Raw genomic sequence first — 288,358 nt, forward strand, 5'->3', positions numbered from 1 at the left:
TAGCTAGTCTGGCAGGCTTTCCAAGGGTGCAGGACATCGTTGACTGCACACATGTGGCCCTTAGGGCACCCCATCGCAATCCAGGTATTTTTGCCAACCGCAAGGGCTTCCACTCCCTCAACGTTCAGCTGGTGTGTGACCACAAGAAGGGAAATTTGCATGTTTGTGCCATATACCCTGGCAGTTGCCATAACTCCTTCATACTGCGCCAGTCTAGTGTGCCTCCTCTATTCAGTCCACCAGACCAACTTAACGGATGGCTACTTGGAGACAAGGGCTATCCCCTGAGGACGTGGCTAATGACGCCGTTGAGGAGGCCATCCAATGAAGCTGAGGAGCGCTACAACTCCAGCCACATTTCCACCAGATCCATTATCGAGCAAACCATCGGTTTGCTGAAGATGCGCTTCAGATGCCTGGATAGATCAGATGGAGCCCTACAGTACTCAGCAGCCAGGGTCTCCAGAATCGTTGTGGTTTGCTGTGCACTTCACAACATGGCACAGCGTCGTGGCTTGCAGATTCCTGAGGACCAATTGGCTCCTCATATATCCTTCTCAGATGAGGAGGAGGAGGAGGAGGAGGAGCAGGAGGAGGAGTGCGAAAACGAACATCCTGCAGAGGCCCATCAACCAGCGACAGCATTACGCAAAAACATTGCTGCCCGGGATGCAAGGAACGCACTCATCCTGGCCAGATTTGCTTAGCCTAGTCAATCAAACACTTTTGCCTCGCTGCTTCTTACCAGAGCTTTGACAATGGCCAATAACCAGAGGATTCCTAGCAATCTGACCACCATACTGACAGTTGCAAGTAGTCCTAAGGCCTCAATGTGGAAGTCCCAATAGCAAAATGACAGACACCACAACTGCAACATTTGCCATCAGAATTTTTATGTTTAATAACGACGTGATGGCATTTTTACAATAAACACAAAATTGCACCCAAGTGACTACCCTTGTGACTATTTGTGCAGAATTTTCCTCTTACACGTGCTCCTACATGGTGCCTCCCCTGTGGCTTCAGCAGATGTGCAGGCCCCTAGCTCACTTTCCTGCTGCTCCTGTCTCGACATCTTTGGCGGGCATCCTCTGGGGTTGTGAGCTTGTGAGGGCTCGTCAACAGTCTGCTGCTCCTGCGGCTGTGCAGGGGTTGAGACCTCTATCTCCATTGGGTGTGGACTCCGGTGGGTCTCTGTCCAAGGGCTTTGCAGTGGCATGGAAGTGTGAGTGCTTGGAGAGGAGCCCCCACTTCCTTGAGGTCTGCCGCCTGTTATGTTCATTAATAACTAGTCGTTTTTATTAAGAACAGCTAGCTTTTGCTCGACACTTTATTAAGCACATGTGGACTAGGTACAGTATCTGTAGAGGCCTCCATCTTGACTGCTGCCTTGTGGGTAGCCTAATGCATCGTGGATAGCCCACTCTTATATACATACAGCACCACCTAGTGTACCATTCCAGAATGACAGGTTAATGATCATTACATCCCCCTTTCTTTGAGGTTAAACAAAATCAGTATCAATCAATAACAACATAAACATCTTCAACAGTCAATACATTTTCAATGTAGTTTTCTTTGTACTCAAAGATGATGTCTATCAGGCTTTTTTACTTCACGTGTGGATCTTCTCAGCACAGGTAAGTCTGATGTGTTTTCATGAGATTGTTCTGGTGGTGAGTGACAAGATTCAGTTGCGGCATTGTCATCAATCTGCTCTTGGATAGTTTCTTGTGTTTTCAGGAGGGAACGGCGGTTCCTCCTGAGAATCTGTCCTTCCTCAGTTCTGACAGTGTATGACCTTGGTCGTACTTCCTCCAGAACTGTAGCTTTCCTGTTCCATGCATCTGGATCCTCAATCCTGACAACATCATCCCTTGTCAATGGTTTTAGAGTTTTGGATGACTTGTCATAGTATGATTTCTGTTTCAGCTTTGACAGTTGAAGTCTCTGTCTCAGTTCCTTACTTTGCTGTTCTTTTGCACAGCAGGGTAGCGTGGTGCGCAACTTGCGACCCATTAGTAGTTCAGCAGGTGAAGAACCACAGTCTAAAGGTGAGACTCGGTAGCTCAGCAGGGCGAGATAAGGATCAGACTTGCTTTCTGTCGCTTTCTTCAGTAGCTGCTTGAGAACTTGAACACCTTTCTCTGCCTTACCACTTGACTGAGCATACAAAGGACTGGATGTGATGTGCTGAAAGTCACACTGTGCTGCAAACTGTTGCCACTCCTTACAGTTGAAGCACGGACCATTGTCGCTAACGGCAATCCTGGGAATTCCATGTCTGGCGAAGATGGATTTCACATGCATTATGACATTGCTTGCTGTGGTGCTTGAGAGCAGCGCCATCTCAGGATAGTTAGAATAGTAGTCAATCACTATTAGATATTCTTTACCATTTAAATGAAAGAGGTCCATACCAACCTTTTGCCATGGTGCTGTTGGTAAGTCAGCTACTATCATTGGTTCCTTTGTTTGTTTGTTTTGGTGTTTCTGACATGTCTCACATTTGCCTATCATGTTCTCAATGTCCTTATTTATGCCAGGCCAATAAACAGTGTCTCTTGCTCTCCTTTTGCATTTTTCAATTCCGAGGTGTCCCTCATGAATCCTTTTGAGCATGTCTTGACGTAGAGCCTGTGGAATGACTATTCTGTTCTGTTTTAGTAATAGTCCACTTGCGACACTCAATTCTGACCTTATGTAAAAATATTTTGGACAGGAATCTTTTGGCCAACCATGATGAATGTTCTCTATTACTGTTTGTAATACTGTATCTTTTACTGTTTCTTCTGCTATTTGCTTTGATTTTGTGTCTGACATGGGCAGCGCAGCAGTGACCATACTCACATGAACATCCACATCTTCTTCAGTAGAGCTCACATGACTCATTGTGGGTGCTCGGGATAGTGCATCTGCTAACACTATGTATTTGCCTGGTGTGTAGATCAGTTCAAAGTCATATCTTTGCAGCTTCATCATGAGTCGTTGAATCCTTGGAGACATCTCATTCAGGTTCTTTTTTATGATGGCAACCAGTGGACTGTGGTCTGTCTCAACTGTGAAGGTGGGAAGTCCATATATGTAGCCATGGAACTTTTCTAATCCAACTACCAAGCCTAGACATTCCTTTTCAATCTGGGCATATCGACACTCAGTATCCGTCATAGACCTGGAGGCATAGGCAACAGGCTTCCAATCTTCACCCTCTGCTTGTAGCAAGACCGCGCCTAGGCCATCTTTTGATGCATCCGTTGACACTTTGATTCTCTTTGTTGGGTCAAAGAAAGTGAGTACAGGTGCAGTTGTCAGCACTGTTTTGAGGTTCATCCACTCTTGTTCATGTCTTTCTGTCCATGCGAACTCATTTGTTTTACGTAGCAGGTCTCGCAGACAGGTTCTCTTGGCTGACAAGTTAGGAATGAACTTTCCAATGAATTTTTCATCCCCATGATGCATAGTGCTCCTTTTTTGTCAGTGGATCGGGGCATTTTGAGTATGGCGTTTACTTTTTCCATATCTGGCTCTATTCTTTTACCAGATAGAATATCTCCTAGGAAAGTGACTTCCTGGACGCCAAACTGACACTTGGCTTTGTTGAGCTTCAGTCCATTCCGGCGTATGCTCTGTAGCACTTTAGTCAGTCTCTCATTGTGTTCTTTCAGTGTGGAGCCCCAGATGATGATGTCATCAACATAGACCCGAACTCCTTCCAGACCTTCAATTATGTGTTCCATCGCTCTATGAAAGAGTTTAGATGCAGATATTATCCCAAAAGGCATTCTGAGGAAACAATACCTGCCAAATGGTGTGTTGAAGGTACAGTATTTGGTGCTCTCTTCATCCAGTTTTAGTTGCCAAAATCCTTGTGAGGCATCGAGCTTTGTAAAGTATCTGGCACCTGACATTTCACTGGTGATTTCTTCTCGCTTGGGAATCTGGTAGTGTTCACGTTTTATGTTTGCATTTAAGTCCTTTGGATCCATGCATATTCTTAGACCATTGTTCTTTTTCTTTACACATACCATGGAGTTAACCCAGTCTGTTGGCTCTTCGACTTTCCTGATGACTCCTAGTGTGGTCATTCTGTCCAGTTCATTCTTGAGCCAGTCACACAGGGGTGCTGGAACACTTTGTGGAGCATGTACCACTGGCTGAGCATCCTCCTTTAGCTGGATCTTGTAAGTGAATGGTAGAACTCCAAATCCTTTGAACACATCCTGGAAATTATTCACTACAGAATCCACCGAGTCATCTGGTCTGCTTATGGCACAGTTTATACGGTAGACTCACTTGACCAGTTCTATGTCCTCACAAGCTTTGTCACCCAGTAGTGAATCAAGTCCTTCAGCCACAACAGAAAACATGAGATGATGCACTTTGTCTTTGACTGTCACTTTAAGTCTGCATACACCTAAGCTATCTATTTTCTGTCCATTATAGTCCTTTAGTAGTACTGACTTTTTCTGTATTTTGGGCTTTTCTTTCATATTGTTAATGTCACTCATACTGATTAAGTTTGCTTTTGCCCCAGTGTCTAGTTTCAATGTATCTAATGCTCCATTTACCTGCAGTGGGATCATCCATTTGTCCTCTTTTACTGCATTAACTTTATGTTCAGCATTGTTAATTCCTGAGGGCTGCACATTTTCTGTATCCTTTTTGATATTGTCACATGACATCATTCCTACAAAACATGTCTCACTTAAATTAGTGTCCTCAATTACATTAACTCGTTGCCCTTTCTTAGTTTTTACTTTTGAAAAGCATTGTTTGGCAAAGTGATTCTTTCCATGACATTTTGTGCACATTTTTCCAAACGCTGGACATTGTTTTAACTGGTGTTTGTAACCACAGCGTTTACAATTAAAAATTCCTTCCTCCGATTGCTTTTCACTTCTGTTCTGCCCATGTTTCTTCCCCTTGTAGGACACAGCACCGACAGCAGCACTTACTGCAATCGCATCATCATTGATTTCACTGAAAGTCTTGGCATGCTTTTGAGCTAGCTCGCTAGCTTGGCATATTTTCACAGCAATTTCCACATGTGGACTAGGTACAGTATCTGTAGAGGCCTCCATCTTGACTGCTGCCTTGTGGGTAGCCTAGTGCATCATGGGCAGCCCACTCTTATATACATACAGCACCACCTAGGGTACCATTCCAGAATGACAGGTTACTGATCATTACACCACCAACCTCCCTCTCATGGGTCAGGTCCCCCTCAGTGCCTGCAAGTGGCTGGAGATCACCTTGCTGCACATCAGGGGGCCATTTGGGGACCCGTATCTGCAATGGCAGTCCTACTCAGAAGGACTTCCATGAAGGTCTGGTTTCTCTGTTCAATAGATGGCCATCGCTCCTCAAGAGATGTCATTCTATTTTGAACAATGACCATGTTTTCCATACCCTGGCGACTAAGCTCCTCCATGGCCGTAGCCATCCTCTCCTCTACCGTAGCCATCCTCTCCTCTACTGTAGCCAGCCTTACCACGGAGGTAGCAATCCTTTCCACGGAGGTAGCCATCCTTTCCGTGGTGATGCGTTCATGCGCCAATGACTCCACAAAGGCTCTGCTCATGTTTGCTATGGACTCCTCCATTCGCTCCACACTCGCAGCGACCCTAGAGACAAAACCTGCCAGAGACTCCTGCATCTGTGCCTGGAGTTCCATCACCTCTGATCTTATGGATGGACCCAGAGGCAGAGGGTCGACATGCAGCTGAGCCGAGCTGGCAGAGTCTTGCGCCCTCCGACTAGGACTCTCCACTGCTGTCCCTGTCTCCACAATCTGCTGATGCTCACTTATGAGCTGTGATACACCAGGTGACAACACTACTCTATGTCCCAAAGGTCCCACCGAGGTGCGAGTGTTTGCGCTGGTGCTGGGTGCGCTGAATTCTGCTGACGCTGCGCCCTCAGAGGTTGCAGCTTCCTCTAAGGCATCTGGCTGCTCAGCCTCTTCTTCCTGGCTAGGGGGGACGGATGCTTGTGATGGTCCTGTGGGGGAGTAAAGGAAAGAGTCAGAGATGTGATGCAAAGGCTACATGCACATAGCTTTTTGCAGATGCTCATAAGTCCACCTGTTACAGCTTCACAATCATTATCCGCGACTCATACAATGTCAAAGAGAGAGATGGGAAACTTTTCTGTCACCAGCTTGCTGTGTTACACCCGTCTGTCCGTCCCCCATGCGCAAATCATCCTCTATTCCCATAATTTCCAGGACCGCCTCCTCCCATGGGGTCAGGTGTGCTATTGAGGCTGTCCTGGCTCGCTCTCTTTTGTTGTGAGCTCTCTTTTCCTTCAATGAGGGAGACAAGTGGAGGTTGAGTGAGAATGAAGCAGTGAGTGTAGAGATTGCACTTAGAAGGAGACAAAGATGGAGTGAGGTTGCAAGACCAAGAGCCCTCCCTGTGTGTTGTCAGTTGTGTTCAAAGCATCAGAGTGAGAGGGAGTGTGAGGGCTGCAAGGTGGAATAATTATGTGAATGTGAGCATAGAGAGAGAGGGAATGGGTAAGGGTGCATGGATGTCAGTGTCAAGTGGGATGTGGAGGAAGAGATTGCTAAAGCTGAGTGCTGGTGAGGAAAGGCAATGGGGATCAGATTGAGGGTGATGGGAAATTCATACTCACTTTTCCAGTGCGCTGAAGGTCATGAAATCTTTTCCTGCACTGTATCCAGGTTCTGCGGGTGACTCCCAAGGAGTTGACCTCCTCAGCCATCTACATCCACACTGCCTTGGTCTGAGTGGGAGGCCTCTTCCTCCCTGAAGAAGGGAAGAGCACCTCCCTGTTGGCCCTAGTCCCATCCACTAATGCCTGCAGTGCCACCTCATCAAAGCGAGGAGCTGATCTGGCCCTCCCGCTTGTCATATTTGCTGCAGCTCCCTCACACTGCATAGTCAAGAAGCTTGGCAGTCTGCAGAAAAAGCAAGGCTTGCTGTGGACCTTAAATGCAGCAGCAATGATGACGTCATCGGAGGCGACTTTCAGTCACGAAAAAACCATTTGCAAAGGCTTCCCACACGTTGGAAATCAATTGGCTAATTGAGTTAAAATTGCATCAATCTCCCACATCCATTTAGATTCTTGTGGGAAACAGGAAATTCGGATAACACGACACCATCCCGCACCTGAGTTAAAATTCCCCCCTTGTGTCACTTTCTCCCTCATAGTTCATGGGGTGGTTGCTTTTCTGTGTCAAACGAGATGATTTTCTTTTGGCTCATTTTGTGTAGCTGCAGTTTGTGCATTGGTGGAATGAGGAGAGATCAATGTTATGTAGGCAGCCGTGGCAGACATTTGAGCAAGAAAGATCCAACAAATAGCAAATGAGTGAAGTGTGTGAGAAGACCTTATCCATCAAAATCAATACCAATCAGATTTAAACTCAACACAAATACTCTTGCCAAGATCAGCAGCAAGGCAGCTGAGAGAGTTCATACATAATCTGCCTCTCACCCACACCCCCTCATTTAGTACTGTCCCTACAAACCACACAGGTCACAGAAGAGCATGGCCCAGTTCCCTTACAGAGACCAACAGAATATGAGGAGTGGGGCCGAGGTATATCTGTTGATTCATTCAGTCTGTATCTGTAATAAATAAAAAAAGTCACTTATTGCACCAACTTTGCCCAGCGCAAATTATCGCCGGCAACCGGGAAATTCTTCTCCAGTGCCCCGGAGGAGATTGGAGCGCTAAATCACGCACTACACACCTCTCTTAGGGCGCTAACATCGGGGAACGAGGCGCTACCTCAGAGCGCTACTCAAGCTCAGGCGATGTCAATTACCTTGTACACAGTCAGACTGGCGCCGTCCAGTTCTTAAAGGGGAGGGTCCATCATGCTGCACAGCCACATCCTGCTCATTGCAACATTTGACCTGGAGGTGTAAATCTTCAGCTACTCAGAGGCCCAGGGAGAGAGCTCACCAGTTTAGCGACCAGGCATTGGTGGCTCTGGTTGGCACTGTGGAATGCCGATGGGCAATGTTGTTTCCAGACACTGGCAGGAGGCCATTGCCCCGGGAGTTTACAAGGGTGTGGAGGGAGGTTGTCCAGTATGTTTCACCAAGGTGCCTGGTCCAAAGGACATACACGCAGTGACACAAGAAGTTCAATGACCTCACTTGGGTGGTCAGGGTGAGTAGATGCATGAAATACCTTTACATCCCACCATCTCAACCTCACTCTGTGCACAGACGGTGTAAATTCCCGAATCCCCAACACTCACCCAACAACTACTAAAAGTCACATCCACATCCCACACCTTGCAGACATTAACGGCTATTCAACTATGGTAGGCACATCTGCCAAACACATGGCTGCACACTCACTCACATGCTGTCCTTTTTCTTGTGGGCCAAGCTTTCACATAACCAGAGGGAGTAACAACGCACACGAGGAGGTCAGGCGGAGCTGCACCCCCTCACACAGCTGGAGGAGCGAGTTCACAGACTCATCGCCAGTCATGTCATGGGCGCTGTGACAGTTGGGAAGGTCGACCCCCTTGGGGTCAGCAACAGTATGTTCATCAGCTTTATCTCCTCTCTCATACCTCTTCCACCTCACAACACCAGCCTTTGTCACTTTCCATCTAACTATACTATCTCCATTCCTTGCATCCTTCCTGCCCCCCTGCCCTCACGTTAAAGCCACTCTTGTACCTTCCTGCTTTCAGATAGTGACCCACCATCTGATGCGGGAGAGGAGGAGGAACACAAAGCCGGCGCCTCACCGCTTGCGTCTCCCGAGGGCGAGACATCCTATACATGGCATGCATTCCGAGCTCATGGGTGCAATGGCAAGGGTGCCCGAGAAAATGGATGCACTAGCTAGGAGTGTGGAGGAGTCTGCCGCCAGCACAGTTGTCATCTGTGCGCAAACCCTTGAACCCATCCTTGCCGTGTTGCAGAGGATGGTTGAATTGCAGAGACCATGGGGACCCAGACCCCATGCCACGTGTAATGGGTGAGGTGGCAGCATCTATTGCAGCACAGGCCGAGGCAACGCAATAGCTTAGTGCTGGAATCGAGTCATTGGTTGGTGCCATCCAATGTCAGACTGCTCTCATGCAGTCTCAGATTGACGTCATGCAAGTGCTGACTACTGCCATCATAGCTGGGTCGACTACTGTCCACCGGGGATCTGATGGTGCCGCAGCTGGCCAGCAATCTGTGCTCCAGCAGATTGCTTCGGATGCTGTGGTTCTACCCCGGGGGAGTGGCAGTGTGTCGGTCAAGCAGGAAGGTGCTGTCCTCTCTCAGGATGACAGCATTCCTGCTCCCACCACTGCCACTTCCCCATTGCACTTGCCACAACCTGTAACACAGCCAGCCCAGACTGCTGCCACCCATGCATAGTTGGTGCAGTCTGCAGCCGGGCCCTCCAGGCCCAGAACTGGTCGAGGGCATCCTTCAAGGCCATCTGCAGTCTCTGGATCCGAGATTAAGCAGCCTTCTGCCAGCCTTGCTGCAGCCACTGGGGCCACATTACAGAGGAGGGGGGAAGGGAGGAAGTGCAAAGGGGAGGGAGATCATTTTCGAAGGGCAAATAACTAAAAATTCTCAAACAAATGGGGGGAATGTTTGTCCCAAAGTTGGATGTGTATGTTAATGGCCCAGAAATTCGGGTCTCCACGGGTGAGTACGCACGGGGTACTCACTCGTAGGCCTGATGGAAGTGCCGGTTTCCTGCATGCACTGCACATGCGCGGGAAACCGGCACTTCCGTTCCTCTGATCAAAGAGGTTCAGAGGTCGAACGCGTGCGCGGGGGAGGCTGCGCATGCACATCAAACTTTGTTTTTTTTTACAGGTTTTCCCGGGAACGTAAGCCTGCAGAGGTTAGAAATATAAAAAGCAGGCATAAGGCCTGCTTTTTACAAGGTAATTGGTGGATTAATTAAAATTAAAACATTTTTTCCACAGGTTTATTATTTCTAAATACTTTAAAGCAAGGTAAGTTTAATTTTAGCCCCGTTAGAATACAAAATTATTTTTTTCAAAAATTTAAATTATTGTTTAAAAGTTATTTCATGTAATTTATAGTTTATTTTAAAAAATTGATGTTTTTTTAAAATTTATTTCAAGATTTAGTGCTATTTTGGGGCCGTAGTATTTATAAGTCTTGACAGCTCTTCCTGTCAGACTTTTGACTTGAGCATGCCCTGCTTCGATTGGCTGCCCATGGCCCACGTGATCCCAGGGGACGCATCGAACTAACTGCGCCCCTGGGATACGAAAGCACTGCGCGCCGGCAGCTGAAGCAGGCCCAGGATCGGAATTCCACGGGAGCCCACAGCACAATGGCCGGCGCGCAAGGTAAGTGCAGATCGGGGGCTTGCACCCGCGGGAAGCCCCCGACCCGAATTTCTGGGCCAATATATTGTTCACTCTGTTAAGACTTATCTCAATTTGGTAAGAACCAGTTTTGTTTGTTAATGAATTGTTCTGCTCATTTGTTATTGGTTGTGCTTATTAAAACACAGTTGTTCAGAAAAATAAAACATTTTATTGAAACATTACAACTTTGCTCATTTTACTCATTGGAGCTTTGCCCAGTAATAGGGGCTGCGAGATGATTGTAATGAGGTGCTTGTTAATCCAAAAAGCCATCTTCTCTGTCATTCATCTGAAGCGGTGTCTTATGAGGCGTTCACGAACGGTCCATGCAGAAGCAACATTGAGCGCCTCCCTCCCACATTGTTGCTGCTCATCCTCCTCTTCATCCTCCTCCTCCGCCTCCTCCTCCACCTCCTCCTCCTCCTCTCCCTCTTCCTCCTCCTGAGGTGGTCCACCAATCCCTGCTGGCAATGGCTGGGTCCTCAGAATTGTGAGGTTGTGAAGCATGCAGCACACAACAATGAAATCCGATACTCGATCAGAGGAGCACTACAGGGCTCCCCCAGTGTGGTCAAGACACAGGAACCATTGCTTCAGCACGCCGATCATCTATTCAATTAGGTTCCTGGTGGCGATATGGCTCTCATTGTATGCGAGCTCAGCAGGAGTGTTGAGGCTACGGAGCAGTGTCATCAGCCAGATGCAGAGTGGAAACCCTTGTCCCCGAGGAGCCAGTCACGAGGGTGATGCAGTGGTTGGAACAGGTCTGGGACACCAGTCTGGCGCAGGATGAATGCATCGTGGCTGCTGCCAGGATAGCGGGCATTGACGGTGAGGATGTGCTGTCTGTGGTCGCAAACCAACTGGACATTGAGAGAGTGGAAGCCTTTACGGTTGCGGAAAACCTCTGCATTTTCATGAGGTGCCCGCAATGCCATGTGCGTGCAGTCAATTGCGCCCTGAACCATGGGGAAACCCGCTATCCTAGCGAAGCCACATACGCGTTCATGCTGTTTGTCTCAGGTCATGGGGAATGAGATGTAGTCCCTTCTCCTTTGGTATAGAGCATTTGTCACCTCCCAGATGCAACAATGGACAGCGAATTGGGAGATGTTCACAATATCCCCTGTGGAAGCCTGGAAGGAGCCGTTGGCTTAGAAATTAAGTGCCACTGTCACCTTGACTGCCACCAACAGAGATGTCCTGGTCCTGAGCTGGGGCTGGAGCTCTGGTTGCAGGAGGTGGCAGAGCTCAGTGACCACCTCCTTGCTGAAGCGGGGCTCCTCGGACAGATGGATATATGAGAATTGTTCCCAGACTACCCTGGGAGGGTAAGGTCTCTTGTGGAGAGCCCTGTTGGCCCTCCTCCCTCTGGCCATGTTTTCCACTCTCTCTCTCTCCACCTCCGCTGCCTCCGACGGTGAAGCTGGAGGACGAGGCCCCGTGCTTGCACTGCCCCCATTTAATCTTCTAAATGTGGTAGTAATAAAGCTGACTGAAATAGGAACCTGAAAGGTCATGCTGAGGAACAAAACTCTTTGTAACACTGCGTTAAATGTCTCCAGACGCCTCTCTCCGTCTCTCAACCTGCGTATGCAGAATATTTTGCCGACAAGAAAAAGCAGGAAGCGCGTGCCTTTAAATAGCGCTCCCCCAGCTCCCAGCCGACTGCAAAACATCCCCCTCTACCTGTCATTCCTAGCAGCAGGTGCTAAGGCAGGGGGCGACAATCAATTTCCAGTCCGGGGCGCTACCGGGGCGATGCGCGTTTCAATGACGTCACAATCTCCGGGCGCAGGAGATCGTGGCGGTAGCGTTTAGTGTCACCGCAAACTGCCAGGTTAATTTCGTGGGTGGTGCTAAAATCACTGCGCTCCGGCGATAAGCCGTTAGCGCCCCCCTGGAGGCGCTAACGGGAGGCACTAACCAACCGAATTTCCCCCCCCCTATAGTTTAAGAGTCAAAGGGGGAAAAATTCACTATCACCCCGTTTGGGGCGCCATTATCGGCCGTGCGCAAAGTTTAGCGCCTGGCTCTAATTATCGCCTCCGACGGCAAACTTGGCCTTTATCGCCCCTGGAGGTGATTGGAGCACTAAATCAGGCGCTTCACACCTGTCTTAAGGCGCAAAGGCCGAGGAGCGAGGCGCTACCTCAGAGCGCTGGCGAAGCAAGGAAGGACAAATCAAAATGAACCTGCAAAGTGCTGCTCAGTACCCAAAACTCCTTCACACAGCGTTGAATCTCTCCAGAAGTCTCTCTCTCTCTCTCAGAATGCGTGGTGCAAAAATGTCACCGACAAAAAAAGGCAGGAAGCGGTCGCCTTTAAATAGTGCTCCCCAGTCCCTTTCTGACAGCAGAACGCTCCCCTCAACCTGTCGTTGCCAGTGGCAGGCACCAAGGCAGGGGGCGCCACTCAATATCCGGTCTGGGGCGCTACCGGGGCGTTGCGCACTCGACTGATGTCACGATCTGCCGGCGCAGGAGATCGTGGCGGCAGTGTTTAGCACCGCTGCAAAATGTCTAGTTAATTTCGCGAGCGGCGCAAACATCGCCGCACCCGGGCGCTAGTTGCTTTGCGCCCCATTAGCGCCCTCTTAAGGCGCTAACGGGAGGTGCAAACAACTGAATTTTTCCCCCAAAGTTTATGGCCTTTTGTGCTTCCCCCATTTCCTTTGCCCCACCATTGGCGGCTGTGCCTTTAGCCGCTGAGGGCCCATGCTCTAGAATTCCCTGGATAAGCCCCTTCACCTCTCCATCTCCCTCTCCTCCTTTAAGCGCCTCCTTAAAACCCACTTCTTTGACCAAGCTTTTGGTCACCCCTCCTAACATCTCCTTCTTTGGCTTGTTGTCCATTATTTCTGATTATGTAAAGCGCCTTGGGACGTTTTTCCGCGATGAAGGTTCTATATAAATGTAAGCTATTCATCTCCCCTAATTTTTCAACCCCATTTCAGGATAATGTGAGACCTGAAGCTCAGAGGGCACAACTGTAGCTATAATTTCTTAACCCACGAAAGTGAGCTGTTTACTGTCGGTAGAAAGTTACAGGGAAGCTGCATTGCTGTCTTTCAGGTTGTCACAGTTGCTGTGTAGTTCTTTTCTCATGAATGGGAAATTGAAACGCATGACATCATTCATGATCATGCGTCAGGCACAAGCCAAGGTTGACAAAGACATACAGCAAAGCACATGGGCTAAAGAAAAATGTACTAAAGAAAGCTTTCTCATGAGATCCTTATCAGTCAATGTCAAACCAGTGGGCTGGCACAAATACAAGTGACAACCCACTCCCACACTCACATCTACGGACGCAGTCTAGCTCTTGAAATCAATCACTTTGCATGCCCATTGCATTGAGGGTAGACGCAGAGAATTGCTTTGAGCACACTAGTTAATACATTTGCATTATTTTCTATCTGTGCTATTTTAACCCATCTAATGATGTTTCCACTTGTGGGGGAGACCAAAACTAGGGGCCATAAATATAAAATAGTCAGCAATAAATCCAATAGGGAATTCAGGGAGCGGTGAGAATGTGGAGCTCGCTACCACAAGGAATAGTTGAGATGAATAGCAGAGATGCATTTAAGGGGAAGCTCGATAAACACATGAGGGAGAAAGAAATAGAAGGTTATGCTGATAGGATGAGAATGAAGAGGGGTGGGAGGAGACTCGTGTGGAGTGTGGAACACCGGCACAGACCTGTTGGGCCGAATGGCCTGTTTCTGTACTGTACATTCGAGGTAATTCTATGTAAAATAGGAGTGAAATACATCAGCACAAAAACAAAATACTGCGGATGCTGGACATCTGAAATAAAAACAGAAAATGCTGGAAATACTCAGCATGATAGGCAGCATTTGTGGAGAGAGAAACAGAGTTAACGTTTCAGGTCGATGACCTTTCGTCAGAACTGGAAAAAGTTGCAGATGTAACAGTTTTTAAGCAAGTGTAGGGGCAGGGGGAGAAGCGGGGGAGGAAAGAACAAAAGGGAAGGTCTGTGATATGGTGGAAGGCAGGAGAGATTAAATGACAAAAGTGATGATGGTGCAAGGCAAAAGGAGATGGTAATGGGACAAGTAAAGAAACAAAAGATGAGTCGAGAGGAGGAGTAAATTGGAATATCAGAATCATCAGCAATAGCTACCATCTGAAAAAATGGGGGCAGAGGTTATGGTCTGAAATTGTTGAGCTCAATATTGAGTCTGGAAGGCTGTAAAGTGCCTAATAGAAAGATAAGGTGCTGTTCCTGGAGCTTATATTGAGCTTCATTGGAACAGTGTAGGAGGCCGAGGATGGAGAGGTCAGAGAGGGAGTGGGGCCGAGAATTAAAATGACAGGCGACCGGAAGTTCAGGGTCACGCTTGAGGATTGAAGAGAGTTTTTCCGCAAAGCGATCAGCCAACCTGCGTTTGGTCTCCCCAATGTAGAGGAGACCACATCGTGAGCAGAGAATGCAGAATACTAAACTGCAAGAAGTACAAGTAGATCACTGTTTCACCTGGAATGAGTGCTTGGGGCCCTGGAAGGAAGGAAAGGAAGAGGTAAAACTGCAGGTGTTGCATCTCCTGCTCTTGCATGGGAAGGTACCGTGGGAAGGGGTGGGGATTTTGGGGGTGATAGAGGAGTGGACCAAGGTGTCTCGGAGGAAACGGTCCCTTCGGAATTCTGAAAGGGGAGGGGATGGGTTTGGTGATGGAATCACGCTGGAGGTGACGGAAATGGCGGAGGATGATCCGTTGAATGTGGAGGCTGGTAGGGTGGAAGATGAGGGCAAGGGGAACCCTATCATGGTTCTGGGAGTGGGGGCGGGGGAAGGAGTGAGAGCATAAGTGTGGCAAATGGAATGGACACGGGCAAGGGCCCTGTCAACCACGGTGGAGGGGAATCCTCGGTTGAGGAAAATGGAAGACATATCAGAAGCACTGGTATGGAAGGTGGCATCGTCAGAACAGGTGTGACAAAGACGGAGAAACGGAGAGAATGAAATAGAATCCTCACAGGGCGCTGAGTGGGAGGAAATGTAGTCAATTAGCTGTGGGAGTCAGCGGGCTTGTAGTAGATATTGGTAGATAACCTATCCCCAGAAATGGAGACAGAGAAGTTGAGGAAGGGAAGGGAAGAGTCAGAGATGGACCATATAAAGGTGAGAGAAAGGTGGAAATTGGAAGCAAAGTTGATGAAATTTTCCAGTTCAGGATGAGAGCAGGAAATGGTACCGATACAGTCATCAATGTAACAAGAAAGACTTGCATTTATATAGCGCCTTTCATGACCACCAGATGTCCCAAAGTGTTTTACAGCCAATGAAGTTCTTTTTGAAGTGTAGTCACAGTTGTAATGTAGGAAACGCAGCAGCCAATTTGCACACAGCAAGCTCCCACAAACAGCAATGTGATAATGACCAGAAAATCTGTTTTAGTGATGTTGATTGAGGGATAAATATTGGCCAGGAGACTGGGGATAGCACCCCTGCTCTTCTTCAAAATAGTGCCAGGGGATCTTTTATGTCTACCTGAGTCACGGATGTAGGTAGGAAGAGACTGGAAAAAGGGGAGAAAAAAATAACGTACCGAAAAAAGAGACAAGGGAGAAGACCTGATTAGGATTGGAACAAAGAATGTTCCACATATCCCACAAAAAGGCAGGCATAGCTGGGACCCCCATATGGGTTCCCATAGCAACACCTTTTATTTGGAGGAAGTGAGTGGAGTCAAAGGAGAACTTGCTCAATGTGAGAACAAGTTCAGCCAGGTGGAGATGGGTGGTGGTGGATGGGGACTGGTTGGGTCTCCGTTCAAAGGAGTGCCCTCAGGCCATCCTGGTGGGGGATGGAGGTGTAGACGATTGGATACCCATTGTGAAAAGGAGCCGGTTAGGGCCAGGAAACTGGAAACTGTTAAAGTGGCGGAGGGTGTCGGAAGAGCCGCGGATGTAGATAGGAAGAGACAGGACAAGGGGAGAAAAAATAAGGTTGAGATATGAAGAAATCAGTTCCGTGGGGCAAGAACAGGCTGAAACAATGGGCCTACCAGGGCAGTCCTGTTTGTGGATCTCAGGAAGAAGGGAGAAGTGGGCTGTGTGGGGTTGGGTGACTATGAGACTATAAACAAATGCATCAATGCTTGCTGAGTTTGATGGAATGAAAGATATGGGCCTTTGTCAGTCTCCATACGGAATATCATTCGCATATGCATTTGGATTAAATGTAAACTGGTGAGTCTCCAAGAACTGTAGTATGTCCCAAGATTTAACGACCTTGTATTTGAAATTAGTTTAATCACAACATGATCTTTGTTATAATATGGCAATTTTATGTAGAATTAAATTACAGGCTAATAACTGCCAGACAAAAGTAAGTTTAATGGGCAATCTGACAACTGACGGGGAGGAAACGATTTGCTCTGTTAATTAATTGTAGCAAATCCATAAACACGTCTTTTAGAAACAAGCTTCCAATTTCACTACAACTAGCAGATAGTGGAAACTTTCCCCGAGAAGTAATCAGATAAAACCTTAAAATAGGAATGTGCTTTCAGGTTGTGAATGGTTAGAATTAAGATTTAAAGGGGGAGAAATTCGGTATCGCCCCGTTTGGGGCGCAATTATCGGCCGGGCGCAAAGTTTAGCGCCTGGCTCTAATTATCGCCTCTGACTGCAAACTTGGCTTCTATTGCCCGTGGAGGTGATTGGAGCGATAAGTCTGGTGCTACACACCTCTCTTAAGGTGCTAATGCCAAGGAGCGAGGTGCTACCTCAGAGCGCTGGCAAAGTCATGTGATGTCAGTTAGCAATGGAACACAGACACACTGGCACTGGCCAGTTCTTAAAGGGGAGGGTCGATCTTGTGGCATCGGCAGCGGGTGGAAGCGGAGCAGCGCGGCAGAGCGACTACAAGAGGCCCCAGTGGCTCAGGTAGGCCTCAGTGCGGCATCGGCAGCGGGTGGAGGCGGAGCAGTGCAGCAGAGCGACTACAAGAGGCCCCAGAGGCTCAGGTAGGCCTCAGTGCGGCATCGGCAGCGGGTGGAGGCGGAGCAGCGCGGCAGAGCGACTACAAGAGGCCCCAGAGGCTCAGGTAGAGCTCAGTGCGGCATCGGCAGCGGGTGGAGGCGGAGCAGCGCGGCAGAGCGACTACAAGAGGCCCCAGAGGCTCAGGTAGGCCTCAGTGCAGCATCGGCAGCGGGTGGAGGCGGAGCAGCGCGGCAGAGCGACTACAGGAGGCCCCAGAGGCTCAGGTAGGCCTCAGTGCGGCATCGGCAGCGGGTGGAGGCGGAGCAGCGCGGCAGAGCGACTACAAGAGGCCCCAGAGGCTCAGGTAGGACTCAGTGCGGCATCGGCAGCGGGTGGAGGCGGAGCAGCGTGGCAGAGCGACTACAAGAGGCCCCAGAGGCTCAGGTAGGCCTCAGTGCGGCATCGGCAGCGGGTGGAGGCGGAGCAGCGCGGCAGAGCGACTACAAGAGGCCCCAGAGGCTCAGGTAGGACTCAGTGCGGCATCGGCAGCGGGTGGAGGCGGAGCAGCGCGGCAGAGCGACTACAAGAGGCCCCAGAGGCTCAGGTAGGCGTACCAATCTCCAATCTCAGGCAAGGAGAGAGGTAAAAAGTATTCAAGGTGTGACATCACCACAAAACAGGTAGGTGATTGGTTGGAGTATTTCTCTCATTTTAAAACTTTAAGTCTGTGGTTTATAGTTTTTAAGGTTGCTGTGGTTTACCAAGGCCTTTCTGGTGCAGAGTGACTGTTGGTAAACCATTTAACTGGTGTAACTAGAGGGATTGATTTAATTTAAATCCAATTAATTAAAGGGGATACTAGCATCTAAAATCGGGCAGAGGGTGTCCATAACTAACAATAAAAAATGTAATTAATTACATAGAATGGAGCAGGTGATGTGTTACTGTTGCGAGATGTGGGAGCCGGTGAACCCCATTGAGGCTCACGGTGATTACGCCTGTGACAAGTGTCTGCTGCTACAGGAACTCCAGCTCCGTGTTGATGAGCTGGAGTCTGAGCTTCAGACACTGCGACACATCAGGGAGGGGGAGAAGTACCTGGACTCTGTGTATCAGGAGGTGGTCACACCTATGAAGTTAAGTAACTCAGATGTAGCCCATGGTCAGGGACAGGACGGTGTGACTACGAGTGAGGCAGGTACGGGGATCCAGGAGGTAGAGCTGGAGGAGCCGCAGCCCTTGCTCTTGACCTACAGGTTTGAGGTTCTTACTCCCTGTGGGGACAGGAGCAGGGACTGCAGGGAGGATGAGCAACCTGGCCACAGCACCGTGGAATGGGGGGCCATTCAAGAGGGGGGAGTAAATAGAAATGTTGTAGTGGTAGGGGATAGTATTATTAGAGGGATAGATAGAGTTCTCTGCAGCCAAGAGCGAGAGTCCCGAAGGCTGTGTTGCCTACCCGGTGCCAGGGTTAAGGACATTTCCTCTGGGCTGGAAAGAAACTTGCAGTGGGAGGGGGTGGATCCAGTTGTCGTGGTCCATGTTGGTACAAACGACGTAGATAGGACTAGGAAGCCGGTTCTGTTAAAGGAGTATGAGCAGCTAGGGGTCAAATTAAAAAACAGAACCTCAAGGGTAATAATCTCTGCATTATTACCTGAGCCACGAGCGAATTTGGCTAGGACAAATAAAATTAGAGAGTTAAATGCATGGCTCAAAGACTGGTGTGGGAGAAATGGGTTTTGCTTCCTGGGACACTGGCACCAGTACAGGGGCAGGAGGGAGCTGTTCTGTTGGGACGGGCTTCACTTGGCCAGTGCTGGGACTAGAGTCCTGGCGGATCATATAACTAGGGCTGTAGAGAGGGCTTTAAACTAACTAGTGGGGGGGAGGTTCCTAGAGAGCAAATAATAAAAATGACAACAGAGAAGGTCATAGACTTAGGTAGCAGTGGGGAAATTAAAAACCAGAGCGTGTCAGGAAGGGGCAGAAGGTATGGAGTAAAAGGTAAAGTAATAAAAAGGGCAAAAGCAGGAACTAAGTGTCACAAAACATATTTGAAAGTTGTCTATCTGAATGCACGTAGCATTCGTAACAAAATAGACGAGTTAATGGCACAAATAACTACATATGGGTATGATCTTGTGGCCATTACAGAAACATGGCTGCAGGGTGACAATGCCTGGGAATTAAACATACCAGGTTATTTAACGATCAGGAAGGACAGGCAGGAAGGAAGGGGAGGTAGGGTGGCTATGTTAATAAAGGAAGGAATCACTGTAATACAGAGAAATGATATTGGGTCAAAAGATCAGGATAATGAAACAGTTTGGGTGGAGGTAAGGAATAATAAGGGGGAAAAAACACTCGTGGGCGTAGTCTATAGGCCTCCGAACAGTTGCAACTCTGTTGGACGGAGGCTTGTAATAAGGGAGCATCTATAATTATGGGGGATTTTAACTATCATATTAATTGGACAAATCAAATTGGGCAGGGCTGCCTTGAGGATGAGTTCATTGAGTGTATTGGGGATGGGTTTCTTGAGCAGTATGTAACTGAACCGACCAGGGGGCAAGCAACCTTAGATCTGGTCCTGTGTAACGAGACAGGATTAATTAAAAATGTCCTAGTAAAGGATCCCCTTGGAATGAGTGACCATAACATGGTTGAATTCCATATTCAATTAGAGGGTGAGAAGGTTGGATCTCAAACAAGCGTGCTAAGCTTGAATAAAGGAGACTATGAAGGTATGAGAGCGGAATTGAGTAGAGTGGATTGGGAAAATAGATTAAAGGGTAAGACGATACATGATCAGTGGTGTACATTTAAGGAGTTATTTTACAACTTCCAAAAAATATATATTCCACTGAGAAGAAAAGGGTGTAAAAGAAAAGACAGCCATCGTGGCTAAGTAAAGAAATTAAGGATAGTATTCGACTAAAAACAAGGGCATATAAGGTAGCCAAATCTAGTGGGAGGATAGAGGATTGGGAAAACTTTAAAAGACAGCAAAAAATAACAAAAAGATTGATTAAGAAAGGGAAGATAGATTATGAGAGTAAATTAGCAAAAAATATAAAAACAGATAGTAAGAGTTTTTATAGTTATATAAAAAGAAAAAGGGTGGCTAAAGTAAATGTTGGTCCCTTAGAGGATGAGACCGGGAAATTAATGGTGGGAAATATGAAGATGGCAAAAACACTGAATGAATATTTTGTATCAGTCTTTACAGTAGAAGACACTAAGAATATCCCAACACTAGACAAACAGGGGGCTATAGGAGGGGTGGAGCTAAACACGATCAAAATCACTAAGGAAGTGGTACTCGGTAAAATAATGGGACTCAAGGCGGATAAATCACCTGGACCTGATGGCTTACATCCTAGGGTCTTGAGGGAAGCGGCGGTAGGGATTGTGGATGCATTGGTAATAATTTTCCAAAACTCCCGGGACTCAGCAAAGGTCCCGGCAGACTGGAAAACTGCGAATGTAACGCCCTTATTTAAAAAGGGCAGTAGACAGAAGGCTGGAAACTATAGACTGGTTAGCCTAACATCTGTGGTAGGTAAAATATTGGAGTCCATTATTAAGGAGACAGTAACAGGACATTTGGATAATCATAATTTAATAGGACAAAGTCAGCATGGTTTTATGAAGGGGAAGTCATGTTTGACAAATTTGCTGGAGTTCTTTGAGGAAGTAACATATAGGGTGGATAAAGGGGAACCAGTGGACGTAGTGTATTTAGACTTCCAAAAGGCATTTGACAAGGTGCCACACAAAAGATTATTGCTTAAGATAAAAAATCACGGGATTGGGGGTAATATTCTGGCATGGATAGAGGATTGGCTATCTAACAGAAGGCAGAGAGTTGGGATAAATGGTTCATTCTCGGACTGGCAATCAGTAACTAGTGGTGTTCCACAGGGGTCAGTGCTGGGTCCCCAACTCTTTACAATCTATATTAACGATTTGGAGGAGGGGACCGAGTGTAACATATCAAAGTTTGCAGATGATACTAAGATGGGAGGGAAAGTAGTGAGTGAGGAGGACATAAAAAACCTGCAAGGGGACATAGACAGGCTAAGTGGGCAGAGATTTGGCAGATGGAATACAATACTGGAAAGTGTGAGGTTATGCACTTTGGCAGGAAAAATCGTAGAGCAAGTTATTATCTTAATGGCAAGAAACTGTAAAGTACTGAAGTACAAAGGGATCTGGGGGTCCTGGTGCACGAAACTCAAAAGGTTAGTATGCAGGTGCAGCAAGTGATTAAGAAGGCCAATGGAATGTTGGCTTTCATTGCTAGGGGGATAGAATATAAAAATAGGGAGGTATTGCTTCAGTTGTACAAGGTATTGGTGAGACCGCACCTGGAATACTGCATACAGTTTTGGTGTCCATACTTAAGAAAAGACATACTTGCTCTCGAGTCAGTACAAAGAAGGTTCACTCGGTTAATCCCGGGGATGAGGGGATGGACATATGAGGAGAGGTTGAGTAGATTGGGACTCTACTCATTGGAGTTCAGAAGAATGAGAGGCGATCTTATTGAAACATGTAAGATTGTGAAGCGGTTGGATCGGGTGGATGCGGGAAGGATGTTCCCGATGATGGGTGAAACTAGAACTAGGGGGCATAATCTTAGAATAAGGGGCTGCTCTTTCAAAACTGAGATGAGGAGGAACTACTTCACTCAGGAGGGTGGTAGGTCCATGGAATATGCTGCCCCAAAAAGCTGTAGAAGCTACATCATTACATAAATTTAAAACAGAAATAGATAGTTTCCTCGAAGTAAAGGGAATAAAGGGTTATGGGGAGCGGGCAGGAATTTGGACATGAGTCTAGGTTCGGATCGGTCATGGCCCTGTGGGTAGCGGAGCGGGCCCAGGGGCCGTGTAGCCTGATCCTGCTCCTATTTCGTGTGTCTAATTCTGTTAGATTCAGGAGATGGTTCTGTGATAGTAGATTGGCGGTTAGGATCAGATCAGCCATGATCTTATTGAATGGCGGAGCAGGCTCGAGGGGCCGATTGGCCTACTCCTGCTCCTATTTCTTATGTTCTTATGTTCTTATGTTCTTATCCACACCCTGCTCATTGCAGCCTTGAATCTCAGCCTGGAGAGACCTGTACATCAATTCTGCTGGAAAGAACAATGGAGAGGTCCAGGGAAAGAGCTCAGAGTGAAGCCCCCATAGTCTCTTCTAAATCAATGCAAGGAAAGTCAAATCAAAATGAACCTGCAAAGTGCTGCTCAGTACCCAAAACTCCTTCACACAGTGTTGAATCTCTCCAGAAGTCTCTCTCTCCCTTTGCGTGGTGCAAAAATATCGCCGACAAAAAAATAGCGCTCCCCCCGTCCCTTCCCGACTGCAAAACGTTCCCCTCTACCTGTCGTTGCTAGCAGTAGGCGGAAAGACAGGGAGCGCCACTCAATATCCGGTCCAGGGCACTACCGGAGCGTAGCACGCGCAACTGACATCATGATCTGCGGGCGCAGGGGATCGTGGCGGTAGTGTTTAGCGCTGCCGCAAAATGTCTGGTCAATTTCGCAAGCAGCGCAAACATCGACGCGCCCGGGTGCTAATTGCTTTGCGTCCCATTAGCGCCCCGCTAACAGGGGGCGTAAAACAACCAAATTTTTCCCCCAATTTCCTTTAGAATTTGTGAGGGGGGGGGGAGATTATAAATGTGATGAATTTTCCAGAATTTGTAGGAAGTCTGCTGTTTTGTAATATTTCAGATATTATTATAATAAAATCTTTCAGAAATTGATTTGTAACCTGCATTAACAATCTCATACTATTAGCAGCCAGTTAATTCAGCAGGGTATGAAGCACATTCACCCAAAAGTGAACACAGGTGATGGAGCAGGATTGGTATTTACATCGTAAAGACAACGAGTTATTCACACCCGCTGAAGAGAAAGGTACAGAGGAGATAGAATTGCAGGTGCAGAAAGTAGAATGAATGAGCTGTCTCTGAAGCTAGATATATTGGCAAGTGAAGAGCTGTAGGGAAAAGAACTGGAGAAAAAAGACAGCTTAGGAATTTTGGACAAAGCTGTGAAGGGCTCAGAGCAGCAGTCAGATTGGGAGCAGAGCTGCAAACATCAGACCACAGGCGAATGTGCAAAGGTCAACTTGAAGTTATATTTGGAGGACTGTCTCCCTGGCCCTCCTGAGAGTGTGTTCAGTTTGTCCAAAACCACAAATTACAAACTGCTTGGTTAGCAATTCTGAAATTTCCACTTCGCCAAGCAACATCTTTTGAGTGGCCGTACACAGACACTCATTTCCCTCAATCAACACCACTAAAACAGGTTATCTGCTCATTATCTCATTGCTGTTTGTGGGACCTTGCTGTGCACAAATTGTAGGCCGCGTTTCCAACGTTACAACAGTGACTACACTTCAAAATTACTTTGTTGGCTGCGAAGCGCTTTGGGACGTCCTGAAGTCATGTGAGACGCTACATAAATGCAAGTCTTTCTTTCTTCCTAAGCAAAGCAAAATATCATTGAGATTCTAAACATTGCAAGGTAAAGCAGGCTTAGCACTTAGGAAATCAGCTGATCATCCAGTCTGAGCTGAGCCTGTGTCCCTTCCTATAATTCACGCTGCTGCTGTAAAGTAGCATCGTATTATTCTCAGAAGCCAAAAACCCTCCTGCTGGCAAACTCAAAGAGGTGAGCACAGCAAAATTCCTCCCCTCCATGTGCCAGGGTTCACAGGCAAGCCCTTGTGCCAGCAATCTTCAGGCACCCTTCACCTGGGATGTCAAATGAGTGTAGAGAGAGGAAGGAAGAGGCGTGAGGCTGCGAACAGCTGAGGAATCATTAAGGCAGGTCATGGGCAGAAGATGCCAACTTCAGCTCAGGGAGTGATGTATACACTATACCTTAGAGAATATGTTGGACTCTTCATTCACCTTCTTGAGTTTCTCAGCAACTTCTCACTTACTATTTCAATAGTACAATCCAGATAAACGTCAAAGTTAAACAATGAAAGGTGTTGGTGAAAGTTCATGGTGGGGATGAGAAGTGGGAAATCGACACTGTGCAAAATTAACACATGAATATTCATGTCAAATTCATCTGATTCAATGGCGGGGGTAATCTGTTCATTCTAAAATTGCAGATAGCAGAACTTGACATGAACATGTTCAATATTTGGACGATATTATTCACAGGTTAATTTTCAGACTGTAGCCCCTTTTGTTGCATATTGTTTCCAATACAAGACTTAAAAAATATATTTAGAGACTGACATTCAACCTAATCTTCATTTAAATTTTCCAATAATGCTATTTGTCTTCAGTGCACAAATGACTTAAAATTAGCAGGATTATACTGTGACCTCAATAAAATGTTATTTTATTTGGGCTGAACAGTTAGCTTTAAACAGTTTTTCGTAGCTTGGGGATTCAAGCCTTATTGGGAGCAATAGGCTTGCATCAATCCAGGTTCATTTTGGAGCCCACCTAGATGCAGAAGGGAGGGGCAGCTGAGGTGATTTCTGGAAAATATCGACAAGGGTGAAAATCGGGTCATGTGGGGAAAAAGAAGGAATGGCCATGGGGGACACAAAAACTGGGGGCAAACATTGCAGAGGTGGAAGGAAGATGTAAGTAAAAATCTCATTGCCACTTGTACAACTGATCTTTATGATGGTTTAATGGGAAGGAAAGAGAGGAGTTGCTGTAGATCACACCAGACTCTGAGCACATAAACAAGGCACACAGGGTCAAAACTCATGAGATGCACAAAACACATAGGGGTAGAAATTTGTCATGGGCGGTAAGGTAAAATGGCGATTTCGCATTAGTTGCCTGTTATACGCCCCGTCCAATATTCAGGTCCATTGGAGCATATAGCAGGCAGACAATGCGATCCTGCCCATTGTGCATTACAACCCAAGATGGATTTCTACCCCATTGTTTCAGGAAATCATACAAGGAATACTTTGAAATGCTGGACTGTTATGTAGGCATTCATTTTATACAAGGCGGGATGCCACAAACAGCAATCAGAGGAATGACAAGTTAATCCGTTTTTGGAGCTATTGTTTGAGGGAGTAATGTTGGCCAGGAATCTGGGGGGAAAAAACCTGTTCTCCTACAAATAGTGCAAGTAGATCTTTAACAAAGCTGAAACAGGCAAATAGCTCCTTGGTTTAACGTCTCATCCAAATGGTGACTCTTCTGACAATGCAGCATTCCCTCAAAAAGTTGATGTTCACCCATAACCGTCTGACTCATACAGGCCAACCTAGAAAACTAGCAAAAGCTGAGTCGCAGGATCAAAAAAGCCGATAAATCAAAAACAGTTCTGAATATAGTCCATAAGAGAAACGAAGGCAAGAAGTTAGACTGAAAGTGCAGTGAATTATGGGGCTTACCAAAACTTAAGGTGTGGACACATCCAAAATTAAATCACACTTATAAAGGCTATAAACCTAAAATTCATAAATTACTGTTTGCATCAGTGGTGAATTTAGAAATTACTGAAGGGAAATGTGAGTGTTGAAGGCAAGGCATTTATTTTTGACAGTGACCTGGGGGCATGCAGCCCACTAGAAAGTTTGGATTTTTGACACTTTATTGGTGCACTTATCAGCAATTTGAGACTGCTGATCTCCAATCTCAGTGAAAAATTTTGATGTTTCTTATGAAACGCTAACAAGCCAACACATGGAGGGAAGCATTGATGACAGCTCAAAAACTTGAGCATTGACATACTTGTGCTCTCCACAGTCTACAGTATATCCATGTGTTGGGAGATACAGGGCTAAAAATTCGGGGACTTTATGCCACCCGTTACCAGCAAAAAGTAGCAAAAAGACGACGGCCGCCGCTCTTTCGCCAGCTGGTGCTGGGTCCCGCAACGTCCGCCATTTTCCAAGATCTGCAGCGATGGCCCTGTAAATTTAAATTAGGAGAGGTGACATCAGTCAGCATGCAACACCGACTTAATGTCACCTTGGCAAACTTGGACCTTAGCGCTGATTTCAGCGAGTGACGGTGTTTCTTCTTCTTCACTCTCTCCCTCTTCTTGATCACCCATTGGCTGCGCAGGCTGCATTTCTTGGGTGTGTGAAATGAGGAAGGCACAATGATGGAGTTGTGGTGAGGGGAGGGCGGGAAAGCAAGGGGTGCATGCGAGAAGGAGGATAACATATGAGGATACCAGCATCTTGAACCCTTTCAGCCCCGCCACTGGCCAAGGGCTCAGCCATGCCCCTGCCAAGAATGGTTAGCACCGTCTCCTCCAAGGGGGTGAGGTGAAGGTAGGAATGGAAAGTGTGCCTCGTGATTGATACAGATTGTTCATAGGTGAGTGATTGGGGCGGGGGGGAGGTCTTGCATTGAGCAGTGTGTGACTCTAGTGATTCAGTTGGTAGGAGCTGGCTATTGAAGATGCATTCACTGACTTTGACCAGTGGTTTGAGGTCATGAAGCTTCTTTGGGCACTGGAGCCAGGTGGTGGGGCGACACTGCTGGCAGTGACGGCTTCGGTGATGTGGTCCCACATTTTTCTGGAGGTCCTCCTGGTCCCTGTGGGCAGAGGACCTCACTTGCAGTGTTAACCCACTGTACAAAGCTGGAGTGCTGCGTGCGAGACACTGGGTGCCCCTTCCTTAGCTTGCTGAGCCATTTGTGTTAGAGCTCAGGCACTTTTCCCATTTTTTGAGGTGCGGAAGGGAAGTCCACTTTAACAGCTGAAAAGTCCCATTTGGGTCTACTTTTTAATGTTAATTTTTTTTTTAAGGTGGTAATGGCTGAAAACTGCATTTATTTACTTTTTTAAAATTTTTATCAGTTCAGAAGGCATTGCCCTTTTAATGTCTCACAATGCCTAACGAACTGATTGCCTCACTTTCAGAGGCTCTTGGAAGATGGAACACTACTTCTGGATGCCAACTTCGCTTCCGCAGACTGCACTAACGCCAGCAGGAGTCTGTTACACGGTAAGCCAGCGCTGGGCTAAATATCTTCAGACCGCAGCGCAAATTTTTCTCTCCTACTTCTGCGACCATTTTCAGCGGCCGTTAACCCGAGGCCACGGTGACACCGGCAACATGCGTGGCGGCTTCAAATTTCTAAGCCACAGACTCTCTAGTTCAATCAGGCAATGTACTGAAGGTCTGTCATGGTCCCTGGAACCCTAAATGAACAGCAGTCAAAAAAGTAATTTGATTTGTTTGTTCTAAACTGCAAATGCAACATGAGGCCCGATTTATTACGCTTCTTTTCTGTTGACTAATTATAAGCTTCTGAGTGATAAAATGGCCAACAAACCCTCTCCATCCAGTCTCCATGTGTGATTATTCCGTAACATCTCTTGTTGACGCCTGCATTAAGCACCAACCTACCTCCCCTTCCCCCTTGCGGGAAAGCAAGAGGTGCATGCGAGAAGGAGGATAACATATGAGGATACCAGCATCTTGAACCCTTTCAGCCCCGCCACTGGCCAAGGGCTCAGCCATGCCCCTGCCAAGAATGGTTAGCACCGTCTCCTCCAAGGGGGTGAGGTGAAGGTAGGAATGGAAAGTGTGCCTCGTGATTGATACAGATTGTTCATAGGTGATTGATTGGGGCGGGGGGAGGTCTTGCATTGAGCAGTGTGTGACTCTAGTGATTCAGTTGGTAGGAGCTGGCTATTGAAGATGCATTCACTGACTTTGACCAGTGGTTTGAGGTCATGAAGCTTCTTTGGGCACTGGAGCCAGGTGGTGGGGCGACACTGCTGGCAGTGACGGCTTCGGTGATGTGGTCCCACATTTTTCTGGAGGTCCTCCTGGTCCCTGTGGGCAGAGGACCTCACTTGCAGTGTTAACCCACTGTACAAAGCTGGAGTGCTGCGTGCGAGACACTGGGTGCCCCTTCCTTAGCTTGCTGAGCCATTTGTGTTAGAGCTCAGGCACTTTTCCCATTTTTTGAGGTGCGGAAGGGAAGTCCACTTTAACAGCTGAAAAGTCCCATTTGGGTCTACTTTTTAATGTTAATTTTTTTTTAAGGTGGTAATGGCTGAAAACTGCATTTATTTACTTTTTTTAAATTTTTATCAGTTCAGAAGGCATTGCCCTTTTAATGTCTCACAATGCCTAATGAACTGATTGCCTCACTTTCAGAGGCTCTTGGAAGATGGGACACTACCTCTGGATGCCAACTTCGCTTCCGCAGACTGCACTAACGCCAGCAGGAGTCCGTTACACGGTAAGCCAGCGCTGCGCTAAATATCTTCAGACCGCAGCGCAAATTTTTCTCTCCTACTTCTGCGGCCATTTTCAGCGGCCGTTAACCCGAGGCCACGGTGACACCGGCAACTTTCGTGGCGGCTTCAAATTTCTAAGCCACAGACTCTCTAGTTCAATCAGGCAATGTACTGAAGGTCTGTCATGGTCCCTGGAACCCTAAATGAACAGCAGTCAAAAAAGTAATTTGATTTGTTTGTTCTAAACTGCAAATGCAACATGAGGCCCGATTTATTACGCTTCTTTTCTGTTGACTAATTATAAGCTTCTGAGTGATAAAATGGCCAACAAACCCTCTCCATCCAGTCTCCATGTGTGATTATTCCGTAACATCTCTTGTTGACGCCTGCATTAAGCACCAACCTACCTCCCCTTCCCTTGCTGTCAATGCCTCCATAATATCCAAACCCTCTTCTCAACAGAAAGAAAGGTTGTTTTATTCAGATTTCCAGCATCTACAATATTTTGCTTTTGATTTTAATGTCTAACTGGCACTTTCTCAAGGGAAATTCGGAATGGGTAATGGATAATAAAGGCTGGCCTTGTCAGTGACGCTTGGTGTACGAACTTTGCACTTGTGACATGTAGTCCTAATTAAATAGCTAAATTCCTTTAACTTTAGTTGTATCTTTCAGTATTTTGAAATCTTGTCTCCACCAGACTTCGAAGAAAAAAAGGTTGAGTCACTTCTGGTTTTGTTGATAACTTAAGGCTTGGAAACTTTTCTATTACAATATGACGTTGTTTTACTGCTGGGCTGTTGAAGTTTCTGTATTAAAGTATATCGGGCATGGGAATACCACCACCTCCAAGTTCCCCTCCAAGTCACACACCATCCTGACTTGGAAATATATCGCCGTTCCTTCATTATCGCTGTGTCAAAATCCTAGGACTCCCTCCCTTCAACACACGGACTGCAGAGCCTCACCAGCACCTTCTTAAAGGCAATTAGGAATGGGTATTGGGTAATAAAGGCTGGCCTTGCCAGTGACGCCCATATCCTGTGAATGTATAAATAAAAAAACCTGCTTTGAAGATCTTTTTGTGGTTGAACACCAGCACACATTGATGGAGTGGAAGACCTTGTGGTTGACAAACAATCCTGGTTGATCTGTAGGTGCCCGGATTGCCACGTGTGTGCAGTTGATGACACTCTGCACTTGTGGGAAGCCAGCCAGCTCATTCTGACCGGCATCGTCGCAGGCAAAGTTGATATAACTTCCGGTCCTGGCAAACAAGCCATCGGTCACCTGTCTTATGAATTTGTGGGCAAACGACTGGGAAATCCTGCAAATGTCTCTAGCAGAGCAATGGAAGGATTGGGAGGCAAAATCTGAGGGCGGTGGTGACTTTGGCAGCTGCTGGTAAAGGATGGCCAGCAGATCCAGCAGGGAACAGGTGATTTAGTTAAGTCCGAATCTAAGGTCTTAAATCTGAACAAAGCAAACTACGTAGGGAAGAGGGGCAAGTTGGCTAAATTAGATTGGGAAACTAGATTAAAAGATATGATGGGAGATAAGCAATGGCAAACATTTAAAGAGTTAATACGCAATTCGCAACGACTAAACATTCCCCATAGGAATAAAAACCCCACGGGATTAGTAGTCCATTCGTGGCAAACAAGAGAAGTTAAAGATAGTATTTGGTTAAAGGAAGAGGCTGATATTGTTGTCAAAAAGAATAGTAAGTCAAAGGATTGGGAGGATTATAGAATTAAGCAAATGATGACCAAGAAATTGATCAAGAAAGAGAATATGAGAGGAAACTAGCAAGAGGCATAAAAACTAATTATAAAAGCTACTATATATATGTAAAAAGGAAAAGAGTAAACGTGGGTCACTTAGAGGTAGAGACAGGAGAAATTATAATGGGAAATAAGGAAATGGCAGAGACTTTAAACAAATATTTTGTATCTGTCTTTATGGTACAAGACACTAATAACATTCCGGAAATAGTGGGGAACCAAGGGCCTAGCGAGAATGAGGAACTTAAAGAAATTAGTATTAATAAAGATATTGTACTGGAGAAATTAATAGGACTAAACGTTGACAAATCCATTGGACGTGATGGCCTACATCCTAGGGTTTTAAAAGAGGTGGTTACCAAGGTAGCGGTTGCATTGGTTTTGTTCTTCCAGAATTCCCTAGAATCTAGAGCGGTCCCCGTGGATTGAAAGGTAGCAATTATAAACCCGCTATTCAAGAAAGGAGGGTGAGAGAAAACAGGGAACTACAGACCAGTTAGCTGACATCATTAGTAGGGAAAATGCTAGAATCTATTATTAAGGACATGGTAACAGGGCACTTAGAAAATCATAATAAGATTGGGCAGAGTCAACATGGATTTATGAAAGAGAAATCGTGTTTGACAAATCTGTTAGAGTTTTTTGAGGTTGTAACTAGCAGAACAGATAAGGGGGAACCAGTGGATGTGGTGTATTTGGATTTTCAGAAGGTTTTCGATAAGGTGTCACACAAGAGATTATTAAACATAATTAGGGCTCATGGGATTGGGGGTAATGTACTAGCATGGATTGAGGATTGGTTAATGGACAGAAAACAGAGAGTAGGAATAAACAAGTCATTTTCGGGTTGGCAGGCTGTAACAAGTAGGGTAACGCAAGGATCAGTGCTTGGGCCTCAACTATTCACAATCTACATCAATGATTTTGATGAGTGGACCAAATGTAATATATCCAAGTTTGCTGATGATACAAAGCTGGGTGGGAATGTAAGTTGTGAGGAGGATGTAATGAGGCTTCAAGCGGATATAGACAGGCTAATTTGATGGGATAATTACTAGTCTTGGCCCCTTTAGGGCTACCCCAGGTCAGGCACATTTCTCAGACGTTCACTTTCAACTAAAGTTTGAGGTAGCCGAATCCTAAAGATGCTTAATTGGGTCTAAAGGTCTGGACTATCTCTCTCTAAAGGAAAGGAACAACCCAAGAATGTTACCGTCCTCCAGATAGCGCTTTTAATAAGTTTAGCTAGACTGTAATGTTCCGGACATTATGAGGATCTGGAAAACTCCCCCAGAATGCTGCAACTCCTCACCAAAGAGTGTACAGAGATCGAGTTCACGGGTTTTTGATACAGAAGTCTTATGTGAGACAATTCTAAAAATATATAGATTTATTAAAGAACCGACATGCAATTTACAGTTGGTGAGTCAATCGCAACATTAACAGTTCCAAAAAGAGAAAACTTGTGATCTTTAACTTCACTACAGTATTACAGTTCTTAAAGTTTTTATACAGGCAGGATAACCATCAATATCAAATACCTTTGATCCCCGAGGTACAAAGAGTTGGAAACTATAGAGCCACCTCTGAAGCCGAGAATTGCTTTGCCCGATTAAACGAGTCTGTTATCCCATTTGAAAGTTCAATATTTATACCTTTTTCCAGTGGTATTTCCTTTAACATTTTCTGCTGATGCAAGTTAATTATCTCTAGTCGTTTTTCTTCCGACCTCTGCTACTCTTACTGCCACCTCAGCCAGACTCATGTCTCATCTCTAGGCGTTCTAAGTTTACCATATAAAAGCGGTGTGATGGCAGGTGTTCCTTACTTTATGTCATCTTTACATATGTTCCTTATCTTATGTGCTTCTTTATGAAGTGTAAATTAGAACACCTTATCCAGGGTGAACCATTGTTTATTTCCCAAAAGTTCAGCCTGTCGGAGCCCTTCACCTTCTGTTTCAATAAGGTTATTTATTCAGGGTCAACAACTATCTTATCTCAATAGCCAGAATGCTTTCATAGCTATTTCATAGTTAGGTTTCTAAATTTCCAAACCAGTTTGTCATGTTTTAATAAGGCCAGAACTCTTTCATAAGATAGTGTATTTTTCTGAATCGGTTATATGGCTTATTCCTTCACAAAGTGAGCAGGCAAGAACATGGCAAATAAAATATAATGTGCAGAAATGAGAAGTTATCCACTTTGGTAGGGAAAATAGAAAAGTAGTGTATTTTTTAAATGGTGAGAGTTTGGGAAATGTTGGTGCTCAGAGAGACCTGGGTGTCCTTGTACACAAATCATTGAAAGTTAACGTGCAGGTACAGCAAGCAATTAGGAAAGCAAATGGCATGTTGGTCTTTATTACAAGAGAATTTGAGTATAAGAGTAAAGGCGTCTTACTGCAATTACATAGGGCCCTGGTGAGATCACATCTGGAGTATTGTGTACAGTTTTGGTCTCCTTACCTAAGGAAGGATATACTTGCCAGAGAGGGATTGCAATGAAGGTTCACCACACTGGTTCCTGGGAGGGGGGGATTGTCCTATGAGGAGAGATTGAGTAGACTGGGCCTATATTCTCTGGAGTTTAGAAGAATGAGAGGTGATCTTATTGAAACATATAAAATTCTTACAGGGCTTGACAGAGTAGATGTAGGGAGGATGTTTCCCCTGGCTGGGGAGCCTAGAACCAGGGGTCAGTCTCAGAATAAGGGGTCGGCCATTTAGGACTGAGAATAGGAGAAATTTCTTCATTCAGAGGTTGGTGAATATTTGGGATTCTTTACCCCAGAGGGCTGTGGAGCTTCAGTTGTTGAGTATATTCAAGATAGAGGTTGATATATTTTTTAATATTAAGGGAATCAAGTGATATGGAGATAGTGCAGGAAAGTGGAGCTGGGGTAGAAGATCAGCCATGATCTTATTGAATGGCGGAGCAGGCTCGAAGGGCCGAATGGCCGACTCCTGCTCCTATTTCTTATGTTCATAAGTTTGTTCTAATGACTCCCATTTGGATTTTCTTTTTAATGTTAATGTTTTTTTAAAAGGCGGTAAGGACTGAAAACTGCATTTTTTTACTTCATTTAAATTTTTTATCAGTTCAGAAGGCATTGCCCTTTTAATGTCCCACAATGCCTAGCGAACTGATTGCCTCACTTTCAGAGGCTGTTGATAGATGGAACGCCGCTTCTGGATGCCAACTTCGCTACCATTGCCTGCACTAACACCAGCAGGGGTCCGTTACATGGTGAGCCAGCGCTGGGCTAAATATCTTCAGACCGCAGCGCAAATTTTTCTCTCCTACTTCTGCGACCATTTTCAGCGGCCGTTAACCCAAGGCCACGGCGACACCGGCAACTTTCGTGGCGGCTTCAAATTTCTAAGCCACAGACTCTCTAGTTCAATCAGGCAATGTACTGAAGGTCTGTCATGGTCCCTGGAACCCTAAATGAACAGCAGTCAAAAAAGTAATTTGATTCGTTTGTTCTAAACTGCAAGTGTAACATGAGGCCCGATTTATTACGCTTCTTTTCTGTTGACTAATTATAAGCTTCTGATTGAGAAAATGGCCAACAAACCCTCTCCATCCAGTCTCCATGTGTGATTATTCTGTAACATCTCTTGTTGACGCCTGCATTAAGCAGCAACCTACCTCCCCTTCCCTTGCTGTCATTGCCTCCATAATATTCAAACCCTCTTCTCAACAGAAAGAAAGGTTGTTTTTTTCAGATTTCCAGCATCCACAATATTTTGCTTTTGATTTTAATGTCTAACTGGTACCTTCTGAAGGGAAATTTGGAATGGGTAATGGATAATAAAGGCTGGTCTTGTCAGTGACGAACTTTGTACTTGTGACATGTGGTCCTAAATAAATAGCTAAATTCCTTTAACTTTAGTTGTATCTTTCAGTATTTTGAAATCTTGTCTCCACCAGACTTCTAAGAAAACAAAGTTGAGTCACTTCTGGTTTTGTTGATAACTTAAGGCTTGGAAACTTTTCTATTAAAATGAATTACAAGCTGTTTTGTGTAATGTGGTGAACCACTGTTTGTATTCCTGTTTGTCCTGTTTGTATTCCACTGTGTACATGCCTGGACATGCCTCGGCTGACTCCTCCCACAGGTCCTAGTATAAAGGTGACTGCTCCCCAGCCCTTTGTATCCTGGACCGGTCGACCACTCGAGGCAGACCTCCATTCTTTTGTTAATAAAAGCCTTTGGTTACTCTTCTAACTCTCAGTCTTTTATGAGTAATTGATAGTGCATCAATTTTATTAACAAAATTTTTATAATAGAGAAGATCCTCACACCAGCATGCCTGGACTTAGATCATCGGGAGGCGGACTCATCCACCAAGTTTACTCACTGGCTTAAGTGTTTCAAAAAATTCCTGACCGCCTCCGAAGCAATCAAATTGGAAGAGGACAAACTGGATGTCCTGACCTCCAAAGTGAACCACCGAGTGTACTCGGTCATCCAAGACGCGACCTCGTACGCGGATGCTATCAAGCTCCTCAAGGACCAGTATACGCGCCCAGTGAACGAAGTGTACGCCAGGCACCTTCTGGGGAGTCGTAAACAACAACCTGGGGAATCGACCGTGGAATACCTTCAGGCACTGTCCATGCTTGGCCGGGCCTGTGGGTGTAAGGATGTAAAGGCCGCCGTGTACACAGAGGAACTTATCCGGGACGCTTTTGTAGCGGGCCACAGATCCAATTACACCCGACAGCGACTGTTGGAGCAGAGTAACCTCGACCTCAACAAGGCCTCTGAACTCGCACTATCGTTGGATGCAGCCTACCAGGGCATGGATGCCTACTCCTCTGCACCGTGGACGCCGCGGGGAATGACAGCCTGGGACACGGTAGGACCGCCTCATAGCGCCGTGCCACCCCAGCCACACCCCAACAACGGCCCAACTACCGCAGCAGTGTCCCAAGGCCAGACAGCAGTGCCCCAAGGCCAGAAATGCTACTTCTGTGGCCAGGCAAAACACCCCAGAGCGCGCTGCCCGGCGAAAAACGCGATCTGCTCGGGCTTCGGGAAGAAGGGACACTACGCTAGCGTCTGCAGGGCCAAAGCCACCCCGAACCCCAGCAGCGCCGTGTGTGGGCCATGCGGGCCGCCATCTTGGACCTCCCCGGCCATGTGCGAATCACCGGTACAGCAGCCATTTTGGACGCCTCCAGCCACATGGGGATCATGGACGCCGCCATCTTGGACGACAGCCGGGACGCAGCAGGCCCCCGACACCGCCTCATCTGATACCCGCAGCGACACACCGACCCCTACGCTGGCATCCGTTACACTGGACCAAGCGAGACCGCACCAACTGGCCAGTTCCACAATGGACATTAAGGTAAATGGTCACGATACAATCTGCCTTTTTGACTCTGGGAGCACGGAGAGCTTCATCCACCCCGACACGGTGCGGCGTTGCTCTCTCCCAGTCCTGCCTGCGCAACAGCGGATTTCCATGGCCTCCGAGTCCCAGTCGGCGGACATCGGCGGCTACTGCGTGGTGACACTCGTAGTAGACGGGACCGTGTACGATCATTTTAAACTTCTGGTCCTGCCTGACCTCTGCGCTGCCGTCCTGCTGGGGTTAGATTTTCAGTGCCACCTTAAAAGTGTTACGATGGCGTACGGTGGACCCCTACCCCCACTCACAGTCCGCAGCCAGCAGCTTCCAAATTGCCCGCCGCGCACCAGGTGCAACCTCTCCACACTCAGAGTCACCCCCCCACCACTGTTTGCTAACCTCACCCCCGACTGTAAGCCCATCGCCACAAAGAGCAGGCGATACAGTGCCGGGGACAGGGTTTTCATTAAAACCGAAGTGGAGCGGCTCCTGAAAGAAGGGATTATTGAGGGCAGCACCAGCCCCTGGCGAGCCCAGGTTGTGGTCGTTAAGACCGGCGAGAAGCAGCGCCTGGTCATCGACTACAGCCAGACAATAAATCGCTACACCCTGCTGGACGCCTACCTACTCCCCCGTATAGCTGATATGGTCAACCAGATCGCGCAGTACCGCGTCTTCTCGACCATTGACCTGAAATCAGCGTACCACCAGCTCCCCATCCGCCCTGAGGACCGCCAGTACACTGCCTTTGAGGCAAACGGCCGCCTCTATCACTTCCTTAGGGTTCCCTTTGGCGTCACCAACGGGGTCTCCGTCTTCCAAAGGGAGATGGACCGGATGGTAGATCAAAATGCGTTGCAGGCCACTTTCCCATATCTGGACAATGTGACCATCTGCGGCCGTGACTTGCAGGACCATGACGCAAACCTCGAAAAATTCCTCCGCACCGCCCAACTCCTAAACCTGACATATAACAAGGAGAAGTGCATATTCCGCACAAACCGCCTCGCCATCCTTGGCTGTGTTGTGGAACACGGAGTCATCGGCCCCGACCCCGACCGGATGCGTCCCCTTATGGAACTCCCACTGCCCCACTGCCTCAAGGCCCTGAAGAGGTGCCTAGGGTTTTTCTCCTATTACGCCCAGTGGGTCCCCTACTATGCGGACAAGGCCCGTCCGCTGATCAAGTCCACCTCTTTTCCCTTGACGGCAGAGGCCCGCTTAGCCTTCCACCGTATCAAGGAGGACATTGCCAAAGCCACCATGCACGCAGTGGACGAATCCATCCCCTTCCAGGTGGAAAGCGACGCGTCCGACTTTGCCCTGGCCGCTACCCTCAATCAGGCGGGGAGACCCGTGGCCTTCTTTTCACGAACCCTCCAAGGCCCGGAGACCAGACACTCCGCTGTTGAGAAGGAGGCCCAGGCGATTGTGGAGGCTGTGCGTCATTGGAGGCACTACCTGGCCGGAAAACGATTTACCCTGCTCACTGACCAGCGTTCAGTTGCTTTTATGTTTAACAACAAGCAGAGGGGCAAAATCAAAAATGACAAGATCTTGAGGTGGAGAATCGAACTTTCCACCTACAACTACGAGATCTTGTACCGGCCCGGGAAGCTAAATGAACCCCCGGATGCGCTATCGCGTGGCACCTGCGCCAGCGCGCAGATTGATAGACTGCGGGCCCTCCACAATGACCTCTGCCACCCGGGAGTCACCAGGTTCTTCCACCTCATCAAGGCCCGCAACCTGCCTTACTCTATTGAGGAGGTCAGGACCATGACCAGGAACTGCCAAGTCTGCGCTGAGTGCAAACCGCACTTTTATAGACCAGACAGGGCCCACCTGATAAAAGCCACTCGCCCCTTCGAGCGCCTGAGCGTTGATTTTAAAGGGCCTCTCCCCTCCTCTAACCGCAATGTGTACTTCCTCAATATTATTGATGAGTACTCCCGTTTCCCGTTCGCCTTCCCCTGCCCGGACATGACCAGTGCCACGGTCATTAAATGTCTGAACAACCTCTTCACCCTGTTCGGCTTCCCCAGCTATATCCATAGCGACCGGGGCTCATCGTTTATGAGCGACGAACTCCGTCAGTACCTGCTAACTAGGGGTATTGCCACAAGCAGGACCACCAGTTACAACCCCCGGGGGAATCGACAGGTGGAAAGAGAAAATGCGACAGTTTGGAAGGCCGTCCTGCTAGCCTTAAAGTCTAGGGGCCTTCCAACCTCCCGCTGGCAGGATGTGCTCCCCGATGCGCTCCACTCTATTCGGTCACTGCTCTGCACTGCCACTAACGCCACCCCTCATGAGAAAATGTTTGTCTTCCCAAGGAAGTCCACATCGGGGACATCGCTACCGCCATGGCTGATGTCCCCAGGGCCGGTCCTACTGAGAAGACACGTGATAACCCATAAAACGGACCCCCTGGTCGAGAGGGTCGACCTCCTCCACGCCAACCCCCAGTATGCTTACATCGCATACCCGGACGGGCGGGAGGACACAGTCTCCATAAGAGACCTTGCACCCTCGGGGGCCGCAGTAACCCACTACCCACTACCACTCCCCCCCACGATCCGATATCCAGCCCCAGCAGACGGCAGGCCTGGGCCCCGCGACCCGCTCGACATCTACGAGGACGACACGCCTGTGCCACAGCCTACGCTGGACTCGACGCCGGAAGCTTCACTACCCCTGCCGTCGCCACGCCGATCACAGCGGCAGACAAGACCTCCGGAGAGACTCCAATACACTAACTTTTAATACACTTCACCCCGCCGGACTCAATTTTAAACAAGGGGTGAATGTGGTAAACCACTGTTTGTATTCCTGTTTGTCCTGTTTGTATTCCACTGTGTACATGCCTGGACATGCCTCGGCTGACTCCTCCCACAGGTCCTAGTATAAAGGTGACTGCTCCCCAGCCCTTTGTATCCTGGACCGGTTGACCACTCGAGGCAGACCTCCATTCTTTTGTTAATAAAAGCCTTTGGTTACTCTTCTAACTCTCAGTCTTTTATGAGTAATTGATAGCGCATCATGTAATAACTAGTCTGTCTTACAATATGACATTGTTTTACTGCTGGGCTGTTGAAGTTTCTGTATTAAAGTATATCGGGCATGGGAATACCACCACCTCCAAGTTCCCCTCCAAGTCACACACCATCCTGACTTGGAAATATATCGCCGTTCCTTCATTATCGCTGTGTCAAAATCCTAGGACTCCCTCCCTTCAACACACGGACTGCAGAGCCTCACCAGCACCTTCTTAAAGGCAATTAGGAATGGGTATTGGGTAATAAAGGCTGGCCTTGCCAGTGATGCCCATATCCTGTGAATGTATAAATAAAAAAACCTGCTTTGAAGATCTTTTTGTGGTTGAACACCAGCACACATTGATGGAGTGGAAGACCTTGTGGTTGACAAACAATCCTGGTTGATCTGTAGGTGCCCGGATTGCCACGTGTGTGCAGTTGATGACACTCTGCACTTGTGGGAAGCCAGCCAGCTCATTCTGACCGGCATCGTCGCAGGCAAAGTTGAGATAATTTCCGGTCCTGGCAAACAAGCCATCGGTCACCTGTCTTATGAATTTGTGGGCAAACGACTGGGAAATCCTGCAAATGTCTCTAGCAGAGCAATGGAAGGATTGGGAGGCAAAATCTGAGGGCGGTGGTGACTTTGGCAGCTGCTGGTAAAGGATGGCCAGCAGATCCAGCAGGGAACAGGTGATTTAGTTAAGTCCGAATCTAAGGTCTTAAATCTGAACAAAGCAAACTACGTAGGGAAGAGGGGCAAGTTAGCTAAATTAGATTGGGAAACTAGATTAAAAGATATGATGGGAGATAAGCAATGGCAAACATTTAAAGAGTTAATACACAATTCGCAATGACTAAACATTCCCCATAGGAATAAAAACCCCACGGGATTAGTAGTCCATTCGTGGCAAACAAGAGAAGTTAAAGATAGTATTTGGTTAAAGGAAGAGGCTGATATTGTTGTCAAAAAGAATAGTAAGCCGAAGGGTTGGGAGGATTATAGAATTAAGCAAATGATGACCAAGAAATTGATAAAGAAAGAGAATATGAGAGGAAACTAGCAAGAGGCATAAAAACTAATTATAAAAGCTACTACAGGTAGACTATCCTTTATCCGAAAACCTCGTGACCAGCCATGTTTCGGTTTTCGGAGAATTTCGGATTTCGGAAGGTGGGTCGGCAGGGGTCCGCAGGGGGGTCAGCGGGGGGTCGTGCGCACGACCCCCCGACGACCCCCCCAGTGGACACCCGCCGGCCCCGACCCCCGCCGACCCCCCTGCCGACCCCCCCGCGGAACTCCGTCGGCCCTGACCCCCGCCGACCCCCCCGCGGACCCCCGCCGGCCCCGACCCCCGCCAACCCCCCCGTGGACCCCCGCCGGCCCCGACCACCGCCGACCCCCCTGCTGACCCCACCGCGGACCCCCGCTGGCCCCGACCCCCGCCGACTTACGGTCGGGGTCGGCGGGGGTCCGCGGGGGTCGGGGCCGGCGGGGGGGGTCGTGCGCACGACTTATGCTGACGCTCAGCGTAAGTCGGCGGGGGTCGGGGTCGGCGGGGGTCCGTGGGGGGGTCGGCGGGGGTCGGGGCCAGCGGGGGTCCGCGGGTGGGTCGGCGGGGGTCGGGCCAGCGGGGGTCCGCGGGGGGGTCGGCGGGGGTCCGCGGGAGGGTCCGCGGGGGGTCGTGCGCACAAATTACGCTGGACTTACGCTGACCGAAAAAACCTTCAGTTTTTAGAGGGTTTCGGTTTTCGGAAGTCCGGATAAAGGGTAGTCTACCTGTATATATAAGTAAAAAGGAAAAGAGTAAACGTGGGTCACTTAGAGGTAGAGACAGGAGAAATTATAATGGGAAATAAGGAAATGGCAGAGACTTTAAACAAATATTTTGTATCTGTCTTTATGGTACAAGACACAAATAACATTCCGGAAATAGTGGGGAACCAAGGGCCTAGCGAGAATGAGGAACTTAAAAGAAATTAGTATTAATAAAGAAATTGTACTGGAGAAATTAATAGGACTAAACGTTGACAAATCCATTGGACGTGATGGCCTACATCCTAGGGTTTTAAAAGAGGTGGTTACCAAGATAGCGGTTGCATTGGTTTTGTTCTTCCAGAATTCCCTAGATTCTAGAGCGGTCCCCGTGGATTGAAAGGTAGCAATTATAAACCCGCTATTCAAGAAAGGAGGGTGAGAGAAAACAGGGAACTACAGACCAGTTAGCTGACATCATTAGTAGGGAAAATGCTAGAATCTATTATTAAGGACATGGTAACAGGGCACTTGAAAAATCATAATAGGATTGGGCAGAGTCAACATGGATTTATGAAAGAGAAATCGTGTTTGACAAATCTGTTAGAGTTTTTTGAGGTTGTAACTAGCAGAACAGATAAGGGGGAACCAGTGGATGTGGTGTATTTGGATTTTCAGAAGGTTTTCGATAAGGTGTCACACAAGAGATTATTAAACATAATTAGGGCTCATGGGATTGGGGGTAATGTACTAGCATGGATTGAGGATTGGTTAATGGACAGAAAACAGAGAGTAGGAATAAACAAGTCATTTTCGGGTTGGCAGGCTGTAACAAGTAGGGTAACGCAAGGATCAGTGCTTGGGCCTCAACTATTCACAATCTACATCAATGATTTTGATGAGTGGACCAAATGTAATATATCCAAGTTTGCTGATGATACAAAGCTGGGTGGGAATGTAAGTTGTGAGGAGGATGTAATGAGGCTTCAAGCGGATATAGACAGGCTAATTTGATGGGATAATTACTAGTCTTGGCCCCTTTAGGGCTACCCCAGGTCAGGCACATTTCTCAGACGTTCACTTTCAACTAAAGTTTGAGGTAGCCGAATCCTAAAGATGCTTAATTGGGTCTAAAGGTCTGGACTATCTCTCTCTAAAGGAAAGGAACAACCCAAGAATGTTACCGTCCTCCAGATAGCGCTTTTAATAAGTTTAGCTAGACTGTAATGTTCCGGACATTATGAGGATCTGGAAAACTCCCCCAGAATGCTGCAACTCCTCACCAAAGAGTGTACAGAGATCGAGTTCACGGGTTTTTGATACAGAAGTCTTATGTGAGACAATTCTAAAAATATATAGATTTATTAAAGAACCGACATGCAATTTACAGTTGGTGAGTCAATCGCAACATTAACAGTTCCAAAAAGAGAAAACTTGTGATCTTTAACTTCACTACAGTATTACAGTTCTTAAAGTTTTTATACAGGCAGGATAACCATCAATATCAAATACCTTTGATCCCCGAGGTACAAAGAGTTGGAAACTATAGAGCCACCTCTGAAGCCGAGAATTGCTTTGCCCGATTAAACGAGTCTGTTATCCCATTTGAAAGTTCAATATTTATACCTTTTTCCAGTGGTATTTCCTTTAACATTTTCTGCTGATGCAAGTTAATTATCTCTAGTCGTTTTTCTTCCGACCTCTGCTACTCTTACTGCCACCTCAGCCAGACTCATGTCTCATCTCTAGGCGTTCTAAGTTTACCATATAAAAGCGGTGTGATGGCAGGTGTTCCTTACTTTATGTCATCTTTACATATGTTCCTTATCTTATGTGCTTCTTTATGAAGTGTAAATTAGAACACCTTATCCAGGGTGAACCATTGTTTATTTCCCAAAAGTTCAGCCTGTCGGAGCCCTTCACCTTCTGTTTCAATAAGGTTATTTATTCAGGGTCAACAACTATCTTATCTCAATAGCCAGAATGCTTTCATAGCTATTTCATAGTTAGGTTTCTAAATTTCCAAACCAGTTTGTCATGTTTTAATAAGGCCAGAACTCTTTCATAAGATAGTGTATTTTTCTGAATCGGTTATATGGCTTATTCCTTCACAAAGTGAGCAGGCAAGAACATGGCAAATAAAATATAATGTGCAGAAATGAGAAGTTATCCACTTTGGTAGGGAAAATAGAAAAGTAGTGTATTTTTTAAATGGTGAGAGTTTGGGAAATGTTGGTGCTCAGAGAGACCTGGGTGTCCTTGTACACAAATCATTGAAAGTTAACGTGCAGGTACAGCAAGCAATTAGGAAAGCAAATGGCATGTTGGTCTTTATTACAAGAGAATTTGAGTATAAGAGTAAAGGCGTCTTACTGCAATTACATAGGGCCCTGGTGAGATCACATCTGGAGTATTGTGTACAGTTTTGGTCTCCTTACCTAAGGAAGGATATACTTGCCAGAGAGGGATTGCAATGAAGGTTCACCACACTGGTTCCTGGGAGGGGGGGATTGTCCTATGAGGAGAGATTGAGTAGACTGGGCCTATATTCTCTGGAGTTTAGAAGAATGAGAGGTGATCTTATTGAAACATATAAAATTCTTACAGGGCTTGACAGAGTAGATGTAGGGAGGATGTTTCCCCTGGCTGGGGAGCCTAGAACCAGGGGTCAGTCTCAGAATAAGGGGTCGGCCATTTAGGACTGAGAATAGGAGAAATTTCTTCATTCAGAGGTTGGTGAATATTTGGGATTCTTTACCCCAGAGGGCTGTGGAGCTTCAGTTGTTGAGTATATTCAAGATAGAGGTTGATATATTTTTTAATATTAAGGGAATCAAGTGATATGGAGATAGTGCAGGAAAGTGGAGCTGGGGTAGAAGATCAGCCATGATCTTATTGAATGGCGGAGCAGGCTCGAAGGGCCGAATGGCCGACTCCTGCTCCTATTTCTTATGTTCATAAGTTTGTTCTAATGACTCCCATTTGGATTTTCTTTTTAATGTTAATGTTTTTTTAAAAGGCGGTAAGGACTGAAAACTGCATTTTTTTACTTCATTTAAATTTTTTATCAGTTCAGAAGGCATTGCCCTTTTAATGTCCCACAATGCCTAGCGAACTGATTGCCTCACTTTCAGAGGCTGTTGATAGATGGAACGCCGCTTCTGGATGCCAACTTCGCTACCATTGCCTGCACTAACACCAGCAGGGGTCCGTTACATGGTGAGCCAGCGCTGGGCTAAATATCTTCAGACCGCAGCGCAAATTTTTCTCTCCTACTTCTGCGACCATTTTCAGCGGCCGTTAACCCAAGGCCACGGCGACACCGGCAACTTTCGTGGCGGCTTCAAATTTCTAAGCCACAGACTCTCTAGTTCAATCAGGCAATGTACTGAAGGTCTGTCATGGTCCCTGGAACCCTAAATGAACAGCAGTCAAAAAAGTAATTTGATTCGTTTGTTCTAAACTGCAAGTGTAACATGAGGCCCGATTTATTACGCTTCTTTTCTGTTGACTAATTATAAGCTTCTGATTGAGAAAATGGCCAACAAACCCTCTCCATCCAGTCTCCATGTGTGATTATTCTGTAACATCTCTTGTTGACGCCTGCATTAAGCAGCAACCTACCTCCCCTTCCCTTGCTGTCATTGCCTCCATAATATTCAAACCCTCTTCTCAACAGAAAGAAAGGTTGTTTTTTTCAGATTTCCAGCATCCACAATATTTTGCTTTTGATTTTAATGTCTAACTGGTACCTTCTGAAGGGAAATTTGGAATGGGTAATGGATAATAAAGGCTGGTCTTGTCAGTGACGAACTTTGTACTTGTGACATGTGGTCCTAAATAAATAGCTAAATTCCTTTAACTTTAGTTGTATCTTTCAGTATTTTGAAATCTTGTCTCCACCAGACTTCTAAGAAAACAAAGTTGAGTCACTTCTGGTTTTGTTGATAACTTAAGGCTTGGAAACTTTTCTATTAAAATGAATTACAAGCTGTTTTGTGTAATGTGGTGAACCACTGTTTGTATTCCTGTTTGTCCTGTTTGTATTCCACTGTGTACATGCCTGGACATGCCTCGGCTGACTCCTCCCACAGGTCCTAGTATAAAGGTGACTGCTCCCCAGCCCTTTGTATCCTGGACCGGTCGACCACTCGAGGCAGACCTCCATTCTTTTGTTAATAAAAGCCTTTGGTTACTCTTCTAACTCTCAGTCTTTTATGAGTAATTGATAGTGCATCAATTTTATTAACAAAATTTTTATAATAGAGAAGATCCTCACACCAGCATGCCTGGACTTAGATCATCGGGAGGCGGACTCATCCACCAAGTTTACTCACTGGCTTAAGTGTTTCAAAAAATTCCTGACCGCCTCCGAAGCAATCAAATTGGAAGAGGACAAACTGGATGTCCTGACCTCCAAAGTGAACCACCGAGTGTACTCGGTCATCCAAGACGCGACCTCGTACGCGGATGCTATCAAGCTCCTCAAGGACCAGTATACGCGCCCAGTGAACGAAGTGTACGCCAGGCACCTTCTGGGGAGTCGTAAACAACAACCTGGGGAATCGACCGTGGAATACCTTCAGGCACTGTCCATGCTTGGCCGGGCCTGTGGGTGTAAGGATGTAAAGGCCGCCGTGTACACAGAGGAACTTATCCGGGACGCTTTTGTAGCGGGCCACAGATCCAATTACACCCGACAGCGACTGTTGGAGCAGAGTAACCTCGACCTCAACAAGGCCTCTGAACTCGCACTATCGTTGGATGCAGCCTACCAGGGCATGGATGCCTACTCCTCTGCACCGTGGACGCCGCGGGGAATGACAGCCTGGGACACGGTAGGACCGCCTCATAGCGCCGTGCCACCCCAGCCACACCCCAACAACGGCCCAACTACCGCAGCAGTGTCCCAAGGCCAGACAGCAGTGCCCCAAGGCCAGAAATGCTACTTCTGTGGCCAGGCAAAACACCCCAGAGCGCGCTGCCCGGCGAAAAACGCGATCTGCTCGGGCTTCGGGAAGAAGGGACACTACGCTAGCGTCTGCAGGGCCAAAGCCACCCCGAACCCCAGCAGCGCCGTGTGTGGGCCATGCGGGCCGCCATCTTGGACCTCCCCGGCCATGTGCGAATCACCGGTACAGCAGCCATTTTGGACGCCTCCAGCCACATGGGGATCATGGACGCCGCCATCTTGGACGACAGCCGGGACGCAGCAGGCCCCCGACACCGCCTCATCTGATACCCGCAGCGACACACCGACCCCTACGCTGGCATCCGTTACACTGGACCAAGCGAGACCGCACCAACTGGCCAGTTCCACAATGGACATTAAGGTAAATGGTCACGATACAATCTGCCTTTTTGACTCTGGGAGCACGGAGAGCTTCATCCACCCCGACACGGTGCGGCGTTGCTCTCTCCCAGTCCTGCCTGCGCAACAGCGGATTTCCATGGCCTCCGAGTCCCAGTCGGCGGACATCGGCGGCTACTGCGTGGTGACACTCGTAGTAGACGGGACCGTGTACGATCATTTTAAACTTCTGGTCCTGCCTGACCTCTGCGCTGCCGTCCTGCTGGGGTTAGATTTTCAGTGCCACCTTAAAAGTGTTACGATGGCGTACGGTGGACCCCTACCCCCACTCACAGTCCGCAGCCAGCAGCTTCCAAATTGCCCGCCGCGCACCAGGTGCAACCTCTCCACACTCAGAGTCACCCCCCCACCACTGTTTGCTAACCTCACCCCCGACTGTAAGCCCATCGCCACAAAGAGCAGGCGATACAGTGCCGGGGACAGGGTTTTCATTAAAACCGAAGTGGAGCGGCTCCTGAAAGAAGGGATTATTGAGGGCAGCACCAGCCCCTGGCGAGCCCAGGTTGTGGTCGTTAAGACCGGCGAGAAGCAGCGCCTGGTCATCGACTACAGCCAGACAATAAATCGCTACACCCTGCTGGACGCCTACCTACTCCCCCGTATAGCTGATATGGTCAACCAGATCGCGCAGTACCGCGTCTTCTCGACCATTGACCTGAAATCAGCGTACCACCAGCTCCCCATCCGCCCTGAGGACCGCCAGTACACTGCCTTTGAGGCAAACGGCCGCCTCTATCACTTCCTTAGGGTTCCCTTTGGCGTCACCAACGGGGTCTCCGTCTTCCAAAGGGAGATGGACCGGATGGTAGATCAAAATGCGTTGCAGGCCACTTTCCCATATCTGGACAATGTGACCATCTGCGGCCGTGACTTGCAGGACCATGACGCAAACCTCGAAAAATTCCTCCGCACCGCCCAACTCCTAAACCTGACATATAACAAGGAGAAGTGCATATTCCGCACAAACCGCCTCGCCATCCTTGGCTGTGTTGTGGAACACGGAGTCATCGGCCCCGACCCCGACCGGATGCGTCCCCTTATGGAACTCCCACTGCCCCACTGCCTCAAGGCCCTGAAGAGGTGCCTAGGGTTTTTCTCCTATTACGCCCAGTGGGTCCCCTACTATGCGGACAAGGCCCGTCCGCTGATCAAGTCCACCTCTTTTCCCTTGACGGCAGAGGCCCGCTTAGCCTTCCACCGTATCAAGGAGGACATTGCCAAAGCCACCATGCACGCAGTGGACGAATCCATCCCCTTCCAGGTGGAAAGCGACGCGTCCGACTTTGCCCTGGCCGCTACCCTCAATCAGGCGGGGAGACCCGTGGCCTTCTTTTCACGAACCCTCCAAGGCCCGGAGACCAGACACTCCGCTGTTGAGAAGGAGGCCCAGGCGATTGTGGAGGCTGTGCGTCATTGGAGGCACTACCTGGCCGGAAAACGATTTACCCTGCTCACTGACCAGCGTTCAGTTGCTTTTATGTTTAACAACAAGCAGAGGGGCAAAATCAAAAATGACAAGATCTTGAGGTGGAGAATCGAACTTTCCACCTACAACTACGAGATCTTGTACCGGCCCGGGAAGCTAAATGAACCCCCGGATGCGCTATCGCGTGGCACCTGCGCCAGCGCGCAGATTGATAGACTGCGGGCCCTCCACAATGACCTCTGCCACCCGGGAGTCACCAGGTTCTTCCACCTCATCAAGGCCCGCAACCTGCCTTACTCTATTGAGGAGGTCAGGACCATGACCAGGAACTGCCAAGTCTGCGCTGAGTGCAAACCGCACTTTTATAGACCAGACAGGGCCCACCTGATAAAAGCCACTCGCCCCTTCGAGCGCCTGAGCGTTGATTTTAAAGGGCCTCTCCCCTCCTCTAACCGCAATGTGTACTTCCTCAATATTATTGATGAGTACTCCCGTTTCCCGTTCGCCTTCCCCTGCCCGGACATGACCAGTGCCACGGTCATTAAATGTCTGAACAACCTCTTCACCCTGTTCGGCTTCCCCAGCTATATCCATAGCGACCGGGGCTCATCGTTTATGAGCGACGAACTCCGTCAGTACCTGCTAACTAGGGGTATTGCCACAAGCAGGACCACCAGTTACAACCCCCGGGGGAATCGACAGGTGGAAAGAGAAAATGCGACAGTTTGGAAGGCCGTCCTGCTAGCCTTAAAGTCTAGGGGCCTTCCAACCTCCCGCTGGCAGGATGTGCTCCCCGATGCGCTCCACTCTATTCGGTCACTGCTCTGCACTGCCACTAACGCCACCCCTCATGAGAAAATGTTTGTCTTCCCAAGGAAGTCCACATCGGGGACATCGCTACCGCCATGGCTGATGTCCCCAGGGCCGGTCCTACTGAGAAGACACGTGATAACCCATAAAACGGACCCCCTGGTCGAGAGGGTCGACCTCCTCCACGCCAACCCCCAGTATGCTTACATCGCATACCCGGACGGGCGGGAGGACACAGTCTCCATAAGAGACCTTGCACCCTCGGGGGCCGCAGTAACCCACTACCCACTACCACTCCCCCCCACGATCCGATATCCAGCCCCAGCAGACGGCAGGCCTGGGCCCCGCGACCCGCTCGACATCTACGAGGACGACACGCCTGTGCCACAGCCTACGCTGGACTCGACGCCGGAAGCTTCACTACCCCTGCCGTCGCCACGCCGATCACAGCGGCAGACAAGACCTCCGGAGAGACTCCAATACACTAACTTTTAATACACTTCACCCCGCCGGACTCAATTTTAAACAAGGGGTGAATGTGGTAAACCACTGTTTGTATTCCTGTTTGTCCTGTTTGTATTCCACTGTGTACATGCCTGGACATGCCTCGGCTGACTCCTCCCACAGGTCCTAGTATAAAGGTGACTGCTCCCCAGCCCTTTGTATCCTGGACCGGTTGACCACTCGAGGCAGACCTCCATTCTTTTGTTAATAAAAGCCTTTGGTTACTCTTCTAACTCTCAGTCTTTTATGAGTAATTGATAGCGCATCATGTAATAACTAGTCTGTCTTACAATATGACATTGTTTTACTGCTGGGCTGTTGAAGTTTCTGTATTAAAGTATATCGGGCATGGGAATACCACCACCTCCAAGTTCCCCTCCAAGTCACACACCATCCTGACTTGGAAATATATCGCCGTTCCTTCATTATCGCTGTGTCAAAATCCTAGGACTCCCTCCCTTCAACACACGGACTGCAGAGCCTCACCAGCACCTTCTTAAAGGCAATTAGGAATGGGTATTGGGTAATAAAGGCTGGCCTTGCCAGTGATGCCCATATCCTGTGAATGTATAAATAAAAAAACCTGCTTTGAAGATCTTTTTGTGGTTGAACACCAGCACACATTGATGGAGTGGAAGACCTTGTGGTTGACAAACAATCCTGGTTGATCTGTAGGTGCCCGGATTGCCACGTGTGTGCAGTTGATGACACTCTGCACTTGTGGGAAGCCAGCCAGCTCATTCTGACCGGCATCGTCGCAGGCAAAGTTGAGATAATTTCCGGTCCTGGCAAACAAGCCATCGGTCACCTGTCTTATGAATTTGTGGGCAAACGACTGGGAAATCCTGCAAATGTCTCTAGCAGAGCAATGGAAGGATTGGGAGGCAAAATCTGAGGGCGGTGGTGACTTTGGCAGCTGCTGGTAAAGGATGGCCAGCAGATCCAGCAGGGAACAGGTGATTTAGTTAAGTCCGAATCTAAGGTCTTAAATCTGAACAAAGCAAACTACGTAGGGAAGAGGGGCAAGTTAGCTAAATTAGATTGGGAAACTAGATTAAAAGATATGATGGGAGATAAGCAATGGCAAACATTTAAAGAGTTAATACACAATTCGCAATGACTAAACATTCCCCATAGGAATAAAAACCCCACGGGATTAGTAGTCCATTCGTGGCAAACAAGAGAAGTTAAAGATAGTATTTGGTTAAAGGAAGAGGCTGATATTGTTGTCAAAAAGAATAGTAAGCCGAAGGGTTGGGAGGATTATAGAATTAAGCAAATGATGACCAAGAAATTGATAAAGAAAGAGAATATGAGAGGAAACTAGCAAGAGGCATAAAAACTAATTATAAAAGCTACTACAGGTAGACTATCCTTTATCCGAAAACCTCGTGACCAGCCATGTTTCGGTTTTCGGAGAATTTCGGATTTCGGAAGGTGGGTCGGCAGGGGTCCGCAGGGGGGTCAGCGGGGGGTCGTGCGCACGACCCCCCGACGACCCCCCCAGTGGACACCCGCCGGCCCCGACCCCCGCCGACCCCCCTGCCGACCCCCCCGCGGAACTCCGTCGGCCCTGACCCCCGCCGACCCCCCCGCGGACCCCCGCCGGCCCCGACCCCCGCCAACCCCCCCGTGGACCCCCGCCGGCCCCGACCACCGCCGACCCCCCTGCTGACCCCACCGCGGACCCCCGCTGGCCCCGACCCCCGCCGACTTACGGTCGGGGTCGGCGGGGGTCCGCGGGGGTCGGGGCCGGCGGGGGGGGTCGTGCGCACGACTTATGCTGACGCTCAGCGTAAGTCGGCGGGGGTCGGGGTCGGCGGGGGTCCGTGGGGGGGTCGGCGGGGGTCGGGGCCAGCGGGGGTCCGCGGGTGGGTCGGCGGGGGTCGGGCCAGCGGGGGTCCGCGGGGGGGTCGGCGGGGGTCCGCGGGAGGGTCCGCGGGGGGTCGTGCGCACAAATTACGCTGGACTTACGCTGACCGAAAAAACCTTCAGTTTTTAGAGGGTTTCGGTTTTCGGAAGTCCGGATAAAGGGTAGTCTACCTGTATATATAAGTAAAAAGGAAAAGAGTAAACGTGGGTCACTTAGAGGTAGAGACAGGAGAAATTATAATGGGAAATAAGGAAATGGCAGAGACTTTAAACAAATATTTTGTATCTGTCTTTATGGTACAAGACACAAATAACATTCCGGAAATAGTGGGGAACCAAGGGCCTAGCGAGAATGAGGAACTTAAAAGAAATTAGTATTAATAAAGAAATTGTACTGGAGAAATTAATAGGACTAAACGTTGACAAATCCATTGGACGTGATGGCCTACATCCTAGGGTTTTAAAAGAGGTGGTTACCAAGATAGCGGTTGCATTGGTTTTGTTCTTCCAGAATTCCCTAGATTCTAGAGCGGTCCCCGTGGATTGAAAGGTAGCAATTATAAACCCGCTATTCAAGAAAGGAGGGTGAGAGAAAACAGGGAACTACAGACCAGTTAGCTGACATCATTAGTAGGGAAAATGCTAGAATCTATTATTAAGGACATGGTAACAGGGCACTTGAAAAATCATAATAGGATTGGGCAGAGTCAACATGGATTTATGAAAGAGAAATCGTGTTTGACAAATCTGTTAGAGTTTTTTGAGGTTGTAACTAGCAGAACAGATAAGGGGGAACCAGTGGATGTGGTGTATTTGGATTTTCAGAAGGTTTTCGATAAGGTGTCACACAAGAGATTATTAAACATAATTAGGGCTCATGGGATTGGGGGTAATGTACTAGCATGGATTGAGGATTGGTTAATGGACAGAAAACAGAGAGTAGGAATAAACAAGTCATTTTCGGGTTGGCAGGCTGTAACAAGTAGGGTAACGCAAGGATCAGTGCTTGGGCCTCAACTATTCACAATCTACATCAATGATTTTGATGAGTGGACCAAATGTAATATATCCAAGTTTGCTGATGATACAAAGCTGGGTGGGAATGTAAGTTGTGAGGAGGATGTAATGAGGCTTCAAGCGGATATAGACAGGCTAATTTGATGGGATAATTACTAGTCTTGGCCCCTTTAGGGCTACCCCAGGTCAGGCACATTTCTCAGACGTTCACTTTCAACTAAAGTTTGAGGTAGCCGAATCCTAAAGATGCTTAATTGGGTCTAAAGGTCTGGACTATCTCTCTCTAAAGGAAAGGAACAACCCAAGAATGTTACCGTCCTCCAGATAGCGCTTTTAATAAGTTTAGCTAGACTGTAATGTTCCGGACATTATGAGGATCTGGAAAACTCCCCCAGAATGCTGCAACTCCTCACCAAAGAGTGTACAGAGATCGAGTTCACGGGTTTTTGATACAGAAGTCTTATGTGAGACAATTCTAAAAATATATAGATTTATTAAAGAACCGACATGCAATTTACAGTTGGTGAGTCAATCGCAACATTAACAGTTCCAAAAAGAGAAAACTTGTGATCTTTAACTTCACTACAGTATTACAGTTCTTAAAGTTTTTATACAGGCAGGATAACCATCAATATCAAATACCTTTGATCCCCGAGGTACAAAGAGTTGGAAACTATAGAGCCACCTCTGAAGCCGAGAATTGCTTTGCCCGATTAAACGAGTCTGTTATCCCATTTGAAAGTTCAATATTTATACCTTTTTCCAGTGGTATTTCCTTTAACATTTTCTGCTGATGCAAGTTAATTATCTCTAGTCGTTTTTCTTCCGACCTCTGCTACTCTTACTGCCACCTCAGCCAGACTCATGTCTCATCTCTAGGCGTTCTAAGTTTACCATATAAAAGCGGTGTGATGGCAGGTGTTCCTTACTTTATGTCATCTTTACATATGTTCCTTATCTTATGTGCTTCTTTATGAAGTGTAAATTAGAACACCTTATCCAGGGTGAACCATTGTTTATTTCCCAAAAGTTCAGCCTGTCGGAGCCCTTCACCTTCTGTTTCAATAAGGTTATTTATTCAGGGTCAACAACTATCTTATCTCAATAGCCAGAATGCTTTCATAGCTATTTCATAGTTAGGTTTCTAAATTTCCAAACCAGTTTGTCATGTTTTAATAAGGCCAGAACTCTTTCATAAGATAGTGTATTTTTCTGAATCGGTTATATGGCTTATTCCTTCACAAAGTGAGCAGGCAAGAACATGGCAAATAAAATATAATGTGCAGAAATGAGAAGTTATCCACTTTGGTAGGGAAAATAGAAAAGTAGTGTATTTTTTAAATGGTGAGAGTTTGGGAAATGTTGGTGCTCAGAGAGACCTGGGTGTCCTTGTACACAAATCATTGAAAGTTAACGTGCAGGTACAGCAAGCAATTAGGAAAGCAAATGGCATGTTGGTCTTTATTACAAGAGAATTTGAGTATAAGAGTAAAGGCGTCTTACTGCAATTACATAGGGCCCTGGTGAGATCACATCTGGAGTATTGTGTACAGTTTTGGTCTCCTTACCTAAGGAAGGATATACTTGCCAGAGAGGGATTGCAATGAAGGTTCACCACACTGGTTCCTGGGAGGGGGGGATTGTCCTATGAGGAGAGATTGAGTAGACTGGGCCTATATTCTCTGGAGTTTAGAAGAATGAGAGGTGATCTTATTGAAACATATAAAATTCTTACAGGGCTTGACAGAGTAGATGTAGGGAGGATGTTTCCCCTGGCTGGGGAGCCTAGAACCAGGGGTCAGTCTCAGAATAAGGGGTCGGCCATTTAGGACTGAGAATAGGAGAAATTTCTTCATTCAGAGGTTGGTGAATATTTGGGATTCTTTACCCCAGAGGGCTGTGGAGCTTCAGTTGTTGAGTATATTCAAGATAGAGGTTGATATATTTTTTAATATTAAGGGAATCAAGTGATATGGAGATAGTGCAGGAAAGTGGAGCTGGGGTAGAAGATCAGCCATGATCTTATTGAATGGCGGAGCAGGCTCGAAGGGCCGAATGGCCGACTCCTGCTCCTATTTCTTATGTTCATAAGTTTGTTCTAATGACTCCCATTTGGATTTTCTTTTTAATGTTAATGTTTTTTTAAAAGGCGGTAAGGACTGAAAACTGCATTTTTTTACTTCATTTAAATTTTTTATCAGTTCAGAAGGCATTGCCCTTTTAATGTCCCACAATGCCTAGCGAACTGATTGCCTCACTTTCAGAGGCTGTTGATAGATGGAACGCCGCTTCTGGATGCCAACTTCGCTACCATTGCCTGCACTAACACCAGCAGGGGTCCGTTACATGGTGAGCCAGCGCTGGGCTAAATATCTTCAGACCGCAGCGCAAATTTTTCTCTCCTACTTCTGCGACCATTTTCAGCGGCCGTTAACCCAAGGCCACGGCGACACCGGCAACTTTCGTGGCGGCTTCAAATTTCTAAGCCACAGACTCTCTAGTTCAATCAGGCAATGTACTGAAGGTCTGTCATGGTCCCTGGAACCCTAAATGAACAGCAGTCAAAAAAGTAATTTGATTCGTTTGTTCTAAACTGCAAGTGTAACATGAGGCCCGATTTATTACGCTTCTTTTCTGTTGACTAATTATAAGCTTCTGATTGAGAAAATGGCCAACAAACCCTCTCCATCCAGTCTCCATGTGTGATTATTCTGTAACATCTCTTGTTGACGCCTGCATTAAGCAGCAACCTACCTCCCCTTCCCTTGCTGTCATTGCCTCCATAATATTCAAACCCTCTTCTCAACAGAAAGAAAGGTTGTTTTTTTCAGATTTCCAGCATCCACAATATTTTGCTTTTGATTTTAATGTCTAACTGGTACCTTCTGAAGGGAAATTTGGAATGGGTAATGGATAATAAAGGCTGGTCTTGTCAGTGACGAACTTTGTACTTGTGACATGTGGTCCTAAATAAATAGCTAAATTCCTTTAACTTTAGTTGTATCTTTCAGTATTTTGAAATCTTGTCTCCACCAGACTTCTAAGAAAACAAAGTTGAGTCACTTCTGGTTTTGTTGATAACTTAAGGCTTGGAAACTTTTCTATTAAAATGAATTACAAGCTGTTTTGTGTAATGTGGTGAACCACTGTTTGTATTCCTGTTTGTCCTGTTTGTATTCCACTGTGTACATGCCTGGACATGCCTCGGCTGACTCCTCCCACAGGTCCTAGTATAAAGGTGACTGCTCCCCAGCCCTTTGTATCCTGGACCGGTCGACCACTCGAGGCAGACCTCCATTCTTTTGTTAATAAAAGCCTTTGGTTACTCTTCTAACTCTCAGTCTTTTATGAGTAATTGATAGTGCATCAATTTTATTAACAAAATTTTTATAATAGAGAAGATCCTCACACCAGCATGCCTGGACTTAGATCATCGGGAGGCGGACTCATCCACCAAGTTTACTCACTGGCTTAAGTGTTTCAAAAAATTCCTGACCGCCTCCGAAGCAATCAAATTGGAAGAGGACAAACTGGATGTCCTGACCTCCAAAGTGAACCACCGAGTGTACTCGGTCATCCAAGACGCGACCTCGTACGCGGATGCTATCAAGCTCCTCAAGGACCAGTATACGCGCCCAGTGAACGAAGTGTACGCCAGGCACCTTCTGGGGAGTCGTAAACAACAACCTGGGGAATCGACCGTGGAATACCTTCAGGCACTGTCCATGCTTGGCCGGGCCTGTGGGTGTAAGGATGTAAAGGCCGCCGTGTACACAGAGGAACTTATCCGGGACGCTTTTGTAGCGGGCCACAGATCCAATTACACCCGACAGCGACTGTTGGAGCAGAGTAACCTCGACCTCAACAAGGCCTCTGAACTCGCACTATCGTTGGATGCAGCCTACCAGGGCATGGATGCCTACTCCTCTGCACCGTGGACGCCGCGGGGAATGACAGCCTGGGACACGGTAGGACCGCCTCATAGCGCCGTGCCACCCCAGCCACACCCCAACAACGGCCCAACTACCGCAGCAGTGTCCCAAGGCCAGACAGCAGTGCCCCAAGGCCAGAAATGCTACTTCTGTGGCCAGGCAAAACACCCCAGAGCGCGCTGCCCGGCGAAAAACGCGATCTGCTCGGGCTTCGGGAAGAAGGGACACTACGCTAGCGTCTGCAGGGCCAAAGCCACCCCGAACCCCAGCAGCGCCGTGTGTGGGCCATGCGGGCCGCCATCTTGGACCTCCCCGGCCATGTGCGAATCACCGGTACAGCAGCCATTTTGGACGCCTCCAGCCACATGGGGATCATGGACGCCGCCATCTTGGACGACAGCCGGGACGCAGCAGGCCCCCGACACCGCCTCATCTGATACCCGCAGCGACACACCGACCCCTACGCTGGCATCCGTTACACTGGACCAAGCGAGACCGCACCAACTGGCCAGTTCCACAATGGACATTAAGGTAAATGGTCACGATACAATCTGCCTTTTTGACTCTGGGAGCACGGAGAGCTTCATCCACCCCGACACGGTGCGGCGTTGCTCTCTCCCAGTCCTGCCTGCGCAACAGCGGATTTCCATGGCCTCCGAGTCCCAGTCGGCGGACATCGGCGGCTACTGCGTGGTGACACTCGTAGTAGACGGGACCGTGTACGATCATTTTAAACTTCTGGTCCTGCCTGACCTCTGCGCTGCCGTCCTGCTGGGGTTAGATTTTCAGTGCCACCTTAAAAGTGTTACGATGGCGTACGGTGGACCCCTACCCCCACTCACAGTCCGCAGCCAGCAGCTTCCAAATTGCCCGCCGCGCACCAGGTGCAACCTCTCCACACTCAGAGTCACCCCCCCACCACTGTTTGCTAACCTCACCCCCGACTGTAAGCCCATCGCCACAAAGAGCAGGCGATACAGTGCCGGGGACAGGGTTTTCATTAAAACCGAAGTGGAGCGGCTCCTGAAAGAAGGGATTATTGAGGGCAGCACCAGCCCCTGGCGAGCCCAGGTTGTGGTCGTTAAGACCGGCGAGAAGCAGCGCCTGGTCATCGACTACAGCCAGACAATAAATCGCTACACCCTGCTGGACGCCTACCTACTCCCCCGTATAGCTGATATGGTCAACCAGATCGCGCAGTACCGCGTCTTCTCGACCATTGACCTGAAATCAGCGTACCACCAGCTCCCCATCCGCCCTGAGGACCGCCAGTACACTGCCTTTGAGGCAAACGGCCGCCTCTATCACTTCCTTAGGGTTCCCTTTGGCGTCACCAACGGGGTCTCCGTCTTCCAAAGGGAGATGGACCGGATGGTAGATCAAAATGCGTTGCAGGCCACTTTCCCATATCTGGACAATGTGACCATCTGCGGCCGTGACTTGCAGGACCATGACGCAAACCTCGAAAAATTCCTCCGCACCGCCCAACTCCTAAACCTGACATATAACAAGGAGAAGTGCATATTCCGCACAAACCGCCTCGCCATCCTTGGCTGTGTTGTGGAACACGGAGTCATCGGCCCCGACCCCGACCGGATGCGTCCCCTTATGGAACTCCCACTGCCCCACTGCCTCAAGGCCCTGAAGAGGTGCCTAGGGTTTTTCTCCTATTACGCCCAGTGGGTCCCCTACTATGCGGACAAGGCCCGTCCGCTGATCAAGTCCACCTCTTTTCCCTTGACGGCAGAGGCCCGCTTAGCCTTCCACCGTATCAAGGAGGACATTGCCAAAGCCACCATGCACGCAGTGGACGAATCCATCCCCTTCCAGGTGGAAAGCGACGCGTCCGACTTTGCCCTGGCCGCTACCCTCAATCAGGCGGGGAGACCCGTGGCCTTCTTTTCACGAACCCTCCAAGGCCCGGAGACCAGACACTCCGCTGTTGAGAAGGAGGCCCAGGCGATTGTGGAGGCTGTGCGTCATTGGAGGCACTACCTGGCCGGAAAACGATTTACCCTGCTCACTGACCAGCGTTCAGTTGCTTTTATGTTTAACAACAAGCAGAGGGGCAAAATCAAAAATGACAAGATCTTGAGGTGGAGAATCGAACTTTCCACCTACAACTACGAGATCTTGTACCGGCCCGGGAAGCTAAATGAACCCCCGGATGCGCTATCGCGTGGCACCTGCGCCAGCGCGCAGATTGATAGACTGCGGGCCCTCCACAATGACCTCTGCCACCCGGGAGTCACCAGGTTCTTCCACCTCATCAAGGCCCGCAACCTGCCTTACTCTATTGAGGAGGTCAGGACCATGACCAGGAACTGCCAAGTCTGCGCTGAGTGCAAACCGCACTTTTATAGACCAGACAGGGCCCACCTGATAAAAGCCACTCGCCCCTTCGAGCGCCTGAGCGTTGATTTTAAAGGGCCTCTCCCCTCCTCTAACCGCAATGTGTACTTCCTCAATATTATTGATGAGTACTCCCGTTTCCCGTTCGCCTTCCCCTGCCCGGACATGACCAGTGCCACGGTCATTAAATGTCTGAACAACCTCTTCACCCTGTTCGGCTTCCCCAGCTATATCCATAGCGACCGGGGCTCATCGTTTATGAGCGACGAACTCCGTCAGTACCTGCTAACTAGGGGTATTGCCACAAGCAGGACCACCAGTTACAACCCCCGGGGGAATCGACAGGTGGAAAGAGAAAATGCGACAGTTTGGAAGGCCGTCCTGCTAGCCTTAAAGTCTAGGGGCCTTCCAACCTCCCGCTGGCAGGATGTGCTCCCCGATGCGCTCCACTCTATTCGGTCACTGCTCTGCACTGCCACTAACGCCACCCCTCATGAGAAAATGTTTGTCTTCCCAAGGAAGTCCACATCGGGGACATCGCTACCGCCATGGCTGATGTCCCCAGGGCCGGTCCTACTGAGAAGACACGTGATAACCCATAAAACGGACCCCCTGGTCGAGAGGGTCGACCTCCTCCACGCCAACCCCCAGTATGCTTACATCGCATACCCGGACGGGCGGGAGGACACAGTCTCCATAAGAGACCTTGCACCCTCGGGGGCCGCAGTAACCCACTACCCACTACCACTCCCCCCCACGATCCGATATCCAGCCCCAGCAGACGGCAGGCCTGGGCCCCGCGACCCGCTCGACATCTACGAGGACGACACGCCTGTGCCACAGCCTACGCTGGACTCGACGCCGGAAGCTTCACTACCCCTGCCGTCGCCACGCCGATCACAGCGGCAGACAAGACCTCCGGAGAGACTCCAATACACTAACTTTTAATACACTTCACCCCGCCGGACTCAATTTTAAACAAGGGGTGAATGTGGTAAACCACTGTTTGTATTCCTGTTTGTCCTGTTTGTATTCCACTGTGTACATGCCTGGACATGCCTCGGCTGACTCCTCCCACAGGTCCTAGTATAAAGGTGACTGCTCCCCAGCCCTTTGTATCCTGGACCGGTTGACCACTCGAGGCAGACCTCCATTCTTTTGTTAATAAAAGCCTTTGGTTACTCTTCTAACTCTCAGTCTTTTATGAGTAATTGATAGCGCATCATGTAATAACTAGTCTGTCTTACAATATGACATTGTTTTACTGCTGGGCTGTTGAAGTTTCTGTATTAAAGTATATCGGGCATGGGAATACCACCACCTCCAAGTTCCCCTCCAAGTCACACACCATCCTGACTTGGAAATATATCGCCGTTCCTTCATTATCGCTGTGTCAAAATCCTAGGACTCCCTCCCTTCAACACACGGACTGCAGAGCCTCACCAGCACCTTCTTAAAGGCAATTAGGAATGGGTATTGGGTAATAAAGGCTGGCCTTGCCAGTGATGCCCATATCCTGTGAATGTATAAATAAAAAAACCTGCTTTGAAGATCTTTTTGTGGTTGAACACCAGCACACATTGATGGAGTGGAAGACCTTGTGGTTGACAAACAATCCTGGTTGATCTGTAGGTGCCCGGATTGCCACGTGTGTGCAGTTGATGACACTCTGCACTTGTGGGAAGCCAGCCAGCTCATTCTGACCGGCATCGTCGCAGGCAAAGTTGAGATAATTTCCGGTCCTGGCAAACAAGCCATCGGTCACCTGTCTTATGAATTTGTGGGCAAACGACTGGGAAATCCTGCAAATGTCTCTAGCAGAGCAATGGAAGGATTGGGAGGCAAAATCTGAGGGCGGTGGTGACTTTGGCAGCTGCTGGTAAAGGATGGCCAGCAGATCCAGCAGGGAACAGGTGATTTAGTTAAGTCCGAATCTAAGGTCTTAAATCTGAACAAAGCAAACTACGTAGGGAAGAGGGGCAAGTTAGCTAAATTAGATTGGGAAACTAGATTAAAAGATATGATGGGAGATAAGCAATGGCAAACATTTAAAGAGTTAATACACAATTCGCAATGACTAAACATTCCCCATAGGAATAAAAACCCCACGGGATTAGTAGTCCATTCGTGGCAAACAAGAGAAGTTAAAGATAGTATTTGGTTAAAGGAAGAGGCTGATATTGTTGTCAAAAAGAATAGTAAGCCGAAGGGTTGGGAGGATTATAGAATTAAGCAAATGATGACCAAGAAATTGATAAAGAAAGAGAATATGAGAGGAAACTAGCAAGAGGCATAAAAACTAATTATAAAAGCTACTACAGGTAGACTATCCTTTATCCGAAAACCTCGTGACCAGCCATGTTTCGGTTTTCGGAGAATTTCGGATTTCGGAAGGTGGGTCGGCAGGGGTCCGCAGGGGGGTCAGCGGGGGGTCGTGCGCACGACCCCCCGACGACCCCCCCAGTGGACACCCGCCGGCCCCGACCCCCGCCGACCCCCCTGCCGACCCCCCCGCGGAACTCCGTCGGCCCTGACCCCCGCCGACCCCCCCGCGGACCCCCGCCGGCCCCGACCCCCGCCAACCCCCCCGTGGACCCCCGCCGGCCCCGACCACCGCCGACCCCCCTGCTGACCCCACCGCGGACCCCCGCTGGCCCCGACCCCCGCCGACTTACGGTCGGGGTCGGCGGGGGTCCGCGGGGGTCGGGGCCGGCGGGGGGGGTCGTGCGCACGACTTATGCTGACGCTCAGCGTAAGTCGGCGGGGGTCGGGGTCGGCGGGGGTCCGTGGGGGGGTCGGCGGGGGTCGGGGCCAGCGGGGGTCCGCGGGGGGGTCGGCGGGGGTCCGCGGGAGGGTCCGCGGGGGGTCGTGCGCACAAATTACGCTGGACTTACGCTGACCGAAAAAACCTTCAGTTTTTAGAGGGTTTCGGTTTTCGGAAGTCCGGATAAAGGGTAGTCTACCTGTATATATAAGTAAAAAGGAAAAGAGTAAACGTGGGTCACTTAGAGGTAGAGACAGGAGAAATTATAATGGGAAATAAGGAAATGGCAGAGACTTTAAACAAATATTTTGTATCTGTCTTTATGGTACAAGACACAAATAACATTCCGGAAATAGTGGGGAACCAAGGGCCTAGCGAGAATGAGGAACTTAAAAGAAATTAGTATTAATAAAGAAATTGTACTGGAGAAATTAATAGGACTAAACGTTGACAAATCCATTGGACGTGATGGCCTACATCCTAGGGTTTTAAAAGAGGTGGTTACCAAGATAGCGGTTGCATTGGTTTTGTTCTTCCAGAATTCCCTAGATTCTAGAGCGGTCCCCGTGGATTGAAAGGTAGCAATTATAAACCCGCTATTCAAGAAAGGAGGGTGAGAGAAAACAGGGAACTACAGACCAGTTAGCTGACATCATTAGTAGGGAAAATGCTAGAATCTATTATTAAGGACATGGTAACAGGGCACTTGAAAAATCATAATAGGATTGGGCAGAGTCAACATGGATTTATGAAAGAGAAATCGTGTTTGACAAATCTGTTAGAGTTTTTTGAGGTTGTAACTAGCAGAACAGATAAGGGGGAACCAGTGGATGTGGTGTATTTGGATTTTCAGAAGGTTTTCGATAAGGTGTCACACAAGAGATTATTAAACATAATTAGGGCTCATGGGATTGGGGGTAATGTACTAGCATGGATTGAGGATTGGTTAATGGACAGAAAACAGAGAGTAGGAATAAACAAGTCATTTTCGGGTTGGCAGGCTGTAACAAGTAGGGTAACGCAAGGATCAGTGCTTGGGCCTCAACTATTCACAATCTACATCAATGATTTTGATGAGTGGACCAAATGTAATATATCCAAGTTTGCTGATGATACAAAGCTGGGTGGGAATGTAAGTTGTGAGGAGGATGTAATGAGGCTTCAAGCGGATATAGACAGGCTAATTTGATGGGATAATTACTAGTCTTGGCCCCTTTAGGGCTACCCCAGGTCAGGCACATTTCTCAGACGTTCACTTTCAACTAAAGTTTGAGGTAGCCGAATCCTAAAGATGCTTAATTGGGTCTAAAGGTCTGGACTATCTCTCTCTAAAGGAAAGGAACAACCCAAGAATGTTACCGTCCTCCAGATAGCGCTTTTAATAAGTTTAGCTAGACTGTAATGTTCCGGACATTATGAGGATCTGGAAAACTCCCCCAGAATGCTGCAACTCCTCACCAAAGAGTGTACAGAGATCGAGTTCACGGGTTTTTGATACAGAAGTCTTATGTGAGACAATTCTAAAAATATATAGATTTATTAAAGAACCGACATGCAATTTACAGTTGGTGAGTGAATCGCAACATTAACAGTTCCAAAAAGAGAAAACTTGTGATCTTATTATCAGAGAATCTTTCTTTTAAATCTTAACTTCACTACAGTATTACAGTTCTTAAAGTTTTTATACAGGCAGGATAACCATCAATATCAAATACCTTTGATCCCCGAGGTACAAAGAGTTGGAAACTATAGAGCCACCTCTGAAGCCGAGAATCGCTTTGCCCGATTAAACGAGTCTGTTATTCCATTTGAAAGTTCAATATTTATACCTTTTTCCAGTATTTCCTTTAACATTTTCTGCTGATGCAAGTTAATTATCTCTAGTCATTTTTCTGCCGACCTCTGCAACTCTTACTGCCACCTCAGCCAGACTCATGTCTCATCTCTAGGTGTTCTAAGTTTACCATATAAAAGCGGTGTGATGGCAGGTGTTCCTTACTTTATGTCATCTTTACATATGTTCCTTATCTTATGTGCTTCTTTATTAAAGTATATAGGGCATGGGAATACCACCACCTCCAAGTTCCCCTCCAAGTCACACACCATCCTGATTTGGAAATATATCGCCGTTCCTTCATTATCACTGTGTCAAAATTCTAGGACTCCCGATTTGGATTTTCAGAAGGCATTCGATAAGGTACCACACAAGAGGTTATTAAACAAAATTAGGGCTCATGGGATTGGGAGTAATATACTACCATGGATTGAGGATTGGTTAACGGACAGAAAACAGAGAGTAGGAATAAACGGGTCATTTTCGGGTTTGCAGGCTGTAACAAGTAGGGTAACGCAAGGATCAGTGCTTGGGCCTCGGCTATTCACAATCTACATCAATGATTTGGATGAGGGGACCAAATGTAATATATCCAAGTTTGCTGATGATACAAAGCTGGGTAGGAATGTAAGTTGTGAGGAGGATGTAAGGAGGCTTCAAGGGGATATCGACAGGATAAGTGAGTGGGCAAGAACATGGCAAATGGGATATAATGTGGAGAAATGTGAAGTTATCCATTTTGGTAGGAAAAATAGAAAAGAAGAGTATTTTTTAAATAGTGAGAGACTGGGAAATTTTGGTGTTCAGTGCGACTTGGGTGTCCTTATACACAAATCATTGAAAGATAACATGCAGGTACAGCAAGCAATTAGGAAAGAAAATGGTATGTTGGCCTTTATTACAAGAGGATTTGAGTATAAGAGTAAAGACGTCTTACTGCAATTATATAGGGCCCTGATGAGAACACACCTGGAGTATTGTGTACAGTTTTGGTCTCCTTACCTAAGGAAGGATATACTTGCCATAGAGGGAGTGCAATGAAGGTTCACCAGACTGGTTCCTAGGATGGGGGGATTGCCCTATGAGGAGAGATTGAGTAGACTAGACCTATATTCTCTGGAGTTTAGAAGAATGAGAGGTGATCTCATTGAAATATACAAAATTCTTACAGGGCTTGACAGGGTAGATGCAGGGAGGATGTTTCCCCTGGCTGAGGAGTCTAGAACCAGGGTTCTCAGTCTCAGATTAAGGGGTTGGCCATTTAGGACTGAGAATAGGAGAAATTTCTTCACTCAGAGATTGGTGAATCTTTGGGATATTTTACCCCAGAGGGCTGTGGAGCTTCAGTCGTTGAGTATATTCAAGATAGAGATCGATATATTTTTTAATATTAAGGGAATCAAGGGGTATGGAGATAGTGCGGGAAAGTGGAGCTGAGGTAAAAGATCAGCCATGATCTTATTGAATGGCGCTGGTGACTTTGGCAGCCGCTGGTAAAGGATGGCCAGCAGATCCAGCAGGGAACAGATGATTTAGTTAAGTCCGAATCTAGGGTCTTAAATCTGAACAAAGCAAACTACGTAGTGAAGAGGGGCAAGTTAGCTAAAGTAGATTGGGAAACTAGATTAAAAGATATGATGGGAGATAAGCTATGTAATGATATCAGCAAATAGTGATGTTATTTGCCTGTTTGATTATCATGTCTTACCAGCATAGTTGCCTGATTGATTACTTATGCCTGACCAGCAGAGGTCATGTGACAGAGACAAGCAGTTTGTTTTAGTTTCAGTTTCGTTCTAGATGGATTTCTAACATGATGTCTCCTGTAAATGCTGTTAACTGAGTTGAACATACTTTAGATAAAAAGTCATTCTCTTTCATAAATGTCTCGTCATTGAACCCACAAAGAAATCAATACAAGCAATGGCAAACATTTAAAGAATTAATTCGCAATTCGCAATGACTAAACATTCCCCATAGGAATAAAAACCCCACGGGATTAGTAGTCCATTTGTGGCAAACAAGAGGTGTTAAAGATAGTATTCGGTTAAAGGAAGAGACTGATATTGTTGTCAAAAAGAGTAATGATTGGGAGGATTATAGAATTAGGCACAGGATGAACAAGAAATTGATAAAGAAAGAGAATATGAGAGGAAACTAGCAAGAGATGTAAAAACAAATTGTAAGAGGTTCTATAGATATGTAAAAAGGAAAAGAGTAAACATGGGTCACTCAGAGGTAGAGACAGGAGAAATTATAATCGGAAATAAGGAAATGGCAGAGACTTTAAACGAATATTTTGTATCTGTCTTTATGGTAGAAGACATAAAAAATATTCCAGAAATAGTGGGGAACCAAGTGGAGAATGAGTAACATAAATAAATTGTTAATAAAGAAATTGTACTGGAGAAATTAATAGGACTAAAAGTCAACAAATCCCCTGGACCTGATGAACGACATCCTAGAGTTTTAAAAGAGGTGGCTACAGAGATAGTGGTTGCATTGGTTTTGATCTTCCAGAATTCCCTAGATTCTAGAACGGTCCCCATGGATTGAAAGGTAGTAATTATAAACCCGTTATTCAAGAAAGGAGGGAGAGAGAAAACAGGGAACTACAGACCAGTTAGCCTGACATCAGTAGTAGGACAAATGCTAGAATCTATTATTAAGGACATGATAACAGGGCACATAGAAAATAATATTAATAGGATTGGGCAGAGGAGTCAACATGGATTTATGAAAGGGAAATCGTGTTTGACAAATCTGTTGGAGATTGAGAGTAATATACTACCATGGATTGAGGATTGGTTAACGGACAAAAAACAGAGAGTGGGAATAAACAGGTCATTTTCGGGTTGGCAGGCTGTAACTAGTGGGGTACTGCAAGGATCAGTGCTTGGTCCTCAGCTACTCACAATCTACATCAATGACTTGGATGAGGGGACCAAATGTAATATATCCAAGTTTGATGATGATACAAAGCTGGGTGGGAATTTAAGTTATGAGGAAGATGTAAGGAGGCTTCAAGGGGATATAGACAGGATAAGTGATTGGGCAAGAAAATGGCAAATGGGATATAATGTGGAGAAATGTGAAGTTATCCACTTTGGTAGGAAAAATAGAAAAGAGTATTTTTTAAATGGTAAAAGATTGGGAAATCTTGGTGTTCAGAGCGACCTGGGTGTCCTTATGCACAAATCATTGAAAGATAACATGCAGGTACAGCAAGCAATTAAGAAAGAAAATGGTATGTTGGCCTTTATTAAAAGAGGATTTGAGTATAAGAGTAAAGATGTCTTACTGCAATTATATAGGGCCCTGATGAGAACACACCTGGAGTATTGTGTACAGTTTTAGTCTCCTTACCTAAGGAAGGATATACTTGCCATAGAGGGAGTGCAACGAAGGTTCACCAGACTGGTCCCTAGGATGGGGGGATTGCCCTATGAGGAGAGATTGAGTAGACTAGGCCTATATTCTCTGGAGTTTAGAAGAATGAGAGGTGGTCTCATTGAAACATACAAAATTCTTACAGGGCTTGACAGTGTAGAAGCAGGGAAGATGTTTCCCCTGGCTTGGCAGCCTAGAACCAGGGTTTTCAGTTCTCAGAATAAGGGGTCGGCCATTTAGGACTGAGAATAGGAGAAATTTCTTCAGAGGTTGGTGAATATTTGGGAATCTTTACCCCAGAGGGCTGTGGAGCTTCAGTCGTTGAGTATATTCAAGATAGAGGTTGATATATATTTTAATATTAAGGGAATCAAGTGATATGGAGATAGTGCAGGAAAGTGGAGCTGAGGTAAAAGATCAGCCATGATCTTATTGAATGGCGGAGCAGGCTCGAAGGGCCGAATGGCCGACTCCAGCTCCTATTTCTTACGTTCTTAAGTTTGTTCTAATGACTCCCATTTGGATTTCATTTTAATGTTAATGGGCCAGATATTCGTGGCCAAAGGCGTGAGTGCGCTCGGGGTACTCACGCATCTGGCCGTTGGAAATGCCGGCGTTCAGCATGAACAGCGCATGCGGGGAACGCCGGCATTTCCAGACCTCGAGCGCGTGCGACTGCACAGGCAGCGCTTGCGCAGTGAACTTCGTAGATTTCATTCATGAAATCCGTGAGGGTAAGTCCTCAGAATTTACACTTGAAAAAAGCAAGTGTAAAGTGGTTCATTGGCTGCGGAGGAAGATACATTTTATCGTGGAGCTTCTGAAATGCAATATTTTTGTTTGGGAAAGGGAGGGAAGTTATTTTAAGAAATTTTAAGTAAGTTTTAAAGCTAAATTTTTTTATTTTTTTTTAAAGGGTTTTCAGAACGGTAGGTAGAAGGAGCAATTGTGGCTGTGTGAATGGAATGTGAGAATGAGTTATGTATGTATGTCCACATATATTCCTTTACGTATATGTATGTATGTTTTATATTCCTTTACTAATGTGTATGAATGTATGTTTTTAATTATGATTTTCCAATAAGTTACTTTCTCTGAAAGTCATAATTAAATAATACATTCATACACATAAGTAAAGGAATATATACATAACACGCAAAGGAATATATACAGACATACATACTTTCAGAAGCTCCACGATAATAAATATCTTCCTCCGCAGCCTCTGGAGCAACTGTACCCATGCTTTTTTCATGTGTAAGTTGTAATGACTTGACCTCACTGAAAGCATTAATGAAAGCGGCGAATTATACTGCGCACGCGCTGCCTGTGCAGTCGCACGCGTTCTGCCTCTGAACCCCTTCGTTCAGAGGACAGGAAATGCCGGTTTTCCCCACATGCACTGTGCATGCTGAAAACCGGCATTTCATCCAGCCAGATGCGTAAGTACCCCGACCATACTCGCGCATTTGGAAGGGAATTACTGGGCCAACATTTTACATGTCAATAAAATGAAAAATTTAACAATTGCACGACTTGCCCCCTCGCATCTGCGACTGAGGGTCCAAGGAGGTGCATTGCGCAAGAGGTCATCATCGTACGTATCCTCACACTGTTCCCTTTGGGGAACTGTATGAAGTGGTGGAAGGATTTATGGCCGTGATTAACGCTCATTCCGTGACCGTAACCATCTTTGAACCAGCCATTAGGGTGGTTAGTCCTATGGCGGGAGGGTTTTACGGGCTCCCACAACCCACCTGAGGGGGGGGGGGCCACCAACACCCACGGACGCAAGTATCCCGCTGGATGTCCACCCAGAATTTAAAGTTGGAACTCCGACTCCACTTGCCGGGACTGCCTGGAGTGGGGTTCAAAACCCTACTCCTTCTGGCCCAGCGGCGGGGATGCTTACTGCTACGCAAAAGGCCCACTCCGCACAAAAGGTGACACCCATACGTTTCCTGCGCCTTTTCCCTCCCCGTGACTGGAGCCCTATGCTGCCATTTCACGTTGCTAATCGGATTGGGCCTTTGTCATAGCGGTAGGATCCCCGCCGCTGGGCCAGATCAGGGTAGGGTTTCGAACCCCGCTCCAGACAGTCCCGGCAAGTGGAGTCGGAGCTCCGGCTCTAAATTCTGGGTTGACATCCAGTGGGATATTTGCGTCCGTGGGTGTGGGTGGCCCCCCCTCCTTGTATAGCTTGTGGGAGCCCGTAAAACCCTCCCGCTATAGGACTAACTGCCCTAATGCCTGGTTCAAAGATGGTTACGGTCACGGAATGAGCGTTAATCATGGCCATAAATCCTTCCACCACTTCATACAATTCCCCAAAGGGAACAGTGTGAAGACACGTATGACGACGACATTGCTAAATAAATAAATGGAATTTTAAAAATTCTTTTAGGGCTTTTAAAAGTCTTTAAATTGCTTTAATTCTGTTTAAAACTACTTCAGATTACTCAAAATAATGTAAACATTTTTAAAAGTTTATAAAAGTTACCAAAATCTTCAAAAAAGTTCCAAAAACCTATTTAAACTGCTGCTTTGCATGTAAAAATGGTTAGCAGCTTGACAGAAACATTGGGGGCGTGTCCAGTGAAACTGAGACCTCAAGGGGCGTGTCTCACTTGCACTGCACGCTCCTGGCTTCGCGCTGGCTGCACTCCTGGGTGGCGTGACGTCATACGCTGCCCGGGATTCTTCTTCTGGAAACACCAATTCCAGGTGTCCCTGGAGCTGATCGGCAGTAGCGCGGGGTAAGTGTAAATATGGGGCTTGCACGCGCTGCAAGCCCCGTACTGGAATTTCTGGGCCAATGTTTTTTTAAAAGGCGGTAAGGACTGAAAACTGCATTTTTTTACTTCATTTTTATTTTTATCAGTTCAGAAGGCATTGCCTTTTTAATGTCCCACAATGCCTAGCGAACTCATTGCCCCACTTTCAGAGGCTGTTGGTGGATGGAACGCCGCTTCTGGATGCCAACTTCGCTACCACTGCCTGCACTAACGCCAGCAGGAGTCCGTTACATGGTGAGCCAGCGCTGGGCTAAATATCTTCAGACCTCAATGCAAATCTTTCTCTCCTACTTCTGCGACCATTTTCAGCAGCCGTTAACCCGAGGCCATGGTGACACCGGCAACATTCGTGGCAGCCACAAATTTCTAGGCCACAGACTTCTAGTTCAATCAGCCAATGTACTGAAGGTCTGTCACAGTCCCTGGAACCCTAATTGAACAGCAGTCAAAAAAGTAATTTGATTCATTTGTACTAAACGGCGACTGAAATACGAGGCCCGATTTATTACGTTTCTTTTCTGTTGACTAATTATAAGCTTCTGAGTGAGAAAATGGCCAACAAACCCTCTCCATCCAGTCTCCATGTGTGCTAATTCCGTACCATCTCATGTTGATCCCGTACATTAAGCACCAACCTACCTCCCCTTCCCTTGCTGTCAATGCCTCCATAATATTCAAACCCTCTTCTCAACAGAAAGAAAGATTGTTTTTTTCAGATTTCCAGCATCCACAATATTCTGCATTTTTTAAAATCTCTAGCCTGGCCTGCGAACTTTGTACTTGTGACTTGTACTTCTAATTAAATAGCTAAATTCCTTTAACTTTAGCTGTATCTCTCAGTATTTTTAAATCTTTTCTCCACCAGACTTCTAAGTAAAAAAAGTTGAGTCACTTCTGATTTTGTTGATAACTTAAGGCTTGGAAACTTTTCTATTAAAATGAATTACAAGCTGTTTTGTGTAATAACTAGTCTGTCTTACAATATGACATTGTTTTACTGCTGGGCTGTTGAAATTTCTGTATTAAAGTATATCGGGCATGGGAATACCACCACCTCCAAGTTCCCCTCCAAGTCACACACCATCCTGACTTGGAAATATATCGCCATTCCTTCATTATCGCTGTGTCAAAATCCTGGAACTCCCTCCCTTCAACACACGGACTGCAGAGCCTCACCAGCACCTTCTTAAAGGCAATTAGGAATGGGTATTGGGTAATAAAGGCTGGCCTTGCCAGTGACGCCCATATCCTGTGAATGTATAAATAAAAAAACCTGCTTTGAAGATCTTTTTGTGGTTGAACACCAGCACACATTGATGGAGTGGAAGACCTTGTGGTTGACAAACAATCCTGGTTGATCTGTAGGTGCCCGGATTGCCACGTGTGTGCAGTCGATGACACTCTGCACTTGTGGGAAGCCAGCCAGCTCATTCTGACCGGCATCGTCGCAGGCAAAGTTGATATAATTTCCGGTCCTGGCAAACAAGCCATCGGTCACCTGTCTTATGAATTTGTGGGCAAACGACTGGGAAATCCTGCAAATGTCTCTAGCAGAGCAATGGCACGATTGGGAGGCAAAATCTGAGGGCGGTGGTGACTTTGGCAGCTGCTGGTAAAGGATGGCCAGCAGATCCAGCAGGGAACAGGTGATTTAGTTAAGTCCGAATCTAAGGTCTTAAATCTGAACAAAGCAAACTACGTAGGGAAGAGGGGCAAGTTAGCTAAAGTAGATTGGGAAACGAGATTAAAAGATATGATGGGAGATAAGCAATGGCAAACATTTAAAGAATTAATTTGTATTTCGCAACGACTAAGCATTCCCCATAGGAATAAAAACCCCAAGGGAATAGTAGTCCATCCGTGGCAAACAAGAGAAGTTAAAGATAGTATTTGGTTAAAGGAAGAGGCTGATATTGTTGTCAAAAAGAGCAGTAAGTCAAAGGATTGGGAGGATTATAGAATTAAGCAAAGGATGACCAAGAAATTGATAAAGAAAGAGAATATGAGAGGAAACTAGCAAGAGGCGTAAAAACAAATTGTAAAACTTCTATAGAGATGTAAAAAGGAAAAGAGTAAACGTGGGTCACTTAGAGGTAGAGACAGGAGAAATTATAATGGGAAATAAGGAAATGGCAGAGACTTTAAACAAATATTTTGTATCTGTCTTTATGGTACAAGACACAAATAACATTCCAGAAATAGTGGGGAACCAAGGACCTAGCGAGAATGAGGAACTTAAAGAAATTAGTATTAATAAAGAAATTGTACTGGAGAAATTAATAGGACCAAACGTTGACAAATCCCTTGGACCTGATGGACAACATCCTAGGGGTTTAAAAGAGGTGGCTATAGAGATAGTGGTTGCATTGGTTTTGATATTCCAGAATTCTCTAGATTCTAGAGCGGTCCCCGTGGATAGAAAGGTAGCAATTATAAACCCACTGGTCAAGAAAGGAGGGAGAGAGAAAACAGGGAACTACAGACCAGTTAGCCTAACATCAGTAGTACGGAAAATGCTAGAATCTATTATTAAGGACGTGATAACAGGGCACTTAGAAAGTCATAGAGGGGAATTTTACCGGCGCTCAGGGGGCGGGTTTGGAGATGGGATATCCGGCAAAATCGCAAAGATTTACAGCGGGTCGGAAACCCGCTGTCAACCCGCCTCCAGACAATCTTCCCAGGTGCCGGGTCCCCGATTTGCGCAGGGACCCAACACCTCGCAGCGGGAAGAGGGTTATAGCCACTGAATTGCTTGTTAACAGGTTGTTAACAGACATTTAGAGTCATAGTCATAGAGCTATACAGAACAGAAAGAGGCCCTTTGGCCCATCATGTCCGCACCAGCCATCAAGCCCTGTCTATTCTAATCCCATTTTCCAGCACTTGGTCCGTAGCCTTGTATGCTATGGCGTTTCAAGTGCTCATCTAAATGCTTCTTGAATGTTGTGTGGGTTCCTGCCTCTACCATCCTTTCAGGCAGTGAGTTCCAGATTCCAACCACCCTCTGGGTGAAAAGGTTTTTCCTCAAATCCCCTCTAAACCTCCTGCCCCCTACCTTGAAACTATGCCCCCTGGTTATTGACCCCTCTACTAAGGGGAGAAGTTCATTTCTGTCTACCCTATCTATGCCCCTCATAATTTTGTACACCCCCCTCAGCCTTCTCTGCTCTAAGGAAAACAACCCCAGCCTGTCCAGTCTCTCTTCATAGCTGAAGTGCTCCAGTCCAGGTAACATCCTGGTGAATCTCCTCTGCACCCTCTCCAATGCAATCACATCCTTCCTATAGTGTGGCGATCAAAACTGCACACAGTATTCCAGCTGTGGCCTAACTAGCGTTTTGTACAGCTCCATCATAACCTCCCTGCTCTTATATTCTATGCCTCAGCTAATGAAGGCAAGTATCCCATATGTCTTTTTAACCACCTTATCTACCTGTCCTGCTGCCTTCAGGGATCTATGTACATGCACACCAAGGTCCCTCTGATCCTCTGTCCTTCCTAGCGTCCTACCATTCATTGTGTATTCCCTGACCTTGTTAGTCCTCCCAAAATGCATCACCTCACACTTTTCAGGGTTAAATTCCATTTGCCACTGTTCTGCCCATCTAACCATCCCGTCTATATCGTCCTGTAGCCTAAGGCTTCCCTCCTCACTATTTACCACTCCACCAATTTTCGTGTCATCTGCGAACTTACTGATCATACCTCCTACATTCATATCTAAATCATTAATGTACACTACAAATAGCAAAGGACCCAGCACCGATCCTTGCGGTACACCACTGTACACAGGCTTCCAGTCACAAAAACAACCTTCGACCATCATCCTCTGCCTCCTGCCACTAAGCCAATTTTGGATCCAATGTGCCAAATTGCCCTGGATCCCATGGGCTCTTACTTTCTTGACCATGTGGGACTTTGTCAAAAGCCTTACTGAAGTCCATGTAGACTACATCAACTGCACTACCCTCATCCACACACCTAGTCACCCCCTTGAAAAATTCAATCAAATTGGTTAGACATGACCCCTGACAAAGCTATGCTGACTATCCTTGATTAATCCTTGCCTCTCCAAGTGGAGACTAATTCTGTCCCTCAGAATTTTTTCCAATAATTTCTCTACCACTGATGTTCGGCTCACTGGCCTGTAATTCCCTGGTTTATCCCTACTACCCTTCTTGAATAATGGTACTACGTTAGCTGTCCTCCAGTCCTCTGGCACCTCCCCTGTGGCCAGAGAGGTTCTGCAATCTCCTCCCTTGCCTCACACACACACATTTAACAGGGTTTTTGCTATTTTGACAGGTCTATTTTGGGCTTCCTGATGTCTGGACACCACGCCAGGTAAGTGTGGCGTGCTGTGGGTCTACTGTAATGTTTGTGCATCGAATACAGCTGTAGAAGTGGTGTGAAGGATCCAATGGTACACTGGTTCAGTTCAGAGGTAAGAAATGTTGGGAAATCCTTTTTAATGCATTTAGACTTTCCTGTAGGTGAGTAAGTTTTGTAAGTTCTGTAAGTTTTGAATTGTTTGTGTAGTCCCACCTCATTGGAAGAACCTCTCTCACCAGTGACAGATTGCTTCTGTAATCTCAGCTGCAGCTGCCATCTGTTCTAGCCTAAGGAGAGAGTCACTGTAGTGCCTTGGTGCAAGGGCTCACCTTTGTACAGTGTTTGTCAGTGTTTGCATCACCTCAGTGCTGTCAAACTTCTGAAAAATCAGCTGTCAAAAAAAAGTGTGTGTGGCACCTATATGAAAACCGACAGATGACACGTCATCAACTGATGTCATCTGACACTGGCTTCCTCTTAATTAGCCAGCAAGCCTGCAGGGCAGGCTTAACAAGGCCAACTGACGCAAAATCGCGTCTGTGTGTTGGACGCCATTGGGGGCGGGACTGGAACCCGGAAGGCAGCTGTCCCGCCCTAAGCCGCATCGACCAGAAAAATCGCGGCCATAATATAATTGGGCAGAGTCAGCACAGATTTATGAAAGGGAAATCGTGTTTGACAAATCTGCTAGAGTTTTTTGAGGTTGTAACTAGCAGGGTAGATAAGGGAGAACACATCAATGTAGTATATTTGGATTTTCAACAAGCATTTGATAAGGTGCCACACAAGAGGTTATTACACAAAATTAGAGCTCATGGGATTGGGGGTAATGTACTAACATGGATTGAGGATTGGTTAACCGACAGAAAAAAGAGAGTAGGAATAAACGGGTCATTTTCGGGTTGCCAGGCTGTAACTAGTGAAGTACCGCAAGGATCAGTGCTTGGGCCTCAGCTATTCACAATCTATATCAATGACTTAGATGAGGAGACTCTGTAATGTATCCAAGTTTGCTGATATACAAAGGTTGGTGGGAAAGTAAGCTGTGAGGAGGGCAGAAAGAGGCTGCAAAGGGATATAGACAGGCTAAGTGAGTGGGCAAGAACATGGCAAATGGGATATAATGTGGAGAAATGTGAAGTTATCCACTTTGGTAGGAAAAATAGAGAAGCAGAGTATTTTTTAAATGGTGAGAGATTGGGAAATGTTGGTGTTCAGAGGGACCTGGGTGTCCTTGTACATGAATCATAGACAGTTAACAAGCAGGTACAGAAAGCAATAAGAAAAGCAAATAGTATGTTAGCCTTTATTACAAAGGGATTGGAGTATAAAGTCTTACTACAATTAAATAGGGCCTTGTTAAGGCCACACCTGGAGTACTGTGTACAGTTTTGGTCTCCTTATCTAAGGAAGGGTATACCTGGCTTAGAGGGAGTGCAACAAAGGTTCACCAGACTGATTCCTGGGATGAAGAGATTGTCCTATGAGGAAAGATTGAGTAGACCAGGCCTATATTCCCTAGAGTTTAAAAGAATAAGAGGCGATCTCATTGAATCATATAAGATTCTTACATGACTTGACAGGGTAGATGCTGAGAAGATGTTTCCCCTGGCTGGGGAGTCTAGAACTAGGGTTCTCAGTCTCAGAATAAGGGGTCGGCCATTTAGGACTGAGATGAGGAGAAATTTCTTCATTCGAAGGGTTGTGAATCTTGGAATTCTCTACCTCAGATACCTGTGGAAGCTCAGTCGTTGAGTATATTCAAGACAGAGATTGGTAGATTTTTGGATACTAAGGGAATCAAGGGATATGGGGATAGTGCGGGGAGGTGGAGTTGAGGTTGAAGATCAGCGATGATCTTACTGAAGCTCGATGGGCAATTTTTCACCTCCTTAGGATGTGAAGGTCACTGGATAAATACAAGTTCATTACCTTACATGAGATGAAAGTGCCAGGAGCCTCCTCCTGTATGGAGTTGCTCCCACTTGTCCTATAAGCAAAGAAGTGATTTTGAGGCACTGGAAGTTTGAGAAACGCATTCAATGACACTGTAGCTACATCCCAGCATATGTGAATTCTAAGGTTCTCAGTTTTCAGTAATCCACACAGACAGACTAATTGCATCACAACTTCTTGCTTCTTCGGCAGCACCTCCCAAACCTGCGATCTCTTCGACCTAGAAGGACAAGGCAGCAGGCGCATGGGAACACCACCACCTCCAAGTTCCCCTCCAAGTCACACACCATCCCGACTTAGAAGTATATCGCCGATCCTTCATCGCCTCTGGGTCAAAATCCTGGAACTCCCTCCCTAACAGCACTGTGGGAGTACCTTCACCACACGGACTGCAGCGGTTCAAGAAGGCGGCTCACCACCACCTTCTCAAGGGCAATTAGGGATGGGCAATAAATGCTGGCCTTGCCAGCGACACCCACATCCCATAAACCAATAAAAAAACACAACAGGAAATGCCTAACTTTAATTACAAGCAAAACGAATCGATCAAGAAGAAGGATGCAGTTGTAATGGTTCCAATGAGATTGAAAATAATGGATTGTTGAAAGGTAACAAGCAAAATGACCTTAAGGATAAGATAAGGAAGAAAATTGGTGGTAAACAAATGCGTTATAAAGGTTTGAAGAAGATAGGTGAAATTGCTGTCATCAGACAACAGAGGCCAATGGCAGACGAGGATCACTGGAACAGAAGAACCAGGCTATCGTTCAGATGTGCGAACTCAGATCATACTTGGAAGGGCACAGTGTTAAATGTCACATAAGAATATTGCATGTCACGTGAGAATAATATGAATGAAAATTGTAGAAACAATAAATAAGCAAAGTAAAGGATTTAAATCAAATATATCTGGTTCCTGGCCCCTGAGTTAAAGAAAAATGACTGAACAGCAATACGAGTAATAGTTGCAGCTGGTTCTGTACAAATAAATCTCAGGTGAATACTTAACAGAACAAGCAATATAATAGTTTCCATTAAACTTTGGCCGAGTTGTAAATTTATATCATTTTCTGTGAAAACATCTGGCTTTTTTAATGTAAAAACAATTAACTGTTAGAGAGTGGTTGGAGGAGGTGAGCATCTGGTACATTACTGTAGTCATAGGAGCGATTTTACACGGATAATTTAGGCACTAGTCTCCGAGGTGGCCAAGATGGTGTTTTGAGCTGCATCACCTGGTTAGCCCACCTTTCTCGCAAGGTACCATCTTGGTAAAGGAGTTGAAGCTAGGAACGACCGCCCCGAGGATCATTAAGGCTTTGATGACCAATTAAAGTGGTTCCTGATGCTCATTAAAGAGGCTGCAAGCCATTCTGCTGGCTACTGCCACAATTAACGACCTCTGCTGAACAGCGATCAGCTGAACAGGAGTAAACAAGTCGTTGGTGAGGATTGCAAGCGCTACTTACAGCCATGCTCAGCTTTCACTGTAAACGTGGTACTGGAGGTTGACTAACTACACTGTGTTTGAAGAAGACTTTTGATACACATCGGGAAACTTTCTGGGGCACTTTGTCAAGACTTCACCAATACTCTGGCCCGTAATTTCCGATAGGAGGCTTCTTGCGTGCAGATGCCTCCGATCAGCAAAAAATCTGCGCCCTTACCTGAGGGCTCCCGAGGTCCGGACACTTCCGATGCTAGGCCTCTCCACAGTCCAACTGCGCAGGGCCCATGTATCCCAGGGGTGCAGGCAGTTCGCAAGCGTCCCTGGGATCACGTGGGCCAGGCCAGCCAATGGGAGAAGGGAATCTCCCTTCATACTTTTGACAGATAGACCCGTCAAAAGTATGAATGGAGATCACCCCAAAAAGACACTAAAACATTAAATACATTTTTTTAAAAACCATCACGTTTTTAAAATGAGTTAAAATTACATTAAATTAAATATTTTAAACAAAAATTAAATGTTTTGAAAAAAATAATTAAGGTTTTATACTTTTTTTTTTAAGTATTTTAAATGAGTGAATTTTTTTATTTTTTTTTAACTATTTTCGACTCTTATGCTGGTAAAAGCAGGCCTTACGCTTTTACCAGGCATAAGATTGCTAAGGCCTAGAAATTTGGTGGCGCGCGATCGGAGCCGTTGCGCCCGCCGGAAATTCAATTTGAGCGCCCCATGAGGGACACGGGGCGCTGCTCGAGGCGCCCCGCGTCCCTCTTGGGGCGCTGAAACGGAATATCGCAGCGCAACGTGCCACAGCGCTGCGGCACGGTGCGCTGCGGTACTGCAGGCCTTCCTCCCCTTCTTAAGGGGGAGGGGCCTGCACCAGCGCGATGACCGACCGCGAGTGCCGGCAAAAGAGCCCGGCACCGAGGAGAAGTGCCGGGCTCTCGGGACACAGCCGGTACTGCCCAGGGGGAGAATCAGGAGGCCGGGGACGGAGGTGCTGGCAGGCGGCCACCGAAAAAAATGGCCGCCCCGCACCTCCACCTTAATTTGCGCCACTACCGCCACAGGTAGGCCCCGTGAACCGGGCGCGTTTTGTGACAGGCATTAGAGGCGGGCGTGACCAAATATCGCGATTGGGGCGGTAGCGGGGCGCTGCGCACACCGATGACGTCATCGGTGGCGGCACAGCGCTACAGGCTAACGCCGCCATTAGCGCCCCGCTAAATATCGCGGGAGGCGTGGCCAGTGGCGCTAAAGCCACTGAGTGCCCTCTTTAGAAAGCAGAACTCTCCGCCCGCAGAGGCCCTTCTCTAGGGCAGGCGTCCAATCTGTCAAGAGGGTTGCAGGACAGATCTACAGGCAGCTGAGACACTCAGCCGAGGAGCCCAGAGTCACCATGGCAGCTGCGTGAGCTTTCATTGCAGCACTTTGTCAGTCCATGGAAACTGCAATGACTGCAATAGAAGCTGCGACCTCAGTCATCAGATGCTGCAGAATGTTGGGCTCCACAGGTGGCTGGATGGAATTGGCCAGCCTCTCCAGGAGAGGACGGGTTCCTGGTTCTTCATCAAGCCATGGGCCAAGCTGGAGGTGGACTCTTCCATCCTTCTAGCCACGACCCGTAAGCTTTCAGGCAGGCTGTCCATTGCACCAAGCATTTGGTTTGTTAAACACATCAGCCTTCTTCTGAAGCTTGGTCCTGTAAAGTCCTCATCTGACTTCTCTACGACAGAACGAATATACGACCTGTGGTGTCCCTTCCACCCGGAGTGGTTGCTACCCACTAGTGCCCAGTGCGTTCCAATGTGAGGATCCAAGTTCTACACTAGCCTCTAAGTTGCGTGTGGTGCTGGTCCCTGGAACAGTGGTAGTGATTGACGCAGTGCCTTCTTCCTCGCTCTCCTCCTCCTCCTCTTCCTCTGGGGTGGCGAGGTGACTCTTCCTCCTCTTCCAGTTCACCCAGGGGGCGAGTTGGATCTTGCTGCTGGGAGCCTGCAATGATAAAGCTAGAAGGGTTAGGGTGCAGCGCGTGTGGCCACTATAGGAGAATGTGCGTGATGAGACCATATGGATCTTTGTGAGTGAGGATAGGTTTGGAGGATTAGGGATCAGGAATAGTTGCGGATATATAAGGAAGCTGTAGTGGCCACATACTTCTAGGCGAGATGTCCCCTCCTCTGCCTGTGGCCACGGCATCTGCCACTCCCATCTCGATCACCGCCAGCACTACCCTCTCAAGGGGAGTGATCTCATGCAATCATGCTTCCCCTCCCCCGGTCAGGTCCTGCTCCTGCCTGTTATGTGCTATCTTGTCCTGGAAGAGAAAGAGTGGTGATTGTGAATGAGAATATTGGCAAGTGTGTGTGTGTGTGTGTGTGTGATGCCTCACATGCTTGACGAGCTGTGAGATGTGTCTGAGGTGTGAGTAGTGCCTATGGAGGATGCAATAGTGTGGGGTGTGTGAATGTCAGTGTACAGTTAGATGGTGGATGAAGTGTGTTGAGGTTGTGAAGCTGGTGGTGGTACAGTTATTGTGTTTGTGAGATGGGATATTACCTTGAAGACTCATGTCAAATCGTTCAATTTCTTGTGGCACTGGAGCCCTGACCTGGGGCATGGCTCCTGGCTGTCACCTCCCCGGCGATCTCCCGCATCGGCTATGTTATTTGCCTCCAAGTGTGTGCGCGGAGGCTACATATACCGCTCCACGAAAATTGCTCCTAATCAGTGCTTGAGTGCTAAACATGTAGGTTTCTGGTATAGCGTCTCCAGACACATTTAAATCATGGCAATCTCCAATTAGCCCCAAACTTGCTGGCTAAAACCAGACTTTTAAACAGGCATGCCCTATTAGCACAGCACCCACTTAGCGCCTGTTTTCATCCTTTCCCCATAATAACCCCCATAATGCTTGCATTAACTCCATCTGAGTTACAGCTGGAGGAGATGACAAGGAGCCGTAGGAATGGATACTGTGATATAAGGACATACTTTCAAATTTCTAGCCAATAACCATCATCTCACATACTGTTAAAACTCCTGACTTAATATTGGCTCATCTCTTGGGCTTCCAGTGCAGTTTATTGTGGACAATTGACAAAGCTTATTTTCCAAAGCTTGCTGGGATTAATTATGTTGAGCCTTCCAGTCTAGAGCTAGTTCTGTGCCAGCAACACCCAAATCACAACCATCTGCTTGAGCATCCTATCAAAATCGGCCCCGATATTAATGTGAAGGTGGCTTCCAAGCGGAGAGGTGGCGTTGCGCAGGCAAAACCGGAAGTCAAGTCAATACGTCGGATTCCCCGATTTCAGTTTGATTGAGACATAGGCCTGCAATTTCCGATAGGAGGCTTCTTGCGTGCGGATGCCTCCTATCGGAATAAAACCTACGCACTTACCTCCAGACACTTCCGCTCCTGGGCCTCTCCACAGTCGAAATGCGCAGGGCCCACGTATCCCAGGGGCGCAGGCAGTTCGCAAGCGTCCCTGGGATCACGTGGGCCAGGCCAGCCAATAGGAGAAGGGAATCTCCCTTCATACTTTTGACAGATAGACCCGTCAAAAGTATGAATGGAGATCACCCCAAAAAGACACTAAAACATTAAATAAATTTTTTAAAAACCATCACATTTTTAAAATTAGTTAAAATTACATTATATTTAATATTTTAAATAAAAATGTAATTTTTTGAAAAAATTAATTAATTATTTTTACGGGGCTAAAAATAAACTTACCTTTTTTAAAAGTATTTTAAAATTATAAATGAGTGAAAAAAAAAATGTTAAACTTTTTTTCAACTCTTATGCTGGTAAAAGCAGGACTTACATCTGCTTTTACCAGGCGTAAGATTTCTAGGTGTTTTCTGTGGGCGGAGGTTCTCCAGAAAGCGGAACTCTCCACCTGCAGAGGCCCTTCTCCAGGGCAGGCGTCCGATCTGTCAAGAGGATTCTTGACAGATCGGAAATGCCAGTTTTCAGCGCATGCACTTCACATGCCTGAAACCGGCATTTCCGATGTCCCTACGGGTGTGTACACAGCCCGTACACACCCATAGGCATCGGAAAATACGGGCCAAGAAGTTTAGACTTCCAGGTTTCGTGTCTCCAAGCTGGGCATGTTGCGAACCCGCATGACGCGATCTCAACTCTAATTAAAGGGACAATGTAGAAATGGAATTTGGAGGTATTTAAGATGGATGCACAGAGAGCAAGGGCAGCACCCAGATTTAATTATGCATTCCTAGAATTACTGCTGGGTGCAGTCAGGACCAGGAGGGACATGCTTTTCCCCAACAATGGGAGGAAGAAACCTATGACTCTCACCAAGAAGGCATGGCTGGAGGTAGCTGAGGAGGTGAGCAGCAGGAGAGTTGTGCTCTAGTCTTGGATGCAATGCAGGAAGCATTCCTAACTAAGTCAGGAAAAGTGAGTACATTTGCTGATTCACCTACATATTGTGGTTTAAACCCCCCACTCCTTCACTCTTTCTTGTCAAGCATACTCCATCACATCACTCCTCACACCCACTCAACTTTTAGCAGCACTCAGCCTTCACTTTAAATTTCCTATCAGGAATGGATGAACCGGCTGGGTCTCTTTTCTCTTGAAAAGAGAAGGCTGAGGGGTGAACTAATAGAGGTCTTTAAAATTATGAAAGGTTTTCATAGACACAGTGAGAGTGTCTCCACTTGTGGGAAAGAACAAAACAAGACACCATCAATATAAGATCATGATCTCATTAAATGGCGGAACAGGCTCGAGGGGCTGAATGGCCTACTCCTGTTCCTATATTCCTAAGATAGTCACCAAGAAATCAAAAAGGGAATTCAGAAGAAACTTCCTTTACCCAGAGAGCAGTGAGAATGTGGAACTCGCTACCACAGGGAGTTGTTGAAGTGAATAGTATAGATGCATTTAAGAGGAGGTTAGGTAAGCATATGAGGGAGATGGGAATAGAGGGTTTTGCTGATAGAGTTAGATGAGGAAAGGCGGGAGGAGGCGCGAGTGGAGCATAAACGCCGGCATGGACTGGTTGGGCCGAATGGCCTGTTTCTGTGCTGTATCTCCTATGTAATCCTATGTATATGTACTTCATCACTTCCCCATTTATCCATCCACTGTTGCCTCTCACCCCAATCCTTATGCAATGTGATGCATCTATCTCATAGGCACCCTCAACGAATGCACTGCATCCATCGGGTGAATAGCTCACCTTCACTCACTCACGGGTCTGTTTTTTTGCCCCTTGTAGGAGAAGTGTGCACAAAACTCAAGGGAGGGGGAGAGGACTGGAGGTGGATCACCACAAATAGTCCAGCTAACTGATGCAGAGGAGGATGCCCTGGAGATAGTGGCTCATCTGTGGAATTGCGCGAATGTCTGCCATGGAAAGATTGTCCATCTCCATGGAAATTAAAGCATGCTTCTAAATGAATCCATGCAGGCAATTAGCATGGCTGTGTAGACCTTGGATGCCAACATGTCTGCCACCTTCAACATGATGGCAGATAACTTATCAGTGGCCTGACACAACACGTCACTGATCTGCACCAAGCTGCTCTACTGTAGAGTGGTAGGAATGATGTGGTGCTGACCCAGGACAGGGATGATGGTGAAAGGGGACAGGGAAGTGGTAACTCCACTCAAAGCGCTCCCACTTCTCACCCATTGGCACCTCACTCACCCAGTACCCGACATGTTGCCTCGTCTCCCGATGACCAAGTCTTCCCCTGCACAGGTGCAAGTGGAATAGTTTTTGGCATGGCCCTCAGGGGCTCCGAAATGTGCAGCAGACTGTGAGACCCTCAATATATCTCCAGTAGCGCCATGGAAGGAACCAGAAGCAAAGAAATTGAGGGCAGTGGTGACTTTTACAGTGAGTGGTATTGCGTGGACGCCAAGTCCAGCAGATAGCAGGTCTATGACCACTTGACATGCCAACCTCTACCTCCAGAAGCACTGCCCTTCCGTGAGCACAAGGAAGTTGAGCCTCTGTCTGTACACCCTGTTACATGGATAGTTCCTCCTGTGACCTCAGCCCCCTACATGTGCGGCTCTCTCCTGTGCACCCCTCTCCTGTGCACCCCCGACCTGTGAACCTCCCTCCTGTGCACCTCTCTCCTGTGGACCTGTCTCCTGTGTAGCTCTCTCCTGTGCACCTGCTGATCCCACCACAGCACATCGTCACTGCTGTGGATGGTGACGGTCTTCCTCTTCTGATGTACTGTGAAAAACATCCAAGGCACATCCCATACTGCTGGTGTCTGTTTGAAAGCCTCCAAGTTCTCCAATACCTATATGGTGACAAGATCTTTCTGCTAAAGATTTGCCAGAAAGAACTGACGAAGCAGTTGCAAGAACTAAGCCTGTATTAAATTTGGGCTATCTGAAGTTGATAGTCCGCCATGAAATGCTCCTGTAACTCACCTTTTTACTGGTCTGTTTCCCGGCCCCCAGGAAAGCCGTGCTGGAGGTGATAAATCCAAAGGAAAATTAAATTCCTGTGAAAAGGCCCTCATTTGCATGCAATTATCACTTTAAATGATGTTTTCATTGCCCACCCACCTGCGCTATGATAACGCTGTCTCTTGCACAGAGCCAGACGCACCTCAGTGAAACCCAGACTTCGACACATTGGAGCCAGGTAGCGCTCGCATTATTTTTTTTCGCCAAATTTAACTACTCACCTGATCCCAACCCACCCGTTCCTGTCTGTTAAACCCCCCCCCCCCCCCCAACATCTCCGCTGTTAAATACTGAGAGATGAAGTCAGATTTCATGTACATTCTTTTACAAAATATAAACACCATCGACTGTTCAGCTGGTCCAGGCAACTGTTCTCTTCCCACGCAAATTGAAAACTAAACTAAACTAAGCTAAACTAACTGAAACAAAACAAAATGATGCGAAACAAAACTAAACGATACCTGATAAATCATGAAGTAGGCTTACGTTAAATTACCCCAAAAAGTCAGCAGAGTGCCTGAGGTGCACAAGATTGACAAAGATGACAACTTGCATTTATAGCGCCTTTTTAATGTAATAAAATGTCCCAAAGTGCTTCACAGAGATGTCACCAGATGAGAAATGCCCTGTGGAGGAGATATGGAATCTAGCTACTCAGGGCCACAGTCTGAAAACTGATGTTTTCATGGATTCACCAAGTATCGGCATCATCTACTCTTGTCTTGCACTTCTCTCCCAAGACAAAATATTGACGAGTTCTGGCTGCAGTTCTGAGCAATTGATCGCATAAGAATCACATGTGGGGACTGGAGAACATAAGAACAGTCAAGGATGGACCAGTGAAGTTCATCCCGCTAGTTGCCTAAATCCATTAGCTTAGCATCCAATTGGACCTTGGACAATCGGAAAGTATTCATTTCTACTACCTTGCCTGAGAGATTATTGCACCCATTTTTCATGAAGATTATCTGATTGAAATTTTCTTTTCGCTGGTTTATTCTTACTAATTTGTCTTACTTTAATGTAATATATCCAAGCTATATATCTGTGACTCCTCGCCCATTCCCCAGTCTGCTTTGCTCCAGGCTGTAGAGGTTGAACTTTTATAATCTGTCCTTGTAGCTCATCCCCATTACACGTTTAATTATTCTCATTGTCCACCTTTGCATCCCCACCCAATGGAAACACATTGGGCTGGATTTTATGAATGGAGACGTGTTGGAGGCGGGACTGCTGCTTGCCCGGTTTCAGTCCCGCCTCCATCAGCTTCTGGCCAACCTGCGGGATTTTCCCCTGATTGACCTTGTTAAGCCCACCCAGCAGGCTCAGCAGACCAATTAGGGGGAAGTCAGTGACAGAGCACGTCAAGGTATGATGTGTCATCTGTCAAGAATTTTTGAAAGAAGAAATGTCATTGTTTGACAGCTTTGTGAAGCTGTCAAACACTGACATTCTGTGTAGTTTGATGAGTCCTTGTGTTCAGGACTCATCAAACCTTTCTACTTTGCAGAAATCAGCTGATGGATCCAACAGCCAGTCTGTGATCTCTACAATGGAGATGTCGGGGACTACGGCTCCACAGCAGCTGAAGGCTGTAGGGAGAAACAAAGGTAAGTTAACATTTTCTAACACTTTACACTCACTTCACAAACTTACCACTCCACACTTGCACCCATCACTCACCTCTACATCGCACTTTCAGACCCCTCCGACTCCCGCAGACCTCCTACTCACCTCCTACACCCCGGCGGGGTTCCCCCAGGTCGGGAAGCCCACACTTCAGCACATAAAATGGGGATAATCCTACTTTCTACCTGTTAACAGGCAGTTAATAGGCTTTAATCCCTTCCCACCTCCAAGGAGACGGGATCCAGGGCAGGACGGCTTCCCGTCTCTTGGCAAGATGGCACGGAGTCTGGTTGGGGGCAGATTTGCCACCCACCCTCAAATTCTGCAACTTTCCCGGCAGTCCCACCTCCATACCCACCTCCTCGGGGCTGAGAAAATCCAGCCCATTCTGTCTGTGGCACGGTGACCAGAATTGCACTCAGTGAGGCTGATCTTCCTAACCACCACCCCCCCCCAAACCCCCACCTCTGCCCCGGTGCAATTAGCAAGGCCCGAGGTGCCTCCCCCCAGCACAGGCCCCCCTTTGGCAGGGTCTAGCAAGAGAAAATTGGTGAATTGCAAGCCTCTCCAGCTAGCAACTATATTCCTAGCGCCCTGGCAACCAGAGGCAGTGAGGACTAGAGATTGTCCAGTGGGGGGTGCAGGGGTTGGAACTGTTAAAATTTTTTGGACTGCTCCCTAGACCCCGATAGATTTTCTGATCCAATGAGGTCCTGGTGTAGGCCACATCGCCTGCTTTCTTCAGGTGTCCCTCCATAACAACACCCCATGGGACAACCAGCAAGAAATTGAGGCGATAGGCCAGGAAAGTCCCTTACCACTTCATTTACATATCTGCAAAAGGCCAGATGCAGGTCCAGCTCTGCACCCTAGGGGAAACTCAAAATCTTGGCACAACATAATGGGGTTAAGGACCTGCCAAAACTGGTCCCCACAACATTGTTCTGACCTTTGCTCCCAGGAAATGAGCAGGGTCAGGAAAATCAGCCCCTATAATTGAAATGTGGTCTGACTAGTGCTTTGTACAGTTTGAGTGTGATCCCAGTACTCTGTGGTATACACACTTCTAGCATCAATTGACTTTAGTCCATGAATAAACTTCAAGGTTTTACAATAAAACTGGTCCCCAGAAGGATGAGATCCAATAATTACATTTATTTAAACCCAATGTGATTTGCGTGACTTACTAAGTATTACTGCAGAGTTAGAGAGGACTATATATTATATTGGCCCGTATTTTCCGATGCCTACGGGTGTGTATGAGCTCGTACACACCCGTAGGGACATCGGAAATGCTGGTTTCAGTGATGCGAAGCGCATGCGCTGAAAACCACATTTCCGATCTGTCAAGAACCTCTTGACAGATCGGACGCCTGCCCTGGAGAAGGGCCTCTGCGGGTGGAGAGTTCTGCTTTCTGCAGAACCTCCGCCTGCTGAAATCCCTTAGAAATCTTACGCCTGGTAAAAGTAGGCGTAAGGCCTGCTTTTACCAGCATAAGAGTTGAAAAAAGTTAAAAAAAAAGCTTTTTAAAAAGATAAGTTTATGTTTAGCCCCGTAGAAAACCTGAATTATTTTTTTCAAAAAATTAAAATATTTTAAAATATTTAATCTAATGTAATTTTAACTCATTTTAAAAATGTGATGTTTTTAAAAAATTTATTTAATGCTTTAGTGTCTTTTTTCAGTGATCCCCATTCATACTTTTGATGGGTCTGTCAAAAGTATGAAGGGGGATTCCCTTCTCCTGTTGGCTGGCCTGGCCCACGTGATCCCAGGGATGCTTGCGAACCGCTTGCGCCCCTGGGATACGTGGGCCCTGCGCATTTCGACTGTGGAGAGGCCCAGCATCGGAAGTGTCCGGACCGTGGGAGCCCTCAGGTAAGTGCGTAGAATTTTTTCCGATAGGAGGCTCCCGCACGCAGGAAGCTTCCTATCGGAAATTATGGGCTAATATTTTTTAATGATCAATGAATTAGAACCTGAATGAACAGTTACCAGAATGTGAAGGCATGATTTTAAAAGCTTTTCAAAGTGATTTTTGTTTTAATTTACTAAGAAACTGACTGATGTAACCCAATATAACTAGAAAAAAGATTTTATATATTTTTAAAAAGTGAATGAGTAATTGAAAACTGGGTTACTCACCGGTGGTGGATTGATGGTATGCAAATGAATTTGAGCATAAACTTGGGGGGAGAAATAAACACTGGCCCTGAACATCAAGAAAACCAAAGAAATCATTGTGGACTTCAGGAAGTCTAAAGGCGGAAGTCACACCCCCATCCACATCAATGGGGCTGTGGTGGAAAGGGTGGACAGCTTTAAGTTCCTCAGAGTCCACATCACGGAAGACCTCTCCTGGTCCCTCAATACCTCCTCTCTGGTGAAGAAGGCCCAGCAGCGCCTATATTTCCTAAGGAGGCTGAAGGGATGTAACCTGTCACCCCTGATCCTCTCTAACTTTTACCGCTGCACAATAGAGAGCATCCTGACGAACTGTATCACAGTGTGGTATGGCAGCTGTAGCTACTATGACCGGAAAGCCCTGCAGCGGGTAGTCAAAACTGCCCAACGCATTACCGGCACCCGGCTACCGACCATAGAGCACATATACCAGAAACGCTGTTTACGGAGGTCACGGTCCATCATCAAAGTCCCTACCCACCCCAGCCACAGTCTGTTCGCCCCCCTGCCATCTGGGAGACGTTACAGATGCATTCGCACCCGTACGACCAGATTTAGGAACAGCTTCTTTCCCAGGGCTGTCATCCTACTGAACTCCACAAATAAACTCTAAAGCCTGCACATCTGCCAATGCACTTTATTATGGTTATGCTTTTGTTAATGTATTACAAGCCAAAAGTATGTTGAATGTTTAAATGTCTTAATCTAAATGTACACTCTCGGGAGCCGCAAGCCTACATTTCGTTGTACTGCACTTGTGCACTAACAATGACAATAAAAGTTGATTTGATTTTTTGATTTGAAAACAGGCGCAATTTTGCGCTGGAATCAGCAATTGCACCCAAAGCTGAAACTCTACCCCATCATCTTTATCTCTGTGGGACCCCTGTGTCATTAATACATTTCTTTTAGCCCCTGCAATTCTGAGACTATCAAGAATCTTTGTTGTCTTTGTAGACAGCAATGAGCCTGCTCTTTCTCTTTGTCTTGAATGATGTTATTGTGGCAGAACCACCGAATGACTCTGGCTAACTGTATATAATTCTCTTTAACGATGTTCTAACACCAGCCTAAACCTGTACCATTGTGTTAGGCATTACTGTGTTTTGTATATAGAGTTTGCATGTACGGGGCGTGGCCCCTTTAAGAGTGCGGGAAAACACGGGCAAACACGATTATGTCACGTCGCAAACCATGGGGCTGCCCAGGCAGTCCTCGTGGCATCTCTGTTGAGTAAAGACCTGTTTAGTTGTTCTCTTGTGTCGCTCTCCGTTATTCGTTGGAATTCGTTAATTCCTACATTGGTGACCCCGTTTTTGTGAACGTTTTCACATAAGAAGAGCGCAGCATGGAAGCAAACGCCATTTCGCTAAAGCTACCGCAGTTCTGGGAGCAGCAAGCGCCCTCGTGGTTTATTCAGGTCGAGGCCCAGTTCGCCCTGAGGAACATCGATGCGGATCAGACCAAGTACATTTATGTGGTCTCCGCACTCGACAGCTCTACCACCTCTTGGATTGTCAGCCTCCTCAAAAACCCCCCAATGGAGCGCAAGTATGAAACCCTCAAAGCGTGGTTACTGCAGGTTTTCAGGCTCACAAAATCGGAGCGTGCCTGTCGATTACTCGCTATGCCCGGGCTCGGGGACTCCAAGCCTTCAGAGTTGATGAGCCAAATGCTCACACTCCTGGGCTCAGAACGGGAATGTTTCCTATTCCGCGAGATTTTCCTCAGCCAACTGCCTGAACAGGTACAAGCTGCCCTGGCCAGATCTGAAATTGAAGACTGCGCAACACTCGCTGCAGAGGCTGACAAAATTTTTGCTGTAACTCGGCAGTACTGCGCTGCCACGAGGCACCCATCCCCCGCAGACACCACCCCAGCTCGTCAGCCTGCTGCGCTGTGTTTCTACCACGTGCAGTTCGGCGCGAAGGCGCAGCGTTGCCGCCCTCCCTGCAGTTTTCCCCAAAAAAACAAACAACTGACACTGCGACCACCGAGGAACCCCGCGGCTGTAATGGGCACTCCGCGGCTGTGATGGCAATCGGCAACGCGGGAAAATTGCTGTTCATCACTGATACTCTCTCCGGTCATCGTTTTCTGTGCGACACTGGGGCGCAGTGCAGCATTTTACCCGTGTCCGCCCTCGATGTGCAGACGGGGAATCACGGCCCCACCCTTGAAGCGGCCAATGGCGGAACAATTCGGACCTTCGGCAGACGGCGAGTGGAGGTGTGCCTCGGGGGGCAACGTTTTCACTGGGAGTTTGTTACGGCAAGAGTTTCCCAGCCCCTCCTCGGTGCAGATTTCCTGTGCGCCAACAGCCTCCTGGTCAACATTAGGAACCAGCGGCCACCCATCGTCGTTACAGCAGACCGAGTGCGACCGCCCGCCAGCCGACCAGCAGCCTCCGCCTCGAGAGTACAGGAGTTGTTCTGACAGGCTCGTCAGACCCCCTCACCGTTTGGCTTTGTCCATTAAAGCGAATTCTGGGGGGGCGCATGTGGCAGAACCACTGAATGACTCTGGCTAACTGTATATAATTCTCTTTAACGATGTTCTAACACCAGCCTAAACCTGTACCATTGTGTTAGGCATTACTGTGTTTTGTATATAGAGTTTGCATGTACGGGGCGTGGCCCCTTTAAGAGTGCGGGAAAACACGGGCAAACGTGATGATGTCACGTTGCAAACCACGGGGCTGCCCAGGCAGTCCTCGTGGCATCTCCGTTGACCTGTTTAGTTGTTCTCTTGTGTCGATCTCCATTATTCGTTGGAATTCGTTAATTCTGTTTAAGCCATGGTCTGTTAAGAGTGTTTATTCTTCCATTTACTGAAGTGAGGTGCCAGCATGTGCTATATTCAGTGTATACAGCAACCAGTGAACTCTGACCAGGGCTCTGGGATATCATACTCCTAATGTCATGCTCCGATTCTGAAGCAGAAACAGAATACATTATACGTAAGTGTGAAAAATATGAAGGCCAAAATCATGCGATTGTTATTTATATTAATTATGACTTGCTGCATGAGAATATATTAAAATGAACCTTTAATATAAAAGGCACGTCTGGCATGTATTAAAATAAATATGAATTCTGGCTTGTTTTAGTTTTACATTTCATTTATTGCTCAGGGCCGGAGGCGAAACGCTGGTAGTTTATTTGAGAACCGCAGGGACCAGCATGCTCATGTTTAAGCTATGCATTTTCTTTCCATGTTCACTTACATTTCTAACAACATTTATTACACTAGAAAGAATTAATAGCCACCTATAAACAGGAGGAAAATAGAAGCACGGAAGTTATATGATTTTTTTGCATCCTTTATTATACTTCATTTTTATGTACAGTAGTGCTTATTGAACTGAACAAGAATCTGGGATTCACGAACAACCCTGCATCTACCAGCACTGCTTCATATCCGAGAGAGGGTTTGATTGTATGTTGCCTACAATGCTCCTACCTTTATAAAGTAGTATTTCCTCCAACATGTGGTTAGGAACACAACGGAAGAGGTGCTAGGAGAGTGAAATAAAGCGGACGATGTACAGATGTGCGGGTCATTTGCCAACAACACGCAGTTGCCGTGGCAGATAACGTGAATTTAGCTGCGCGCTGTGTACAATTTCGCAACGTGACTAGATACACGCATGCGTTGGGTGTTCAAGTTTCAGCTGAGGCTCACCCACCAGTGTTGTAGATTGGAGATTTAGGAGTAAGCTGCACATTATTCTCCAACCATGCACCCCCCTCAAGTTGCCGATCTGCGCTACTCATCACAAGGGCGCCTGGTGACAGAAAATAGCCCCTCAGCGTTATGTTCTTATATGTATAAGGGGTGATTCCACAATCCGGATCTCCCAGCGGGGAGCAGCAGCGTAGGAAGTGCATCTTAGAAACTGCGGGCATTTGTACCATTGGGGTAGAAATTGAGCCTCATTGCACCCATTTTATGGGCACATTGAAGGCCAATTACTGGGAGCAATGTTGCACACTTAATTTATGCCTGTAAAATAACTGACCCAATATAGGGTTGAGCCCTTTTTGCAGGCGTCCCTGGTGGCTGCCTAAAATAGGCATTCGGCCCCTCTCATATGTAAATGAGGGGCCTAATAACAGCAGTTATCATGGGTGACTTTTATCTACATATAGATTGGGCTAACCAAATTAGTAACAATACTGTGGAGGAGGAATTCCTGGAGTGTATACGGGATGGTTTCCTGGACCAATATGTCGAGGAACCAACTAGAGATCAGGCCATCTTAGACTGGGTATTATGTAATGAGAAAGGATTAATTAGCAATCTTGTTGTGCGAGGCCCCTTGGGTCGGAGCGATCATAATATGATAGAATTCTTCATTAAGATGGAGAGTGAAGTAGTTGACTCAGAGACTAGGGTCCTGAATTTAACTAAAGGAAACTACGATGGTATGAGGCGCAAGTTGGGTAGGATTGATTGGGGAATGTCACTCAAAGGGTTGACGGTGGAAAGGCAATGGCAAACATTCAAAGATTGCATGGATGAACTACAGAATTTGTTCATCCCTGTTTGGCATAGAAATAAAACAAAAAAGGTGACTCAACCGTGGCTAACAAGGGAAATTAGGGATAGCATAAGATCCAAGGAGAGGGCATACTAATTGGCCAGAAAAAGCAGTAAACCTGAGGATTGGGAGCAGTTTAGGATTTAGCAAAGGAGGACAAAGGGATTAATTAAGAGGGGGAAAATAGAGTATGAGAGTAAGCTTGCAGGGAACATAAAAACTGACCGTAAAAGCTTTTATAGATATGTGAAGAGAAAAAGATTGGTGAAGTCAAGCGTAGGTCCCTTGCAGTCAGAATCAGGGGAATTTATAAGGGGGAACAAAGAAATGGCAGACAAATTAAATACATACTTTGGTTCTGTCTTCACAAAGGAGGACACAAATAACCTCCCAGAGATGTCGGGGAACATAGGGTCTAATGAGAGGGAGGAACTGAAAGAAATCAGTATTTGTAGGGAAATGGTGTTAGGGAAATTGACGGGATTGAAGGCCGATAAATCCCCAGGGCCTGATAATCTACATCCTAGGGTACTTAAGGAAGTGGCCCTAGAAATAGTAGATGCATTGCTGGTCATCTTCCAAAATTCGATAGACTCTGGAACAGTTCCCATGGATTGGAGGGTAGCTAATGTTACCCCACTATTCAAAAAAGGTGGTAGAGAGAAAACGGGGAATTACAGACCGGTAAGCCTGACATCGGTAGTGGGGAAAATGCTAGAGTCCATTATAAAAGATGTAATAGCAGAGCACTTGGACAACAGTGACAGGATCGGACAAAGTCAACATGGATTTACAAAAGGTAAATCGTGCTTGACTAACCTACCGGAATTTTTTGAGGATGCAACTGGTAGAATAGATAAGGGAGAACCAGTGGATGTGATGTATTTGGACTTTCAGAAGGCTTTCGATAAGGTCCCACATAAGAGATTAGCGTGTAAAGTTAAGGCACATGGGATTGGGGGCAATGTACTGACTTGGATAGAGAACTGGTTGGCAGACAAGAAGCAAAGAGTTGGAATAAATGGCTCTTTTCCCGAGTGGCAGGCAGTGACTAGTGGGGTACCGCAGGGATTGGTCCTAGGACCCCAGCTATTCACAATATATATAAATGATCTAGACGAGGGAACTAGATGTAATATCTCCAAGTTTGCAGACGACAAAAAGCTGGGTGGGCGTGTGTGCTGTGAGGAGGATGCCGAGAAGCTCCAGTATGATTTGGACAGGTTGGGTGATTGGGCAAAAGCATGGCAGATGCAGTATAATGTGGATAAATGTGAGGTTATCCACTTTGGTGGCAAAAACAGGAAGGCAGATTATTATCTGAACAGCAATAGATTGGGAGAAGGGGAAGTGCAACGAGACCTGGGTGTCCTTGTGCACCAGTCTCTGAAGGTAAGCATGCAGGTGCAGCAGGCGGTTAAGAAGGCAAATGGTATGTTGGCCTTCGTAGCGAGAGGGTTCGAGTACAGGAACAAGGATGTCTTGCTGCTATTGTACAGGGCCTTGGTGAGACCACACCTTGAGTATTGTGTGCAGTTTTGGTCGCCTTATCTGAGGAAGGATGTTCTTGCCATGGAGGGCGTTCAGCGAAGATTCACCAGGCTGATACCTGGGATGGCAGGAATGACGTATGAGGAGAGATTGGGTCGATTGGGCTTATACTCGCTGGAGTTTAGAAGAATGAAAGGGGATCTCATTGAAATTTATAAAATTCTAACAGGACTAGACAGACTAGATGCAGGAAGGATGTTCCCGATGGCCGGGGAGTCCAGAACCAGGGGCCACAGTCTAAGGATAAGGGGTAAGCCATTTAAGACAGAGATGAGGAGGAATTTCTTCACCCAGAGTGGTGAACCTGTGGAATTCTCTACCACAGAAGGCAGTGGAGGCCAATTCATTAAATATATTTAAGAAGGAGTTAGATATATTTCTTAAGGCTAAAGGGATCAAGGGATATGGGGAGAAGGCAGGGACAGGGTACTGAATTTGGATGATCAGCCATGATCTCATTGAATGACGGAGCAGGCTCGAGGGGCCGAATGGCCTACTCCAGCTATCTTCTATTTTTCTAAGCACTGATTTAGGCCCTGTTGCTGAAGTGCGATAAGCGGAACAGGCTGAACCTCCTTGGCCCAGTACTCTCCGCTGGACTTTCTGTCTTCTTTAAAGGGAAGGCACGCCGAAGGCATTGAAATCATGGTACCTTCCCTTGACCCCATGAACTTTGATGGGGGTCAGTGGCAGAGGTCCACGTTGGGCATACCTCGGTACTCACACTAAGATGTGTCGCTCCCTATATTGGGCTTCTTCGCTGATCAGTTTACAAGAAGTACTCGGAAATATTTAGGAGAGTGGTAAGTGTACTATCAGAGTGGAAGAGAGCTGTTAAAAGAGTAACATGTGGAAAGAAACAATGACCTATTGACTACTATTGAGTGGTTGAAATTATGTACACAATTATGGAAGATTACTATTGCTTGATATGATAGTGGATTAATTCCTATTCATACAGACTTTTAATCTTACATATGCAAATCACTAGAGGTTTGTTATTGTCCCGATGGAACATTCCACGTTGTTCTGTCTTGCAGAGACACATTGAAAAATCTTAGTCCGTGCACAATAGTATTTAGAAGTTAGATTTTAGACAGAAGGCTTCGCATTCCTCTCGAGTGTCAAATCTGTTCTTGTTTCCTCCACAGCCACCATACCAGAACCTTGTGCAGACTCGTAACGTTTTATTATAGAACCATTTCAATCTGTAGTCGTAACAGTCCCCTTCTTCGCGATTCAGTGCGCACACATCTAGAATGGAAAAGAATGAAGTAACTGAGAAATTGGTAGGAATTAGTCTAATTTACAGCTCACAGCACTGGAATGTATGGAAACAAAGGACAGATGCTGCTCCTGGGAACCTGAGGGAAAGGGCCCCGGCACTAAAGTACGTCTTTTTGAGGGTTCCCAAGGATTTTTGAAGCATCGCAGTCAGGAGAGAGTGGGGGTTGGGGAGGAGGGGTAATGAAAACTGGGTGCAGGGGAGGCCCAAGGTTTCCTTGCGGGGCCCAGAGGAGCATTCCTACCACTTCTGGCCCACAAGGAAACCTACATTTCTGTAACAACAGCTCACCGTGCCCTTGCTGCAGCTCCTGGCAGGTTTGGCCTGGCAGGGAAGGCGCCACTGCTCCCCCGCCCAGGCCGCAGGCTAAAATTGCAGTTGGCTTCCGATTATGTCATTGGGGCCCTAACTGCATATTTGAAGTGGGACCCCATCGGGTGTCCTGCTCACCTGCTGAAAACAGCAGGCTAAAATCCAATCTCATGGCAGGTTAATGCAGAAAAATGTCCTAGAGAGAAAAAAACCGAGTTGTCGGATGGTTAGCAGAGGTGACTGAAAATTTGGGCAAGGAGATGTGTCTTCATAAAGCTTTTAGAGGTGGAGAAGGAGGTGCAGAGGTAAAGGTGCTTGGGGAGGTAGTTTCAAAAAGTAGGGCTGGGGCAGCGGAAGACTCTGCCAGCAAAGGAGCAGGAGATGAACTGGGGGGGCCAGAGTCAGGAAGAAACGCAAGGCTGGAGAAGGTTACAAAGGTAGTGTGGGCTGAGGATTTTAAATCTGATCCATTGGGAGATGGGGGACCCAGTGTGGGTTATTGGGTGTGGGAGTGGGAGATGGGTATGTATTGATGTTGATGTATGAGAGATGATTAGTTTGGGACAAGATGCAAGCAGCGTTTGGACAATTTGGAATTTATGGAGGGTAGGAATTGGGAGGTCAGCAAGGTGAATATTGAGAGGTTGATTTTAGAGGTGATGATGGTGGTAGATAAAGGTTTCAACAGCAGTTGGAGTATGGTGTGGTGGAGATGGCAATGTTGCAGAGTTTGAAAGTAAGCGATCTAGGTAGTGGATGAGATATATGGGCAAACAGAACAATGAAACTATTTCAGCCTGTACAAATAGCCAGGGAGCAGGATGGAGTAAACAGCAAAGGTGAGGCGTTTTGGGTGTGAGCCAAAAGCAAAGCCTTCAGTCTTCCTAATGATCAAGCGGAGGAAAATCTGGCTCATCAGACCGAAAAGGGGCTCAGTGTTCAGGAAACATAGAAACATAGAAGATAGGAGCAGGAGTAGGCCATTTGGCCCCTTGAGCCTGCTCCGCCATTCAATGAGATCATGGCTGATCATCCAAATTCAGTACCCTGTTCCTGCCTTCTCTCCATATCCCTTGATCCCTTTAGGCTTAAGAAATATATCCAACTCCTTCTTGAATATATTTAATGAATTGGCCTCTACTGCCTTCTGTGGTAGAGAATTCCACAGGTTCACCACTCTCTGGGTAAAGAAATTCCTCCTCATCTCTGTCCTAAATGGCTTACCCCTTATCCTTAGACTATGATCGCTGGTTCTGGATCCCCGACCATCGGGAACATCCTTCCAGCATCTAGTCTGTCTAGTCCTGTTAGAATTTTATAAGTTTCGATGAGATCCCCTCTCATTCTTCTAAACTCCAGCGAGTACAAGCCCAATCGACCCACTCTCTCCTCAAAAGGAGTTGGACAGGAGGGGATTAAAGGGGTAGGAGGTGGGTCTCATTGAAGAGATGAGCTTGGGGAGAATGAAGGGGAGCTGCAAAGTGACAGCAGGTCATGGATATGATCAGTGAGGGGTTCAGAGAAAGAAGGCCCTTCAGCTCAGTTTAATCTCATCCTTCCAGAACACTAATCCTACCATGTTACCCTCACAGCTTTAACATTCAGCTGAATTAGAGCACACTGACAATGCAGCACTCCCTTAGTACTGTCCTGGAATGTCAGCCTCGGTCATGTGCTCAAGTCCTTTTGGTATCTACAACCTCCTGGGCCAGAGCGGAATGTGCTAGAAACTGAGCCAAGCTGCCATTAACTAGCATATTATGGGTTATAAGGGACTTTGTGGGACCGAGGCCAGGTAATAAAACATGCCACAATTTCCTCTGATATCACTAAAGACAAAATAAATAATAAATCTCTGCAGTGTTAGGGTTAATATTTGAGTGATCAACATCATTTATTGCATTTGTAATATTTAAATTTTTTGGGCTGTCGTTAGTTTACGTAGAGGTCTCATGTTGGTCTATTTATTAATTAAAGGAGAAGGACTATGCAGCAAGTCATCAGCTTTCCTGGAATACACTTTATTTCTCGAACTCTGCCCTGTTAAATCAATGAAGGCACATTCAGGAATATATTTAAACGTTCTTTGGAACTTTCTCCCCCAAAAGGCTGTGGATGCTGGGGGACAGTTGCAGCTTTCAAGACTGAGGTCGATAAGATTTTTGTTCAGTAAGGCTATTAAGGGATGTGGAGCATAGGCGGGTAAATGGAGTTGAGGTACAGATCAGCCTTTCCTAATGTTGCTAAGATCCTTTTTTGTTTACTTACCATTAATATCGTCCTTTAGTTCTTCCATGTTTTTCATGATATCCACTCTGTAACAAAGAGGTGATACAATAGTCAATGGGGAATACTTACATTAATGTTCAACATTTGGTAGTGAGTGTCTGTAAAACATACCGCTCGAAATCTGCAGGTGTTCTAATTTCCCCATATCGCCGAGATTTTATTCCTCCACATGCCCTCTGTTCAGCTGCAGATGGATAGCTGTTGAGTCCCACTGTAAAATTTAAAAATAAAGGGCTAGATTTTCAGTATAGACAGTTTTGGGGCGCTAACCTTAGCGCCCGCCCCAAAGTAGCGCCCCGTTGCCGGAAATTCAGTGGCTTCGCCCTAAGAGGTTGCTGGAGCGCTAAAAGAGGCGTTCCACTAGTATCTTTAGGCGCTATGCCGGCGGTGCAGAGCGCAACACCCGAGCTCGGGCGCAGCGCACGGCAGACACTCTGGTGCCAGTGAGCTCTTAAAGGGGAAGGGTGCATGTGTGTTTTTCAAAGGCAGAGTCTGGGGGGGGGAGGGGAAACAGGAGGAGGAGGAGGAGGAGGAGGAGGATGGTGGTGGTGGTGGTGGTGGCCGGAAACATAAATACACCGTTCACACTGGATCCTTCCACACAACACATGCAGACTGCCGTTTATAGTGCAGGAGGAGTGCCCTTTAATTTGCGCTCCCCAGGGTGTGTTGCGTTCCATTTTACAAACGCTCTGGACGCCAGCCGCACAATGGGGCGGTCCGACTGAAGTTTGGATTCGGGGCGGCCAAAGGGCATTGCACGAGGATGTGACGTCATTTTCTGCGCGCGCATCCAGGCGGCCGCTAAACTTTGCGCCGGCGCTAACGGGCAACTTAATTTGGGGCGGGGCGCAAACTGCGCTGCGCCCGGGCGCTACACGCATAGCGCCCGAAAATCACTTCTCTTAAGGCGCTAACTGCTGGCGCAAGCAACTGAAAATCTAGCCCAAAATCTTTCTCTTTACGAGAACCCTGTCAGTGAGTCTGCATTAAAATAAAACACGAGGCAAGATTCCATTAATTACTCCATTCAGGGAGTACTGCAGATTAAGAACTGACCCAGAATGGACTAATTCTATTTAATAAAGTTCTACTGTCAACATTTTGAAGCTCTAATGGGACAGACGATCTTCCCTTTTTGAAATACATAATGGGAGTTTACTGCACTCCAGACATGATTTAAATATTAATAAGAAAAAGAGATTTAGAGAGTGTCTGTTTGAGGCAGGGTTAATGAAGCAGCGAATGGTTATGATCTGGAATGCACAGCCTGAAAGAGTGATGGAGGCAGATTCAATCGTTGCTTTCAAAAGGGAATTGGCACGGGCTCGACGGACTGAATGGCCTCCTACTGTGCTGTAACCATTCTATGAGCCTCCTCCTGTTGCCTTAAGAGTCAGTGAGTGATTTCTAACTGTGCTCTCACTCTATCAGTTCACACTGTATGACCAATTATCCCTCCACATCGCCAGGGCGATGGATTGGAAAACATTAGCAGTAAGAGGGATGGCCAGCCAGAACAGACAGACAATCTATGTTTCCAATCAATGTCTTATAGGAGAAAGCAGGGTGAAAAGGGGAGGTTGGACTTTCAGCATAAACCCATGTACTTCAGCCATGAGGCAGAGTTAGGGAACGGCACTAATTCAGGTTTTGGCTGCCCCACCACAGCACCTGCATTTGATCAATACCAGCATTTCCTTGTGTTGTAATATAAGTGAACTGTGTTCAGCACTCCTCCCATCCTGAGAGTTATGGCTCGCACAGAGACAGGCAGTGGAACCTTGGCTTGCTCTGGACTAAAGACAATTTGGAAATGGTCGAAAATTCTTACTTCCATCCCTTGTTTTACATGTTTTATTTTTATTCTCCGAATGTGGCAAAGCCGGCATTTATTGCCACAGGGTTACATTGTTCTCCACTTGCTAACGTATGCTTTAATATAAAATAGATGGACTGCCTATCCTCACAGCTGCTTTGGTGCTGAAATTAACAAAGGAAAATGTACCCCTAAGTTAGTCAGTTATGGAGTGAAATTTCTGCCCTTGTTATATTTAGTGAAATAAAGTTGATGTGAATATAAATGAGGTGGCTCTGCTCTATTCTCACAGCATTCATTAAAATTAACAACTTCACCCGCTTAAATGATGTATTCCTATCCATTTAACATAGAATGAAACATGACTGGGTTGTATCTGTAATGTGGTCTTATGAAGTATAAACACTCCACAATATCCAGTTATAGGTTTATCTGTAAACGTTTCATTAGGTTGTTACTGCACTTACCTGCCAGGTTTTTCAGAAAAGCCACTGCAAACTTTTGTGCATATTCCATTTCAGTCTCCAGTGCTCTGTCCAGATGAACTAAATGTTGATCAAAAGGAAAACTGACAAAGTCCTTCAGGACTGTGACATTAGTTCCCTCTCCAAGGACCAATGCAAATATTGTGAAACCTTTACATTTGGCATCTTGTGATATTTCCAGTAATTTCTTTTCATCAATACTTGTTTCCCCTAAAAATATTGTGAAGATAACCTTGTAAGTCTGCTGATTTGTGGGATTTAAGAAGAAATTCTTCAAGGTCCATTCAATGGTACTGACAATGCCAGAGGAACCCTCTGGCTGACTGAGTGAGTCTTGAATGTGTCTCTTCTTCAGTGTTTTTGCAGTGTAATCCAAAATTCCAAACTCCAGGTTAAATGGATCTTTCCCATATCTCGGTGTGTGTTGTACAAGAGCCACCCTGGGATGAAGATCAGAGGCCTTTGGTTCTGTGGAACTTACAAACTGGTTAATCATTGAGTTTAAGAAATGCTGAACTGATTCTGATTGTGCAGTTTCCATTTGCTGTAAGTCATCAACAACAAAAGCTAGGTCCAGGTTTACTGGAATAGGAAGCGGGGAGGTGGCTCTTGGACACTGGTCATCTGGTTTACACTCATCTGTAAAAGAAGGTGAGAAGTTCTTAATTCATTTTTTGCTGAACAACATGTTAGATCAATGTTTTTAGAGTTTGTGTGTGTTATTTTGCTGTTAGAATAGGGTTCTCATGCAAAGAGAATCAACATTTTAAAAGAATTCAACATTTTAAAGAAAATAATTTTACATACATCACAATACACACTTAATACTAGTCAATCTGTCATTCGGTTGCACATTGAAAATCAAGACCAAGTGTAGTTTTCAGGTGAACTGAGGTTAAAGGGCAGGGGATAATTTGACAAGGGTAAGTAGGCATAATTCAGTCCCCATTTTAAACTTGTATATTCTGTTCTTCATTTTATTATTACCATTATAAATTGCTATGTCCATATTATAATGTAAAATGGCTGTATAAACTTGTAATTACACCCTCCTACCGGGGCAGCATCTCCACTGGTGGAATGGTGTGACAGGTCTACAGAAACAGTTCCCATTGTGAATGTGGACATGGGAATTTATAATGCAAATAGTAAACAGACGTGAATGCAGACGTAAGAATTTTATATTATAGATGTGATAAATCTGAAATCATACCAAAGCACAGTGTACATAACAGGACTCGGCGTAACAGTTCTTGAGAGCTTTGCTGCTTCCTTGGCAACACCACCACTGCATTCTTGTGCAAAAGAATGTAAAGAAAATTCAAATTAGAAACAAAGAAAAAATCTTCAAAATTTGTAAATGTAAAAATGTAGTTCAGTTACAGAAACATAAAAGGGGCGATTTTAACCTTGCCCGGCTGGTGCAAACCTGATGGGATAGTGGTTAAAATCACCCGTGGGATTCGTCTGCAGGCAGCTTTCCGCTGAATCCGATTTTAACACACCCGTCTAAAGAGGCGAGAAGGACAGCCACTGGAAACCGGCGGGTCCTTTAAATATGCAAATCGGGCTCCGACGACATCACTGAGGCTCGACTGCGATTTTAACCGTGGGCCTGAGCAGGGAAACTGTTGTGGCTTTCTCACCAAGCCAACCCAGTGGGAAGGGGAACCGGGGCCAAAAGAGGTCCAAAATAGACAAGATTTTTTTTAGTTCTATTTTTTTTGACTTTCCTTCTGAGGCCAGGAGGTCCCAGGTAGCAACCTCAATCCGTACAACTTTGCGATCCCGTCCGCCGGCTTCAGGCATGAAACTGCCCAGGGCAGTGCAAATGAAGCACGAACATTAGAATCGCCTGGGCCTCACGTTAACAATGTCAGTGGAGCTGGCTGGGTTGGCGGGGTGGGGGGGGCGTGGGTGGGGGTGCGTGTTGGTTTGAAGCATCACCCACCCGATTCCCGCTCTGATTTAAAATCAGGGCTTTAAACTACAACAGAAGATGGCAACTGTAAATTATTGGAAACCCTTTGTGAAAGACAGGGAAACATCGATAATGGTACAGAGACACCCCCAGAACTCCCAAAGGCCTGGGTCAGCTGAAACACTCGGTAAGTGATGTTTTTACTTTATATAATGTGTATTATAAAAACAACAGAAAATAAACAACACGGAATCTCCAGATTCTATGTATTCCCATACAGTGAACGCGTGGTTTATATTTGTACGGTTAGATTACAATATTGGCCCAGAAATTCGGGTCTCCACGGGTGAGTACGCGCTGGGTACTCACCCGTAGGCCCAATGAAAGTGCCGGTTTCGTGCATGCACTGTGCATGCGCGGGAAACTAAAACTTCCATTCCCTTAAAGGAAGGGGTTCAGAGGTCGAACACGTGCGCCGGAGAGGCTGCGCGTGCGCCTGGAACTTACGTTTTTTTGCAGGTTTCTCCGGGAGGGTAAGTCTCCAGCAGTTACACTTTTAAAAAGCAGGCGCAAGGCCTGCTTTTAACAAGGTAAGTGGTGAATTAATTAAAATTAAAACATTTTTTCCACAGGTTTATTATTTTTAAATACTTTAAAGAAAGGTAAGTTTATTTTTAGCCCTGTTAGAAAATGTAATTAATTTTTTCAAAAATGTAAATTGTTTAAAATAGTTATTTTATGTAATTTATAGTTATTTTAAAAATGTGATTTAAAAAAAAATGTATTTGAAGTTTTAATTATGTTTTGGGGCTTAAAGTATTTATAGTTTTGACAGCTCTTCCTGTCAATTTTATGAATGGCCATTTCCCTGCTACCATTGGCTCTCCATGGCCCACGTGATCCCAGGGGACGCTTCGAACTAACTGCGCCCCTGGGATACGCAAGCACTGTGCGCCAGCAGTTGGAGGAGGCCCAGGATCGTAATACCACATGGGCCCACAGCTCAATGGCTGGCGCGCTAGGTAAGTGCAGGTCGGTGGCTTGCACCCGCGGGAAGCCTCTGACCCGAATTTCTGGGTCATTAGGGTTCACAGCTAAAGAAATGCAGAGGGTAAAATGGCCAAGTCATTGGACTCAAAGGCACCATGGTCCTAATGAGAGCAAGGCAAAAAAAAATAACAACTTCTCAGAACATAACCAGCAACAACACAGAAGTACACACAGAAAAACCAGCAGAATCGTCATAAAAATTAATATCTGATTCACTACAAGGAACAGTAATAACAGATTATTATTTTTACAAACTACACGGCTGATGAGAGATTTCTTAAACAATTCTACAACAACAACTTGCATTTATATAGTGGCTTTAATATAGTAAAATGTTCCATGGGGCTTTACAGGAGTATAAACAGACAAAAATTGACACCGAACCAAAGAACGAGACATTAGGACAGGTGATCAACAGCTTGGTCAAAGAGGTAGGTTTTAACGAGCATCTTAAAGGAGGACAGAGAGGCGGAAAGGCTTAGGGAAGTAGTTCAAGAGATTATGGCCTAGGCAGCTGGAGGCACAGCCACCAATGGGGGGGGCGGTGGTGGCGAAGGAAGTAAAAGATGCAGAAGAGGCCAGAACTGGAGGAGCACAGAGATCTCAGAGGGTTGTAGGCAATGTTCCCCGTAATTTATTTTGGGTGCATGGCCCCTTTAAGGGGCTGCGCGGCCCATTCACAGGTTCGCGCATGCGTTCCTCCTGCAGGTCCAAACCTCGCTGCTATGCCATGTTGTGCAGAGAGCAGCACACCGCAACCATTCTGGAGACCCTAGCTGGTGCGCACTGAAGGGCGCCTCCAGATTTGTCCAGGCACCTGAAACGCATCTTCAGCATGCTGATGGCTTGCTCGATGACACATGTGGAGGTCATATGGCATTCATTGTATCGCTCCTGTGCCTCATTCCTCGGGTTTCCGAGAGGTGTCATCAGCCACGTTTTAAGTAGGTATCCCTCATCTCCGAGCAGCCACTCGGTAACTCTGCTGCCATGTGCAAAGACATTTGGGAGGGTGGACTGTCGCAGAACAAAAGCATCAAAAGAACCAGTGACATGAATCTTGTCATTCATGTGGAAATGACTTATGAAATGATACTGGGCGGCCTGCTGGTGGCACTGTCCAAGGAGAGTATAAATACTCGGGCATGGGCCCAGCTTGCTCAGGACATTCTTTAACAGGAACTAGTGAAGGGCACAACTAGATCTCCATGTTGAAAAACAGTTGATTAAAGCCTTGTTTAATACTTAGACCAAGTGCCTAGTAGTTTTCTTACGTCAACCAGCTTATTTCTCATGCACACTTGGGACTAATACACAACCTATAATGAGACACGATGGGATTGTCCCTTGTTAATTCCTCTGGGTGTCCAGGCTAATTACTCATCTTACCCACTGTTATGGACTATAATGAATGAGGAAATAGTTTTCTTACCCTAAAAGCCCGTTCTACTTCTGGGATGTTTTTAAAGGAGATGATGACTGGAATGATACCTGAAGCACTGAATTGTGAGGCAGCTGCAGCTATAGCCTCAGTGTCTTGGGATCCTCCATTAGTGATAAACACAGCTATTTTCTTCACAAGGACACCATTACGAACTCGTTTAAAAGTATTTCTTGCAACAAACTGCATTCCAAAGCCGATATTCCGTCTGCTAGTTGATTGTTCATGTGCTAGTGCCTCTATTCCTTTCAGAAGTAACTGTTTTTTCTTAAAGTCTGAAAATCGAATGAAAGGCCTTGCTACATTATTGTAAGTAAGAACCGCCACACGGGCACCGGTGGGACAGTTGCTTTCAGCGATGTTAATATCCTGCAGAAAATTAATTACAATTCTCTTCATCCTTTCAAATATAGATAGTGTGACATCTGTAGACATGTCCAGAGCGAACGCCAACTCTGTGGGGTATGCAGGGCATTCTCCACCTCCTGCAACAATTCAAAGAAGCTTAATATTTAGAGATGTCATTTATTCAAGTAAGTAAGAGACAAAATTCAAAAGGAATGGCTAGTTGGCTATTACAAAACCAGTAAGGAATTACTTACTTTGCGAACAAGCTGTAGGTGCAAAAAAAAACAAGAATGTTAATATTTGATATAATAATTCCAGAATTTAATTCATATTTAGTGCAGCTTGTATGCTCCTTTAAGACCCTCCCTAAAAACCCACGTCTTTGACCAAGCTTTTGGTCGCCCTTCCTAGGCTGAGAGTCCATTTTATTTTGGATTACACCTCTGTGAAACGCCTTGGGACATTTTTCTACGCTAAAGAAACTATATAAATGCAAGTTGTTGATATCTCCCCCTATCCTGCACATACAAAGCTGACTAAAAACATGAACCTACTTAACACGACGAGCTGTATCGTTCTGCCCATGATGTAATCATAAAAGAAAGATATTCACAAGGCCTTCCCCTCTCTCTATACAGGCTCAATTTGGTTATACTCTCACTGCTATCTTCTTCAGTTACTTGCTACATGACATCCCATGCTAAAAAATCAAATGTTACCCTAGGAAATACGAACTAACCAATCGATATGTCCCTGCACTCACAGCTGTGACATCTACCCCATAACCAGCTGTGAAGAGAAGGCAGACCACTATGTTAACGCCACTGTTTACTGTTTAAAGTAAATGGAGAGTCTGGGCTGTCAGATTATCCACGACTTCAGCATTATAACCTGCAGCAACACCTTAGTCCATGATAACTCTACTTCAGTTCTATCGTTGCTTACGGACATGTTTAGAAGAAAAATGGGCCAAAAGATTTATGATTGTTAATCATTCTCTGAAGAAAGCAAAATCTGACTTCTCAATTTGTTCGAGCATCTCCGAGAGTCAGTCACTCGTTTTCAATGGACAAGTTAGTCCAGCTTTTCAAAATTCTTCCTCTCAGAAATGTTGTGAAGAGTTTGCAGTCAATTTCAAGAGCCTACTTACGGCAATTCTTTTGAATGTACGATATGAATTCACACGGCTGTAACAAAAAGTAGAAAAGTATGGTTTACAAAACAAACATTAAATAAAGTGTATAAACTGTAAACACATTTCACACACGTACAAAATGACCTACTTTCATGGAGGCAATGCCATCTGGTCCTTTGGGGCCCTGGAATGAGGAGATACGATATATTTGATTAAGCAGAATTCAAAAATACTGGTTCATCTCCTGTGGTCTTAATTTTTTTTTCCAAATTAAATATAAATGTGAAATACTATAAAATAAAGACCTGACTTAAAGCTCGGTTCCCTCACCAACAAATGCTGGAGCTCCACGTGCCAAGTACATGTACACTGAGTATCGTAGCCCTGAGAACAGACCCCCTCGCTTGCACCCCACGTGGAGTCAATTCAGGAAATGGTAAGATCCAACTAATGGAAATGCTCTTCTCAGCAAAAGCTGGAAGGGAAAGAACTGGGAGCCAGAGGCTGGAGCCAGGGGGTTGTGATTACACCGCGACTTGGGCAGGGAGGTAGGACACTTCGGACGGCTTGGAGTTGGGTGGGAAGGTGGGTCTGGAGTTTTCCTTTCTGATTGCTATCCAGTAACTCATGTTGAGTACCGTATCACACCCGGTTATGATCCCTGGTGATGCTCGCTGATCGGATTTGCACGTGAAGAATGGCCACACAACTCAGGAACAGTAACCAAGCATACATTAAAATTGTGAGGTGAGGAAGGGATTAATGGGAGAAAATTAGAGGGAAAAAAGCAAATATAACAACAGATGAAGTAAATTAGGAAATGGATGTTCACGGCTACGGGGAAAGAGCAGGGATGTGGAACTAATTGGATCGCTCTTTCAAAGAGCTGGCACAGGCACGATGGGCCAAATGGCCTCCTTCTGTTTCTGTATGATTCTAAGGGGGCTAAATTAGACAGCCCCCGAAAATGGGCACGAGGATCACGATGCACGATTAACCTGCTCCTATTGGTTCCGATGCAAGTAGCATACAAATTTTGTGCTGTCTGCCATTTAAATGATTGCAGCTTGCAGCCCAGCGCTAAATACGCTGTTGAGTGGCTGCTCGTCTCAGCAGGGGGCCCCAAGTTTGTGCGAGACTAGTACCACTTAAAGCTAGCCTGCACTAATTAAAGCCGGCCTGCACCTCTTAAAGGGGAGGTGCATTCTAGCTGGAGGAGGTGCTGGAAGTGGCTGGAGAAGAGAGTCTAAACTGCAAGAAAAGTGACTAATGGCACAACGGGGTGCGAGCGTGCTCCAAGTTTCTCAGACGCTGCACTGCAGGCCTTCTTGGAGGAGGTGAACAGGAGGAGAGAGGTCCTCTATCCACAGGGGGCTACGAGGTCCTCCAGACAAACTCTGTGAAGGCAGTGCGAACAGGTAGCCCTGGTGGTCAATGCCAGAAGTCAAGCCCGAGGACCTCGATGCAGTGCTGCATGAAGTTCAATCAATTCATCTTCAAACACCATCTTCCACCAACTGCACCACTAGCCTCGCACACTGCTTAATGCACAACGATCCCATCACTCACCTACCAACAATCTGTACAAACAGGACTCATACCTCACATCACAGCTCACCTCACCCTCACACACTTACTACTGCTGCAAGCCTCACCACCCACATCTCTCAGCTTGCACACATTGTCAGCTATTCAACCATGACAGCCACATCACCTAAACACATTGCACCACACTCACTGAAACACTTCCCTCTCTCTTGCAAGACAAATTAGCGCATAACCGGAGGTAGCAGGAGCTAACTGGCGGAAGAGAGAGGCGTGGTCGTCATCATTGGAGCAGCCATCGCTGAGGCCGTGGGCAGCAGCGGGGCTGAAACCATTGCAGATGACGGCATCCTCATACCTAATCCTCCTTCTCACTCTGCCAGTGCCCTTGCTATTGCTTGTCAGCCAGCCAGCCCAGACTGCTGTCGCCCATGCTGAGCTGGTGCAGTCTGAGGCCAGGCCATCTAGGCCCAGAGCTGCTCGAGGTTGTCCTCCAAGGCCATTGGCAGTCTCTCCCACTGAAAGCCAGCACTCTTCCATCAGCCATGCTGCAGCCACTGGGGTAGCACTTCCTAGGAGCACTAGGACAGGCAAAGGCACACGGAAGACGGGCACTAAGGGAATGCACAAGGGTGATTAGTTGATATTTGTATGCAATATGGCATGATCTAATTTAGAAATTTGGTTTGGAATGTTTATTCTGTGTTGGGTTTTATTTTTGCATTGTGGCCAAGTGGACACTGTGACGGTCAGTAACAGAGGGATGGTAAGCTGTGGGACTGTTGGTGAATGTGGAATTGGGATTGCGTTTACTGGTATCACAGTCGGATGAATAGGTCACGGACCGCCCAGCCAGAAAGTTGCTGTCTGGGTTGCCTCCTCCCTTCCTCTTCCTCCTCGTTCTCCTCTTCCTGAGCTGGTCACCGTATGGCAGGTAGCAAGGGCTCTGCTCTCATGATGGCGAGGTTATGCAGCATGCAGCAGGCTCTCATGAATCCAGACACCCGCTCTGCCGAGTACTGCAGGGCTGCTCTGGAGCAGTCTTGGCAGCGCAGGCATTGCTTCAGCACGCCAATGGTCTACTCGATGGTATTTTGTGTGGCAGCATGGCTTTTGTTGTATAAATGCTGCTCACGTGTTCAGGGGTTGCGCACTGGATTCATGAACCATGTTGTTAACGGATAGCCCTTGTTGATGGCACAGTAGAATGCCGCAGAATGGAAGCAACATGACTGCTGCCAGGATACCGGACATTCACCTGCATGATTCGCTGAGTATGGCCGCACACCAGCTGGACATTGAGTGAATGTAATCCCTTTTGGTTGCGGTACGTCTCAGAGTTTATATGTGGCCCCTGCAAAGCAACACGAGTGCTGAATGTTCAGCTGTGCGAGCTTAAGGGAGGGCATTAGCTGGAACGTTGAGCTCCAAAATGGCAGCACTGGCGTCAAATCAGTGTTACACGCTGACTGACGTCACGATCGGTTTATTCTGCATACTTCCGGCACAAGCTCCTTGCGGCCACACTAACACCCTACCCAAGATGGCGTCTGGCGCGGCCCGCACCAGAGGTGTGCGTGCGTGTGTGCCGCGGACGCCATCTTGGAACCAAAACGGCACTCATAGCGCCCAAACAAGGGGTGCTATGGAGCCAAACTTTGCAGCCAACGATTCTATGTAAACGTGAGCACCAGATAGTTGTTAATGAGACAGTGTCAGATAATCAGGAGCTTCTCTTTGGGTTGAGTTATGTATCAGGATGTGTGCTGACAAATTTGCCCCTAACCTTAGTAACAATACATTGAAGGTAAAAAGGGCCAAAGTCAGTGTTCATTGGCTGTAAAGTGTCTTGGGACATCCTGAGGTCGTGGAAGGCGCTGCATAAATGCAAGTCTTTTTTCTTTTTTTCTAAATGTGTTTTTATTATTCAAAGTGCACACACATAGAGGCAAAAATAAACCACCCAACATATCCACCTATCTTACCCTAGGTCCAGGATGTCCAAAATCACCTGGAATCCCCGACTCACCAGGAAGACCAGAATTAACCTAAAAACGGGCAAACATATCAAATTATTTCATTTAGAAGCTCACTAGCTTTCTTAACCATCAATGAATGATTAGTAGCAGTGCTTTACCTCCATATTGTTACTGTAATTCATCACTATGCTTCAAAATTCCATTATTAGCTAATTTACTGAAGGATCCATTAAACCTTTCACTCTTTTTTTTATTCTCTTCATTCTTGTCTTTTCTTAAAGTTAGCTATCAACCTGGCCGTGCACAATATTAATGTAAAATCAGGCATCGTCATTGATTAAACAGAAATAATCTTATGCATCTTTAAAGCCACTAGGGACAGCAAAGAATTGACTTAATATGGCATCTTGGGCAACAAAAACAAGCACGCTTTAACAATTAAATGTTTTAACTGAAACTCTACCCTCTGCCCTCTTGTTCCTTTGGGCCCTGGATTGCCCCGTTGACCAGGATCCCCAACTTCTCCCTAAAAAAGCAATGAATAAGTATAAAATGAAGAACAGGATATTTCTTAATGTGGAAAACTAGGTGGTGAAAAGGTTTGCCTTTAAAATATCATTGATACCTGAATACCAGGGTTTCCATAGACTCCTCGCCCCCCCTGAATGATTAAAAGAAATACAAACGCTGTCAAAAAATATATCGTAAAGCTTTCTCAGCAAGTAGCATTTAACAGGTGACAACACAGATAAATTAGACATCCCTGTTTTCAGAATTATTTGCAAAAGAAGGACTAAAGAACTGAAAAGTCAAAGACAAAATATTAAAGGATAAAAATGTTGTGTTTCACTACTGTCGCACAGGTGAAAAGAAACTGTGGTAAAAACGTTCAACAGCTGCAAAATGCAATGCTGCTTTAAAACAGACATATTGGATATCAAAAGATAACAAAAATCCTGAATCTATTCCCTATGGATTATTATTTGTGATATCTGGCACACAGCCAGATACCACAAAAAAGTCCATCTTTGGAATTAATAACGAGACCGGATTCCAACGCTTCTCCCAGTTAGTACTCCAGTTCAGGTCATGGTAACAGGAGTAGGCCTGGAGCCTCTTCCGCCATTCAATTAGATCATGGCTGATCTGTATCTTAACTCCATTTACCCACCTTGGTTCCATATCCCTTAATACCCGTACCTAACAAAAATCTATCGATCTCAGTTTTAAAATTTTCAATTAACCCCCAGGTTCAACAGCTTTTTGGGAGAGAGAGAGTTCCAGATTTCCACCACCCTTTGCGTGAAGAAGTGCTTCCTGACATCACCCCTGAATGGCCTGGCTCTAATTTTAAGGTAATGCCCACTTGTTCCGGACTCCCCCACCAGAGGAAATAGTTTCTCTCTATCTATCCTATCAAATCCTTTAATCGTCTTAAACACCTCAATTAGAACACCAATTAATCTTCTATGCTCGCGGGATGAGCAAATGGATGTGATTCAACAAATAAGCCATCAACCAGTCTGCTCACTTGCAGTCGGGGAAGGTTATAAACCGTGTGCCAGTTGCTACTTGAAATGAATTGTAGCAGAAAATCTAAAAAGGTGGGGAAATGCTGTCTACAGACTAATATCTTACTAATTCCAAAATGGACTTACCAGGATCTGAAATTCAAAGGTAGTTGACTGTCAACTGATTTTTAAAAAATGGGGCCTTGTGTTTGAGTTGGATTTGTGATATCGCACATCCAATGTCAAATCTCCCTATGATCGGGAATGCAATCTGGCTCCCTATTGCTCTCCTCTTTTACACTGTGAAATCACATGGAGAATACTGGAACCTCGAACAAAATAATTACTCAAAAACAAATCTCGTGTGTTCCTGAAATTGACCTTATTGGACTCGGCATCTGGCCTGTCTCAACTGATACTTTCAATCATTTTCACTGATTTTAGGAGAGTTGCTGCTTTGCTAGAACGACTCAGGAGTAGTGGGTGAGAAGTTCCTTTGCAAGGCAAGCGCGTCGTAGAATTTAACAGCACAGAAGGAGGCCACTCGTTACATGGTGCCTGGATCATCTCTCCGAAAGAGCTCGTCACTCTATCCCATTCCCAGACCCTTTAAAATTTCTCTTTTCCAAATATTTATCCACTTCCCCTTTATTATGGATTCTGTTCCCACCGCTGTTTCTGGTAGAGCATTGAAAGGCGTTGGAAAGAAAATAACTGATTTAGACACCAGTCTCACAGAAAAATTAAGCTTTCATCGTGTTCTGGAATCCGGGACAATTGGTGGCAGGGTCGTCCGGAATCCGTAAAATGTTCCGGAATCCGGAACTTCGGATTTTAGATGCTCAACCTGTACTTCAAAAAGCCATTAACTTTTGTTGTCTTCTTTTGAAAAATCCTATGAAAAATGTGAGTGATGCAATAAAACTTTAGTGTTGTGTTTTATCCTCCTTAATCTGCACAGCTCCGCTAAGTGTTTCCGCCAGGCTGCGGTTACGGCACCACGCCACCCTGGTGGCCTAGTGTGGGCCGTCGGATGCTCTGCAGAGCTCGCAGCGTCCCTCCCCTTTAACAGAAGGGGCGGGGCGGAGAAACGCGTCAGCGCTACGCAGAGCGGCCCAGGCATTTCCAGACTCGGAACGTGTTTCTGATGTCCGAAGTCCGGAAACGCCCGAGCCCAGGTTGCGATATTTCCAGACTTCGGACATCAGAAACACGTTCCGAAGTCCGGAAAAAACATGAAAACAGGCTCGGCCTCAGTCCCAAGGTTGCCAGATTTTGGGCGCTCAACCTGTATTAATATTTTCAGTATTATTCATAAACAAAACCAGTTTCTCAAGTCTCATTTAAAAAATTAATACCTAGAGCAACAAGAACAGAAAATCACAATGAAACCTGCACTCCAGCATCCATGGAAGGAGTAGAGCTTATTACAAGCTCCTGCTATTACAATCTATCCATTTATATATGTAACAGGCAGACATTTATAGTACTGGGCACCAAGTATCAGTGCTGGTGTATCACAGGAGAATGTGATTTGATAACCCCAATAACACTTCAGTAATTACAGGTCGAATTCTGAAAACAAAGTACAGTAGCCTGCTCTACGGTGAGAGAAATAATATTTATCACTCAGTTGCTCTGTTACCTTTCTTCCCTTTGTTCCTGGAAAACCAAATCCACCTATACCATCCATGCCCTGTGTGACAAAGAACATATTTTGCATAATTTAACAGTAACTAGACAATCTCCATGGTGTTGCACACAGGTGATGAGGATCTTGACTGTATACGATAGAGTAAAACGGCCGGGTCAGCAGCCTGCTTTATGTCTCTCCTGATTTTTATTTCCATTGACTTCAATGGGGAGAGATGTTAAAGGGGCTGCCGATTCACTATCACCTGTTTTACATTATCGCACAAAGTCAAAATTACCTCCAGAGAGTCAAGATCTAGTGTAGTCTTGGTAGTAGGTGGTGAGGTTAGAGGACAGGAGATAATTGGACCAGATCACACTTGAATGTCATTCATTCTGTCCTTATTTTTACATTTGCATTATAATTTCCTCCGTCCACATTTATAATGGAACCTTCCTATGTAAACTTGTCACGCTGTAATTTACACCCTCCCACCAGTTGGGAGTGGGGTTGGGGAGTTGTTTAACTTCATGACTATTTCTCATTTCCCTTCTGGATCATTTTTTTCCTAGAAAATGTTCAACAAAATTTAACACCTTGAAAAAAAGAGAATATGCTCACCATGGTCCCACGAGGTCCCGCCAGTCCTCTTACGCCTTTGTTCCCAGGATCTCCAAGCTGACCCTATTAAATATCCAAAGGGACTGGTTCATAAAGCCCTTTTCTATTTTTTTTCACACATGCAGAAATCGACTCTAAGGATTTTATTCTAATCAGTATGTATATGCACAAAACTATCTCATCTTAGTCATTCTGATATAATGTAAATGATCACCCTGTTTGAATTGTTTCCAACCAGAAGGAATGCATGGCTGCCTAAAACATGGTAAGCAATTATTTACTTTTATGTGCTTTAAATCTTTGTTAATGCAGAGAAAGATTCTTGTTCTAGTAATGGACTAATGTGTAATGAGGATTTCCAGAATTACAGATGGGAGACGAGATTGGTCCTTCAGGGCTGCTCTAGGAGACAGAGATTGGTTCTTCAGGGCTGCGCTATGGACAGCAGGCAGAGTCTAGAGGGTAATTTTTTAATTAATACTTGCTTTTGACACAGTTCTTTTCCCAGCAGGAGCAAGGGAAACCAAGTGTGTGCTTCCAGGGATTTTCTATCCATTAAAATGAATGAATGAAAAATCATGGGGCTTGTGCACGTGATTTCCAGATGTGTTCCTGGTGGGCAAGGCCCGGGAATGCAACTAGTAAAATGAACTTCAGAAAGCACGCTATGCATAGCATTAAGCTTAGAAGTGGGGAGGTGAATAGACTGACGAGATTTAAGTACTTTACCCAGAGGGTGGTGAATGTGTGGAATGGACCACTGGAGGCAGAGGGAGCTGATTGTACCAGCCAATTTGAGAGAGAGTTGGACAAGAACACAGGGAAAAATCTGATGAAAGGTGACATGGGATATATTTCCTAGACACTGAACCACCCAGATTGAACGCAATGATCTTTGCCGCTTTTATACATTCCTATTCTCATAGTGGTGTTTACTCACGATACTGAGATGAAACAACTCTGTAAGGTTACGTGGAGCTTTCATCTAAGGCAAAGACCATGGCCCTGATCTTTACTGGGGCGGATTTCCAAGCCAGTGGGGAGGGTGAGGAGAAGTTCTGTTTGGTTCCCCAAACACCGTGGAGTTTTAACTCCACAGCATGCGTGGCTTTTTTCAACAGGATCCCTGCCCGGAAGCTAGCCTGATTAACAGATTGGCTCCCTGTTAGGTGGGGAACACTGCAGAAGAGGCCGCAGCCCAGGAGCAGGTAGGTTTCGTGTGGCTGGGGTAGCGATCGCAAGTGGGGGGGTGAGGGGGTTACGGCGTGGCTTGGAGAGTCGGGGGGGGGATCGCGGGTGGGGTTCCGATCGTGGGGGCGGGAGAAATCGCTGATCATGGTGTGGGGGGAGGGCGGTTTTGGAGATCACAGGTGGGTGGGGGAGGAAGCAGGTTAGCTTAGGGGTCCAGGAAGAGGCACTGCTGCTTCTCCTGGCCCACAAGCAGTGCTGGAAAAGAACTTACCTCTTCCACGCAGCAGCCCTCACCTCTATTTAGCTGCGGGGTTTCCAGAGGCCCCGAAAACCCGGCCGGCCAGGGTTAAAGAGATAAAATGGAAGAGAGATAAAATATGAGGCATGCAGCCTCATTAAAATATTTAAATGAGCAACCCGCCTCCCGAGAGCGGGTTGGTTGCCCGCCCTCTGTTCCGCTTCTGGTAAAACCGGAAGTGGGTCTGTTTGAGGCGGGTTGGGCTTGGGTTTGAGGTTTTTGGGGGTTAAAATTCCCCTCCATGTTTAACTACCATTGACATGTCTTCATTATATTGAGAAGTCCAGTCACGTTGCGATCTTTAGGGTGCAAGTTCATGCTGCGTGTACGAAGGCTTCGCTTTCTAGTGTTATAATGTGCCATCTACGGTGACACACCCTGCACATTAAAATATTGTTTATTATAGGCTAGATTTTCCAACCAAGCCAATAGCACTCCTGATGGATGGACAATCCTATGGGGTGCGCTAACCTTCATGACTGAATTTCCCAGATTCGCTCTCGATAGGTGCAGCTGCGCGGCAGGAACACAGAATCGTAAAACCTATTTTTCTGAAACAATGGGCTGGACTAAAAGTGGAAGGGCACACTTACATGGCGTCCTTTCACTCCTGGATTGCCATCAAATCCGTCATCACCTGCAATTCCATTCGAACCCTGTCATATAATTGACACACAAAATACTGGTCATGGCTTCATGAAATCATGATTTTATTTCAGAAGTACTTACTGAAACACACAACTGTTGCCAACCCTGCTTTATTATGAGTGATTAGGAGAGACACAAGGACATGTGTTATGTCGGCCTCCAATTCTTCCTCCCTCCTGAACTTGAGAAGTCCAAGTCAGGTCACATTGGGATTGCTGTTCATCTCTAACCCTGAGATCTCTGCCTGCCCTTAATGTGTTACCTGCCGATCTCCATAATTAATATTCACCAACCTCAGTCTTTCTGGCATTGTAATCCATACTAAACACTGAACACTGTCATCAGTTGCCTTGCAAGACTTCCAAAACAGTGTGAAACTACAATTTTAAAGTAAATTAGCCCATTTTTGTATTAAGTTGTGGTGTCTTTCTTACAACAACAACTTATATTTATATGCACCTTTAATGTAATAAAACATCCCAAGGTGCTTCACAGGAGTGTTATCAAAAAAACCAAAATTTGACACCGAGCCATATAAGGAGATGTTGGAGCAGATAACCAAAAGCTTGGTTGAACAGGTAGGTTTTAAAGCGCGTCTTAAAGGAGGAAAGAGAAGTGGAGAGGCGGAGAGATTTAGGGAAGGAATTCCAGAGCTTAGGACCTAGGCCACTTAAGGCACTACGCGCCAATGGTGGAGCATTTAAAATTGGGGATGTTCAAAAGGGCAGATTAGAGGGACCGCAGAGGTCTAGGGGGATTATAGGGCTGGAGGAGATTACAGAGATAAGGAGGGGCGAGGTCATGGAGGGATTTGAAAATATCATGAGAATTTTAAAATCGAGGCGTTGCTTAATTAGGAGCCAATGTAAGTCAGCAAGCACAGGGGAGATGGGTGAGCGGGACTTGGTGCGAGTTAGCACACGGGCAGCAGAGTTTTGGATGACCTCAAGTTTATGGAAGGTAGCACTAAGGAGGCCAGCCAGTCTAGCCAAGTCTAGAGGTGACAAAGGCATGGTTGAGGGTTTCGGCAGCAGATAAGTTAAGGTAAGGGCAGGGATGAACGATATTACGAAGGTGGAAATGGGCAATCTTAGTGATAGAACTGATGTGAGGTAGGAAACTCAATTCGTGATCAAATATGATACCAAGGTTGCGAACAGACTTGGTCAGCCTTAGACAGTTGCTGGGGAGAGAGATCAAATCAGTGGAAATGGTACTCCCCCAGGCTTCTGAATTAGTTTGTGCAGTCTTAGGGTGAATTGAAACCCTGAAAACTCAATGTTCGTTAGCTGTTTATCTATCGATCCATCCACCATTACATTATCATGTAATTGATGATTTTACAGTCTTATCCAATCTCCCATGAATAGAAAAGTGAAATCAGCTTTGCCACTGACCTAGCTTGAAAGTAACTGCTAATGAACTGAAAATACAAGCCTCAAAGTTGGCATTGGTTTTGGTGTTGAGTGCGACCAGGGGCAGAGTTAGGACCGTGAAGCCCGTGCAATTGCACGGAGCCCCAAGTCAGTCAGGGACCCCCAGGGAATTCCAGGGATATGTTTGTCCAGTGAAACATAAACATAGAAACATAGAAGATAGGAGCAGGAGTAGGCCATTCAGCCCCTCGAGCCTGCTCCGCCATTCAATGCGATCATGGCTGATCAACCAAATTCAGTACCTGGTCCCTGCTTTCTCCCATACCCCTTGATCCCTTTAGCCTTAAGAAATATATCCAACTCCTTCTTGAATATATTTAATGAATTGGCCTCTACTGCCTTCTGTGGTAGAGAATTCCACAGGTTCACCACTCTCTGGGTGAAGAAATTCCTCCTCATTTCTGTCCTAAATGGCCTACCCCTTATCCTTAGACTGTGACCCCTGGCTCTGGACTCCCCGACCATCGGGAACATCCTTCCTGCATCCAGTCTGTCCAGTTCTGCCAGAATTTAATAAGTTTCAATGAGATCCCCTCTAATTCTTCTAAACTCCAGCGAGTACAAGCCCAATCGTCCCAATCTCTCCTAATACGTCATTCCTGCCATCCCAGGTATCAGCCTGGTGAATCTTCGCTGAACTCCTTCCATGGCAAGAACATCCTTCCTCAGATAAGGCGACCAAAACTGCACACAATACTCAAGATGTGGTCTCACCAAGGCCCTGTACAACTGCAGCAAGACATCCTTGTTCCTGTACTCAAACCCTCTCGCTACGAAGGCCAACATACCATTTGCCTTCTTAACCGCCTGCTGCACCTGCATGCTTACCTTCAGCGACTGGTGCACAAGGACACCCAGGTCTCGTTGCACTTCCCCTTCTCCCAATCTATTGCCATTCAGATAATAATCTGCCTTCCTGTTTTTGCCACCAAAGTGGATAACCTCACATTTATCCACGTTATATTGCATCTGCCATGCTTTTGCCCAATCACCCAACCTGTCCAAATCATCCTGGAGTTTCTCGGCATCCTCCTCACGGCACACACGCCCACCCAGCTTTGTGTCATCTGCAAATTTGGAGATATTACATCTGGTTCCCTTGTCTAGATCATTAATATATATTGTGAATAGTTGGGGTCCAAGGACCGATCCCTGCGGTACCCCACTAGTCACTGCCTGCCACTCGGAAAAAGACCCGTTTATTCCAACTCTTTGCTTTCTGTCCGCCAACCAGTTCTCTATCCAAGTCAATACCTTGCCCCCAATCCCATGTGCCCTAACTTTACACACTAATCTCTTATGCGGGACCTTATCAAAAGCCTTCTGAAAGTCCAAATACACCACATCCACTGGTTCCACCTTATCTATTTTACCAGTTACATCCTCAAACAATTCCAGTAGATTAGTCAAGCATGATTTACCTTTTGTAAATCCATGTTGACTTTGTCCGATCCTGTCACTGTTTTCCAAGTGCTCTGCTATTACATCTTTTATAATGGACTCTAGCATTTTCCCCACTACCGATGTAATTCCCCGTTTTCTCTCTACCACCTTTTTTGAATAGTGGGGTAACATTAGCTACACTCCAATCCATGGGTACTGTTCCAGATTCCATCGAATGTTGGAAGATGATCAGCAATGCATCTACTATTTCTAGGGCCACTTTCTTAAGTACCCTAGGATGTAGATTATCAGGCCCTGGGGATTTATCAGCCTTCAATCCCATCAATTTCCCTAACACCATTTCCTTACAAATACTGATTTCTTTCAGTTCCTCCCTTTCATCAGACCCTATGTTCCCCGACATCTCTGGGAGGTTATTTGTGTCCTCCTTTGTGAAGACAGAACCAAAGTATGTATTTAATTGGTCTGCCATTTCTTTGTTCCCCATTATAAATTCCCCTGATTCTGACTGCAAGGGACCTACGCTTGACTTCACCAACCTTTTTCTCTTCACATATCTATAAAAGCTTTTACAGTCACTTTTTATGTTCCCTGAAAGCTTACTCTCATATTCTATTTTTCCCTTCTTAATTAATCCCTTTGTCCTCCTTTGTTGAATCCTAAACTGCTCCCAATCCTCAGGTTTACTGCTTTTCTGGCCAATTTATATGTCCTCTCCTTGGATCTTATGCTATCCCTAATTTCCCTTGTTAGCCACGGTTGAGTCACCTTTTTTGTTTTATTTTTATGCCAAACTGGGATGAACAAATTCTGTAGTCCATCCATGCGGTCTTTGAATGTTTGCCATTGCCTATCCACCGTTAACCCTTTGAGTGACATTCCCCAATCAATCCTACCCAACTCGCGCCTCAGACCATCGTAGTTTCCTTTATTTAAATTCAGGACCCTAGTCTCTGAGTCAACTACTTCATTCTCCATCTTAATGAAATGTGAAATGTAGGGCTCCCAAATTGAACCTTCGCCCAGGCCCCCGTAAGGCAAACACTGCCCTGAGTGCTATTGAGAGATTAACTCGGTTATATTGTTGGGTTTCTTAGCATTACAAACTAGATGTTCGCAGCAGGTCAGCCAGTGAAGCAAATGGAGCAATAATTGTGACAATGATCTATGAACTGTAATGAGGAGAAATGTAAACAGCTAAAATAGCACTGGAGAGATGCCAGGCCAGACCAGCTATTAACTGGGTAATGTTGTGGAAATTAGTAGTTTGGAATTGCTTCCATTCCCCAAGATCAATTTAAAGAATTAGGAACATTTAGCCAGGGAGAGGGAGTGATGGAAATCTTCAGATGTCGATGCCAGATCTAGCCATCAACTGCCAAGGCTGGCCACACACCAGTTATGTTTCTTGCTTACTTCCCATGGAGGTGGCTGTTGTTGTGCAGAGCGACAAGCTTGAGTGAGCGTCCAAGCTCTAATGGGGAATTATTGAAGGTGGAAGTTAGGTAGTTGTGGAGATCATCAATATCTTCACAGGTGAGGGGCAGGAGAACGGGAAGGTTGAACCTTGTAAGGTTCTAGTAAAGGAGCTTGAGGGTATATTTTTTTTCCAAGGAGTGAAAGTGAAAATGGAGGAGGGTGGGCCATCTAGGGGGATGTGTGCTCAGGAGCAATACAAGACAGGGAACTGAGAGAGATCAATCTGACATGGACATCTCTGAAGTCTTGACACCCGATTTGATTACAAGATCGAGAGGATGGCCATGTGTGTCGGTGAAGGAGTCAGTATGGTGAATGATTTGAAGAATGTGAGGGCAGGAAGGTCACTGAAAGTAGGGGAGGGCAAGCTTAGATAGAGGCTGAAATCATTTGGCTTCCTACATTGTTTTTGTTTGATAACGCTCCTGTGAAGCGCCTTGGGGTGTTTTACTACGTTAAAGGCACTATATAAATGCAAGTTATTGTTGTTACAACAACTCTCAACGCAAGCTTAGGAACTGCTTCCACTCTTTCTGCTAGGCACTCTTCGCCCCTCTGCTTTGAACACTGTCTTTAGGAACCGGACCTTAGCGATAGCTCCTTTTTTAACAGCGGAGGGAGGGGTAAGTCCAGCAGTGTCTGTAGGGAGTAGGGCAGTTTGATATTTGGAATGGAGACCATTCACCAAAACACAACAGTGGCAGGGGTCTGAGCTTGTGCTGTCAACCTGGTTTTTTTTGTCTCTTTTCTGGACCGATGGGGGCAGGTTTCTTTCTCAAGTGAATGGGTGTAAAGCATCACCTGGACTGAGTGCAGAGAGGAAAATCAGACGGGGAGGACCACATGCCCATAATGGAGCCCATCCGATTCCCCATCCATGAATGTATATTAAATCGTGCCCCCCTCCTGCCCCATTCCAGGCGTGCAATCCTCCCTGCCAGGTTTCACCATGCGTTCTACTCAGGTGCTGCTTGACACCCAAGTGTTAAAGAGGTAAAATTTGTCCTGTTGTGACCTGCCAGCATTTTCTGCTTTCATTTTAGAACTGCTGCATTTGCCACTTGCCTTTTTTCCCCCTTTTCTCCATCTTTTCCTGTTTTCTCAGCTTTTTTGGGTGGGTCTGAACCTCTCATTACTATTTCTATATTGTCTTGTCCTTTTCTGTCTCTCCATCACTTTGCTAATGAACATTTATATCATCCAACCGATTTCTATTAAGTTGTTTTTGCAGGCCATTCAACTCATTATCTCCCTTTCAGTGACTAGTGTAACTGCTGTAACTCTCCCCTCTACCCTCTCCTTTCTATTTTGTTCTAACCTTACTAAAAGCCTTTTTATATTTTAGCCCTCACTCCTGATGAAGGGTGCACACCTAAAGCGCCATCACTTGCCTTTTCCTCTTACAGATACTGGCCCACCTGCTGTGCATTTCCAGCATGACCCGCTTTTATAATATTTCTTGACTATTTATCAAGTTTCAGATAGAATACTGACCTGCTGACCTCTGGGTCCACGCCCACCTTTTCGACCTTTGGATCCAGAACTGCCAGGGACTCCCTTTTGACAAAAAAAAACATATAAATCAGATATTGGTTGTAGATTTTGAGTTAAGTGTACAGATAATAATTGATCTGCAGTAGAATCTGCTTTTAATGATTACTATTTATGACAACTATCTGGATCAACAGTGAAATCCTGTTGTACTGATCACTGTTTGTAGTTTACAATGAACAAAGCATCATACGCTGGCCTCAAATTTTGCACTTATAAGACAGCAATAAATCAGAACTCTGTAACTATGAGCCAGGAAGGAAACTTACCAATAAACAGAAGCTCAACCAATCAAATCATTCAAAGATTTATTTCACAATCTCTTCAGGCACAACAAGTCAGATCTCAGTAACTGGTAGAAAATCTATGATTCGAGCAATACAGGAGAAACTGAACCAATCAAATTGCTCAAAATGATTTTTCAAATGTCTTTTTAATCTGCTTCCCCCCCTCCCCCCCCCCACATACGCTAATTTCTAGGGCGTAAAATAGGGTTTCTGACATAATAAGAACATAATTACATATTTCAGAATGACATAATTAAACTTGTCTACAGAATTGTGTTTCACCTTTTTCAGTATCTTTATTTTATTCTGAGGCCTCTTCCTTTCTCACAAACCCTGGAGCCAATTTTTTGAGCAGATGCAGAATGTGGGAGCCTCACTCGCTGGCTGTCCATGTTAGGAAATCATGGTTACTGGCCACGATCTTCCATTCGTTGATTTTCAAAGGATACAAAATCACAGACCTGTAGCTTCTGACCATCCATGGCCAGCTCATGAAGCTGCCCGACATAGTACGTACTCTGCAAATCGGCCCTTATATTTCAACCTGAATGTGGTTTTAGCGCTGTCTGGCCCATCTTTTCATTCCATCCTTACCTACAGTGTATCCCTGACCACTGCCACTCTCACAAGTGTGAATCTATCCTTTTTCCTTTAAGCTCATTTAATTTCTTCTCTTTCCTTTTCCTGTAGTGCTTTTATTTTTATTACTTTTTGTCTTTTAGCAGTTCCGATCTTTTCTTTTTCCTTCCAAGTCTCCCATTTGACCACCTTTGGCCTTTAACCTCACCCGCTGTCCACGACCCATCAAGTCACCTTTGGCTTAGTGGTAGAAATCCATCTCCACCCCACCCCACCCCATCCCCCCACCACGGAGTCAGGAGGTGCAGGGTTTGAACCCTGCTCCAGACAGTCCTGGCGAGTGAAGACTGGAGCTCCAGATCTGAATTCTGGTTTGACATCCAGCATGATATTTGCATCCAGTGGGTGTGGGAGGCCCCCCCTCATCGTATTGGTTGTGAGAGCCCATTAAAAACCTCCCCACATATAGGTCTAACCATCCTATCGGCTGGTATAAAATAGCTACGGCCATGGAAGGAGCGTTCACATTGCGGCCTGTCAAACTGTTAATCAGCCTGTGAATACTTCCACTCTTTCACATTGTTCTCCAAGGGAAGAATGTGAAGATATGACACCAACAGTGGGTAGTGCCATGGAAATCTAATCTATAAAACCAGTACAGCTAGCACACTTCAGTGCTCATTAAACATCATATCAAATATCACATTTCTGTGATACGTGATAGGCTCAAATTTCATATTCAGAAAATAGCAACAAATTGCAAGTTACCCGAAGTTACAGCAAACAGGCCATTCAGCCCAACCAGCCCCTCCACGTTAGAAAATACTCCAAATCACATTTATCCATTGTTCCCATATTCCTTCATCTCCTTTTCCTTCATCCACCTATCCAATCTAATCTTGAATGTTGACATAAGAACATAAGAAATAGGAGCAGGAGTAGGCCATTTGGCCCATCGAGCCTGCTCCACCATTCAATAAGATCATGGCTGATCTTCTACCTCATCTCCACTTTCTTGAACTATCCCCATATCCCTTGATTTGCTTAATATTCAAAAATCTATCGATCTCTGTCTTGAACATGAACTCAACGACTGAGCCTCCACATCCCTCTGGGGTAGAGAATTCTAAAGATTCACCACCCTCAGTGAGGAGACTATGCCTATATTCCATAGAATTTGAAATGTATAAAATTCTTAAGGTGCTTGACAGGGTAGATGCTGGGAGGATGTTTTCCCTGGCTGGGGAGTCTAGAATCAGGGGTCACAGTCTCAGAATAAGGGGTCGGCCATTTAGGACTGAGATGAGGAGAAATTTCTTCACTCAAAGGGTTGTGAATCTTTGGAATTCTCTACCCAAGAGGGCTGTGGATGCTCAGTCGCTGAGTATATTCAAAACAGAGATCGATCGATTTTTGGCTATTAAGGGAATCAAGGGATATGGAGATAGTGTGGGAAGGTGGAGTTGAGGTAGAAGATCAGCCATGATGTTACTGAATGGTGGGGCAGGCTCGAAGGGCCAAATGACCTACTCCTGCTCCTAGTTTTTATGTTCTTATGAATCAGTCTAGTTGCACTCCCTCTATGGCAAGTATATCCTTCCTTAGGTAAGGAGACCAAAACTGTACACAATACTCCAGGTGTGGTCTCACCAGGGCCCTATATAGTTGCAGTAAAACATCTTTACTCTTATACTCAAATCCTCTTGTACTAAAGGACATAGTTTCTGCCTCAACCACTAACCCTGGAAGTGAATCCACAGCCTCACAACTCTCCATGTGAAGAAGTTTCTCCTGCCCTCTATTCTAAATCTCTTACATTTAGGCCTAGAAATTCAGTTGTTTGCGCCAGCCGCTAGCGCCTTAGGAGGAGGAGATGTTGGGCGCTAGGCGGCTAGCGCCCGGGCGCAGCGCGATCTGCGCCTCTCCCCAACTTCACTCACGATTTAGCGGCGGCGCAAAGCCTTTGCGCGCGCTCAGCTGCGCGCGCAGATCCTGATGTCATTTCATCGTGCAACGCCCTTTGTGCGCCCCAAACCGGAAATTCAGTGGCGCCGCCCTTCTTTGCGCCTGGCGGCCCCAGCGACTGGTAGAGGGGAACGGTTCCCAGTCGCTGCGGGGCGCGGGGGGCGCTATTTAAAGGGGACTCCTCCTGCCGTATAAGTGGCAGCCATTTTGTGCCAATCCCTCTGTGTGAGAGACGGATATTTGGAGAGAGACAAAGGCAGAGAGCTTTCTGCTTTGACTCAGCGCTCGCACAGGTACTTGTGGCTTCAGGCCAGAGCTTTGCACTTGGATTTCACTTTCAGTGCCATAGCCTTGAGTCGCCACATATAATGGGGGCTGCAATGGGTGGAAACGTTGGCTTTCTGCATTGCATTCAAAGGGATCAGAGACGCCGTGAGAGAGTGCCAGTCATGGCCAGACAGAGATTGGCCAACAGGCGTCGGCACAGGAGGCCTTACCCACCCAGGGTATACCGCCAGCAGTTCTCATATCTGACCATGTCTGAGGAGCAGTGTGTTTGGAGGATGCGATTCAGAAGGGAGGTGGTCACTGAGATCTGCCACCTGCTTCGCAGAGATCTGCAGCCACAGCTGAGGAGCAGGACGTCTCTGTCAGTGGCAGTGAAGGTGACGGTGGCTCTCAACTTCGATGCCACTGGCTCCTTCCAATCCGCTACTGGGGACATTGCCAACATCTCCTAGTTCGCGGAACATTGCTGCATCCGCCAGGTGAACAATGCCCTTTTCAGAAGGAGACGTCAGTACATCTCCTTCCCCATGACCCTGGACAAGCAGCAAGAGCGTGCAATCGGATTTGGAAGAATAGCGGGCTTCCCCATGGTTGAGGGCGTGGAACTGATGAACCAGCAATGGTCAGGCCTTGCTTCAGGGCTGCAGTGTGCAGGGCATGGCAGCCAAACAAGTCGACCCTTCCCCTTTAAGAGCTGACCGGCGCCAGCGTGTCTGCCTTCATTGAGCAAGTCGCCGCACCTGCGCTGCGCCCGTCCTCGGTGTTAGCGCCCCGGATCACCGGCTTAGCGCCTAATGATAGTCGTGCATCGCCTGCTTTAGCGCAGCAGCAACCTCTTGGGGCGATGCCACTGAATATCGGCGAAGGTGGCGCGAAGTTGCGCCGGGCGCAAACTTTAGCGGCCGCCCGGCTGTAGCGCCCCAAACGTGGCTATACTGAATTTCTAGGCCTTAATCTTCTATCTATGGCCCCTCATTCTTAACCCCTCAACTACTGCACACAGTCTGCTTCTAGCTACCCTGTCCCATCCTTTCCTATTTTTAAACAGTTCCACCATATCAACCTTTAATGTGCATTGATCTACGGAAAAAAGACCAAATTTTTCAAGGCAACAAGTATAAAGCAGTTCATTCAACTGGTAAAAAGTTGGAATGAAAATTGCCAATCACAAAGGTCAAAAAAACTACAAGTCAAAAATAGACAGTCAGCAATAGCTGCCAATAAAAGTAATAAAAAATTGAGTGCAGCGAAGATTCACCAGGCTGATACCTGGGATGGCAGGAATGACGTATGAGGAGAGATTATGTCGATTGGGCTTATACTCACTGGAGTTTAGAAGATTGAGAGGGGATCTCATCGAAACCTATAAAATTCTGTCAGGCCTGGACAGACTAGATACAGGAAGGATGTTTCTGATGGCCGGGGAGTCCAGAACCAGGGGTCATAGTCTAAGGATAAGGGGTAAGCCATTTAGGACTGAAATGAGGAGGAATTTCTTCACCCAGAGAGTGGTGAACCTGTGGAATTCTCTGCCACAGGGGGCGGTGGAGGCCAGTTTATTAAATATATTCAAGACGGAGTTGGATATATTTCTTAAGGCTAAAGGGATCAAGGGATATGGGGAGAAGGCAGGGACAGGGTACTGAATTTGGATGATCAGCCATGATCTCATTGAATGGCGGAGCAGGCTCGAAGGGCCGAATGGCCTACTCCTGCTCCTATCTTCTATGTTTCTTAACTGCAGCTTGAAGCCAAAATAAGGGGCAGCTTGCTGTGACTGACATGGACAGCAGTTAATCAGATAGCACCAAGACAGTGTTCCAAAAGTCTTGCGAAGTTGGTTTGAAGTGTAATTTTGTACATTCCTTCAGATGAAATTTTTGCAGGTAAAATTCAATAAAAATTAACCTGTTCTGCACACAGTCTGATTCACATTCACAGAGTTGCACATGTGGTGTTGTAACTCTCTGAAATATGTTTTATTGGAGAGGCTAACTCCTGTATGGCAAGCCTAACAGTCACCCTGGCTGCACCATGTATTATTGAAGTGAGCTTTGTTTTTTTTTCTGCAAATGCCTTGGTTTTTCTTGTTTGGCTAATGTCCATGTTAATCATGGCAACCTCCTCCCCTATTCATTTTGACTTCAGAGTGTAGTCAAGAATCTTTTTGTTCTGAGTCAAATGGACATTCACAGACATTGCCAGTATTTGCTGTTTATAAGCCTGCCCTTTCAGTTCAGTGATGTTAAAATGAATTATGAACCTTTGGATCTTATCTGTGGTAAATGCCAGAACATTTATGACTGAGAGTAAGACTCACTAGTCACAGTGTTTATAAGCCACACTTCTCATCCTCAGCTCAACATTCAAAGTGGTGGGGAATTATTGACAAACGTAAGGAAAGTGGATGGAAAAACTGACAATGAGAAGTTACTAAGGACGTGAAAATAATGAATCAAGCATGAGCTGTTAATAAATATAACAAATTTCAAAAAAGACAAATGAATAGATGTTGAATTATAACATTAATGAAAATTAGTTATAGTTTAACAAAAATGAAATCTGGATAGTGGACATGCCTTAATGATGTGATCCATGTGAGTATGATATTTGGTGACTTTGTTTTTTAAATGAAGCCGAGGTATAGAAATGTTTTAAACTGTAAAACTACACTTCAGGCCTGATATTAACTGGTGACAGTGAGGAGAGCAGCAAGCTCGCCAACGTGAGATGTGGACCATTTTAACTCCCAGGCCTCATTTACATATAACAGGCCCAATTTGTGTCCGAACCCGGCGTTAATGACTTCAGGCCGGCGGGCAGAAATCAGGTGAGCAACAGCAGGTCGCACAGGAACCGTTCCCGGCAGTCAGATAAGTGGTGGTACGGTTGGGGGAGGGAAGCCCGGGCCCTAGTTTTCCTTGTGGGGCCTAGCAGCACATCCTTATTCCGACAAGGAAACCATCTCAATATTACTTACCTTTTTGGCCCTCTTCTAGAAAATTGAGAACAGAAGAATTGTCAGACTCATCCATCAGTTATCCAGCTTATCCTCAATTTGATAGCACCACACACACAGGGAAACAGCCACACACACACACACATGAATGCACACACGCATAAATGCACACAGACACAGATACAGGCAAAAACACGCTCTTACCTAAGAAATAAAACAGCAGAAAGCCTATAGAAGATTGGTGTGCTTTTCAAATCTTGGTGCTATTTTTACCTTGAGTTAAATCTCCGAAACTACAATAAAACCGCAGCATGCAATAAAACCAGTGAAACAGTGAGTTTCTCCAGTGCTAATGTTGAATACTGATCATTACTGGCAACCACCTGTGGTCCTTGGATTCCTGGATTTCCTTTCCGACCTTCCTTCCCAGCATTTCCATTTTCTCCCTTTGCAAAAAAAGAGGCCAATATTAGTCTTGTGATTTTTGATGAATGATTTGAGTTACCCTCTCTGTGGAAAAATACACGACACTGTAGCAAAACTAGACTTTGCACTGCCTTATGATGTGACAGTAGTTAAATCTGAAATCTTTGAATGAAGCACCGCACTTGGACAAGAAACAAAGGGAAATTTGTAATTACTAAACATCTAAAGTCCCGATGTGAGCGGGAGGTTAAGTTGGCGACCATTTGCTACACACTGCGATCCTGTCGGATTTGTGCCTCCCACCCCGGCCCCCGCATGCCCCAGGTTAAAATCAGGGCTCTAGATTGGGGCATAGGCAAACCATAACTGTGTTAGTTCATAATAATATCATTAATCTTATTATTACTAAAATTGTACACTATATAGACACGCTCCTTAGGGAGGCAATAAGGAGCAAGAGGACATGTAAACTCTGGCACAACAACAACTTGTATTTATAAAGCGTCTTTAACGTAGCAAAACGTCCCAAGGCGCTTCACAGGAGTGATTATAAGACAAAAGTTTGACACCGAGCCACATAAGGAGAAATTAGGGCAGATGGCCAAAAGCTTGGTCAAGGAAGTAGGTTTTAAGGAGTGTCTTAAAGGAGGAGAGAGAGGTAGAGAAGCAGAGAGGTTTAGGGAGGGAATTCCAGAGCTTAGGGCCAAGGCAGCTGAAGGCACGGCCACCAATTATAATCAGGATGTTCAAGAGGGCAGAATTAGAGGAGCGCAGATATCTCGGGGGAGTTGTGGGGCTGGAGGAGATTACAGAGACAGGGAGGGGCGAGGCCATGGAGGGTTTTGAAAACAAGGATGAGAATTTTAAAATCGGGGCCTTGCTTAACCGGGAACCAATGTACGTCAGCAAGCACAGTGGTGATGGGTGAATGGGACTTGGTGCGAGGACACGGGCAGCCGAGGTTTGGGTGACCTCAAGTTTACATAGGGTAGAACTAGGGAGGCCAGCCAGGAGTGCATTGGACTAGTCAAATCTAGAGGTAACAAAGGCATGGATGAGGATTTCAGCAGCAGATGAGCTGAGGCGGGGTGGAGGTGGGCGATGTTACGGAGGTGGAAATAGGCGGTCTTAATTATGCCGCAAATATGTGGTCGGAAGTTCATTTAAGGTCAAATATGGTTCAGCCTCAGACAGATGCTAGGGAGAGGCAAAGAATTAAAGTGGCACACCATGTTTTCTCACTCATTATTAACATTACATCCTGGTTCTTAATGTTTAATTTCAAACATGATTAAAGATTCCAATGTGATTCTAGATGAGTTTTACTGCTGGCGGTTACTCTAGAAACAACATGCCTTTATCCCAACCTAATCCATGAACTCTGTCTCCTGTTCACCTTTTGTGTGACCTACCTTTCATTCCCTAGCCGACTCACTAGGGTAAATTTCCATCTTCTCCACCTAGGCAGTAATCTAGTGAAGAGGATCAAGCGCCTCTTATAGAACCTGTCCATTTTCCATTCTATTGATTCCAAAGGAACAAAAATCAGACGTGCTTTCTAAGGGGCAGTTGATGCACTCCGCCAGATTACTGCCCATGTGGTGAAGACAATTTAGCTCACTCTGTCTCAAATCTTTGCTGTCTCTCGCTCTCTTCTCACAATGCAAACTAAGAATGCCACTAGGTGACAGGTGGAAACAGATAGTTTCACATCACAGGGAAGGCCAGGACATCCCCATCTATCAGTAACGTTCTCTGACTCGTGACAATATGTTGAAGAGAGGACACTGCATCTGTAGAACAAAACTGGGTCAGTACTTTGGCTTATGCAGCAGTCACTGGATGGAGTGCAGTCAAGGATAGCAAAAGATACACAATTACTGGTTGTTCTTACAGGTCTCCTGAGTAGGAGGATAGAAGAGACCGACAAGGAAGCCTGAAAAGAGCAAGGAGAGAGGTTAGGAGAAATTTCTTTATGCAGATCATTACTGGAGCATGGACAGGGAGTCGTTGTGGCAGAGACCATTGCATCTTTCAAGGAAAAAAGTGGATAAATCCACAAATATACAGAGGTATGGGAAGCAAGCAGGGCAGAATGATTAGTTTTAGGAAAGAGCTAGCACAGACACAATGGGCCGAATGGCCTGCTGTAAACTTCTAATTACCAGATAAGGACTAGGAAAACAGCAGAGGAAAAGGTAAGGAAGAGTGACTATTTCTAGAGCGATACAGGATTCTTTTTTAATATGTCTGCATTCTGGGTCTAATCATTAGCAATGGCCCAGGTATGGTACATGAGAAAGGAACAGAAAAGCATCAAGGATCTAATGATCATAATATCGTTAGAACTGGAATTCACATGGGGGGGTATGAGAAGGATGGTGACACAATAATATTGGACTTCAAAAGAGAAATCTTTTATAGAATATAAAATGAGTTTAAAAAAAAGGTAAATTGGAACTCAATGGTGGTTGGTAACATGTTGAAGAAAAATAGAATGCATTGATGAGCCTACAATTCAAATTAATTCCAGCTAAATCAAGATAGTTTACAGGTTAAGAGGCCAATGTTGTTACATAGGGGTAAACAAAAGGTTTTTAAATTGTCCAAGGAATCGGGTAGGCAAGAGGATTTATTAAGATAAGCAAAAAAAGATTAAAAGGTAATAAGAGAAGTCCAGAGAAACATTGGGGTTAATTTTAACTTTGGACTAAATGGTCGACGTCAAATTGGTTGCCATGCCCGATTTTCCTATCTATTGGCTTCAATGGAAAGGAAATTCAAGTGTGTCTTATAATGCACGGCTAATTCAATATCGCCCATTTCACACCACTGGCCAAAGTTAAAACTACTCCCAATGAGTGTAAGGGTGCAGTTACACTGTCATATGTGCATTGACCCAAGATAACTTCCAGTATGCACTGATGTAAAAAGTGGCAGTATAATTTGTGATCAGGATCCCACTGCCAAGTTATACAGGGCCCTTCTGCATCAATACACACACAAATCTATTTAGCATCAAGTGCACTAAAGCCAAGCAATGTGAGACCACACAACGAGGCTCTCACACCAGTTTAAGTCACCTACGGTACAACTCCATCCTGCATTTTAAAAGTGCCCAGGTGATCAATGGATATTTGGCACTTTTACACTTACCCAGGAAGGAAACACCAACCCGACTCTCTGTATTGTTTTATAAACCATCTGATGCCTCTGCTCTCCTACAGGCCTATTGGAGGCTGTTTCAGAAAACATATATTGGATCACCTGCGCAGGTAGTGGTAGTCATGGATCACTGGCTCATGTAATGTTTGCAATGAGTGAACTCTTACTCCAAAATCATTTTAGAAAGTGAAGCTGGTTCAAATCAGGCCTATTCCGTGTTTCAAATTTAACATTTTCAAATCCATTTGGATTCAGACAACACATGTAGGAACACTAACAACAGCATCAGATTTTTAAAGCACAGGTAATACAGGTCTAATACATCTAATACTGCATTGTTGAAAGTTACTGAAGGAATCTTAGATGTAGACAATGATGAGAGACCGAACAAAGTAAGTACTGAGTTCAAATCTGGATTAGATTCACCATCACGTTCAACGTTAACCATTCCCATTTACATTCGTTACAGGTCATGTGGTAAAATCCAAACAAAACTTGTATGATACAATCTTAAAACAATTCAAAATTATAAGAAAAAAATCACCTTTGGGCCTAGCATTCCTCTTAGACCTTCTGGACCCTACAAAAATGAAAATATTCTAGAGGTTATTTAACATGTGGTGTATAAAAATCACTTTTGGTGGATTGTAGACTTTTGGAAGGAAAATAGTTTCCATGATTTCCCCCCACCCCCAGCAGAATCATACAGGGAATTCAACAGAGAGAAAGCTAAGATGTTCAAGCAAAACAATGGTACAACAAGCAATGTGCAGCCACCAACTAGTGCTAATTCTTCAACTAAGGGAGCTGGTAGTAATAGGGTATATGAACAAACAGGTTGCAGCAATTCACACTGGGTAAATTTTCACCTTCACCACCTGGTGCTAATCCGGCAGAGCGATCGCCCGCCCGATCTTCATCCCACTGAAATCAATAGAATGACTGATCTATGATCTGCTCCACCAGATCAATGTCCAGCCATTGAAGACAAGAATTTGCCCCAAGCACTGCAACCACTGCACAATGTAACAGATACAATGACTTTCACTAAATCTTGCAACCAGTCATTCTTTTCTTGTACAGATGGACATAAGTAAACTTTTAATGGAACATATGCAGATCTCTGGCAAACTAAAGCAGGGAAGTTGAATGGACTCCTGATGCGTTGTAAACTTCTATAGTTCTATAGTATAGATGCGTTTGCTACTACTCACTACTGAAGTGTATGTAGATGCGATCCATGGCTATATAAACTTTCAATGACCCCCTTAATGGAGTGGTATACAGCAAAGTGGCTGACTGCTGCGATGCCCTTCTGGAAACCTGGAATGTGCATGGGTCATAAAAGTTGAAGGAAGTGATGACCTTCTGCCATTGGCTGTGTGATACAAATGGCTGCCTTCTTGGGATAAGATGGCACACATCAGTCACAGGCTCCCTGCTGAGTCTGGGGCTGAATGTCTTCATGAAGTCCACCTCCATCTTGACAAGGTAGTACAATCTGTTGTGGTAGACTTCTGTCTACAGTAGTGCCTGCTGCAAGTCTTGAGTGGTCTATGCGCTCTGTGTACCCTGCCTGCTGTCTCCTCCTTCTCCTCTTCCAGTGTTAGCAACCTGACACTGGCCACTGCACCCATGTTGTGGAGCAGGTCTGTGGCGATATGATGAAACCTTTCTGTTCTTTAAGCTGACTAATGCCAGGTATAAGTGCAAGTTATAGATAAAAGCAAGTTCTTTTTTCCTTGATGCCAAGTATGATCTAGATTAAGATATTCATGTTTTAATGATTCTCCTCAGCTGTGCAATTGTGTACAGGTTCTTTTTGACCGGCCTTTAATGAGACCTTGACAACCTAAAATCCATTATTTTCTATCCTGTGTTTGTTAATCTATTGTTGAAGAAAATCAGAGAAGCATTAAACACAGACCAATTATGCATCAATGGTTTCTTTCGCGCTCCCACCACGTTGGAAACTTGTCTACTTTTCAATAAAGTTATAGAAGGTAGGAGTTTTTGGCTCTGTGTTGTTTGATTACTGGTCCACATCCCACAAATGAATTATTTCAGGAATGCATGCAACATCATTTCATTAAGAGTTATTCTTACACGGTTGCCTGTTTCTCCACCAACTGCTCCATCGCCATGAATACCCACATCACCCTGTAAAAGAAAGTTGCAGTGTTATTCTAACTAAATTCTAAAAGTGTTACTCCACCAGCGTATTAAAGAATAGCACAAATCTTTCGTAATTCAAAGAAGTCCAAAAGTGATATAAAATATTCCTCTTCATTTTCTAAATTACATAAAGAAGCTTGGTATAATTGAAACCTTCACTGAAACTGTTTCTGTATCCCTAAGAAATACAAATTCCTGTTTGATAATGCTATTTTTAGTTGCTAGTTGAACCTTCCACAAAATACCTTGGAGTATTGCTGAACAATTCCTTCGGCCATTGGGCTTCCATTGAATAACACATTATACAAAATGATAAGAACAGGCTTAAAGCTGTAAACATTGCACAGTTACTGCGGATGAACATTTTTCTTTCATAGAGTCATAAAAATGTCAGTACAGGCACATTAGAGTTATCTTCTCCAGTCCCATTTCCCTGCTCATTCACCTCACCCTTTAATATCTTTCTTCAAGTGTCTATCTAATTCCCTCCGAAATATCATGATCAGCTCAGCTTCAGCAGCCACTGTGCAAATGTATTCCATATTCTAATAATCTTATAGGAAAAAAGACTCTGGCAGTTTGGACACTGTTGGAAGTGTTAGCCTTGGCTCAGTGGTAGCACTCTCTTCTCTGAGCCAGAAGGTTGTGGGTTGAAGTCCAACACCAGAGAGTTGAGCACAAAATCTAGGCTGACACTCCAGTGCAGTGCTGAGGGAGTGCTGCACTGTCAGAGGGGCCTCCATTTGAAAAGGAGCAGAGGAGTTTTCCCGGTGTTGTGACTTAATTCAGCAATTTACCATCAGTGGTACGTTTTATGAATTTGCACACCAGGCACAGAAAAATCCTGCAGGACCTGCTGATTTCCATGTCCAAACTACTGATGAGTGTTCCCAGTGGTGTCAACTGTGGCTCAGTTGGTTGCACTCTCACCTCGGAGTTAAACGGTTCTGGGGTCAGGTCCCACTCCAGAGACGTGTGCACAAAATCCAGACTGACACTTCAGTGCAGTACTGAGGGAGTGCTGCACTGTCAGAAGTGCCGTCCTTCGGATGAGATGTTAAACCGAGCCTCCGTCTAAGGTGGATGTAAAAGATCCCATGGCGCTATTTTGAAGATGATCAGGGGCAATCTCCCTGTCTTGTCTAATATTAAAACAGATTACCTGTCGCAGATGCATCTGTCCGTGACAGCATTGGCAGCAGTGACCACCATACAGTCACTGTGGAGACAAAGTCCCATCTTCACACTGAGGACACCCTCCATCGTGTTGTGTGGCACTACCACCGTGCTAAATGGGATAGATTCAGAACAGATCTAACAGCTCAAAACTGGGCATCCATGAGGCATTGTGGGCCATCAGCAGCAACAGAATTGTATTCCACTACAATCTGTAACCTCATAGCCTAGCATATCCCTCACTCTACCATTACCATCAAGCCAGGGGACCAAATCTGGTTCAATAAGGAGTGTAGAAGAGCATGCCAGGTGCAACACCAGGCGTACCTAAAAATGCGGTGCCAACCTGGGGAAGCTGCAACACAGGACTACATGCATGCTAAAAAGCGGAAGCAGCATGCTATAGACACAGCTAAGCAATCCTACAATCAACGGATCAGATCAAAGCTCTGCAGTCCTGCCACATCCAATCGTGAATGGTGGTGGACCATTAAACAACTAACGGGAGGAGGAGGCTCCATAAATATCCCCATCCTCATTGAGGGTGGAGCCCAGCACGTGAGTGCAAAAGACAAAGCTGAAGCGTTTGCAACCATCTTCAGCCAGAAGTGCCGAGTGGATGATCCATATCAGCCTCCTCCTGAGGTCCCCACCATCACAGAAGCCAGTCTTCAGCCAATTCGATTCACTCCACGTGATATCAAGAAACAGCTGAGTGCACTGGATACAGCAAAGGCTATGGGCCCTGATAACATCCCGGCTGTTGTGCTGAAGGCCTGCGCTCCAGAACTAGCCGCACCTCTAGCCAAGCTTTTCCATTTCAGCTACAACACTGGCATCTATCCGACAATGTGGAAACAGCCCAGGTATGTCCTTTCCACAAAAAGCAGGACAAATCCAATCCAGCCAATTACTGCCCGACCATCCTACTTACTCTCAATCATCAGCAAAGTGATGGAAGGTGTCGACAGTGCTATCAAGCAGCACTTACTCACCAATAACTTGCTCACTGATGCCCAGATTGGGTTCCGCCAAGACCACTCGGCTCCCGACCTCATTACAGCCTTGGTCTAAACATGGACAAAGGAGCTGAATTCCAGACGTGAGGTGAGAGTGACTGCCCTTGACATCAAGGCAGCATTTGACCGAGTGTGGCATCAAGGAGCCCTAGTAAAACTGAAGTCAATGGGAATCGGGGGAAAACTCTACACTGGCTGGAGTCATACCTAGCACAAAGGAAGATGGTTGTAGTGGTTGGAGGTCAATCATCACAGCCCCAGAACATCACTGCAGGAGTTCCTCAGGGCAGTGTCCTAGGCCCAACCATCTTCAGCTGCTTCATCAATGACCTTCCCTCAATCATAAGGTCAGAAATGGGGATGTTTACTGATGACTGCAGTGTTCAGTTCCATTCGCAACTCCTCAGAAAGTGAAGCAGTCCATGCCCACATGCAACAAGACCTGGATGACATTCAGGATTGGGCTAATAAGTGGCAGGTAACATTTGCACCACACAAGAGCCAGGAAATGGTTATCTCCAACAAGCAAGCGTCTAACCACCGTCCTTGACATTCAACGGCATTACCATCGCCGAATCCCCCACCATCAATATCCTGGGGGTCACCATTGACCAGAAACTTTCCTGGACCAGCCACATAAATACTGTGGCAACAAGAGCAGGTTGGAGGCTGGGTATTCTGTAGCGAGTGTCTCACCTCTTGACTCCCCAAAGCCTTTCCACCATCTACAAGGCACAAGTCAGGAGTGTGATGGAATACTCTCCACTTGCCTGGATGAGTGCAGCTCCAACAACACTCAATAAGCTCGACACCATCCAAGAAAAAGCAGCCTGCCTGCAAGTTCCCCTCCAAGTCACACACCATCCTGACTTGGATGTATATCACCCTTCCTTCATCGTTGCTGGGTCAAAATCCTGGAACTCTCTCCCTAACATCTCTGTGGGAGTACCTTCACCACACAGACTGCAGCGGTTCAAGAGGGCGGCTCACCACCACCTTCTCGAGGGCAACTAGAGATGAGCAGTAACTGCTGGCCTTGCCAGTGACGCCCACATCCCATGAACGAATAAAAGAAAGATTATCTGGTCGTTATCACATTGCTGTTTGTGGGACTTACTGTGCCCAAGTTTGTGGCCACTTTTCCTACATTACAACGGTGACTACACTTCATTGGCTGTAAAGTGCTCTGGGATGTCCGGAGGTCATGAAAGGCACAATATAAATGCAAGTATTTCTTTCTTCAGTGCGTGAATCTTGACAATGGAACACAAATTTGCAAAATCCAGCCAGTGACAGCCATTTAACACAGCCAGTGACAGCCATTTAACAGCCCTTCTTCCTGTCATTTGCCTTGATGTGGTCAAAGATTTTTGCTCTACTCTTGTCCTACCTCTTTGTTCTGTCATATGATAGGACAACTATTATGGTTTTAGAAGGCCGCTGCTGTTGACTTTGTAGGGTAGAGTTTACAAATACCCGCTCTCGGTACAAGGCTGGCATGACACCACTAGTGTGGAAAATCCCACGGGAACAGGTGACCTTCATGCTTGAATTCCTGATGTGAGCTCCCAGTGAACAAAGCTCCACTCCAGCAGTGTGTTATCATAAAATTACCCCTTATACCAATGGTGGGATTTTAAAGCCTCATGACCACATAACAGCACAGATCTTCCCATTGGCTGCCCTGTTGGATAAGAGCGATTGATGCAATGAGCAGCTGAGCCATACTGATCAATTTGATCGACAGTTTGTACCGAGTTAAACTGATCTCAGCCAGGACATTTATAGGAGCATGGTCACTGGCCACGGTGCCCTATTTCGAGGGAGAATATTGTCCAGGGTTTCTGCGACTGATTGCTATCCAACAACACCTTCAGGAAACGTGAACGATGGGTTCAGACAGAATTGGGTTTGGCTGTGACTCCACCCTCCTGCGGCAAATTCTTCACTTGGATAAGGCACTGGAAGGTGAACTGTCACCTGGGGAACCATTATTGGGCAACACCTTCAGGAAGGCAAGGTGGAGAAACCTGGCAGAAAAAGCATTGGTGGGGTGGGGGGGGGGGGGCAAACAAACGGTCTGTCATCCATTTTGTAAAGAAATGGATCAATTCAAGTTTTAAGCTTTAACCAAATTTTGGGCTTTTGTTGGCTCTCCTTATTTATCCTGACACTTGAAATCCTTGCTCATCGTAGAGTATATCCCACCAAACCTCTGATGTTATTATTCATTCTCAGGATGAGGGTGTCACTAACAAGGCTGGCATTTATTGCCCATCTCTGGCTGCTATTAGAAGGTAACTGAGTGGCCACTTCAGAGCATTTAAGAATCAACCACGTTGATGTGCGACTGGAGTCACATATAGGCCAGACCGGGTAAGGATGGCAGGTTTCCTTCCCTAAAGGACATCAGTGACTAAAGCAGGGTTTTTAATGACAATCTTTTTATTAATACCAGCTTTTTATTGCCAGATTTTTTTTAACTGAATCCAATTTACATAGAGATATCAAATGAAAATGTAATGCAGGACAAACATAGAGTTGAATAGAAAGGTGGTGAAATAATATACCTGTTGTCCTGGGTTTCCTTTGTTGCCCTTTTCACCTGCTGTGTTATTATTGATACCGGACGTCCCCTTAAATGGAAAACACACAGAAGTGTTAAAAACTTTTGAAGTAAATTATTCCTCCCACTACTCCAAAAACCAGTTCTGACATTAACCCTTCCCTTCTCGTTACAGATGCCTGCTGTGTATTTCCAGCATTTGCTGCTTTTATTGCAGAAGCGTTTGAGGTTAATTTCTTTTTTAAATCTGGCTTCGTATCCTCACTGGCTGATCCGCCAAGGAGTGACCTCAGCCCTCCCAGTGAGTAAAGTTAAAGCAAAGTTAAAGCACATGGGATTGGGGGTAAGGTACTGACTTGGATAGAGAACCTGTTGGCAGACAGGAAGCATAGAGTTGTAATAAACGGGTCTTTTTCTGAGTGGCAGGCAGTGACTAGTGGGGTACCACGGGGATCGGTGCTAGGACCCCAACTATTCACAATATATATTAATGATCTAGACGAGGGAACTAGATGTAATATCTCCAAGTTTGCAGACGACACAAAGCTGGGTGGGCGTGTGTGCTGTGAGGAGGATGCAGAGAAACTCCAGTATGATTTGGACAGGTTGGGTGATTGAGCAGAAGCATGGCAGATGCAGTATAATAATGTGGATAAATGCGAGGTTATCCGCTTTGGTGGCAAAAACAGGAAGGCAGATTATTATCTGAATGGCAATAGATTGTGAAAAGGGGAAGTGCAACGAGACCTGGGTGTCCTTGTGCACCAATCGCTGAAGGTAAGCATGCAGGTGCAGCAGGCGGTTAAGAAGTCAAATGGTATGTTGGCCTTCATAGCGAGAGGATTCGAGTACAGGAGGAAGAATGTCTTGGTGAGACCACACCTTGAGTATTGTATGCAGTTTTGGTTGCCTTATCTGAGGAAGGATGTTCTTGCCATGGAGGGAGTGCAGCGAAGATTCACCAGACTTATACCTGGGATGGCAGGAATAACGTATGAAGAGAGATTGGGTCGATTAGGCTTATATTCACTAGAGTTTAGAAGAATGAGAGGGGATCTACATAAACATAAGAACATAAGAACATAAGAAATAGGAGCAGGAGTAGGCCAACCGGCCCCTCGAGCCCGCTCCACCATTCAACAAGATCATGGCTGATCTGATCCTAACCTCAAATCTTCTATCACTCTGCATCCACCCGAACCCATGTGATCTCCCGGGAGAGGCGAAAAACCAGATAAAGACCCAATGGCCAATTTGGGAGAAAAAAATCTGGGAAATTCCTCTCCGACCCATCTAGGCGATCGAAATTCTTCCAGGAGATCACTCTGTCCCTATATTTTCTACAGTACTTACCTTCTGTAAAGGCGATCTCCACCCCAGCCAGGAACAGGAATAAAACCATCTCCTGAAATCTAACAGAATTAGAACACAGTAGGAGCAGAACAAGGCTACACGGCCCCTGGGCCCGCTCCACTACCCACAGGGCCATGACCATTCCGAACCCAGACTCATGTCCAATTTCCTGCCCGCTCCCCGTAACCCTTAATTCCCTTTACTTCTAGGAAACTATCTATTTCTGTTTTAAATTTATTTAATGATGTAGCTTCCACAGCTTTCTGGGGCAGCAAATTCCACAAACCTACCACCCTCTGAGTGAAGAAGTTTCTCCTCATCTCAGTTTTGAATGAGCAGCCCCTTATTTTAAGATTATGCCCCCTAGTTCTAGTTTCACCCATCATTGGGAACATCCTCACCGCATCCACCCGATCAAGCCCCTTCACAATCTTATATGTTTCAATAAGATCGCCTCTCATTCTTCTGAACTCCAATGAGTAGAGTCCCAATCTACTCAACCTCTCCTCATATGACCACCCCCTCATCCCCGGGATTAACTGAGTGAACCTTCTTTGTACTGACTCGAGAGCAAGTGTGTCTTTTCTTAAGTATGGACACCAAAACTGTATGCAGTATTCCAGGTGCGGCCTCACCAATACCTTGTACAACTGCAGCAATACCTCCCTGTTTTTATATTCCAACCCCCTAGCAATAAAAGCCAACATTCCATTGGCCTTCTTAATCACTTGCTGCACCTGCATACTAACTTTTTGAGTTTCGTGCACCAGGACCCCCAGATCTCTTTGTACTACAGTACTTTCCAGTTTCTTGCCATTAAGATAATAACTTGCTCTATGATTTTTCCTGCCAAAGTGCATAACCTCACACTTTCCAGTATTGTATTCCATCTGCCAAATCTCTGCCCACTTACTTAGCCTGTCTATGTCCCTTTGCAGGTTTTTTATGTCCTCCTCACTCACTACTTTCCCTCCCATCTTTGTATCATCTGCAAACTTTGCTATGTTACACTCGGTCCCCTCCTCCAAATCGTTAATATAGATTGTAAAGAGTTGGGGACCCAGCACTGACCCCTGCGGAACACCACTAGTTACTGGTTGCCAATCTGAGAACGAACCATTTATCCCAACTCTCTGCTTTCTGTTAGAGAGCCAATCCTCCACCCACGCCAGGATATTACCCCCAATCCCGTGATTTTTTATCTTGAGCAATAATCTTTTGTGTGGCACCTTGTCAAATGCCTTTTGGAAGTCTAAATACATTACGTCCACTGGTTCCCCTTTATCCACCCTGTATGTTACTTCCTCAAAAAACTCAAGCAAATTTGTTAAACATGACTTCCCCTTCATGAAACCATGCTGAGTTTGCCCTATTAAATTATGTTTATCCAAATGTCCCGTTACTGTCTCCTTAATAATGGACTCTAACATTTTACCAACCACAGATGTTAGGCTAACAGGTCTATAGTTTCCAGCCTTCTGCCTACTACCCTTTTTAAATAAGGGTGTTACATTAGCAGTTTTCCAATCTGCCGGGACCTTTGCTGAGTCCAGTGAGTTTTGGAAAATTATTACCAATGCATCCACAATCCCTACCGCTACTTCCCTCAAGACCCTGGGATGCAAGCCATCAGGTCCAGGGGATTTATCCGCCTTGAGTCCCATTATTTTACCAAGTACCACTTCCTTAGTGATTTTAATCGTATTTAGTTCCTCCCCCCCAGAGCCCCCTGTTTGTCCAGTGTTGGGATATTCTTAGTGTCCTCTACTGTAAAGACTGATACAAAATAATTGTTCAGTGTTTTTGCCATCTCCATGTTTCCCACCATTAATTTCCCGGTCTCATCCTCTAAGGGACCAACATTTACTTTAGCCACCCTTTTTCTTTTTATATAACTATAGAAACTTTTACTGTCTGTTTTTATATTTTTTGCTAATTTACTTTCATAATCTATCTTCCCTTTCTTAATCAATCTTTTTGTTATTTTTTGCTGTCTTTTAAAGACTTCCCAATCTTCCATCCTCCCACTAGATTTGGCTACCTTATATGCCCTTGTTTTTAGTCGGATACTATCCTTAATTACTTTACTTAGCCACGGATGGCTATCTTTTCTTTTACACCCTTTTTTCCTCAGTGGAATATATATTTTTTGGAAGTTGTAAAATAACTCCTTAAATGTACACCACTGGTCATGTACCGTCTTACCCTTTAATCTATTTTCCCAGTCCACTCTAATTAATTCCGCTCTCATACCTTCATAGTCTCCTTTATTCAAGCTCAGCACGCTTGTTTGAGATCCAACCTTCTCACCCTCTAATTGAATATGGAACTCAACCATGTTATGGTCACTCATTCCAAGGGGATCCTTTACTAGGACATTTTTAATTAATCCTGTCTCATTACACAGGACCAAATCTAAGGTTGCTTGCCCCCTGGTCGGTTCAGTTACATACTGCTCAAGAAACCCATCCCTAATACACTCAATGAACTCTTCCTCAAGGCTGCTCTGCCCAATTTGATTTGTCCAGTTAATATGATAATTAAAATCCCCCATAATTATAGCTGTTCCCTTATTACAAGCCTCAACTATTTCCTGATTAATACTCCGTCCAACAGAGTTGCAACTGTTCGGAGGCCTATAGACTACACCCACTAGTGTTTTTTTCCCCTTATTATTCCTTACCTCCACCCAAACTGTTTCACTATCCTGCTCCTTTGACCCAATATCATTTCTCTGTATTATAGTGATTCCTTCCTTTATTAACATAGCCACCCCACCTCCTCTCCCTTCCTGCCTGTCCTTCCTGATTGTTAAATAACCTGGTATGTTTAATTCCCAGTCGTGGTCACCCTGCAGCCATGTTTCTGTAATGGCCACAAGATCATACCCACATGTCATTATTTGTGCCGTTAACTCATTCATTTTGTTACGAATGCTACGTGCATTCAGATAAAGAACTTTCAAACAAATTCTAACAGGACTAGAGAGACTAGATGCAGGAAGGGTGTTTCCGATAGCGGGGGAGTCCAGAACCAGGGGTCACAGTCTAAGGATAAGGGGTAAGCCATTTAGGACTGAGATGAGGAGGAATTTCTTCACCCAGAGAGTGGTGAACCTGTGGAATTCTCTACCACAGAAGGCAGTTGAGGGCAATTCATTAAATATATTCAAGAAGGAGTTAGATATATTTCTTAAGGATAAAGGGATCAAGGGATATGGCGAGAAAGCAGGGACAGGGTACTGAATTTGGATGATCAGCCATGATCTCATTAAATGGCGGAGCAGGCTCGAGGGGCCGAATGGCCTACTCCTGCTCCTATCTTCTATGTAACACCACTACAGTACGCATCTGCTATCACCCTCCCATCTGTAATGAATTCTGCATTGTGCCATGACCACAGAAAGCCTGTAAATGTTTTATAAATCATTAAATTAAATAATAAAACAGAAATAATTTGTGCCTCTGTGCATAGAACCAGCAGAACTAAATTGAATGCCTGTTTTGTGTTACATTTGGGTACGGACAGCAAATAATGCAACATCTCTTGTAATTCTAACAAGAGAATTACACAATATGTTTGAAACATTAAATAGCTTAATAATAAAATTATCATCAAGTGTGGGGTGAAGGTCTCAGTGGGTTTGCACTCCATCTCATCACTTTCGGATTTTGGTTCTAATTCAGCCCAGAATAATGGAATTTCACCTCTCTGTTGAAGTCAATGGAGGTGAAAAAGCAGGAAGATGTATAACAGGTGGCTGAATCGATATGACCTGTTTTACACTATCACCCACAGTCAAAATGATCCCCTACCCCTCTCATTCTTTTGGTCTGGATCTATCTGGATTGCTCTCTTTCAAACCCCTCTTGGACTGATTCAGCTTGCTCTCTCTTTCTCACTTTGTCCCTCCTATTTTTTGGCCAGCAAAGTGCTAAATAAACATAATGAAAGCATACGCAAGGCTTTGGGCTTGGACTTGCTCTAGGAATATACAATGATGTCTCCTTAAATATATTCTGATATATTTTGCAGAGAAGTGGCCAATTAATTTGATTACATTAAAAAGGGTTTATGTTTCCATGTCTGTGTCCTGACTCCATGTGAACAGAGAGGAAGCATTGAACCCTGAAGGTCAGGTTCACGACTCAGGTTCATGAGACTTCCTGTTACAACATTCTAGTATTATTCTATTTTTGTTTCTAAAATATTTTTGCACCAACTATTAAGGATAGCTTTGAGAAACTCATTGCTTTTCTGACGAAAGGTCATCGACCTGAAACGTTAACTCTGTTTCTCTCTTCACAGTGCTGCCTGACCTGCTGAGTATCTCCAGCATTTTCTATTTTTATTTCATTGCTTTTGCTTATTGATTATCAAACTATCTAATTAGGCACGAAGTGTCGTATCAGGATGGAATGTTTTCAGAATAATAAAAGAAATATATGATTATAAATGTGCCTTACGATCTAACTCCAGGCAACATATTGGCTGAGTCAATAATTCTAGTTCAAGAAATACATCTTGTACCGTGCATTAATCAGAAGAAGCCTTGAGGCAGAATATGAGAACAAATCAGTTTGCAACTTAAGTCTATTTTTTTTTGTACTGAGATAGCTGAATCCAGCCTCCCAGAAATGAAATGCAATGATTTACAAGAATGTGTTCACTATCCCATGATATATACAACAACTTTTAAAAATATATATCTTGTAGGCTTTCAAACCGGGGTCACCAGATCCAAGGTGCTCTGTGAGGGGTGCTCAGCAAATAGAAGCCATAAGACGTCTATTTATTTCCTACAATTGCAAGTACATTGGCAAAGATTTTGCATGGCGTTAGCAGGCACGATCGGTGGCAGATAGGGTGGGAAAGTGTTTTTTTTCTCTAGCAGGCTGGGACCACGCTGTGAACCCGCCACCATGCATCTTTACCAAATGTCGGGTCTGTGAGTGCTGAGCAGACCCGACACGTAGCGGCGAGGGAGCCAATTTAAATGATTGCTTCCAGCCACTTAACAATGGTTTTAAACTGACCTTTTGAATTTGACAGGTCACCCACAGATTTCACGCTGTTGCTCGACCACGTCTGTGAAGCTGAGGCGGGAGGTCAGTGGCTATTGAATCAGCTGATGAATTGACAGCTTCAAATGTCAAGCAAAAGCTTCCACTTTACTGAGATATATTCCCTCAGCCACAAGCTCTTCCTCACTGCATTTCCACAACAGATTCACCATGCTGAAAGTCTTTATACCAGTCTCCATCCAGTCTGACCTCATTACCTCTCTCACCATTGACAGATCGCTTCTGTCATCTCTACTTCACCTGCCATCTATTACATTAGCATCAGTGCCCTTTATACTCTCTCACCTTGGTCCTCAGAATCCCACCACGATCAGCCCCAACACCAGCAGCACCAGGCACACCAGCAGCACCAGGCACACCAGCAGCACCAACAACATCACCAACCTTCTCCGCCATCACCTGATGCTGCACAGGAAAGAGGGCATCAGCCCCCAACCTCATTGCTGCCCAGGAGGCCAGGGATGACCTCACCATGGCCAGATTTACTTCACTTGACGCTGTACACCCTGGCTGCCACATGATGCGCCAGGTTGGCACTACCCCACACCAACACCATAAAGCATCCCTACAATGACCAAGCCATTCATTTCACACTCATCACCATTGCGGGGGATACCGTTATGTCTCACCACTCACTGCAACTCACTAAGCCACTTCCAAAGGTGCACACAAATCTGTCCAAGAATGTAAAGTGTTGAAAATAAAGGTTTCAATGTTTGACACCACATTAACAGAAACTTTACATGGACATTGCATAAACCACCCAAGTGCCTACCCTTGTGTGTTGTTAGTTGGTATGATTGGACTAAGATGAGGGTGAGTGTGAGGGGTGACTAGTGAGATGGGGATGTGATAACGTAGATAGAGAGGGATGGGTGGAGGTGCAAGGTAAGTTGGTGTGAGTAAGGATGTGCAGGAGTAGGATAGGGAAGGCAGAGTGATGGGGATGTGATGAGAGGCACAGCAGGATGAAGTTGAGTGTGGCTTTGTACTAACGTTTCATGATCTACTGAGATCACTGAAACGTTTGCGGCACTGAATCCAGGTCCTCCTGACCACATCTCTGTTTGTGCCCTCCTGCAATGTGCAACCAGGCTGTGTTGATCTCCTGGGGAGGACTCTTCTGCCCATCGGAAGGGATGAGGACCTCCCTGCGTGCTGTGACTCCCTCCATTAGCATATGGAGGGAATCATGGGAGAGCCTGGGTGCAGCCCTGCACCTCTGTGCAGTGCTTGTCAAGTGTTTGCAGCACCTCAAAGCTGTAGAACACTGACAGCACAAATGTCAAAATAAATTTGGACATGGTCCCTTTAAACATGTCATCAAATGATGTCACCAGACCCGCTTCCTCTAATTGGCCGGGCAATGCGCTGGGAGGGCTTAACAAGCCCCATCAAGGTCATTTCATTTCAGACAGCGTGCTGGAGTCAGCAACGGGGTCAGGACCCACCACCAATGTCACCCACCACGGACCAGCCGAGGTTAGCAAAATAGCGGCCAGCGTTTCTGCTGCTATACAAAAAAAATGAGTCCCTATAAACAGAGCACTCTTTTCTGTTGATCAGCCAATCCTATCTTTTGGAAGCTGGGGCACATGGTCCCAGCAAGTCTGCGAGTATTGGAGTGCAGCCTCTATACTGTATCAGGATTTGCAGGAACTGCTGGGAGTGTCTCAATGTTTGCTGGCAGGGGGGACTGGGAATGTACCAATATTTGTAGGGGGGGCGGTCCCACACAGAAAAGTTCAAACACCATTGCTATACACACAGGATGCCTCGCTGGAGTTGACACTAGGGGGGGAAAATTTGTGGCCGCCACGAGAGTTGCCGAAGTCATGAGAGCTGCCAGTGTCACCAGCAATTTGGGTTAATGGCCGCTGAAAATGGACAAAGTGTGACCAGAGGATAATTCACGCTGGGGACTAAAGGATTTTTAGCCCAGCACTAACTTACTGTGTTACGCCCTCCTGGTGGCATTAGTGCAGGCATGGAAGTAGAAGTTCCCATCCTGAAGTGGCATTCCAGCTTCCAACAGCCTATGGGAGCAAAGCTATGGAGTTTGCAAGGAATTGTGGGTAATTAAAAGGGCTATGAATTAAAAGGGCAATGCCTTCAGAGCTAATAAAAATTAAACTGAAGTGAAAAATTGCAGTTTTCAGCCCTTACTGCCTTTAAAAAAAAAATTAACATTAAAAAGAAGTCCCAAATGGGAGTCTTCAGTACTAACAAAAATGGTTCATCAAGCCAGGGAAGGGGCACCCAGAGTCTCGCACGCAGCACTCCAGCTTTGTGCAGGGGATCAACATTGCAAGCGAGGTCCTCTACCCACAGGGGCCAGGAGGCCCTCCAGAAAGAACAATGTGGAACCATCGAAGCTGTCACTGCCAGCAGTGTCACCCCCACCACCTGGCTCCAATGCCCAAAGAAGCTTCATGACCTCAGACCACTGGTCAAGGTCAGTGAATGCATCTTCAAAAGCTATCTCCTACCAACTGAATCACTAGCCTCACACACTTCTCAATGTACGACTCCCCCCCCTCCCCCCAGTCACTCACCTACCAGCAATCTGTACCAATCACGAGGCACATCTCCCATTCCTAGCCTCACCTCATCCCATTGGAGGAGACATTTGGGGCAGGGGCATGGCTGAGGCCTTGACTAGTGGCAGGGCAGAAAGGATACAAGATGCGGGTATCCTCACACGTTATTCTCCTTCTCGCATGCACCTCTTGCTTTTCCGCCCTCTCCTCACCACAACGCCACCCTTGTGCCTTCCTCATTTCGCACACCTGAGAAATGCAGCCTGCCAAGCCAGTGGTTGGACAAGAAGAGGGAGAGGAGAGAAGAAGAAGAGGAAACACCATCACTCGATTTGACACTCCCAGCCACTAGCTCCTCAAGGTGGACCATTTGCAGTGTCCCCCACTGAAAGTCAGCAGCCTTCCACCAGCTATGCTGCAACCACTGGGGTAGCACTTCGTGACATCAGTAGGATTGGCAAAGGCAGACACAAGGCAGTCGCTAAGAGAATGCGTAACGGTGATGAGTTAATTTCTTGACATCATATTGGATGGTTAGATGGCCTAGAAATTCGGTGACGCCCCATTTGGGGCGGCAAGCTCGCCTGGGCGCCGGAATTACCGCTCCGGACGGAGCCGCTTGCGCCAGCCCGATATTCAGTTTCAGCGCCCCAAACGGAAGCGGGGCGCTGCTCGAGGTGCCCCGCATCCCTCTTGGGGCGCTGCAACTGAATATCGCAGCACAACGTGCCACAGCGCCACACGCTGCGGCACGGCGTGCTGCGGTACTGCAGGCCTTCCTCCCCTTCTTAAAGGGGAGGGGCCTGCACCAGCGCGATCGGAGATCGCGAGTGCCGGCAAAAGAGCCCAGCACCGAGGAGAAGTGCTGGGCTCTTGGGACACAGCCGGCACTGCTGGGGGGGTGGGGGGGCTCAGGAGGCCGGGGACGGCAGCGCGAGGAGGTGCTGGCAGGCAGCCAGCAAAAAAAAAGGCCGCCCCGCACCGCCCCTTTAATTAGCGCCACTACCGCCGCAGGTAGGTCCCCCTGAACCGGTCGCAAATTGCGACCAGCATTACAGCGGGGGCCGCGACCAACTATCGCGATCGGGGCTGTAGCGGGGCGCTGCGCACACCGATGACGTCATCGGTGGCAGCGCAGCGCTACAGGCTAACGCCGCCATTAGCGCCCCGCTAAATTTCGCGGGAGGCGTGGCCAGTGGCGCTAAACCCACTAAGTGCACTCTTTGGGCGCTAACTGGTGGCGCAGCCCACCGAATTTCTAGGCCATAAAGTTGGATTGGAAAGTTTGCTTTGCGATGGCTTTGATTCCAGCATAGTGGCCAAGTGGACACTGGGATGGTCAGTAACAGAGGGAAGATAAGGTGTGGGACTAATGTTGAAAGGGGAATTGGGGTTGTGCTCACTGGGACCGCAGGCCGATGATTCCATCCCGGATATCCCGGTCAGAAAGGTGCTGTCTGGGTTACATCCTTCTGCTTCCTGCTCTTCTGCTTCCTCCTCTCTGCTTCCTCCCCTTCTGCGTCTCTTTCCTCTGCGAGCAAATGCTGGAAATACTCAGCAGCTCAGGCAGTATCTCAACCTGAGACGTGAACTCTGTTTCTCTCTCCACGGATGTTGCCTGATCTGCTGAGTATTTGCAGCATTTTCTGTCTTCTCAGAGGCCTTCCTTTACCACCCGAGGCCTTGCATGCATCCAGCAACACTCCCTACACACTTAAAAAACTTTTAACATCTATTGCAGCAAGCCACTACTCCAGTAAAATCAAAAGAAAACAGTCCAAAAACTTAAATGAAAACTTACCTGAAAGACGTGTGTCCCTTTAAACGGTGCTGACATCACCTGTGTGAGTCTGCTTGCATGCTGGGTTTACCTGGCGTGCTTAAGACCCAGCGCTGAACTCAGCACAAAGGTACAAGCTCGCCGTGGTGTCGATAAGTCGGTGTTTGACGTCACCGTAACTTTATTTAATCTGCAGGGCGATACATCTAACCGGCAGCGCTGCTGGGCCTGGGAAAATGGAGGACGTTGTGGGACCCGCCACCAGCTGGCGAAAGAGCGGCGGCCGCCCTCTTTTCGCCATTTTTTTGATGGTAACGGGTGGTGTAAATCCCCTGAATTTTTAGGCTTAGGAGTACAAGCTAATTACACAGAATGTAGAAAGTAGTAATGGTATGTAATTATATAGCGATTGATTCATACCAGGACAATTCATTATAGTGTCAGCCAAACCCAAGCACGTGCACAAACGGGGAACGTTTATGAGTCTGCGCTGCTTCCCCCGTTGTTTTTGTAATTTGGAAATTCTAGTGCGCACTGGCCTTGATTCAACAGTCATTAAAACAAACCCTCAAGAAATCATGGGCAGCACGTTCCAGGAGAGCAATTTCAGAAAATTACTCCCAAAGTATCCTCTCCTAGTTTCAAGAATTTAATGAGCTCCCTCATTGCCAGGCAGAACCATGGGATTTTACTTACAGGTTCTCCGTGTAATCCTTGTTCACCACGCTCACCACTGTCTCCTTTTGAGCCTTTCTTACCCTAAAATAAGAAGACTTATTATTCCCATGAAATCTGTAATGTCCCTACAATTAGCAACTACAGTAGCTCTAATTATTTCACAGCTCTGAAAAATAATTTCACTATACAGTAACATCTTTCACTGCAGTCACATACTTTTACAATAGAATGATATAGTTTTAATATACAGTGTGATAATTTCACAATAGAATGACATAATATCACTATAGTCAGTTAATTTCACTAGTCAAGTAATTTCACTATATACTGAGTTTCACTCGTCACACTACAGTCTATATATAGGGGGAGAAATTCGGTATCGCCCCGTTTGGGGCGCTAGTATTGGCGGTGCGCAAATTATCGCCACCTCCAGCGATATTGGGTACCTGTGCCCCTGAAGGTGATTGTGGCGCTAAATCAGGCGCTGCACGACAGTCTTAAGGCGCTAACCCGGCGGTGCGACGCAATATCTCCGCGGGTGGGCGCAGCGCAGGTGCTGTCAATTATCGAGTGCAGCCAGACACGCTGGCGCCGGACAGCTCTTAAAGAGGTGGATCGATCATCATCTCCAGCCGCACCCTGCGCATCGTAGGCCTCAAACTCGGCGGTAACCTACCTGTGGCGTTGACAACTGCCTGAACATGGAGAGGGCCAGGGAGAGAGTGCAGCGCTTCAGCGAGGGGGCATTGGATGCTCTGGTTGGCGCGGTGGAGCGCAGGCAATCTGTACTCTACCCAGAGAATGGCAGGAGGCCTCAGCACAGCGACCATCGCAGAGCTTGGAGGGAGGTTTCCAACAGAGTCACCTCCAGCAGCATGGTTCCCAGGACTCCTGTGCAATGCAGGAAGAAGTTCAACGACCTCACTCGGGTCGTCAGGGTGAGTGCCTTTTTCAGAATCATCTTCATCCCTCCATCTGGACCTCACTTTATGGCCAGAGGGTGTGCAAAGTCCCAATGGCCAGCTGTCATCCAGCACCCATGGCCCTTTCTGGAAACACACACGCACATTCAGCTCTGTGCATAATGTAAGGGCTCCTGGACCATGGGAGGCATGTCATCCCAGATCAGGGCAGCATAATGTAAGGGCTAATCGACCATGGGAGGCATGTCATCCCAGATCAGGGCAGCATAATGTAAGGGCTAATCGACCATGGGAGGCATGTCATCCCAGATCAGGGCAGCATAATGTAAGGGCTAATCGACCATGGGAGGCATGTCATCCCAGATCAGGGCTGCAGGTTTCCTCACACCCCATCCTTTCTCTTGCAGGCCAAGCTGGCCCATAATAGAAGGCAACAGCATCGGACCAGAGGAGGCCGGCCTCACCCGCAGACCCTCACAGACCTGGAGGAGCGAGTCCATCGGATTATGGCAAGCCGGATGATTGGCCCCGTCGCCTCTGGAGATGCCGACCCCATTGTGGACAGCAATGGTAAGGTCATCACCTTTTTGACCTTTCTCCTTCCACTTGTTCCCCACACCAGCATGCTTTTTCACTCTCGAGCCAACTCAGAGCATTGCAGCACTCATGCATCCCTTGCTGCCACCCTGTCCTTTCACTAAAGCCACTCTTGAACCTCCCTGCTTTCAGATGCTGCATCACCAGCTCGGGAGGCGGGCCCTCAAGCTGCCAGTGCAAGTGACTCTGGAGGCGACGAGGAGGAGGAAGCCGGACCACCCGTGCCACCCTCAGGCGAGCCAACCCATGTCCAGACTGGGGAGACGCCTTCCCTGGAGGGGAGCGAGGGGGAATGGTCTGAGGAGGATGCAGCTCCAGGACCCAGCGGCCTGCAGCAATGCGAGGGGGGTAGGGAAGCTCGGGGGCCGTCTCCCCGGAGGGCGAGTCGGGCCGTGAGTGCTGCTGCACGGAACGCAGAAGAGGTGCGTGCCCTCGCAGAAATGAACGCCCAGGCTGGGCAGAGGCACACTGAGCTCATGGCTGCAGTGGCAAGGATGCCCGATTCCATTGAGACACTGGCAAGGAGTGTCCAGGACTTCGGCGCAGCACAGGCAAGGAGTGTGCAGGACTTCGGCGCAGCACTGGCAAGGATTGTCCAGGACTTCGGCGAAGCACTGGCACCTGCCACGGAAATGCTGAGTGCTGCCATGCAATCAGTGGCTGGTCTCATGCAGACGCAGATTGAGGCCACGCGAGCACTGACTGCTGCCACCCTCGCTGGATCGGGCAGGATTCCCCAGGGCCCTCGCCGCGCCACATCAGGCCAGCAATCTGTGCACCAGCCGATTGCTGTGCATGCTGCGGTGCTGCCCTGTCAGAGTGCCAGTGTGTCGGCTGACCAGGGAGCTGCTGTCCGCTCTCAGGATGACAGCATTCCTGATGCCACCACTGGCACTTCTCCACTGCAGCTGCCACCACCTGTAGGACAGACTGCTGCCGCCCATGCAGAGTTGGAGCAGTCAGCAGCCGGGCCCTCCAGGCCCAGAGCTGGTCCAGGCCGTCCCTCAAGGGCATCTGCGGTCTCAGTTTCAGACAGTCAGCAGGCCTCCCCCAGCCTTGCTGCAGCCACTGGGGTCCCATTACGGAGGAGCTGCAGGGTGGGAAGGGGGCAATTCCGCAAGGGAAGCAGATCACCATCGAGGGGCAAAAAGTAGGAGGTGTTGCTAAATTATGTTATTTCTTTCATTCAAGGCCGAGGATGCTGGTCTGAATGTTGGTTATGTTTTGGACATTGTCTCCAGGGTGTGAGAGCCAGTTATGTTTTGGACATTGTCTCCAGGGTGTGAGAGCCAGTTATGTGGCAGTCTGTTTGTTTTGGTGTTTGTTTCCATTGCTTTGTCATGCGGGAAGGATACACAGTTTGTTAAATAAAGAAGTTTATTTATTCACAATGTCCATGTCTGTTCTTTGCACAAATTGTTGCCTTGACCTGCTTAGGGGTAGCAGAACGGTTCCATTCATGTTCTTGGAATGGCAGAAAGTATTCCCTCAGAGGGGCCTAGAAGCGACTTGCTATAAGCCTCTGACGGACGGCCCTTGCAGTTTGTGCCTCCCTCCCGTCTTGGTGCTCCTCCTCCTCCTCTGCCGGTGCTTCAATGTCTGGTGGCATTGGCTGGGTCCTGAGGATTGCCAGGTTATGCAGCATGCAACACACAACCACGAAGTGGGAGACTCGCTCAGGTGAGTACTGAAGTGCTCCTCCGGAATGGTCCAGACAGCGGAACCGTTGCATCAGCACGCCGATTGTGTGCTCCACTATGTTCCTGGTCGCTTGATGGCTCTCGTATCGTTCTTCAGCAGGGGTGCTGGGCGAACAGAGCGGAGTCAGCAGCCAGGGGCACAGAGGATAGCCCTTGTCCCCGAGAAGCCAGCCTCCTGGGTGAACCAGGGCCTCGAAAAGGTCTGCCACAGAAGTCTGGCGCAGGATGAAGGCGTCGTGGATGCTGCCTGGAAAGTGGGCATTGACAGCGAGTATCAGCTGTCGGTTATCACAGACCAGCTGCACATTCAAAGAATAGAACCCCTTTCGATTGCAGAAATCCTCTGCATTCTCTAGAGACGCCCGCAAAGCCACATGCGTGCAGTCAATGGCGCCCTGCACCATGGGGAAGCCCGCTATCCTTGCGAAGCGCTCTGCGCGCTCTCGCTGCTTGTCCGGGGTCATTGGGAAGGAGATGTACTGCCGTCTCCTTTTAAAGAGGGCATTAGTCACTTGACGGATGCAGCAATGCACCGCGAACTGTGAGATGTTGGCAATGTCCCCAGCAGTGGCCTGAAAGGAGCCGCTGGCATAGAAGTTTAGAGCCACAGTGATCTTCACAGCCACCGACAGAGATGTCCTGCACCTTAGTTGAGGCTGCAGATCTGGCTGAAACAGGTGGCAGAGCTCAGTGACCACCTCCTTACTGAAGCGCAGCCTTCGGAAACACTGCTCCTCCGACATGTTGATATACGAAAACTGTTGGCGGAAAACCCTGGCAGCGTATGGTCTCGTGTGCCGACGTCTGTTGGCCCTCCTCCGTCTGGCCATGCCTGCCACTCTATCCCTGCGTCTCTGTGCCCTGTCAATATGATTGAAAAGCATGACGTTCCCATCCAATGCAGCCCCCATAGTAAGTGCGCACTGAAAGTTATGCCGGTTGAGAAGCTTACCAACTGCAAAGTAATGTTCAGAAGGCTAAAGTTCCTCAGCCAGCACTGGCTCAGTGCAGAAATGGCTCTCTGTTTGTCTCTGAGCAACTCTCTCTCTCTCACAGAAGGTGTGGTCCAAAAATGGCTACCACTAATAATCCAGGAAGAGTCCCCTTTAAATAGCGCCCCCCCAGCCCGACAGCGACTGGGAAACATTCCAGGTAACCTGTCGTTGGTAGCGACAGGCGGAACGGAGGGGGGCGCCACTCAATTTCCGGTCCGGGGCGCCCCAAGGGCGTTGCACACTGAAATGACGTCATGATCTGCGTGCGCCGGTGAGCTGGCGCTAAATGTCCGCTCAATTTGGGAAGAGGCGCAGGGTTCACTGCGCCCGGGCGCTAGTTGGTTAGCGCCCCACTTCTCAACCTCTTTAGGTGCTAATGGGTGCCGCAACCAACCGAATTTTTCTCCCATAGTGTCTTAATTTCACAATGGTCATATAATGTTACTATAGAGTGACAACATTTCACTATACAGTCACAAAGTCTCAATATATAATGACATATATTCTCACTACAGTCACATAATGTTATTATGGAGTGGCATAACTTAATTGTACAGTCACATTTTTTCACTATACCATGAAAGCATCAGACATCAAACATCAAAGGCAAAATGGAACAAGCACAATACTGTCCCTCCAGAGGTAAATTACAATCATTTCAAGCATGCCTGAGACACTCACGAGTCTTTCACACTTAATAAAATAACGTCATTTGTAATGCATCCAATATGCTATCAGTATATTACTGTACTTAAACATTACTGTAGACAATGGGTTCAAGATAATTATTTAATTAGGGAAGAACTGATCAAACAAAGTAAAATTGTATTAGACAGGATGGAAAGAACAGCTCAGGCAAGGTGCAGCGAATAACATTTTTTTTTGGCGGGGTGGGGGGCGCAAAGCTAGTTTAATCTGATTGCTGATAAAAACATTACCAGATATCCTGGCTTCCCTTGTTCCCCGAAGGGTCCAGATGCTCCATATTCTCCCTGTGAGAACAACACAATCTTGTATCAATACTTGTACCCAACTGTGAAAAGTGAATCGTGACATATTTATCTCACCAATTACCTGCTCTCCGTTGATTCCATCAATACCGTAGTCCCCATCACTACCCTGTTACAACAGCAATGTTGGGTTTTAGTACACTGGTAAAATCAGATGTCAGGTAACAGAAAACATCTATTCTTTACTGGATTTTAATGAAGAGTAAATAAGCCAGATTTACCTTTCTCCCTCGATACCCTCTTCCTCCCTGAAACATATTATACAATTGTAAGAATGCTGATAGCAAAAGTAGGAACATTTTGTTAGTTACTGGTGCACAGGAGATACATTCAACAGTCGCTTACCTCATTACCTCTGAGCCCTGGGCATCCTGTATATCCTGGAGCTCCAGTTACACCTGATGGGCCTCTCGTGCCCTGTAAAATACATTCAGATTTAATTTCCAGTTTCTATTTTCATGACGTCTCAGTCTATATTTTAAAAACGTAACACAACAAAGCTTACTTTGTGCCCCGTGCAATATGTGCATGAGAATGTTGAACGGGACCTGCTTTATGCTCTTCCAACCTGTGAACAGGCTGCTCCCAAGGCTCATTGAAGTGCCCAGTTTGAGGTCAAAGAAAGGTAGGGAGGAAGCCCTATAACGTGGCTGGAGCGGTTGAAAAGTGCTACAGACACTCAACGGCCTTTTCACAGGAGGCTTATGAAGAAATGGAGCCTTTTTATTACTGGGTAGCAGCCTTCATTGCAGAATGTCCTCCATTAAGGACTCAGACACCTGGGGGGGAATTTTGCTGGCGCTCAGGGGGCGGGTTTGAAGGCGGGACTGCTGGCAAAATTGCAAAGATTGACAGCGGGTCCCGAACCCACTGTCAACCCGCCTCCAAACAATCTTCCAAGTGTCGGGTCCCCGATTTGCGCAGGGACCTGACACCTAGCAGCGGGAAGAGCATTATAGGCACTTAACTGCCTGTAATCAGGTAGTTAACAGGCAGTTAAGAGGCTTTTTTCAATTTTGACAGGTCGACTGCGGGCTTCCTGACGTCCAGACACCACGCCAGGTAAGTGTGGCATGCTGTGGGTCTACTGTAAGGTTTGTGCATTGATGACAGCTGCAGAAGTGGTGTGAAGGATCCAATGGCACACTGGTGAGTTTCAGAGGTAAGAAAATGTTGGGAAAATAATTTTTAATGTATTTAGACTTTTCTGTAGGTAACAAGGTTTGAAGTGTTTGTGTAGTTCCACCTCATTGGGAGAACCTCTCACCAGTGACAGATCGCTTCTGTAACCTCACCTGCAGCTGCCATCTGTTTTATCCTAAGGAGAGAGTCACTGGAGAGCTTGGGTGCAAGGGCTCACCTTTGTACAGTGATTGTTAGTGTTTGCGGCACCTCAATGTTGTCAAACACTAAAAAATCATCTGTCAATAAAAAATGTGCATGTCCCCTTTAAGAAAACCGGCAAATGACGCGTTATCAACTGACGTCATCTGACAGCGGCTTTCTCTTAAGTGGCCGGCAAGCCCACAGGGTAGGCTTAACAAGGCCAATTGATGTAAAATTACGTCTGTGCGTCGGGCATCATTGGGGGTGGGATTGGAACCCACAAGTCAGCTGACCCGCTCCCAACTCGCACCGAAAGGTAAGATCATGCCCCTGATCTCTGCGTGGGACTTCTCTGGTGCAGCCATTTCTGTTTCTCCCAGAAAAACACAAACACAGCTTTAACGGCTGCTGGCACTGGATAACTCACCCATGTGACCTCGGTGCACACCAATGCATTAAGGTGTTAGGAGTGCATCATGTCGCAGTTAACTGCTCATACATACCGTGTAATTGTGTCACTAAATTGTTTTGTTTCCGAGAACTATTCTCTGTGCTCCATTCAAACATGGGACAGGTTCATAATGGACAGGAAGGTTAAAAATGCAATAATCTGATAAAGTTTCTCTTTGCAGTGATGGGACAGACCCATAATAGTTTACTAAGTGTACAGTGAAGTTGTCGTCAATCCTCTACAATGTAAACCAGTAGAACTCAGATCAAAACCAAAAGCAATTAAAATTCTCTACTAGCCTTTTGAAAATAACCAAACTCACCTCGACTCCATCTTCTCCTGAAAAGCCAAGAGCTCCAGGTGGGCCTTTACTTCCCTGTAATATTAACACACCCATCAAGTATTTAATACAAAAATAAAAGTATGTTTTAACTTAAATAAATAGCATCAGCATGCAAAAAAAGTTCTCTTAAATTGTGACTTTTAATTGCATATATTCATTTTACATTGGCCTAAATTTCAATAGTGTCTAAAAATTAAGACCCTGAAATTCTGATCAAGGTGTAAGGTGGGGAGGGCGGCTTGGAATTGGAAAATGGAGCGTAACCTAGTTCTGCCAAGATTCCACCCCATTTCTATCCTTAGATTAAATTCCAATGGGGGAGGGGCATTATCGGATCTTCTGCCTGCCCTCTCCCATGTCAAGGGGGAATCTCTGGGGGGCGAGAGTGGGGGGAGCTCCTGGGCTTCCCCCCCAAAACACACTCTTTAAAGGCCTCAGTGGAACGACTACCAGTTGAGAGCCAAGAGGTGGCATTGGCCCTGATGAGGCCCCAGGAAAGTCTCTTCCAGCCGGAAGTAATCAATGCCAGAGGGGATCAATTATCTTTCTTTAAACGAAAGCCCTATTGTTTCTACTGAAAGCTGAAAATGGCGAGAACCTATCAGTACCCATCGCGGGGGGGGGGGTGTGACTGGCCCATCCCAGTACTTTGGAATGTGGTCTGGTGCTGCTCCGCTGGGTACATTTACTGCCCACTCCCGGTGCACTTCCACCGCTGGGTACATTTACTGCCCACTCCCGGTGACTTCCACCGCTGGGTACATTTACTGCCCACTCCCGGTGCACTTCCACCGCTGGGTACATTTACTGCCCACTCCCGGTGCACTTCCACCGCTGGGTACATTTACTGCCCACTCCCGGTGCACTTCCACCACTGGGTACATTTACTGCCCACTCCCGGTGCACTTCCACCGCTGGAGCGGGATGATGGAAATTTCGGGGTCAAAACTTTCACATTGGATCTTTTTATAAAAGTGTCGAAATATCCACATTCGTATTCCATCATTCTCCCATTTAATTGGAGAAAAAGTACATTGAATCTGATCGGTTTTATAAACCAGCTTACCTTCGTCCCCGGACTCCCCGGATCACCTCGCCTCCCTGATTCTGCTTCGCACACACAATACATGGTGCAACAGTGCCTTTCTGCAACTGCGCTCTGGGGAGGGGAAAAAAGTCATTGTTTTATTGACGTCGTAAAGTTAATTCTGTTGATGCAGCTTCAGGAAAAAAAATGAATCCATTCGTGAAAGAAAAGACAGCCCAGAAATCCGATTAAGACCCGAAAACGGGCGGTGCCACCGCAAGTCAACGTTTCCTTGCGCCCGTAAAAAAAGATCGCTGGCCACACCTTTAATTTGGCGCTGCCTGATGATTATCATTACTGTGGCGTTCAGGCCAGTGCTGGACGCGCCGAAAGGCCAGTGCTGGACGCGCCGAAAGGCCAGTGCTGGACGCGCCGAAAGCCCAGCAAAAACGCTGGGGGAGGGCCTGGAGGTCGGGGTCAGGATCGGGGAGGGACGTCAGGACTCGGGGCCAGGATTGAGAGGAGGTCGGAGTCGGGAGTGAGGTCGGAGATGATAACGGTAAGTACTTAGCTTTTTTTCATTTGCCGCTGTTTAACGTTTGTTTTCCCCCAGAGTAAACATCGCGCGCCGGCTGCCTAAGACGTACGCCAAATTTGAAAGAGGCAGCAAGTGTTAGACCCCCTTATTAGAATATGTTAATGGCCTGCTTCAGACAAAGGTAAACGACGCCTCTTTTTTTGCCCTCACCAATGTGGGCGGAAATGAGGTGGATGGCATTTTTTCCAGAAAACCTGCCTTTACAGCCGGCGCTAAGCTGCCCAATTTCAGGCCCGATTCGATAACTGAAATAAGTTTTAGAACTTCACTGACCAGCAGATTCTTCACCAGAGTAAATTACCCCTGTTTAATGGACCAATATTTGGATCAATCACCAACAATTCAAAAAAATAGTGTCATTGTGTCTTTTTTGTCTTAAATTTCATTTGCTTAGAGAAACATACAGAATATTGAACAATCCTGTCTTGTTTTCCTAAAGGACACTGAGGGGGTGAAATTCGGCTCCTTTGCGCCTGCCATTAGCGCCTCTGGGGGGTTATCACCCGGGGGAAGCGCCTCCCGTGAAATTCGATGGGGCGTTGCTGAGACACTACCCGATAGTGCCACTCCTCCGCCGGTAGCGCCTCGGGTCGCTGCGTTTCCGGCGACGACATCATCGCCATACACAGTGACCCCCCTTATCGCCCCGCCACCTCCCCTTACTGCCCCACAGCAGAAATTTGGCTGTGCCCCGCGAGGCTTCCACGGGCAGTGTAAGCGTCAGCCTCACGAGTCGCAAGCCGGGCCGACCTCTGCTCGCGGGGCAGTAGTTAAAGGGGAGGTGCGGCTGTGACCCGCGCCATTTTCTCTTTTTGGCCGACCTGCAGAGTGCGCAGTGGCCCTCCCCTTTAACTGAAGGGGAGGGGCATTGAAACACAGAGCCTCTGCCGAGCGCTGCCGATCGCGTCCCGACATCGCCTCGGTTACTGCCCCACCAGGAAGTGGAGCGCCCGACATTGGGCTCCACTTCCTGGGCGGGGCAGTAAGACAAAATTTGCGGCCAGGGCGGGACTTCCTCGCCAGGCGCAAGATGTCCCGCCTCGCCGGTGTTACCGCCCCGAACCGGGGCGCTACCGAATTTCGCGCCCTTACTATTTGTTTAACCAAAGCAGTTCCAATATCCTCCATTTCAATTGATAGCTGTTGTTTGTATCCAAATCCTCTTCCAAACTCAACAATAGGAATGTCATCAACATTCACAGCACCTTCCAGAGCCACAGTGATGAGTGCATGGACTCCTGTAATTATAAAATGACCATTTATTATTACACATTACTATAGACAACTGAATAAAACTGAAGTGTCTGACTGATAGGAGTTATTAATCTATAATAGAGCTGGCACATTGTGATCAAAGAAAGTCATGAAGTTGAAATTGTTTCATTGATAAAAATAAATTGAGGAGGCGATGGGATTCAAGACTTTTAAATGCAGGTAGGCATGAATAATCTAGATTTATGCTGGCTAATTAAATTAAACTGTGAGTGAGGAACTGATGAGCATCAATAGAAAATTGCCGAGCCTAAAGTGAAGCTAGAGATGCAAAGAAAACTTTTATTCTCCCGGATCAGTGGGTAGGTGGAGCAGTAGGTAGTGAGCAGGAACAGGGGCTCTGATTGATGGTTCCTTCACCTCCCTCCCTGAAATCAACTAACTAAACATCGTGCAGGAATTTAACCAGGGGCCTTCCGCTTTGTGTGGTTTAGTGCTACACTCAGTAGTGCCTCTACCCACTAGGCCACTGGAAGAGCAATGGCCAAAACTACAGGCAGCTTGACGATGCTAACACAATTTATTATAGCTGTGTAAAATCGTTTATTGATAAGAAGATGGTGAAAAAGATGGCTGTTGTATTGTGCAAAGCTCTCCAATCAAAGCAACCAAATTGTCAGAACCATTTAAAATTAATCTGTGGTTTAACCTCAAATAGAATGGTCAAAAATGCAAGCATCCATTTTTTACTTTTCGAAGTTGGTATCAAACTTTCATTCAATAGGGAAAGACCCATCGTATACTAATGACATCAAAGAACAGCAATGCTGGTGACACACTGCTCACAATATTGAAAATATTCATTTATTAATGCACTCATGAGTTGAGTTTTTAATTATTCTGCTCAATAGATCCAGAACCAAGTGCGCCAGAGTGATCCAGTGTCACATGCCAACGTACTGTACCATAGAGTAGCAAGGCATGGATTCATGTTTGTGGTTGCTCACATTGCGACCTTGCGGTTTGCACCCAGCAATTGTAAGATGGTACGAAGGGGTAGAATGACCGCGAGGGGTCTCCTGATCACCCCATGAACTTTGGCGGAGGATCCGCGGAAACGCAATCTCTCCGGGGTTTCCGCGGATCTTCCACCAAAGTTACAGCAGATGACCAAAAGACCCCCTGTAGATTCAACTCCAAGTCCTTCTCCTCACAAGGTAGGAGCATCTGCAGGTAAGTCACCCCAGCTTACCACTGCACAACATCTAGCAATCAGTTACAGAGTGATGTTGGCCGATTAAAAACTGCAGGACATTCGGGAAACCCATACTTCCAGGTTTCCTGTCCATAACTCCTCCCCCGCCGCACCAAACGTGCCTCCCAGATAATATCGGGGCCAATGACACCAAAACAAGCCGCTTTGAAAATAAAGATGTATTTACCATTTTCTCTGAGCATTTGTGATGCTTGCTTGAGCTGATCTAAGGCGTCATCTAATCCATCCGTGAATAATACCATCACCTACAGATCAATTATATTTAAACAGACCATCATTTTAATCATCTGCACTTCAAAGAGTCATTTATTAAGAGACGGAGGACAATGTTCTCCTTATTGTGCCACATCTTATAATACAATATAATAATATAACATATAATAAGCCAAGCTTCCCACCCCCCACCTTCAGAAACCCTCTAGTCCTCCCAACCAGCACTCCAGTCGATGAACAGACCTTGGTGTAGAGATGTTCAGCTGCTGCAGGTTGGCGCCCAAAGTGGAGGCATGTGCCTTGGGAGCGAGGAGTAGGTTTTGTTGAAGACAAACGCATGATGGCAACTCCCTGAAAATATGGCATTGAGGTGGAGAATTTATTGTAGCTGGTCACAAATAATCTGAACATTGAGGGAGTGGAATCCTTTACTGTTCAGGAAATTCAACGGCCTCACAGAAGGAGTCCACAGAACGACATGAGTGCCACCTATTGCACCCCCCACCCCCCCGAGCTTTGGGGAAACCAGCACCATCCGAGAATCAATGGTTCTGTTATGCTGATACTTAGGAGTCATTCTGAAATGGACAAGTTCTCCAACTCTCCCCCAAGTTGGTATTGGTGACCAGGTGATGTTGCAGAAATCTGTTGTAGTTTGGAAGGGGCCGGTGACATAAAACCTGAGAGCTCTACTCACTTTGAGGGCCATTGGCAGATCTGTTCAGCAAGTGATCTGAGCCGCAGGCCAGTGTGCAAAAGATAGCACAAGTCATTCAGTGAATCCTTACTCAATGAAAATCTGCAAAGGCAAAGTTCTTCATTCATTCCCTCATAATATCTCTGGGGCCTACAGACCTTCTTGTCAGGGGTAATAGTGAGTTAATTCTTCACTCTTTTCATGCTGCCACTGAAGGGATAATTACTAGTCCTAGCCCCTTTAGGGCTACCCCAGATCAGGCGTATTCCCCAGACATTCACTTTAACTAAAGTTTGAGGTAGCCGAATCCTAAAGACGCTTAATTGGGTCTAAAGGTCCAGACTATCTCTCACTAAAGGAAAGGAACAACCTGAAGATGTTACCATCCTCCAGATAGCACTTTTAATAAGTTTAGCTAGACTGTAACGTTCCAGATATTATGAGGGTCCGGAAAACTCCCTCAGAATTCTGCAACTCCTCACCAAGGAGCGTACAGAGATTCAGTTCGCGAGTTTGATACAGAACTATTATGTGAGACAATTCTAAAAATATATAGATTTATTAAAGAACCGACATGTAATTACAGTAGGTGTTTCAATCGCAACATTAACAGTTCCAAAAACAGAAAGCTTACAATTCTTATTATCAGATTTTATCTTCGCTACATTTTTACAGTTCTTAGTTTTATTCAGAATATCCACCAAAATCAAATACAATAGAAACACAGAAACATAGAAGATAGGAGCAGGAGTAGGCCATTCGGTCCTTCGAGCCTGCTCCGCCATTCAATGAGATCATGGCTGATCATCCAAATTCAGTACCCTGTCCCTGCCTTCTCCCCATATCCCTTGATCCCTTTAGCCTTAAGAAATATATCCAACTCTTTTTTGAATATATTTACTGAACTGGCCTCCACCGCCCTCTGTGGCAGAGAATTCCACAGGTTCACCACTCTCTGGGTGAAGAAATTCCTCCTCATTTCAGTCCTAAACATCCTTCCTGCATCTATCTGTCCAGGCCTGACAGAATTTTATAGGTTTCGATGAGATCCCCTCTCAATCTTCTAAACTCCAGTGAGTATAAGCCCAATACCGTTGATCCCTGAGACTCAAAGAGTTGTCGACTTACAGAGCTTGCCTCTGAAGCCGAGAATCGCTTTGCCCCTTCAAGCGAGTCTATCATCCCATTTGAAAGTTCAATTTTTATACCCTTTTGAAGTGGTATGTCCTTTGAAGTTTTCTGCTGATGTAAACTAATTATCTCTAGTCATTTTTCTGCTGACCTCTGCTATTTTTACAGTTAGATTAGCTGGTAGCATTAAGAATTATGTCTCTACCCTAGGTGTTCAAAGCTTATCATAAAAAATGGTGTAACCAGCAGGTGCATCTATTTGATGTCATTCTTACCAAGGTCTTCTGTTTGTGTCTTTTTACGACGTGTAAATTAAAACTCCTCAACCAGGGTGATCTATGCAATTCTTATTTACCTCAGCTGGTTGCAACACAGAATCATGTCTCCTGTGTTTCATTTGATGTCATTTTTACGAAGGCATATGTTTCTTAATATGTGATTCTTTCCAAAGTGTAATTTAGGACACCTTAACAGGGTGTACCATTGTGTTCTTTCCAAAGCTTCAGACTTCAGGAACCTTTAACCTTCTGTTTCAACAAGGCTATTGATTCAGTATCAACAACTTATCTTATCTCAATAGCCTGTATGCTGTTTACAGCTTTAGATTGTTGAGGCTTCCAGATTTCCAGACCTAGTATGTCATGTTTTAATAAAGTCAGAATTCTTTTATAGAATGGTGTATTTTTCTGAATAGGTATATTGCTTATTCCTTCACACCACATTCTCCTGTGCTACCTTCTGTTCCCCTCCTCCTGCTCCCTCATCGAGGTTGTGTGCAGAGGATTCGCCATAGGAAAACTCTTACTGCTCTATAGTATCTATCACTGTAGGTGGGGGGTCCAAAAAAATTTCAGGTGACCACAGAAACACTTGCTCTAGCAATTCAAAGTGCATCTCAGTAGCCCTCCCACCAAAGCAAAATAAAAATAATAAATTGCTGAAATATGCAGGCAAACCTGAGGTACAGGCTAAAGTTGTCCAGGTTAGAGGCAGCTTGAAGTGAAACTTCCGCCAGGATCAGCTAATCCTGGAAAGCTAGTGCATTTCTTTTATCTGGTTGTAAATTACCCTGAGCTGAGCTTCTGACCCCATATCCCCTAGCTCACAAAGACTGCCCACTTCCACCTGTGTAATATCTCCTGTCTCTGCCACTGCCTCAGCCCATCTGCTGCTGAAGCCCTCATCCATGCTTTTTGTTGCCTCCAGACACAACTATTCCATTGCTCTCCTGGCCAGCCTCCCATTTTCTACCCTCCACAAATTTCAGTTGATCCAAAACTCTGCTGCCCAAATCCTAAATCGCACCAAGTCCCGTTCACCCATCACCCCTTTGCTCGTTGACCTGCATTGGGTCTCGGTCTGGCAACGCATTGATTTAAAAATTCTATCCTTTTGTTCAAACCCCTCCATGGCCTCACTCCTCCCTATCTCTGTAGCCTCCTCCAGCCCTACAACACAATGGGAATTCTACGTTCTTCCAATTCTGGCCTCTTGTACACCCACCACTTACTATGTCACACCATTGGCGGCTGTGCCTTTAGCTGTCTAGGCCCTAAACCTGGAATTCTTTCCCTAAACCGCTCCACCTCTCTACATCCCTCTCCTCCTCGGCTTCAAACCTACCTCTTTGATCAAGCATTTGGTCACCTGTCCTAATATCTCCTTCTTTGACTCAGTGTCAATTTTTTTGTCTGATTGCACTCCTGTGAAGCGCCTTGGGACGTTAAAGGCTCTATATAAATACAAGTTGTTGTTGAGTGCAACGGGGGTGGTAACTATGGGAACTTAAGCCATTTCTTCAAATCCACTTCATTTACATGTGTGCTGCTGAATGGAGGAGGGGAACGGAGGAACGTGGGGTGGAATGGGGACGGAAACGGGTCTCACGCCAAAATCAGTGGTCTGAAAAATCAAGAAGTGCCTGGATTAACCTCCCTAATTGCGGCCACCTGGGACCATACTTTCTATAATAATGGAACTCAAACAGAAGAAAGTTTAGATACATTTGCCCAATGGCATGTGTTTTCTGAACACCACAGTCTTAAACTGTTTTTTCTAATAACAAGCATATGATGTGTAAAACACAACAGACCAGCACAGAATGAAACAGCAAGAAAAGCAGCTCTTCATGATTCTCAGGTATTGTGTATACGTGGAAGAGAGCCTTGCCATTTTCTAAAGTCTAGTAACAGGCACCCATGCATGGAAGCAAAGATGAAGTAACTCAGTGTGGCATCTGAACTAGTAACAACATTTTAATTTCCCAAGTAAATTGGCCTATCTGTATGAAATGTCCCACCGTGTCCTAGTCAACAGTTATCCTTCAACCAAAACCACCAGCATATGATTAATCTCAGTGCTGTTTATGCAGGCCTAGCTGTGTGCAGTTTGGCTGCCACGTTTACCTACAACACAGCAGTGACTACGGGGATGATTTTCTCAATGGGGAGCTTTTGGAGGCGGGACTCCCACTTGTCGGGTTTCAGTCCCGCCTCCATTGATTTGTGGCCAACCCACACTATTTTCCCTTGATTGATCTTGTAAAGCCCGCCCAGCGGGCTTAGCAGGCCAATTAAGGGAAAGCCGGTTGCAGAGAAAGTCAACATATGACGTTTCATCTGTCAAAGATTTTTGACAGATGAATTGTCATCGTTTAACAGTTCTGTGAAGCTGTCAAACAGTGACATTCTCTGTAGTTTGATGAGGTCTTGCATGCAAGACCTCATCAGCCTTCTTTCTTTTGCAGAAATGAGATGGTTGTTGCATCTGAGAATGCAACGGCCATCTGTCATCTCCAACACGGAGGTCCGAGACTCTCCGCATACAAACCGACTGAAGCCTGCAGGAAGAAACAAAGGTAAGTACACTTTTACTAACACTTTGCACTTACCTCAGATACACACATCTACACTCTTGCACCCATCACTTACCTTCACGGCACACTTTTGCACTCCCCCCGACCCCTGCAGGCCCAGTACTTGCTGAGCTGAGCTGGCGTGTTTCGGAGACTTCGGGAAGCCCGCACTTGTGAGGGCAAAAAGGGGATAATCCTATTTTCTGCCTGTTAACTATCTGTTAACAGGCAGTTAATAGGCTTTAATCCCTTCCCGCCTCCAAGGAGACCGGACCCGGTGCGGGACGGCTACCCGTCTCCTGGCAAGATGGCGTGGAGGCGGGTTGGGCACCCGCCCCTAAATTCTGCCATTTTCCCGGCAGTCCCACCTCCATACCCGCCTCCCCAGGGCTGGCAAGATCGTGCCCTACATGTCAGAAGTACTTCATTGGCTCTGAACCATTTTAGGATATCCTGAGGACATTAAAGGCACTAAATAAATGCAAACTCTTTCTTTTTCTTTCTAATGATGGGACCTGATGAAACTCACCAGCCACACTTTTATATCACATCTATATCCTATCAGTTTCATAATGATCTATTATCAAATTCCTTTAAGCAAAACCATTTTTATGTGATCATTAAACGTCCATTCTGTAAATGCACCAAAGAGTGTTGTTAATAAAAGATTTTCCCACAGGAAACATTACCTTGATTTTTGAGGTCGATTCGTTGAACTTCCTCAAAAACGATTCTAAATTCCTTGCATTTAAATTAACTTGACTGTCCGCCTTGATATCTTTCAGGTTATCAATCAGTTTTGAATTGTATTCAGCAAATGGGGTTTCATGGACAATCCGATCATTCTCACTTTGGCTATAAAATCCAACTCTTATTTTCAAATGGGGACTTGAGACGCAGCTGACTTCACTTAGAGAGGTGATTTGCTTTAAGATTTCGTCCAGCTTTACTTGTAGTTTATATTGACCAGCAAGTATGTTTCCAAATTGCTTCTGATTTGAGCTTTCAAATCCCACAGCAACATTTATGGTGCAAGCTGGAAATCAAAAATAACGGGCAGCAAATGAGAAAAGGATTATTTGGCAATGTTTGCTTAAAGTCGTCACAATCGAACAAGTTATGATGGAAATGGTGGGCTAAGTTATTGATGGGATGCAATGTCCAAACTCCCAAAATGGTTCCAGTCTCAGAAACGCTGAAGTCGAAAACCTACCCACTGATTTTAACTACTCACTGTCAAGGTGAGGCCCGTGCCTCATTCACATTACGCCGGTGAGCTGCGGGCGCCAGACGCCCTGCTGCAGCTCGCTTGTTCTGGGAGGGCGGGAATGTTAGAGCTTTGGGGGGAGGGGGCGGGAGGCAATCTCAGGGGGGGCCTCGTATAGACCGGGTAGCGGTCTATAGTTTTTATGTGGGTCCAGAAGAATCATTCCCGTTCCTCCTGGCCCAACCTAAAATTAAAACATTTCCTCGATCATTTTGTGAGCGGCCCTTTAAAGACTGCTGATTAAGTGACTCACTGTTTAGTGCAGCTGGGCGGGTCGTGCCGAAATGTAATTCGAAATTGCAATTGGGGTCCTATGTACTTCACAGGCATTCCATATTACAAGTAGCCTCCCACCTGAAATGGGCAGGCACTCCAGCTGCCCGTCGCAAGACCCTGCCCAAGATGGTGGTGGCTGCAGTGGCAGCTTAAGCGAGGCGGTTGCTCATTGGTGGGCAAGGAAATAGAGATGTTGGTCCTTCTGGGTAAAGTGTCACCTTTTTGTGCCAGCTTGGTTCAGTTGATAGCACACTCATCTCTGGCACAGCATGTTGTGTGTACAAGTCCTACTATGGACATAAACACATAGAGGGTAATTTCAACTCCCAAAAACGGCTGGGTTTGAATCGCGTGGGAAATTAAAATGTCAAAAATTTAAAACTCGAACCCAACCCGCCTCAAACCCGCCCACGTCCAGTTTTAACAGAGGCGGGACAAGGGGCGGCCAGCCAACCCGCTCTCAGAAGGCGGGTCCCTCATTTAAATATTTTAATGAGGCTGCGTGCCTAACATTTTGTCTCTGATCCAGCTTTAACACAGGCCGGCCGGGTTCCCAGGCCTCGGGAAACCTGACAGCTGAAGGGAGGCAAGGACAGCTGGATGGAACAGGTAAGTGCCTTTCCAGCACTGCTTGTGGGCCAGGAGGAATGCCCCATCCTCTACTGCAACATTAACTTCATCCTCTTCTTTTGTGAAGACAGATGCAAAGTACTCATTCAGTACCCCAGTTATGACCTCTGCCTCCACAAGAAGATCTCCTTTATTGTTCCTAATCAGCTCCACCATTCCTTTAACTATCATTTTACTTTTTATATCTTTATAAAATATTTTGGGGTTCTTTTTTATGTTACCCACTAACCTTTTATCTTACTCTCATTGGGGGGAATTTTGCCGGTGCTCAGGGGGCGGGACAACCGGCAAAATTGCAAAGACTGACAGCGGGTCGGAAACCCGCTGTCAACCCACCTCCAATCAATCTTCCCAGGTGTCGGGTCCCCGATTTGCGCATAGACCCGACACCTAACGGCGGGAAGAAGATTGTAGGCACTTAACTGCTTGTTAACAGGCAGTTAAGAGGCTTTTTGCAATTTTGACAGGTCTCCTGCAGGCTTCCCGATGTCCGGACATCACGCCAGGTAAGTGTGGCGTGCTGTGGGTCTACTGTAATGTTTGTGCATTGATGACAGCTGCAGAAGTGGTGTGAAGGATCCAATGGTACACTGGTGAGTTTCAGAGGTAAGGAAATGTTGGGAAATCATTTTTTATGTATTTAGACTTTTCTGTAGGTGACAAGTTTTGAATTGTTTGTGCAGTCCCACCTCATTGGGAGAACCTCTCTCACCAGTGTCAGATCACTTCTGTAACCTCACCTGCAGCTGCCATCTGTTCTAGCCTAAGGAGGGAGTCACTGGTGAGCCTGCGTGCAAGGGCTCACCCTTTGTACAGTGATTGTCAGTGTTGCAGCACCTCAATGCTGTCAAACACTGAGAAATGAGCAGTCAAAAAAAATTGTGCGTGGCCCCTTTAAGTAAACCGGCAGATGACGTGTCATCAACTGACGTCATCTGACATCGACTTTCTCTTAATTGGCCGGCAAGCCCGCAGGGCGGGCTTAACAAGGCCAACTGATGCAAAATTGCGTCTGTGCGTCGGACATCGTTGGGGGCGGGATTGGAACCCGGAAGGCAGCTGTCCCGCCCCCAAGCCACATCGAGAGGAAAATTTCTTATGTCTTTTTCCAATTTCCCCCTGCATTCTCTGTATTCTGCCTGGTTTTCGATTGTATTTTGTACCTGACATTTGGCATAAACCTCCTTTTTTGTTTTATTTTAACTATTTCCTTTGTCATCTAGGGAACTCTAACTTTGGATACCCCATCTTTCCTCCTTATGGGAATATACTTGGTTTGTACCTGAACTATCTCTGCTTTAAAGGCCTGCCATTGCTCAATTACTGCATACCTGGCCAATATTTGTTTCCAGTTTACCTGTGCTAGATCCCTTCTCAAATCACTGAAATTGGCTCTCTTCCAGTTGAGTATTTTTTCTTTATCCCTTTCCATAACTACTTTAAAACTAATTATATTATGATCACGATGTGATGTTCTCCCACTGAAACACACTCCACTTGCCCCACTTCATTCCCCAGAACTAGATCCAGCACTGCTTCCTTCCTCGTTGGACTAGAAACATACTGATTCAGGAAGTTCTTCTGTACACATTTTAGGGATTCTTCACCCTCCTTGCCCTTACTCTGTTTTTTCCCAGTCTATATAAGGTAATTGAAGACTATTATTACTGCACTATTACTATTATTAAAAGTTCTACCTCTTTCTTATTTACATGCATCAGGATCTTTGATGCAAACCTAAATGAGAAGAAAAGATCTATTTCAATTTATTAATAAAACCTTGTTAGGAAATAACATCTGTTTCCCTTCATGGTAACCAGAAACATTGTACATATAGTTAATGGATATTGTTACAATTAATTTTAATGCAATACTGTCATTTAGAAAGCCGTACCACTGAGCAAAGTCCACTAACCTTGTGCAGGTTGGGTGCAGATATTACGAACAACTCTTCTTTTAATTTTATCTAATCCATCAAAGTTCTCAATATGAAATTTTCTCTCTGGCGCTCCACTAATTTGCAGCAGCTCATTTTCATTCACTGCTCCAACACCAATGGCAAAAACATTGATGTTCTCCTTCCTCAAGTCGCTGGCTGGGTCAACCACGCTGTCTTGGGAATCTCCATCTGTAATCACCAGGAGGTATTGAGGGACCCCGTCCAGCTTTCGACTTCCTGCTGATGGTTCAAAGAAACCCATCACAAACTCAAGTGCCTTCCCAGTCTGGGTTCCTCCAGACAGTTGGGTGATTTTCTCAATTCCATCGAAGAGTTCAGTCTGAACACTAGTCTCGTTCAGGTAAAATTCAACGACTTGCTCTGTGCTGTACTGGGCTACTGCAAACTGGAACTTTGTTGGACCAATACTGAACATTTTTATCACATGTTTCAAGAAACTTTTCATGAGCGTGAAGTCATCTGCGACAATACTTGTTGATCCATCAGTTAGAAAAACAATATCTGCTTCAAGAACTTCGCAAACTAGAATAAGAGAGCATAAACCATAAATTGATGACATCAGCATTTTCTATGTGTCATTTCTTTAAACATTTACAAGTTTTGGCCCTGTCCAAGTAAATTTATAAATGCAAGTTTACTCTTGAATGCTGACTAGTAGCGGTACAGCTTTCTGAGACTGACCGCGTCAGCTGTGGCTCAGTTGGTAGCACCCTCGCCTCCAAGTTAGAAGGTTGTGGGTCCAAGTCCCACTCCAGGGACTTGAGCACAAAAATCTAGGCTGCCACTCCAGTGCAGTGCTGAGGGAGTGCTGCACTGTCGGAGGATCCATCTTTCGGATGAGACGTTAAACTGAGGCCCCATCTGCTCTCTCAGGTGGACGTAAAAGATCCTAAGGCACTATTTCGAAGAAGAGCAGGTGAGTTCTCCCCAGTGTACTGGCCAATATTTATCCCTCAATGTAACAAAAACAGATTATCTGGTCATTATCACATTGCTGTTTGTGGGACCTTGCTGTGTGCAAATTGGCTGCCGCGTTTCCCACATTACAACAGTGACTGCACTTCAAAAGTACTTCATTGGCTGTAAAGCGCTTTGAGACGTCAGGTGGTCATGAAAGGTGCTATATAAATGCAAGTCTTTCTTTCTTTCTTTACTCATCTGAAAACTATTATTGTGATAATCCTGGTGAAAGATCTAGCTGTTAAATTGTTGAGACATTGTCCGGATTCAAACTGTTAACAACTGTAACACATACCAACAACTTGCATTCATATAATGCCATTAATGTAGAAAAATGTCCGAATTCACGTCAAACAGCTCTAAATCAAACAAAAATGGGGCAAAATGACGGCAAGCCAAAGAGGAAGATATTACGAGGGGTGGACATAAAAGATCCCATGGCACTATTTGAAGACGAGCAGGGGAGTTCTCCCGGTGTCCTGGGGTTCAAAAACTTAATTCCTTGAAAGTGTGAGTGCAGGTAGATAAAGCCAATTTGGGGTTTTATAAATGGAGACATAGGTCCTGAAATTCCTTGTGTCGCAATCCCAGCAGATAAGTTGGGACCGTGCCCGCCAGTGCCCTATGGCACTGACTCCACCAGAGTTTGAAGGGTCTACAGAAATGCACCTCATTTGCATCGGGCAGGCTTGCGCAAGCACCCCTTTGGGTAGATCTATGGCGTCTGCCTGCTGGAAACTCTGGTGGTCCTTGGCTTGTGGAGGGGGGAGAGGACGAGGGGTTGTATTCCAGACCCACCCCAATCTCAAACACCAACCATTATTGCTTCAGCCTCCCTGAACAACAGCATAACCCCTAACCCCACCATGGAGTTTTACTAATCCTTTCAAATTTACGCTGAACTTTAACTTCCCCCAAATTATAGACAATTGTCTTACTGCAAATAACTCACCTGGTTTAGTATTATTACATATAAGTCCAGAAATTTTGTTGGCTAAATGTGCCAATTGAGTAAAATTGCTAACGTAAAACCAATTCTCTTTTGATCCTGCAATCATCAGAAGTTCTTCTTCAATGGCATCAGCTATACCAATGGCAAAGACATTAACATTGCTGTCTCTGATGGCTGCAGCTGTAGCATTTAGTCCTTCTTTCACTGTGGCTTTCCCGTCAGTAATGACTATTAAGAACTGAGGCACTCCATCTTCCTTTCGTCCACCATTTGTTCTACTCAGAAGGGTTCTCGCATGTTTAAGGGCATCGACTGTGTTAGTGCCTCCCCCTTCGTATTGTAATTGCATTATTTCCTTTCGCACATCAGCTTTAGTTCTCAGTTTATTGAGATAAAATATGGTTTTGGGTTTGTCATCAAACAACATAGCTCCAAACCGAACTCTGTCTGTGGCAACATTGGTCTGGTTCACCAGGGTCACCATAAACTTTCTCATGCTTTCAAAATGATGTTCGAGAATGGTGCCTGATCCATCTATTACAAATACAATGTCTGCCTTTTCGGTCCTTTTGCAATCTGCAAAAATAAGAAAAGAACAACCAATGAATGTCATGCGATGTCCAAGGAAACAAAGGGCTGAAATTCCTTGCCACACCTGCTGTTACTCTGGTGGAGGGTCCTGTAAATCCAGAGAAACACTATTGCCAGCACTACTGCTGATGGCCTACTCCACCAGTAGCAGTGTGGGTGTGACATTTCCAGTCTTGCACCTGGTGCCATGCAAAGTGGAAGCTAGTGTTGAGCTTTCTTGAGGTCCTGCGTGACTGCGGGGGTCTAAGTGGCTCAAGGTCTATGCTAGTCTGGAGGGAGCATTGACTGAGATGCCTGTAGGGCTCTCTTCACATCAAAGACTTCATCTGACCAGGTGATATGCCCGAATAGTTACAATCACTGAAGACTGATGGTTTCGTAGACAGTGGATTGTGCTGTGTGCCTTCTGATATAGAGGGCTAGACAGAAAGGATACCTGTTGCTAATGTAATATATTATAATATAATCATAGAATGATACAGCACGGAACGAGGCCATTCGGTCCATCGGCCTATGCCACAATGTAAAATTGAGCGGGTATAACTATCTGGAAAAACTGAACAGGCTGTGTCTCTTTTTTCTAGAAAAGAGAAAGCTGAGGGGTGACCAGATGGAGGCCTTTAAAATTATGAAAGGGTTCGATAGGATAGACATAGAGAAGCTGTGGGGAGACCAAACTAGGGGGTCATAAATATAAGACAATAAATCCAACAGGGAATTCTGTAGAAACCTCTTTACCCAGAGAGTGGTGAGAATGTGGAACGTGCTTCCTCATGGAGTGGTTTGGACAAATAGCATAGATGCATTTAAGGGGAAGCCATGTAAGTACATGAGTGAGAAAGGAATAGAAGGATATGCTTATAGGGTTAGATGAAGTAGGGTCAGAGGAGGCTCATGTGGAGCATAAACACCGGCATAGGCCAGTTAGAGCAAATGGCCTGTTTCTGTGCTATAATTCTAGGTATGATAATAGCACAATGATAATTCCCTACAAATGAAATATGAAAAATAGCAGTACAGCTTTAAGAACAAAGACCCATAACGAGGGAAAGGAGCCTCCCATGCAGCACCTGTTTTACATGGACGGTGAGAATTTGACACTCCAAACCGACTATGGGGCTTGACCTTCTTTCAGGGGTGTAGGCTTTCAGTACCAAGGTGGATTGTGGAGCACCATTCAGACAGAGTGCGAAGCAAGGCTCCAGGCACAGCCCCTTGTAATATCAGGAGGCGACACCCAATGTACAGTAGCATTACAGGGGCTGAAAATCATAATAGTGGGCCCTATGGCCAATGAACCATGAAATAAATGGAGCAGCATACCCTTGATGGTATGTCACTGTTAATTACCGTAGTTCATTTCTATTGGCTACTTTAATATATGTCGGCGTGGTGCATATAGGTACCAACGATATAGGTAAAAAACAGGATGAGGTCCTAAAAGCTGAATATAGGGAGTTAGGAGGTAAACTAAAAAATAGGTCCTCAAAGGTACTAATCTCAGGATTGCTACCAGTGCCACATGCTAGTCAGAGTAGAAATAGAAGGATATTTCAGATGAATACGTGGTTAGAGGAATGGTGCCAGGGGGAGTGATTCAAATTCCTGGGAAATTGGAACCGGTTCTGGGGGAGGTGGGACCAGTTCAAACCGGACAGTTTGCACCTGGGCAGGGCCGGGACCGATGTCCTAGGGGGAGTGTTTGCTCGTGCTCTGGGGGAGGGTTTAAACTAAAATGGCAGGGGGTTGGGAACCTGAGCAGAGGGACAGAGGAAAGGGAAACAAGGATAAAAGCAAAAGATAGGAAGGAGAAAAACAAAAGTGGCAGTCAGAGAAATCAACAGTTTAAATCAAACATGGCCACAGTAAATAATAATTCTAATAGGTCTAAGAGCGTTAAAAAAACAAGCCTGAAGGCTTTGTGTCTTAATGCGAGGAGCATTCATAATAAGGTGGATGAATTAGCTGCGCAAATAGATGTAAACAAATATGATTTGATTGGGATTACGGAAACATGGCTCCAGGGTGGCCAAGGCTGGGAACTCAACATCCAGGGGTATTCAATATTCAGGAAAGATAGACAAAAAGGAAAGTGAGGTGGGGTAGCATTGCAGGTTAAAGAAGGGATTAACACAACTGTAAGGAAGGATATTAGCTCTGATGATGTGGAATCTGTATGGGTAGAACTGAGAAATACCAAGGGGCAGAAAACGTTAGTGGGAGTGGTATATAGACCTCCAAACAGTAATGCGGAGGTTGGGGATGGCATTAAAAGGGAAATTAGAGAAGCGTGCAATAAGGGCACAGCAGTCATCATGGGTGACTTTAATCTACATATAGATTGGGCTAACCAAATTAGTAACAATACTATGGAGGAGGAATTCCTGGAGTGTTTAAGGGATGGTTTCCTGAACCAATATGTCGAGGAACCAACCAGAGATCAGGCCATCTTAGACTGGGTATTATGTAACGAGAAAGGATTAATTAGCAATCTTGTTGTACGAGGCCCCTTGGGTCGGAGCGATCATAATATGATCGAATTCTTCATTAAGATGGAGAATGAAGTAGTTGACTCAGAGACTAGGGTCCTGAATTTAAATAAAGGAAACTACGATGGTCTGAGGCGCGAGTTGCGTAGGATTGATTGGGGAATGTCACTCAAAGGGTTTACGGTGGATAGGCAATGGCAAATATGCAAAGACCGCATGGATGAACTACAGAATTTGTTCATCCCAGTTTGGCATAAAAATAAAACAAAAAAGGTGACTCAACCGTGGCTAACGAGGGAAATTAGGGAAAGCATAAGATCCAAGGAGAGGACATATAAATTGGCCAGAAAAAGCAGTAATCCAGAGGATTGAGAGCAGTTCAGGATTCGACAAAGGAGGACAAAGGGATTAATTAAGAAAGGGAAAATAGAATATGAGAGTAAGCTTGCAGTGAACATAGAAACTGACTGTAAAAGCTTTTATAGATATGTGAAGAGAAAAAGATTGGTGAAGTCAAGCGTAGGTCCCTTGCAGTCAGAATCAGGGGAATTTATAAGGGGGAACAAAGAAATGGCAGACCAATTAAATTCATATTTTGGTTCTGTCTTCACAAAGGAGGACACAAATAACTCCCCAGAGATGTTGGGGAACATAGGGTCTGATGAAAGGGGGGAACTGAAAGAAATCAGTATTTGTAGGGAAATGGTGTTAGGGAAATTGATGGGATTGAAGGCCAATAAATCCTCAGGGCCTGATAATCTACATCCTAGGGTACTTCAGGAAGTGGCCCTAGAATTAATAGAGGTATTGCTGATCATCTTCCAACATTCGATGGAATCTGGAACAGTACCCATGGATTGGAGTGTAGCTAATGTTACCCCACTATTCAAAAAAGGTGGTAGAGAGAAAACGGGGAATTACAGACTGGTAAGCCTGACATCAGTAATGGGAATGATGCTAGAGTCCATTATAAAAGATGTAATAGCAGAGCACTTGGAAAACAGGGACAGGATCGGACAAAGTCAACATGGATTTACAAAAGGTAAATCGTGCATGACTAATCTACTGGAATTTTTTGAGGATGTAACTAGTAAAATAGATAAGGGAGAACCAGTGGATGTGGTGTATTTGGACTTTCAGAAGGCTTTCGATAAGGTCCCACATAAGAGATTAGCATGTAAAGTTAAGGCACATGGGATTGGGGTAAAGGTATTGACTTGGATAGAGAACTGGTTGGCAGATAGAAAGCAAAGAGTTGGAATAAACAGGTCTTTTTCCGAGTGGCAGGCAGTGACTAGTGGGGTACTGCAGGGATTGGTCCTTGGACCCCAGCTATTCACAATATATATTAATGATCTAGACAAGGGAACTAGATGTAATATCTCCAAATTTGCAGACAACACAAAGCTGGGTGGGCGTGTGTGCTGTGAGGAGGATGCCGAGAAACTCCAGGATGATTTGGACAGGTTGGGTGATTGGGCAGAAGCATGGCAGATGCAACATAACATGGATAAATGCGAGGTTATCCACTTTGGTGGCAAAAACAGGAAGGTAGATTATTATCTGAATGGCAATAGATTGGGAGAAGGGGAAGTGCAACGAGACCTGGGTGTCCTTGTGCACCAGTCGCTGAAGGTAAGCATGCAGGTGCAGCAGGCAGTTAAGAAGGCAAATGGTATGTTGGCCTTCATAGCGAGAGGGTTTGAGTACAGGAACAAGGATGTCTTGCTGCAGTTCTCCAGGGCCTTGGTGAGACCACATCTTGAGTATTGTGTGCAGTTTTGGTCGCCTTATCTGAGGAAGGATATTCTTGCCATGGAACGAGTTCAGCGAAGATTCACCAGGCTGATACGTGGGATGGCAGGAATGACGTATGAGGAGAGATTGGGACGATTGGGCTTGTACTTGCTGGAGTTTAGAAGAATGAGGGGGGATCTCATTGAAACTTATAAAATTCTGGCAGGACTGGACAGACTAGATGCAGGGAGGATGTTCCCGATGGTCGGGGAGTCCAGAACCAGGGGTCACAGTCTAAGGATAAGTGGTAAGCCATTTAGGACAGAGATGAGGAGGAATTTCTTCACCCAGAGTGGTGAACCTGTGGAATTCTCTACCACAGAAGGCAGTAGAGGCCAATACATTAAATATATTCAAGAAGGAGTTGGATATATTTCTTAATGCTAAAGGGATCAAGGGGTATGGGGAGAAACATAGAAGATAGGAGCAGGAGTAGGCCATTCGGCCCCTCAAGCCTGCTCCACCATTCAATGCGATCATGGCTGATCATCCAAATTCAGTACCCGGTCCCTGCTTTCTCCCCATACCCCTTGATCCCTTTAGCCTTAAGAAATATATCCAACTCCTTCTTGAATATATTTAATGAACTGGCCTCCACCGCCTTCTGTGGTAAAGAGTTCCACAGGTTCACCACTCTCTGGGTGAAGAAATTCCTCCTCATTTCTGTCCTAAATGGCCTACCTATCCTTAGATTGCGTCCCCTGGTTCTGGACTCCCCGACCATCGGGAACATCCTCCCTGCATCTAGTCTGTCCAGTCCTGCCTGCTCCTATCTTCTATATTTCTATGTTTCTATGTTTTAATAGCTTCTGGGCATTTCACATCTGATAACATGACATCCTATTGTGTCAAGTTTTATCTGAGCAAGTTATTCTTTTGTTTGCTTTATACCAAGTTGCTTATTTGAAGATAGCGTCAGCAGATTCATGGAACTATGTCAGGAAATGCAGAAAAAACTTTTACCCACCTTTAAGTGGGCTGCAAATCTCCCATGAAATTTGCTTTTCTGTTTCTTCCAGCAGATCAAAGTTTTTGACATAGTAAACTTTATCCTGGGATCCTCCAATTTCCAGAAGCTGAGTGTGGTTAGCGTTGAAAACACCCACAGCGAACACAGAGACTCCTTTATCCCTTATGGCTACAGCTGGTTGAAAGACCTCATCCTGCGATTTTCCATCAGTCACCACTATGAGGTATTGTGGGCTATCAGGTCGACTCCCTATAGCTTCGTCAAAGTAGTCCGCTGTAAATCTCAGCGCATGACCTGTGTTTGTCCCCCCTCCCACCTGTCGCATGTTATCGATTGCTGTGTGCAGATCTGCTTTTAAAGAGTGTTTATTAAGTTGGAACTGTAGTTTTGGATCTGTAGAAAACTGTATTACCCCAATTTGAACCTTATCTGATCCAACATTGGAATTATCTACAAAAGCATGGATGAACTTCTTCATTGCCAGAAAGTCTTCCTTCTTTATACTCCCTGATCCATCAATCAGGAAGGTGATGTCAGCTTTGTGGAAATGACTGCAAGCTAAAGGAAAATAAAGCGCAATAAATGTTTTTAAAATGCTGTGTCAACAAGTTTATATAAAACAGCATAGTAACAATTACATATATTTTATCCACACACGCATATATATCGCAAATGCTGTGCACTTTCTCTCCACAAAGATTACTTCCTATAACAATTTTATGTCAATATTTATAATGAAAATTACCTATGTAAACATTTATAATGATACCAGGGCCTAGAGGGTTAAATTTCAAGGACAGGTTGCATAAAAATTGCTTGTATTCCCTTGAGTATAGATGATTGCGGGGTGATCTGATGAAGGTGTTTACAATGGTAAAAGGATTTGGTAGGGTAGATACAGAGAAACTATTTCCTCTGATGGGGGAATCATGAATGAGGTAATCTTAAAATTAGAGCTCGGCCATTTAGGAAGGAAAGCAGGAAGCACTTTTTCACACAAAGTGCAGTAGAAATCTGGAATTCTCTACCCCAAAAAGATGTAGATTCTGGGATAATTGGAGCTTTCAAGACTGAGGTGGATAGATTTTTGTTAGGTAAGGGTATCAGGGGATATGGAGCCAAGGCGGGTAAATGGAACTGAGGTATCGATCAGCCACAATCTAATTGAATGGCGGATCAGGCTCGAGGGGCTGAATGGCCTACTCCTGTTCTTATATTCCTACAATAATGGCAAAACTGTGTAAACAATTCACCATCACGGTTGTTTGATGAACCAATCAAATTACTTCAAATGCTTTTAGAAAACAAAAATTTCACGTGTCACTTTTTTTCAGTAACTGAGATTTCGGTAGTCCAAAATAAGGTTTCAGAGTAAGAATTTTTTTTTTAAACTGCTGTGTCAGAATAACATGATTATGTTTATCCATCGAATTATCTTTCTGTGTATTTTAATTCTGTCATTTAAGTTTTTACTTGAACACCTCAGCCTCTTCCAAAAGCCTGGGCTTAGACTTGATAATCTTCCCCATTGTGAAGACTCTGTCACCTGAAGTAGATCTCACAGTCTGAATATGCAGTGTGCATAATTTCCCTTTCTTTGACGGTAGCATTTAAGCCAACTAAATGAAAGAATATAAAATCAATATCGTTGTTTTACAAAATAATTTGAAGAGATAGAGGAGAAATTTCAAATCTTTATTTAGTTCACAAAATAAGGCTATTCATTTATGATCTTCGCAGTAATGGATAGTCATGGAATTAAATCCCCAAAGCACAGGTAAAAATCACAGAATACCATTTAATAAAATGGAATTTGACTTCTTCAATCACTGTAAATCAGTGGCCCTGACTCACAACCAGTGGCGGTCAAAGTCACCACTGCCCTCAAATCTTTAGCCTCTGCATTCTTCCAGGGCTCTGCTGAAGACATAGCCAGGATCGTCCAGTTGGCAGCCCACAAATGCATAAGACAGGTGATCTGCCATCATCACCCCCTCCTCAAAAAACCAACCCTTGACCCCTCTGTCCTTGCAAACTACCACCCCATCTCCAACCTCCCTTTCCTCTTCAAAGTCCTTGAACGTGTTGTCGCCTCCCAAATCCATGCTCATCTTTCCTACAACTCCATGTTTGAATCCCTCCAATCAGGTTTCCGCCCCTGCCACAGTACCGAAATGGCTCTCATCAAAGTCACAAATGACATCCTTTGTGACTGTGACAAAGGTAAACTATCCCTCCTTGTCCTTCTTGACATGTCACAGAAATCACACAGAAACCCCACAGTGCAGATAGAGGCCATTTCGGCCCATCGAGCCTGCACCGACACATATCCCACCCAATCCCCGTAACCCCTACACCAACACATATCCCACCCTATCCCTGTAACCCCACGTATTTAATCCCCCTAACACTAAGGGTCAATTTATCATAGCCAATCAACCTAACCCGCACATCTTTGGACTGTGGGAGGAAACCGGAGCACCCGGAGAAAACCCACGCAAACACGGGGAGAATGTGCAAACTCCACACAGACAGTCACCCGAGGCCGGATTCGAACCCGGGTCCCTGGCGCTGTGAGGCAACAGTGCTAACCACTATGCCACATGTCTGCAGCCTTTGACATGGTTGACCACTCCATTCTTCTCCAACGCCTCTCCACTATCGTCCAGCTAGGTGGGACTGCACTCGTTCCATTCTTATCTATCGAATCGTAGCCAGAGAATCACCTGCAATGGCTTCTCTTCCCGCTCCCTCATCATTACCTCTGGTGTCCCCCAAGGATCTATCCTTGGCCCCCTCCTATTTCTCATCTACATGCTGCCCCTTGGCGACATCATTCGAAAACACAGCATCAGTTTCCACATGTACAGCCCTACCTCACAACCACTTTTCTCAACCCCTCCACGGTCTCTAAATTGTCAGACTGCTTGTCCGACATCCAGTTCTGGATGAGCAGAAATTTTCACCAATTAAATAGTGGGAAGACCGAAGCCATTGTTTTCGGTTCACGTCACAAACTCCGTTCCCTAGGAACTAACTCCAGCCCTCTCCCTAACATCCGTCTGAGGCTGAACCACAGTTTGCAACCTTGGTGTCATATTTGACCCTGAAATGAGCTTCCGACCACATATCTACAGCATAACTAAGACCACCTATTTCCACCTCTGTAACATCGCCCGTCTCCACCCTTGCCTCAGCTTATCCGCTGCTGAAACCCCCATCCATGCCTTTGTTACCTCTAGACTTGACTATTCCAACGCACTCCTGGCTGGCCTCCTACATTCTACCCTACGTAAACTTGAGGTGATCCAAAACTCGGCTGCCAGTGTCCTAACTCGTATCAAGTCCCGTTCACCCATCACTCCTGTGCTCGCTGACCTACATTGGATCCCGGTTAAGCAACGCCTCCGGTTAAAAATTCTCAGCCTTATTTTCAAATCCCTCCATGGCCTCGCCCGCTCCCTATCTCTGTAATCTCCTTCAGCCCCAAAACCCCCCAAGGTACCTGCACTCCTCTAATTCTGCCCTCTTGAGCATCCCTGATTATAATCGTTCAACCTTTGGTGACCGTGCCTTCTGTTGCCTAGGCCATAAGCTCTGGAATTCCCTGCCTAAACCTCGTCGCCTCTCTACCTCTCTTTCCTCCTTTAAGATGCTCCTTAAAGCCTACTTCTTTGACCAAGCTTTTGGTCACCTGCCCTATTTTCTCCTTATGTGGCTCGGTGTCAAAATTTTGGTCTTATAATACTCCTGTGCAGCACCTTGGGACATTTTGCTATGACAAAGGAGCGATATAAATACAAGTTGTTGTTGTTGTTGTTGATGGGTTGTTTGTCAAGGCCAGAAATTATGTGAACTTTGCCTGCAATGGCGCCAGTCAGAATGAGTGAGCGCTAGGGTTTGCGTCTCTGGCTGGCTTCCCACAGATGCAGGGCGTCATTGACTGCACACAAGTGTCAATCCGGGCACCCCAAGTTCAACCAGGATTATTCGGCAATGACAAGGGCTTTTACTCCATCAATGTGCGGCTATTATGAAACCATAAAAAAATACTTCGGCAGCTGTGCACATGATTCCCAGAGAGCTGCCATGATGCTTTCATCCTGTGGCATTCCAAGCTCCCTGATGTCTTCAAACCTGCAAGCAGACTTAAGGGGTGGGTACTAGAAGACAAGAGATACCCACTTCAAACTTGCCCATCAGAAACCCGACCAATGAAGCCCAACAGCGCTATAAATGAATGCCATATGACCATCAGATGTGTGATTGAACAAGCCATCGACATGCTGGAGATGTGCTTCAGGTGCCTAGAGAGATCTGAAGGCGCCTTTCAGTATGCACCAGCCAGAGTGTCCAGAATGCTTGCAGTTTGCTGCACAAGAAGTTTTGGGCCTGCAGGAGGAACAAGGCGCAGAGCTCAGATCCTCGTCGGACGATTCTGAGGAGGAATAGGATGGGGATGAGAAAGGTGATGAGGGCAATGAGCCACCAGCTGCTCAAATTGCTGTCCGGGATGCCAGGCTTGCCCTTGTTATTGCCAGGTTCACTTAGGTTGCACCAGTGGACCCATGTCACAAGCACATGAAAGGGCCACTCTTCCTGCCCTCCCCCCCTCAATTCCACTGACACAAAGCAGTCGTGAAAACAACCAACCATGCTTTGCACATTCCTCCCATTGATCACCGTCAATTCATGTCTTCCCATTCATCATCAAACAAGTTAAAAGGTGACTTGTCACCCAGCAACCAAGAATGGGCAAGGCTAAACAGCAGAAACTTAGCAACATTGGCCCAGAAATTTGGGTCGGGGGCTTCCCGCGGGTGCAAGCCCCCGATCTGCACTTACCTTGCGCGCCGGCCGTTGAGCTGTGGGCTCCCGTGGAATTCCGATCTGGAGCCTGCTCCAGCTGCCGGCACGCAGTGCTTGCGTATCCCAGGGGCGTAGTTAGTTCGATGCGTCCCCTGGGATCATGTGGGCCATGGGCAGCCAATCGGAGCAGGGAATGCTCCATTCATAAGTCTGACAGGAAGTGCTGTCAAGACTTATAAATACTACGGCCCCAAAATAGCACTAAATCTTCAAATAATTTTTTTTAAAACATCACATTTTTTAAATAAACTATAAATTACATGAAATAACTATTTTAAACAATAATTTAAATTTTTGAAAAAAATAATTTTATTTTCTAACTGGGCTAAAAATAAACTTACCTTGCTTTAAAGTATTTAAAAATAATAAACCTGTGGAAAAAATGTTTTAATTTTAATTAATTCATCACTTACCTTGTAAAAAGCAGGCCTTACGCCTGCTTTTTATATTTCTAAATCCTGCAGGCTTACCCTCCCGGGAAAACCTGTAAAAAAAAACGAAGTTCGATGCGCACGTGCAGCCTCCCCCGCGCACGCGTTCGACCTCTGAACCTCTTCGTTCAGAGGAACGGAAGTGCCGGATTCCCGCGCATGCGCAGTGCATGCAGGAAACCGGCACTTCCATCGGGCCTATGTGTGAGTACCCCATGCGTACTCACCCGTGGAGACCCGAATTTCTGGGCCATCATCATATACCCATGTGCATACCCTTGTGCAACTACAAAGCTTTCCACTTCCTTTTCATCCCGCTCCTATGTAGTGCAGCCTCTGTGGCTTCAGCAGAGATAGAGGCAGGCTGCTCAGATCCCTGCTCTGACTGCTGAGATGCTCTTGGCCGCCGACCTCTGGGTTTTGGACCAAATGAGGTCCCTGCTAAAGACTGCGCCACCTGCACCTGTGCAGGGGCAGACTCAGCCATAGGGAGATGAGGAAGCATGTCAGCTGCTGACTGGAGGAGATGGACAATGGGTGAGAATCGGAAGCGCTTTGAGTGGAGTCCCCACTGTTGTGTCCGTGTGTTAATGAAGACACGGAATGCAGGAGTTGGTTTACAGGTGTTTACTGGACAAAATCTGGAGGTGAACTAACAGACACAAGACACTATACAGGCTTATATAGCCCGAGTGGCCACTACCGGCATTACAGTACACAGGGGCTCTTAAAGGCACATACACCACAATTCCTCCCCTTTTAGACAACCAGTACATAACACTTTAAGTAATTGTTATTAACATGTGTACAAGAACAATAATCTAAACATTTGCTGCAGTTAATCAATTATAAGTCAGTCTCTCTGGAGGCTTCCTGACTCGGTCCGGATAACGCCTCGGTGGTGTAGTAGTTTCCGGTGGTGTAGTAGTTTTCAGTGGTGTAGTAGGTTCTCTTGGTAAGGTCGATTCAGCTTGAATGCCAGTGTCGGGTTCATCTGGTTCCAGTATCACCAGATCGGAGGTAGATGCTATGGGTATCTCTACTTCATCATTAGGCGTATAGAGTGGTGGTGTAGGTTGTCCCTTTTCGGATGACTCTATGATCTGGTCAGCATGGCGCCTTATTATGCTTTCTCCAATGTCCACGGTGTACATCAGTGGTCCTAGTCGTGTGCAAATAGTTCCAGGCTGCCATTTCTCGGTACGGTAGTCCCGGGCCAAAACTTGTTGACCTATCTGGAAGGTTCTAGTTGGCTTTTCATTCATGCCTTGAAATTGCCGGTTCTCTACGTCCCTTCTGATGTTTGGCTTGATCAAATCCAGCCGGCATCTTAGTCTTCTATTGAAAAACATCATGGCGGGAGTTTGGTTTGTAACCATATGTGTTGCATTCCTGTAGGCAAACAAGAAGTTATCTACCTTATGCTGTAGATTGATGTCTTCATTACCCATAGCCTTTATGGTCTTCTTGAAGGTCTGGACAAACCTTTCAGCCAATCCATTGGTGGCGGGATGGTATGGGGCGGATGTATAGTGCTTAACCCCATTGTTTTTTAAGAACTTTCTGAATTCTTCGGACACAAATTGTGGTCCATTATCAGAACAGATCTGTTCAGGCAGCCCATTCCTGGCAAATATGGTCCTTAATACTGTGATAGTTTTTTCCGTGGTGGTGGAGGACATCTTTATTACCTCCGGCCACTTGGAGTGTGCGTCAACCGCGATTAAGAATATTGAGTCCATAAATGGACCAGCAAAGTCGATGTGTACCCTTTGCCATGGAGATGAGGGCCATTCCCATGGATGTAGAGGGGCTTGTGGTGGGGCGTTTTGGGCCTTCTGGCATCCTAGACAGCCCTTGGTCATTTCTTCGATGTCTCCATCGATACCTGGCCACCACACAAACGCTCTGGCTAGGTTCTTCATTTTCACTCCACCCAGATGCCCCTCGTGAAGCTCCTTTAGCACTTTATCCTGGAGTTTGGGTGGAATCACCACACATCAAGGTTCCTCGGCACACTGACAGCTGTTCTCTTCTTTGCTGGCAACAGTGGTTCGCCATGTGCTGGCCATCCCTTCACCGTTAAATCGTAAACTCGTGAGAGAGTCGGGTCATTTCTCGTTTCCTTTTCAATGGCAGCATTTGTTACTGGTAGACAATCTACTATGGTAGAGTGGAACATTTCCACTGGGTCCACTGTAGGTGCTTCTTCTACCGTTGGTAACGGTAGACGCGATAAACCGTCAGCATTTCCATGCTGTTTTGATCCTTTGTATTCTATGTCATATCGGTGTGCCCCTAGGAAAAGGGACCACCTCTGTAGCCTTTGTGCTGTCATAATGGGAACGCCCTTTTTAGGGTTGAATATGGAGACGAGGGGTTGATGGTCAGTCAACAAGGTAAATTTTTGTCCATGTAGGTAATGGTTGAATTTCTTCACTCCCCATACCAGGCTGAGTGCTTCCCTGTCGATCTGGGCATAGTTACGCTCAGCTGAGTTCAATGAGCGTGACGCAAAAGCTATCGGCCGCTCCGAGCCATCAGGGAATCTATGCGATACCGCTCCTACGCCGTAAGGGGATGCATCGCACGCCAGTCTGATTGGCAGTGATGGGTTGTAATGAGCCAAAACTTCCTTGGACGTGATCAAGCCTTTACATTTATGGAAGGCACGTTTACAGTCTTCGCTCCATTCCCAAATTACTCCCGTTTGTAGTAGTTTGTTAAGAGGGTGCAGAACAGTTGACAAGTTCGGTAAAAATTTATGATAGTAATTTATCAATCCCAGGAACGACTGTAATTGTGAGACATTTTCAGGTGCTGGGGCTTTTATGACCGCTTCAATTTTTTCAGGGGACTTATGCAACCCTTCTTCGTTAATTATGTGGCCACAATATGATATTTGTTTCTGGAAAAATTCACACTTGGGGCGGTTTGCTCGTAGGCCCCGTTCTCTCAGCCTAGTGAGCACCTGCTCCAAATTGGCAAGGTGCTCGTTGTCGTTTTCTCCTGTTACAAGGATGTCGTCTAGGTAGCATTGAGTCCCAGGAATTCCTTGCAGGACTTGTTCCACAGCCCTTTGCCAGATAGCTGGAGCTGATGCTACTCCGAAAACCAGTCGATTGTACTGGTACAGGCCTTTGTGTGTGTTTATTGTGAGATACCTTTTAGAGGCCTCCTCAACCTCCATCTGTAGATATGCCTGTGCCAAGTCAATTTTTGTGAAACGTTTCCCTCCGGATAGTGAGGCGAAAATATCTTCTATCCTCGGAAGAGGATACTGTACCGTGTGAAGGACCGGGTTTACAGTCACCTTGAAGTCCCCACAGATGCGAATTTTTCTCTGTTCTTCAGATTTATCATTATTCAAAGTTTTCTTCATGACCGGGACGATGGGTGTTGCCCATTCGCTCCAATCTATCTTGGATAACACGCCTGTCCTTTCCAAATTCTCCAGCTCTGCCTCGCCTGCTGGACGAATTGCGTATAGCACCGGCCTTGCCTTAAAAAACTTGGGAATTGCTGCATCTTCCACCTTTATTGAGGCGGTGATGCCTTTCAAGGTTCCTAGTTCCTGTTGGAACACTTCTTTGGCGTTGGCCAAGATGTCTTTCAATCGTTCAGGTATGACGTCATCATCATTTTTTTTCTTACTGGTCACCGTCAGTGCCTGAATGGAGTGCCAGTCTAAACGTATCTTTCTGATCCATTCACGTCCCAACAGCAGTGGACCACCATTTTGCAGAACGTATAAATACAACTTCTGTATTTCCTTGCCGTTGTATACAACAGGCACCCTTATTTTCCCTCTGGGGTATACTTTCTGCCCCGTATATGTTTTTAAGATAATGGATGTGTCTTTCAAGGGTATGTGCGGAAATAGCCGCTCGTAATCCCGTCGACTTATGACGGTCAGAGCTGATCCTGTATCTAGCTCCATTTTAACTGGGGACCCTGCTATCGTGAGGGTAACCCAAATGGTCTGGTAATCTTCTTTGGCAATTACATTATGTAATTTGAGACAGCTTAGTCTCTTGTTTCCGGAGTCGCTATTGCTCTTCTGGTCTTTGGAGCTACTGTCCGTCATCATTTGTACCTTTTTGTACTTTTCTTTATTGATTTTTTTTTTGTCAGTGGATTTTTTTTTTCCAGATCGGCATACACGTGCAATGTGTCCCATCTTTCCGCATTGCCTGCATGCTTTGTCCTTGAACCAGCAGTCCCTCTGGTCATGGGTGGATCTGCCGCACCGATAACATCTCTCAAAACCCTGTGTCATTTCATGGGTGCCGAAATCCTGTGGCTTGTGCTGTATCTCTGCAGCTCCTCTCGCTGCTGCTTCGTATGATACAGCCATACTGAAAGCCTTGTCCAGTGTTAAATCTTTCTCAGAAAGTAGCCTTTTCTGTGTTCCTTCACTTAGGAGACCGCAGACGAATTTGTCTCGAAGAGAATCTGCCAGTCCTGCTCCGAATTGACAGTGCTTTGATAGCTTCCTTAATTTGGTGAGGTAATCAGCGTTACTTTCATTCTTGTGCTGATTCCTCCTGAAGAATTTGAACCGTTCCGCTATCAGCAGCGGTGTTGGGTTTAAGTGCTCCTGTAGGGTATCAACAATTTCCTTAAAATTCTTGTCCATCGGTTTGGCTGGAGTGATTAAGTTTCGTAACAGCCCGTATGTCTTTGCGCCCATTAGATTCAGGAGTATCGATGCTTTTTTATCATCCTCTATTTCATTTGCTGTGCAATATACCTCCACTCTTTCTACATATGTGGTCCAATCCTCCACATCACCATCGAAAGCAGTAATATTGCCAGTCTTAGGCATCCTGAAAGAAAAATGGCGCCTCCCGCGCTTTCCCTTCCTCCTTGCTGAAAAAACAATTGCGCCTCCCGCGCTTTCCCGCCGCTGTTGCTGCTGACAACGCTGTTCTCTGCGGTTTTAATTATACAAATATTTTTAATAGTCGGAGACTTGTTCCTGCTGGACTCTCTGGGACTTTCCCCTCCCTCCGCGTCCGAACGCCGACCTGCTTTGCAGAGCTGGCCGTCTCCCGAGTGCTCCACCCTTCGTCTCTGTTTGCCTGCGCCTTCACTGCTTGGCCCCACTGTAGAGCCAGCCGATCGAGCCCCAGCCCGCTGCCCAGGAAGGATTATTGCAGTACCTGCCACCAGCCCGGCTAGCTGGTGAAACCACAGTTTTTTCTTTTTTTTTTCTTTTCTTCTTCCTTCGTCTGAGGAATCGATCTCCTTGAGGTGCTGCCGAATTGCAGGTAAGTCCGTTTCCAATTCGTCGCCACTGTTGTGTCCGTGTGTTAATGAAGACACGGAATGCAGGAGTTGGTTTACAGGTGTTTACTGGACAAAGTCTGGAGGTGAACTAACAGACACAAGACACTATACAGGCTTATATAGCCCGAGTGGCCACTACCGGCATTACAGTACACAGGGGCTCTTAAAGGCACATACACCACACCCACTTCCATGTCACCGTTTGCCATCATCCGTCTCATGGCCCACCCACATTTCACTGCTATCACTGTGCTGGAGAAAACTTTGGCGCAGATCAGTGAAGCGCTGTAAAGACAAGGCTAACGCATGTCATCCTATTTAAGGTGGCAGACATGTTGGCATCCAGCGTCTGCATGGCCGTGGTCAAGGCGTGCATGGACTCATTTGATTGGAGCGTTTGATGTTCCACGGTGCTGGCCACTCTATCCATGGAAGAGCACATCATCGCAATGCCCTGTGACATCAACCCACTCATGCTTGAGGCGGACTCCTCCATTCTCTCTGCAATCATTGTTAGTGTGCTTGGAAAGATTGACAGTGCATCGCACATTCTCTGCTGCTGCTCAATGATTCTCCTTTTCATTGACTGCCCCCGGGATACAGTTTCTGTGTCCAGCTGAGCAAAGCTTGGAGAGGGCCGGCACGGACTCAACACTGCTGTCCCTGCCACCACCATCTGCTCTTGTTCACTTGTGAAATATGAGCCACCAGGTGAAAACCCAACTATCTGTCTAAGTGATCCCACCAAAGTGCACGTAGCTGCGTTGGTACATGATATGCATGAGTCGTGTAACAGTGCACCCTCGGAAGGATTCAGCTCCTCTGACGATTCATCATCCACAACCTCCATCGACTTCTGTTGCATCATGAAGGCCCTGGCGAAGGTAAAAGACATGAATTAGTACTGGCAAGGTAAGAATGTTGCAACTTATTATGAAAATGATCATCTTTCACTCGCTGTTGACATCAAATCAGCATGACTGAGTGCCGTATGACATGTGGGTCGTTGATATTTAATTGTATCACCAGGGAGCTGGGAGCTCCCCCTCTCCCCCTCTCCAACAGCCAGGGATGCCGAAACTCATTTAGCTCCAGTGCCTCTTGCTCCGCACTTGTGAGCTGGCAAATCTGTGGAGGCCCACCTCCAGTTCTTTCCCTCGCCCTCGTGTTCTGTACTCTCTTCTCCTGCAACGAGGGCAAGAACAGACCTATGAGTGAGTGTAATGGCATGTGTTCACCCAATGGATGGAATCCATTTGGTGAGGGTAAATATCAGAGAGAGGCATGAAATTGCATAAGGAAAAGGGTGAGTGGGAGTGGTGGATGGATAGATGAGAATGTGAGGAAGTGCATAGACTAAGAGGGATGGTTGCACCTTCAAGCAAGTGGTTGTGAGGAGTTATGTGATGGACTAAACTTGAGAAAGCAGAGTGAGGGGGTTGAGGTGATGCGCACAGCAGGATGTAGGTGAATGTGCAACTGTACTCACCTTTTCTGCCCTGGTTAGGTCATTAAAGTGCCTCCAGCATTGAATCCATGAACATGGCACTACGCACCTGCTGCTCACCTCCTAGGCCACCTCCAGCCACGCCTTCTTGGTGTCACCAACAGCTTTCTTCCTCCCACTGCTAGGGATGAGTATCTGTCTATGGCTCCTCACTGACCCCAGCTGCACATCAAGGGAGGCATCATCGAAACGTGGTGTAGCTTTGGGCCATTTCGTATTCATTCTTAAACTTCCTCTCCTCTTGTTTCCAGCTCCAACTCCTCAAATTCCATCTTCAGATTGGCCTTTTAAATATTGGGGTTGAGACTGCATCATGCAGTGCCGTATCGCTGCCGGGGATTGGACGCCGAACCCAGAAGTAAAATGCTAATGAGGTGGCTGAGTTAAAAAGTCACAGACAGAAGCGCTGAACTTATTTTTGGGTTTCCCACGTGATATCGGAACCTCCCAGAACCAGCGCTTTTCCCCTGTTAATATCGGGGCCCATGTCTTACTTTCCTGAATCTCCCTGAGCAAGCACAAGACCCTTTACATCCTGGTCCTTTCACTACAAACATTCCTTACATAATCCTCACATGCTTAGAAGATATTAGATTCGGTCTTAGATTCAAACCTGCACCTCCATTAATGAATTCTCACTAACACTTGAGTTGAACGAGCTTCATGATTGGCAGGCAAGGTGCATTCACACTCTGTACTTTCACCTTGAAGACTGCACTGCTAACTCCTTATCATCATAGTGAGAAATGATCCATCCATAACTCATTACCATCATAGTGAGAAACATCCCACTGCCAACTCATTACCATCACAGTGAGAAATGTCTTATTGCTAACTCATTACCATCACAGTGAGAAATGTCCTATTGCTAACTCATTACCATCACAGTGAGAAATGATCCAGTAAGAACCATTACTGACAGTCTTCACAATATTAATGAGAACGTCATGCTTGGCATTAGCTTTTGATTTGGAAGAACACATTGATTAGAGTGAATTTTATTCCTTACCTTCCTCTGAACAGATAGCCCGTACAATGCTGCTTTTCATATGTGTCAAAGCATCAAAGTTGTCCGTGTAAAAGACTCTTTCATCAGCACCTGCAATGAGCTGAAGTTCATTTTCTTTTGCGTCTCCCACACCAACAGCAAAGACAATGACCCCCTGTTGCCGTAGTTCTGCAGCAGGACTTGTTACATTATCCTGCGACTGTCCATCTGTGATGGTGATCAGGAAACGCCGCACTCTAGTTTTCCGGCTCCTCTCTGCTTCACTGATGAAATTCTTCATGTAGGTTAACGCACGGCCTGTTTCAGTGCCTCCTCCAAGTTGAGCGATTCGTTTAATTGCTCCCTCCAATCCCGTTTTGCGGGTATATTGAATAGTTTCAAATTCAGTTTGTGGATGAGTTGCGTACTGGACAACCCCAACACGAACCTGGTCTGCACCAATACTGAATACCTTCACTACCTCTGTCAGGAATCTTTTCATGTCCTTGAAGTTCTCAGGTTGTATACTGCCTGATCCATCAACTAGGAAAAAGATATCGGCTTCTTCAGTTTCAACACAGCCTGAAAAGAGAAAGGGGCATTGCTTCAGTTACTGAAGAACAGCAGGAACACATACCAGGGCTTTAAGGCTTATCTGCGTATTATATTCTAACTGCTCCTTTCAAGATTTATAATTGTTTTTCCCTCCAAGTGTAATATCATTACCTTTCTGTAAACCTAACACAATTATATATTTTGAAAATTAATTATGCTTAAAATATGTTAAACTACACAGTGAAAATTCATAGTTCTTCCAAAATAAGATACGTTGGACAGTGCTGCTGATGGCCTCAACTTGAAAGTCAATTGGTAAATTTGGAAGGGCCCATGTTCTATTCCCAATCCGTGCGGAACTTATCGATCTCATCTAGGCCAGCAGGATTGAATGGTAACATTGATGTAACACTCTCAGTTAGGGAGGGGACAGGAAGCCGTCCCGGTGACCATTCCAGGGACGCTTGCTCGAAAGTGCTTATGTATGAAACATCAGAAGACAAGAGCAGTAAAGCTGGTTGTGATGCACTGTGCCGTTGAATATTCTGCAGACGCAGATGGGGAAAAATTGGGCTCGATAGCACCTTTTTTTTGGTGGCGCTACGAGGCCACTGAAGCATCAAAAATGGTTTCTGCGGTGCTGTGCACGCTTCTGATGCGAAGTGCACCGGATGCCAGTTGGTAAAGGGGTTTGTGCGCGTGCACCTAACTTCCGCCGGCAGCTTGTAGAGCAGGCAGATCATAATGTCAATCAGGGTGCAACGCTGAGTTGAGGTCAGCGCCGCCATTTTGGAGCTCCATGCTCCGGCCTCGCACAGCTGAACATGCGTTCAACAGCACTATTTAAATGGATCATCAACTACTTGCATGATATTGCTGGTTTATTTCTTCTGGCTATTGCTGCAATTCAAAACGTTTTGGGTGTATTCTATAGTTGGTTAAAGTTTCAGACATTTACACGGAGTGGTGTGGCAGGTGCTGAAGCACTTTCTTGCTGAATTCAAGGCTTCTGCACAAACAAGTTGTTCTCAGAAATGGGTGCACTAGTAGGCCCTCCTCTTGGCATTGAGCATGACTGGGAGAATGAGCAGAGGCCACGCGGAGCAGGACAAGCTGCTAGAAGAGGGAGGAGGAGGAGTGGGAGAAGAGTTTTTAGCAGGAGGCCATGTCTGCCCAGGGTGTTCAGGGAGCAATTCTCCAACCTGAACTTCAGCAATGACCAATGTTTGAGATGTCGGCGCTTCACTAAGGAGGTCGTCACTGAAATCTGCCAACTGCTACAGCCACTCCAACCTCAGAGCAGGGCAAGGACTGCATTGCCGGTGGCTGTGAAGGTGACCGTAGCCATTAACTTTTATGCGTCTGGCTCCTTCGAGGTTGCTGCTGGAAATATTTGCAACAGTTGCAGTTTGGTGTGCAATGCTGCATCAGGGAGGTCACTGAGGCTCTCGATGCAAAGAGAGATAACTTAATTTCATTCCCTCGTGCCAGAGAGAAGCAGGTAGAGCGAGCACAAGGGTTTGCAAGGATTGCAGGCTTCCCCATGGTGCAGCGTGCACCTCATGTTAACTCTGCCATGTGCAAGGAGAGCATTTATTGCCCATCCCTAATTGCCACCTTCTTGAACCGCTGCAGTCCGTGTGGTGAAGTTACTCCCACAGTGCTGTTAGGTAGGGAGTTCCAGGATTTTACCCACCAAACGATGAAGGAATGCCGATATACTTCTAAGTCAGGATGGTGTGTGACTTGGAGGGGAACTTGGAGGTGGTGGTGTTCCCATGCGCCTGCTGCCCTTGTCCTTCTAGGTGGTAGAGGTCATGGGTTTGGAAGGTGCTGCCGAAGAAGCCTTGGCGAGTTGCTGCAGTCCATCTTGTAGATGGTACACACTGCAGCCACGGTACGCCAGTGGTGGATGGAGTGAATGTTTAAGGTGGTGGATGGGGTGCCAATCAAGCGGGCTGCTTTGTCCTGGATGGTGTTGAGCTTCTTGAGTGTTGTTGGAGCTACACTCATCCAGGTAAGTGGAGAGTATGCCATCACACTCCTGACTTGTGCCTTGTAGATGGTGGAAAGGCTATAGGGAGTCAGCAGTAATCTTGCTGCTAGAGTGCGTGTGCAGCCACACATTAATCTGAAAGGTCCCACACAGGCCGCTCACCGGCTTTTACATTGTAAATACTGCGCATGCGCAGAAATTTAAAGGGACCACGCATTAAAAGAAACAGGCCCGCAGAACAAAGCACAGCTTAAAGGTCACGAGGTGAGACACTCGCTGCAGAATACCCAGCCTCTGAACTACTCTTGTAGCCACAGTATTTATGTGGCTGGTCCAGTTGAGATTCTGGTCAATGGTGACCCCCCAGGATGTTGATGGTGGGGGATTCGACGATGGTAATGCCGTTGAATGTCAGGGGGAGGTGGTCAGACTTTCTCTTGTTGGAGATGGTCATTGCCTGGCACTTGCGTGGCACAAATGTTACCTGCCACTTATCAGCCCAAGCTTGAATGTTGTCCAGGTCTTGTTGCATGCGGGCATGGACTGCTTCATTATCTGAGGAGTTGTGAATGGCACTGAACACCGTGCAGTCATCAGCGAACATCCCCACTTCTGATCTTATGTTGGAGGGAAGGTCATTGATGAAGCAGCTGAAGATCGTTGGGCCTAGGACACGATCCTGAGGAACTCCTGCAGCGATCAATGTTCCCTCTAATGTTATTTTGGGTGCGTGGCCCCTTCAAATTTCCACGCATGTGCGGTTTTTCCATTTAAAAGCCGGTAAGTGGCCTGCTCCGGACCGCCAGACCACTGCACGCCCGCGTGGCCACACATCTTAATGGGAACTTTGGCAGTGATATCCCGGGGCTGAGATGATTGGCCTCCAACAATCACAACCATCTTCCTTTGTACTAGGTATAAACTCCAGCCCGTGGAAAATTGCCCCGATTCCCATTGACTTCAGTTTTACTAGGGTTCCTTGATGTCACACTCGGTCAAAAGCTGCCTTGATGTCAAGGGCAGTCACTCTCACCTTACCTCTAGAATTCAGCTCATTTGTCCATGTTTGGACCAAGGCTGTAATGAGGTCTGCAGCTGAGTGGTCCTGGCGGATCCCAAACTGAGCATCGGTGAGCAGATTATTGGTAAGTGCCGCTTGAGAGCACTGTCGATAACACCTTCCATCATTGTACTGATGATTAACAGTAGACTGATGGGGCAGTAATTGGCCGGATTGGATTTGTCCTGCTTTTTGTAGACAGGGCAAACCTGGGCAATTTTCCACTTTGTCAGGTAGATGCCAACATTGGAGCTGTACTGGAACAACTTGGCTAGAGGCGCGACTAGTTCTAGAGCAGAAGTCTGCAGCACTACAACTTGGATGTTGTCGGGGCCCATAGCCTTTGCTGTATCCAGTGCGCTCAGCCGTTTCTTGATATCACGTGGAGTGAATTGAATTGTCTGAAGGCTGGCTTCTGTGATGGTGGGGACCTCAGGAAGAAGCCGATATAGTGCTCCAGGTGCCGAACACACAAGAGTGAATTTCTGCGAGTGGTTCTACTGATCAGGCTTCAGAAGATCTGTGAGAAACCCAAGACAAACGACATAAACACTGTTTCGCCAAATCTTCTGCTGAAGATATTGCAGCTGATTGGAAGAACCCCTGTAGAATTTCTTCCCCATGATCTAGACCAGCACTTCAGTGCAGTACTGAGGGAGTTCTGCATTGTCAGAGGTGCCATCTTTCGGATGTAAAGTTAACTCTGCCTACTCAGGAAAACATAAGAAATCTCGCTGCACTTTTTCAAAGTGCAGGGGAGTGCTCCTAATGTCCTAGTCAGCATTCATCCGTCATGCAACACCACTAAAACAGGTTAACTTGTCATTCATCTCATTGCTGTGTGCAGATTGTGCTCGCCTGCAAAGCAACAGTGACTGCACTTCAAAAGTATTTAATTGGCTGTGATGTCAAAAGGACATGAAAGGTGCTATATAAATACAAGTTCTTTCTTTACAGACTTTTTTAACTGCATCATCTGCGCGAACAGAATCAATCCAAACGCAAACTATTGCATGCCTCCATATTGCTATAAAATGATCAGATGCCAAAGAGGAAAATGTTTGAAGTTGAACCCATTTAATGTGAATGTTGTTGGATCTTCAAAGAAATCAGATACATTAACAAATTCATTTGGATTTCACTAATTTGCATTTTAAAAGCCTCACCTTGCTCAAGGATTTCTGCTTGATGTGGTTTAACTGAGATTCTTTGTATGATCTCATTGCAAATCGTCTTCTGGATTTGATTTTCTAGTGTTTTCAAAAGGTCAAAGTTCTTGACATTTAAAACAAATTTTTTTGGAGGGTACGAGGCAATATTTTGGAGTTCACTTTTAATGGCATCTTTGACTCCAAAAGCATAGACGGTAACACCAGAACGTCGGAGGGCACGGGCTGGAACCTTCACATCATCCTGAGATTTGCCGTCAGTGATCACTACAGCAATCTGAGGAATTCCATCCTTTCTTCTACTACCGCGACTTTCTGTAAAGTAATTGTGCATCATATAATCAATGGCAGCCCCAGTAGAGGTCCCTCCCCTCCTATAAGCTGTTGTTCGTATATAGTCAAGGATATCAGTCTTCTTTTGAAATGTGTTCAGGTAAAACTCTGGTGTGGGATTAGTATTGTACTTAATCAGACCGATTTGCACTTTCTCTGGGCCTATATCCAATGCACTGGTAACACCGACCAAAAAATTACGGACCAGTTGAAAGTTTGATTCGCCAATGCTGTCAGATTCGTCCACAAGATAAACAATATCAGCAACTAAGGCCGATAGGCACACTGTAAAAAAAAAAATAACAGAACATTGTAAACTTGTGAAATGCAATGAAGACTCATTTTTAAGAAAGAGACCTAAATGCAATTTAAAAAATAAATGTTCTCGGATATCAAAATAACTTTTCCACATGTCTAAGTTTTTTAACCCACCCCCCATTACTCTGGCCTTTGTTGGCGGGGACCAGCCTTGTGACTCTTCTCTACACCACTTCCAAAGCTTTGCTGTTTCTCTTCCTCCTTGGAGATTATGTGCAGTACTTGCTGCTGAGGAACTAAGGAAATAGCCAAGCCTTGGAAGCTTTGCAGAGAAGGGCTACAAGGCCGATTTCTGAGGACCGAATTACGAGGAACAGTTAAAAAACCTTGAAAATGAGTAACAGGGATCTTATTATGGATATAAGATACTAAATTGTATTGGAAAAGGTTCATCTCTGGAGTAATTCAAGAGGCAGTTAGATGCGGTGTTGGGGAGGTCATGGATTTCTATGGAAGGGTGAGCGAGATGGGCTGAATGGGCCTCCCTCATTTGTACATATCTGTGTGATGTAGCAAGACAAGTAAGTGGTTTACAGCAAAGGCAAGAGGGAGGAGGGGGAAGATTGAGGGAGGAAAATGCCTCTGTGAACTTTGGCAAGCACAAAGCAACGATAAGCTGCCTGTTGCTTGTCCAGCCACTAGAGCATTGACCCGCAGGGTTACCTGCTGTTGAGCGGCAGGAATCCCAGCCCCAGTAACTCTTGGAGGTTCCATCAGCGAGCCAGGCTGACTGGTCAATCAGTAGTGGTGCCCTGGAGCATTGTGGCTCAGGTAACAGGCTAGCGAGCCTGCTACAGAGGGTTGAATCTGTTCAAAAAGTCCACCGGCAGCCTGCAGCCACCTCAACCCCAAAGAGAATGGGCCAGCCAATTGACCACTGACTATGACGGCTAAGCTACTGCCACTTATGGGTAGAAATTCCTCTGGACACAATAGGCTCGGAATGTGCGGTCAGCAGCAAAGCTTGTGCGATCTGCTGTGATGGCAACAGGCTGTCTAAGCAGCCAATCAAAAGGCAGAATTCTCACAGACAGCGAACAAGAAACTGATTAAGCTCCTAAAATTCTCACTTTTTAAAAATGTTAGAGAGAGCCAAACAAAGATTGGGGCTCTCACATGGGGAAAAGGCAAACCTGAAATAAACAGAGACAAACCTTTAAAAAAATTTGAAAAGTTTCTTTAAAATGTTAATTTTTATTAAAATGGACAAATTAAAATTAGTTTTCCAGGCCTTTAACCTTTGTTTAGCAGTCAATACACTGTCAAAACCCCATAAACACCTAATTCCTTTGGGTCTAACTTTTAGTGGGGTAGTTAACAGTGTACTTACTGCGGAAGAGCCGAAGTTTTGGCCAGTTTCCCTGATTTGGCTGATTACACAGATTGCCGGTTCTGTGGTTGGCACAGCGCTGCCTGTTTCGGAGCGTCATTGACAGACCGCGACTGCAGGATTTCCACAAGCACCAGCGGCAAATCCCAAAGTTGAGGTCCGTTTCAAAGGCGGAATGACGGTGAATGCTGCTACTGTGCCGTTATCCCGACTGCAAATTCCGGGTCTATGTTAACATGTTTAAAATAAATAAATGGATTTACAACTCGAATGAAAATAGCACTGAGGAATTTCTAAACCCGAGAGTCAAATTATGAGCGGTTTAGACTCACACCCACTGTGTGCTTTGTTGAGACTACCCAAACCCTTCGCATTGGATCACGGCTGCCAGCAAAGAAAGGGGACTTCCGTTTCATCAGTCTGAACTTAGATCCCAGAGTTGAAAGGACACTGTGGTAATGCACATCACGCAGCACTCCAGTTATTTTAGTATTATTTAATCTGGTGAAACTGTTCGTAAGACGACAAGGATTGCAGCTGAGGTTCTGGCTGTTGTTTGAATGTTATGCATTAAGCTGCAAACAGAGGTTTGTATTTCTGTAGCTGGGGATTCATCAACAGAGCTTTTACTACAAGATAACATTCCCTTACTGTATTATATGAACATATTGCACATGATGAACAAAAGTATTCAATGGGACAGTAAATAAAAAACATACAGACATAATACTCTGTAAAACAGAACTCATCTTCCAAAGAGCATAGATTAGGGTTTTACCTGATGGTTGTTTAAACTTGGTCTCTCGTTTAGTTATCCTTCGTATTGTGTGACTCGCACCATCTGAATACTGGTACAGATTATTCGAGTAACTACTTTGGAAAATAAATGGGTACGATGAAGAATCGATTCCTATTTGCGGTTGATCGAACTCTGATTCCGATACAACAATGGAGATAACTATCACGCCATCTTTGATTAAAGCTTCAGAATGTGATTTAACAGCAGCCTGCGATGATGCTTTAGTAACTATTACTGCAATCTGGGGAATGCCTTCATCCTTCCGACTTCCAGCCGGCGGAATGAAGTAGGTTGTCTTCAGGTAGTCAATGGCATATTTTGTGTCCAGTGACACTCCAGCCTGAAAGGTGTAACTCTTCCTGATGTGATTCAACACTTCTTTCTTATTTACAAAACTATTCAGTAAGAATTCAGTTTTTAATTCCCTACTAAACTGAGCAAGTCCAATTCTGTATTTATCCAGTCCAACATTCAACTGGCTAACGATTCCCACAATAAACATCTGTATCTGCTTAAATGCACGAATATCTTGAGACCCTTCAACCAGGAATACCAGATCTGCAAACGGTTCTGCCAATTCAAATAAGAAGAGTTAGTGTGAAAATATTGAATATTTAAACAACTAATGACTAATTGTTATTCCCCAAATAGGAAGGGTATTATCTACATTGCATAATATTAGGTTACAGGTCACAGCCATGGTTCAGTGGTAGTAATCCTGCCTCAGAGTCTGAAGGTTGTGGGTTCAAGCCCCACTCCAGAGACTTGAGCACAAAAGCAAGGCCTCCAATGCAGGGAGCACTGCACTGTCAGAGGTGCTGCCTTTTGGAAGGGATGTTAAACAGAGTACACAAGAGATCCCACAGTACTATTTTGAAGAGAAGGTGGATTTCACCCCGGTGTCCTGGCCAATACTTATCCCTCAACCAACATCACTGAAACAGATTATTTGGTCATTTAACACATTGCTCTTTGTGGGGCCTTGCTGTGCACAAATTGGCTGCCTCGTTTCCCATATTACAACAGTGACTATATTCAAAAACACTTTATAGGCCATGAGCTCTATCTTGAATCCACAATCCTTGTGAAATTGACCCTCGTATCCCAGCATAAAGTTAACCTTCAGGATGTGATGAAGGTGGGAGTAAATTGCCAGTAATTTTTTTTTTTTAAAGGCCAGCAACGAGTACAGAATGCTGCCTAATTTCAGCCCTGGGCATATTTCCAGTTGAGCCTAGGGTGGGAGTTGGAAGTTCCTACCTGAAGCAAGAGAGAGCTTCTTTAAGGAGTCAGGGAAAGGCACTGCTCTATTTTGCAGCCGATGTGTGTATTGGACACTGAGTCCTCAGGGCATCCAGGAAACTTTGGGAGGAAGAGGGGCGGGAATATGTATATATAGTCTTGAGGTGGATCTTTTAGACAGAAAGCCCATAGTGGTCAGGTAAGTGTTTTCAGGCCATTTCTCTGCCCCTCTTGACATATATCAGGATATTTGGCGCAGAACCAAAAGGGAAGAAAATTTCAACTTATCAATAAAACCTCATTAGGAAATAACATTTGTTTCCCTTCATGGTAACCAGAAACATTGTACATATAGTTAATGGATATTGTTACAATTAATTTTAATGCAATACTGTCATTTAGAAAGCCGTACCACTGAGCAAAGTCCACTAACCTTGTGCAGGTTGGGTGCAGATATTACGAACAACTCTTCTTTTAATTTTATCTAATCCATCAAAGTTCTCAATATGAAATTTTCTCTCTCGCGCTCCACTAATTTGCAGCAGCTCATTTTCATTCACTGCTCCAACACCAATGGCAAAAACATTGATGTTCTCCTTCCTCAAGTCGCTGGCTGGGTCAACCACGCTGTCTTGGGAATCTCCATCTGTAATCACCAGGAGGTATTGAGGGACCCCGTCCAGCTTTCGACTTCCTGCTGATGGTTCAAAGAAACCCATCACAAACTCAAGTGCCTTCCCAGTCTGGGTTCCTCCAGACAGTTGGGTGATTTTCTCAATTCCATCGAAGAGTTCAGTCTGAACACTAGTCTCGTTCAGGTAAAATTCAACGACTTGCTCTGTGCTGTACTGGGCTACTGCAAACTGGAACTTTGTTGGACCAATACTGAACATTTTTATCACATGTTTCAAGAAACTTTTCATGAGCGTGAAGTCATCTGCGACAATACTTGTTGATCCATCAATTAGAAAAACAATATCTGCTTCATGAACTTCGCAATCTACAAAAGGAAGACACAAAGCCCATCAGCACACAAAATTTTTGTTTTCATTCTCTACACAGTGGTCAAAATTTTCCATTTTTGGCTCCAATACCTTTCACAACACAAGCACAATCATACAATCTTACAGCACATAAGGAGGCCATCCGGCCCATTACCAGAGCTCTTTAACAGAGCTTTCCAATTAGTTCCGCTCCATTGCTCTTTCCCCAGCGCCCTGTAAATTTTTCCTTTACAAATAAATATCCAATTCCCTTTTGAAAGTTGCTACTGAATCTGCTTCCACCACCCTTTCAAGCAGTGCCGAAGCTTTGTCTTAGCATGGCAAAGGCAATACCGGGGGAAGATTCCCAATGTTGGATTTAACAAAAGCACAAACTGGTGTTTTTATTAAATGTGTTTCAGATTTCATTGCATCTAGAACAGAGGTGATCTTTCACTGGATATGTTCCTACCAACAACCACCATTGTTAATCAATAGTCACAAAAAGTGTTACTGAATCATCAACTGTAAAAACTAGCCCAGGGAATCTCCCGATTGCTGGCTGCAACTTTGGCAGACAGACATGTAAAGAAAGAAGGAAAGAACTTGAATTTATATCGCACCTTTCACAACCTCAGGGCGTCCCTAAGCGCTTTACAGCCAAGGAAGTGCAGTCACTGTAATGTAGGAAATACGGCAGCAAACTGGTGCACAGCAAGCTCCCACAAACAGCAATGTGTTAATGACCAGATAATCTGTTTTTAGGTGTTGGTTAAGGGATAAATATCGGATGGGACACCGGGGGGGAGCACTCCTGCTCTACTTTGAAATAGTGCCATGGGATCTTTTATGTCTACCTGAGAGAGCAGACGGGGCCTTGGTTTAACATCTTATCTAAAAGACTCCGACAGTGCAGTGCCCCCCAGTACTGCACTGGATTGTCAGCCTAGATTTTGTGCTACAAGTCTCTGAAGTGGGACTTTAACCCACAAGCTTCTCAGAGGTGAGAATGCTACCACTGAGCCACGATTGACACTGATAAAGTGGAAGAGATCAGGAGGCGCAACCACACGTTTGTTTGAACAGGTGACTTTTAAGGAGGATCTTACAGAGGGGGAGATGGAGAAATGGAGCAATTTAAGCCACCAATGGTGGAGCCAAGGGAGTGGGGAATACACAAGATGCCGGAGTCAGGGGAACGGTGAGATTGGGGGGAGGTTGTAGAAGTGGAAGAGGTTACATAATAGTGAAGAGCAAAGCCATGTAAGGATTAAAATACAAGGCTGAGAATTTTAAATTGGAGGCAATGTAGATTGCCTGAATGGCAAAAAATGGCTGACACTAAAGATTTGATAGGCTGGGGTTGTTTTCTTTGGAACAGAGGAGACTGAGGGGAGATTTAACTGAGGTGTATAAAATTGTGAGGGTCCTAGATAGAGTGAATAGGAAGGTCCGATTTCCCTTAGCAGAGAGGTCAACAACCAGGGGCATAGATTTAAAGTAATTGGTAGAAGGATTAGAGGGGAGTTGAGGAGAATTTTCTTCACCCAGAGGGTGGTGGGGGTCTGGAACTCACTGCCTGAAAGGGTGGTAGCGGCAGAAACCCTCAGCACATTTAAAAAGTACTTGGATATACACTTGAAGTGCTGTAACCTACAGGGCTACAGACCGAGAGCTGGAAAGTGGGATTAGGCTGGATAGTTCTTTTACGGCCAGCACAGACACGATGGGCCAAATGGCCTCCTTCTGTGCCATAAACTTTTATGATTCTATGTAGGTCAGTGAGGACATGGGTGATGGGTGAGCAGAACTTGAGGCGGGCTAGGATACAGGCAGCAGAATCTTGGATAAGCTCGAGCTTCTGGAGGATGGGCTTTGGGAGGCTGGCCAGGAGAGTATTGGAATAATGGATTCTGGAGGTGATGAAGCGTTTCAGTGGCAGATGGGCTGCGATAGATTCAGAGGAGGATGATGTTATGGAGGTGGAGGTAAAAAAAGAAAAAAACTTGCTTTATATAGCACCTTTCACATCCTCAGAGAATCCTAAAGTAGCAGCCTATCCTGTGGTTTAAATGTCCATTCCTTCCAACACCAGCACAACGTGGCTGCAATGTGTACTATCTACAAGATACACGGCACCAACTCACAAAGGCTTCTTTGGTAGCATCTCCCAAACCCGAGACCTCCATCACTCAGAAGGATAAGGACAGCAGGTGCGGGGGAACACCACCGCATCCAAGTACCCCTCCAAATCACACACCATCCTGACTTGGACATATATCGTCATTCCTTCATTGTTGCTGAGTCGAAATCCTGGAACACCTGACCTTAACAGCATTGTGGGAACACCTTTACCACATAAACTGCAACAGTTCAAGAAGAAGGCCCACCACCGCCTTCTATGGGCCAATGATTATCTCCAGCAGAGCTGTGTGATGGGAACCATTTCCCAAAATTGGCCTGGGAGGCAGCAGTTAATTTGCCACCTGCATGATTTTGATATCACCAAAGAACGGATTGCTGTCTACTCTGGCATTACTGGCGTGTACCTCCTCTCAGGAAGCTCTGCACCAGGACTGCTAAGTATCTCTCTGAGAGTCGGTGGGTAGTGCAGACAGCACTTATATGAGTCTAGGTACCACCCCTTGACATTCAGCGGCATTACCATTGCCGAATCCCCCACCATCAACATCCTGGGGGTCACCATTGACCAGAAACTTAACTGGACCAGCCACACAAATACTGTGGCAACAAGAGCAAGTCAGAGGTTAGGTATTCTGTGGCGAGTGTCTCACCTCCTGACTCCCCAAAGCCTTTCCACCACCTACAAGGCACAAGTCAGGAGTGTGATGGAATACTCTCCACTTGCCTGGATGAGTGCAACTCCAACAACATTCAAGAAGCTCGACACCATCCAGGGCAAAGCAGCCCGCTTGATTGGCACACCATCCACCAGCTTAAACATTCACTCCCTCCACCACCGGCGTACCGTGGCCGCAGTGTGTACCATCTACGAGATGCACTGCAGCAACTCACCGAGGCTTCTTCGGCAGCACCTCCCAAACCCACGACCTCTTCCACCTAGAAGGACAAGAGCAGCAGGCGCATGGGAACACTGCCACCTCCAAGTTCCACTCCAAGTCACACACCATCCTGACTTGGAAATATATCGCTGTTCTTTCATCGTCGCTGGGTCAAAATCCTGGAACTCCTTACCTAACAGCACTGTGGGAGTACCTTCACCACACGGACTGCAGCGGTTCAAGAAGGCGGCTCGCCGCCACCTTCTCAAGGGCAATTAGGGATGGGCAATAAATGCTGGCCTTGCCAGCGACGCCCATATACCGAGAATTAATTCAATTTCACAGCCAATGTCATACAGTTGAAGTGTAGTTATTGTTGTAATGTAGGGAAGCTGTTATAACGTGGACTGCCTTAGTGATGGAGGAGAGGAAGATCAGCTCGGGGTCAAACAGGACACCGAGCTTGTGAGCAATCTGGTTGAGCCTGAGACAGTGGCCAGGGAGGGGGATAGAGTCAATGGTAAAGGTACAGAGCTTGTGGTGCGAGCTGAAGACAATGGCCCAGAAATTCGGGTCCCAACGCGTGAGTACGGACGGAGTACTCACGCGTGGACCCGATGGAAGTGCCGGTTTCTTGCATGCACTACGCATGCGCGGGAAACCGGCATTTCCGATCCTCTGAACCAAGGGGTTCAGAGATCAAACGCGTGCGCGCAGGAGTCTGCACGGCGCGTTGAACTTCCTCTTTTCTCACAGGTTTGCCCGTGCGTGAAGGCCTCTACATTTTACACATTAAAAAACCAGACATAAGGGCCTAGAAATTCAGTGGCCTGCGCCACCAGTTTGCGCCCAAAGAGGCCACTCAGAGGCTTTAGCGCCACTGGCCACAACCACCGTGATATTTAGCGGGGCGCTAATGGCGGCGTTAGCCTGTAGCGCTGCGCCGCCACCGATGACATCATCGGTATGCGCAGCGCCCCGCTACCGCCCCGAACGCCATATTAGGTCGCGCCCGCCTCTTCCGCGCCGGCCGCAAATAGCGACCGGTACACAGGGGCCAACCTGTGGTGGTAGTGGCGCTAGTTAAGGTGGAGGTGCGGCCAGCCGCTTTTTCGGCGGCCGCCTGCCCGCACCTCCGTCCCCGGCCTCCGACACCACCCCCCTCCGCGGCATTGCCGGCTGTTTCCCGAGAGCCCGGCACTTCTCCTTGGTGCCGGGCTCATTTGCCGGCACTCGCGAGTGGGGATCGCGCTGTTGCAGGCACCTCCCCCTTAACAGTGGGAGGAAGGCCTGCAGTACCGCAGCGTGCCGTGCCGCAGTGGGTGGCGCTGCGGCACTTTGCGCGCCGATATTCAATTTCAGCGCCCCAAGCGGGGCGCGGGAAGCCTCGTTTAGCGGCCCGCTTCCATTTGGGGCGCAGAAACTGAATATCCCGATGGCGCAAGTGGCTCCGCGCGCAGCGGTAATTCCGGCGCCCAGGCGAGCTTGGCGCCCCAAACTGAATTTTTAGCCCAAGGACTTCATTTTAAAAGGTAAGTGGTCAATTAATTGAAATTAGAACATGTTTTCCACAGGTTTATTATTTTTTAATACTTTACAGTAAGGTAAGTGTATTTTTAGCCCCGATTTTTTATAAAATTATTTTTTTCAAAAATTAAAATTATTGTTTAAAATAGTTATTTAATGTTATTTATAGTTGATTTAAATAGTGTGATTTTTTTTCAAATTTAAGGTTAAGTACTGTTTGGGCGCCCGGAGTTTTCATGAGTTTGACAGTTTTTTCTGTCAAACTCATGAATGGACTTTTCCCTCCTCCGATTGGTTGCCCAGTGCTCACGTGATCCCAGCCGACGCATCGCACTAAGTACGCCGCTGGATCACGCAAGCACAGCGCGCCAGGAGCTGGACCGGGCCACAGACAGGAAATCCACACAGGCCCAGGCCTCAACTGCCGGCGCGCTAGGTAAGTGTAGGTCGGGGGCTTGCACCCGCGGGAAGCCCCCGACACGAATTTCTGGGCCATTAATAGCTTTGGTCTTCCCAATGACCAGCTGGAGGAAATCACGACTCCTTCAAGACTGAATGTCGGTCAAGCATTCTGATAGTACAGAGGCAGTGAAAGCCTCGGGAGAAGTGGTGGTGAGGTCGAGGATAGAACTTAAATACTGTCCAATCTCTGTTTATTGACAAGTTAACTCAATGAAAAGTAAAGGGACAGCAGGCTGTTAGTGGTAGGAGATCGGTAACTGTTTCAATTAAAAACTCTTTTTTGCCTTCTCTGCCAAATCTTCCACCGGGCCTGAGATTGGCTAATTTAGCACAGACCAGGGATTGAACCTGGGACCTTCTTGCCATGAATGACTCACTGGCACACTTGCCCAATCATCAGGGGAGTCCGATATGTATTAACTTTTTTTCTGCCAGCATTTTCTTTTGGGATTCATGCCCTGTGGTGTTAAGTTGGGAGAAATAAGTCAAAAACTTGGTCGTTAAACTTTTCAAGCTTTATCCAGCCAGTTTTGGGGCAATCCCTGGGCGCATGTGTACAGAAGATCTACTGGGTAGCCTGTAGTGTCCGTATGTAGATAAAGACACTGAAGACAGGAGTTGGTTCATGGGTATTTACTAAGCAATTCTGGGGGGGGGTCTAAAGGATATACACAATACACAGGCTTATATAGTCCAAGTGGCAATTACTGGCATTACGCACACCTGGGGCTCTTAAAGGCACATACACCACCATTGCTCTTAAAGGCACATACACCACAATTCCTCCCCTTCTAGCTAACTAGTACATCATATTTTAAGTAATTATTAATTAAATGTTATATGCAAAATAAGATACATTGCTGTATTAATTAATTATAAGTTAGTCTCTCAGGAGGCTTCCTGACTCGGTCCGGATAACGCCTCGGGGGTGTAGTAGTTTCTGGGGGTGTAGTAGGTTCTTCTGGCAAGGCTGATTCGGCTTGAATGCCAGTGTCGGGTTCATCGGGTTCCAGTCTCCCCGGATCGGAGGTAGATATGGGTATATCTACTTCATCGTTAGATGTATAGAGTGGTGGTGTAGGTTGTCCCTTTTCGGATGACTTGATGATTTGGTCAGCATGGCGTCTTATTATGCTTTCTCCGATGTCCACGGTATACATCAGTGGTCCTAGTCGTGTGCAGATAGTTCCAGGCTGCCATTTCTCGGTACAGAGATGAGGGGGAATTTCTTCACTCAGAGAGTGGTGAACCTGTGGAACTCATTGCCACAGAGGGCAGTGTACGCCAGCTCATTAAATATATTTAAGAGGGAATTAGATATATTTCTACGGGCAAAAGGGGTTAAGGGTTACGGAGAGAAGGCGGGGACGGGATACTGAATTAAAGGATCAGCCATGATCTCATCGAATGGCGGAGCAGGCACGAAGGGCCGAATGGCCTACTCCTGCTCCTATCTTCTATGTATCTATGTATCTATGTATCTATGGTAGTCCCGGGCCAAAACCGGTTGGCCTATCTGGAAGGTCCTAGTTGGCTTTTCATTCATGCCCTGAAACTGCCGGTTCTCCACGTCCCTTCGGATGTTGGGCTTGACCAAATCCAGCCGGCATCTTAGGTTTCTATTGTAGAACATCATGGCGGGAGTTTGGTTAGTAACCATATGTGTTGCATTCCTATATGCAAATAAGAAGTTATCCACCTTGTGCTGAAGTTTTATGTCTTCATTACTCATGGCCTTTATGGCCTTCTTGAAGGTCTGGACAAACCTTTCAGCCAATCCATTGGTGGCGGGATGGTATGGGGCGGACATGTAGTGCTTTACCCCATTGTTCTTTAAGAACTTTCTGAATTCTTCGGACACAAATTGCGGTCCATTATCAGAACATATCTGTTCCGGCAGCCCATTCCTGGCAAATATGGTCCTTAATACTGTGATGGTTTTTTCCGTGGTGGTGGAGGACATCTTTATTACCTCCGGCCACTTGGAGTGTGCATCAACTGCGATTAGAAACATTGAGTCCATAAATGGACCAGCAAAGTCGATGTGCACCCTTTGCCAGGGAGATGAGGGCCACTCCCATGGATGTAGAGGGGCTTGTGGTGGAGCGTTTTGGACCTTCTGGCATCCTAGGCAGCTCTTGGTCATTTCTTCGATGTCTCCATCGATACCTGGCCACCATACAAATGCCCTAGCTAGGTTCTTCATTTTCACTCCACCCAGATGCCCCTCGTGAAGCTCCTTTAGCACTTTATCCTGGAGTTTGGGTGGAATCACCACTCTGGATCCACACATCAAGGTTCCTCGGCACACTGACAGCTGTTCTCTTCTTTGCGAGAATGCTGGCAACAGTGGCTCGCCATGTGCTGGCCATCCCTTCACTGTTAAATCGTAGACCCGTGAGAGAGTAGGGTCATTTCTTGTCTCCCTTTCAATGGCAGAATTTGTCACCGGTAGACATTCCACTATGGTAGAGTGGAATATCTCTACTGGGTCTACTGTAGGTGCCTCTTCTATCGTTGGCAACGGTAGGCGCGATAAACCGTCAGCATTCCCATGCTGTTTTGACCCTTTGTATTCAATGTTGTATTGGTGTGCCCCTAGAAAAAGGGACCACCTCTGTAGTCTTTGTGCCGTCATAATGGGGACACCTTTTTTAGGGTTGAATATGGAGATGAGGGGTTGATGGTCAGTCAGCAAGGTAAATTTTTGTCCGAGTAGGTAATGGTTGAATTTCTTCACTCCCCATACCAGGCTGAGTGCTTCCCTGTCTATTTGGGCATAGTTACGCTCAGCTGAGTTTAATGAGCGTGACGCAAAAGCTATCGGCCGTTCTGAGCCATCAGGGAATCTATGGGATAATACCGCTCCTATGCCGTAAGGGGATGCATCGCACGCCAGTCTGATTGGTAGTGATGGGTCGTAATGAGCCAAAACTTTCTCGGATGTGATTAAGTCTTTACATTTATGGAAGGCACGTTTACAGTCTTCGTTCCATTTCCAAATCACTCCTGTCTGTAGAAGATCATTAAGAGGGTGTAGAATAGTTGATAAGTTCGGTAAAAATTTATGATAGTAATTTATTAATCCCAGGAATGACCTTAATTGTGAAACATTTTCAGGTGCTGGGGCTTTTATAACTGCTTCAATTTTTTCAGGTGACTTATGCAACCCTTCCTTATTAATTATGTGGCCACAATATGATATCTGATTTTGGAAAAATTCGCACTTGGGGCGATTTGCTCGTAGGCCCCGTTCTTTCAGCCTAGTGAGCACCTGCTCCAAATTGGCAAGGTGCTCGTTGTCGTTTTCTCCTGTTATAAGGATGTCGTCTAGGTAGCATTGAGTCCCCGGAATCCCTTGCAGGACTTGCTCCATAGCTCTTTGCCAGATAGCTGGAGCTGATGCTACTCCAAAAACCAGTCGATTGTACTGGTACAGGCCTTTGTGTGTGTTTATTGTGAGATACTTTTTAGAGGTCTCCTCAACCTCCATCTGTAGATATGCCTGTGCCAAGTCAATTTTTGTGAAACGTTTCCCTCCGGATAGTGAGGTGAAAATATCTTCTATCCTCGGAAGAGGATACTGTACCGTGTGAAGGACCGGGTTTACAGTCACCTTAAAGTCCCCACAGATGCGAATTTTTCTCTGTTCCTCAGAGTTATTTTTCAATGCTTTTTTCATGACTGGAACGATGGGTGTTGCCCATTCGCTCCAATCTACTTTGGATAGTACGCCTGCCTTTTCCAAATTCTCCAGCTCTGCCTCGACTGCCGGACGTATTGCGTATGGCACCGGTCTTGCCTTAAAAAATTTGGGAATTGCTGCATCTTCCACTTTTATTGAGGCGGTGATGCCTTTCAAGGTTCCTAGTTTCTCTTGAAACACTTCTTTGGCGTTGGCCAAGATGTCTTTTAATCGTTCAGGTATGATGTCATCATTGTTTTTTTCCTTACTGGTCACCGTCAGTGCCTGAATGGAGTGCCAGTCTAAACGTATCTTCCTTATCCATTCACGTCCCAACAACGGCGGACCACCATCTTGTAGAATGTATAAATACAACTTTTGTATTTCTTTGCCGTTGTATACCACAGGCACCCTTATTTTTCCTTTGGGGTAGACTTTCTGCCCCGTATATGTTTTTAAGATAATGGATGTGTCTTTTAGAGGTATATGCGAAAATAGCCTCTCGTAATCTCGTCGATTTATCACGGTTAGAGCTGATCCTGTATCTAGCTCCATTTTAACTGGGGACCCTGCTATTGTGAGGGTAACCCAAATGGTTTGGTAATCTTCATTGGCAATTACATTGTGTAATTTGAGAGAGCTTGGTCTCTTGTTCCCAGAGTCGTTATCGCTCTTCTGGTCTTTGGAGCTACTGTCCGTCATCATTTGTACCTTTCTGTGCTTTTCCTTATTGATTCTTTTCCCGTTAGTGGATTTTTTATTTTCAGATCGGCATACACGTGGAATGTGTCCTATCTTTCCGCATCGCTTGCATGCTTTTTCTTTGAACCAGCAATCCCTCTGGTCATGGTTGGATCTGCCGCATCGATAACATTTCTTGAAACCCCGTGTCATTTCATGGGTGCCGAAGTCCTGTGGCCTTTGCTTTATCTTTGCCACTCCTATTGCACTGAAAGCCTTGTCCAGTGTTAAATCTTTTCTAGAAGATACCTTCTTTTGTGTTTCTACACTTAGGGGATCGCAGATGAATTTGTCTTGCAGAGAATCTGCCAGTCCTGCCTCGAATTGGCAGTGTAGGGTATCAACAATCTCTTCAAAATTCTTGTCCATCGGTTCGGCTGGAGTGATTAAGTTGCGTAACAGCTTGTATGTTTCTGCGCCCATTAGATCCAGAAGAACTGAAGCTTTTTTTTCATCTTCTATTCCATTTGCGGTGCAAAACACCTCCACTCTTTCTACATATGTGGTCCAATCCTCTATCTTGTTATCAAAAACATCAATATTGCCAAAGTTAGGCTCTGTTTCGTTATCAAAAGCATCAATATTGCCAGACTTAGGCATTTCAAAAAAAAGATATGGCGCTTCCCGCGCTTTCTTTTTCTCTGTAGCAACGATATGGCGCTTCCCGCGCTTCTACCAATAACAACGTTGTTTTACTGTGGTTTCCGTTTATTCACTGTTGGAGACTCGTTCCCGACGGAGGTCTAAATGCTGACCTGCTTCCCGCGCCGGCCGTCTCCCGAGTGCACCCTCCCAGTCCGTTAATGCTTGCCTCCGATTTCGCTGCTTGTCTCAGCTGTAGAGCCCGCCGCTGGAGCCCCAGCCTGACGCCCAGGAAGGATTAGCGCAGTACCTGCCACCAGCTTGGCCAGCTGGTGAAACCACAGTTTCTATTACTTCCTTGAGTCTTCTGGACGCTGGAGGAATCGATGTCCTTGAGTGCTGCCGAATTGCATGTAAGTCCGTTTCCACTTCGTCGCCACTGTAGTGTCCGTATGTAGATAAAGACACTGAAGACAGGAGTTGGTTCATAGGTATTTACTAAGCAATTCTGGGGGGGGGGTCTAAAGGATATACACAATACACAGGCTTATATAGCCCAAGTGGCAATTACTGGCATTACGCACACCTGGGGCTCTTAAAGGCACATACACCACCATTGCTCTTAAAGGCACATACACCACATAGCCGTTCTACCTGATCGCCTCTGACACCACTTCCAGGATTGCCCACCAAAGCGGGGGGGGGGGGAGGGGGGACAAAGGCGGATATTGCATGTTGATCTGAACAGGCAGATTCGAATGAAATGTTAACCATGGAAATGGGTCATCCCAACCGATTCCCTGCCATTAATGCCTTTGTGGCATTGGCCATCAAGAACACTCATTGCACTCGTAACATCCAGCATTGCTAAGGAAGCAAAGTTCTTGGTTACACACTATGGAAAAAATTAAGCCTTGCCTTACCTGCCACTGGCAAGTGTCTCAGTGATTTCCCTCCCCCTCTCCCCACAAACTTGGGGCAAGGTGACCCTGGGGACCGGTGCATTTATTTTGATTAGCCTGACTCCAGATGCTTACCTCCAGTCAGAACAAAGGGAGGTGGATAAAGTCCAACGTACCACCAAACCAATGGGATCCCGAACGTTCACGCCAGTAAGTCCAGAAGGTACAGGCTGGATTTTCCTCAGGAGATCTGCCCATTTCCTGGCGTTCCTGGAACATTGTTCCAAGGAATCTGGGGCAGAGGCCTAGCGACCTATCTCTGCCCCTAACATGAGCAGCCAACATTTCCCTTCCCCTTCACTTCCAATGGGTTAATCTGCCTACCCATTGCCCACCTCACTGATATACCCCACTCAGTTTTTCCAAAATCACTTACCAGGCTTAGAGTCATCACAGAATTCCTGGGACATGGTTTTCGATAAATGCCCTAAGGCTTCAAAATTCTGGGCATAGAAGTACCTCTCCTGTGATCCAGCAATCTGCAGAAGTTCATTTATATTTGCATTAGCTACACCAACAGCATAAAGATTAACATCAGTGTCTCTGATAGCCTTAGCTATGGTGTTTAATCTTTGCTTATCTGTGGCCTCCCCATCAGTAACGACCATTAGGAACTGCGGCACTCCAAGTTGCTTTCGACCACCTCCTACTGGATCTAAAAGGCCATTTGCATGATTGAGGGCCTTTGCTGTGTAGGTAGATCCACCCAAACGATTCATTCCATAAATTGCATCATGGAGCTCGTTTTTACTTGTGAACTGATCGAGTTGGAAGACAGTTCGAGGGCTATCACCGTAGAGTACAGCTCCAAACTGAACCTTGTCTATAGCAACATCGGAACGGTTCACCACTCCCACCATAAAGCCTTTCATGCTGTCAAACTGAGCACTAGATATGCTGCCCGATCCATCGATTACAAAAACAATGTCTGCGACTTGTGCCCTCCAGCAATCTGCGAGAATAAAATAACACACAATGAGAAAATTTTATAAAAGGAACATCAGAGGCACATTTAAGTCAACCCAAGATTTTAAGTTGTCACATTGACTTCATTTTATGAAAGCACTTTCGTTCAATATACACTTGTTTGGTCTATTTTTCCAAACTAAGGTGAAGTGGAAACAAAACTCCAACAACTTGCATTTATATAGCGCCGTTAACGTAGTAAAACATCCCAAGGTGCTTGTGAGGAGTGTTATCAAAACAAAATTTGACACCGAGCCACATAAGGGCAGGTGAGCAAAGGTTTGGTCAAAGAGGTAGGTTTTAAGGAGCGACTTAAAGGAGGAAAGAGAGGTGGAGAGGTTTCAGGAGGAAATTCAAGAGCTTCGGGCCTAGGCAACTAAAGGCACCATAAACATGAAAAGGAAAAAATTAATCATATTTATTAGCATTTATGTACAACAGCATTAAAAGGTCTGGAGGAACATTGTACATATGTGCATGATGAGTCCCCTTACAGGAAGTAAGGGAACATCAGCACCGTGCGCAGCGCCCCGGCCGCAAACTTCCCTTGCACCCCCTGACCTATCACCACACGATATGTCCGACAGGATCAGGGGGTGATTTTGCAGCGGCGGCGGCGCTAGCAAAAGGGGCAGGTGTTGGGCGGCCATTTTAATTTTGGCTGACTGCCAGCACCTGCCCCTTTTCACTTTTGTATGCGGGGTGCCGGCCGCGATCGCTCAGCCCAGCACTCCAGCAGGGCCCCGGTGCGCGCAGCGGGGGAGGCCTGCAATGACGCGGCGCTGAAATTCAGTATTAGCGCCCCCAAGCAGGAGGTGGAGCACTTTCCATTAGCGCCCCACCTCCTGCTTGGGGCGCTACTACTGAATTTATGGTGGAGGGGCGCTAACTTTTTCGGGGCGCTAAGGGCTCCACCCAATTTTTCCCCCCATGTGCCAAGCACAACCCAACTTTAAAGAAAGACCCAAAGGACAAGAACATCCTTGAACTGTGACCAAATAGAAACATAGAAGATAGGAGCAGGAGTAGGCCATTCGGCCCCTCGAGCCTGCTCCGCCATTCTTCAATGAGATCATGGCTGATCATCTGAGGGCCCTGATCATTACCTGGTAATTTAAATCATTTTTGAAGGTTTAAATAAGGCTTTTACCCTTCAACAGTGATAGCTTCCAGTGATTCCTGTGCAGCATGGGTGTTAAAAATAAAGGTCTTTTTTTATTATAGTGCAAAGTAGGGGCAAAACCTACTCCTCATGCAGAGCAGGCGTACGGCCTACTCTGGTCAAAAGCAGTTGTGAGGCCTAACCCCGGTACAGAGCAGGTTTAAGGCCTACTCCCAGTGCAAAGCAGGTGCAAGGCCTACCCCTGTGATTTTCTGACAATCAATCATAAAATCCTCCCTTTAGCCCCTTTAGCTGGATTCTTAGAACTTTTGTACCTGAAGTAGAAGTATAATCTTTAAAGTAATTTGTAAACTTTTACCCACCTTTAGGTGGGCTGCAAATCTCCCATAAAATTTGCTTTTCTATTTCTTCCAGCAGATCAAAGTTTTCAACGTAGTAAACTTTATCCCGAGCTCCTCCAATTTCCAGAAGCTGAGTGTTGTTAGCGTTGAAAGCACCCACGGCGAACACGGTGACTCCTTTATCCCTTATGGCTTTAGCTGGTTGAAGGACCTTATCCTGTGACTCTCCATCGGTCATCACTATGAGGTATTGTGGGCTATCAGGCTGACCCCCTTTAGCTTGGTCAAAGTAGTCCGCTGTAAATCTCAGCGCACGACCTGTGTTTGTCCCCCCTCCCACCTGTTGCATGTCACCGATCGCTCTGTGTAGATCAGCTTTTACTGAGTGTACGTTAAGTTGGAACTCTGCCTTGGGATTTGAGCTAAATTGTATTAAACCGATTTGAACTTTATCTAATTCCAAGTTGGTTTTATGAACAAAAACAGTGATGAACATTTTCATTTTCAGAAAATCTTGGGCAGTTATGCTTCCCGATCCATCAATTAGGAAGATGATGTCGGCCGCGGCAAGCTTACTGCAGGCTGAAAGAAAATAAACATTGACACAAGTCAGATTTCAAGTTCTTCATCATTATACCATCCCTGGTAGGGAGCTGTTATATTACAACTAGTGAGATATGAGATGGCCAAGAAGCCCTACAATTCCAAGGTTATGGAGGAGAGTATCATTTTTAAAGCCTTATCATAGATTGGCGTGTTTTTTTAGAAAGGTTAACTTGTTAGTGGAAGCTGCACTATAAAGGAGGAGCGATCCCACTGGATAGGGGATATGGGTGGATGATGAGGAGTTCAATAATGTTGGACCAGCAATCTCCTGAGCACAGGAATAAGAACATAAGACGTAGGAGCAGGAGTCGGTCATTTGGCCTCTCGAGCCTGCTCCGCCATTCAATAAGATCATAGCTGATCTGATCTTGGCCTCAACTCCACTTCCTGCCTGCCCCCCATAACCCTTGACTCCCTTATCGTTCAAATATCTGTCTATCTCCACCTTAAATATATTCAATGACCCAGTGAAGCTAAAATTAATGCAAAGAACAAAAAAACTAATGGATAAAAAATTTGGAGACTCTGGCCCCGATTTTAACTCCCCCCGCATGGCAGAAACCGGGCGGGGGAGTTAGAATGAGAGGAACGACTTACCTCTTCTGATCCTGCTGCCTTCCCGCTGTGCCCTGATGTTAACCTGTTCTTTTGAGCAGCCGAGTAGGACACTCGTCCCAAACTGGCGGGTCCTCTTTAAATACGCAGATCGGGGCCTGATGCCATCATCAGGAAATGATCTGCTATTTTAGTCCGAGGACTGAGCGGGGTTGCAGTGATGGCTTTGCCGTCAGGCCAGACCTACCGACAGGGGGATCGTGGGCCAGACGAGGCCCAGGCAGGCAAGTTTTTATTTTAAGTTTCCTTGTGGGCCGGGTGGAGCAGGAGAGCTCTTCTGAGCCTCATGGAAGCCATGGATCGCCCTTACCCCAGGCTCCTTCCAAACCCTGCTGATTACCTTCGCCTCCCAACTCACCCCCGCCCTCCGCCCCCCCACCCCCCCCGCCCGCCCACCACCACCACTTACCTGAATACTGGGTACAGGTCCCGCAGGAACCCGGCAGCAGCCTCCTGCTGCTGAATTCCCGCTCCCACCCGCCGGTCAGGTAACGCATCTCTCTGGCTTTGGGTGAACACAGGAACACTGTAATCAGCATCACAGGCCCTGCAACTGGCACATACAACTGACTGGGGCTCCTGTTTCTGACCACACTCTAGTGGTCAAACTCAGCTTGTCCAGACTCACCTGGGAAGAAGATTGGCCTCGTGGGAAAAGTACCTGAGGATGACGAGTCCCCTTTGGAATCATAACCCAGGAGGGTGTAAAGCTTCTTAACAGGAGAAGATAAAGGGAGAGAACTAAACAGGAAGGAGGCATGAGCAGTGAAATTCCAATTTCAGTTTCTATTTCAATCTCCAAGAATACCACTTAGAAAATTCTCATATTATGAATTGTGCACAGATGCCTGTTCAGTGCAACAATGTAGATTCAGGATAGGCTGAACTACGCTAGAAATCAAATTCCAGCAGTACTTGACCTCTCTGCGGATGGACCTCCTCCACAACTAGAGTTTTCCTTTTTTTTGCAAGCAACTTGCTCTCTTTCTAGAACCAATAATACCCCAGGAACTGTATCTATCCTGCTCTGGGAGAGTGCCAAGGTGCAATTCAAAGACAATGGAACAATATTTTCCTTCAAAGAGAAAGGAAGCTTTAGCTTTCCAAAGTACTTGGTGGAAGGAAGACAAACATTATAGATATTGCTTGTGAGAAACCGGCAAGGCTCCTATAAAACCAAGATGGACCGAGATACTCTCTTGACTGCTGTTCTTAAGACTTCGCAAATTCTCATCTCTATATTGTTATTGCAGGTTGCTGGAATGGTTACGCGCTTCAACAGGACACCAATGAAGACACTGAGATATACAGATCAGAAAGTCCCAGGATTGATTCCTGGTTTGTCCTGCGTTAGCTGATCTCAACCAAGGAAATAGCTGGGAATCTATAACTGGCCTCACTGCCCTGGGCTAGACAAGGGCCAAATCATCTGAGGTTCCCACTCCCGATTCTTTTCCAACGATCCCTGCTGGAAAGTGTGCAAAGCGTTAAATTACTGTACAAATATGCACAGTTACACCATCAATGCACCCTACTGTGTACAAGTGTGGAAACCAATGTCCAATTCCTCTCTTTCATTGAAAAAAGACAATGTATTTTGAAAATTCTAATTACAAAAAATGTTTACACCTGAATCATTCACCAATTTCAACGTGTAATCTGTTTGCAATGTTTGGCTTCTTAACGTGTTAAACAAAAAGGATGCAGCATTTAACCCGTTTCTAATAACAAGATGAAAATATGCTCAAATAGAGTATTTTAATTCATGCTTTGAGTTGTAAAACTCTGATCACTCGGAGAGGATGAAGGAACCCTTACCTTCCATTGAGCAGATAGCCCGTACAATGCTGCTTTTCATATGTGTCAAAGCATCAAAGTTGTCCGTGTAAAAGACTCTTTCATCAGCACCTGCAATGAGCTGAAGTTCATTTTGTTTTGCGTCTCCCACACCAACAGCAAAGACAATGACCCCCTGTTGCCGTAGTTCTGCAGCAGGACTTATTACATTATCCTGCGACTGTCCATCTGTGATGGTGATCAGGAAACGCCGCACTCTAGTTTTCCGGCTCCTCTCTGCTTCACTGATGAAATTCTTCATGTAGGTTAACGCACGGCCTGTTTCAGTGCCTCCTCCAAGTTGAGCGATTCGTTTAATCGCTCCCTCCAATCCCGTTTTGCGGGTATATTGAATAGTTTCAAATTCAGTTTGTGGATGAGACGCGTACTGGACAACCCCAACACGAACCTGGTCTGCACCAATACTGAATACCTTCACTACCTCTGTCAGGAATCTTTTCATGTCCTTGAAGTTCTCAGGTTGTATACTGCCTGATCCATCAACTAGGAAAAATATATCGGCTTCTTCAGTTTCAACACAGCCTGAAAAGAGAAAGGGGCATTGCTTCAGTTACTGAAGAACAGCAGGAACATACACCAGGGCTTTGATGCTTATCTGTGTATTATATTCTAACTGCTCCTTACTGGAGAATAGTCGTTGTTACAATTTCTTAATCCTGATGCAATGATACGTCTGAGAAATACACAATGTAAATCTATGGTCTGCAAAATAAAATAGAATTCTATGATTAGAAATATAATTTTTCACACAGTGTATTCTTTCTGCAAAGTCCCTGAGGTTTCGCAAAGTCAAGAGAACCAATAATTACATAATAGTGATTTACATAGATTTTTGGAGACAACTATTCAAATCAACTTGGCTGAAAGAGATGATTGGTCGAATCTCCACACCTGAAGTCTCCCTCTGTGTAAATGTATCACCATTTTGTGGAATCCACTGAAGGTTTCGAATCCGCAGAGGATGATGGGGTCAACATCTGTCACCGTTAGGTGAAATCTCAGCAGAGATGAGCCGTGTTGTGTTTATTTATACTTTGGACGAACTCTTGTGTTCATCAAGTCAAGTAATGTGACTGTCTTCAAACTCTGGCAGTGGAATTGGGATTGGGAGCCTGACTGCTACCTTTTTCTGTAAAGCCCATATAAGTGCTGTCTGCGCGACCCACCGACTCTCAGAGAGATACTTAGCAGTCCTGGTGCAGAGCTTCCTGAGAGAAGGTACACACCAGTAATGCAGGAGTAGACAGCAATCCGTTCTTTGATGATATCAAAATCATGCAGGTGGCAAATTAACTGCTGCCTCCCAGGCCAATTTTGGGAAATGGTTCCCATCACACAGCTCTGCACTGGGAACACCAAATAGTAAACTTTATCCTGACAAGCCACAGATACTTTAAATATTACTTTTGCATGAATTATTCAGGAGACTACGCAAATGGTTAAAAAAATAGATCATTAACATCGACCACAAAACATTTTCAAAGCGTTCAGTGCAAGAACACTCATGTTAAAGTTGCGAAGGATCTCCGTATGAATGGAGTCGCCTCTGGCCTTTCAGTCAATGCGAACAGGATTACCCACTGCAGGAATGTTTTTGGAAAATGTAAAGAGGAAGATGTTTGAGAGTCCTTTCCTTTCAGCTGTTGCTCAGTGGTAGCAATCTCAGAAGGTTGTGGGTTCAAGTCACACTCCAGAGACTTGAGCACCTAATTCTGACTGACACTCCAGTACAGTATTACATAGAATATACAGCACAGAAACAGGCCACTGAGTACTGAGGGAGTGCCATTCTTTGGATGAGATGTTAAACCAAGGTCCCATCTCCCCTCCTAGGTGGATGTAAAAAAATCCCATGGCATTATTCTGAAGAAGAGCAGAGGAGTTGTCTCCGGTATCCTGGCCAATATTTGTCCCTCAACCAACATCACTAAAACAGATTATTTGGTCGTTATCACATTGCTATTTGTGGGAGCTTGCTATGTGCAAATTGACTGCCACATTGTCTATATTACAACAGCGACTATACTTCAAAAGTGCTTCATTGGTTGTACAGTCTGTCTTTCTTGCTTGCTTCCTTTCCTTCTTCCCTCCCTCCCTCCAGCTGAAATTCCAGGCACAAGGCCAGAAGAAAATCTGCTGTGGGAAATGGAAACATCACACCAATGTTAGGAATAGAACTAGGGCACCTTGTTTTACTCTACATTTAATCCTTGACCTGGGATTACTCGGTGTGGATATTGGGATTGTGTGATACACCTGGAATAGGCAGGTATCCCATTTTCGAGTGCTTGTATCCCTGACATTGAAGAGTACATAAATTCAAGCAAAATTCACCTCAAAGTCTCCTGCTCCTCCATCCTAATACAGAGATCATATTAAATAATAAATCAACTCAGAAAATAAAGTCACAGGTCTCACCCTGTTGAAGTCGCTCAGTTTGTTCGGGAACTACTGAGGTCCACGTATGGATTTCATTGCAAATCTTCTTCTGGATTCGATTCTCCATTTTCTTTAATCGGTCAAAGCTCTGGACATTTGCAACATAACTTTCTGGGGGGTATGAGGCGATATTTCGGAGTTCACTTTCAACGGCATCTTTGATTCCAATAGCGTACACGGTAACACCAGAACGTCGGAGGTCACTGGCTGGATCCTTCACATCATCCTGGGATTTGCCATCAGTGATCACCACTGCAATCTGAGGAACACCTCGATTTGATCGACCACCAGCCCTTGGGACAAAGTAATTTCGCCTGATATAATTAATGGCTTCTCCCGTGTAAGTTCCTCCTCCCCTGTACGGTGTGTTTTGGATCTGTTTCAAGATAGCAGACTTGGTCTGAAGTGTGTTAAGATAAACCTCTGGACTTGTGACCGTACTGTACTGAACCAACCCAATTTGGACCTTTTCAGACCTGACATCCAGCACACTGACAAGATTGTAAAGGAATTCACGGATCAGTTGAAAGTTTGTTTCACCAATGCTGCTTGATTCATCCACAACGAAAACAACATCAGCAACTGAAGCAGACTGGCACACTGGAAAAAAAACATAAACAAATCACAGCATTAAAACTGCACTTCTACTGGTTGATGTAACTCCTCCCACAACCAGCCCAATTTTCCTCATTACATATTGATGGCAGGTTTGAGGTCCTATTTGCGTCTTCTAGGAGGGGGGATTGAAGTGGGGAGGTGGGGGAATGAAGATGGTGGTGGAATGAAGGGGGTGGTGGTGGAATGAAGAGGGGGTGGGGAATGAAGGGTGGGGTGGGGAAAATCTGGTCCTGCTGTTTGAGGGTCATGTTTCTTCCAGGTTTCAAATCCACAGATTGAAATATTCTTCTACTGAGGAGTTGCTAGCACAGGAGGGCCCAGTTTTTAAGCCCAGAGGGCAGAAGGCCCAGGAAGGGCATGATTCACGGCCTATGCAATGAGGAAGTTTTGGCAGTGAGTGCCACCTCACCACCATTAAGGAATGCCTTCTGAGCCACATGATGACACATCATTGGATTGGTACATGATTGGCTTTCTTCTTCCTCAATCCCCCAAGGCCCCTGCTGCAAATCATTAGCCAGCCTCCTCAGAACCTTTGGCCATTGTAAGCGAAGGAGGCCAAGATGGAAAGGGCAACAAGTTGTTTATATGGACTTTCAAAAGGCTTTTGACAAAGTACCATTTAATAGACTTGTTAGCAAAATTAAAAACCATAGAATTAAAGGGACAGTCGCAGCGTGGATACAGATTTGGCTGGAATTGGCTAAGGGACAGAAAGCAGAGAGTAGTGGTGAATGGTTGTTCTTCAGACTGGAGGGAATTATGCAGTGGTGTCTCCCAAGGGTCGGTATTAGGACCACTGCTCTTTTTGATGTATATTAATGATCTGGACTTTAGTATATAGAGTATAATAATCTTATGCTTTTCTTTCAGATTTACAGCATCTGCTCGCAGAGGGAAGAGGAAGACGCAGAAGTGGAGGAAGCTGAAGAGGAGAAGGCAGAAGGGGAGGAAGCAGAAGGATGCAACCCAGTCAGCCCTTTTCTGGCCGGGATATCTGGGATGGAGTACTTCAGAGGGGAGGAGGAGGGAGCAGGGAGGGGGAGGAGGGAGGGGGGAAGGGGAAAGGAGGTGGGGCAAAGCGGGGAGTCAACAGAGATATTCCACCAGCGTCTGCTGGAGTTGCACCGAATTATAGGAAAATAAAAATGACCTTTTGGACGAAGCAATTCGACGGTTAGCAGGAATACAGCCTGAAACATTAACTCAGATTAAAGTTGCTGGAGGATTGCGTGTCTAGTCAGATGCCTGGTTGTTCTGTTCTGTCGACCAATGGTAATCTGTATTGCCAAGCCCAAATGGTGCACAGAACACCTGAACTACGGTGACTCAGGGGGACAACCTTGCATGAGCTTGGGAAGTTTGACTCCTTACTGATAACCAAGGGAAAACTCAGACAAGCAGAGACATGAGTAGGAAACACTGCCTCCCTGTGTGGAACATGAATCATTGCCATATAGAGGTTTAATTCCCAATGGATGACACTGGACCATATTAAAATTATGTTTCAAGTCAGTATAACTGCTTTGTTTGTCTGTTCAAAGTATCTGAAACTCTTCCCTTGAAGAACAGAATTACAACAGAATTCAAAATCTTGGCAAAAGCACTAAGTGTGGTGTCAAAAGTCTAAATCTTGGGGGCAGAAGATGGAGAAAGGCTCAGAGTCATCAGCATTTATGAAGCTTCTCATAAACTTCCGTTGCTTTTCCAGGTGGGAATGTCTAAAATTAGTGAGAAAGGAAAATCCCATCGAACACATGAATCTTAAAGAAAGACTTATGGGGGAAAAATTGAGTCGCGCCCCCTTTGGTGCGCTAACTTTGCCGGGGCGCTAAAAAATTAGCACCCCCTCGGCCAAAATTCATCGGTAGTGCCCCAAGAGGGAAGCGGGGTGCTACTGGAAGCACCCCGCCTCCCTCTTGGGGCGCTGCAAGGGAATATCGCGGCGCTACGTGCTGCAGCGTCACAGGGATTGGTTAACGGACAGAAAACAGAGAGTAGGAATAAACAGGCCATTTTCGGGTTGGCAGGCTGTAACTAGTGGGGTACCGCAAGGATCAGTGCTTAGGCCTCAGCTATTCACAATCTACATCAATGATTTGGATGAGGGGACCAAATGTAACATATCCAAGTTTGATGATGATACAAAGCTGGGTGGGAATGTAAGTTGTGAGGAGGATGCAAGGAGGCTTCAAGGGGATATAGACAGGCTAAGTGAGTGGGCAAGAACATGGCAAATGGAATATAAGGTGGAGAAATGTGAAGTTATCCACTTTGGTAGGAAAAATAGAAAAGCAGAGTATTTTTTAAATGGTGAGAGATTGGGAAATGTTGGTGTTCAGAGGGACCTGGGTGTCCTTGTACACAAATCACTGAAAGTTAACATGCAGGTACAGCAAGCAATTAGGAAAGCAAATGGTATGTTGGCCTTTATTACAAGAAGATTTGAGTATAAGAGTAAAGATGTCTTAATGCAATTATATAGGGTCCTGGTGAGACCACACCTGGAATATTGTGTACTGTTTTGGTCTCCTTACCTAAGGAAGGATATACTTGCCATAGAGGGAGTGCAATGAAGGTTCACCAGACTGGTTCTTGGGATGGGGGGATTTTCCTACGAGGAGAGGTTGAGTAGACTAGGCCTATATTCTCTAGAGTTTAGAGGAATGTGAGGTGATCTCATTGAAACATACAAAATTCTTACAGGGCTTGACGAGGTAGATGCAGGGAGGATGTTTCGCCTGGCTGGGGAGTCTAGAACTAGGGGTCACAGCCTCAGAATAAGGGGTCGGCCATTTAGGACTGAGGTGAGGAGAAATTTCTTCACTCAGAGGGTGGTAAATCTCTACCCCCGAGGGCTGTGGAGGCTCAGTCGTTGAGTTCATGTTCAAGACAGAGATCGATAGATTTTTGAATATTAAGGGAATCAAGGGATATGGGGATCGTTCAGGAAAGTGGAGATGAGGTAGAAGATCAGCCATGATCTTATTGAATGGCGGAGCAGGCTCGAAGGACCGAATGGCCTACTCCTGCTCCTATTTCTTATGTTCTTATGTCAACATTCAAGATTAGATTGGATAGGTGGATGAAGGAAAAGGAGACGAAGGAATATGGGAACAGTGGATAAATGTGAATCGGAGTATTTTCTAACGTGGAGGGGCTGGTTGTGCTGAATGGCCTGTTTGTTTGCTGTAACTTCGGGTAACTGTTAAATTGTGATTTGTTGCTATTTTCTGAATATGATATTTGAAGTAAAGATTAATCGAGCAACCCGGGAGAAAAATCACAGGGGCGTTAAAATAAATTGTGTATTTTCTTTTATTTGCTTTGTACATTTTTGTTTATTAGTTACAAAAATATTGGAGATGAGGAAAACGGATGTTTGACTGAGAGTCAAGAATCATCCAATCGGGTAACGAAGAATCTGTTCGCTTTCCAATTGGCGTGGGAAGGCGGTGCACCGTGACCATGGACATGTCGGGCGACCAACAGCGGGAGTGAGAAGCGGGGTGGTTGGAGGCAGGAGATCATGTGATGAAACCTCCCCGAATACGCTGAATTAGAGTTAGCAACCTTAACTGCAAGGAACCTTAAAAAATAACAGAATTTTAAATTACCTTGTGGTGCACCTTGTGGTACACTGTCCCTTGTTTCTGGTTTTGATATTATATGGACTGCCTGGGTTATATTATAAGCCAGGAGATTAACATTTAAATAATGGCTGGGCTGGAAGATGTATGGGTAGCTTGGCATAAATGCCATTGTTTCCAGCTCCTTGAGATCTGAATTCTTTAGGCCAATGGAGAGAATTTTGATACCATCATCCTTCAAAGCAGTGGCAGCCTTTGTAACATCATCCTCTGATCTCCTAGATGTAATTACTATTGCAATCTGAGGAACTCCTTCATGCTTTCGACTTCCAGCAAATGCTGTGAAGAAGCTTTTGCGTAGATAATCCAAAGCATGGCCTGTGTTCAATGCTGATCCAGCCTTATATCGGTAATTCTTCTTTAGGTAAGAAAGCAGCATGTTCTTATCTTGAAATCTTTCCAGTAAGAACTCAGGTCTCGCTTGACCACTGTACTGAGCCAATCCAATCCGGTATCTGTTGACACCAACATCCAGTCTGTTGACCACTTTTATAAGAAGGCTCCGCACCTGTTGGAATCCTGAACCTCCCAAATTTTTAGATCCATCAACCAGAAAGACAATATCAGCATAATGTTCTGTAGGACCTGAGAAAAAATCTGAGTCAATACAAAAATACATTGGAATACCATCCACAGTATTACTACTATTTGCGTATTGGTGTCATTCATTCATCAGCACCATTATGTAGATCAGATACCATTAAGAATATCAATCATTTCAATTGACAAAAAATATTTCACAATGACAGCACGGTGGCATAGTGGTTAGCACTGTTGCCTCACAGCGCCAGGGACCCGGGTTCGAATCCGGCCTCGGGTGACTGTCTGTGTGGAGTTTGCACATTCTCCCCGTGTTTGCGTGGGTTTCCTCCGGGTGCTCCGGTTTCCTCCCACAGTCCAAAGATGTGCGGGTTAGGTTGATTGGCTATGGTAAATTGACCCTTAGTGTTAGGGGGATTAAATACGTGGGGTTACGGGGATCGGGTGGAATATGTGTCGGTGCAGGCTCGATGGGCTGAAATGGCCTCTATCTGCACTGTGGGGTTTCTGTGATTCTGTGAATAGTTTTGAAATGGACTAAATACGTGGAAGATGTAACAGTACTTAGTTTACAAGATTCCTACCCCTAGAGTAATTGTCTTGTTAATAAAATGAGAAGTGAAAAACAGCCTGGTATAATTTATTTCACTAGCAATAGATGGTTGGACAATCTCGGCATGAATACAATGCCCTATATATTGTCCCTATTTCCCACTTTACTATCATCAGAGGGAGAGAGGAACTGGCAGAGAGACTGAGAAAGAGCGAGACTCAAAGTATGATAGAAAGAGACAGAGATAGAAAGAGAGAGAAAAACAGAAAGAGAAATAGAGAGAGACAGGGAAAGACAGAAAGCTAGAGGGGGATCGAGAGAGGGATAGAGAAAGAGAGGGAAAGAAAGAGTCAGAGAGATAGAAAGAGACACACACAGATAGAGAGAGGCAGAGAGAGAGAGAAAGATCGAGAGACAAACAGAAAGAGATAGAGAGAGGGGATAGGGAGATAGAGAATGAGACAGAGAGAGGGGCAAACAGAGATAGACGGAGAGACAGAAAGATAGAAACAGAGAGGGTATAGAGGGATAGAGAGCACGAGAAATAGAGAGAAAGCGAGAGACAGAAAAAGAGAGAGGGATAGAAACAGAGAAAGGTGAGACTGTTTAACAAGTCAGACCTCAGCCGTCAATATGTTAAGGACAGCTGAAATCACACAGGGGTGAATTTTCTTGGAGCTTCTGCTCTTCCGTCGCCTTAACTTCAGCAAATTTTCGGTGGAAATTCTACGCGTGTAGCTGAAATGAAGGTAATGGAGCAGGAGAAGCTTCAAGGAAATCCATCCCCACGGTCTCTGATGGAGCAGCTCAGTAATGATGAAACATCTCATACAGTTAAACAAAGGAGTAACAAGAATAAACAACATGGCAGGAAACCCAATAAACAGAAACCCAAGTGGGTTAGAGGAGAATACATGGACTTCCAGTTTTGTGTCAAAAAACATCCTAATGATAAAAATCAGTGCCCAGGATTCAATCAGACCTGTTAATAAGGTACGGTTAAAAAAACATTTTGCGGCCAAGTAGATAAAACGAACACAGAAATTTCCATATTTCACACAGAATTCAACAACTGAAGGTCTCAGCCGTGGTTCAGTGGTAGCATACTTGCCTCTGAGTCGTGGATTCAAGTCCCACTCCAGAGATTTGAGCACATAATCCAGGCTGATAATCCCAGTGCAGTACTGAGGGAGCCCCGCTACACTGTCAGAGGTGCCCTCTTTCAGATGAGATGTTAAACCAAGTCCCCACTCTTAGGTGGGCGTAAAAGAATTCATGGCACTATTTTGAAGAGCAGGGGAGAACTTGCAATTACATAGCACCTTTCACAATCTCAGGATGTCTCAAAGCTCTTTACAGCCAATGAGGTACTTTTGATGTGTAGTCACTGTTGTAATGTAGCCAATTTGCACACAGCAAGATCACACAAACAACTATGTGATAAAGACCGGTTAATCTCCAGGACACCAGGAGAACCCCTCTACTCTTCTTCGAATAGCACCTTAGGATCTTTTACGTCCTCCTGAGAGGGCAGACAGGGCCTCGGTTTAAGGTCTTATCCGAAAGATGGCATCTCCTACAGTGCAGCACTCTCAGTACTGAAGTATCTGCCTAGATCATGTGGACACGTCTTTGGAATTGGCAATTATTTAAATGTACGTTAATGCAAACTGAGAGTAAATATGTTTGCAAATTGACAGTATATGTGAGTAATGTAAAATAAAACCCTGTGATTAAAGAAATGGTGTTGTCAGATTGCACAAAAATATGACACACAGTAAGTTTGTTATTGTGACATGCAACAGGCGGGTTTAACAGCTCTGCTAAAATGCAGCCCATTCTTCACATGACTAGCATGGGGTAGTTCCCTTCTACCAGCCAATACATAACTACATTTGGTAATGTCCATCTGCGACTCTTCCCTTCCCTTCTTCGACTTATCTATCTCCATTTCTGGGAATAGGCTGTAAACCAATATTTACTATAAGCCCGCTGAATCCCACAGCTACCCTGATTGCACTTCCTCCCACCCCATTTCCTGTAAGGATGCTATTCCATTCTCCCAGTTTCTAGGTCCCCGTCGCATCTGTTCTGACGATGCCCTTATATAATTATAATTATCCTTTGCACTGTAGATTGCCTGGGTTGCCTACCACACATTCCTGTCCACTCTGAAAGGCAGAAAGCACCACACCAGCAGACGGCATCGCACAGGCTAAAATTAGTAGAAGGGTTATTGATGATTACACAGATCCAAAAGAAATACAGCAAATAATCAGCAACTCAATGCTTGACTTACACAATACTTTACACCACTTCAAACATATTAATATTCTGACAGCTTAGAATCCTCTACAAATGCTTTTAACTGAAACTTCAATAAACATAATGAATCATAGAATGGTTACAGCATGGAAAAAGGCCATTCAGCCCGTCGAACCCTTACCGGCTCTCTGCACGAGCACCTCAGCTAGACCCACTCCCCCACCTGTTCCCCGTAGCCCTGCAAATGTTTTTCTTTCAGGTAGTTATCCAACTCCCTTTTGAAAGCCGTGCTTGAATCTGCCTCCACCATCCTTTCAGGCAGTGCATTCCAGATCCTAACCACTCGCTGAGTAAAACAGTTTTTTCTTATGTCGCCTTTGGTTCTTCTGCCAATCACCTTAAATCTGCGTCCTCTGGTTCTTGACCCTTCTGCCAATGGGAACAGTTTCCCTCTATCTACTCTGTCCAGACGCCTCATGATTTTGAACACCTCTATCAAATCTCTACTCAATCTTATCTGCTCTAAAGAGAACAACCCCAGCTTTTCCACTCTATCCATGTAACTGAAGTCCCTCATCCCTGGAATCATTCTCGTAAATCTTTTCTGCACCATCTCTAAGGCCTTCACATCCTTCCTAAACTGCGGTGCCCAGAATTGGACACAATACTCCAGTTGAGGTTGAACCAGTGTTTTATACAGGTTCATCATAATTTCCACACTTTTATACTCGAAGGCCTAGAAATTCAGTTGGCTGCGCCAGGCGTTAGCGCCTTAGGAGGAGCAGATCTCGAGCGCTAGGCGCTTAGGGCCCGGGCGCAGCGCGATCTGCGCCTCGCCCCAACTTCAGTAGACATTTAGCGCCGGCGCAAAGTCTTTGCGCGCGCTCAGCTGCGCGCGCAGATCATGACGTCATTTCGTCGTGCAACGCCCTTTGTGCGCCCGGAACCGGAACTTCACTCGCGCCGCCCCATTGTGCGCCGGGCGGCCCTAACGACTGTGAAGTGGAACGGTACACAGCCGAGGCGGGCCGCAGGGAGCGCAAATTAAAGGGCACTTACCCTGCACTATAAAGGGCAGCCATTTTGCAGCATTCACTCTTGTACAACGGATTTTTGGAGAGAGACCAAGGAAGAGAGCTTACTGCTTTGGCCCAACACTAGGACAGGTATTTTTGGCTTCAGGCCAGAGCTGTGCAATTCTCTTTGCCTTCATTGAGATCTCAGTGTTTGCCAGCATATTATGGGGGCTGCATTGGGTGCCAACGCTGAGTTTCAGCCTTATGTCGGAAGGGCTTACAGACGCCGTGAGAGAGTGGCAACCCTGGCTAGACGCAGAGGGGACAACAGGCGTCGCCAAGTGAGGCCTTACCCACCCAGGGTATACCGCCAGCAGTTCTCCTATCTCAACATGTCTGCCGCGCAGTGTGTTAGGAGGCTGCGATTCAGAAGGGAGGTGGTTGCAGACATCTGCCAGCTGCTTCACAGAGATCTGCGTCCACAGCTGATGCGCAGGACGTCTCTGTTGGTGGCAGTGAAGGTGACGGTGGCTCTCAACTTCTATGCCACCGGCTCCTTCCAATCCGCTGCTGGGGACATCGCTAACATCTCCCAGTTCGCCGTGCATTGCTGCATCCGCCAGGTGACCAATGCCCTTTTCAGAAGGAGACGTCAATTCATCTCCTTCCCCATGACCCTGGACAAGCAGCAGCAGCGTGCAGTGGGATTTGCAAGAATAGCGGGCTTCCCCATGGTGCAGGGCGCCATTGACTGCACGCATGTGGCTTTGCGGGCACCTCTGGAGCATGCCGAGGATTACCGCAACCGGAAGGGCTACCATTCCCTCAACGTACAGCTGGTGTGTGACCACAGGCAGCGCATCCTAGCTGTCAATGCCCGCTTTCCAGGCAGCAGCCACGATGCCTTTATCCTGCGACAGACAGCTGTGGCTGACATGTTCCAGGCACAGCCTCACCCAAGGGGATGGCTTATCGGGGACAAAGGCTATCCTTTGTGTACCTGGCTCATGACCCCGCTCCGCGCGCCCACGACCCCTGCTGAAGAGGCATACAATGAGAGCCACCAAGCGACCAGGAACCTCATCGAACAAATAATCGGCGTCCTGAAGCAACGGTTCCGCTGTCTGGATCGCTCCGGGGGAGCCCTCCAGTATTCGCAGGAGCGAGTCTCCCAATTCGTCGTCGTTTGCTGCATGCTGCACAACCTGGCTATCCGCAGGACTCAGGCACTGCCACCTCACGTTGGACCACCACCTCAGGAGGAGGAGCAGGAGGAGCATGAGGAGGAGGAGGACGAGGTGTACCAGCCCAGGAGGGAGGCAGAAGGTCCAAGGGCCGCCCGTCGGCGGCTTATTGAACGTCACTTCTAGGCCCCCTGTCAGGGAATGGCTTGTGCCAATGAAAGAACATGATTGCAGCCGCTGCGCAAGCCCTCAGCCGGTTAAGGCAACAAACACTTCAAAGATCAAACATGGACAATGTGAATAAATAAAATGGTTTAATGTACACTCAGGGCCCTTCCCACATGAAAACCAAGAACACACGAAACCCCCAAAAAACACTCACACACATGAGTCACTCCCACAACCTGGGGCAGATTAACCAAAGATGTAAATAAAAATGGCCTCATCCTCGGCCTTCAAAAAACAACCATTCCACAAAACACAACATTTGGACACACCCTCTACTTTGTGTCCCACGAGGGCGATGCCCTCTGCAAACTTTGCCGGCCCCTGGACGCCCTGCTGCTCCTCCTCAAAGTGAGGCCAGTGAGTGCTGCAAGGCTGGGGGAAGGCTCCTGAGGGGCACATGTCGTGACGGCAGATGCCCTTGGGGGTCGGCCTAGACGAGGTCTGGCCCTCGAGGGGCCGGCTGGTGAATGCTGCAGCTGTCGCTGGCCAGCATCAGTCGCTGCAGCAGCTCGTGGCAGCTCCACTGGGGGAGTGGCAGTGGCGGCTGGAGGAATGGGGGCAAGCTGGCGGATGGCAGGCGCTCGCTGGTCGCCTGAGACACTGGCACTCGCCCGGGCCAGCACTGCAGCATGCGCAGCAATCTGCCGAGGGACAGACCGCTGTGCTGCTGCAGCATGCCGGGTGCCCTGGCGATGCCGGGCTGACACAGCGAGTGTGGCAGCAGTGAGTGCCCATGTTGCCCTGTTCTGAGACCGCATCAGAGCAGCCAGTGACTGCACGGCACCACTGATCACCTGGCCAGTCGCTGCCAGAGAGGCCCCGAATTCGGTGACACTCCGAGACAGGGACTGGATGGCCTCAGGCATCCGTCCCACTACCCCCATGAGCTCCGTGTGCCGGCGCTCCGAGTCCGCGGACATGTCCTCGAGGCGGCGCATCTCCTCGGCGTTGACCGTCTCCGGACTGGAGGCCGGACTCTCCCTCTGGGGAGAAGGCCGCCGAACTGGCCGACCCTTCCTGCGTTGCTAGACGTCGCTGGGCCCAGCAATAGGACTCCCCTCCGACCCTTCCCCCCTCTGGGGAGAAGGCCGCTGAGCTTCCACCCCCCTCCCGCGTTTCTGCAGGCCGCTGGTCCCAGGAGCTACATTCCCCTCCGACACTTCCGCCACGCTCCCCTCCAGGGAAGACGTCTCCCCTACAGTGACATGGCTTGCCGCGGCTGAGGGTTCCCCTGATGGGCCGCCTTCCTCTTGCTCCTCCTCCTCCTCCTCTTCTGAGGGGTTGTCACTGGCAACTTCAGGGACCTCCTCCTCACCATCTGAAAGCAGGAAGGCACAAGAGTAGCTTTAGAGTGAAGAGAGGGCGTCAGCGAGGGATGCATGAGTGGTGGCATTCAGCGCATTGGTCGGACAGTGGCAAAGGATGTAGATCTGATGCGCAAGTGGGACGAGAGAGGTCCAAAAAATGATGTCCTTACCATTGATGCCCAGAACAGGGTCGGCATCTCCAGATGCAACGGGGCCAATCACCCGGGCACCCAAGATGCGCTCCACGCGCTGTTGCAGCTCGGTGAGCGGCTGGATCTGGGGTCTGCCTCCCCCGGTCACAGTCCGGCTCCTCTTATTATTGGCCAGCTTGGACTGCAAGAGAAAGGACGGCCTCTAAGTACAGTGTGTAGCCCTGATCTTGTGTGCACTGCCTCCCATGGTCGAATAGCCTGGCCAGTGTGTAGCCCTGATCTTGTGTGCACTGCCTCCCATGGTCGAATAGCCTGGCCAGTGTGTTAAGTGTACAATGTGCAATTGATGTTCATGACTGACCCATAGCTGCTGCATGAGGGCTGGCCATTAGGGCTTTCAGGTCCCTTTGCCCATAATGTGAGGTGCACATGCAAGGATGAAGAGGGCACTGGAAAGGGTACTCACCCTGACAATCCTGGCGAGGTCATTTAGTTTCTTGCGGCATTGTACCGCGCTCCTGGGGACCTCACTGTTCGATGTCACCCTGGTGGCGACATGCCTCCAGGCTCTCCGGCGGCTTCCTCCCATTGTCTGGGAACAAAATATGGCGTCTCTTCTCCACAGCACTAACCAGCACCCTCAGATCAAGCTCTGAGAAGCGCTGCGCTCGTTCACGGGCCTTCTCCATACTTTGAGGCGCTATATGGGTCCAGCAGCAGTGTTCAGGCCTAGCTGGAGGGCTCCAGTGTGCAGGGCGTGGCAGCAGACCAAGTCGACCCTTCCCCCTTAAGAGCTGGCCGGCGCCAGGGTGTCTGCTGTCAATCAAGAAATGGCCGCACCTGCGCTGCGCCCGGCCTCGGCGGTATCGCTCAGCACCTCCGGCTTAGCGCCTAAAGAGAGCCGTGCATCGCCAGTTTTAGCGCTCGAGCAAACTCTTAAGGCGAAGCTAATGAGTATCGGCGAAGTGGCCTCGAATTTGCGCCGGGCGCAAACTTTAGCGGCCGCCCGACTTTACCGCCCCAAAAGTGGCTATAATGAATTTCTAGGCCTATACCTCTATTCATGAAGCCCTGATCCTGTAAGCTTTTTTAATTGCTTTCTCAACCTGCCCTGCCACCTTGAACGATTTGTGCACTTATACCCCAGGTCTCTCTGTTCATGTACCCACTTTAGGATTGTACCCTTTAGTTTATATTTCCTCTCCTCATTATTTCTACCAAAATGTATCACTTCATACTTTTCTGCATTAAATTTCATCTGCCACGTGTCCTCCCATTCCACCAGCCTATCTATGTCCTCTTGAAGTCTATCACTATCCTCCATGTAGCCAATTCTTCTCTTCTTAGAGACCCATCTCACTGTCACAACCTGGTAAGAAACAGTCGAAATGGGAGCTGGGAAAGCTACCACTCCAAGAAGGCTTTTGGTACCTGAGATCAAACATGTCTATTTACACTAACATGTGGGATGAGTTTCATTATCTTTTAACACCTTACTACCTGATTCAAATAGCTTGGTTCTGAGAACAACCCTTAGTGACTCATTAGAGGTATGCAGCTTTGCAGACATCCAACACTTCAAAGACAACAAAGAATTACTGGTGCAATTAACGTACAATGACTTCCCTTCAGGAGAGCAGCTGTCCCAGATACCCCACCCCTGAAATGTGTATATGCCTAAACTAGTGGCACAAATAGCGATAAATGAGTTTGATCTAATAGGCATTACAGAGACGTGGCTGCAAGGTGATCAAGGTTGGGAACTAAATATTCCAGGGTACTTGACATTTCGAAGACAGGCAGAATGAAAAAGGAGGGGGTAGCCCTGATAATAATGGATGACATAAGGACAGTAGTGAGAAAGGATCTTGGCTCAGAAGATCAGGAAATAGAATCAGTATGGGTGGAGATCAGAAATAACATGGGGCAGAAAACGCTGGTGGGAGTAGTTTATAGGCCACTAACAATAGCCATACCATTGGACAGAGTATTAATCAAAAAATAATAGGAGCTTGTAACAAAGGTAATGCAATAATCATGGGAGACATTAATCTTCATATAGACTGGGCAAATCAAATTGGCAAACGTTGTCGGGAGCACGAGTTCATGGAATGCATTCAGGATAGTTTCCTAGAATACATTATGGGACCAAGCAGGGAACAGGTTATTTTAGATGTTGTATTGTGCAATGAGACATTAATTAGTAATCTCATAGTAAAAGATTCTCTGGGGAAGTGATCATAAATTAATAGAATTTCACCTTGAGCTTGAGAGTGAAATACTTAAATACGAAACTAGTCTTAAACTTAAATAAGGCCAATTACATCATTATGAGGGGTGAGTTGGCTAAGGTAGATTGGGAAATTAGATTAAAGGTATGACGGTAGCTAAGCAGTGGCAAACATTTAAAGAGATGTTCCAAAAATTCTCAATAAATATACATTCCATTGAGAAATAAAAACTCCATGGGAAAATTGATGCATCCATGGCTAACTAAAGAAGTTAAGGATAATATTGGATTAAAACAAGAGGCTTATAATGTTGCCAAAAAATAGTAAGCCTGAGCATTGGGAAAGGTTTAGAAACCAGCAAAGGATGACCATAAAAATGATAAAAAGCGAGAAAATGGAATATGAAAGAAAACTAGCAAGAAATATAGAAACAGATTCTAACAGCTTCTACAGGTATGTAAAAAAGGAAGAGAGTAGCAAAAGTAAGCATTGGTCCCTTAGATGCTGAGACAGGAGAAATTATAATGGGGAATAAGGAAATGGCAGAGACTTAAAACAAATATTTTGTATCTCTCTTCACAGCAGAAAACACAAAAAGCATACCAAAACTGGTGAGGAACCAAGGGGCTAATAAGAGTGAGGAACTTAAAGTAATTAAGATCAGTATAGAAAAATTATTTGAGAAACTAACTGGAGTAAAAGCCAACAAATCCCCTGGACCTGATGGCCTACATCCTAGGGTTCTAAAAGAGGTGGCTGCAGAGATAGTGGATGCATTGGTTGTGATCTTCCAAAATTCCCTAGATTCTAGAATGGTCTCAGCAGATTGGAAGATAGCAAATGTAACCCCGCCATTCAAGAAAGGAGGCAGAGAGAAAACAGGGATCTACAGGACAATTAGCCTGACATCAGTCATTGGGAAAATGCTGGAATCCATTATTTGACAAGGTTCCACACAAAAGATTACTGATCAAGATAAAAAATCACGGGATTGGGGGTAATATACTGGCATGGGTGGAAGATTGGCTATCTAACAGAAAACAAAGAATTGGGATAAATGGTTCGTTCTCCGGCTGGCAATCAGTAACTAGTGGTGTTCCGCAGGGGTCAGTGCTGGGACCCCAATTCTTTACAATCAATATTAACGATTTGGAGGAAGGGACCGAGTGCAACGTATCCAAATTTGCCGACGATACAAAGATGGGAGGGAAAGCAGTGAGGAGGACATAAAAAACCTGCAAAAGGACATAGACAGGCTAAGTGAGTGGGCAGAGATTTGGCAGATGCAATATAATGTTGGAAAGTGTGAGGTTATGCACTTTGGCAGAAAAAATCAAAGAGCAAGTTATTATCTAAATGGAGAGAAACTGCAAAGTGCTACAGTACAAAGGGATCTGGGGGTCCTGGTGCATGAAACACAAAAAGTTAGTATGCAGGTGCAGCAGGTGATCAGGAACGCCAATGGAATCTTGGCTTTTATTGCAAGGGGGATGGAGTATAAAAACAGGGAAGTCTTGCTGCAGTTATACAGGGTATTGGTGAGGCCACACCTGGAATACTGCGTGCAGTTTTGGTTTCCATATTTAAGAAAAGATATACTTGCTCTCGAGGCGGTTCAGAGAAGGTTCACTCGGTTGATTCCAGAGATGAGGGGGTTGACGTATGAGGAAAGGTTGAGTAGGTTGGGACTCTACTCATTGGAGTTCAGAAGAATGAGAGGCGATCTTATCGAAACATATAAGATTGTGAGGGGGCTTGATCGGGTGGATGCGGTGAGGATGTTTCCACTGATGGGTGAGACTAGAACTAGGGGGCATAATCTTAGAATAAGGGGCTGCCCTTTCAAAACTGAGATGAGGAGAAACTTCTTCACTCAGAGGGTAGTAAATCTATGGAATTTGCTACCCCAGAGAGCTGTGGAAGCTGCAACATTAAATAAATTTAAAATGGAGATAGACATTTTCCTAGCAGATAAGGGAATTAGGGGTTACGGGGAGAGGGCAGGGAAGTGGACGTGAGTCTAGATTCAGATCAGCCATGATCCTATTGAATGGCGGAGCAGGCCCGAGGGGGCGTATGGCCTACTCCTGCTCCTATTTCTTATGTTCTTATTATGGAAGTGGTAACTGGGTACTTAGAAAATCATAATATTAAGCAGAGTTAACATGGTTTTATGAAAGGAAAATCATGTTTGACAAATTTATGAGTTTTTTGAGGATGTAACTTGCAGGGTAGATAAAGGTGAACTAATGGATGGAGTATATTTGAATTTCCAAAAGGCATTCGATAAGATGCCACATAAAAGGTTGCTACGCAAGTTAAGGGCTCGTGCAGTTGTGGGGTAATATATTAGCATGGAGAGAAGATGGGTCAATGGATAGAAAACAGTGAGTAGAGATGAAAGGCTCTTTTTCAGGTTGGCAGGCTGTAACTAGTGGGGTGCCTGAAGGATCAGTGCTTGGGCCTCAGCTACAGTATTTACAATCTATATTAATGACTTAGATGAAGGGAGCGAGTGTAATGTATCCAAGTTTGCTGATGATACAAAGGTAGGTGGGAAAGTAAGCTGTGAGGAGGACACAAAGAGCCTGCAAACGGATATAGACAGGTTAGGTGAGTGGGCAATAAGGTGGCAGATGACGTATAATGTGCGGAAATATGAGGTTATTCACTTTTCTAGAAAGAATAGAAAAACAGAATATTTTTCAAAATGGTGAGAAACAATTAAATGTTGGTACAAAAGCAAAATACTGCGGATGCTGGAAATCTGAAATAAAAACAGAAAATGCTAGAAACACTCAGCATCTGTAGAGAGAGAAACAGCGTTAACGTTTCAGGTTGATGGCCTTTTGTCAGAACTGGAAAAAGTTACAGATGTAACTGATTTTTAAGCAAGTGAAGGGGCAAGGAAAGGGAGGAGGGGAAGAAAGAATAAAAGGGAAGGTCTGTGATAGGCTGGAAGGCAGGAGAGATTAAAAGACAAAAGGGATGATGGTACAAGGCAAAAGGAGATGGTAATGGGACAAGTTAAGAAACAAAAGATGACTCTAGATGAAGTGTAAATGGCAATGGCAGAATCATCAGCAGCTGCCATGTGAGAGGAAAAAAAAGGAAAAGGAAAAAAATAATTTTTAAAAAGGGGCCGTGGTTATGATCTGAAATTGTTCAACTCGATGTTGAGTCCAGAAGGTTGTAAAGTGCCTAATCGAAAGATGAGGTGCTGTTCCTCGAGCTTACGTTGAGTTCCGTTGGGACAGTGTAAGAGGCCGAGGATGGAGAGATCAGAGTGGGAGTGGGACTGGAGCAGAGAATTAAAAGTTTTTAAAAATTATTTTTTTCCTTTACCATTTCCTTTTTTTTCTCAAGAGTAAGGAAGTCTTGCTACAGTTGTACGGGGCTTTGGTAAGACCACACCTGAAGTACTATGCACAAATTTGATTTCCTTATCTGCGGAAGGATAGACTTACTTTAAAGGCGGTGCAACGAAGGTTCACTAGATTGATCCCTGGGATAAGAGGTTTGTCCTATGAGGAGAGATTGAGTAGATTGAGCCTATACTCTCTGGAGTTTTGAAGAATGAGAGGTAATCTCATTGAAACCTATAAGATTCTTAGGGGGATTGACAGGGTAGATGCTAACAGATTGTTTCCCTGGCTGGAGAGTCTTGAACTGGGGGGAATAGTTTCAGGATAAGGGGTCGGCCACTTAAGGCTGAGGTGAGAAAGAATTGCTTCACTCAGAGGGTTGTGAATCTTTGGAATTCTCTGCCCCAAAGTAGATGCTGACTCATTGAATATATTCAAGGCTGAGATAGCTAAATCCTTAGACTCTAGGGGAATCAAGGGATATGGAAATCAGGTGGGAAAATGGAGCTGAAGTCAAAGATCAGCCATGATCTTATTCAATGGCGGAGCAGGCTCGAGGGGCCATGTTGCCTACTCCTGCTCCTAAGTCTTAGAAACATAGAAGATAGGAGCAGGAGTAGGCCATCCAGCCCCTCGATCCTGCTCCGCCATTCAATGCGATCATGGCTGATCATCCAAATTCAGTACCCTGACCCTGCTTTCTCCCCATACCCCTTGATCCCTTTAGCCTTAAGAAATATATCCAACTCCTTCTTGAATATATTTAATGAATTGGCCTCTACTGCCTTCTGTGGTAGAGAATTCCACAGGTTCACCACTCTCTGGGTGAAGAAATTCCTCATCTCTGTCCTAAATGGCTTACCCCTTATCCTTAGACTGTGACCCCTGCTTCTGGACTCCCCGACCATCGGGAACATCCTTCCTGCATCTAGTCTGTCCAGTCCTGTCAGAATTTTATAAGTTTCAATGAGATCCCCTCTCATTCTTCTAAACTCCAGCGAGTATAAGCCCAATCGACCCAATCTCTCTTCATACGTCATTCCTGCCATCCCAGGTATCAGCCTGGTGAATCATCGCTGAACTCCTTCCATGGCAAGAACATCCTTCCTCAGATAAGGCAACCAAAACCGTATACAATACTCAAGATGTGGTCTCACCAAGGCCCTGTACAACTGCAGCAAGACATCCTTGTTCCTGTACTCAAACCCTCTCGCTACAAAGGCCAACATACCATTTGCCTTCTTAACCGCCTGCTGCACCTGCATGCTTACCTTCAGCGACTGGTGCACAAGGACACCCAGGTCTCGTTGCACTTCCCCTTCTCCCAATCTATTGCCATTCAGGTAATAATCTGCCTTCCTGTTTTTGCCACCAAAGTGGATAACCTCACATTTATCCACGTTATATTGCATCTGCCATGCTTCTGTCCAATCACCCAACCTGTCCAAATCATCCTGGAGTTTCTCGGCATCCTCCTCACAGCACACACGCCCACCCAGTTTTGTGTCGCCTGCAAACTTGGAGATATTACATCTAGTTCCCTCGTCTAGATCATTAATGTATATTGTGAATAGCTGGGGTCCAAGGACCGATCCCTGCGGCACCCCACTAGTCACTGCCTGCCACTCGGAAAAAGACCCGTTTATTCCAACTCTTTGCTTCCTGTCTGCCAACCAGTTCTCTATCCAAGTCAATACCTTGCCCCCAATCCCATGTGCCTTAACTTTACATGCTAATCTCTTATGCGGGACCTTATCAAAAGCCTCTGAAAGTCCAAATACACCACATCCACTGGTTCTCCCTTATCTATTTTACCAGTTACATCCTCAAAAAATTCCAGTAGATTAGTCAAGCACGATTTACCTTTTGTAAATCCATGTTGACTTTGTCCGATCCTGTCCCTGTTTTCCAAGTGCTCTGCTATTACATCTTTTATAATGGACTCTAGCATTTCCCCCACTACCGATGTCAGGCTTACCGGTCTGTAATTCCCCGTTTTCTCTCTACCACCATTTTTGAATAGTGGGGGTAACATTAGCTACCCTCCAATCCATGGGTACTGTTCCAGATTCCATCGAATGTCGGAAGATGATCAGCAATGCATCTATTATTTCTAGGGCCACTTCCTTAAGTACCCTAGGATATAGATTATCAGGCCCTGGGGATTTATGGGCCTTCAATCCCGTCAATTTCCCTAACACCATTTCCCTACAAATACTGATTTCTTTCAGTTCCTCCCTTTCATCAGACCCTATGTTCCCCGATATCTCTGGGAGGTTATTTGTGTCCTCCTTTGTGAAGACAGAACCAAAATATGTATTTAATTGGTCTGCCATTTCTTTGTTCCCCATTATAAATTCCCCTGATTCTGACTGTAAGGGACCTACACTTGACTTCACCAATCTTTTTCTCTTCACATATCTATAAAAGCTTTTACAGTCAGTTTTTATGTTCCCTGAAAGCTTACTCTCATATTCTATTTTCCCCTTCTTAATTAATCCCTTTGTCCTTCTTTGTTGAATCCTAAACTGCTCCCAATCCTCAGGTTTACTGCTTTTTCTAGCTAATTTATATGTCCTCTCCTTGGATCTTATGCTATCCCTAATTTCCCTTGTTAGCCACGGTTGAGTCATTTTTTTTGTTTTATTTTTATGCCAAACTGGGATGAACAAATTCTGCAGTTCATCCATGCGGTCTTTGAATGTTTGCCATTGCCTATCCACCGTCAACCCTTTGAGTGACATTCCCCAATCAATCCTACCCAACTCGCGCCTCATACCATCGTAGTTTCCTTTATTTAAATTCAGGACCCTAGTCTCTGAGTCAACTACTTCATTCTCCATCTTAATGAAGAATTGTATCATATTATGGTCACTCCGACCCAAGGGGCCTCGTACAACAAGATTGCTAATTAATCCTTTCTCATTACATAATACCCAGTCTAAGATGGCCTGATCTCTGGTTGGTTCCTCGACATATTGGTCCAGGAAACCATCCCGTAAACACTCCAGGAATTCCTCCTCCACAGTATTGTTACTAATTTGGTTAGCCCAATCTATATGTAGATTAAAATCACCCATGATGACTGCTGTGCCCTTATTGCACGCTTCTCTAATTTCCCTTTTAATGCCACCCCCAACCTCCGCATTACTGTTTGGAGGTCTATATACCACTCCCACTAACGTCTTACAGTATGTTCTTACTATATCTGTGTATTGTTTTGGACTAAGAACCAGGATAAATGACCTCATTTTTAAAAATGCAGCTGTGTTACATTTTGAATTCTCAGTATGTATGCCCATCTAAAATTTCATATCAGAAAGATATTATATAGGGATTTTATGGTTTGAAGCGTTGCGCTGCTTCCGCTGCAGATGACCATTATCCAAACTTCCAATTTACCTGGACCAAATTTAACATTGCTCTGCCATTTTAGGTGTGGCTTACATGTCCTGTCAAAAGTCTGATACATTTTTCAGAAGCAACTTCTTAACACTGCTTCCATTTCAGCTCTTCCTAGCCCTTTAAAAGAAGCAGTAGTATGTTACGCAGCCAAGCTCCAGCTGATACAGTACAACTACTTCTGGTGCATTCCAGATGTTGCTCCAGTTGATTCTGGCTCTCAAGTTTAGGTCTCTAGACTGAAAAGATGTTGCCAGTACCAGACTTAATAAAAACATAATGGCCCAGAATTTGCTGCCAGCAGTGAAGGAAGCTGTTAACCAGCAGCGTTAACCTCGCTGACAGCTGCTCACAAAGATTTCTTGGGCTTCTCAGCGTAAATTTGCAGTAATCCGGCATCTGATCTGTGCCCCCTACAGGGGGTTTGTGGCATTTGTGAGTTGGGCAAGAAATAACAACCAATCATCTATCCGACAATGTGGAAAACTGCCCAGGTATGTCCTGTCCACAAAAAGCAGGACAAACCCAATCCGGCCAATTACTGCCCCATCAGTCTACTCTCAATCATCAGTAAAGTGATGGAAGGTGTCATCAACAGTGCTATCAAGTGGCACTTACTCACCAATAAACCTGCTTACTGATGCCCAGTTTGGGTTCCGCCAAGGCCACTCGGCTCCCGACCTCATTACAGCCTTGGTCCAAACATGGACAAAGGAGCTGAATTCCAGAGGTGAGGTGAGAGTGACTGCCCTTGACATCAAGGCAGAATTTGACTGAGTGTGGCATCAAGGAGCCCTAGTAAAGGTGAAGACAATGGGAATCAAGGGGAAAACTCTCCACTAGCTGGAGTCATACCTAGCACAAAGGAAGATGGTTGTGGTGGTTGGAGAGCAATCATCACAGCCCCAGGACATCGCTGCAGGAGTTCCTCAAGGCAGTGTCCTAAGCCCAACCAGCTTCAGCTACTTCATCAATGATCTTCCCTCCAACATAAGGTCAGAAATGAGGATGTTCGCTGATGACTGCACAGTGTTCAGTGCCATTCACAACTCCTCAGATAATGAAGCAGTCCATGCCAGCATGCAACAAGACCTGGACGACGTTCAGACTTGAGCTGATAAGCGGCAGGTAACATTCGCACCACAGAACTCGCCAAGGCTTCTTCAGCAGCACCTCCCAAACCCGCGGCCTCTACCACCTAGAAGAACAAGGGCAGCATGCGCATGGGAACACCACCACCTCCAAGTTCCCCTCCAAGTCACACACCATCCTGACTTGGAAGTATATCGTCGATCCTTCAGCGTCGCTGGGTCAAAATCCTGGAACTCCCTCCCTAAGAGCACTGTGGGAGTACCTTAGTCACACGGACTGCAGTGGTGCAAGAAGGCGGCTCACCACCACCTCCTCAAGGGCAATTAGGGATGGGCAATAAATGCTGGCTTTGCCAGCAACTCTCGCATCCCATGAACAAATAAAAAAAACCCTCACTGAGTCACGCAGGGCTGAATTTCAATCTGCAGCAGCACGTGAGTTTGGGTACAGGCAAGGGGTTTGAAACTGGCGAAATTGACAGCGCATCAGGAAGCCGGTTCCAAGCCGCCACCTTCCACATTTCACTCCAGCGCATTAGGCTGTCCGCGAGCAACCCCCTCGGGAGAGGCGGGTTGGCAATTTTCATATGTCAATCGCTCAATTAGACCGGTATTTACCCACACTTTTGACTTTAATGTCGGGTCCACGGGGCTCCCAAGCTTCCTGAAACTCGTCAGTGAAACCAAGGTGAGTACAAACAGCGGCAATTGAGGGGGCTGAATCAATCTCAGGCAAAGATGCCGATAAGTACTCAGTACTCACAGCTGCTTTCTTACCTGCTAGTGGGAAAGGTTTTCTTTCACAGTACTTTTTCTGAGAGGTTACTTTCAGCACTTTGGAGATTACTTTCTACACTTTGGAGGTTTGCTCTATCAGATCAGGGTGGATGCTGCTTATGCTGCCTTAGATTGGACCTCAGATGAGGACCAAGATGACCAGAAACAGCCCCTGCAGCCTGCTGGTACAGTAGCTGCACACTAGAGAGAGGAGCAGCTGAGATGGGAGCAGCAAGAGGGAGCAGCGGAGAGGCAAGCAGCAGAAAGGCGACCAGCAGAGAGGAGCAGCTCACAGGAGGCACTTCCCACGAAATAGGATCTACAGCCAGAGGCTCAGGTTCCTTGACATGTCTGAACACCAGTATCTCAGGAGGCTCAGGATGTCACATCAAGTGATGGCAGACATCTGCAGCCTCCTAGAAGATGACCTGGTGGCCACGCATTTCAAGTGGCTGTCAAAGTCACCACCAGCCTCAACCTTTTTGCCTCCGGATCCTTTCAGGGCTCTGCAGCAGACATAGATCCAGGATTTCCCAGTCGGCCGCCCACAAATGCAAGACAGGTCATTGATGGGTTGTTTGCCAAGTCCGGCAATTATGTCAACTTTGTCGGTGCTGATGCCAGTCAGAATGAGCGGGTGTTCGGCTTTGTGGCTCTGACTAGCTTCCCACAGGTACAAGCCGCTATTTACTGCACACACATAGAAATCCGGGCACCCCAGATCACTCACGTGTATTCGTCAACAGCAAGGGCTTCCACTCCATCAGTGTGCAGCTGGTGTGCAACCACAAAAAGATCTTTCTGCAGGTGTGCGCACGATTTCCAGGTAGCTGCCCTGATGCTTTTGTCCTGCGGCAGTCCAAGCTCCCTGATTTCTTCGGACCTACAAGCAGACTTAAGGGGTGGCTGCTAGGCAATAAGGAATACCCATTGCAAACCTGGCTCGTGACACCCGTCAGAAACCCCAACACTGAAGCCCAACAGTGCTACAATGATTGCCATATCACCAACAGAAGTGTGATTGAACAGGCCATCAGCATGCTGAAGATGCGCTTCAGGTACCTCGACAGATCTGGAGGCGCCTTTCAGTACACACCAGCCAGGGTCTCCTGAATGGTCATGGTTTCCTATGCTCTACATAACATTGCACAACAGTGAGGCTTGGACCTGCAGGAGGACAAGGCGAAGAGCTCAGATCTTCCTTAGACATTTCAGAGGGGGAGGAGGAAGATGAGGAGGAGGAGGAGGGTGATGAGGATGATGCACGCCCAGCTGCTCACACTGAGCGGCTACAGGGCATTCTTAAGGGGGAGGGGGAGCAGGCAGAGGTCGTGGTCCACATTGGGACCAACGACATAGGTAGGAAGGGGGATGAGGTCCTGCATCAAGAATTTAGGGAGCTAGGTAACAGATTAAAGAGCAGGACCTCAAAGGTTGTAATCTCTGGATTACTCCCAGTGCCACGTGCTAGTGAGTATAGGAATGGGAGGATAGTGAGTATAGGAATGGGAGGATAGAGCAGATGAATGCGTGGCTAAAGAGTTGGTGTAGGGGGGAGGGTTTTACTTTCCTGGATCACTGGGCCTGCTTCTGGGAAAGGTGGGACTTGTACAAGTCGGACGGGTTGCACCTGAACCAGAGCGGGACAAATATCCTTGCGGGGAGGTTTGCTAGCACTGTTGGGGGGGGTTTAAACTAACTTGGCAGGGGGATGGGATACAGAGGGGAGCTGAAATAGGGGTGATGTGCTGCCAATTATAGAGAAAAAAACAAGTCAGCTTGGTAGACAGGGCAAATATATAAGGGCAAGGCTGGATGGCATCTATTTTAATGCAAGGAGTCTTGCAAATAAGGTGGATGAACTGAAGGTGTTGATAAACACATGGGAGTATGATATTGTTGCTATCACGGAGACATGGTTGAGGGAGGGGCAAGACTGGCAGCTCAATATTCCGGGGTACAGAATCTTCAGGCGAGACAGAGGGGGAGGTATAAGAGGGGGTGTCGCAATATTAATTAAGGAGTCAATTACTGCAGTAAGGAGGGATGATATATTAGCAGGTTCCTCTAATGAGGCCATATGGGTGGAGCTTAAAAACAAAAAGGGGGCAAGCACTTTGCTGGGAGTGTACTATAGGCCTCCAAACAGTCAGGGGGAGATAGAGGAACAGATATGTAGGCAAATCTCAGAGAAATGTGCAAATAATAGGGTAATAATAATGGGGGATTTCAACTTCCCCAATATTAACTGGGATAGTCAGAGTGTGAAAGGCTCAGAGGGTGTAGAATTCTTAAAGTGCATCCAGGAGAGCTTTTTGAGCCAGCATGTAGAAAGTCCTACAAGAGAGGGGGCGGTACTGGACCTAATTCTAGGGAATGTGGCCGGCCAAGTGGAAAAAGTGCTAGTAGGTGAGCACTTTGGTGACAGTGACCATAATATGGTAAGATTTAAGGTGGTCATGGAAAAGGACAGGGATGGGCCGGAAATAAAGGTTCTAAATTGGGGGAAGGCCGATTTTAATAGGATAAGGCAGGATCTGGCCAAAATGGACTGGGATCAGCTACTTGTAGGAAAATCCGCATCAGAGCAATAGGAGGCTTTCAGAAGGGAGATTGGGATCATACAATGGCAACATGTTCCCGTAAAGGTCAAGGGTGGTTCCAAAAACCACAGGGAACCTTGGATGTCAGGGGATATACGAGAATGGATTAGGAAAAAAAGGAGGGCTTTTGGCAGATACAAAAGGCTAAAGACGGAGGAAGCCCTAGAGGAGTACAAAAGGTGCAGGGGGATACTTAAAAAAGAAATTAGGAGATCAAGGAGGGGCCATGAAATAACACTGGCGAGCAAAATAAAGGAAAATCCTAAGATGTTTTATAAGTATATTAAGGGTAAGAGGATAACTAGGGAAAAAATAGGGCCCATTAGGGACAAAAGTGGCAATCTGTGTGTGGAGCCGGAAGATGTAGGAGGGGTTCGAAATGAATTTTTTGCATCTGTTTTCACTATGGAGAAGGACGATGTAGACATAGAAATAGGGCGGGGGGACTGTGATATGCTCGAACATATTCACATCGAGAAGGAGGAGGTATTGGCGGTTTTAGCTGGCCTAAAAATGGATAAATCCCCAGGCCCGGATGAAATGTATCCCAGGCTGCTGTGTGAGGCAAAGGAAGAGATTGCGGGGGCTCTAACACACATATTCAGGACCTCTCTGGCCACAGGGGATGTGCCAGAGGACTGAAGAACCGCTAATGTAGTACCATTATTCAAGAAGGGAAGTAGGGAAAAACCGGGGAACTACAGGCCAGTGAGCCTAACATCAGTTGTAGGAAAATTATTGGAAAAAATTCTGAGGGACAAAATTTGTCTCCACTTGGAGAGGCAAGGATTAATCAGGGATGGTCAACATGGCTTTGTCAAGGGAAGATCATGTCTGACTAATTTGATTGAATTTTTTGAGGGGGTGACTAGGTGTGTGGATGAGGGTAATGCAGTGGATGTGGTATATATGGATTTCAGTAAAGCCTTCGATAAAGTCCCGCACAGGAGACTGGTCAAGAAGGTAAGAGCCCATGGAATTCAGGGTGCCTTGGCACATTGGATACAAAACTGGCTTAGTGACAGAAGGCAGAGGGTGATGGTCGAAGGTTGTTTTTGTGACTGGAAGCCTGTGGCCAGTGGGGTACCACAGAGATCGGTGCTGGGTCCCTTGCTGTTTGTGGTCTACATTAATGACTTGGATATGAATGTAAAAGGTATGATCAGTAAGTTTGCGGATGATACAAAAATTGGTAGGGTGGTAAATAGCGAGGAGGGTAGCCTCAGTCTGCAGGACGATATAGATGGGTTGGTCAGATGGGCGGAACAGTGGCAAATGGAATTTAACCTGGAAAAGTGCGAGGATGCACTTTGGGGGGACTAACAAGGCAAGGGAATACACAATGAATGGTAAGACCCTAGGCAAGACGGAGGGTCAGAGGGATCTGGGTGTGCAAGTACACAGATCCCTGAAGGCGGCGGAACAGGTGGATAAGGTGGTAAAAAAGGCATATGGGATACTTGCCTTCATTAGCCAAGGCATTGAATATAAGAGCAAGGAGGTTATGATGGAACTGTATAAAACACTGGTTAGGCCACAGCTGGAATACTGTGTGCAGTTCTGGTCGCCACACTACAGGAAGGATGTGATCGCGTTGGAGAGGGTGCAGAGGAGGTTCACCAGGATGTTACCGGGGCTGGAGCGCTTCAGCTATGAAGAGAGACTGGGCAGATTGGGTTTGTTTTCCTTGGAGCAGAGGAGGCTGAGGGGGGACATGATTGAGGTGTACAAAATTATGAGGGGCATAGATAGGATGGATGCTGAGGAGCTTTTTCCCTTAGTAGAGGGATCAATAACTAGGGGGCATAGATTCAAGGTAAAGGGCGGGAGGTTTAGAGGGGATTTGAGAAAGAACTTTTTCACCCAGAGGGTGGTTGGAGTCTGGAACTCACTGCCCGAAAGGGTTGTGGAGGCAGGAACCCTCACAACATTCAAGAAGCATTTGGATGAGCACTTGAAATGCCATTGCATACAAGGCTACGGACCAAATGCTGGAATATGGGGTTAGATCAGACAGGGCTTGATGGCCGGCGCGGACACGATGGGCCGAAGGGCCTCTATCCGTGCTGTATAACTCTATGACTCTATGACTATTGCTCGGGATGCCAGGGATGCGTGGACCCATGTCACCAGAAAATGCAACGACCAGTCTTCCCTCTCCCCAACCCCAATGCCGCTGGGACAAAGCAGTCCTGCAACCAACAAACCACCTCTTGAATATCCCCTCCTTGGTCCCCATCAATTCATGTCTTCACATTCATCATCAAACAAATTAGAAGGTCACTTACCATCCAGCACCCAAGAATGGACAAGACAGGAAAGTGGTGGAAAAGAATAACATTTATGTGTGCTACATAATTAACAACAATTTTTCAAAACAACATTTTCTCAGACACCCATGTGCAACTACAAGGTCTTACTCTTCCTTTTTCTGCTACTCCTACATGGTGTGGTTTCAGCAGAGGTAGAGGCAGGCTGCTCAGATCCCGGCCATGACAGCTGAGATACTCTTACCCGATGACCTCTGGGTTTTGGAGCCCATGATGGCCGGACCAAAGACTGCTCCACCTGCAACTGTGCAGGGACAGACTCAGCCATTGGGAGTCGAGGCAGTATGTGGGCTATGGACTGAGAGATGGGCTGCGGGTGAGAAGTGGAAACGCTTTGAGTGGAGTCCCCACTTCCATGACCCCTTTCGCCATCATCCCTCTCGTGGTCCAGCCACACTTCACTGCTACCAATGTGCTGGAGAACACTTTGGTGCAGATCAGTGCGACCCTGTAAGGCCAAGGCTAACGTATCTGTCAACCTATTTAAGATGTCAGACATGTTGGCATCCAGAGTCTGCATGGTAGTGTTCAAGGCATGCATGGACTCATTTGATTGGAGTGTATGGTGGTTAATGGCACTGGCCACTCTATTCGTGGAAGAACACATCAGCTCAGTGGCCTGCGACATCACCACCCTAATGCTTGAGGTGGACTCTGCCAATCTCTCTGCAATCGTGATGAGTCTAGTTTCAAGGCCTGACAGTGCATCGCACATTGTCTGCTGCTGCTCAATGATTCTCCTCTTCATCAATGGCCCCCAGGGTACAGGATCTGATTCGATCTGAGCAAAGCTTAGAGAGGGCTGCATCCTCTGACACAGACTCTCCACAGCTGTCCCTGTCTCCACCATCTGCTCTTGCTCACTTGTGAAGTGTGAGTCACCAGGTGAAAATCCAACTATCTGTCTTACTGGTCCTACCGAAGTGTGAGTATCAGAGCCGATGCATGGTCTGAATGAGTCGTGTGACAGTGCACCCTCAGAAGGACTCAGCTCTTGTGAGGACTCGTCGCCCGGAACGTCCACCAACTCCTACTGCACACGTGAAGGCCCTGCGGGAGATAAAAGACATGAATTCGTCGTGGCAAGGTAAGAATGTTGCAAGTTATCATGCTGAAGATGATCATATTTCACTCGCTGTTGAAATCAAGTCAACGTGACTGAGTGCTGTATAACATGTGGGTGGCTTTTATTTAATTGTGTCGCCAGGTAGCTGGATGCTCCCCATCTCCCCATCTCCGACAGCCAGCAACACTGAAACTCCACTTATTTCCAGCGCCTCCTCCTCTACAGTTGTAAGCTGGCAAATCTGTGGAGGCCCACCTCGGGTTCATTCCCTCTCCCTGGTATTCTGTGCTCTCTTCTGCAAGGAGGTAAAAAACAGACCTATGAGTGAATGTATTGGCAGGTGTTTACCCAATGGATGCAGTGCATTTGCTGAGGGTGACTATCAGTGAGAGGCATGATATTGCATAAGGATAAGGGTGAGTGGGAGTGGTGGATGGATAGATGGGGATGTGAGGAAGTGCATAGAAAGCTAAGGATGGGTGCACCTACAAGATGTCATAGTCATAGAATCATCGAGTCATAACGGCACAGAAGGAGGCCATTCGGCCCATCAAGTCCATGCCGTCTCTCTGTACAGCAATCCAATCAGTCCCATTCCCCCACTGTATCCCCATAGCCCTGCAAGTTTATTTCCCTCAAATGCCTATCCAGTCTCCCCTTGAAAACATTGAGTGTCTCCGCTTCCACCACTTCCGTCGGCAGCGAATTCCAGGTCATCACCACTCACTGTGTAGAAAAGATTTTTCTCACGTCCCCCCCTGTATCTCTTGCCCAAAACCTTAAACCTGTGTCCCCGAGTCCTTGTACCATCAAATAGTGGGAACAGCCTTTCCCCGTCTAGCCTATCCAAACCGGTCATAATCTTGTACACCTCTACCAAATCACCCCTCAACCTCCTTGGTTCTAATGAAAACAAATCCAGCTTCTCCAACCTGTCCTTGTAGCTAAGATCCCCCATCCCCAGAACCATTCTGGTAAATCTCCTCTGCACCCTCTCAAGGGCCTTCACATCCTTCCTAAAGTGTGGTGACCAGAACTGGACGCAATAATTCAGTTGTGGCCTAACCAGCACTTTATAAAGGAGTGATGTGATGGGGTAGGCTTGAGAAGGCAGAGTGAGGGGGTGGGGTGATGTGCACAGCAGGATGTAGGTGAATGTGCAACTGTACTCACCTTTCCTGACATGGTTAGGTCATTAAACCGCTTTCTGCATTGAATCCAGGAGCGTAACACCACGCTCCTGCTGCTGACTTACTCCTAAGCCTCCATCCACACCTTCTTTGTCTCAGCAGCAGGCTTCTTCCTCCCGTTGCTAGGGAAGAGTATCGCTTTCCGGCTCCTTAGAGCCCCTAGCACCAGATCCAGGGAGGCGTTAGTGAAACTGGGCGCAGCCTTTGCCCATCTGGACTCCATTCTGACAATTCCAGTTCTCTGACAGCCAACTCCAACTGCTTCAAATTGCATGTTTGGATTGTTCCTTTAAATACTGGAGTTGAGATTGCATCCTGCGAGTCTATATCACACCCACTGCCACTGACTGGACGGGAAACCCAGAAGTAAAATGATAATGAGGTGGCTGAGTTAGAAAACCACTAACAGAGGTGCTGCACTTACTTCTGGGTTTCCCACGTGCTATCTGAAGCTCCCTGCTCCCAGTGTTTTTTAAAAAAATCTCCAACACTAATTAACTTCTGAAAGAATGCGACTCCACACTTGTAAAATTTAATTTTCAGGGCCATAGAGGTTGTTTGGTAGTAATTTTATCACACGAGAACATAAGAAACAGGAGCAGGAGTAGGCCGATCGGCCCCTCGAGCCTGCTCCACCATTCAATAAGATCATGGCTGATCCAATCTTGGCCTCAACACCAATTTCCCGCTCTCTCCCTATACCCCTTGCCTCCCTTGTAGTTCCAATATCTGTCAATCTCTGCCTTGAATATATTCAATGACTCCGCCTCCACAGCTCTCTGGGATAGAGAATTCCAAAGATTCACAACCCTCTGAGAGAAGAAATTCCTCCTCATCTCCATCTTAAATGGGCGACCCCTTATTCTGTAAGAATTCACAATAATTTACAGTTCTGAAGATTAATTTTTTTGATTAAAGAATCCCTGGGCGTTGTGCTTTTAAATTTCCAGGGATAATAATGGCTGTCACACCACATGGCCGAAGACAAAGGACTTGGAAAGCAGCTTTCTGTGTCTGGAAGTAAGGTTCAATGGAGCTGCCAATCAAAGGGGTGTCCCCACCCCCCCTGCAGCAGGACAATCGATGCCTGTTTACAAAACGTTCTACAATGTTGACTCTAAGATCGAGTGCTTGAAACTGCCAGCATGAACAAAGGAACATTGTTTGCTAAGCACTCAAGACTGTCAATCAATTGTGGTTCCAGATGACCACAGGACAATGCTTTGTTTACAAAGCAATTGAATGCTATTAGCATTTGTTTGTATATTGAGTGGATACATCTAAACTGCAGAAGAGGCTTTTGGATCTTGAATGGGGACCATTTAAGAACTGAATGGGTTTAAATCACCTAGCATTCTGGACAATAGAGCAGTTGTATTTCCCTTTTGTTTCAGCCCAGGGAGCTCCGGAAGACACATTAACCCAGTCCAACCACTCTGAGTTAGCCAATCACAGCTTTCTCTTGTGTATTGGACCCTTTGGGTGGGAATTTTGCACACAGCCCTTGCAAGGCAGAACGGCAAGGGGCTCACCAGGTATATAAGATAGCTGCTGAGAAGCTATCTCTCTCTCTTTACTTCCTGGGACCAGAGGTGAGCAGGGTGTTCTGACTCCTCGGCAAGGCAACCCAGCAGGAGTTAGGTGGTGATTTAAGGGTAATTGCTAAGATTGTTTAAGTAACATTGGAGCCATTTTAGCCCTCGTTTTCACCGTCTGCAACCCCGTGTTATATAGTTTTACTGTAATTACTGTGTTCATGTGGCATAGTTTATTCTTTTGATTGTAGTTTATTTAGGTAATAAAACTTAATTTTTCTCTCAGCCAAACCACTTGTCCGTTTTAATATCATTAATTATAAGTTCCTCCACTCAGAACTGAAGGAGGGGTAGCAATTCGAAACCGCTGTTTGTAAATTGGTTTAGAGTGCAGCAGCAAAAGGCTGCTGACCAGGTGAATTACCGTAAACCAGGTAAAAGGTTGGAATTGGTCAGAGTTCAGAGGCAAAGGCTGCTGGCCAGGTAAATTACCATAAACCAGTTAAAAGATGCCCCCCTTACAAATGGCAAGCCAGGTAGGAGTGGAGGCAGTTTTTGATTTAATAAGTGGTCTGGATCTAAAGAAAGCATCAGCTCTTGTTTCTCTCGTTTACAGTATGTGGGTAGCCCTGCGGATGTTAGCAGCAGCGTGTAGGCTGACCTATCATGGTATAGGTGGCTGGGTTAAGAAGGGTGGGAAGAGAGTGCAGGAGGAGGTTGAAGAGGCCAAGAATCGGGAGTCCCAGCTTGAAAAATGCCAGGCGGAGGTAGAACGCCTCAGAGAAGTGTATGAGGCCAGAGCTAGTGGTATGAGGGTGCGGGAGAATGCACGCCTCACACTAGAGGTCACAAAATGCCAGGCATTTATAAAGCGCCTTGTGCAGGAAGTCACAGAGGCAAGGGACTGTGAGATGAGGCTACAGGAGGAAATCGCACACCTCACCCAAGAAGCTAGCGAGGGAAAAAGCCATGCAAGGAACGAGATAGAATTCCTAAAGTACCAAATTATAGAAGTAAAGAGGAGCGAGATGAGACTGCGGGAAGAGAATGCCCGCCTCACCTCAGAAGTAACAGAGCAGGAGGAGAAGATTAGGGAGGTAAAGGCAGCTTATAAGCTGGCCTGGGACCTAAGGATTGAGGAAGTAGATCATGGCCCCTGTAGAGCAGGTCCAGTAGCAGAAATCCGGGACAAGGGAGGCACACAGGGGATAGTTTTGGCCCCAGACCAAAGGCAGGTCCAAGTCCAAAATTCCCCATTTAAAGCCACCCAGGTAAGAGAACATGAGTTTGCTGTCCATGCAAGTTCGAGTTCACAGCCTACAAAGACAGGCAATGTGGCTTGCTTCCAGGGACAGGTTGTCCTGCCCACAAATTGGGACACTTCCCCACCCCAGTGGGACCTAAATTTTGGCAAAAGCTTAAATTCGAACCAAAGTTTAAATTTGAGCAAGTTAGGTGGCTCAGAAACAAAGAAACAGCAGCCTGGGATTAGAAATCAGCAGGCTGCTGCCCATTCATTCACAGAAGATCGCTTGGAGACTGCCCGCGCATGCGCAGTCACTGGTCTGGAGATAGGAATCCCCCAGTCTTCCGAACAGCAGATTCACGCATGTGCAGTGGCCTGTTTAAAGGGGCCAGCTTCCCAGCCCGCCTCTAGAGTGGTCCCCCCCATGATGTGGGACCCTGGGGGGGGGCAGGGATAGCAATCCCTCTTGCAGGAGACAAAGGGAGGGAGCTGACACCAGGTTTTAATCATGGGGAGGAAAATTTCCAGCCACCAGCAGCGGGTGGTGAGAGTATACCTGCCCCCAGCACAGGAGTGGGCAGGGAAGAGCAGACAAACCCAGAGAGAGATTTGCACCGGCAGGCTGCCAGGTACATTATACAGTGCGGGCTATTTGGACATGGGGGAGAAGGTTCCCAGCCAGCTGGGGCTGTGACCCAAGCTCAGGGTCCGCCAGCCAAAGTTTCCCCCATAGAGACACCCCTCAGAAGGTCTCAGCGGGTGCCCCAGCCTAAGGAAGCATGGTCACCCACTTTACAGTGGAGTAGGGCGGTCTCCCGAGCCAGGGAGAAGCCAGAGAACAGAGGCCCCCGCTCAACAGCCATATGCGGTGAGGGACGAGACAGGAGGCTGTCCAGCTTCGCTGCAGCCAGCAGCAATCTGCGACAGTGCCAGAGATTAGCCTGGCCGTCCGGAGACGGGCGGCATTTGTATTATAGCTTTGGTGTGAATATAGCGTGCTTTTAAGGTGTATTTTAAGTTTTGTTGACATAACTAGTTTTAAGTTTAAGTTTAAAGAGTTTGGGCTAGATTTTCAGTTGCTTGCGCCAGCAGTTAGCGCCTTAAGAGAAGTGATTTTCGGGCGCTATGCGTGTAGCGCCCGGGCGCAGCGCAGTTTGCGCCCCGCCCCAAATTAAGTTGCCCGTTAGCGCCGGCGCAAAGTTTAGCGGCCGCCCGGATGCGCGCGCAGAAAATGACGTCACATCCTCGTGCAACGCCCTTTGGCCGCCCCGAATCCAAACTTCAGTCGGACCGCCCCATTGTGCGGCTGGCGTCCAGAGCGTTTGTAAAATGGAATGCAACACACCCTGGGGAGCGCAAATTAAAGGGCACTCCTCCTGCACTATAAAAGGCAGTCTGCATGTGTTGTGTGGAAGGGTCCAGTGTGTTGTTGTGAACGGTGTATTTATGTTTCCCACCACCACCACCACCACCTCCTCCTCCTCCTCCTCCTCCTGTTCTCCCCCCCAGACTCTGCCTTTGAAAACAAAACATGCACCCTTCCCCTTTAAGAGCTCACTGGCACCAGAGTGTCTGCCGTGCGCTGCGCCCGAGCTCGGGTGTTGCGCTCTGCACCGCCGGCTTAGCGCCTAAAGATAGTAGTGGAATGCCTCTTTTAGCGCTCCACCAACCTCTTAGGGCGAAGGCACTGAATTTCCGGCAACGGGGCGCTACTTTGGGGCGGGCGCTAACTTCGGGCGGGCGCTAAGGTTAGCACCCCAAAACTGTCTATACTGAAAATCTAGCCCTTTAAGTTTAAAGGTGTGCCGAATGTTTGTATTTTGGTCCGAGGTCAAGGGACCCGACCATGTCTCCACCTAAGGCAGCAGGTCAGTGAGACTTGGCTGCATGTCCTTTTAAGTTTTTGCAGGAGATTGGAAAATGAAGCAGCCATGTTCGCTCAGCCCGAGCTGGGCATCGAATGAAGATACGGATATGGAATGTTGGGGATCGCCTCGCCACTGGGCGAATCCGGGAGACCCTGCAGCGATCTTCGGGAAAAAACCGGACAGGGTCCGGAGGAACTTGCCTACTCCTCCTACGGGGAGGAGATGGCCCCAGCTGGGTGGGGCACGGCCCCCAACCCAGCACCATCCTGACCGAAGTTCACTTGCAGGAGACCTTGCTGTTGAGGAGTCATGATGGGGAAGCGCGGGTGCCTTGTCAGATAGGGACGCGTTCCCCGGGGGTGGGTGGTGATTGCCCGGGAAAGATTGCATAGAGGAGGGGGAGACCCAAGAGTTGCGTGAGTGCGTTCGGGGAAGGGAGGAACTCACCCGGGGGCCCACGGGCAAAGTTAGAGGGTAAGTGTGGCTGGGAAGGATGAGTGGGTGGCCGGATCTGGGATCCAAGTTTGTGTGGGGCCAGGGAGTGCTGCCACACAGGCACCCATCATTTTTCTGCAGCCAGTCGAGGGAAGATGGGAGGGGGACTGGGAGTCATGATCCCATACTCCCCGGTCTCGGTCTGTGCCAGGGAATTTTAAACATGAGGGGTACCCCGCCTCCACACAGGGACAAGGGAATGGCTCGGGCTGGCGGAGCAGGCTGGTCTGTAAATCCATTTTGCCTGTTTTCAAAGTTTAAGACGATCAAAGGGGGGTGGAAGGTACATTTACTGCCCGGGTGGGAGGAACAATACCCACTCGAATTTCGCAACCCATCATTGGCACATGATGGTCGGGGTTTATTTAAGCATGTTGTTTCAAATGTTTAATGTTTTTTTGTATTTTGTGTTACAGCCCCAAGTTGAGCAGAGGTGTAGGATCCTCTCCGTGCTTGGGATCATTTTGTGACAACTCCAAGTTGAGCAGAGGCGTAGGACCCTCTCCGTGCTTGGGATCATTTCGATTACATTTTGTAATAAGTTATCATGTAAAAGGTGTTTGTAAATTTGGTTTACATTGTATAATTTTACAAGCGTGTAGGGGTATGAGACCCCTTATTGAAAACTGAAGTATCTGTAAGATGCCTACCGTACCATGGTTTTTTTCTTGAATTTAAGGGGAATAGACGGGACGGGGATCAGTGGCAGATAACTATTAGGTAAATACAGGGGATGGTTGTTTGTGAGGGGTCAGAAATTATTGCTCATTTCTTCAAGAGGATACTACAAGCAAGCTGGAAGTATCCAAGGGCGGACTGTAAGAATTTGCAATAATTTACAGTTCTGAAGATTAATTTTTTTGATTAAAGAATCCCTGGGCGTTGTGCTTTAAAATTTCCAGGGATAATAATGGCTGTCACACCACATGGCCGAAGACAAAGGACTTGGAAAGCAGCTTTCTGTGTCTGGAAGTAAGGTTCAATGGAGCTGCCAATCAAAGGGGTGTCCCCACCCCCCCTGCAGCAGGACAATCGATGCCTGTTTACAAAACGTTCTACAATGTTGACTCTAAGATCGAGTGCTTGAAACTGCCAGCATGAACAAAGGAACTTTGTTTGCTAAGCACTCAAGACTGTCAATCAATTGTGGTTCCAGATGACCACAGGACAATGCTTTGTTTACAAAGCAATTGAATGCTATTAGCATTTGTTTGTATATCGAGTGGATACATCTAAACTGCAGAAGAGACTTTTGGATCTTGAATGGGGACTGTTTAAGAACTGAATGGGTTTAAATCACCTAGCATTCTGGACAATAGAGCAGTTGTATTTCCCTTTTGTTTCAGCCCAGGGAGCTCCGGAAGACACATTAACCCAGTCCAACCACTCTGAGTTAGCCAATTACAGCTTTCTCTTGTGTATTGGACCCTTTGGGTGGGAATTTTGCACACAGCCCTTGCAAGGCAGAATGGCAAGGGGCTCACCAGGTATATAAGATAGCTGCTGAGAAGCTATCTCTCTCTTTTTACTTCCTGGGACCAGAGGTGAGCAGGGTGTTCTGACTCCTCGGCAAGGCAACCTAGCAGGAGTTAGGTGGTGATTTAAGGGTAATTGCTAAGATTGTTTAAGTAACATTGGAGCCATTTTATCCCTCGTTTTCGCCGTCTGCAACCCCCGTTATATAGTTTTACTGTAATTACTGTGTTCGTGCGGCATAGTTTATTCTTTTGATTGTAGTTTATTTAGGTAATAAAACTTGATTTTTCTCTCATCCAAACCACTTGTCCATTTTAATATAATTAATTATAAGTTCCTCCACTCAGAACTGAAGGAGGGGTAGCGATTCGAAACCGCTGTTTGTAAATTGGTTTAGAGTGCAGCAGCAAAAGGCTGCTGACCAGGTGAATTACCGTAAACCAGGTAAAAGGTTGGAATTGGTCAGAGCTCAGAGGCAAAGGCTGCTGGCCAGGTAAATTACCATAAACCAGTTAAAAGATGCCCCCCTTATAATTCTGAAACTATGCTCCCTAGTTCTAGATACCCCCACTAGGGGAAACATCCTCTCAGCATCCACCCTGTCAATCCCCCTCAGAATCTTATATGTTTCAATAAGATCACCTCTCATTCTTCTAAACTCCAATGAGTATAGGCCCAACCTGCTCAACCTTTTGTCATACGTCAACCACTTAGTCTCAGGAATCAGCCTGGTGAACCTTCTCTGTACTGCCTCCAATGCAAGTATATCCTTCCTTAAATAAAGAGACCAAAACTGTACGCAGGTGCGGTCTCACCAGCGCCCTGTAAAGTTGCATCAAAACTTCCCTACTTTTATACTCCATACCCCTTGCAATAAAGGCCAACATTCCATTAGCCTTCCTAATTACAGGAAACTTCGCGATATCCGGCACCGACGGGACCGAGCTGCTGCCGATCTATCAAAACTTCCGGATAGACCAGCACTAATGTTGAAGGATACGGAGGTTTTCATCTCTGTATCTGACAACAAACACTGTTGCTTAGCAACAGCTTGTAAACACTCGGCCCGTACCTTGGAAGCATCTCTGAAGCTGTTGCTAAGCTACAGAGACGCTTTCCAGAGCCTGACTGTTAAAAAAATGCTAGGAGAAGAAAAAAAACCTAACCAAAATGGCTGCTGATTTCTGCCGTTAGATCGAGGTTTCCGGACATACAACCTCCGGATAAACCAAAGTTTCCTGTACTTGCTGTACCTGCATGCTAACTGTTTGTGTTTCATGTACTAGGACCCCCAGATCCATCTGTACCACAGCATTTTGTAGTTTCACTCCATTTAAATAATAATTTGCTTTTTCATTCTTCCTTCCAAAGTGGATAACCTCACATTTTCCCACATTATACTCCATCTGCCATATTTTTGCCCAGTCACTTAACCTATCTATATCCCTTTGCAGACTCTTTGGGCTGGATTTTCATTGAGGAGGCGGGACTACAACTTTCAAGGTTGTAGTCCCGCCTCCATTGAGTTGTAGCCAAACCACGCGATTTAGACGTGATTGACCTTGTTGAGCCAGCCCAGCGGGCTCAGCAGGCCAATTAGGGGCCACATTCTGATGTCACAGATTAATATTTCATCTGTCAAGACCTTTTGGCAGATGAAATATCAGCGTTTCACAGCTGTTTGAAGCTGTCAAACACTGACAATCTGTATTCTAAGTTAATTCCTTCCTCTCAGGATGATTTAGAGATCTCTCCGGAAAGCTGAATGCTGCAATTTTTACAGCTCGCAGCCATTCTGCTTTCTGTGCCGGTGAGATGAGGGACTCCCGAGACCTGAAGGAAGGAAGGCTGTAAAGGTAAGTAAAGGTATGTAAAACTTACTTAAACACTTTACACACACCAAACACACTTACCTTTGCGCTCATGCACCCATCACTCACCTGAACACTGAACATCTCGACCCCTCCAAGCCCTTCATCCCGACGGTCCGCCTCCTCTAACTTGGCGCGGTTTGGAGCCGTCAGGAATCCCACACTTCAACATTAAAAATAGGGATTAGGCTAAAAACTGCCTGATAACTACCTGTTAACAGGCAGTTAATTGGCACTAATCCCCTTCCCGCCTCGGGGAGGTGGGTCCCAGTGCGGGGCGGGCACCCGCCTCCTTTGAAACTGGCATGGAGGCGGGTTGGGGGCGGGATGGGTTCGGGACCCCGATTTCAGGATTTTAAACCCCCACACGCCTCCAATCCCGCCTCCACAGCCCAATGAAAATCCTGCCCTTTGTGTCCTCCTCACAACTTGCTAACCCACTTATCTTTGTATCATCAGCAAATCTGGCTACAGTACACTCGGTCCCTTCATCCAAGTCATTAATATACAGTAGATTGTAAATAGTTGAGGCCCCAGCACTGATCTCTGTGGCACCCCACTGGTTACTGATTGCCAACCGGAAAATGAACCATTTATCCCGACTCTCTGTTTTCTGTTAGTTAGCCAATCCTCTATCCATGCCAATATATTACCCCCAACCCCGTGCGCTCTTATCTTGTGCAGTAACCTTTTATGTGGCACCTTATTGAATGCCTTCTGGAAATCCAAATACCCTACATCTACTGGTTCCCCTTTATCCATCCTGTTTGTTACATCCTCAAAGAACTTTAGCAAATTTGTCAAACACGATTTCCCTTTCAAAAAACCATGTTGACTCTGCTTGATTGTCTTATGATTTTCTAAATGTCCTGCTATTACCTCCTTAATAATGGATTCCAGCATTTTCCCAATGACAGATGTTAGGCTAACTGGCTTATAGTTTCCTGCTTTCTGTCTCCCTCCTTTCTTGAATAGTGGCGTTACATTTGTGGTTTTCCAATCTGCTGGGACCTCTCCAGAATCCAGGGAATTTTGGTAGATTACAACCAACGCATCCACTATCTCTGCAGCCACTTCTTTTAAGACCCTAAGATGCAGGCCATCAGATCCAGGGGACTTGTCGGCCTTTAGCCCCATTAGTTTGCCTATTACTTTTTCTCTCGTGCTAGAGATTGTTTCAAGTTCCTCCCTCCCTATAGTGCCTTGATGTTTTTAGTGTCTTCTACCGTGAAGGCCGATCCAAAATAATTGTTTAGAGTCTCTGCCATTTCTCTATTTCCCATTATTAATTCCCCAGTCTCATCCTCTAAGGGACCAACATTTACTTTAGTTACTCTCTTCCTTTTTATATACCTGTAGAAGCTCTTATTTTCTGTTTTTATGTTATTTGCTAGTTTACTCACCGTTAAAAATTCACTTACTCCTGAGTGCACCAGCCCTAACATTTTCTCGCATCTTTTGTGGGGAACTAGTGGACAAGTACCCCAAGTTCACGCCATTACAGTGATGTCAATGCCCAGTCCATCGGTGAGGTACTTCACCCTGTGGAAGAGCAGCATATCTCTGGCAGCAACTTCTGGATTTCCACGTTTAACTGTGCATGTGTGCACTCCAGAAGTTGCTGTCAGATTTTCTCCGTTATAATGGTGAGCTCTGTTAGCCTTGCCGTTATTATCATCGCAAAATCCGGGCCAATTTCATTGGCGTCCTGCTCACTATCTGCTGGCACTAAAGTGCGTTTCAGAACAATCAGTTCTTGCATTCAGTTAGAACATCTCAATTTTACCTGCAAACCTCCTGCGATTTGAGAATAGATTCTCCTAACCAAATCACTACTTAGATGCTTCCCTGGTTTTAAGGGTTATAAACCACATATAGAGTTGCAATTAAGTTATGTTTTTTAAAACTCCAAGTACATTCATGGGTCATTGAAACTGCAAAAAAGAGACAATGTCTGATCTAAATAAAATTGGTTAAATACCTTTTGGCTGAGAGAGGACCAAATGCAGATTGCTTGTCAGAAGGAAGAATGTCACTGTCGCTTCAAACAGCTTCATCTCGAACAGAGTTCCAACCAATCACCCTAACAAAATACAAGAAAACACATCACAATCTTTGGGTTGTCAACCACACTTTCAAACGATGCCTCCACACTACCATAAATTCTGAATCTGAGAGTTTTAATGTCTAGACTTAAAACCGTTGGAAAGTCAGCCTAGCGATAACGATGCAAAGTAACACGTTCCTGACGGAGCAGATTGCTTCTAGTCAACTTCATCCCGTTATTTTCCAATAACGTGCCTTACCTTGAGCAAGACAAATCAGTAAAAACAGGTTGTTTTGTCCCATCCCAGTTACATATGTGCACTCGCAGTTATAGAACGGTCCATTCGCAGATTCATAAAGTTCGCCTAGTTAAGCGTTGCAGAAGCATTTTGAGCGGGAAAAAACATGTATATATGCAACTGTAAAGCAAATATCATACATTCTGAACGAATATACATTCATAAACCTATCTGATAATCTCACACTTTCCTGATTGCGACAACAATTACGAAAGACTAAAATCGGGCCAGAAAACGACTGCACCAGTAAACAAAAAATATACATTAATTAAATGCACCGTGCTTTGGAATGGAGACGATAAGTCTTTTGATAAAACTCGATTTCTAAATATTAGTTCGGATTTTTTTCTGCAATTAAAATGTTCTCTCTGCCTCTCCAAATGACATAATTTCAAAATTCGAATGGAAAAAAAACTCGCACTAATTCGTTTTGAACCTGATTTTTTAAAATCCTATTCACATTAAGTCTGTGCTGTGGTCGGAATTCAATTGACTGGTTGAGCCCATTGAATTCTGAACGTTTCCCTTTTCCGAATCTCCAGGATTCTGCAATATAATCATATACATATCCTCCCAGTACTTTTCAATCCGAATATCCCAAATCTCTCACTGCCTTGACTTAGTCCTCCCACTGGAGTGTTATTGCTACAGATGTTTTTAAATATGTATATATTTTATTAATAAGCCACAATGTTGAAGCATTGCATATTAAACGTAAACAAACATTTATAACCTGAAGACCTTTAAAATCGATTCATTGAGTGAAAATTTTGCTCCACATTAAATCTATAAACTATTTAGCAAAATGTCACAAACCACATCAGAGGGTTTCGATCCGCCCAGTCAGAAAGCAAGTCTCGATCTCCAAACTCAGTGCCCTGTTTGACATTTTATTAAAGTGCTCGCATGCTCCGCCTCTTCGTCGTCTCAATCACTCTCCAGGGAAAACATGTCGGGAATGTCTTCAAATCATGCTTTCCCAGCATTGGTAGCCGCCCTCGGTTTTCCCGACTCCGGGAATATGAGCTGCGTGCGCAGCAGACAAGGGACCCCCAGGTGGACCCTGCCCCCCCCCCACGTCACCAAGCGCTCCTGCCCACTCTTTGTGCTTGCATTTCATTGGAGGGAAGTGAAGAAATGCACTGGGTTGGAATGCATCGCCTGGAGTTGCCTGCACCAGGGCGGTCACTGCAAATGGTGCATGTCGAGAGAAAGATGCTGGGTGCATTGGAGAGAAGGGAACCACAATGGACATTCAGACTTTCAAGGAGCTGATAAACATGTGTTACAACAGCAAAAAAGTGCCAGGCAGCTCACCACCTGCTGTTATATTTGCAAACTGTCCTGGCCAAGATTTTGCCCTCAACCAACATAACAAAAACAGATTATCCGGTCATTTTCACATTGCTGTTTGTGGGAGCTTGCTGTGCGCAAATTGGCTGCCGCGTTTCCCACATTACAACAGTGACTCCACTTCAAACAGTAGTTCAATGGCTGTAAAGCACTTTAAGACGTCCGGTGGTCGTGAAAGGCGCTATATAAATGCAAGTCTTTTTCTTTAACCGGGTACCAGTAGGAGTCAGTTATATCTGGTCTGATAACACAGCCAAATGGGCGAGGGTCCAAAGAGTGATACAATTAAAAAAATATAGACTGTGTGTTTATACCGTGTGGCTTTCATGACCACAGGACCTCCCAAAGCCCTTCACAGCCAATGAAGTGTAGTCAGTGTTGTAATGTAGGAAATATGGCAGACAATTTGTGCAGGGCAAGGTTCCACAACCAGCCAGCACTTTACAGCCTTCTGGACTCAACATAGAATTCAACTATTTCAGACCATAACCTCTACCCCATTCTTTTTTTTTCCATTCATTTTTTTTACACCTTATCTAGAGCCATCTTTTGTTTTTTAACTTGTCCCATTACCATCTCCTTTTGCCTTACACCATCTCTTAATGTCTATTAATCTCTCCTGTCTTCCATCCTATCACATACCTTCCCTTTTGTTCTTTCCTCCCCTCCCCCCTTTCCCTGCCCCTGCACTTGCTTAAAAACCTGTTCGGTCTCCAACTTTTTCCAATTCTGATGAAGGGTCATCGACTCGGTTTCTCTCTCCACAGATGCTGCCTGACCTGTTGAGTATTTCCAGCATTTTCTGTTTTTATTTCAGATTTCCAGCATCCGCAGTATTTTGCTTTTGATAAATAACCAGATGTTTTAGCTTTTTTTAAATTCGTTTTTTATGGGATGTGGATGTCACTGGCAAGGCCAGCATTTATTGCCCATCCCAAATTGCCCTTGAGAAGGTGGTGGTGAGCCGCCTTCTTGAACCGCTGCAGTCCGTGTGGTGAAGGTACTCCCACAGTGCTGTTAGGTAGGGAGTTCCAGGATTTTGACCCAGTGAAAATGAAGGATCGGCGATATACTTCTAAGTCAGGATGGTGTGTGACTTAGAGGGGAACTTGGTGGTAGTGTTCCCATGTGAGGGAATAAGCCATATTTCAGAAAAATACACCATCCTATGATTTCTGACATTATTAATACATGAGAAACTGGGTTTAAAAATCTAAAAAACCTCAGAGACACAAGCTGTAAACAGAAATACAGGCTTCTGAGATAAAGATCAGTTGGTTAACAAAGTTGTAAACATACAAGCTTTGAAATGGGAATTAGTTAAATATACTAAACCAATGACCCTATTGAAATGGCAGTTTGGCAAGTCCAGAGGGTCTAGAGTTTGGGAAAAGCACAATGAAAAGACTGAAGTGAAGTTGAACAGAAACACAAACGTTAAAAGAGGCATGGGTCTTTGAAAAGATGACATCAAGTAAAAGAAACAACTGCTGGTCAAATAGTATTTATGTTAAACTTGGAAGACAGGAAACATAAGAATAAATATGCAACCAACTAAGATAGCTAGAAAACAAGCAAACACTCTGGTTAAAGTGGTTTTGATTTACATATAGTAAATATGATACCGACAGAACACTTTGAAGATATAACTTCAATAGATGCACCAAGCAATTACATTGTGTTTGTATTGAACTTGGAGCACTTAGGAGACTCAACATCTGCTAAAACCAGTAAAGCCATTATTAAGAATTGAATGGAAAATCTTCGATAAGAATGGCATCAAACAGAAACCATTGCTGTCATATTGTTTTTATGATAGTTTTTGGAACACCTAAAGATAGAGACATAATTATGCATGCAATAGTTGAATTGGCAGTAAGATAGAAAGCATTCAACAGAGGTATCAATAAAGATAATTAGCTTACATCAGCAGAGAACTTCAAAGAATAAACCACTGCAAAAAGGGTATAAAAGATAGACCTTTTCATACAGAAAGTCAGAAGTCACTGAACAGGCCAAGCATTTCTCAACTTTACAGGCACCATCTGTAAGTTTTTAACTTTGAGTCTCGGGAATCAAATGGTACTACAATTTGATTTTGGTGGATAATCTGGATTTAGAAATAAGTAAGAAATGTAGAAATGCAACGAAGTTAAGATTTGAAAATAAGGATATCTGAGAAATAAGAAATGTAAGCTATTTGTGTTTGAACTGTAATGTTGCGATGGACACAGCAGCTGTTAACTACATGTCGGTTCCTTAATAAATTTATATATTTTTAGAATTGTCTCACAAAGGGGTCGATTTTCAGTGTGCCGTGAGGTGGGCTTTTAGGCGTGCGGGGGGCTAAAATCCCGAATTCGGGGGTCCCGACACCATCCCACCCAAAACCCGCCTCCATTTAAGTTTCAAAGGAGGCGGGTACCCACCCTGCACTGGGACCCGCCGACCCACCTACCCGAGGCGGGAAGGGATTAGTGTCAATTAACTGCCTGTTAACAGATAGTTAACAGGCAGTTTTTAGCCTAATCCCTATTTTGAAGGTTGTCGTGTGGGATTCCCGATGGCTACAAACCATGCCAGGTTACAGGAGTCAGGCCATCGGGTTGAAGGACTTGGAGGGGTCGAGATGTCAGTATTCAGGAGAGTGATGGGTGCATGAGTGCAAAGGTAAGTGTGTTTGGTGTGTCTAAAGTGTGTAAAGAAGTTTAAATTACCTGTACTTACCTTTACAGCCTTCCTTCCTCTAAGTTTCGGGAATCCATCATTCAGCCGGCACAGAATGCAGAATGGCTGCGATCTGTCAAAAGTGACAGCCTGCAGCTTTCCGTGCCGGCGAGATTTCTAACTGAGTCTGCGTAGAAGGACTCAGGTTAGAAGTAAGACCGTCAGTGTTTGACAGCTTCAAACAGCTGTGAAACACTGATATTTCATCTGTCAACACGTCTTGACAGATGAAATTTCAGTCTGTGACATCACCTGTTGCCAGGTAGCCCTTAATTGGCCTGCTGAGCCCACTGGGCGGGCTCTACAATGTCAATCAAGTGAAAACCGCGTGGATTGGCTGCATCTCGATGGAGGCGGGACTACAATCCGAAAGTTGTAGTCTTGCCTCCTTCCTGACTTCTGAATGAAAATCCAGCCCAAAGTATTTCTGTATAAACTCGCAAACTCAATTCTCTGTATATTCTTTGGTGAAGAGTTGCAGAGTTCTGGGGGGTATTCCGGACCCTCATAATATCCGGAAGGTTACAGTCTAGTTAAACTTATTAAAGTGCAATCTGGAGGACGGTAATATCTTCAGGTCGTTTCTTACCTTTAGGGAGAGATAGCCTGGACCTTTAGACCCAATTAAGCGTCTTATAGAATTCAGCTATCTCTAACATAGAAACATAGAAACATAGAAGATAGGAGCAGGAGTAGGCCATTCAGCCACGCGAGCCTGCTCCGCCATTTAGTGAGATCATGGCTGATCATCCAAACTCAGTACCCTGTCCCTGCTTTCTCCCCATATCCCTTGATCCATTCAGACTTAAGAAATATATCCAACTCCTTCTTGAATATATTTAATGAATTGGCCTCTACTGCCTTCTGTGGTAGAGAATTCCACAGGTTCACCACTCTCTGGGTGAAGAAATTCCTCCTCATCTCTGTCCTAAATGGCTTACCCCTTATCCTTAGACTGTGACCCCTGGTTCTGGACTCCCCGACCATCGGGAACATCCTTCCTGCATCTAGTCTGTCTAGTCCTGTTAGAATTTTATAAGTTTCAATGAGATCCCCTCTCATTCTTCTAAACTCCAGTGAGTACAAGCCCAATCGACCCAATCTCTCCTCATACGTCATTCCTGCCATCCCAGGTATCAGCCTGGTGAATCTTCGCTGCACTCCTTCCATGGCAAGAACATCCTTCCTCAGATAAGGCGAACAAAACTGCACACAATACTCAAGATGTGGTCTCACCAAGGCCCTGTACAACTGCAGCAAGACATCCTTGTTCCTGTACTCAAACCCTCTCGTTACGAAGGCCAACATACCATTTGCCTTCTTAACCGCCTGCTGCACCTGCATGCTTACCTTCAGCGACTGGTGCACAAGGACGCCCAGGTCTCGTTGCACTTCCCCTTCTCCCAATCTATTGTCATTCAGATAATAATCTGCCTTCTTGTTTTTTACACCAAAGTGGATAACCTCACATTTATCCACGTTATATTGCATCTGCCATGCTTCTGCCCAATCACCCAACCTGTCCAAATCATCCTGGAGTTTCTCGGCATCCTCCTCACAGCACACACGCCCACCCAGTTTTGTGTTGTCTGCAAACCTGGAGATATTACATCTAGTTCCCTCGTCTAGATCATTAATATATATTGTGAATAGTTGGGGCCCAAGGACCGATCCCTGCGGTACCCCACTAGTCACTGCCTGCCACTCGGAAAAAGACCCGTTTATTCTAACTCTTTGCTTTCTGTCTGCCAACCAGTTCTCTATCCAAGTCAATACCTTGCCCCCAATCCCATGTGCCTTAACTTTACACGGTAATCTCTTATGCGGGACCTTATCGAAAGCCTTTTGAAAGTCCAAATACACCACATCCACTGGTTCTCCCTTATCTATTTTACCAGTTACATCCTCAAAAAATTCCAGTAGATTAGTCAAGCACGATTTACCTTTAGTAAATCCATGTTGACTTTGTCCGATCCGATCACTATAAGTGCTCTGCTATTACATCTTTTATAATGGACTCTAGCATTTTCCCCACTACCGATGTCAGGCTTACCGGTCTGTAATTCCCCGTTTTCTCTCTGCCACCTTTTTTGGACAGTGGGGTAACATTAGCTACCCGCCAATCCAGATCAATAACTTTAGTTGAAGGTGAACGCCTGGGGAGTACACCTGATCTGGGGTAGCCCGAACAGGGCTAGGACTTGTAATTATCCCTTCACCCATGCGCCTGCCGACCTTGTCATTCTAGGTGGAAGAGGTTGCGGGTTTGGAAGGTGCTGCTGAAGAAGCCTTGGCGAGTTGCTGCAGTGCATCTTGTAGATGGTACACACTGCAGCCATGGTACGCCGGTGGTGGAGGGAGTGAATGTTTAAGGTGGTGGATGGGGTGCCAATCAAGTGGGCTGCTTTGTCCTGGATGATGTCGAGCTTCTTGAGTGTTGTTGGAGCTGCACGCATCCAGGCAAGTGGAGAGTATTCCATCACACTCCTTACTTGTGCCTTGTAGTTGGCGGAAAGGCTTTGGGGAGTCAGGAATTGAGACACTCACTGCAGAATACCTAGCCTCTGACCTGCTCTTGTTGCCACAGTATTTATGTGGCTGGTCCAGTTAAGTTTCTGATCAATGGTGACCCCCAGGATGTTGATGGTGGGGGATTCGGCGATGGTAATGCTATTCAATTTCAAGGGGCAGTGGTTCGACTCTTGCTTTTTGGAGATAGTCATTGCCTGGCACTTCTGTGGCGTGAATGTTACCTGCCATTTATCAGCCCAAGCCTGAAGGTCGTTCAGGTCTTGTTGCATATAGGCGTGGACTGCTTCATTATCTGAGGAGTTGTGAATGGCACTGAACACTGTGCAGTCATCAGTGAACATCCCCATTTCTGACTTTATGTTGGAGGGAGGTCATTGATGAAGGCCAAGGCCACTGCCCTGAGGAACTCCTGCAGCAATGCCCTTGGGCTTTGATGATTGACCTCCAACCACCACAACCATCTTCCTTTGTGCTAGGTATGACTCCAGCCAATGGAGAGTTTCCCCCGATTCCCATTGACTTCAGTTTTACTAGGGCTCCTTGATGCCACACTCAGTCAAATGCTGCCTTGACGTCAAGGGCAGTCACTCACCTCACCTCTGAAATTTAGCTCCTTTGTCCATGTTTGGACCAAGGCTGTAATGAGGTCGGGAGCCGAGTGGTCTTGGCGGAACCCAAACTGGGCATCAGTGAGCAGGTTATTGGTGAGCAAGTGCCGCTTGATAGCACTGTTAATGACATCTTCCATCACTTTGCAGATGATGGAGAGTAGACTGTTGGGGCGGTAATTGGCCGGACTGGATTTGTCCTGCTTTTTCTGGACAGGACATACCTGGGCACTTTTCCACATTGTCGGTTAGATGCCAGTGTTGTAGCTGTACTGGAACATCTTGGCAAGAGGCATGGCTAGTTCTGGAGCACAAGTCTTCAGCACGATAGCCGGCATTTCTCAGGGCCCATAGCCTTTGCTGTATCCAGCGCGCTGAGCCGTTTCTTGATATCACGTGGAGTGAATCGAATTGACTTCTGTGATGGTGAAGACCTCAGGAGGAGGCTGATATGGATCATCCACTCTGCACTTCTAGCTGAAGATGGTTGCAAACACTTCAGCCTTGTCTATTGCACTCACGTGCTGGGCTCCACCATCTTTGAGGATGGGGATATTCATGGAGCCTCCTCATCCCATTAGTTGTTTAATGGTCCATCACTATTCACGACTGGATGTGGTAGAGCTTTGATCTGATTCGTTCATTGTGGGATTGCTTAGCCCTGCCTATAGCATGCTGTTTCCTCTTTTTAGCATGCATGTAGTCCTGTGTTGCAGCTTCCCCAGGTTGGCACCTCATTTTTAGGTATGCCGGGTGCTTCTACTGGCATGCTCTTCTACACTCCTTGTTGAACCAGGGTTGGTAATGGTAAAGTGAGGGATACGCCAGGCCATGATGTTACAGATTGTGGTGGAGCTGATGGATGCCCAGTTTTGAGCTGCTATATCTGTTCTGAATCTATCCCATTTAGCACGGTGGCAGTGCCACACAACACAATGGAGGGTGTCCTCAGTGTGAAGATGGGACTTGACCTGAAGCCATGAGACATCTGGACTCCCAGGGCCACTCCTTCCCGACTGTATACCACTGTGCCACCACCCCTGGTGGATCTGTTCTGCCCATGGGGCAGGAGGAGTTTGGGATATTGGCTGAAAGGTATGATTCTGACTATGTCAGGCTGTTGCTTGACTAGTCTGTGGGACATCTCTCCCAATTTTGGCACAAGTCCCCAGATGTTGGTGAGGAGAACATTGCAGTGTTGACTGGGCTGGGTGTGTCCTTGCCATGGGGTCTGGTTTTATTCTTATTATTGTGTTTCGTAGCGGTTTGTTACAACTGAGTGACTTGCTCGGCCATTTCAGAGGGCAGTTAAGAGTCAATCACATTGCTGTGGGTCTGGAGTCACATATAGGACAGAGCAGGTAAGGACGGCAGATTTCCTTCCCTAAAGGACACTAGTGAACCTGATGGCTTTTTACGACAATCTGATAGTTTCATGGTTACCATCACTGATACTAGCTTTTTATTCCAGATTTATTTAATTAACTGAATTTAAATTCCTCAGCTGCCGTGGTGGGATTTGAACTCATATCTCTGGCGCATTAGTCCAGGCCTCTGGATTACTAGCCCAGTAACATTACCACTATGCTACCGTCCCCCTTAGTGGTGTTGTTTAAGGGATAAGTAACGGGCTGGATAATATTTAATAATTATAAATACTTCATAATTTACTTATAGTTATATAAGTAATTTGTAACATGCAATAATTTATAACACATGCGCTGGGATGTTACCCAATATATGAAAGAAGCACCTGAGTTGGAATAGAATCTGTATGAGGTATCTGAGATCAAGTAGCAAGTGAGTTATGCCCAGCATGAGAGGTTAAAAAAGGATTGGAAGCTGTTCTACATTCATTCCAAACCAGCTGTCGAGAGGTGCAAGCTCAAGGTGGGGTAGAAATTTGTCTTGAGCACCATTGCAAAACTTCCAGTGTTCAATAGAGTCGAATATCAGGTGGGTCATAAAGCAGACTACCCAAATCGAACATAAGTGCATAAAAATATAAGAATTGGGAGAAGGAGTAGGGTATACGGCCCTTCAAGCCTGCTCTGTCATTCAATAAGATCATGGCTGATCTTCAACCTTAACTCCACTTTCCCGACTGAGCCCCATATCCCCTGATTCCCCTAAAGCCCAAAAATCTATCTATCTTAGCCTTGATTATACTCAATGACTGAGCATGCACAGCCCTTTGGGGTAGAGAATTCCAAAGATTCACAACCCTCTGAGTGAAGAAATGTCTCCTCATCTCAGTCTTAAATGGCTGAACCCTTATCCTGAGACTATGCCCCCTAGTTCTAGACTCTCCAGCCAGGGGAAACAAGCTATCAGCATCTACTCTGTCAATCCCCCTCAGAATCTTTTATGTTTCAATGAGATCACCTCTCGTTCTTCAAAACTTCAGAGAGTACAGGCCCAATATATTCAATCACTCCTCATAGGACAACCGTCTCATCCCAGGGATCAATCTAGTGAACCTTTGTTGCACCGCCTCTAAGGCATGTATGTCCTTTCTCAGATCAGGAGACCCAAACTGTGCACAGTACTCCAGGTGTGGTCTCACTAAAGCCCTGTGCAATTGTAGTAAGACTTCCTTACTCTTGTACTCCAACCCCCTTGCAATAAAGGCCAACATACCATTTGTCTTCCTAATTGCTTGCTGTACCTGCATGCCAACTCTTTGTGTTTCCTGTACGAGGGCACCTAAATCACTCTGAACACCAACATTTAATAGTTCCTCACCATTTCAAAAATATTCTGTTTTCTATTCTTCTGAGCAAAGTGAATAACCTCACATTTCCTCACATTGTACTCATCTGCCACCTTACTGCCTACTCATTTAATCTGTCTATATCCCTTTGCAGGCTCTTTGTGTACTCACAGCTTACTTTCCCACCTAGTTTTGTATCATCAGCAAACTTGAATATATTGCACTCGGTTCTTTCATCTAAATCATTAGTATAGGTTGTAAATGGTTGAGGCCCAAGCACTAATCCTTGCGGCACCCCACTAGTTGCAGCCTGCCAACCTGAAAATGATCTGTTTATCCCCACTCTCTGTTTTCTGCCATTAATCAATCCTCTATCCATGCTAATATATTACCCCCAATCCCATGTGCCCTTATATTGTGTAGCAATCTTTAACATGGAACCTTATGGAATACCTTTAGAAAATCTAAATATGCTACCTCCACTGGTTCCCCTTTATCTACCCTGCAAGTTACATCCTCAAAAAACTAATAATTTGTTAAACATGATTCCCTTTCATAAAACCACATTGACTCTGCCTAATCATACTATGATTTTCTAAGTCCCCTGTTACCACTTCCTTAATAATGGATTCCAGCAGTATCCTGCGGCCGATGTCAGGCTAACTGGCCTGTAGTTCCCTGTTTCCTCTTTCCATCCTTTCTTGAATAGTGGGATTACATATGCTACCTTCCAATCTGCTGCGACCATTCTAGAATCTAGGGAATTTGGCGAGATCACAACCAATATACCCATTATCTGCAGCCACCTCGTTTAGAACCCTAGGATGTAAGCCATCAGGTCCAGGGGATTTGTCAGCTTTTAGTCCCATTAGTTTCTTAAGTACTTTTTCTCCACTGATATTAGTTACCTTAAGTTCCTCACTCTTATCAGCCCCTTGATTACCGACTATTTTTGGTATGCTTTTTGAGTCTTCTACTGTGAAGAGAGATACAAAATATTTGTTTAAAATCTCTGCCATTTCCTTATTCCCCATATTAATTTCTTCTGTCTCAGCCTCTAAGGGACCAATGCTTCCTTTTGCTATTCTCTTACTTTTTACATACCTGTAGAAGCTGCTACAAACTGTTTTTATATTTCTTGCTAGTTTACTTTCATATTCTATTTTCTCCCTTTTTATCAACATTTCTGAAGCTCTCCCAGTGTTCAAACTTACTACTGTTCTTCACAACATTATAAGCCTCATCTTTCAATGTAAACTATCCTTAACTTCTTTAGTTAGCCACTGATGGATCACTTTTCCCGTGGAGTTTTTATTTCTCAATGGAATATATATTAATTGAGAATTTTATAATATTTTCTTAAATGTTGGCCATTGCTTTTCTACTGTCATACCTTTTAATCTAATTTCCCAATATACCTTGGCCAACTCGCCCCTCATACCTATTGATGTAAGAAAAAGGAGACTTACCATCAAGTAACTTTAAAGTAAGCTTTAAGTAACTTATAAACACACTATATACACAAGAGAGGTCTTTACCATGCCTCTGGTAGAAGCCTCTTACAATACTGAACAGACCAGTATTTATACCAGTCCAACAGGAAGTGACATATGACAGGAAGTGAGGTATGTACACAGTTCATAGTTCATAGTTCACAGGAAGTGATGACATAACTTCCCGGATGTTATCATTTTTATCACATTCTTCCCTCCTGCAGGATTAGGAGGCTGTGGTCTACCTTTTGGTCCGCAGCCGCCGAACAAGGAAGAGTCGCACCCGTTTGGATTCCCGTCGTAGAGGGTCGCTGGTCCGCTTACATGCGGTTGGCCATTGGTCAGAGTCTGTGTGGCCTGGATTGCCCTGTGAAGGGTCGGGGAGATCATGGCTTCGAGTACGAGCCCCAATAGGTTCAAAGTCGGACTGCCTCTGTTCAGAGGGAGGTGCAGAGCTGGTCTGTGGCGGATCAGTACTTTCATGCGCGGTACTGGGAGGGTCGCAACCTTGAGCACGGGGTTCTACCGGCACCAAGCTAGTTGGTGTCCGATCAGGATCCTGGAGAGGGGTACCCGATAGGTCCCAAGAGTTTCCTGGTGAAATGCCATCACCCGATGTCCCACTAGGTCCTGGTGGGCAGGGAGCCAGATCCCGTAATGATACGGTAGATTCTCGGCCGTCGGAATATCGTATGTTTGCATAGGTGGGGTTGGCATCGGTTAGTTCGACCTCGTCTACAAGAGGGTCATTTTTAGACGTCCGAACGTATCTTCGGAGTAATACAGGTCCAGGAGTAGTTAGCCATGACGGGAGTGATGTCCCATGAGATGAGCGACGCTGGAATCCAAAGAACCGCTCATGAGGTGTAGTATTTGTGGCTGTAGAAAGCAGGAACCGTATAGAGTGCAATGCATCCGGAAGCACTGTTTCCCATTGCTGGTCTGGTAGGCCCCGAGATTTTAAAGCGAGACGTACGGAATTCCAGATGATACCGTTATACCTCTCTACCTGCCCATTTCCGATGGGATGGTATGGTGTTGTTTTGCTTGTAGCAATTCCCCGTTCTGAGAGGTAGTCCTTGAGTTCCCTTGACATAAAGGATGGACCCCGATCTGAGTGAATATAAGCCGGCATGCCACAGAGAGAAAATACCTGCTCAAGGCAGCAGATTACTGTGGACGCCAGCATATTGGAGCAGGGGAAGGCAAACGGAAAACGTGAATATTCGTCGATCATGGTGAGCAAATATGTGTTCCGAGTTGAAGAGGGCACTGGGCCCTTAAAATCGATGCTAAGTCGTTGCATCGGTTGGGTTGCATGTATGAGTATACCATCTGAGGGGCGGAAGAACTGAGGTTTTAATTCCGCACAAAGCCGGCATTCTGAGCATATTTTCTTTACATCTCCAGTGGAAAAAGGGAGATTCCGTGATCGTACGAAATGTAGCATGCGCGTAACGCCAGGATGACACAAACCATTGTGGACATCCATGAGAGTGGAGGATGACATAGTGGAGCAGAATGCCCGTGTGAGGGTGTCCAGGGCCACATTCTCCTTGCCAGGCCGATAGAGAATGGTATAACCAAAAGAGGCCAGTTCCATCCTCCAAAGTTGTATTTTATTATTCTTAATTTTGGTTCGTTTTCGATTATCGAGCATGAAGGCGACTGATCATTGGTCCGTGATCAATGTAAAGTGCTGGCGAGCTAGAAAATGGTTCCACTTCCGTACTGCCTCTATGATGGCTGTGGCTTCTTTCTCAACCGGAGGATAATGTAGCTCGGCACCTTGTAAGGTCCTGGACATAAATGCTACAGGACGACCTTCCTGATTCAGAGTAGCCGAGATCGCCACCTCCGAGGCATCACATTCAACCACGAAAGGGAGATTCTCATCAATGGAGTGAAGAGCCGCTTTCTCCAACTGTTTTTTGAGAAGGTTAAAGGCTGCAACAGCCGCTGTTCCCAGTGGAAATGATCTAGCATGCAGCAAGGGTTGGATTTCGTCCGAAAAATGAGGAATCCATTTAGTGTAGTATGCAAACAGACCGAGAGCCCGACGTAAAGAAGCCGGATTCTTAGGTGACGGGAGCTCTTGGAGCGGGCGAAGTCTTTCTGGGTCTGGCTTAATGATACCATTGCCTACGCAGTAGCCAAGGATGTTGATGGTCGGTTGCGACTCAACAGATTTGGATTCATTCAGGGTCAAATTACGGCGATGGAGGGCATCCCGAAATTTTTGGAGGTTGGAGTCGTGTTCCTGTTGATCGTGACCTGCAATGGTAATGTTATCAAGATAGGGAAAAGTGTCCCTTAGGTTTTCCTGCTTAACCAGGCCATCCATTGCCCGTTGAAAGACAGCCACTCCATTAGTAACCCCGAATGGGAGGCGACAAAATTGGTACAGCCGTCCATTAGCCTCAAAGGCTGTGTACTGCTTATCTGAGACCTTCAAGGGTAACTGATGATAGGCACTTTTTAAATCGTAAGTTGAGAACACTTTGTATTCGGCCAGTTTATTAACCATATCATCAATGCGTGGCAATGGGTAGGCGTCCAAGTCGGTATATTGATTGATGGTTTGCGAATAATCGATGCATAGTCGCTGTTTGTGAGGTTTTAGAGGGTTCTTGACAATGACGACTTGAGCCCGCCAGGGTGACGAACATGGTTCAATGATATCCTCTGCTAGAAGTCGAGAGATTTCAGCCGCAATAAAAGATTGGTCTTCCTGATTAAAGCGCCGCGATTTCGTTATTATCGGTTGGCATTGAGGCGGAATACTGGCAAATAATGAGGGTTCATCAAGTGAAGCTGCTGATAATGCACAAAATGGTAATTTAGATGGTATATTAGAAATAGTAAGTCCGGGTTTGGATCCACCAAACTCAATGGTGAGTTTCTTATGCTGTTTTTGGAAGTCCAGCCCTAAGAGGAGATCACTACATAAGTCTTTGAGCACCGAAAGTCGGGTGGAGGGATACATACGACCATGAAGTGTCATATCAACAACACAAAAGCCGGAGATTCTGGTATTAAGTGATGACTGGGCCATCGCAATTGCCTGGTCCGATGGGAAGACATGTAGTTTCAATTTCGCAACAATCTGTTCCTTAATGAAACTATCAGTACTTCCTGAGTCAATTAAGGCATCTAAGGTATGCCCTTTAATTGAAATTTTTGTGGCTGCCTGAGACAGGTTCTGTGGGCAAGCAGCTGTAATTGGTGTTGTTGCACAGAGAGTGGCTAAAACTCTCGGTGTGCTTCTTCGGGAGGGAGCTCGAGAGGAAGCTTGATAGGTCCTAGCTGGAGCATCTTGATAGGCCCTAATTGGGGCAGTTCGGTAGGCCTTAGCTGGATTGGCCCTCGTAGAGGCCCTTGATAGGCAAACTTTAGCAAAGTGTCCTTTTTTCCCGCAATAACTGCAGATTGCATTGCGAGCAGGGCAGGTTTTCCTAGGGTGAAAAGCATCTCCACAAAAGAAGCATTCCTTCCTAGATTGCCAAGAGGCTGCTAAAGTGGGGTCGTCCTCCTCTTCTTCATCAGAATTATCAGAATTAGATTCCCCCATGATAGGGTTCACCTGAGACCGCTTGAATTGTCTGGTTGCAGCTACAGCAGCAGATCGAGATCTGGGCAGCTGATAGAGGTCTGCATTTCTCTTTGCCAAATCCAGTGAACAAGCTAGGTCAAAAGCTTTTTGTAGCTCAAGTGTTTTACTTTCTAGCAGACGCTGGCGTATAAATGGAGAGGCAATCCCGCAGATGAAAGCATCACGAATCATTTCTTGGCGGTACAGCTCAGCTGAGGCTGCCTGAAAGTTACAATCTACGCTGAGCCTGCGAAGTTCTTGCAGGAATTCGTCAATTGATTCCCCTGGCCCTTGTCGGGCTGTGGCCAGTAGATGTCTAGCATAGACCTCATTTGGGGTCTTCGCATACAGTTTCTTAAGTGCCCGAATCACCTCTTCGTAACTATCCCAGTCATCAACATATTCGAACACTTTTGGGGTCACATAATTGACAAGTATCTTCAATTTAGCAGGAGCATCCGCTTTACATTCATCCAGAAAATTCTCAAAAGTACGATACCAATGCTTCCATACCCTGCCAGCTGCTGGTGTATTCGGGTCCAAGTCCAGACGAATAGGTCTAAGGATTTTCTCCATGATGGGTGGTTCCCTGGATCCTTAACTTCCGAGTTTGTCTGAAGGTCTAGTATTTGTCAGTGTAAATACTAAGTTACTTAAATTGATGTAAGAAAAAGGAGACTTACCATCAAGTAACTTTAAAGTAAGCTTTAAGTAACTTATAAACACACTATATACACAAGAGAGGTCTTTACCATGCCTCTGGTAGAAGCCTCTTACAATACTGAACAGACCAGTATTTATACCAGTCCAACAGGAAGTGACATATGACAGGAAGTGAGGTATGTACACAGTTCATAGTTCATAGTTCATAGTTCACAGGAAGTGATGACATAACTTCCCGGATGTTATCATTTTTATCACACCTATGTAGTTGGCTTTATTTAAGTTTAAGACTCTAGTTTTGGACTTAAGTATTTCTGTTCTGGACCCTCTGGTGGTAGCTATCGTATAACAGTGACATTCTGGACATTTTTACATGCAGATAGCACCCTCTGGTGGTGGTTATTGCGTTAGCAGCGTGTTTGTATGAAACAGAGGTCATTTGACCTTTGTTCCTTTCTTCCTGTGTGAGGTCATTTGACCTTTGTTCCTTTCTTCCTGTGAGAGGTCATTTGACCTTCGTACCTTTCTTCCTGTGTGACTCAGGAAGCAGAATCCCAGGAAGTAGAATTCCAGGAAGAACCTGGCAGTAATGGAGGATTCCATAAGGGATTCACAATCCAATGTAATCTGATGTTCTATGTTAGGCCAAGCGCAATATCTGTGAGTATCTTTGTTTGTTAGCATAATAGCAATGTTGTCAGAGTAGTATTTTGATAACACTATGTTTATAAAAGGTTAATATTTGATAGTTACAGAAGTGAGTCCAAATGTTAGTTAGTTATACAATTAGTCTATTCTACTGTTGCAAATATGTTATATCTTATGTAATATCGAATGTATAGTACTCAGTTTATGTACAAAACATACTTTGTCTTTGTTTACAGTTTCACAAATTTGTTCAAGTAGAGCTTCAAAACAGCAAACGGCTTCACGAAGAATTATTTTGAATAAGTGTTTAATTTGCTTGATAACTAGATAGGAGCACGTCTAGTGCGGCCAGTACAGTGAAAAGATAGCAATACGGCTAGCTGTGAAGAGCGGAGCAGGAGGAACCCAGTGTAAGCCTTAACCTCGTAGAGCACACCTACCTCACATCAACATGTCAGAAGATAATAACGAAAATGCTTTGCAGCGAGGAGAAGACCTTAAACAGGCAGACAAAACTGTAGAAGGTGACAATCGGTCTATAAGCTCCGGTTACGTCAGATCGCAAGCTGGTTCATGGTCATCAGGTGGTTCTAGAGTAAGCGTGACCATCGCCAGAGCATGAGCTAAGCTAGTGGCAGCTCAAGCCAGAGCTGCGCATGCGAACAGTGAAATAGAAATAAAAGTAAGACAGGCCCGTCTCCAAGCTGAATCACAAGCTGAACAGGCCCGACTCCAAGCTGAACAGGCCCATCTCCAAGCTGAATCACAAGCCGAACAGGCCCGACTCCAAGCCGAACAGGCCCGATCCCAAGCCGAACAGGCCCAACTCCAAGCTGAATCACAAGCCGAACAGGCCCGATTCCAAGCCGAACAGGCCCGTCACCAAGTTGAACGCCAGGCTGAACAGGCCCATCACCAAGTTGAACGCCAGGCTGAACAGGCCCGCCTCCAAACCACATTAGACGCTCTGCAGCAACAAAAAGAGATAGATGCTGCATTAGCCGAGACACAAGTATTCGAGGCAATTTTGGAGGGTGCTGTTCCCGAGACAGCTTACAAACCTTTAATTCCCGTTCCGTGGCAGAGTCCACAACAGCGCACCAAGATTACGTGAGCGACCATGCCGATATACAGTTTACAGGAGAAAGGGATGAAGGCCCGCACATCTCTACAGACGCAAGCACTTCATATAACATGCCACAAGTTGCCAATCAAGGTCAAAGCAGACGGCGTGCCTCAAGCCGCAGAGTCTCCCCCAGCAGAACGGAAGACACGGTGCAGAGGAATAGGACGCCGAATAGAGAAAGTCAGAGGCAAATCCCCTCTCGGTTCCTTGAGACCCCCAACAGAGCCCCTAGCCAAGGCAACCCTGGCACAGGTCCCAGCACCTACGACCTCGCCAAATACCTTGCACGCACCCAGCTGGTGACTTCGGGGTTAATTAAGTTTGATGACAGGCCGGAGAATTATCGGGCTTGGAAGTCCTGCTTCCACGATGCCATATCGGGCTTAGACCTGTCGGCAGGAGAAGAGCTCGGCCTCCTTATCAAATGGCTCGGCCCAGAGTCCGCCGGACAGGCCTGCAGGATAAAAGCGGCCAATGTGGGACAGCTGCCAGAGGGGTTGAAGAAGGCTTGGGCGAGGCTGGAAGAAAGCTATGGCTTGCCCGAAGCCATTGAAAGGGCTCTCTTTGACAGGTTGGGGAACTTTCCGAGGTTGACGAGTAAGGAACCCCAGAAGCTCCGCGACCTTGGAGATCTGCTGTCAGAACTCGAAGCCGCAAAGCAGGACGGCTACCTACCCGGTCTATCGTACTTAGACACTTCCAGAGGGGTAAGCCCCATCATTGAGAAGCTTCCATTTAACCTGCAGGAGAAGTGGATAACGTTTGGATCGAAGTTCAAGCTAAAGCACAACGTGGCGTTCCCACCATTCTCTGCGTTCGTTAAATTCATCCGTAAAGAAGCCAAAGCCAGGAACGACCCCAGCTTCAACTTCTTCTCCTCCCACCCAGCACTTGCCAGAAGAGACAAGTTCGACAGACATGGAAAGACACCAATATCTGTCCACAAAATGCAAGTGTCCTCAACTGAGCACACAAAGATTCAGAAGAAACCTGAGGATATGAGCAAACAATGCCCTATCCACAACAAGCCCCATCCTTTAAAGAAGTGCAGAGGCTTCAGGGAGATGTCCCTGGAAGGTCGGAAACAATATCTTAAAGAGAACTCCATATGTTTCAAGTGCTGCTCTTCCACGAGCCATCTCGCCAAGAACTGCAAGGTAGATGCAAAATGCACAGAATGTGAAAGGGATCGGCACGTTTCAGCACTACACCCAGGCCCAGCTCCTTGGGAGTCAGAGTCGCCTCCTCCCGCTTCAGAGCACGGCGGGGAGAGAGAGGGAGCTGCCGGTCCGGAGATTACATCCAGGTGCACCGAGGTGTGTGGAGAAGGAGTGAGTGCAAGAGCATGCTCCAAGATATGCCTCGTTAATGTGTACCCTGTAGGACGTCACCAGGAATCTGAAAAGATGAAAGCACACTTCCTAGAATTTGTCAAGAAAATGCTAGTTAACGATCATGCAGAGATAGCTCCTCCACTCCAGGAAGGCCAAGAGTGTTGGTACCTCCCTTCCTTCGGAGTCTATCACCCCAAAAAGCCGGAACAGATCTGCGTGGTGTTTGACTCCAGTGCACCATATCAGGGAGTCTCTCTCAACGACGTACTCCACACAGGGCCCGATCTCAACAACAGCCTCTTGAGAGTGCTCATGAGATTCAGGAAAGAGCCTGTCGCCATCACTGCCGATATCCAGCACATGTTTCATTGCTTCATGGCGAGAGAAGACCACAGAGACTTCCTCCGCTTCCCGTGGTATCGGGACAACGACCCCAATAGAGACATTCTGGACTACAGAATGCGTGTCCATGTCTTTGGGAATAGCCCATCCCCTGCTGTCGCCATATACAGACTAAGGAGGGCTGCCAAGGAAGACGACGACTTTGGCAGTGATGTGAGAGGGTTCATCGAACGAGAGTTCTATGTCGATGACGTACTGAAGTCATTCCCGACTGAAGCAGAGGCCATCAGTACCCTCGGACGAGCCCAGGAACTACTTGCACTATCCAACCTCAGGCTGCACAAGATAGCCTCTAACAGACCAGCAGTGATGGAGGCATTCCCCCCTGAAGATCGTGCTAAGGACGTCAAGGACATAGACCTCTTCACTGATGACCTCCCCCTACAGCGTAGCCTAGGAGTGTCTTGGAACATAGCAACAGACACGTTCACGTTCCAAGTCTTAGACATCAAGAAACCCTTCACACGTAGAGGAGTGCTCTCTACAGTCAACAGCCTATACGACCCTCTCGGCTTCTTAGCCCCTGTCACCATACAAGGCAGGCTGCTCCTCAGGGAACTCTCCACACGCGCTGAAGAGTGGGATTCACCTCTCCCTGAAGAGATGGAAGCAGAGTGGGACAGATGGAGAGACTCACTCCAAGACTTACAGGAGATCTGAATACCTCGCTGCTATTCGTCTTTCTCTCCCTTAAATGCCCAATTCAAAGAGCTTTGCATCTTTGCAGATGCATCCGCTAAGGCCATTGCAAGTGTGGCTTATCTGAAGGTCACCACTCAAGAAGGACAAAGCAAAATCAGCTTCGTCTTTGATAGAGGCAAGTTGGCGCCCCAGCCAGACCTCACCATACCCAGATTGGAACTGTGCGTAGCAGAACGCAACCTACCCTCTCACAGCAGTCTACGGAAGCTGCATCCTATCATCGACACCGATGGACCGTCTCTGAGGCGGTTCTTCTTTTGTTGCCAGAGGACTCCAGTGACAGAGTCCGGACTATGTGGAGTCATTAACGACCCCAGACGGGGAGTGTTCTGGACCCTCTGGTGGTAGCTATCGTATAGCAGTGACATTCTGGACATTTTTACATGCAGATAGCACCCTCTGGTGGTGGTTATTGTGTTAGCAGTGTGTTTGTATGAAACAGAGGTCATTTGACCTTTGTTCCTTTCTTCCTGTGTGAGGTCATTTGACCTTTGTTCCTTTCTTCCTGTGAGAGGTCATTTGACCTTCGTACCTTTCTTCCTGTGTGACTCAGGAAGCAGAGTCCCAGGAAGTAGAATTCCAGGAAGAACCTGGCAGTAATGGAGGATTCCATAAGGGATTCACAATCCAATGTAACCTGATGTTCTATGTTAGGCCAAGCGCAATATCTGTGAGTATCTTTGTTTGTTAGCATAATAGCAATGTTGTCAGAGTAGTATTTTGATAACACTATGTTTATAAAAGGTTAATATTTGATAGTTACAGAAGTGAGTCCAAATGTTAGTTAGTTATACAATTAGTCTATTCTACTGTTGTAAATATGTTATATCTTATATAATATCGAATGTATAGTACTCAGTTTATGTACAAAACATACTTTGTCTTTGTTTACAGTTTCACAAATTTGTTCAAGTAAAGCTTCAAAACAGCAAACGGCTTCACGAAGAATTATTTTGAATGAGTGTTTAACTTGCTGGATAACTAGATAGGAGCATGTCTAGCGCGGCCAGTACAATTTCACTCTCAAGCTCAATGTGAAATTCTATTATATTATGATCACTCTTCCCCAGAGGATCATTTTCTAGGAGATTATTAATTAATTAATTACCCTTTCTCATTACACAATACAAGATCAACCAAAAGAGTACACAACACAAGGTCTAAAATAATCTGTTCCCTGGTTGGTTCCATGATATATTGTTCTAGGAAAGTGTCTCAAATGCATTCCATGAACTCATCCTCCAGACTACGTTTGCCAATTTGATTCACCCAGTCTTTATGAAGATTAAAATCCCCATGATTATTGCATTACCTTTGTTACAAGTTCCTATTATTTGTTGAATAATACTCTGCCCAACAGCATAGCTACTGTTTGGGGGCCTATAAACTACTCGCACCAGTGTTTTCTGCCCCTTGTTATTTCTTATCTCCGCTCATACTTATTCTACTTCCTGATCTTCTGAGCAAAGATCCTTTCTCACTATTGTTCTTATGTCATCTTTTATTATCAGGGCTACCTCTCTCCTTTTCAATAATGCCTGCCTTTTCAAAAAGTCACACTCTGCTTATCTTTATCCAAATCGCTGCACTGCTCCATTGCCTTGACTTTTCTTGTTAGATTTCTAAATTTCTCCTCACCTGACCCCTCCCCCCTTTTTAGTTTTAAGCCCTTTCTGCAGCCCTAGTTATTCGATTCGCCAGGACACTGGTGCCAGCCCAGTTTAAGTGGAGACCATCCCAACGGAACAGCTTCCTCTTTCCCCAGTACTGGTGCCAGTGCCCCATAAATTGAAACCCCTTCTCTCTGATCTGCTTGTCTCGATGCCAATTTGTGTGTGGCTCAGGTAACAAGCCAGAGATTATTACCTTTGAGGTTCTGCTTTTTAATTTGGACCCTAGCTCTTCAAACTCCCCCAGCAGAACCTCATTCCTAGTTCGACCTATGTCTTTGGTTCCTATGTGGACCACGACAACTGGATCTTCCTCCTCCCACTCCAAATTCTTCTCCAGCCATGAAGAGCTGTCCTTAACCCTGGCACCGAGCAGGCAACACAGCCTTCGGAACTCCCGGTTGCGGCTGCAGGGAACAGTATCTAACCCCTTGACTATATTGTCCCCTACCACTACAACATTCCTTTTCACTCCCCCCACTTGAATGGCCTCCTGTACCACAGTGTCGTGGTCAGTTTGCTCATCCACCCTGAAGACTTTTCCCTCATCCACACCGGCAGCAAGAACCTCAGATCTGTTGGATAAGGGCAAAGGCCGAGGCTCCTCCAGCACTGCTCCTGGGGTCCCTTTACCTGCCTGAGTTGCAGTCACACCCTCCTGTCCCTGACCACTAACCAGACCTGTACCATTACCTAACCTAAGGGGTGTGACTGCCTCCTGGATCAAAGTGTCCAGATAACTCTCCCACTCCCTAATGCCCCACAACATCTGCACCTCGCACCCCAGCTCAACTACTCTGAGCTGAAGATCCTCGAGATGCAGACAGTTACTGCAGACATGGTTGTCCGGGATCGCGATGCTTTCCACAAACTCCTATATGCTGCAGTTGCAGCACACCACCTGCACTGCCATCCCTTTATAACCTTGTTTTATTTATTTAGCTAATTAAAATTTATGTACTTAATTAACTTAGCTTATAGTTTCATTTTTAACTAATTACTCAATCTAGTTTAAGTTATAGATAGATGAAATTAAATATTTACCTGTAACACAAAGCACTTCAAGTGTTGGAGGCAAAAAGCAGCACCTCCTACCCCCTCTGCTTCGAATTCCCATTCTCTCCAAATTTCCAACTTTAACAGTCTGTGCAGACCATTGACTCTTTAGATTTTGTAGGGGGTGGCATGTGGTGGTGTTTGGCGCATACGCCCAGTCAGTTATGCCTCTGACTGTTTTTGCGAGCGGTTCGAATCGCTCCCATGCCCCTGGGTACAAGGCGATGGTACAGAGAAGACTCGAGTAGACAGGTGGTTGGATGTAAACAAAACTAAGATTTTATTGAAGAGGAAAAACTTGATACAATCTTATGGAAAGAAAAATTACTAGTGTACACTTCTACAGGCAAAAATACAAAAGAATAATAATAACTATACTTATACAGGGAATGGGGAACACACGGCTCATCGAGGGAAAACAACTATCTTAACAATCCCCTTATCCTTATCCCACCCCCCCTATACCTAACTAGATTAAGCTATGAGGGGTCAGAACTTCATGCTCACCAATCAAAAGGGTTTGCTAGACTCATAACAGCGGTTGGGTTTGAGGTTCACTCTTGGTGCTCTCTGGAGCCTGCCGTCGTCACGTGGTCTCCGGGCGCTGCAAGGGCATTGTCCAGGTTCGCGTACCCCAAAGTTAAAGTCTCTGTTTGGGTACTTTACCTTGCAGGGATGGTTATTCATCAACAGCCGCCAGTTTGAGTTGGTGTGCAGATATTCGAAGGTCGGCCGAGGCTGAAGGCCCGATAATTCGAAGCCTCCCCTCAGTTGGTCTTCTTCAGCCGGTCTTCCCTCCGGTGGTCTTCCCTCCTCGTGGTCTTCCCTCCTCCCCTCGTCGCGTCCCACCTCGCCTGGCCTGAATTGTCCGTGTCCGCCCGACCCGGTGCCGGGGCGATTCCAGATGGAGTGGGAAAAGGTACGGGCAAAGGCCAGGGGGTAAGCGCGGCCCGATAATTGACTTACATTGTCATGAAAGTTCCTTGATGGGCCTGTCCAGCCTCGATGGCTGTGTTAATCTGTTTCCGATAATATATGTAGACTGCTTGATGGCCTTAACTATAGGCCTAAACTGAATTTAGATTTGCCTCCAATTCGGTCTAATGCATAATTCAGAGTCCTGTCTGGTTGTAAAATACAAAGTCTCTCTTCACAGAACACTGCAGCTTTGGTTTCGATTTCTCCACAAGCTGTCTGCGTTGCAGAGTCCATTTTAAAATCCTACAGGCTTTCTGCCACGAGGCACGGACGCCATCTTGGGTACCCTTTCTGATTTAAAATGTCCACACAGGGTCCCGTTTATTAATAACAGTCTTCGGGGAAATGCAGAAATTTCGCGAATCTTGCAATTTTTATCTTTCTCTCGGACTTTTCAAGTGGTTTCCTATCCCTTTTAGTTTACGACTTTTGTTTGGTCCAGAAAGCAGAAATCGTCCCAGGATTCAGGATAAAATGAGTGCTCCATGAACACTTAACCTAAAGGTAAGGCGACCACTTGCATTTGCCATCCCACCCGGGCTCCAGGTCCGAAGCGGTGCCAGCTTCACCCATCACCCATGTTTATATTGCATCCATTTGGCATCCCCTCAGATCCCGTTACCTTCGAGCCCGCGAACACACAGCCCTCCCGTGATCTCTGACGTCACATTTCCAGTGCAGAGAGGATCAGTTACATCCGGACTGGAAGCAGAGCCAAAATGAGTGGGTTCTCAGGGAACGATAGGACCAGGGTCCGGAACTAAGACCTCCTGACAAGCACCAAGCTTCCATATGTGCAGTGAAAAAGGATGCGGCAGGCATTGAAATGGGGTCCTGTAACATTCCCTGAGTGCCCCGTGTCAAAGTATGTGTGAATGTGTGGAGGTTTGCTGACCTACGAATATTCAACAGGGCTAAAAGCAGTTTAACCCTGTAGTGTATGTACCTTTAAGACAGAACTACTTTTACAGCTCCTGTATACTGTAGTACCGGCAGTGACCACACCTGTATATAAGCCTTGCGCATGCCTCTGTACCCCCAGTCTTGAGACTACCCTCCTCCAGTAAATACCTGTTTATTGTTAAGTTACAGCATCCGTGTGGTTATTGAAAAACATCATACTCTCAGAATCACGGATCTAACAGTGGCGACGAGTGTCGATTCGAATCTACCTGCAACTCTGCATTTCCCTTCGAGGATTCGCTCTGGGAGGGCGGTGTAAGAAAGTCGAGGCCAGGAACACGGGCGTCGACCACGAGCAACCGCCCAGTCGTACGGCAGAGAGTGAACATCGCAGGGGAGGCCGTGCAGAGCCGGGCTTGGTTCCCCAGCCACAACGATCAGCAAGAGACTGACGACAGGTACAGCGCAGACGCTTCCCGGACAGCAGCGGCTGGAGCCAACCGATGGCGGAGAGAAAGCCGAGCAGCGTCGACGGGGTAAGACAGAGGGTGAAGCGCACAGGGCGCAGCCGGGGATTGAAAACCGAGCGGCGTTGAGAAAAAAAACAAAACAAAACAAAATGGAGAGAGAGAGGGTAAAGCAACAACCGGGTTCAGGACCGAGCGGCGGAAACGGAAAAAAAAAGAAGAACGCGCAGAGCACAGCCAGGGCTCAAGGGCTGAACAGTGTCCGCTGGGAGAAGAAGGGAGAGCGCGGGAGACACCATTGAGCCATGGAGAAGAAGGAAGAGCGCAGGAGACGCCATTTTTAGAAGCCACAGCGGAGAAGAAGGGCGAGTGCGGGAAGGAAGGAAAGCGTGGGAGACGCCATTTTGTGCCAGCGGAGAAGAAGGGGAAGCGCGGGAGACGCCATTTTTGACAGTTAAATCACATCCAGGGATGCCGAAGAGTGGCAGTATCTCTACGTTCGACAATGAAGTCGAAGATTGGGCGACATATGTGGAACGTATTGAGGTGTACTGCAGGGCGAATGAAGTGCCAGATGCTAGGAAAGCACTGGTTTTGTTAAATTCCATGGGTGCAAAAACTTATGGGTTGCTGCGAAATCTAATAACCCCAGAGAAACCGGTGAACAAGAATTTCAAAAGCATAGTAGAAATCCTACAGGACCACTTAAACCCCACACCACTGCTGATAGCAGAACGGTTTAAGTTCCATAAAAGGAACCAACACAAAGACGAAAGCAATGCTGAGTACCAAACGGAACTGCGCAAGCTATCGAAACACTGCCAGTTTGGAGCAGGACTAGCAGATAGGTTAACGGACAAGTTTGTGTGTGGGCTACAAAGTGAAGGAACCCAGAAACGGCTTCTATCAGAAAAGGATCTTACACTGGACAAGGCTTTCAGTACGGCAGTATCACACAAAGCAGCCGCAAGGGGCGCTGCAGAGATACAATGGAGACCGCAAGAATATGGCACCAATGAAATGTCCTATGGAACAGGGAAGTGCTATCGCTGCGGCAGAACAATACATGACCAGAAGGATTGTTGGTTCAAGGACCAAGTGTGCAGACAGTGTGGAAAAGCAGGACACATAGCAAGAGTCTGCAGGTCTGGGAAGAAAACCAACAGTAAGAAATCTCCACAGGAGAAGTACAAAAAGGTACACCAGGTGATGGACAGTAGTTCAGACGAACAGAAAAATGACACAGACTCCGGAAGCAAGGAGCTGGGTTGTCTGAAACTACATAAGGTAACCAAAATGGAGGCTCACCAGACTATCTGGGTTATACTCAAGATAGATGGAGTCCAAGTGAAAATGGAATTGGAAACAGGATCAGCCCTAACAGTCATAAACCAAAGGGACTACAAGCGTCTATTTTCACATATACCCTTGAAAGCTACAGCGATTGTCTTGAAGACGTACACGGGGCAAAAAGTCTACCCCAAAGGAAAAATAAGGGTGAAAGCGATATATAAAGGCCAGGAAATACCTAAAATGGATATATATGTATTGCCAGATGGAGGACCACCACTGCTAGGACGTGAATGGATCCGGAAGATACAATTAGATTGGCATTCCATACAGGCACTGAAGGTTGAGGCCAAAAAGGATGACGACGTCACACCTGGACGACTGTCAAAAAATGCTAACTGACGCAAAAGAAGTGTTCCAGGAGGGACTCGGAACACTAAAAGGCATAACAGCAACGATTAAAATAGAGGAAAATGCAAGCCCAAAGTTTCTTAAGGCCAGACCAGTGCCTTATGCGATCAGACCAGCTGTCGAAGCGGAGCTGGAAGGGTTGGAACGTTCAGGAGTTCTGTCCAAAGTGGACTGGAGCGAGTGGGCTACACCCTTTGTTCCTGTAATGAAGAGATCGTTGAGTAATACGCCTGGGGAACCAAAGAAGGTCCGCATCTGTGGGGATTTTAAGGTGACAGTGAACCCAGTTCTTCACACGGTACAATATCCGCTTCCGCGCATTGAGGATATTTTCGCCTCGCTATCTGGAGGTAAACGCTTCACCAAAATTGATCTAGCCCAGGCGTACTTGCAAATGGAGGTAGAAGAAGCTTCGAAACAATACCTTACGATTAACACTCATAAAGGTCTCTATCAATACAACCGGCTGGTGTTCGGGGTAGCATCGGCTCCGGCTATCTGGCAAAGGGCAATGGATCAAGTCCTGCAAGGGATTCCAGGGACCCAGTGTTATTTGGACGACATCCTGGTCATGGGCGATAATGACAGTGATCACCTCGCCAACTTGGAGAAGGTGCTCACCAGATTAAAGGAGTATGGGCTACGAGCTAATCGCCACAAGTGCGAGTTTTTCCAGAAACAGATCTCGTATTGTGGCCACGTCATCGATGAAGAGGGGTTACATAAGTTCCCTGAAAAGATTGAGGCAGTAGTCAAGGCTCCAGCACCGGAAAATGTGTCACAACTGAGGTCGTTCCTCGGGCTGGTAAACTACTACCACAAGTTCTTACCAAATTTGTCCACGGTATTACACCCACTGAACACCCTACTGCAAACAGGGGTACCATGGAAGTGGAATGACGAATGTAGATGAGCTTTCCAGAAGTGTAAAGAATTGATCACATCAAAAGAGGTGTTGGCCCATTTCAACCCAGCACTACCAATTCGTTTGGCATGTGATGCATCACCCTATGGTATTGGAGCGGTGCTGTCACACAAATTCCCAGACGGGTTGGAGAGGCCAGTAGCCTTTGCGTCTCGGTCACTAACCTCAGCCGAGCGCAACTACGCCCAGATTGACAGGGAGGCCCTCAGCCTAGTCTGGGGAGTAAAAAAATTCAACCACTATCTGCATGGGCAGAAGTTCACCTTGCTGACTGACCACCAACCACTTGTCTCCATCTTTAATCCGAAGAAGGGCGTTCCAGTGATGACTGCACAACGGTTACAAAGATGGTCCCTGTTTCTAGGGGCGAATCAATATGAAATAGAATATAAAGGCACGAAACAGCATGGAAACGCTGATGGGCTATCGTGCCTGCCACTGCCTACTGTGGAGGAAGCACCAGCAGTGGACCCTATCGAGATATTTTATTCGTCAATAATTGAACGATTGCCAGTAACGAACGCGGATATAGAGAAGGAGACCCGCAATGGTCCGACGCTGTCTCGGGTATATGATTTGACGGTGAGGGGATGGCCAACACATGGCGACTCACTGTTGCCAGCAATCTCATCCAGAAGAGAACAGCTGTCAGTATGCCAGGGGACAGTGATGTGTGGATCCAGAGTGGTGATTCTATTCAAGTTAAGGGAGAGAGTGCTAAATGAGCTACATGAAGGTCATCTGGGGGGAGTGAAAATGAAAAGCCTTGCTAGGGCTTATGTGTGGTGGCCGGGAATCAATCAACAAATCGAAGACCTAACCAAGAGCTGCTCAGGATGTCAGAAGGTCCAAAATGCACCACCACATGCCCCTCTACACCCATGGGAGTGGCCCTCCTCTCCATGGCAACGGGTGCATATTGATTTCGCTGGTCCATTCATGGACTCAATGTTCTTAATAGCAGTGGATGCTCATTTGAAGTGGCCTGAGGTGATAAAAATGTCCTCAACCACTACAGAGAAAATGATTGCAGTCCTACGGACCATATTTGCCAGAAACGGCTTGCCAGAGCAGATTTGCTCTGATAATGGACCACAGTTTGTGTCCAAAGAGTTTCGAAAATTTATGAGAAGGAATGGGGTAAGGCATTACACATCCGCCCCGTATCATCCAGCCACAAATGGACTGGCTGAGAGGTTCGTACAAACCTTTAAGAAGGCGATAAAGGCCATGTGCGATGATGAAATTCCACTACAGCATAAGGTGGACAATTTCTTATTAGCCTACCGAAACGCGACACATGCAGTTACCAACCAGACCCCGGCCATGATGTTCTTTAACTGAAGGTTGAGATCTCGTCTGAACTTGCTCAAACCAAATGTGCGAAGAAATGTTGAGGACAAACAATTCCAGCACATCAATGAGAAGCCGACAAGGAGCTTCAATGTCGGACAACCAGTCTAGGCCCGTGACTACCGAACAGAGAAATGGCAACCCGGAACGATATGCACAAGGCAGGGGCCATTAATGTACACAGTGGATGTCGGGGAGAACATTGTGAGACGCCACGTCGATCAGATCTTAGTGTCACAGGAACGAGTCAACCCCATGTCTCGAGTACCTGGGGATGAACCCGACATACCGGTAGCATCTACCTCAGGACCAGTAGCAGTGGAAACCGATGAACTACCCGATGAAAAGGGGCCAGAATCGCCTCTGCACCAAGAACAAAAACCTCAGGCAAGGCGCTACCGAAAGGGTCAGGAAGCCGCCCCAAAGACTGAATCTATAAATGGACTATTGTTGTTTAATGTACATGTTAAAGTGTTAATTGTTATTTGAATATTAGGGGTACTACTAATCTAAAAGGGGAGGAATTGTAGTGTATGTACCTTTAAGACAGAACTACTTTTACAGCTCCTGTATACTGTAGTACCGGCAGTGACCACACCTGTATATAAGCCTTGCGCATGCCTCTGTACCCCCAGTCTTGAGACTACCCTCCTCCAGTAAATGCCTGTTTATTGTTAAGTTACAGCATCCGTGTGGTTATTGAAAAACATCATACTCTCAGAATCACGGATCTAACAAACCCCTTGTAGTAACAACAGAAAATGCTGGAAAAACTCAGCAGGCCAGGCAACATCCGTGGAGAGAAAATAGAGACTCTATTTTCTCTCCACGGATGTTGCCTGGCCTGCTGAGTTTTTCCAGCATTTTCTGTTGTTATTTTGGATTTCCAGCATCTG

At 46.3% G+C, this 288,358-nt stretch overlaps 1 protein-coding gene across 1 annotated transcript; it reads right to left on the reverse strand.

Moving 5' to 3' along the window:
* Window positions 1–89,651: 89,651 nt before the first annotated feature.
* LOC147117769 (collagen alpha-6(VI) chain-like) lies at window positions 89,652–222,999 on the reverse strand. The gene is made up of 43 exons (XM_085989394.1): window positions 222,348–222,999; window positions 221,937–221,963; window positions 218,092–218,712; window positions 215,635–216,195; window positions 212,617–213,177; window positions 210,542–211,117; window positions 198,634–199,200; window positions 196,938–197,528; window positions 194,176–194,796; window positions 189,420–189,980; window positions 176,309–176,869; window positions 170,465–171,040; window positions 168,508–169,074; window positions 165,109–165,455; window positions 159,691–159,769; window positions 158,129–158,274; window positions 156,478–156,570; window positions 155,391–155,444; window positions 153,637–153,708; window positions 153,513–153,539; window positions 153,356–153,400; window positions 153,220–153,273; window positions 148,085–148,147; window positions 136,636–136,701; window positions 131,802–131,855; window positions 130,240–130,275; window positions 126,488–126,550; window positions 119,970–120,032; window positions 114,102–114,164; window positions 112,020–112,082; window positions 111,411–111,461; window positions 108,880–108,915; window positions 108,718–108,780; window positions 108,261–108,323; window positions 104,879–104,914; window positions 104,746–104,782; window positions 103,850–103,861; window positions 103,239–103,732; window positions 100,049–100,130; window positions 98,818–99,474; window positions 96,643–96,742; window positions 96,511–96,557; window positions 89,652–93,899 (listed from the first exon to the last, which is right to left on the reverse strand). Exons 1-43 carry the CDS (start codon window positions 222,997–222,999, stop codon window positions 93,724–93,726), a joined length of 10,284 nt encoding a protein of 3,427 aa, XP_085845520.1. The 3' UTR covers window positions 89,652–93,723.
* Window positions 223,000–288,358: the final 65,359 nt, after the last annotated feature.

This window comes from Somniosus microcephalus, chromosome 5 (assembly GCF_052327205.1).
Source record: "Somniosus microcephalus isolate GS21.2 chromosome 5, FLI_Smic_1.0, whole genome shotgun sequence".
Taxonomy (NCBI): domain Eukaryota; kingdom Metazoa; phylum Chordata; class Chondrichthyes; order Squaliformes; family Somniosidae; genus Somniosus; species Somniosus microcephalus.

What these genes read in the sequence shown, in the direction of transcription:
- LOC147117769 (XM_085989394.1), bottom strand. Translation starts at nt 222,999, where the DNA reads ATGTATTTTTGTATTGACTCAGATTTTTTCTCAGGTCCTACAGAACAT. An exon ending in GAGGGTATCGAGGGAGAAAG is followed by an intron (nt 153,401 to 153,512) that starts GTAAATCTGGCT and finishes CTGTTGTAACAG; the next exon opens with GGTAGTGATGGGGACTACGG. An exon ending in CAGGAATCCAAGGACCACAG is followed by an intron (nt 120,033 to 126,487) that starts GTGGTTGCCAGT and finishes TTTTGTCAAAAG; the next exon opens with GGAGTCCCTGGCAGTTCTGG.